We start from the raw sequence: 288,358 nt of genomic DNA on the forward strand, positions 1-288,358 counted from the left end.
CATCACTACTACTAGAAATTATATGACTAAACACATCCAACAGAAAACAATGGACTAGGCATAAATAACAGGCATAAGAAAAAGCAGCAAGAGTCAGCTATTTAATAAAACCTCTACCAGAGTTGTAAATGCTCAGTTGGAATGTATTCATGTCAAGAAGCAGTACACTTTCCCACACATTGTTGATCTGACTTGAATGCTCAACTGAGGAGCCACAGCTCTCTCCAGTAGAGAATTCCATCAGTCCTACCTAAATGGTTGACTCCTTATTCTAAGACACCCTGTCAAATCCCTGAAGAATTTTGTATGTTTCAGTGAGATCACCTCATTCATCTAGTCTACTGAATCTCTGCTGCTTTATCAAGGTACTAGATTCTTAAAGCTTGAAAGTGAGAGTGCCCAGTCTGCTGGCAAAAGTGTAGGAGCTGAAACTCGCCCATCCAAGTACAAGCCTGTAGCCCTCATCTCAAAGGGAGGGAGGTTCTCATGCCAGTACCTCCAAAAGCCACTCTCTCTCTGAAGACAGCCATTCTGCCTCCAGCTAAAGATCTTCTCTGGTACTACTTTCTTCAGTCTAGGTAAAGTTTGCAGCCTTTCAAAAGGCTCAGGTTCATGCCAGTTCTCAGCTGATGAGAGTTTCATTGAGGCCTTAAGGACAGAATTCTCATAGTAGCCTGGGAACTCCCCCCAGATATGTACCCTTGCTGGAGGAGGAAATGACAACAGCAATCACACTTCTCCCTACCACCATCAAAAAATGGTAATCACAGAATCCCAACCACCATCTCCCCCAATTCTAGCTAGAAGCAGAAATTTTACTCTATCCATCCTTCAATCAGAATTAACACAAAACTATTTGTAAAAAAAAAGCTTCGAGTCAAAAGCAAAAGACCAGAGTAGAGAATTGAAATCAGGCTCTCGTTAAATACAACTGAGAAAACGAATAGATTTAATTATATGGATTAAAAATCATTGATCTGGTATTCTAAAAGCAGATTGAATTAGCTGACTACAAAAGAGAATCTGGCATAAGCCAAACAATTTTTGATGCTGTGAAATAGACATTGTCAAGGAATCCTCTTCCCAATATCACTGCAGTGTGTCTGCTTCTTTAAAATGAACAGATCCATTGGAAGAACAAAGCTATACATTTTTTTTCTTTGTCCCAAATTAAATGCTCCTTTAGGAATACAATGCAACAAAATTTACTTCAATTGTCATGAAGCTATGAACTAAAATCTACAACAGTGAACAAACTGTCACCTGCAGTAGATTATTTGCAGAATTATGTTCCATACTCCACTTATTTAAATTATTCTAATAAATTACACCATGTACAGATACCAAAGCAGCTGCTCAACAGCACTGCAGTAGCAATAACCATTTATTCTGAGATGTCTTACAAGTTACTTCTAAGCAAACCTGTTTCTCCCATTTTCCACCAGTACCCAATGCTCTCAATTTTATTTCCAAATTTCTCGCCTTTACTCATTTCCTTTCTTAACTATGTGGACTCTGATATAGTTACATGTGCGTCAGTAGCCCACTGGTAGCAAAACCAAGCTGCCATTCTTTACATGTCAGCCATCATAGAAAATGTCAGGGTATTCAGCTGTGGAATACAACCAAACCAGATACCTAACAAACTACAGTGTTTACATGTTACATTGTGTAAACAGAAATTATCCATGTGTATATACTTAATAGTTTGGTTTGCAGACAGTTATGGATTTCCCTGCATGTCAAATATCCAGCTAACCAAAAAAATACTGTAGTCAGCAGACAATGGATGCAAAAAATAAAGCCAGTTCCCCCTTCAATTTCTTTGACACAAAAGCAGGGATTTCTACTGGCAGGCAACTAGAAATTCAACACAAGGAATTATAGGCACAAACATTTGTGACAGAAGGCAGCCATTTGGTTCATGCCTCCTGAAAAAATTATCCCATCTTCAAGCTCTTGGTCTGTAGGCCTAGAAATTAATGTATTTTTAAACGCAATAAGGGTTTTTGCCACTACCATTCTTTCAGGTAGTTGGTTCCAGACATCCACTAGCCTCTGGGTGAAAAAGTTACTCCTCAACTCCCCTCTAATCTTTCCATCAGTTACTGCAAGTCTATGCCCCCTAATTATTCACCTCCCTCCTATCCACTCAGCCCCTCAATTAAATCTCCTCAGCTTCCTCTGTCCCTAAGCCAGTAAACCCAGCCTATCTAATCTTTCCTCATAGCTAAAATTCTCCATTCCTGGCAACATTCTCAAATCTTCTCGGTACCCTCTCTGGTGTGACCACATCCTTTTTGTAATATAGTGACCAGAACTGTACACAGTATGCTAACTGCAGTCTAACTGGTTCTTTATACAGTACTAGCACAACCTCCCTGTACTTATACTCTATGCCTCGGCTAATAAAGGAAAGTATCCCGTATGCCTTCCTTATCTACCTGTCCCTACCACCTTCAGGGATCTGTGGTTATGCACTCCCAAGGCCCCACTGTTCAGTATCCTACCATTGATAGTGTATCCTCTTGCCTTGTTTGTCCTCCCCAAATGCATTACCTCTCTTTTCCAGATTGAATTCCATTTGCCACTTTTCTGCTCACTCAAAGTCCATTGATACCTTCCTGCAGTCTACATACATCTTTCTTCCTCACTATTAGCTACGCCGCCAATTTTCATATCAGCAAACTTCTTAAGCATACAACCATCAAGGAACCAAGTACTAAGCCCTGCAGATCCCCACAGGAAACAGCCTTCCAATCATCAAAAAAAGTTGACCATAACCCTCCTTTCTGTCACTGGGCCAATTTTGGATCCAAATTGCCATTTTCCCTTGGACCCTTTTTATTCACTGATCAGTGTACCATGTGGGACCTTGTCAAAAGTCTTGCTAAAACTCAAATGTAGACTTCAACAAACATGCAATCCTCCTTGTTACTTCCTCAATCAAGTTAGTCAGACACAACCTTCCCTTAACAAATCCATGTTGACTGTCCTTGATTCATTTGTGCATCTCTAAATTACTATTTATACTGTTTCACAACTTTTTCCAATAATTTGCCCACCACCGAGGTTAGGCCGACTGGCCTGTAATTACTTTCCTCCCTTTTTAAACAACGCTGCTCTGTTAGCAGTCCACCAGTACCACACCTGTAGTAAAACAGAATTGGAAAATGGTCAGAGCCTGGTTTCCCTCAGCAGTCTGGGATATATTCATCTGGAGATTTATCCACTTTCAAGGATGCTAAACACCTTAATATTCCCCCCCTCACTACTTCACACTCAACTATAATGTCTGCTATTTCCCTCTCTTTTGTGAAAACAGATGCAAAGTATTCATTAAGAACCATGATATCTTGATACACCTTACCTTTTTGTTCTCTAATGGCCCTACTCTATGTATTTATAAAACACTTTGGAGTTTTCCTTGATTTTACTTGCCAATATCTTTTCATGCCCTCTCTCTGCTTTCCTAATTTTAGTCCCCCACTTTCTCTACTCCTCTAAATCCTAAAATGGTTGATGGTCGGCACAGACTCGGTAGGCCGAAGGGCCTGTTTCAGTGCTGTCTGACTCCCCGAACATTGGCAACAAAAGCAGCAGGAGGATTCAGCTCCTGGATCTTGCTTCCTCCCCTAATCAGGGATGAGGGGAGGGAGCAGGAGCAACCTGGTGCCCCTGAAACAAGAATTTAAGTTATTGCCTCCAAACCTACAGTTGCAAGAACATATGAATTCTGTCACTAATTTTTCCCAAAATGGCACCAATTCTACTTAAATCACTCCAAGTCTGATTCAAATCAGGCTTTCAAACGATATTACTCACATAAAACCATTTAATTATATAAATATATGCTGCATTCTTGCATTTTCTGAGAATTACATACTTCCAAATTAAACATTAATTCAAATGTAGATTTTCCTGCAACGACGCACGTGAAACAAGTTCAGATGCCTATTCATTATTAACTATTCCATTTAAGCAGTGACTTTACATTACACAGAACAAATGAAGAGAGGATAATTCATAGGATTTGTACACTGGTCCTTCAGGCCTCCAAGCCATTTACTAATCCAAAACTAGCCTCATACATCCTCCTGATTTATGCTCTGAAGGCAATATCCGAATCAATCGCAAGTTAAAGTAATCTGGCACATTAAAAATTGGTGCATAAAGTTAAGAATAAAAATCATTTTCACCATTATTTGAAAGACATTATAAATTGGTTCTACATAAATATATCAATGTTGCAGTGAAGGATTGGTATACATAGCTCTCCAAGTCTGGTAACCTTTTCAACCTGCCATCAAACTGTTAAGTATTAAATCAAGTCACACTATTTACAGAAATCATTAAATTTTATTTATCACACATTAAAAAATGAACCACACTATACAAATGGTTTTTCTTGTAGCAGATAATGCAGATTACACATTTTCTAAAGGGCTCGTTCAAATTCACTAGTATGCTTTTGGAAAGTGCTGCCAACATTGCATTCATAAATTAGTTTTTTCCTGCTGCCCCTTACTTTCAGAGCAGTGGTGGCCATGTATAGCTGAAGTAAGATTTTTAAATGCAGATAGGCAGTAGCATGCAACCCCTACGTGGAAGGTTCAAATCCTTTTTTTTTAAATCATTTTACTGAATTAAGGTTAGGGGTTTCTTTCGATATTTACATACTGAAATGTAGCAATCCTGAGAACAGTTCTGTAAAGTAAATGTGACTGGCTGGTGGTTTCCGCTCTCACAGTTAAAGGGAGGTCCAGCGGGCAGCAGACTGGCTGCGATCGAGTTCAAGAATGCGATCTTTTACATTCCCATCTTTATCACAAAACTAATAGCATTCTCTGTATTCAAAGCCAGTATGTCTTAGGAATGAAGTTTTATTCGGACACTTGTATAATATTTAAGCCAAATAACTGTAAGTGTCCTTTTCCCCATCCACACGCTCCAAATACTCCTTTTCTATCAGTATGTCGATACATTTCTGCAAAGAAAAAATTAAGATAATTCAGTACGGTTGAAATACAATTCTTAGTTAATATACAGATTTCAACTCATTTAGAACCTTTATACATTAAACAAGTATCTGACAATAAGAACATGTGCAGAGATCCCAACTCAACATTTTAAACAAAACCCTCTAATTGGAAGGAAAGTGATTTATAGTTACAACTCTTAGCTAGCACTAAATTATTTCACTTTAGTAGATATAACTCATGCAAATATTGGAATTCCATTGGTTCAAGTGCCAATCATGATTTACTAAACACCGAACATATGGGTACATCAATGCAAATAGATTTGACGTAATACTTTGCTGTTGCCATATAATTGCAGGGAGCACAACAGCTGAGTTTTAGATTTCATCTTGTGCAAGTAAGCCAGTTATTTTGAAGTATTATTTTTGGTGAACACAGATAAATGTTTTATAAACTTTTTACATTTACTGCATAAAGTGCATATTTCACTTGTCACATATGTTCCAATGTGGTTAATTGCAAAGTTAATGCATTGATGCAAATGTATTTTACTGCATTCTGTAGCACAATTTAGTTATTAGTCTCCTTGAATGACTGATTTACTCTAGGTGTTAAAAGATTTGAGGACCAAAAACAAAACCTCAGCTAATCAACCAAAGAGTTTGCCAAAATTACTTATCAATTGATTGCAAATCTTAAACACAAAGACAAAATCTTGTGTGCTGCCACACAGAAGACATTTTTTAAAAAACCTTACCAGCAACATTACAATTGAGACCAACTTTGTCAGTAAATATGGTCTCAGCAGTCCTGAAGGGCCAGATCTACTGTATTGTGAATTACAGTTAAGCACTTCAAAATTGTATTAATTCTGGGTTCTAACTGGACAGAATGAAAAAATACTATATTGTTCATATGTCTCCAATTGCACTGTTTTTTTTTAATACTGCACTGATATAATTGGAGATAACATTGCAATCTGTTGTAAAAGTTACTTCATGAGCATACAGGGATAGAAATTCATCTTGGGTAATGCAGTAAAATGGGCAATATAGCAAATCGTAATCCTTTTTAGATTCCATATTAGATTTACTCTCCAAGTAAAATGCAAGCAATGCAACTATTTTGTTTTGTTTATTTGTTTAGAGATACAGCACTGAAACAGGCCCTTCGGCCCACTGAGTCTGTGCCGACCATCAACCACCCATTTATACTAATCCTACATTAATCCCATATTCAAAGAACTATTAATGAGATTCTTTTCTATATAATGTATTTTGGCATTCAAGGGATCAATTCTACTCGTTTTTATTTTCTCTTCAACTTTCACTGGGATGCACTTTTACAGGCCTTAATGGCTAGTCTTCATGGAGTCTAGACAATTAGAATAAAGGACACTGCAGCCAAACTGAATTCTGAATCTCACCAGATATTCATACAATCTCAACCTGCAACACAGGTCACTGAGTAGCAACCAGAAGTCAGAACCACGCCTGATTATTTCCACTCCTTAAGTCGATTCACATTAATTTCAGCACCTTTATGCTACTCAAGATGAAAATAGGACTCAGTATTCAGGCAGTGGCTTTAGCCACTAGGCAATCCAAAGTATGCTGGATAGCGATAAGTATGATAATCCACATAGTTGAAATATAAATAATAAACTAGCAGGGAAAGATATAGCTCATAGAATAGATGACAACTTGTCTAAATGTCAAGAGCGGGTTCACAGAAGATGGTGATAAATGGAAAATGCTTTGCTGGGAGAAAGTAACCTTAATTCTGCATTCTTATTGGGATTTGCCATCACAAATAGTGTGACTGGCACAAGGAGCTAGGCACCTGTCATATTAACTCTGCCTGCCTATTGAGCTTTTTGTCATTGGTAAGCAATAGAAATAAGAGTTATCTTGAGACCTGGACCAGCTTATAAATAAGCTGAGATACAGTAGGTGAGATATGGCTAATGGGGATTCTAATTTGAATAAGTGTAGGGTAATGCATAATTGGAACAAATGAGTGTAACATAAATGGCAGAGATGAAAAAGTTTTATGATTCATCTGATCTGGAAAGCTTCTGGTCAATGTAAAGCAATTATCAATAATATAAATCAGGTACTGAGATGCATCGGATGAACAATGGACTATCAAATCAAAATTTTAATGTACAGAGCTACAGAAGTTCAATGCTGGAGTATGACCTGCAGTTTTGGTCACCCTCAAAAAAAAAAAGAGTTTGATACAAAGTAGGAAATCATTGCTGGAGGGGGTCATTCATATTCCTGATCAATCATGTACAGACCCTCAATGCAGCAGGCTTGATGGGCCAAATGGCCTTTTTGTACTCCCAGCTTTATGTTCCTATGTAAATATTTATTAAATAACCAGCAGTCAAGGAATAAAAATTGCCTGAGAGTTTGTTTTTCAGGTTTGCTGAACCCAATAGCTTTCCAAACTAAACATTAGTTGCTATTTCTCAGCACCAAGCTGTCTTTTTACAAGAGACATCAAAAAGAATTACATACCACTGATTACAGAATTATTTATAAAAGAGAATTAAAAAAATTTGAAAGATAAAAATGACCAATAAAGTAAAACACTCAGTTATAGGCAGCATCTTCAGAAGTGGCAAAAGCTATTAAGAGCTGTTGATAACAGTCAATAAGCAGTTGTTACAATCAGCAGTAAAAGACTGTAAATGAAGAGAAACCTTAAGCCATTGCTTACGTCACCCCCCAATTACAGGCAGCCCCTAATTGTACGTCCATCTTTGCAATAAAAAAACATCTCTAGACTGTATTTCCAGTTTTCTGTTGCAAATTCACATCAATTTGGCAGCATTTAAGTTTGGTTTACAACTTACAACAACTACTAGCGTTGACCAGATGATGCCCTTATGTTGCTAATGACTTCAATGCTCTGCAAGCCAAATCTGTAGCGGACAGTCAATTTTACCAATGTAGAATTTGCAACACTTGCAAGGAACAGAAAAGATTCTAGGCTTAATATTCAAGGAGTGAGATCTTTTAGTCAGCTTAGGATGCTCTGAATCTCATGTGGTGGAATTTACCCTTGTTTACTAGCCCTTTGATCATCTGACCTAATATCTTGGTGTCATAGTTTGTTTTATAATCCTCTGAAGTGCCTTGGGACGTTTTCTTACGTTAAAGGCGCTATATAAATAGAAGTGGTTGTTGTTGTATCTCGCTGTCTATAACGTAGCCAACAGCTTAAGAATTCTGTTAACTTGCAGTTGTTTTTGCAAATTAGCAACTCATAACCATAGTTTTTGTCACTTCAGAAGACACCAACTTGTGCAAAAAATAATTTGATTTTTAAATAGTTTTGTATCTAACTATGCATAACCCATTTTTGGAGTCTCTAAAATAATCCCATCCAAGTCTATTACAAGAGTTTACAAAACTTACTTGGAACAATAAAAATGTAGAGAGTTTAAATTTTGTTCTCCATAAAAGTCATCAAACAACTATATTTTTCTCTCAAATAAGAGGACTGAAAGACTGTAGTAAAAGCGGAAGGATTGAGCAGAGCAGAAGAGAAATCAGTTGTAACTTTCTACCTCCACTGCCCCTTAAATGTACTTAATACTAGTTTTTGATTAAGGAATGGTTAGTGTGCATGAAAATACAAATATTCGATGAACCTACCTTAATGACTGGGACCCTGGGTTTGAACCTGGAGGAGAGTTGGTTCAGCACCTCTGCCAGTAATTGCTGATGTTTCAGCACTTTTCTCATCTTCATTATTCGCACAATTGCAGCCTTGAAGATAGAAAGAATATCAGGGAATGGGGATTACACCACTTGTTCCAAGATTTAACTGTGCAGATTAGAACCATAAAATGATGCGACACTTATGAGACTACTTGGCCCAATGTACCTGTGCCAGAACAGGAGCTATCCAATTAATCCCAGTGCATTGTCCTTTCTGCTAACTCTTTCCCTTTGAGTATTAATCCAACTTCCTTTTGATAGTTATTACTGAATCTGCATCAATCACCCTTTCAGGAAGCACAAGTATTCTGACAATAGTACTGAAGACTTGTGCTCCAGAGCTAGCCGTGCCCCTAGCCAAGCTGTTCGAGTACAGCCACAACACTGGCATCTACCCAGCAATGTGGAAAATTGCCCAAGTATGTCTTGTACACAAAAAGCAGGGCAAATCCAACCCAGCCAATTACTGCCCTATCAGTCTACTCTCATCATCAGCAAGGTGATGGAAGGAGTTGTCGATAGTGCTATCAAGCAGCACTTGCTCAGCAATAACCTGCTCACCGATGCTCAGTTTGGTTTCCGCCAGGGAGCACTCATCTCCTAACCTCATTACAGGTTTGGACCAAACATCGACAAAAGAGCTGGACTCCAAAGATGAGGTGAGAGTGACTGCTCTCGACATCAAGGCAGCATTTGACCGAGTATGGAATCAAGGAGCCCGAGCTGGAGTCAATGGGAATCGGAGTCATACCTAGCACAAAGGAAGATGTTTTTTTTTATTCATTCATGGGATGTGGGTGTCGCTGGCCAGACCAGCATTTATTGCCCATCCCTAATTGCCCTTGAGAAGGTGGTGGTGAGCTGCCTTCTTGAACCGCTGCAGTCCATTTGGGGTAGGTACACCCACAGTGCTGTTAGGAAGGGAGTTCCAGGATTTTGACCCAGCGACACTGAAGGAACAGCGATATAGTTCCAAGTCAGGATGGTGTGTGACTTGGAGGGGAACTTGCAGATGGTGGTGTTCCCATGTATTTGCTGCCCTTGTCCTTCTAGTTGGTAGAGGTCGTGGGTTTGGAAGGTGCTGTCTAAGGAGTCTTGGTGCATTGCTGCAGTGCATCTTGTAGATGGTACACACTACTGCCACTGTGCGTCGGTGGTGGAGAGAATGAATGTTTGTAGATGGGGTGTCAATCAAGCGGGCTGCTTTGTCCTGGATGGTGTCGAGCTTCGCGTGTTATTGGAGCTGCACCCATCCAGGCAAGTGGAGAGTATTCCATCACACTCCTGACTTGTGCCTTGTAGATGGTGGTCATGCTTTGGGGAGTCAGGTGGTGAGTTACTCGCCTCAGGATTCCTAGCCTCTGATCTGCTCTTGTAGCCACGGTATTTATATGGCTACTCCAGTTCAGTTTATGCTCAATGGTAGCCCCTAGGATGCTGATAGTGGGGGATTCAGCGATGGTAATGCCGTTGAATGTCAAGGGGAGATGGTTAGATTCTCTCTTGTTGGAGATGGTCATTGCCTGGCACTTGTGTGGCGCGAATGTTACTTGCCACTTATCAGCCCAAGCCTGGATATTGTCCAGGTCTTGCTGCATTTCTACACGGACTGCTTCAGTATCTGAGGAGTCACGAATGGAGCTGAACATTGTGCAGTCATCAGCGAACATCCCCGCTTCTGACCTTATGATTGAAGGAAGGTCATTGATGAAGCAGCTGAAGATGGATGGGCCTAGGACACTACCCTGAGGAACTCCTGCAGTGATGTCCTGGAGCTCAGATGATTGACCTCCAACAACCACAACCATCTTCCTTTGTGCTAGGTAGGACTCCAGCCGGCGGAGGGTGTTCCCCCTGATTCCCATTGACTTCAGTTTTGCTAGGGCTTCTTGATGCCATACTCGGTCAAATGCTGCCTTGATGTCAAGGGCAGTCACTCTCACCTCACCTCTTGAGTTCAGCTCTTTCGTCCATGTTTGAACCAAGGCTGTAATGAGGTCATAAGCTGAGTGGCCCTGGCGGAACCCAAACTGAGCGTCAGTGAGCAGGTTATTGCTAAGCAAGTGCCGCATGATGGCACTGTTGATGACACCTTCCATCACTTTACTGATGATTGAGTAGGCTGATGGGGCGGTAATTGGCCGGGTTGGACTTGTCCTGCTTTTTGTGTACAGGACATACCTGGGCAATTTTTCACATTGCAGGGTAGATGCCAGCGTTGTAGCTGTACTGGAACAGCTTGGCTAGGGGCGCGGCAAGTTCTGGAGCACAGGTCTTCAGTACTATTGCCGGAATATTGTCAGGGCCCATAGCTTTTGCAGTATCCAGTGCCTTCAGTCGTTTCTTGATGTCACACGGAGTGAAACGAATTGGCTGAAGTCTGGCATCTGTGATGCTGGGGACTTCAGGAGGAGGCAGAGATGGATCATCAACTCGGCACTTCTGGCTGAAGATGGTTGCAAATATTTCAGCCTCATCTTTCGCACTGATGTGCTGGGCTCCCCCATCATGGAGGATGGGGATATTTGTGGAACCACCTCCTCCAGTTAGTTGTTTAATTGTCCACCACCATTCACGGCTGGATGTGGCAGGACTGCAGAGCTTAGATCTGATCCGTTGGTTATGGGATCGCTTAGCTCTGTCTATCGCATGCTGCTTACGCAGTTTGGCATGCAAGTAGTCCTGGGTTGTAGCTTCACCAGGTTGACACCTCATTTTGAGGTATGCCTGGTGCTGCTCCTGGCATGCCCTCCTGCACTGTTCATTGAACCAGAGTTGGTCTCCTGGCTTGATGGTAATGGTAGAGTGGGGGATATGCCGGGCCATGAGGTTACAGATTGTGGTTGAGTACAATTCTGCTGCTGCTGATGGCCCACAGCGCCTCATGGATGCCCAGTTTTGCATTGCTAGATCTGTTCGAAATCTATCCCATTTAGCACGGTGATAGTGCCACACAACACGATGGACGGTATCTTCAATGTGAATGTGGGACTTTGTCTCCACAAGGACTGTGCAGTGGTCACTCCTACCAATACTGTCATGGACAGAAGCATCTGCGGCAGGCAGATTGGCAAGGACGAGGTCAAGTGTGTTTTTCCCTCGTGTTGATTCCCCCACCACCTGCCGCAGACCCAGTCTCGCAGATATGTTCTTTAGGACTCGGCCAGCTCGGTCAGTAGTGGTGCTACCGAGCCACTCTTGGTGATGGACGTTGAAGTCCCCCACCCAGAGTACATTTTGTGCCCTTGCCACCCTCAGTGCTTCCTCCAAGTGGTGTTCAACATGGAGGAGTACTGACTCATCAGCTGAGGGAGGTCGGTAGGTGGTAATCAGTAGGAGGTTACCTTGTCCATGTTTGACCTGATGCCATGAGACTTCATGGGGTCCAGAGTCGATGTTGAGGACTCCCAGGGCAACTCCCTCCCTACTGTATACCACTGTGCCACCACCTCTGGTGGGTCTGTCCTGCCGGTGGGACAGGACATACCCGGGGATGGTGATGGCAGTGTCTGGGACATTGTCTGCAAGGTATGATTCCGTGAGTATGACTATGTCAGGCTGTTGCTTGACTAATCTGTGGGACAGCTCTCCCAACTTTGGCACAAGCCCCCAGATGTTAGTAAGGAGGACTTTGCAGGGTCGACAGGGCTGGGTTTGCCGTTGTCGTTTCCGGTGCCTAGGTCGATGCCTGGTGGTCCATCTGGTTTCATTCCTTTTTACTGACTTTCTAGCAGTTAGGTACAACTGAGTGGTTTGCTTGGCTATTTCAGAGGGCATGTAAGAGTTAACCACATTGCTGTGGGTCTGGAGTCACATGTAGGCCAGACCAGGTAAGGACAGCAGTTTTCCTTCCCTAAACGACATTAGTGAACCAGATGGGTTTTTACAACAATCGACAATGGTTTCATGGCCATCATTAGACTAGCTTTTAATTCCAGATTTATTAATTCAATTCAAATTCCACCTTCTGCTGTGGTGGTTGAACCCATGTCCCCAGAGAAAAACCCTGGGTCTCTGGGTTACTAGTACAGTGATAATACCACTACGCCACCGCCGTTGGAGGTTAATCATCTTAGTCCCAGGACATCACTGCAGGAGTTCCTCAGGGTAGTGTCCTAGGCCCAACCATCTTCAGCTGCTTCATTAATGACCTTCCCTCCAGCATCAGCAGAGAAGTGGGGATGTTTGCTGATGATTGCACAACGTTTTTAGTTTAGACAGGCATCAAGATCAGCGCAGGCTTGGAGGGCCGAATGGCCTATTCCTGTGCTGTGCTGTTCTTTGTTCAGCACCATTTGTGGGTCCTCAGAAACTGAAGCCGTCCGTATCCAGATGCCGCAAGATCCGAACAACATCTAGGCTCGGGCTGATAAGTGGCAAGTAACATTCGCACCACACAAGTGCCAGGCAATGACCATCTCAAATAAGAGAGAATCTAACCATCAACCCTTGACATTCAATGGCACTACCATTGCTGAATCCCCCACTATCAACATCCTGGGGGTTACCATTGACCAGAAACTGAAATGAACCAGCCACAAGCTACAAGAGCAGGTCAGAGGCTGGGAATCCGGCTGCGAGTAACTCACCTCCTGAATCCCCAATGCCTGTCCACCATCTACAAGGCACAAGTCAGGAGTGTGATGGAATACTCTCCACTTGCCTGGATGGGTGCAGCTCCAATGACACTCAAGAGGCTTGACATCATCCAGGACAAAGGAGCCCGCTTGATTGGCACCCCAATCACCACCTTCAACATTCACTTCCTTCACCACCAATGCACAGTGGCAGCAGCGTGCACCATCCACAAGATGCACTGCAGCAACTCACCAAGGCTCCTTCGACAGCACCTTCCAAACCCGCAACCTCTACCACATAAAAGGATAAGGGCAGCAGATACATGGGACCACCATCACCTGCAAGTTCCCCTCCAAGCCACACGCCATCCTGACTTGCCTGGAACTCCCTTACAGCACTGTGGGTGTACCTACACCCCAAGGACTGCAGTGGTTCAAGAAGGTAGCTCACCACCACCTTATCAAGGGCAATTAGGGATGGGCCATAAATGTTGGCCTAGCCAGCGACGCCCAGATCCCATAAACGAAAAAAAAATTCCTGACCATAACTCGCTGTGTAAAAGTATTTCCTGAACTCACCTTTACTTCTTTTGCCAATTACCATAAATAATGTGTCCTTTGGTTACTGACCCTTCTCTCAATGAAACAGTTTCTCCTCATTTTCTCTGTCAAAGTCCTTCATAATTTTACATAAGGAATAGGGAGCAACAGTAGGCAACATTTCCTCTGATTTTTTTGTGGAATGCACAACGACTTATTTAAGAGCGTGGCCACTTTAAATTCTTTTTCGTGGTAATTTATAAGGGCTGACTTGTGCACAGCCTGCAGTGCAAGGGGAACACTGGCAACAGACCATATGCCTCAGTGAGCCTGCTCCAAGATTAAGGTCAAGGATAATCTTCTACATCAACTCCTCCTTTCCTGCCCTATCCCCATATTCAAAAATCTATCAATCTGTCTTGAATATATTTAATGACTGAGCATCCACAGCCTTCCAAGTGAAGAAATTTCTCATCTAAATGGCCGATCCCTTATCCTGAGACTATGACTCCTCGTTCTCGGCTCTCCAGCCAAGGGAAACAGCCTCTCACCTACCCTGTCAAACCCTCTAAGAATTTTATACATTTCAACAAGATCACCTCTCATTTTCCTAAGCTCCAGAGAATATAGGCTCATTCCACTCAATCGCTCCTCATAGGACAACACTTTCATTCAAGGAATTAACTAGTAAATCTTTGTTGCATTCCCACAAAGACAAGTATATCCTTCTTTGGGTAGGAGGCCAAAACTCTACACAGTGCTCCTAGTGGTCTAATTAAAACTCAATATAATTGCAGTAAGAATTCTCTCTTCTATTCCACCCCGCTTGCTTGCTATAGCTACATGTTAACTTCCATGTACAAGGACCCCTAAATCCCTCAGAATACCAACATTTACCAGTCTCTCTCAATTTAAAAAAATTCTGCTTTTCTATTCTTCCACATCCCTGTGCATCCTCCTCACAGCTTACTTTCCCACAGTGCTTTGTATTGTCAGCAACTTGGATACATTACACTTGGCCCCCTCAACTAAGTCATTGATATAGACTGTAAATAGCTGAATTCCTCTATTAAACATCCCCTTAGCCTTCACTGCTCTGAGAAGCCCAGCTTCTCTAATCTCTACATGTCACTGAAGTCTCGCATCCCTGGTACCATTCTAGTAAATCTCCTCTGCATTCTAAGACTTTGACATCCTTCCTAAAGTATGATACCCAAAAATGTGCACGACACTCCAGCTGATGCCTAACCAGTGCTTTTATAATGATTTGGCAAAACTTTCTAGCTTTTGTACTCTAGGCCTCTGTTTATAAAATGAAGGACCTAAATACTTTAACAGCTTTCTCAACTTGTCCTGCCACCTTCCAATATTTTTGTACATACAATCCCATGTCTCTCTGTTCCAGCACCCCCTTTAAAATTGCACCATTAGTAGGGAAATAAAATCCTCATGCTACAAGATCCACTAAAGTTGCAATATTTAATATATGGGCGGCGCAGTGGTTAGCAGGGCGGCGCAGTGGTTAGCACCGCAGCCTCCCAGCTCCAGCGACCCGGGTTCAATTCTGGGGACTGCCTGTGTGGAGTTTGCAAGTTCTCCCTGTGTCTGCGTGGGTTTCCTCAGGGTGCTCCAGTTTCCTCCCACATGCCAAAGACTTGCTGGTTGATAGGTTAATTGGCCTTTATAAATTGCCCCTAGTATAGATAGGTGGTAGGGAAATATAGGGACAGGTGGGGATGTGGTAGTAATGTGGAATTAGTGTAGGATTGGTATAAAATGGGTGGTTGATGATCGGCACAGACTCGGTGGGCCGAAGGGCCTGTTTCAGTGCTGTATCTCTAAACTAAACTAAAAATAACCTCAAAATCTAGCCTTTCTGGCTGGAACTTTTCCTGAGTTCCTCGGCTAGGAGAATAACAGGGCAAGCCTTCACAGAAAATCAATTCTCATTACAGTATTTAAGGTCTGACTTAGAAAGTTTATAGCAATAATCAATTATACAGCACAGAAACACATGCGGTCCATCAAACCTGTCTGGATATTTTTCACAAGTCTCTTTATCTAGGCTTACTCTTTCCACCAAAATTAGTAGGGAGGCAGCAAGTCCCCTTTAAGAAGAAAACTGGTATAGTTTTACATAGCTGGTCAGGTTTCAACAAAAACAACCTGCATTTATATAGCATCTTTAATGCAAGGTACTTTACATGACTGTTATCAAACAATATCTAGTACTGAGCCACAGGAGGAGATATTAGGACAGATGCCCAAAAGCTTGGTCAAAGAGGTAAATTTTAAGGAGTGTCTTAAAGAAGGGGTGGGAGAGAAAACAGGGCAAAGAGGTTTAGGGAAGGAGATCAAGAGCTTAGGGCCTAGGCAACTGAAGGCACGAGAGCCAATGGTGGAGCAAGAGGCCAGAATTGGAGGAGCGCAGAGATGTTGGAGGAGGCCAGAGAGATAGGCATAGAGGGATTTGGAAACAAGAATGAGGATTTAAAATTGAGGCATTGTTAATGTAGGTCACGGAGCATACAGTTGATTTGAAAATGGGATTTGGTGCAAGTTAGTATACAAGCAGCAGAAATTTGGATGAGCTCAAATTTATGGAGGGTGGATGATGGCAGCCAGACATATAGACACAGCTTAACAAATAGTGTCTGGTGTTGTTTCACTACATGGTTGATCAGTCTGCTGTTCAAAAGATTCAAGGCCTCATGCAAGGGTCACTATATCCAGTTCATAATCCCCCCAGGGTTATGCCATCATACCCTATGTCTATAGTAGAGAAAGGAAACTCCCAATTGTGATGGATGCAACTCCACCTACAGAAAAGATCGAGAGCACAACCTCAGGATAATACTTAAAGGAGACATGAAATTTGTAACATTCATTAATCTTAGCTTTACATTGGCTAAAGATCAAGCTTCAAAAACTTTCATCTAGCAAAAACCTACTTTAAAAAAAATTGCTCTACATTTAAAGTCATGAGAGCCAGGAAAAAGAAGAAAAGGTAAGTAAAAGCATTCAGGTTGTTGCATGAAAATGTTAGGAAAAGCACAAAAAGTATGCAGCAAAAAAAAAAGAGTAAAAGTTAAAGTAAAACATGGGACAGATAAAGATTTGGCGAGCATGGGAGCAGAAATAAGGGTAACAGGTTGAGAAAAAATTGAACTGTTGATGAGAGATCCTTTGGGGCGACACAAATCTTTACCCCATTTTTTTTTTAAAAAGCTGTTCATACACATTTTGGGAAATCATTGTACCATTGTTTATAACATTAATATACAAGTTTTGTATGGCATTTAACTGAAAGGTACAGAAGCAATCTTGGTTTCTGTTAGATACGCCACCCTAACCCAGCATGATCGCTAGCCAATATACCCACACCCCTATATCCTCCTGTCTAACAAAATCCCAAGGAACTCATTCAAAAAATCTTCACAAATTGAAATATTTCATCCTCCTCCACTGAGTGGTACCAATATCATTTTAGTATCTGCCAAAAATGGAAATATTCATAGGTTTCCATGTAATTGGCATTGTTAATGGAAAAGAGCTGTGAATCAGGACCAATTCCATTCAGAGACATAGGAATAATCCGCTCAGTACTTCCTAGACACAGTCTCTATATTAACTTGTGTCCAAGATGATGCTTTATATTGAAAAACCTTAACCTTGGCCATACAAGATAGGGCGATTTGTAAAATGTTTAAGCCTTTCTTGAACTTCCCATAAGATCACTGGTAGAATTACTAATAAGTAATTAACAGGCCACCTTACAACCGATGTCGAATTTAAAACTGGGATTTGTTTAAAAGCAAGAACTTGCAAAGAAAAAAAACTTGGACGGAAATCTAAAATGAATTCTTCAACCCATCTACTAATGCTAGTACTGCACAAGCGACAGCAGCAAGACAAAAGGGAAACATTGTTTATAAAAAGAGCAAGAAATGGAAGATTGAGGTTATGACCTGGGGTAAATGGTTGTTTCTGCACTGCAATGTTTTGTGACTGCAATGTTCTGTGATTGAAACTAACCATCAACGCAGCCCTGTAATTTGATGGAATTGTTCATCACTAATCTTTTGTAGAAATATACAACTACCATAGTTAAAAAAATAAATGGCTATGGTAATGTGGCTACAGGTGGTCAGGAGATGGGCAAGAAAGTAAATCAATATTTATCTCAAAAAGAGCCTACCTGAATCAACAACTTCCTATCTTCTTCTATGTTTTTGTGTGTGGTCTCCTGTTCTTGCTTCTGTTCAGTTTTCATTGGCACATTAATGTTCACCCTCAGCTTTTTACTGTAAGAAATAGTTCAGTTTAGGAAACATTATCCAAACATAAGCTTGATCTGGTTTTTATGACTTCAACATCACTTACTTTTTGTACCCCAAGTACAGTTTGATTAATGTGTCAGGCTTCATCTCTACATCATCCACATTTGCACTTTCATCTTCCAAAACCTAATTTAAAAAAAAACTGATCAAGACAAGTCATGTATTTGATTGTTCGATGACCATTGCCTTTGAATAACAAATTTGCACTTACCAGCAGTTTGGACTTCAACAATATCTGTAAAACCTGTACCAATATGTCCTGTAATTAATATTAAAAAAATTACTCTAGTTGCAAGTTTCAAGCTATATGCTTTTTCCTATACTCAACAAAATAATGCATATAAAAGCCAGCTATTGAGAGATCATGAAATTTGATCATTATGCCTCCTGCTGAATACCATCAAGAACCAATTTGCTTAACTTCAATTACATTATACAACTGCCAATTTTTTTCTGGCATTACCCCAAAAGTGTGGCCATTTTCTGTTCTTTGTCAATGGGCTACACAGTTAAAACTCCCCGTTTTTGTTGGACTAAACATCAAGATCATTAGGATAGTTATTTCAGTCATCTCACTGCTCCTACCATTTTGATTTGAGTGCTGTCCGTTAACTGCTGAACAGTGTAGGCATCCTCTGTGTTATACTGAAGTAGGATCGCCATCTGGAACGTGGATGCCTTTGAAAAGAAAAGGAGACTATTATATCCTGAATATTTATTTTGAGGCGGACCCTAACAAACAACTGTCATGCCTATTGCATGAGGAGGAGGAGGAAAACTCAACATAACTTGCATTATTTTCACTGCCTTCCCACCAACCCGAGATGGCTTAACATCAAACAGCAAGAAATTTTTAACAAAGCAAGAGTAGCTGCCAAAAAACTCAAAGGCATTCAATGGCTGTAAAACATCAATGTTCTGTTGACTGAATAAAACCAACAAACTTAACATGCATCAAACCAAATACTATTCAGTAAATTTGGCAGACATCTTTCTGGTTCACATATCTCTGGCAAAAATATGTGCTGAAAGTTGTGGTGGCAGCATTTGAGTGTTAACTCCAAAATGAAATTTCAGGATACACAACAGGCAGCAACAGGAACAAAGTGCAGAGCCGGGGTGTCAAACATACAGCCCATGGTGCAGCTCCAGCTGGCCTGCAGTGTGTTATTTTCGATGTGACAGCTCTGTCCTGTGTGTCATGAACACTCACATTACCACTATCCAGCCCTTGATCTACCACACTGTTCCTCAGGACCTTCAAGACAATACATATGAGCACCTGAGGTACAAGGTGCCTCATTTATTTCTATCCGCTGTTCGGTGTCAGAGATCCAGCACTGCACAGTTAAACATGTCTGCAACCAATACATTCATCACAGGACTAAAACTCCTTGTGACTAGTACAGTTCATTCAATTTCATTATTATTTTTAAACTCTTCCTCAGAATTCTGTGTGTCATGTGTCATTTCGAGGACTCTGACTCACCGCTTTGGTCAGTTTATCACACAATGGTACTTCGAATCACACCTGAAACATCTATTAACTGTTCCTTAGGCATTCCTGGGATTCATTTGCCCATTATTGCTGTTCCAATTTTGTCTCCTGCTACAAGAGCCGGATCTGCTTAAGCTGCTTTCACCTCATTCTGCCGGTCTTTAATCCTTCCATTGTACTGGCGCCTATGTCCAGTATCCGGACCATTCTGAAATGTGGCAATCATTGAGACCTCTATTCTTTGTATCACTGCGGAATGTCACATTGGTTCCACAAAGGCAGCAGATCAACGTGCTCTCTTTCTCCAAGAACCATACACCAGTTAGAACCAATAGCCAATATGAGATAACTTAGCACAGTCCAGCAATGTAAGTGCCAGAACTGAGCCAGGGATCCCCAGATTGACAAAATTCAATCTTTTATACAATCTGTTGAAGTCTATGATGTATTCTTCAATGGAATGCTTTTGTTTTCCGAAATCTATCAAAGTCTGACCATGCCTCATAGGCACTCAACAGATCATCTTTATCGTAAACTTCATCCAAAAACTCTAACAGATGGTCCAAACCTTCACTATCCAACTGACAGGCATCCAGCCTACAAAATACTTTACTGCTCACTAGAAGCAATAATACCAAAGGCCATGCTTTGTTTCCTCTTTAGTAGACATAACCTGTGTCCACATATCCACTTCATTTGGTTCCGACTCCAAGGATATAAGAGGGCAATTATAACCCAACAATTTACACTTGCTTTCTGACATTTTTCACAATAGCTACTAGGATTGTAGTTTTCTGCCTAGAATTTTTTCTTAGCTTCCAAACTTCACCTTTAGGTAGCCATCCTCATGTTATTTTCCAGAAATCCAGTTGGTGAAGCATAGAACTGGAGCCAATCTTTACACGCTTTTATATTTATTTACAGAGTTACACATTACAAGCATACACCTCTTAACCCAACAACTACAGTTTCAGTCTGTGTATATTATGGGGATTCAAATGAATCACCAGTAAATGCCTACCACCTATATACAACTAACACAGTGGGTGGTCCAGAATCTCCCAGATACTGCCCAGGGGAACTGTATTTTTTACATTTCAGCTGCAGCAACAAAATAGCTGGGGAGGGTGGGGGGAGACAAGGTGAGAAGAGTGAAACAGCGGAATGGGGGATAGAGATGAGAGCTCGGAGGAGGGAAGCAGACTAGAGAATGGGGGTCAGGAGATTGGTTATTAAGGGGGGGAAGGGGGGGTTGGAGGATAAACAGACATTGAATGTAGGCATAGGAGTTAGAGAATAAGGTGCGGTGGGGTGGACTTGGGGCCTCCCACTTCATGCATAACGAGGAGCAACCAGTAAAGGGGTGTGAAAGCTGGGTTCTTTGAGTAAAAAGTGAAACATCACTACCTGTGGGTGAATGGGAAACAAGGATAGAGAATGAGCATTCTCCCTACGCACAGGAAGCTGGATCCCTGATTTTGCATCACAAGCACCAATACATGGAAGATTGATATGTGGGAGGGCCAAGTATAGGCCAGTAGTGGCCCAGAGTAGTTCTATGAAGCTGCGAGGAACACTCCTGCTCCTCCACAGAAGTTAAAAAATCTTTGCCTACCATTTCTTCAGTGGCCTACAGCAGATTCTCAAATTAGTTGGAGTTTTTAAAATGGCATATGCTCCTAACTTTTCAAATATTTTACAGAAGGGTTTTGAAACAGGCACAGGATCCTTCTTTGCATATTTAAACTGATCCAACACTGATTTTAGTCAGTCAGCAGGCATGCCTAAAAACAACCAAGACCAATACGTTTTTGTACAAATTGGATTTAATGCAGCTGCATAGATTTGATGCAAGCACCTGTGCCCAGAAACTGGTGTGCATTGTGCTCATTTTACCTCAATACGTCCAAATACATTCTGCTGAATGGAACCTGCACCAAGTACCAGAATGCCGGATCGGGCCCATCAGTTAAATTGAGCTTGGCACTTCTGGTTTAGAGAACGACCATTCAAATGAGAACAAACCAGCATTAGTATTTCTGTAGATCCTGATTTACAATTCCCTCAACTCTGCAATAGTTCAAAGTTTCCATTTTCTATCCTTTGAAGGTAAAGATGACAGAGTTGATAGGGCATTTTCATACAGAACACCTACTACATATTAGAGAAGTGAACGGAGGGGGTTACAGGAAAAAAAAAGGATAACATTCATTTAAGTTGTTTTGACATCAGCAGCACTGTAATGTTAGGATGTTGCCCCCATAACTTACCAATGATGTATAAAAGCATCTTTAAGCCATTCGTTAATTTTCTTAATGAACACTCAGCCATAGTTCACACGCCAAACTTATTTCAGGTGCACCGAAGTATGTTCTACTTGTTTCATTTCATCTGTTTATCGTGATCTTTTTGGAATTGCTCCAACAATGACCTATCCTACCTCCTATACATTTTCATCCTGTTTGCATCTTTGCTGTCCTATTCAACACCTAGCTAAGCTTCCAACCACATATCCATCACAAAGACCCCTACTTTCATCTCTAACACTGCCAAACTCTAACCCTACCTCAGCCATCTGCCATTGAAACACTCATTTGTGCTGTCACATCTAAACTCCATTACTCCCAACATAGTCTTAACTAGCTTCTCTTCCTCCCATATCCATTAACTTCAGCTCATCCAAAACACTGCTGTCTATATCATATTCCACACCAAATCATGCTCGTTCATTACACCCTTCCACCCTGATCTTTATTATATCCTGGTCCTACATCTCAAATTGATAATCTTCAGTCTTGTGTTTAAATCTTTCCCTGGCCTCATCCATGGACAGTCTCTCACCAACCTTGCTGCTAGTGCAGATTCATTTTTGAAATCCTACAGCCTTGCAAAAAAATTAAAATGAGTTTGGAAGTTTTACAAGAGTTGAAGATATCTGCATAACTGAACAAAATCTATGAAAAAGTACAGAATTAGAAAACGATGACATCTATCCAACCATGCTCTTTAATCAACTAGCTACTATTGCTTGAATACACAATTTAGCTCTGTTACCACCATCCGTAACCCATCTAGATGGATCCTTGAGGATCATGAGTTAGAAACAGATGATAAAATTATAGTTAATTATCAAACTACACCTGCTACACTAGCCTGGCATGGCTGCTATGCAGATGTTTGTAAAATGCTATGATATTTTACAATACCACAGTTATATTAAGTAGCCATACATGGAAGTAATGATAACAAGCAAAAACACTGGAAATACTCAGCAGGTTGAGCAGCATCTATGGAGAAGAAAAAGGAACTGGTATTTCAGGTGGGAACTCTTTGTCAAATCAAGCATGTTATATCAATGGACAGAATTGTTAAATCTGTACACTCACTAGGTCAACTCCTCTACTCAGATTCTGCTTGATCAACTAAAGAAAGATGCTGGTTTAGGGTTGGTGTGGGTTGTTGGGTGGATGGGGGAGGGGAAACAGGTGAGGGAGCAGCAGCAGAGGCAGCTGAATGGATGGTCTCAATCTTAGTGATAAAGAAATTCATGAGCTCCTCACATTTGTTACATAGATACATAGAAGTTACAATAAAGCAACAAGACATTTGGCCCAACCAGCCCATTTTAGCAGTTATGGTTTTGCTGGGGACAAAGGCAAAAGTGAAGGTTAGGGAGGGTTTGAGCAAACCGATTGTTTCAGAAATATTGTGATGCATAGGAAATCGACTCTCTACATAGTGCTCTTTTTCACAGTTAGTTGCTCTCAAATTAGGACTCAGGATTGTTGAGAATAAAGCAGTCCAGTGACCATATCTGTTAATCTTGGTTATCGGACAGGTGATACCAAGGATTCTGCACAGAAAATGCTGTAACATGATATCTATGACTGCTTAAATACAGGTTATAAAAATTTGTGCCAGGTGGTTAAATGTGATTGTATGTTCTCACAAATTTAAAAGTTGTGCTCCAAATGCTATATCCTGCACCCAATGTATACTTTCACAGTGCAGGTTTCATAAAAGAGTACACCAGTTCTACATAGTGCAGGTTCTTTGATCCACATTGGAAAGAAAGGCTGAAAATAGTTACAAAAGATAAAAATTATTTACTGTGTTGCTTTTGTTAACAGCAAAGGCCAGAGCAAGTCACCAACAGGCAACTGGGGCCAAAAAAAAAACTAGGCTTTAGCTGCCTTTTTCTACAACGCCTCACCAAAGAACAAGATCATCTATATAAATTAATTCAAGAATCTCAGACTCCTTCCCTCCACTTCAAATGCCACAGATTCCAGCAGAGAAAGAGCAAGTTGCTAAAGGTTTTTGTGGAAGATGGCAGATGAAGTCCTTGCCAACAGATCTCCAGCTAGACTAAGACAAAGCTGCCTCCTTCTTATGAGGAAGATTCCTGCTCTCAGTCATTGTAACAACTTGTTACTTGCAGGAATTTAATTTGAAACTATAACTTCACAGCTGCATGGCCCAAGGAGTAATGACATTCAATTATATATTGTTGGATATTTCTGGGGAAGAACTCTTGTCAGAATCCATTCAAGAGCTCCTGTCAGTTAATTCTGATGATGCTAACGGATATCAAGAGAAATTTAGGAAGTTTATAAATGGATAATAAGTAATAAATCACATTTTCTGTAATGCAAATAGTTTGCTTTTTATGCGTATGCATGCTTATTTAAGGAAAAGGTAAAACCAGGGGCATAGATTTAAGATAAGGTAAGGGGCAGCAGGTTTAGAGATTTGAGGAAAATTTTCTTCACCCAGAGGGTGGTTGGAATCTGGAACACACTGCCTGAAGAGATGGTAGAGGCAGGAACCCTCACAACATTTAAGTATTTAGATGAGCACCTGAAACACCATAGCATACAAGGCTACGGGCCAAGTGCTGGAAAATGGGATGAGAATAGATAGGTGCTTGATGGCCAGCATTGACATGAAGAGCAGAAGGGCCTGTTTCTATGCTGTATAACGCTATGACTCGATGACAATTTACCATTTTCAGTTCAATTATCCACTTTAATCTTACCATTCCTCTGATGCCGATAAAGCAGGTAGGCCAATGTTTATATGGCACACAGCATGCTTGCCTCAGGAAGTCCACATATGAGCAAATTAAGTTTAATAAGCAATAGTACAACATTCATACAAAGGAACGCAATTACTGAAACGCTTCTAACTGTAAAACTGTGCATTTCTCATAAAAACCCCCAGTATGTTATATTCATGTGCAACACATGTATATTTGCATATTATTTGTATTGCACATAAATAACAAACAAAAGTTTTCATGAGAAAATATATGTAGGCATATAGTATCCTGAATGTCTTTTGTTCATGCGTACAAATAATTTTATAGTCAATTTTTTTTTATAGGATATCAGAATTAAGATTCATTACACTGACATCAGGTTATCAAGGTTAGCTTAATGATACAAAAAGGACATTGCTGTTTTAAATTTTGTGTTGAGACAAATGGCTAAGAACTGGTAATCAATGATAATGTGCTTTCTGCACCTTATTTGAATATATAAATTTTTCTTCTACCATCCTTAAACTAAAATATAGCAAGAAAGATTTTATTCCACTTTAAAACTTGAAATTAATTCATCTGACAATTTTTCAAGTGTGTGTATGTAAATATAAAATATATATAAAAAAAATTGTTATTGACACCAAACCCATTTGTTATAGCTTTTGAAGACAGATTCTTCATTTATTTATCATTACACATCTCACCTGTAAAGTATATCTGTTCTTGAAGCAGTTTGTGACTAGCTCTCCTTTAGACAACTGATAGAGCCAGGTCAATTTCCGACCACTGTGCCGACTGGCATAGAATGCCGTGAATCTCTGGTAACTGCGTTCCAACTGCAGTAACACAAAGCTGATGTTTATTCAATGAATTTTATTAACTATTATTACTCATGAACCGTTCGTAACAGCATATAAGATAAACTGCAAACACATAGCAAATTTACCTCAGATGGAAGTGCAAATGTGCAGGACTGCTGAAAAGGCCAGGAACCAGAGCTCAAAACCTGAATACTGAAATCCACTGAGGGGGAAGGGAAAAAAAAGCCCTTTTTTAAAATGTAACCATATTTTTATGATACATTTGTTGAATTAAAACATCAAACTACATCAAGGTTGCAAAGAACAGGCAAAATTAAAGAAAAAAAACACAAGTATATAGGCCCTGAAACTATGCCAGTGGGAGGTTAATGTACAAATGAACAAAGAACAAAGAACATTACAGCACAGGAACAGGCCCTTCGGCCCTCCAAGCCTACGCTGATCCAAATCCTCTATCTAAACCTGTCGCCTATTTTCTAAGGGTCTGTATCTCTTTACTTCCTGCCCATTCATGTATCTGTCTAGATACATCTTAAAAGACGCTATCGTGCCTGCGTCTACCACCTCCACTGGCAACGTGTTCCAGGCACCCACCACCCTCTGCGTAAAGAACTTTCCACGCATCTCCCCCCTAAACTTTTCCCCTTTCACTTTGAACTCGTGACCCCTTGTAATTGAATCCCCCACTCTGGGAAAAAGCTTCTTGCTATCCACCCTGTCTATACCTCTCATGATTTTGTACACCTCAATCAGGTCCCCCCTCAACCTCCGTCTTTCTAATGAAAATAATCCTAATCTACTCAACCTCTCTTCATGGCTAGCGCCCTCCATACCAGGCAACATCCTGGTAAACCTCCTCTGCTCCCTCTCCAAAGCATCCACATCCTTTTGGTAATGTGGCGACCGGAACTGCACGCAGTATTCCAAATGTGGCCGAACCAAAGTCCTATACAACTGTAACATGACCTGCCAACACTTGTACTCAATACCCCGTCCGATGAAAGAAAGCATGCCGTATGCCTTCTTGACCACTCTATTGACCTGCGTTGCCACCTTCAGGGAACAATGGACCTGAACACCCAAATCTCTCTGTACATCAATTTTCCCCAGGACTTTTCCATTTATTGTATAGTTCACTCTTGAATTGGATCTTCCAAAATGCATCACCTCGCATTTGCCCTGATTGAACTCCATCTGCCATTTCTCTGCCCAACTCTCCAGTCTATCTATATTCTGCTGTATTCTCTGACAGTCCCCTTCAGTATCTGCTACTCCACCAATCTTAGTGTCGTCTGCAAACTTGCTAATCAGACCACCTATACTTTCCTCCAAATCATTTATGTACATCACAAATAACAGTGGTCCCAGCACGGATCCCTGTGGAACACCACTGGTTACACGTCTCCATTTTGAGAAACTCCCTTCCACTGCTACTCTCTGTCTCCTGTTGCCCAGCCAGTTCTTTATCCATCTAGCTAGTACAGCTTGGACCCCATGCGCCTTCACTTTCTCCATCAGCCTACCATGGGGAACCTTATCAAACGCCTTACTGAAGTCCATGTATATGACATCTACAGCCCTTCCCTCATCAATCAACTTTGTCACTTTCTCAAAGAATTCTATTAAGTTGGTAAGACATGACCTTCCCTGCACAAAACCATGTTACCTATCACTGATAAGCCCATTTTCTTCCAGATGGGAATAGATCCTGTCCCTCAGTATCTTCTCCAGCAGCTTCCCTACCACTGACGTCAGGCTCACCGGTCTATAATTATCTGGATTTTCCCTGCTACCCTTCTTAAACAAGGGGACAACATTAGCAATTCTCCAATCCTCCGGGACCTCACCCGTGTTTAAGGATGTTGCAAAGATATCTGTTAAGGCCCCAACCATTTCCTCTCTCGCTTCCCACAGTAACCTGGGATAGATCCCATCCGGACCTGGGGACTTGTCCACCTTCATGCCTTTTAGAATACCCAACACTTCCTCCCTCCTTATGCCGACTTGACCTAGAATAATCAAACATCTGTCCCTAACCTCAACATCCGTCATGTCCCTCTCCTCGGTGAATACCGATGCAAAGTACTCGTTTAGAATCTCACCCATTTTCTCTGACTCCACGCATAACTTTCCTCCTTTGTCCTTGAGTGGGCCAATCCTTTCTCTAGTTACCCTCTTGCTCCTTATATATGAATAAAAGGCTTTGGGATTTTCCTTAACCCTGTTTGCTAAAGATATTTCATGACCCCTTTTAGCCCTCTTAATTCCTCGTTTCAGATTGCGCCTACAATCCCGATATTCTTTCAAAGCTTCATCTTTCTTCAGCCGCCTAGACCTTATGTGTCCTTCCTTTTTCCTCTTAGCTAGTCTCACAATTTCACCTGTCATCCATGGTTCCCTAATCTTGCCATTTCTACCCCTCATTTTCACAGGAACATGTCTCTCCTGCACGCTAATCAACCTCTCTTTAAAAGCCTCCCACATATCAAAAGTGGATTTACCTTCAAACAGCTGCTCCCAATCGGTATAGTTGGCCTTCCCCCAATTTAGCACTCTTCCTTTAGGACCACTCTCGTCTTTGTCCATGAGTATTCTAAAACTTACGGAATTGTGATCACTATTCCCAAAGTAGTCCCCTACTGAAACGTCAACCACCTGGCCCGGCTCATTTCCCAACACCAGGTCCAGTATGGCCCCTTCCCGAGTTGGACTATTTACATACTGCTCTAGAAAACCCTCCTGGATGCTCCTTACAAATTCTGCTCCATCTAGACCTCTAACACTAAGTGAATCCCAGTCAATGTTGGGAAAATTAAAATCTCCTATCACCACCACCCTGTTGCTCCTACAGCTTTCCATAATCTGTTTACATATTTGTACCTCTATCTCACGCTCGCTGTTGGGAGGCCTGTAGTACAGCCCCAACATTGTTACCGCACCCTTCCTATTTCTGAGTTCTGCCCAATGCTTAAATTTCTCTCTCCATTATTTTAACAGAGGCAGTAATCCACTTTAAACAAATGCGTTAACACTTCAACTAAAGCAGCAGGTGTGGGGATTTCAGACATATAACATTAAATATCCACACACTGATATCCACAGGCCACATTGTTCTTTTTTTTAAAATCCCACAGTGAAACAGGCAGGGTCAGTGAAACAGGTAAGGTTTATAGGTCGCCTATAATACATATCTGATGCAGTGATTCGACATAAAGAAACTGTCATGCCCAGTAAAGACATATCATATTCCTACCTTTAAGATACAAGCATTACTTGAGGTGGACTCTTTAAAATTGACTTTATCTTTTTTTAAAAAGTGGGGAGTGCTGCAAAAGATGGCTGCCAAAGGTCAGATGACCTGGCCTGTGTATTTGAACAATGCCTCACTGTCTGTTAAGTACAAACGGATACATTTCAGGCAAAGAGGTGTCAATTACACCCCATCCTGAAACCATCAAAAGGCGTTCCTGAATTGAATGAGATCTTCTGACCCAAAGAAGGTGTGAAGTAGCCACATCACAACAGGATTACACTCATCCAAACATTAACGGATGGCCATGGATTCCACATCCTGGTCCATTGTGTTGTCACACCAGGGTAGAAAAACCTTGTGTCAGTTATCAAAAATGCTAATGATAATTATGACCTTAAAAGGTAACCCTCTGGAGCGAGAGAGGGAGATATAACAGCAACATCACAGAAAAGCAGTCCAGCGAGAGGCTGTAGTAAGAGATCCAACCAAAACAAGGAAGGAGCCCTGCTGCTATTCTTACACTTTAACTTGGTGCAGCAGAAAACTGAAAGTGTTTGCCACCTCCAGTTTGAAATCATAACCACCTGAAATCTACAACACCTCAAAAAGTCAAGACTACAAACAACCCAGGCCTGCATCTTTAAAAGAGCCTGTTCTACTTAGAGGATTCAACAGGATTACTGTAAACCACGAACAGCTACCACACCTTGAACCCTTACCATTTGCCTTCTACCTGTCTTCTCTTGAGAATGCATGAGAGAGTGAATGCACGCATGAGTGGTAGTGCGAACATTTTGGGGAATGAATATTGTTCGATAAATAGCTAATCTTCTGTATTAAACCTACAAGAAAACCTGTCACTGTCTGTTTATTTGCCAAAGACTCAGGGCTAACTCATCATCTTAAATAAAACACAACTTTGGTCAGTTGCGAGGTGAACAATGGGAACCATCCACACCCCTTACCACCTGGCCGTAACAAACCTTTCAGCACTAGTAAAACTCTACATACACTCCTTCAACTCGATAGATCATCACCCACAATTTATACTTACAATCAAGCGGCTCAGAGTTAGACAAATGCTTTTTGAATTGTTCATTCAAGTCTTTGCTCACACCAATATCTTGAAACATTCGTTGTAGTTTAGAGGTATACTCAAAGCCACAGGCTTGCTGAGAAAAAAACAAACCAGGTAATTGTAATTCAGCCTAGTGTTTTGAGCAGCTGTTGAATAAAAATGTATTCTGGGCAATTCTACTTATTCTGTAGAAATTCTTTTAACACTGAAGCTCAATTGAATTCTAATCTATCGCAATTAAGTATGCAACAGTCTGGAGAATAAGGGAATAAAAAGAGGGGAAATGTGCTGGACATCGACAAATTTCTTAGCCAAGCTTGTGCAGCAGAAAGGGTTAAGCCATCACATGTGTATAAAAAAATTACCAAGTTTGCCTTAACAGTCACAACATGTCAAAGCAATTCCCAGTCTGCGAAGTGTTTTGGGTGTTCACAAAACAATTTGCTATTTAAATGCAAGCCTTTATTTTACTTCATTGTCACTTTCATACAGCACTAAAACTGGAGTATTAATTCTATCTTCAGAATATTGCAAAAAATGATTCACAGACATAATCTACTTGCATCGCCATGAAGTTGGAAAGGGCAGAGCTCAATGCCTCTATACTGAAACATTTGCACGCAGCTCAGCATGTCCCGACTTTTAAAAAGAGCTGATGAAGTGTAAACTTTCGCAATGGCTAAATTAGTAAATTAAGTGCAGATTGGGAATGTCAGCCAAACAAATCAATAACATCCAGATCATCCTTTGATCTCTGCTGAGTTGGCCAATCATAGCCATAGTGACAGGAACCATTAATAGAAAACAAAACTACTAACCAAGTTGAAAGAAAGTTCCACTGACCTTTAGTTTGGATATCATACTCGCTTCTGCATCATCGCTCGCACTGTTCTGATGAACCAGTCTCTTTGCTAACATCTTGGCATAGAACTTTTGGAATACATCCTTGTCTTCAATATACTTAAACACCACCATCTGAAAATTAACCAATCCAATCAATACACGTAAAATAAATAGAAACTTGTTTAGAACCAAAGGATGTAAATATCAAAATTGCACATCTGGAGAGGCAGTATAACTGTTCAACGTTGTCCAATGATGTTGTAAAATGGTCATTTGGGGCTAAAACACCACACCATTGTATATTTTTTAGAACCATATAAAACACAACCATGGCAGTGCTTGTTTGAACTAGGCTTGACTCCCTTTTAGATAAGCCTATGGCTTCCGTGTGCCTTTCTTGGCATCTTCCGAAGGCCTATCAAGGCAATCAGCGCTGCTGGCTCATTATAAGCAGCAACCGCAAGGCTCACCCTATTTTCTTGCCAAGCTTCCCGCCCAGCGAGCATACTGGGGGCTAACCTTGCCAATTTCCTTCCCAACCAACTTATCCTTTCCACTGCTGACCCTGTGGACTCTTGCCAGCAAATAAGCTCTCCCCGCCCCTCTCCGCATCTCCCTCCAGAATATCTGTTCACTTGTGAACAAGGCCCTTTCCATCCATGAACTTACTGTGGACGACTGCATCGACATCATGTCCTTGATGGAAACTTGGCTGAACATCAATGGTACCTTCTCTCTAAATGGTACCTCCCCACCTCGCTATATCTTCTATCACTTGGCCCACCAAGACCATCTTAGTGGCCCTTCACACCTTGGCCTGTCTCCCTATTCCTCTGGCACTTTATCCACCTTTGAGCATTTCATCTTGTTCTACCTCTCATTTAAAATCCTTGCCCTCTAGCATCCACCCAAGTACCATAAAAATTTTCTCACCAAGATATCATGACTGTTTTTCTTCACTCCTTTCCCTCAGAACTGAGCGACTTCTCATCCTTGATGACTTTATCCTCCATCTGAACTCATCATGTTCTCTCTTCTGAGTTCACTGCTTTCCAACGCTCCTTTAATCTCACCCTTCATGTAAACTCCTCAATCCATAATCACGGCCACCCCCTTGACCCTGCCATCTTATGTGGCCTCACTACTCCCATATCAAATACAGATAAGGCCATCTCTGATCACTTCCTTGTATCATTGGCCACCCACATCCCTTCCCCGCCCCAACTCTACTTTACACTGTCAGCAATGGAAAAAAAATTCTAAACCTCACCTACAATTGCACTTTCAAAATCCGAACTGTTGAGTCTTTGACCCTTCATTTAACACATTTCTGCAACTACTAATTTACTCAAGTGCACCCCCACCTTTAATGCCATAGCACCCACTAAATCCATTACTCTTTTCATCATGGCCATCCCCCCCAGTACAGTTCTCATCTCTGCTCCCTTAAGTCCAAGGGACTTAGACTTGAACAGATACAGCAGACAACTGGTTTAGCCATTGAACTGCTTGTACCACATAATACACCATCAGATCCTGCTCTCGTCTGCTAAAACTGCTCACTTTTCCAGGATCATCCCAGAATGCAAAGATAATCCCCGGCTTCTTTTCTCCACTGCAATCTGACTTCTAAAATCCCTCTCCCTTAACTCTCCACCCTCACCTCCAACAATAAGTATGAGGTATTATAGATAACTTTGGCACTGAGATTGAGGCCATCTGATCTTTCCCTCATTTTGATGAAAGGTCACAAACCTGACGTTAACTCTGTTTCTCTCTCCACAGAGGCTGCCAGACCTGCAGAGTATTTCCAACATCGTCTGTTTTTATTTCCTGGAAATCCATGTCTGAATCCCTCCAACCAGATTTCCGCCACTGCCACAGTATTGAAATGGCTATCAAAGTCACAAATGACATCCTAAGTGGCTGTGATGAAGGGCAACGATTCCTCCGCATCCTTCTTGACCTGTCTGACAAGGCTGACCAAACCACCTCCGCCAACGCCCATCCACCATCGTTCACCTAGATGGGACTACACTTAGCATTTAATCATAGCCAGAGTACCACCAGCAATGTCCTGGAACTCCCTCCCTAACAGCACTTTAGGTGTACCTACAACACAGGGACTGCAGCAGTTCAAGAAGGGGGCTCACAACTACCTTCCCATGGGAAACTAGGGAGGGGCAATAAATGTGACCTTGCCAGTGATGCTCACATCCCATGAACGAATAAAAATAAAAGGCTTCTCCTTCTGCTCCTGAACCATTACCTCTGATGTCCATCCTTGGCCATCTCCCATTTCTCATCTAGGCTGCCACCCTCCCCGCCACCCACCCCCCCCCCCCCACCCCACCTCACCCGATGACATCATCCAAAAACAGCAAAGGTTTTCATATGTACGCTGACTCCATCCAGTCCTACCTTACCACAACCACCACCGATATCAAATCCTCCACTGTCGCTAAGTTATCAGACTGCTTATCCGACATTCAGTACTAGATGAGAAGGAATTTACTCCAATTAAATATTGGGAAGACCGAAGCCACTGTTTTCAGTCCCCACCAGCAACTCCATTCACTAGCTACCATCCTTCTCCCTGGCAACTGTCTGAGGCTGAACCAGACTGTGTTTTATTTTAAAGAACATCACATAAGAAATAGCAGCAGGAGTAGACCATACAGCCTCTTGAGCCTGCGCCACCATTCAATATGATCATGGCTGATCTTCTACCTCAACTCCACTTTCCTGCCCCCTCCCCATATTCCTCGATTCCCTCAGATCAAAAATTTATCAATCTCAGTATTGAATATACTCAACGATGTAGCATCCACAACCCTCTGGGGTAGACAATTCCAAAGATTCACAACACTCCACTCCTCGAATAAAAAAGTTTCTCATCTCTGTCCTAAATGATCGAGCTCTTATCCTGAGGCTGTGCCCCCGTGTTCTAGATTCCCCAACCAGAGGAAACAACCTCTCAATGTCTATTCTGTCAAACCTCTTCAGAATTCAATGAGATCATCTCTTATTCTTCTAAACTCTAGAGAGTATAGGCCCAATTTACTCAGCCTCTGATCATAGGACAACCACCTCATCCCAGGAACTAATCTAGCGAAACTTTGTTTTACCACCTCCAAGGCAAGTATATCCTTCCTTAGATATGGAGATCAAAACTGCTCACAGTTCTCTAGCTGTGGTCTCACCAAAGTCTTATATAATTGTAGCAAGACATACTTATTCTTGCACTCCAAACCTCTTGCAATAAAGGCCAACATGCCATTTGCCTTTCGAATTGCTTGCTATACCTGTACGCTAACTTCCTATGTTCCTTGTGTTATGTTTTCTTCCTCAACAAAAACACACCAATTACACAGACAAGACTGGTGGCTCTAAAAGGTGAGTTATTTTATTGAAGATGCTAACTTATATACAACAACACTAGGGTAACACGTTTTCTCACTGGAGCTACTTCCAAAAACTGCCGAGGAATCTCATGGGTCTGTACACCACATCCTGTCTAGCGATGGACAGCCATTTTAGATATGCCCTTTAAAATAATACATCTCGTACGAGTACACCCAAATACCTCCAAACATCAACATTTAATATTTTCACGCCTTTTAAAAAAATAATGCGCTTTCCTATTCTTGTTACCAAAGTGAACAACCTCACACTTCTCCACAAGGGCCTGTTTCAGTGCTGTATCTCTAAATAAAAATAAAATAAAAATAATACTCCATCTGTCACTGTCAGGCAAACATGCTATGTCAAATGATGATTTTTTAATCCACCAGCTGGAACCTGAATAAATTTAAAAGGAAAAGAAACAGATAAAAGGTGACTCTGCGAGCAGCTAAGATGGCCACCCCAATTTGCATGAATATACACCACATTCCAATGCATTAAGGTGGAGAGGAATTGTTTGCACAGTCTCAAGAACAATGTCCTGGCGAATCTGAGTGAACTACCTATCTTGGTCCCATTAGCAAGACATTAAGGCCATCACCGGGACATTAAACTGATGGAATGAACCATCTAATCACACCTAATCACTTAAACAATGGAACCCTGGTTGAGCAAAGGGAATTCCTGGACATGGACTGATTCAAGTTGCAAAAGGGAATACACACTGGTAACCATGTTGAATCCTTGGGTGACAGTCACGTGACAGGTCCACCATCTGTGTGCTTAAGCTGGTGTTTTCTCAGCAACCAAGCAGCTACACACTGACAAGAGAAGATCCACTCCTTCCACTCTCTCTCCAATCCACTTTGCAAGCTTCAGATCCTGCCTGCTGGCCGTAATCACCTCGGCTTAACACTGCTGTAGACAGAGACCCCTTAAAGGACATCATCCGCATCACTGTCTCCAGGAGAACCACCGATTCAGCCGTCCACATGTTCAAACCGGAAGCCTCAGGACCACCAAATTCAGCTGAAAGCCAGCCGAGTCATCAACCTCCACAGACTGTATACCTCTTTGTATTTCTCTAGACTAATTCAACCAATCTATCCTTCTCCACTCTAACCTATTTTTGTTTGTGTGTGTGTGTGTGTGTGTGTGTGTGTGTGTGTGTGTGTGTGTGTGTGGAGGGTGGGTGGGTGGGTGGGTGAGGGAGTAAGAGAGAGAAAAAGTTGGAGCGCAGTTTATTATTTTACTTAAATCGGCTCAAGTACAATAAAGCTAACATCTTTCTTTGTTAAACTCAAGAAAACCTATCCAATTGGTTTTTTTTATGATCATAGCACATAAATAGTTAAACACTCACTGAATTGACAAGTATATCCACTTTAAAAAAAAAATAAACCTGTTGTGCTCAAACAAGGAGGGACAACAGGGGAGCCCTTCGACTCCTCCTCACCTGATCGTAACAGCCACCTTGTTGCCCACTCGCTTAACCTGTCCATATCACTTTGCAGCCTCTGTGTCCTCACAGCTTACATTTCCACCTAACTTTTTACCATCAGCAAATTTAGATACATCACCCTCAGTCTCTTTGTCCAAGTCTTTAAATAGATTGTAAACAGCACTGAACCTTGCAGCTAATTACAGCCAGCCAACTTGAAAATGCCTCGTTTATCCCTACTTTCAGCTTCCTATCAGGGAACCAATCCTCTATCCCCGCTAATATATTTAACCCCAACTCCATGAGCTCTTATCACTTATGTGGCACCTTATCGAATGCCTTTTGAAAATCCAAGTATACAACATCTGCTGGTTCCCCTTTATCTATTCTACTAGTCACATCCTCAAAAAAACTAATAAATTTGAAAAAACATGCTCTCCCATTCGTAAAACCACGTTGACTTTGCCTCATCATACTATAATTTTCTAAGTGCATTGTTAAGACTTCCATAAGAGTACATTCCAGCATTTTTCCCGACGACTAACTAGCTTGCAGTTCCACACTTTCTCTCTTACATTTGCTAACTTCCAATCTTTTTTTTTTAATTTATTTTATTTATTTAGAGATACAGCACTGAAACAGGCCCTTTGGCCCACCGAGTCTGTGCCGACCATCAACCACCCATTTATACTAATCCTACACCAATACCATACTCCTACCACATCCCCACCTGTCCCTATATTTCCCTACCACCTACCTATACTAGGGGCAATTTATAATGGCAAATTTACCTATCAACCTGCAAGTCTTTGGCATGTGGGAGGAAACCCACACAGACACAGGGAGAACTTGCAAACTCCACACAGACAGTACCCAGAATTGAACCCGGGTCGCTGGAGCTGTGAGGCTGCGGTGCTAAACACTGCGCCACTGTGCCGCCCCAAATCTGCTGGGACCATTCTAGAATCTAGGGAATCTTGGAAAATCCTAACCAGTGCATCCACTATCTCTGCAGCTACCTCTTTTCGAACCCTTCGATTTAAGCCATCACGTCCTGGGGATTTGTCAGATTTTTTCCCCATTCGTTTCATGGGATATGGGCGTCACTGGCAAAGCCAGCATTTGTTGCCCATCCCTAATTGCCCTAGAGAAGGTGGTGCTGAATTGCCTTCTTGAACCATTGAAGTCCATCTGGTGTAGGTACACCCACAGTGCTGTTAGGGAGGGAGTTCCAGGATTTTAATCCAGCGACAGTGAAGGGACGACGATATCGTTCAAGTCAGGATGGGGTGTGGTGCTTAAGTTTCCCCAATATTTTTTCTCTGCTGTTATAAATTACATTAAATTCCTCACTCTACTTATCCCCTTGGTTACCCTCTATTTCTAGTATGTAATTTGTGTCTTCTACTGTTAAGACAGACGCAAAATATTTGTTCAATGTCTCTGCCATTTCCTCATTCCCCATGGTAATTTCTCCTGTCTTTGCCTGTAAGGAGCCAACATTTACTTTAGCTACACTCCTTTTTATAAATTTGTAAAAGCTCTTCCCATCTGTTTTTATATTCCTGGCAAGTGCACTCTCATTCTATTTTTTTCCCATTTTTATCCATTTTTGGGTCACCTTTTGCTGGTTTCTAAAACACTCGCAATCCTCAGGCTTACTACTATTTTTTGCAACATTATAAGCCTCTTCTTTTAAGCTAACACTATTCTTAACTTTCCTATTAAGCCACGGATGGAACTTTCTTGCTGAGTTTTTGTTTTTTCATGGAATGTACGTCTGTTGATCATTTTTAATTGTTTCTTTAAATGTTTCCCACTGTTTATTTACCATTATACCTTGAAGTCTATTTACCCAATCAACCTTAGACAGTGCTCATAGCTATGTAATTGACTTCATTTAAGTTTAAAGATTTTTGTTTGGGATTGGAGTATTTCGCTTTCAAATTTCATATGACATTCAACTGTATTATCAGTAAACGATCCTCTGGATCATAGTGATTTGAGGTTTCTAATTAAACCTGCCTCACTGCACAATACTAGATCTAAATAGCTTTATCCCTAGTTGTCCCATCACATATTGTTCCAGGAAACTGTCACAAAAGCATTCTACAAACTTATCTTCCAGGAACACTTTTGCCAATTTGATTTGTCCATTCTATATGAAGATTAAAGTCCCCCACAATTATTACATTGGAGCTTGTAACAAAGGCTGGCTTAATACTGTGTCAAACTGTATAACCGCTGTTATTGGGCCTATATACTACGCCCACCAACGTTTTCTGACAGTATTCCTAATCTCCACCCATACTGATTCTACTTTCTGATCTTCTGAGCCAAGATCCTTTCTCACGAATGTCATTATGTCACCCTTTACTATCAGGGTTACTCCTCCTCCTTTTCCATTCTGCCTGCCTTTTCAAAATGTTGCATACACTGGAATATTTATTTTCCAAATTTGTTCACCTTGTAACCATGTCTCTGTAATGGCGATTAGATCTAAACCATTTATTTCATTGTGCCACAAGTTTGTCTATCTTATTATGAATGCTTTGTACATTCAGATAAAGAGCCTTTAATTTTATTTACTACTATTCTTTATATGCTTATTTGCTGATGCACTATTACTGTTAAACACTCTAACCCTTCCCATTAAAGGATTGCTAAGGTCGGAAAAAAGAACCCGACTGATTCACAGCGGACCCGAGCCCGACCCGACCCAACCATCCCTTTATTTACCTACCGACTGGGAAACTCCACGAAGTTGCAGCGCATGCGTGATGACATCATAGTGACGTTACTCGCTCACTGCTCAGATTCAGTTTCGTCCCAGACACCCAGATCAGTTAAGTTTTTTTTACTATTAATACTTACCGGCAGGGCACTTACAGCATGTGTCCGGCCCAACCCAACCTGAGCACCACCCAGGACACGGCCCGACCAGACCAGAGCCCAAAAGCCAGACCCGGAAGAGGGGTCCGACCCGACCCATGTCGTCGGGTCCCATCAGGTTCAGGTCGGGTAGCAGGCCTTTACTTTCCATCCCATTCTGCTGTGTTTACCCAAATCGCTAAACTGCTCTGTTGGCTCAACATTTCTCTTTAGATTTATAAATCTTCCTTCACCTGACCTCTTTCCCCACCCCCAACTTTTTTTTATTTAGGTAAAACCCTATCCACATCCCTAGTTATGCGATTCGTCAGGATACTGATCCCCGTCTGGTTTAAATGGAGCCCATCCCAATGGAACAGCTCCCTCTTTCCTCAGTACTGGTGCCAGTGCCCCAAGAATCGAAAAACCCCTGCTCTCACCATTCTTTGAGCCACGTGTTTAATTCTCTAATCTGCTTGACTCTATGCCAACTAGTACATGGCTCAGGTAACAGTCTAGAGATTCTGCGTTTTAATTTGGACCCTAAATCCCAAACTCTTCTCAGCATAAAACCATTCCTAGTTATACTTTTGTCACGGATACCTACGTGAATCACAACAACTGGATCTTGCCCCTCCCACACCAAGTTCATATCCAACTGCGTGATGATGTCTCTAACCCTGGCACCAGATAGGAAATACAACTTTCGGAACTCCCAGTCATGGCTGCAGAGAACAGTATCTATCCCCCCGACTATAATGTCCCCTATTACTGCCACATTCCCTTTCACTCCCCAATTTGAATGGCTTCCTGCACTACAGTGTTATGGTCAGTTTGCACATCCATTGTACCTGTTGGACAAAGTTAGGAGCTGAGGTTCCTCCAGCATTACATGCTGAATTCCCCATACCAGCATGACTTACAGTCACACCCTCCTGTCCTGACCATTCACCAACTCTGAAGTTCTACTTAACTAAGGGCTGTGACCACCTCCTGGAACAAAGTGCCATGTAACTCTCCACCTCCCTGATGCCCTGCACGGCCTGTAGCTCGGACTCTAGCTCCACATCCGAGCCGAAGTTGCACAAGCCACTTATTTGTTTCATTATTTAGTTACTAATTTAGTAAAGTTACAGTCTGCTTGCTTGGAGACAAAAGAACACTCACCAATTACTGGAGGTAAAACAAGATGAGACTGATATATATTAATGACCTAGACCTTGGTGCACAGGGCACAATTAAAGTTTGCAGATGATACAAAACTTGGAAGCATTGTGAACTGTGAAGAGGATAGTGTAGAACTGCAAAAGGACATAGACAAGTTGGTGGAATGAACATACAGGTGGCAGATGAAGTTCAATGCAGAGAAAGGCAAAGTGATTCATTTTGGTAGGAAGAACATGGAGACACAATATAAAATAAAGGGTACAATTCTAAAGGAGGTGTAGGAGCAGACGGACCTAGGTGTATATGTGCACAAGTCATTGAAGGTGGAAGGACAGGTTAAGAGCACGGTTAATAAAGCATACAGTATTCTGGGCTTTATTAATAGGGGCATAGAGTACAAGGGCAAGGAAGTTATGTTGAACTTGTAGAAGACACTAGTTCAGCATCGGCTGGAGTGTTATGTTGAGTTCTGGAGCCGCACTTTCGGAAAGACATGAGGGCACTAGAGAGAGTACAGAAAAGATTCACAAGAATGGTTCCAGGGATGAAGAGCTTCAGTTATGAAGACAGGCTGGAGAAGTTAGGACTGTTTTCCTTGGAGAAGAGAAGGCCGAGAGGTGATTTGATAGAGGTGTTCAAAATCATGAATGGTCTGGACAGAGTAGAAAGAGAGACACTGTCCCCATTCGTGAAAGGATCGAGAACAAGAGGGAACAGAGTTAATGTATTTGGTAAGAGAAGTAAAAGTGGCATAAGGAAAAACTTTTTCACGCAGCAAGTGATTAAGGTCTGGAATGCGCTGCCTGAGAACATGGTGGAGGCAGGTTCAACTGAAGCATTCAAAGTGTGCCACCAGGCTACTCTTGGTGATGGACATTGAAGTCCCTGCCCAGAATACATTCTGTGCCGTTGCTACTCTTCCAAGTGATACTCAACATGGAGGAGCACCGATTCATCAGGGTTCACAATCATGGTGTCATATTTGACCCGGAGGTGAGCTTCCGACCACTGGCACTATTAACATTCATCTTATTATCTAATTTCAAGATTATCTAACACTCATTTAAGGCCCAACACTTACCAAAGTTTAGCTTTACTTAAGCAACCCTGTACACAGCTGTCCTTATTCTGTTTTATCTCTGTCACTTGGGTTCAGCTAATTATTTATGCTGCACATACAAATTTTGTTTGTTTATGTTATATGCTAACTATCCCATCATTCTTTATACCTATTCCAACCCATGGTATTCTGTCCGATGGTGACTTTGCAGGGGTGACTCCATTATACTCCCAGGACCCTGTGTCAACTATCTTCACTCTCCAGGTTCAGCCTGCTGGTTTGTGGTTCCTGGCTCAACCGTACACAGTTCCCAGACATGGCCACCAGTGGTTCAGCAATTAAAATCGGGGATACTCAAGAGGCCAGAATTAAAGGAGCGCAGATATCTTGCAGTGTTGTGTGCTAGAGATTTGAGATGTTTAGAAAACAGGATGGGAATTTTAAAATTGGAGCATTGCTGAATCAAGCTCCAAGTGCTCGCTGAGACCGCATATTTCCACCTCCATAACTTTGCCCATCTCAGCTCATCTGCTATTGAAACCCTCATTTATGCCTTCATTACCTCTAGACTTGACTATTCCAATGCACTCCTGACCAGCGTCTCACATTCTACACTCAAAAAATCCGAGATAATCCAAAACTTTGCTGGCCATGTCCTATTCGTACCAAGTTCCATGCACCCATTTCCAGTGTGCTTGCTGACCTACATTGGCTCCTGGGTAAGCAATGCTCCAATTTTAAAATTCCCATTTGGTTTTCAAATCCCTCCATGGCCTCGATCCTCACCATCTCAAATCTCCAGCACACAACCCTCCGAGATATTTGAGCTCCTTTAATTCTAGCCTCTTGAGCATCCCTGATTTTAATTACTCCACCACTGGTGGCCATACCTTTTAGCTTATGAGGCCCCAAGCTCTGCAATTCTTTTCCTAAACCTCCCAACCTCCCTGTCTTTCTTTAAGACACTGCTTAAAAGCACTCCCTTTGACCATGTTTTTTGTCATTTGCCTTAATATTGCCTTATGTGGCCGAGTATCAAATTTTGCTTTATAAAGCTCCTGTGAAGCACTTTGGGATGTTTAATTACTTTAAAGGTTCTATCTAAATACTCATTCTTGTTGTTGAAATATGGCCAAGTTAAAGGAAGTGAGCCAAGCTGGGAACTGTGTGCAGTTAAACCAGGAACTACAAACAAGTAGGCTGAACCTGGAGAGTCAAGATAGTTGACAGAGGTTCCTAGGAGTATAGTGGAGTCACCCCTGCAAAATCACGATCGTACAGAATACCATGGGTTTGAATAGGCATAAAGAATGATGGGATAGTTAACATGTAATATGAACAAACAAAATTTCTACGTGCAGCATGAATAATTAGCTGAACCCAGGCGACAGAGATAAAACAGGACAAGGACAGTTGTATACAGGCTAATTGATTGTTAAGTGTTCGGCCTTAAATGAGTGTTAGATAATTTTCGAATCAGTTAATAATTTGAATGTTAATAGCGACAGTGCTAGTCAAGTAAATACAACATACAGAAAAATACTAAGATGATTTACATATGACAAGGTAAGGAATGCAGGATTTAGCAGATTTGAAAACTGGGATAGAGAAGAATTATGGTACCTAGACTACAGTTTCACATTGAAACCAGTCATGCAACATCTGTTGAGTCAGTCTGAGTGAACAGTTGCACGCAAAGAAACAAAGTATATGTAGGCATTTTGTAAGAAAGATATAAATGTGGAATGAAACCCTGTTGGAACATCCTTGATTGGTAATGCTCCAAGCGCTGATGGGTCTCCTGCAGGTGAATGTATAGAGGCTTAGTTTGTTTGTATTACTCATGTGTTGTCAGGAACAATACATATGGAGCCTTAAAATCTTGAAAAAAAAATTAATTATTTCCAAAGTAAAACAAATACACAACTTGAAACCTGCCTACAATATGGGATGGAGCCCTCCCAGTGTCTGGCAATTGAATCTCCCACAAAAAGGCAGAAAATAGGAGAAGTAGGCCATTCAGCCCCTCGAGCCTGCTCCGCCATTCGATAAGATCATGGCTGATCTGTTAGCGTCTCGAATTCCACACTCCCATCTACCCCTGATAACCTTTGATTCCCTTGCCTAACAAGAATCTATCTACCTCCTCTTCAAAAATATTCAACGACCCCGACTCCACCACCTTCTGAGGCAGAGAGTTCCAAAGTCGCACAACCCTCAGAGAGAAAAAATATCTAATCTCTGTCCTAAAAGGTCAACCTTTAATTTTAAAACAGTGCCCCCTAGTTCTGGACTCACCTTCAAAAGGAAACATCCTCTCCAAACCCACCTTATCGAGACCGTTCATGATCTTATAAACTTCAATCAAGTCTCCCCTCACTCTTCTAAACTTCAGTGAAAATAAGCCCAGTCTGTCCAACCTTTCCTTTTAAGACAACCCATTCATTCCAGATATCAATCTAGTAAACCTCCTCTGAACCGCCTCAAATGCATTTACATCCTTCTTTAAATAAGACGACCAAAACTGCACACATTATTCAAGAAAGAAAGAATGCAAGAGAGCAAGGAGCAAGACAGAGTGAGAGTGCAAAGTTAAATAAACAGCAAAATAAAGAATGAGACAAAAAGAGAAAAAAGGGGGATAAACACAAGAGAAATGAGAAACAAAGACAAAGCAAGAGTGGATAAACCAGCAACGCAATAAAGAACCTAGATAGAGTGCATATGCAGTACCAATAATCGATTATAGTCATATAGATTAGTCATCCTACCTCACCCCAGCTCAAATCATTTCCTTTCCTGCCAAAGCCTCAAATTCTGTCCTGACCAACCTATCCACAACTGTCCCTCACACTCTGTCTGGATTCGAGTTCACCATCAAAAATGGAATCGCTGATATACTTACAGGACTTCCAATTGACATGAATGGCTCATAACTTTATACCTTCAATTCAGTGGCAACCAATGGGCCACAATCATTAAGGCTTATGCTCCCACTCTCAAAATTCTACTGAAAAGAGCTCTTTTATGCAGATCTGGATCCTATATTGGCAGCTGGCCCAAAATAAGAAACTGATTCTACTAGGAGATTTTAATGCCAGAGTTGGGCACAACTACACCATCTGGAAGGGCCAATCAGGAAAGGAGTGGGGAAATCAAATGCAAACTGTCTTCTCCTTCTCACCAAGTGCACTGAACATGGGCTCACCATCACAAACACACACTTTCGACAGAAAGATAAATATAAGACAACATGCAAGCATCCCCAATTCAAGCATTGGCAGCTCCTGGACTACATCATTGTCTGAGCCCGGGATACGAAAGATGTGCACTGTATCCCGCATGGCTCTGGTGATAACGAGTGTTGGACAGAACACAGACTTGTATGCTCTACCATGAGCATATCCCTGGCACCCAAACATTAAGATCCTCAAAGAAATCCAGGACAAGATTTAACATCCACATTTTCCAGGATATAAAAACAAGAAAACAGGTGCAACTTTTTTCCCGCCTTGCTCTCACAGGTTCCAATGACGCCAGTGTGGAACAGCTTTGGGACAAAATCAAATCTGCGATCCAAGAGACATGCACCCAGATCATCGGGTTTGAATCTCACAGGCACCAAGACTGGCTCGATGAGAGTGAAAAATATGCAAAGCGCCAAGCCTTCATTGTGTGTCGAAATCACTCTACATCACAGCAGAAAGAAGAACATTTACTACTCGAATCTGAAGCTCAGAGAATGATATGCATCATCGAGAATAAGTGGTGGGTAAAGATGGCCAATGAAATCCAACATTAAGCAGACCTACACGACATTTGCAGCTTCTTCCAGGCCACCAAGACCATCTATGGTCTAAAAAACAAATGGTCCCTTCCCCACTCCAAGCTGAAAATTGTATTACTCTTCTCAAAGATGATGCAGCTATCTGAGAACTTTGAAAAGAGCACTATCAGAACCTTCTCAATCAGGAGTCAACAGTATCAGACAAAACCATCAAAACAATCCCTCAACAGCCTGAGCGATCATATTTGGGTACGCTGCCAACACTTGCTGAGAAACAAAAGGCTATCCAACAGATAAACATCAAGGCACTTGGTCCAGGCAACATTCCTGCAGAGATCTATCAAGCTGGTGGTCATGAACTCTTGCTCAAATTTTCAGACCATTTTACACAAATCTGGGAAAAGGAGGTACTACCTCCCGACTTCCACAATGCCACCATTGTCTCACTTTTTAAAGAGAGGTGATAAATCTATTTGTGGGAACTATAGAGGCATATCCCTTCTATCCACAGTGGGGATGATTCTCACACGAATCCTCCTGAACCACCTCCTACCAGCCAGCGAAGACATACTTCCGGAGACCCAATGCGGTTTCCAGCCTTCCAGGGGAGCCACAGATATGATCTTTTGTCGCTCAACAAATCCAAGAGGAGTGCCTGGAACAACACAAAGACCTCTTCATGGCCTTTATTAATCTGTCAGAGACCTCTGATTCCATAAACTGCAAAGCTCTTGGAAAGTTCACCAGAGACTTGGATGTTCAGAAAAATATGTTCCAATCCTGCGACTCCTGCATGACGGTATGACAGCAACCATCCTTTGCAATGGATTGGAAACCGAGCCCTTTCGTATCCGAACAGACGTCAAGCAAGGCTGTGTGACTGTGCCAAATCTCTTCACCATTTACCTCAGTCTGCTCATGGAATTCATTCGTGCCTAACTTCCACAAGGGATCATGATTGAGTTTCGACTCAACAGGCAGTTTTTCAACCTCAACAGGCCGAGAGCCAAGACTAAAGTGGCTCTCCAACACATTCATGACTTACAATATGCCGACGACTGTGTAATCATGGCCCACAATGCAAGTGACATTCAGACCATTCTCAACCTCTTCAACTCTGCATATAAAAAGGTTGGTCTGTCACTCAACATTAGCAAGACCAAAACCTTCCACCAGCCCTCCACCAGACAATCACCTACATCTCCAGCTATTGGCATTGATGGGGAGTCTTTAGAAGTTGTTGAACACTTTCCATATCTCAGCTGCTATCTTTCTCAAAAGGTCACCATCGAAGTGGCGATCCAGCACAGCATCAGCTGTGCCAACGCAGCCTTTCAAAAATTGCATAACTTCGACTACAGAGATCTCCATCAGAGGACAAAGACTTTAGTCTACAACACTGTTGTTGTCACCACTTCTATATGGCAGAGAGACTTGGGTCACCTACCAAAGGGACTTCCGGTCGCAGGAGAATTTCCACCAGCAGTGACTCCACAGGATACTCCAAAATCAAGTGGGAAAACAGGCGAACAAACTCCAGCATTCTCATGAACACCAATTTCTCCAGCATCGCAACTACGATTATGCGAAATCAGCTCTGCTGATCTGGACATTGTATCACATGTCAAATAATTGGCTTCTGAAGCAGATCATCTTTTCGTAACTTACGAATAGCATCCAATCTCAAGGAGGACAGAGAAAACATTTTAAGGACACTCTGAAGGCCTCATTGAAAAGGGGGCAAATTGACATCAGTGCGTGGAAGGAACTTGCTGTTAACCATACCACATGTGGTAACGCCACATTCAACAAGCCACAACACAGTCGGAAACGGACCGCATAAACACTGCTGCAGAGAAGTGTCGAAAGCGGAAGGAAAGTAGAACCCTGGCTTGAGGACCCCTCCCTCAGGGTAACCCTTGTCCTCTTCGTGCAGGGACCTGTGGTTCCAGGATTGGCCCGCTGAGTCACCCGAGGACACATAAATCACGAACCCTAGCAGATGTCATCCTCATTTCGAGGGACTGACAACAACGACGATAACAAAGCCCTACTGACCATCACCCTATGCTTTTAAAATGTGATTTTCTGGATGCCAAGATAGTGTCCACCAATAAAGGTTAAAGAGCTTCATTGAAGTTCTTTAGGACACTGCATCTCAGCATAAATGCTGACAAGCATGCCTTAACTTCGTTCAAAGCATGCAGGAGGCCCTACAGTTTAAGTAACTTTGAAGGGCTATGGGTGCATCTGGGACTGAAGGTGCCAGAAATTTGGTGAAGCATTTAGGCCCATAAGCAGAGGGAGAAGAATGTATCAGCCCCTTGAAAAATTTAAGTGTGTTCTGCTCACCTCCATCCTTAAAAAGGGCAACCACTTTGGGCCCAAACACCAAACTATGTAAGGTATCCCAGGGGTAACTAGGTCCTGATCTCGTTTTTGGCTGTCCTGGAAAACTCCCAAGTTACGGATGAAGTCCAACAGAAATCTGCTTGCTTTCAGAAACAGATCTTTTTCATGGAAGGTAGCAAGAAGAAGTGAACCAGATTTAACTATCTTTTGGAAACTGATGTCATTCAGCCATGATCTTGCTAAATGTCGATGGATCTTATTCAAAGCACTCACTGCAGCCACAATTTGCCCATGATGGGGAAAGTGGATGTTTAAGATGATAAAATAAACGCAAAATACTGCAGATGCTGGAAATCTGAAATAAAAACAAGAATGCCTTCTTCGGAAGAAGGGTCACTGACCCGAAACGTTAACTCTGCTTCTCTTTTCACAGATGCTGCCAGACCTGCCGAGTGGTTCCAGCCTTTCTTGTTTAAGATGATCGATGAGGTGTGAATCAAGCAGACTGTTTTGTCCTGGATGGTGCCGAGTTTCTTGAGTGCTGTTGCAGCTGGACCTATCCAGGTAATTATCGCATTCCTGACATGAGCTTTTTAAGATGGTGGAGAGGCTTGAGAGTCAGGACGTGAGCCACCTGCCGCAGAATACTCAGCCTCTGACTTCTAGTAGCTATGGCATTTATGGGCCTGGTTCAGTTGAGCTTCTGGTCAAAGGTGACACCCAGAATGTTTATGGTGGGGGATTCGGTGATAGTATGCCACTGAAGACAAAAGGAAGGAGGTTAGGGCACTCCTTGGTTGGAGATGGTCATTGCCTAGCACTTCTGTGGCATACACATTATTTGCGACTTTTCAGTCCAAGCAGGATGTTGTCCAGATCTTGCTGCATGCAGGTTAGGTATTGAAATCAATGAACAAGCCAATTGATAGTAATTGCATAAGAGAGGACAATGAGGATTTTTTTTAATACTGATTTTCCTTACAAGTTGTATGAATAGTTTCAAACAGCCGCATCTCTTCTGCAAGTAACGAAAACAAACCTTGAAGTCAAACCAATAGTAAAATTAACCAAACCTATCCTGGACACCAGTGTCTTTATAAAGTAGCAACTCACCACTTGATTGAGCGTATCCTCAAGCTCAGCTTCTTCAGGATTCTTGGAGCTGTACAGCACAAATTCAAATGTCCATATTATATTTAAACTGTACACATACCCAGAAGTTAACTACAGTTTTTCAGTATTACTTATCCATTTTATCTAACATTAGGGCAACATTAAAGTATGCTTAAATAAACAAAAGTGAGCACCCTAGAAATACAGTAATGCATGAATCAAGATTGCATTGCATTCTTAAAGTAACAATAACTAAGTTCCCACACTATAATATTAGAATTGGACCCAGAACAAGTTATTTAATATATCAGAATTTTATGAATAATCATTAAAGAAAAGTAATTAGTGCTAATTCTTCATTTTGCTATCCAGCTACTCACAGGCTGATATAACCTTGCTTATGCTATTGTTCACAACTAAAGTAATGACTCCTCCTGCATTCTCAACCCAGTGGCTGGAATCTAGATCTATTGAACTCAACACGTTTTAGTGGTAGCACTTTTGCCTTTGAGTCACAAGGTTGTGGATTCAAATCCCACTCCAGGACTAAATCCAGGCTGACACGTTAAACTCAGGTGGATATTAAAGGCCCCATGGCACTATTCAAAGAAGCAACATAAGGGATCATTGGCTTTATAAATAAAAGTAGAGAGAAGTATAGCAAGTTACGCTAAAGCTTTATAAATCACTGGATGGTTATACTGTTGTGTCCAATTCTGGGTACCACACTTTAGGAAGGATGAGACGGTGTAGAATGGTTCTAAGGATTAAAAAAAGTAAGCTACAAGGTTAGGTTGGAGAAGTTGGGGTTGCTCTCCTTAGAGCAAAGGAGTCTGAGCAGAAATCTGATAGAGATGCACGAGATTATGACAGTTTAAAATAAGGTAGACAAAGAAAAGCTGTTTCCATTAGATGATACAAGAACTAGAGGACACAGACTGAATGTGTTGGGCAAGAGATAAAGAGGGGAATGTGAGGAAGACGTTTTTTTTTAAAGCAGCAACTGGTAACGACCTAAAACATTCTGCCTGCGAGGGTGTTAGAAGCAGAGACGATCACTCATTTCAAAAAGAAATTGGACAGACACTTGAGGGAAATAAAGATGCAGGGCCAACGAGATAAAACCAGGGAATGGGACTGACTGGATTGTTGTACAGAGAGCTGGCTTTGAGCCGAAAGCAGATTCACTAGTAAGTTTCAAAAAGGGAACTGGTTATACACTTAAAAAGGAAAAGTCTGCAGAGCAGTGGGGAAAAAGCAGAGTGGGACTAATTGGATAGATGGCTCTTTCAAAGAGGCAATACAGGCATGATGGGCCTTCTTCTGTGCTGCATGATTTGAAGAGTTGGGGAGTTCTTCCAGTGCTCTTACTAAGATTTATTCCCTCAACCAACATCACTAAAACCGATTAGCTGCATATTTATCTTATTGCTGTTTGCGGGACCTTGTTTTGTACAAACTAGCTGCCACTTTACCCTACATTACAATAATAAATACACTACAAATATATTTCTTTGGCTGTGCAGCACTTTGGGATGTCCTGAGGTTGTTAAAGCTGCTGCATAAATACTTTTACTAATACAAAAGAAAAAATACTGCAGATGCTAGAAATCTGAATTAAAAACAAAAAATGCTGGAAATACTCAGAAGGTCAGTAGCATCTGTGGAGAGAGAAAAACAGAGATAATATTTCAAATCAATGACCTTTCATCAGATGTTCGGATGAAAGGTCATCAACCTGAAACGTTAACTGTTTCTCTCATTCCACAGATGCTGCCTGACCTGCTGAGTACTTTTAACATTCTGTTTTTGCTACTGTTTCTTACTGCTCAACTTGTGGGCAATCATAAATTCCAATTTCTGGCGAGGAAGGGATGTTACACTTAAACATAATTTTCCCAAGATCCTACCTTTTCTTTAGTAGCGAGTCACAGTATCGTGCCAATAGTTCTGGAGATTTACTGGACGACTGAGCCATTTTTGTCACTGCATTATTATTTATGAAACGGCCACATGCCTGCATAAAAGCAAGCAACATTATTCAGCATGGTACTATAAAAAGAACTATTAGGTTGTCACACTTTTAACTAGGCACTACCAAGTAACAAACAACAATTTTAAATCTTGACATTTATCATTTTTGTCTGAATTCCAAAGTAATGTTGGTACAATCCTTCCACAAATTTAACAATTCTTCTGAAAACAGTTAACTATTTCCCCATTTCCCTTGTGTACTAAAATCATAATTTTAGAATTTCCCATCTTAGCACCATGATTTTGATGTTCTTTCCATTCTAGTTTGTTAATGAGAAAACTCAATTACCTAGTAACAGAATGTTTTAAACAGCCTTTCATGCTACCTAACAGACTTTGCTGGTATTCAGTTGCAAGGAACAGGAGTAAGGCTTTCAGCCTCTTCAGCCTATTCCACCATTCAATGTCATGGCTGAATCTGCACCTCAACTCCATTTATCCACTTTGGTTTCATATCCCTCAATAACCATGCCTAACAAAATTCTATCGATTTTATTCTTGAAAATTTCAATTGTCCCAGCATCCGCAGCTTTTTGAGGCAATGAGCTCCAGACTTCCACTACCCTTTATATGAAAAAGTGCTTTGTCATGGGGGACCGACAAATACAAGTACAACGACATCTGTCGCACTTGGTCGACTCATCCTACACTAGGACCTTGCTTACAGACCCCACCAAACCTACCTGGACATGTCACTAGAGACCTGTCTTGGCTGCCACCATTGCACAAGGAAGGCTATCGAAGTTTTCATGATCTGCTACAGCATAATCTGCAGACAATATCTGGAGAGGAATGGTTCTTGCCACAGAAGTGAAGGCTACAAAGGCATGAAGCTTTCATGCCACTGCGTCCTTCCAATCCAGCATATAGGACGCTTTCACAACAGGCAGATTGCAGTGTACACCTGCTTCAAACAAGTGACAAATGCCATGTTTGCAAGGGGCAACGCCTTCATAACTTTTGTCTGTGAAAATATGAGATTAGTTGGGCAAAACACACAGCTTTCACCAGTGATCAAACTGTCTCAAATGCAGGGCATTGTAGATTGCATATCATCAGGTCTCTTCCCATCAACCCTATGGTATTGATGTTTTTGTACACCCATACCCAAATTAAAACTGGTATATAGATTATTATCCAAGTGGAGTCGCACCAGAAGCTTTTGAGGAGTTTGGTCCTTGCTACTGATAGGCTTTGACAGGATAGCACTGCAAATTTGTTCCCCACTACAATTGATCATAGGTTGCAGCAGACGTTTCGCCCAATTTATAAAGATAAGGGCATGAAAAAAAAAGTCTAGTGGAACTATTAGGTTAAAAACAAAAATCAATTGTTACATCAGTTGTAACCCAATCATCATCATGGCTCTCCAACTTATGAATCAAGAGGACCAGGAGCTGGGACAAAGAAAACACACCATCTAGCAACTTACTTTCCACCCCCCGCCGCACCCACCAACTTAATTTTTTTTGTGTGTTTATCCTCCCTGCTTGTAATTGGAAACTATTAAGAGTTGTTGTTAGATCTACAAAATGGCACCTTACCTTATCCAAAGCAGCCACAAAACCAGCATCATTGTTGAATGCTGACATCACCAATGCATTATACTTCTTATGAACATCCAGAATTGTCTGTACATACATTTTGGGATCCTGGATCCAAAAAAAAAAGAAAAAAATGTATGAATACGCTGAATATAGTCACATTATAAATGTGCAGCCTGAAACATACTTATTGTGAAGAACAGCTTTAAAAACAAATCTAACAATTGGAACAAAATTTAGGTGGACTCAGACATACTCGTGTACAGGTCTAGGAGCCTAGATCACTGCTTGGAGATTGAATGTGGAGGAAGGGGATGGGAAGTTGGCAGCGCATCGTCCTACACAGAAGTCATTTCAGCGAGTGGTATTGTAGCTCACTCTGGGGGAGCACACTCACCTGCTCCTGGCCCAGTCCCACTTTCCAGTCGCCCCAAAGAATGGGAAATTTGATTTTAACATACGCTGATAGTTCCATGCGCTGCCGTCACTGCGCACAAACACAATTAACACGTATGAGCAAATTAATGCAAATGTGTGCAAAAACTTTACCACTTGGAATACACATTTTCCACCATCCAATCAGCACTTTTCTAAAACTGGCCGCTAAAGCAGTTTGGCATGCATCAGCATAGTGATACATGCTGACTTGGCTTGCAGCTTATTGTTTAGACTGTTTAATTAAGATTCCCAGCATTTTGTGACTCATACTGAAACATAACCTGGACTAAAAATGTTTATTTTAAAAATAAAATTTCTATAGGACAATAAGCATGGATTTAAACTGTTCACTTTGCTTCACTGAAGAAGAAACTTGCAAACACAAGCCTTGTAAAGTTTAATCCTTGCTTTTCGAGATCAAGTGTTAATATTGCAATGACTGCCTTAAAGTCAATCTGGAAGTATGAACATGCTGTGACGAGCATGTTGACAAACTGTGATGACAAGACCCAGGCTCTATATTTAACCAGCAAAATTCTTCAGCATTCAACTTTCATAATTTATGCCCAGCAAACAGATTTGGTTAAGTTACAAGTGGACTTTCTTCCGCAATTCAAAATGAAATTACCAAACTTTAGCAGCTTGTTTTGTTATAATTCACTTTTTTAAAAATTTGTTCATGGGATGTGAGTGTCACTGGCAAGGCCAGCATTTGTTGCCCATCCCTATTTGGCCTGAAGAAGGTGGCGGTGAGTCACCTTCTTGAACCGCTGCAGTCCATGTGAAGGTACATCCACAGCGCTGTCAGGAGGGAGATCCAGGTTTTTGATCCAGTGGCAGTGAAGGAAGGGCGATATAGCGCCAAGTCAGGATGATGTGCGACTTGGAGGGGAACTTGTAAGTGGCAGTGCTCCACTGCTTCTGCTGCCCTTAGTCATAGACTTACACAGCACAGAAAGTGACCCTTCGGCCCACCGTGTCTGCGCCAGCCATCAAGCCAATCTATTCTAAACCCATTTTCCAGCACTTGGCTTGTAGCCTTGTATGCTATGGTGTTTCAAGTGCTCATCTAAATACTTCTTAAATGTTGTGAGGGTTCCTGCCTCTACCCCCCTTTCAGACAGTGTGTTCCAGATTCCATGAAAACATGTTTCCTCAAATCCCCTCTAAACCTCCTGCCCCTTACCTTAAATTTATGCCCCCTGGTTATTGACACCTCTGCCAAGGGAAAAAGTTTCTTCCTATCTATGCCCCTCATAATTTTGTATACCTCTATGAGGTCCCCCTCTCAGCCTTCTCTGCTCTCAGGAAAACAACCCTAGCCTATTCAGTCTCTCTTCATAGCTGAAATGGTCCAGCCTAGGCAATATCCTGGTGAATCTCCTCTGCACCCTCTCCAGTGCAATCACATCCTTCCTATAGTGTGGTGACCAAAGCTGTACACAGTACTGCAGCTGTGGCCTAACTAGCTTTTTATACAGCTCCATCATAACTTCCCTGCTCTTATATTCTTTGCCTCAGCTAATAAAGGCTAATAATAATCCCATATGCCTTCCTAACCACTTTATCTACCTGTGCTGCTGCCTTCAATGATCTATGGACAAGTACACCAAGGTCCCTCTGACCCTCTCTATTTCCTAGGGTCCTACCACCCATTGTATATTCCCTTGCCTTGTTAGTCCTCCCAAAATGCATCACCTCACACTTCTCAGGATTAAATTCCATTTGCCACTGCTCTGCCCATCTTACCAGCCCATCTACATCATCCTGTAATCTAAGGCTTTCCTCATCACTATTTGTGACACCACAAATTTTCGTGTCATCTGCAAACTTACTGATCATACCTCCTGCATTCACGTCTAAATCATTAATGTACACTACAAACAGCAAGGGTCCCAGCACCGATCCCTGCGGTACACCACTGGTCACAGGCTTCCAATCGCAAAAACAACCTTCAAATAACCCTCTGCCTCCTGCCACTAAGCCAACTTTGGATCCAATTTGCCAAATTGCCGTGGATCCCATGGGCTCTTACCTTCTTAACCAATCTCCCATGCAGGACCTTATCAAAAGCGTTACTGAAGTCCATGTAGACTATATCAACTGCTTTACCCTCATCTATGCATCTAGTGACCTCCTCGAAAAATTCAATCATGTTTGTTAGACATGATCTCCCCGACAAAGCCATGCTGACTATCCTTGATTAATCCCTGCCTCTCCAAGTGGAGATTAATCTTGTCCCTCAGAATTTTTTCCCAATAGTTTCCCTACCACTGATGTTAGACTCACCAGCCTGTAATTACCTGGTTTATCCCTGCTACCCTTCTTGAACAATGGTACCACATTCGCTGTCGTCCAGACCACTGGCACCTCTCCTGTGGCCAGAGAGGATTTGAAAATTTGTGTCAGAGCCCCTGCTATCTCCTCCCTTGCCTCACATAACAGCCTGGGATACATCTCATCTGGGCTTGGGGATCTATCCATTTTCAAGCCCGCTAAAACCTCCTCCCTTTCAATACTACTTTGTTCAAATATATCATAATCCCCTTCCCTGATCTCTACACCTACATCGTCCTACTCCATAGTGAACACAGATGAAAAGTAATCATTTAAAACCTCACCTACGTTCTCCATCTCCACACACAGATTGCCACTTTTGTCCCTAATGGGCCCTACTCTTTCCCTGGTTATCCTCTTGCCCTTAATATACTTATAAAATGCCTTGGGATTTCCCTTTATCTTGCCCGCCAGTGTTTTTTCATGCCCCTTCTTCGCTCTCCTAATTACTTTAAGTACCCCCCCACACTTTCTTTATTCCTCTAGGGCCTCCGCTATTTTCAGCCCCCTGAATCTGCCATAAGCCTCCTTTTTTTTCTCTTATCCAATCCTCTATATCCCTTGACATCCAGGGTTCCCTGGACTTGTTGGTCCTACCCTTTACCTTTACGGGAACATGTCGGAACTGAACTCTCACTATTTCCTTTTTGAATGTCTCCCACTGGTCTGATGCAGACTTTCCTACAAGTAGCTGTTCCAAGTCCCCTTTGGCCAGATCCTGTTTTATCATATTGAAATTGGCCTTCTCCCAATTCGGTACTTTTATTTCTGGTCTATCTTTGTCCTTTTCCGTAACTACCTTAAATCTTAGAGTTATGGTCACTATCCCCAAAATGCTACCCCCACTGACACTTCTACCACTTGTTCAGCTTCATTCCCTAGAATTAGGTACAGTACCATCCCTTCTCTTGTAGGACTTTCTACGTGCTGGCTCAAAAAGCTCTCCTGTATGCACTTTAAGAATTCTGCCCCCTTTAATCCTTTTGCGCTAAGACTATCCCAGTTAATATTGGGGAAGTTGAAATCCCCTATTATTACCCTATTATTTTTACACCTCTCTCAGATTTGCCTACATATCTGCTCCTCTATCTCTCCCTAACTATTTGGAAGTCTGTAGTACACTCCCAGCCAAGTGATTGCCTCCTTTTCATTTTTAACTTCTACCCATATGGCCTCATTTGAGGAACCTTCTAAGATATCATCCCTCCTTACTGCAGTAATTGACTCCTTGACCAATAGTGCAATGCCACCTCCTCTTTTACAACCCCCCCCCCCACCCCCACCCTCACCCCCGTCACACCTGAAGATTCTAGATCCTGGAATATTGAGCTGCCAGTCCTGCCCCTCCTCAACCAAGTCTCTGTGATAGCAATATCATATTTCCATATGTTAATCAATGCTCTCAATTCATCTGCCTTACTTGCAAGACTCCTTGCGTTAAAATAGATGCAATCCAGCCTTACATTATTCGCTTCTACCTTAACAGTTCTACATTTGCTCTGCTTTCCAGACTGACTTAATTTCTCTTCTATTTTTGGCTGTGCATCATCCCCTACTGTTCCTCCATTCTGTATCCCATCTCCCTGCTAAATTAGTTTAAACCCCCACCCCAACAGCACTAGCAAACCTCCCAGCAAGAATGTTGGTCCTGTTCCAGTTCAGGTGCAACCCGTCCAACTTGTACAGGTCCCACCTTCGCCAGAAACAGACTCAGTGATCCAGGAAACTAAAACCCTCCCTGCTGCACCATGTCTTCAGCCACGTATTCATCTGCTCTATCTTCCTATTCCTATACTCACTAGCACGTGGAGTAATCCAGAGATACAAACTTTGAGGCCCTGCTTTTTAATCTGCTACCTAGCTCCCTAAATTCTTGTTGCAGGACCTCATCCCTCTTTCTACCTATGTCACTGGTCCTTCTAGGTGGCAGAGGTCATGGGCTTGGAAGGCGCTGCCAAAGGATGCTTGGCGATTTGCTGCTGTGGCATCTTGCTGCCTCTATGTGCCAGTGATGGAGGAAGTAAATGCTTAAGGTGGTGGATGGAGTGCCGATCAAGTGAGCTGTTTTGTCCAGGATGGTGTTACCCAATGAAAGACATACTTGCCATAGAGGGAGTGCAACTAAGGTTCACCAGGCAGGATTGTCCTATGAGGAGAGTTTGAGGAGACTGGACTGTATTCTCTAGAGTTTAGAAGAATGAGAAGTGATCTCATTGAAGCATACAAAATTCTTCCAGGGCTCAACAGGGTTGATGCAGGAAGGACGATTTCCCTGGCCGGGGTTTGGTAGTTGGCGGGGTGGTGGGGGGGGCAGGGTGGGGTTGGGGGTGTGGGGTGCATCTAGAACCAGAGGACACAGTCTCAGAATAAGAGATAGACCATTTAGAACTGAGATGAGGAGGAATTTCTTCACTCAAAGGATGGTGAATCTTTGGAATTCTCTACCCCAGAGGGTTGTGGAGGCTCAGTCATTGAGTATATTCAAGACAAAGATCAATGGATTTCTATATATTAAAAATATCAAGGGATATGAGGATAGTGCAGGAAAATGGCATTGAGGTATATCAGCCATGATCTGGCTGAACGGCAGAGCAAGCTTGAGGGGCCGAATGGCCGACTCCTGCCCCTATTTCCTATGTTGCTGGAGCTGCATTCATCTAGACAACTGTATTCCATCACACTCCTAACTTGTGTCTTGTAGATGGTGGACAGGCTTTAGGGAGTCAGAAGGTGAATTACTCGCTGCAGAACGCCCAGACTTTGACCTATTCTTGTAGTCACAGTATTTACATTGCTGGTCCAGTTAAGTTTCGGGTGAATGTTGATGGTCAGCAATGCAGTGATGGCAATGCCGTTGAATGTCAAGGGGAGATGGTTAGATTCTCTCTTGTTGGAGATGGTCATTGCATGGCACTTTTGTAGTGTGAATGTTACTTGCCACTTATCAGCCCAAATCTGAATCTTGTCTAGGTCTTGCTCTATGCCGGCACAGACTGCTTCACTATCTGAGGAGTTGTGAATGGTACTGAACACTGCAATCATCAGTGAACATCCCCACTTCTGATCTTATGATGGAGGGAAGGTCATTGATGAAGCAGTTGAAGATGGTTGGCCCTAGGACACTACCCTCAGGACCTCCTGTTGTGATGCCCTGGGGCTGAGATGATTGACCTCCAATAACCAGCACCAACTTCCTTTCTGCTAGAAATGACTCTGACCAGTGGACAGTTTTCCCCCTGGTGCCCATTGACTTCAATTTTGCTAGGGCTCCTTGATGCCACACTTGGTCAAATGCTGCCTCGATGGCAGTCACTCTCACCTAATCTCTTGAATTCAGCTCTTTTGTCCAGGGTTGGACCAAGGCTGTAATGAGGTCAGGAGCTGAGTGGCCCTGGCAGAAACCAAACTGAACACTGGTGAATAGATTATTGCTGAGTAAGTGCTGTTGGATAGCACTGACACCGCCACCTTCCATCACTTTGCTGATGACTGAGATTAGACTGATGGGGCAATAATTGGCCTGATTAGATTTGTCCTGCTTTCTGTCGACAGGACATAGATGGGCAATTTTCCACATTGTCCTGTAGATGCCAGTGTTGCAGCTGTACTGGAACAGCTTGAGTGAGGGTCATGGCTAGTTCTGGGGCACAAGCCTTCAGTAGTACAGCCAGAATGTTGTCAGGGCTCATAGCCTTTGCAGTAGAAGAGTCCTGATGGGAAACTGTGTAGGATTCAATACGAAAGTTATTTAATTTAGTTGCTCCTCAAAAAAATGGATAACACAAGAAAAACACAATTTTAAACTCTATGACATGCCTTAGCACTGTAATCTGAATAAACTTTCTTTGAAGTTTTAAAACTCACAGCAGATAAACCAGACTCAACCAAAATAATGTCACAGACCTCAAACTTAACTGTTTCTCTCTCCACAGATACTGCCAGACCTGCTGAGTATTTCCAGCACTTGGTTTTTATTTCAGATTTCCAGCATCTGCAATATTTTACTTTTATCAAAATAATTTTAGGCATTGCCACCATTTTAGAATGTTCAGTGTTCTTTTCCCAAACACATTGTTCAAGATTGGCAAAGAAACCAAAATCCTCTCAGTCTCTAGAGAGGATGATAATGGGGCTAGGACCAGGGCGGCAGTGTGAGCGGGTGGAGCGCCAAGGGTGGTGAGGAGAAAGAGAGAGAAGCGTAGAACATAATCCAAGTTATCAAAATACTGAAAGGAATGGGTAATCATAGATGTCAGGAAAACTTGTAAAAGTAAGATGGTGGGTCAGAGGGCAATATAACCAGGGAATTGCAGTTTAACTTTCTACAGATCAACATTCAAACTCACATTTAAAGCAGCTTCGCCACACTTCTCAATGGCAGCCAAACCCTGGTTATGAATGTGTGTTTCTAGAAGCTTCTTCAGCTCCCCAAGGCCATCTTGGATTCGAGAAACTAGGTTATACATCCTACCCAAATCTGCCAAACCAAAACAAAAAAAATCTGATCAATGTTTTTTTAAAAAAAGTTGAATATTCTGCTTATTTTGTTGTTACTTTGCTGTTCAGAATAATAAATAAAATGAATCTAAATGTCTTAAAAGACAACTGCAAAATGCACACCAGAATCTGTAATCAAGGTTCACCATTGGCCATCAGCTGTCATTAAAACATTTATACATCAGGTAAGTTGTAATTAATAGAAAACAAATACTATGTATAGAAAGATACATTCAAATATTTTTAAAATTGTAAGTAGCCCTTATGCTCAATTTAAGCCTATAACTATGCTTCACAGTATTTAGTTATGTATAAACTTCACATTTCTACAATGCACGTTGTCCAATACTGGAGTATTTCAGCTTTAATTCATTATCTGTTAAATGATTTAAACACCAAGCCTCCAATGGAAGTATATGAATACTGCACTTGAAAGCAAGTAAACAAGCAAGACTTGCATTTATATAACACCTTTCATGACCACAGGACATCGCAAAGTGCTTTACATTCAATGATGTACTTTGTAATGTAGGAAATGCAGCAATCAATTTGCACACAGCAAACTTCCACAAATAGTAATGCGATAGTAACCAGATAATGTATCTTGGTGATGTTGATTGACATATAAATATTGGCCGGGACACTGGGGATAACTACCCTGCTATTCGTCAAAATAGTGCCATGGGATCTTCTATGTCCACCTAAGGGGGCAGACAGGGCTTCAGTTTAACATCTCATTCAAAAAGATGGCACCTCAAACAGTGCAGCATTCCCTCAGTACCACACTGGAGTGGCAGATTGATTTTTGCATTCAAGCCCTGGAGTGGAACTTCAACCCACAACCTTCTGACTCAGAGGAAAGAGTGCTACCAACTGAACCAAATGGACACAGGTCTAATTCATCATTCTTAATTTCTTCCTTTTGCTCTTCATAGAAAAATGTTCCAGAGTACACACAAGAATTAGAAACTAGCCCATTCTCTCGGCGGGGTAATCAGATACAGTAGTCATTCGTTGAAAAAAAAAAGATAAACACAAAGCACATGCTGTGTATGCAATTGAGTCGTCACAGCAATGCCTTTGGAAGAGATTCAGATAATTCCATGATAATCCCTTCTCTGCATGGTGAAAGACCACCTCCTCCTCCACAACCACCACTACAAGTGGTCATCTTGAATCTTCTTCAACTGTTAAAAGCCACATCCTATTACTAAGAATTCCAGCTCTGCAACATTGCTCACCTCCCACTCTAACCCAGGCGTTTGCTGCATAAGCCCTCATCAACTTGTCTTTGTCAACTTCCAGACTCGCCTAACATTCTCCCGACTGGTCTCATAACACTCACTCTTCATAAATTTTCTACTTATCCAAAATTCTGTTGCATACATCTTGTTCCACAGCAAGATCCACTCATCCATCACTACTCTCTTTGGTAACCTACCTTGACTCACAGTTCCCGGATTATTACATTTACAAACCTCATCTAAGGATCCCTTCATTACTTTGCCCCACACTTTCACGCCAATCTACTCCAACCCTTTATACTCTCCCAAAATGGCTTCTCTGGCTTTAACAGTTGGCAAACATCTATTTTTCTGCCTATTTTTCCATTTCCACTGAAGAAGCTTGTGCAGTAATGGCATAACAGTTGTCACACAAGAAAGTCATTAGTAATGAGAGTTCAACTACAATCTACATATCAGAAATTAGGGCGGCACAGTGGCGCAGTGGTTAGCACCGCAGCCTCACAGCTCCAGCGACCCGGGTTCGATTCTGGGTACTGCCTGTGCGGAGTTTGCAAGTTCTCCCTGTGTCTGCGTGGGTTTCCTCCGGGTGCTCCGGTTTCCTCCCACATGCCAAAGACTTGCAGGTTGATAGGTAAATTGGCCATTATAAATTGCCCCGAGTATAGGGAGGTGGTAGGGAAATATATAGGGACAGGTGGGGATGTGGTAGGAATATGGGATTAGTGTAGGATTAGTATAAATGGGTGGTTGATGGTCGGCACAGACTCGGTGGGCCGAAGGGCCTGTTTCAGTGCTGTATCTCTAAACTAAACTAAACAAAACAAATCCTCAAAGCTGTCAGTCATAGAGTCATTATGGCACAGAAGGTGGCCATTCGGCCCAGCAAATCCAAGCCAGCTCTCTGTAAAGCAATCCAGTCAGTCCCATTCCCCTGCTCTTTCTCAGTAGCCGTGCAACTTTATTTCCCTCAAGTGCCCATGCATTTTTTTGAAATTTTTAATCACCTCTGCTTCCACCACCCTTGTTGGCAGCGAGTTCCAGGTCATTACCACTCGCTCCATAAAAAAGTTCTTCCTCACATACCCCCTGTATCTCTTACCCAAAACATTCAGTGTGTCCCCTAGTCCTTGTACCATTCGCTAATGGGAACAGCTTTTTTTTTTGTCCACCTTATCTAAACCAGACATAATCTTGTACACCTCTATCAAATCTCCCCTGAATCTCTCTTGCTCCAAGGAGAACCACCCCAGTTTCTCCAACCTAACCTTGTACCTAAATTCCTTCATACCTGGAACCATTCTGGTAAATCTCCTCTGCACCCTCTCAAGAACCTTCAGATCCTTCCTAAAGTGTGATGGCCAGAATTGAGGGCAATACTCTAGATGTAGCCGAACTAGAGCTTTATAAAGGTTCAACATAACTTTCTTGCTTTTGTACTTAACACTTCTATTTATGAAGCCCAAGATCCCTTATGCTTTGCTAACCACTTTCCCAATATGTCCTGCCAGCTTCAAAGATCTATGCACATGAACCTCCAGGTCCCTCTGTCCCTGCACAATCTTTAGATCTGTGCCATTCAGTCTGTTTTGTCTCTCCTTATCCCTTCTGCCAAAATGCATCACTTCTCTATTAAGTTCCATTTGCCACTTGTCTACCCATTCTGCTATTTCTAGTTGCAGTCAGTTGGCATCATCCTCAGTGTTTGCCACTCTCCAAGTTTGGTATGATTGGTAAATTTTGAAATTTTACTCTGTATTCCAATATCCAAGTCATTTAAAGCAGTGACCCTAGCACTGAACCTTGAGGAACATCACCACCATTTACCACAGCTCTCTGTTTTCTGTCCTTAAGCCAATTTTTTACCCAATTGGACAATGACCCTTCCATTCCATGAGCCTCAATTTTGTTAACCAGTCTTTTATGTGGCACTTTGTCAAATGCTTTCTTAAAATCCATATAGACAATATCCACTGCATTCCCTTCATCAACCTTCTGTTACTTCATCAAAAAATTCAATTAGATTAGTCAAACACCATCTGCCTTTTACAAATCCACGATTAACTCCTTAATTAACTCAAACCGCTCCAACTGCCTATCAATTTTTTTCCCCAGATTATTATTTCTGGAACCTTACCCATCACTAAAGTTAAATTGACAGGCCTGCGTCCTTGCACCCTTTCCTGAACAAGGGCGTCACGTTTGCTACCCTTCAATCTCCAGCAACTCCCCCGTATCTATGGAAGATTGGAAGAAACTGGCAAGCCCTTCTGCTACTTCCACCCCAACCTGGGATGCAAGCCATCCAGACCAGGCAACTTATCCACTCTAAGCATATCCAGCCTTTCCAGTACATCCTTGCCCATCGATTTTCACCCCATTCATTACCTCTCCAATCTCCACTTCTAGCAATATTTTATCTTTAGTAAATACTGATACAAGGTACTCAAGAATGCCAGCCTTGTCCTGCGCCTCTAGGTGTAACACCCTCTTTTACCCCCACCACCCCCCCAAGAGGCCCCGCCCTACCTCTTACTACCCACTTAGTATTTACATGCCAGTAGAAGATTACTGCGTTACCTTTTATGTTAACTTCAATTCTATTCTCATTATCTGTTTGCCAATCTTATTTTCTTCTCTTCACAACTTCTTGCATTTGACCTGCTTCTCGCTTAAGAAATCATCGGACATGCATCATACACCCTCTTTTTTTTTGTTTCATCATATTCTCTATCTCCCTCAGCATCTAAGCAGTCCCGGCTTTGGTTCCCCTGCCTTTCCCGCTTGTTGGAGTGCACCTAGCTTGTACCTGAAATATCTTTTCCTTAAAAATCACACACTGTTTTGTTTTTAAACAGATTGTCCTGTCAAACTTTGGTTCCATTTTACCTTGGCTAGATCCCCTCTCATCCCATTTAAGATAGCCCTCTTCCAGTTTAGAAGTTCTACTTTAGATTGTTCCCTGCTCTTCTCCATTACTAATATAAACCTAATGATACAATGATTACTGTTACCCAAATGTTCTCCCACAGACACTTGGTCCACCTCATTCCCCAGCACCAGATCCAGTAATATCTCCTTCCTAGCTGGACCTAGAGCATACTGGCCAAGGAAGTTTGCAACACATTTCAGGAATTCCTCCCCTTTCCCCCCCCACCTTTCCCTTTACTCTAGTTATCCAAATATCGATAGGGATAACATTAAAGTTCCTCACTATCACCACTCTACAGTTCTTGGACATGTCTTTGATTTCCCTGCAGATCTGCTTCTCTCTCTCTCTCTGACTATTTGGAGACTTACAGAATACCCCCAGTAGCTTGATCATACCCCTTTTACTTCTCATTTCTGACCAAATGGATTCTGTCTTTGCCCCCTCAAGGACATCCCTCTTTTTACAAAACTACAATGTCTTCCCTAATCAGTACTGCCACCCTACCTCCCTTTATTCCTTCCCTATCTTTTCTGAACTCTTTGCATCCTTGAATATTAAGTGCCCAGTCCTCCATTTTTAAACCACATTTCTGTTAGTCACATCATTTTCCCACAGCTATTTGCGCATGTAGTTCACCAACCTTATTCACATTTTGTGTGCTCATATACATGTATTATAATCCGAAGAAGGGTCACTGACCCGAAACGTTAACTCTGCTTCTCTTTCCACAGATGCTGCCAGACCTGCTGAGTGATTCCAGCATTTCTTGTTTTTGTTTCAGATTTCCAGCATCTGCAGTATTTTGCTTTTATTACATGTATTATAATGTTCTGATGAAAGGTCACAGACCTGCAATGTTAACTCTGCTTCTCTCTCCACAGATGCTGCCTGACCTGCTGAGTATTTCCAGCACTTTGTTATTATTTCAGATTTCCAGCATCTGCAGTATTTTGCTTTTATTATATACATGTATTATAAACCTGTCTTTGTATTGTTCGCAGTCCTTCTTAGTCTGTTCCAATCTCATGGTACTTCTCTCATCCTTTCCAACACTCTCACTCTATGCACCTTATTCCAACTTCCTACTTCCCTTATTCCTCTTTTCTACTTCTATCTGCTGGTGCTGACCCCACTGCCAATTTAGTTTATTCCTTTCCCAACGACACGAGTAAACCTCCCCGCAAGGCCACTGGTCCCAGTCCTGTTGAAGTGCAACCCATCCCTTTTGAATACATGCCTCCTGCCCTAAAAGAGTCCAAAGGCATTGCATCTCAATGCGCGGAGTATTCGCAATAAGGTAGGCGAATTAACTGCACAAATACATGTAAATGGATACGATATAGTTGCGATTACTGAGACATGGCAACAGGGTGACCAAGGATGGGAACTGAACATCCAGAGGTATTCAATATTCAGGAAGGACAGGCAAAAAGGGAAAGGAGGTGGAGTAGCGTTGTTAGTAAAAGAGGAAATCAATACAATTGTGAGGAAGGATATTAGCTCAGAGAATCCTGGTGTGGAATCTGTATGGATGGAGCTAAGAAACACAGAAAATGTTGGTGGGGGTTGTATATAGACCCCCCAAACAGCAGTGGGGATGTAGAGGATGGCATTAAACAGGAAATTAGAGACACATAAGGGTGCAACTGTAATTATGGGTAACCTTAATCTACATATAAATTGGGCAAACCAAATTAGCAGTAATACAGTAGAGGAGGAATTCCTGGAGTGCGTACATGATGGTTGTTTGGACCAATACGTTGAGGAACCAACTAGAGAACAGGCCATCCTAGAGGGGGCAATGTGTGAGAAAGGATTAGTTAACAATCTTGTTGTGCGGGGTCCCTTGGGGAAGAGCAACCATAACATGATAGAATTCTTAATTAAGATGGCAAGTGAGAGATTTGACTCCGAGACTAGGGTCCTGAATCTAAATAAAGGAAACTATGAAGGTATGAGGTGCAAGTTGGCTATGATAGATTGGGGAATGTTACTTAAAGGGTTGACAGTGGATAGGCAGTGGCTAGAATTTAAAGAGCGCATGGTTGAATTACAACAATTACTCATTCCTGTCTGGCGCAAAAATAAAACAGGAAGGGCGGCTCAACCATGGCTTACAAAAGAAATTAGGGATAGTATTAGATCCAAGGAGAAGAAATATAAAATGGCCAGAACAAGCGGCAAACCTGAGGATTGGGAGCAGTTTAGAATTCAGCAAAGGAGGACAAAGTGATTGTTTAAGAAGGGGAAAACAGAGTATGAGAGTAAGCATGCAGAGAACATAAAAACTAACTGTAAAAGCTTCTATAGATATGTGAAGATAAAAAGATTAGTAAAGACAAATGTAGGTCTCTTACAGTCAGAAACAGGGGAATTTATAATGGGGAACAAAAAAATAGCAGACCAATTAAATACATACTTTGGCTCCATCTTCACAAAGGAGGACACAAATTACCTCCCAGAAATGTTGGGGAACATAGGGTCGAGTGAGAAGGAGGAACTGTATGAAATCAGTATTAGTAGGGAAATTGACGGGATTGAAGGCTGATAAATCCCCAGGGCCTGATAATCTACATCCCGGAGCACTTAAGGAAGTAGCCCTAGAAATAGTAGATGCATTGCTAGTCATTTTTCAAAATTCTATAGACTCTGGAACAGTTCCAACGGATTGGAGAGTAGCTAATGTAACCCCGCTATTTAAAAAAGGTAGAGAGAAAATAGGGCATTATAGACCGGTTAGCCTAGCATTAGTAGTGAGGAAAATGCTAGAGTCCATTATAAAAGATGTAATAGCACAGCACTTGGAAAACAGTGAGAGGATCGGACAAAGTCAACATGGATTTACGAAAGGTAAATCATGCTGGACAAATCTACTGGAATTTTTTGAGGATGCAACTAGTAGAATAGATAAGGGAGAATCAGTATATGTGGTGTATTTGGACTTTCAGAAGGCTTTCGATAAGGTCCCACATAAGAGATTAGCGTGTAAAATTAAAACACATGGGATTGGGGGGTAAGGTACTGAAATGGTTAGAAAACTGGTAGGCATTCAGCAAACAAAGAGTCGGAATAAATGGGTCTTTTCCCGAGTGGCAGGCAGTGACTAGTGGGGTAACGCAGGGATCAGTGCAAGGACCCCAGCTATTCACAATATATATTAATGATATAGATGAGGGAATTAAATGTAATATATCCAACTTTGCAGACGACACAAAGCTGGGGGGAGTGAGAGCTGTGAGGAGGATGCAGAGAAACTCCAGTGTGATTTGGACAGGTTGAGTGAGTGGGCAAATACATGGCAGATGCAGTGTAATGTGAATAAATGTGAGGGTATCCACTTTGGTGACAAAAACAGAAAGGCAGATAATTATCTGAACGGTGATAGATTAGGAAAGAGGGAGGTGCAGCGAGACCTGGGTGTCCTTGTGCACCAGTCGCTGAAAGTAAGCATGCAGGTACAGCAGGCAGTTAAGAACGCAATTGGTATGTTGGCCTTCATAGCGAGGGGATTCAGGTACAGGAGCAAGGATGTCTTGCTGCAAATATACAAGGCCTTGGTGAGACCACATCTGGAGTATTGTGTGCAGTTTTGGTCTCCTTATCTGAGGAAGGATGTTCTTGCTATGGAGGGAGTGCAGCGAAGGTTCACCGGACTGATTCCTGGGATGGCAGGACTGATGTATGGAAAGAGATTGGGTCAATTAGGCTTGTATCACTAGAGTTTAGAAGAGTGAGAGGGGATCTCACAGAAACCTACAAACTTCTAACAGGACTGGACAGACTAGATGCAGGAAGGATGTTTCCAATGGCGGGGAGTCCAGGACCAGGGTTCACAGTCTAAGGACTAAGCCATTTAGGACTGAGATGAGGAAGGATTTCTTCACCCAGAGAGTAGTGAACATTTCTGTGGAATTCTCTACCACGGAAAGCAGTTGAGGCCAAATCATTAAATATTCAAGAAAGAGTTAGATATAGTTTTTAGGGCTAAAGGGATCAAGGGATACGGGGAGAAAGCAGGAACAGGGTACTGAGTTTGGATAATCAGCCATGATCATATTGAATGGCGGTGCAGGCTCAAAGGGCCGAATGGTCTACTCCTGCTCCTATGTTTCTATGTTTCTATGCCACAGAACTGGTCCCTATGTCCCAAAAATCGGAAGCCCTCTCACCTGCACCATGCCTCAAGCCATGCATTGATCCTCCCTAACTTCCTATTTCTACTGTCGCTGGCATATGACACTGCCATTAATTCAGAGATAACTACCTTCGAGGTTCTACTTTTTAAACTTCCTTCCTAGCTCCTGAAAATCTGCCTGCAGGGCCTCAATACCTGCCCTCTTTATGTCATTGGCACCGAAATATACCACAACATCTGGCTTACTCCGCTCCCCCTACAGAAAATTCTGCACCCTCTCCATTATATCCTTTACCCTGGTATCAGGTAGGCCATGCAGGACTCTGGATGACAGTTACAGAAATGCCTGTCAGTCGCCCTAACTATGGAATCTCCCATAATAACATTTCTATGCTTTACTGTTCCTTCCTGTGCAATCCCTTGTTCATTGGTGCCATGGTCTGGACTGTACTCCTTCAAGGTGTCATCACTCCCAGCAGTCTCCAATGCTGAGTACCAGTTTGAGAGTGGCACACACCCCGAAGACTCCTGCACTTCCTCACTCTTCCAGATATCTTCCCATCTATTATCCCGAACTCTCAGCCTATGGAGTAGCCACCTCCTAAAACAGAAAATTCCAGCCTCCATTATATTCTGCAGTGACTCCAGCTGCCCCTCAAGCTCGGAAATGGAGTTTGAGCTCAAACAGCTGGAGACACTTGCTGCACAAGTGGTCCAAGTCCCCAGGACCTGATGGCCTGCATCCTACGGTCTTAAAAGAAGTAGCTGCTGAGATAGTAGATGCGTTGGTTGTAATTTTCCAAAAGCCCCATGATTCTGGAAAGGTGCCATCAGATTAGAAAATAGCGAATGTAACTCCTCTATTCAAGAAGAGGGAGACAGAAAGCAGGAAACTACAGGTCAGTTAGCCTAACATGTGCCAAAGAGAAAATGCTAGGATCTATTATTAACGAGGTTATAACAGGGCACTTAGAAACAATGCAATCAGGCGGTCAGCATGGTTTGGTGAAAGGGAAATCGTGTTTGACTAATTTATTATTCTTGGAGGAAGTAACAAGCAACATGGATAAAGGAGAACCTGTAGATGTGGTGTACTTGGACTTCCAAAACAAAGTAATTCATGACAACGCTACTTCATCGGACACGTCATCAGGATGCGCCGCGGTGCGCACATGCGCAGACGGTCTCATGCCCCCTGCGCATGCACTGCGGTCCGGCTTACCAGGACCGCTGTGCGCATGCGCAGACGACACAGTACGCGCATGCGCACACATTCTCCTAATCTCTGCGCATGCGCCGCGGTCCGACCTGCCAGGACCGTTGTGCGCATGCGCAGATGACGTCATCGCGTTACGTCGTCTTCCTCGCCGACGCGCCAGTTTGGCCTCTGCGCATGCGTTAAAGCTTCGGCGAGACTTTTTGAAAGTGGAAGGAGGGGAGGTTTCGTCGGGCATTTTCTCGCATTTTATCTCAATTATTTATTCGTTTTGGAGACTTGCTTCATTTTTATTTGACACAGGAGATTGTTCCAAGGTAAGCTGCTCTGCCTTTGTAAGTTGCTCTGAAAACATTTCCATTGTCTGGGCCACCGCATGTTCTCCAGTCCCTGTTGTGAGTTGCTCTGAAAACATTTCCATTGTCTGGGCCACCGCATGTAGCAGGATGAAGGCACAGTGACTGTGATTTCTGGCGCCAAACAGTACACACTGCAGATACATGATTGCCAGGCTACCTGCAGCTGCATCTTCTCCATTCAGACTTTGTTGCCCTGCAAATATGCTGTTGTTGTGCAGAGGCATCTGGGTCTGCCTTTGGACAGGCTCGCCCCCAATTGTCGCTGGCATGCATCTCAGACACCAACGACAACAGGCATGGCTGCTGCCATTGTGACTACAGAGGAACAGCCAAAGCCCCTCAGCCACAATGAAAAATACCGCTTGTTTTCAGATCAATTGTACCAGCTACAGCAGGCCGTTCTGCAGAGTGGAACGGCAGCATTCACGAGGAGACTGGACTGGTTGCGGCAACAGACTCTCCGCTGGCAGCAAGGACTGGCTGATGAGATGGAGCCATTTACTATGCCCAACAATTGCCCGGAAGCACCTTCGGATGGAGGTGGCCGCGCGCTGGACATCAGTCAAGTGTCACAAACCCTGGATCCTGAGCGTCTCACCCCCTGGCCTAATGATCTGATGGACCATACATATGCCTGTCTGTTCAAATCTCCACTTCCCCTACCTGCGGTACCCTCTCCTTGCTGCTCAGTTACAGTCACCTGCTCCTACACTCATCAGGGCAGTGCTCATGGGCACACAGTTACCTGCTCCTACACCCATCAGGGCAGTGCTCATGGGCACACAGCCACCTGTTTCCCCATCCGACGTTGAAACAACCATGCAGAGCCTTGTGAGACTCCGCAATTGCCAGTTGCTGCCTGTCAAGCAGAGAGGGCGTCCAAAGGGGTCAAGCACTTGGGGAACATTCAGCAAGAAGAGACTGAGCACTAAAAGAAACAAGCATGCCGTGTCCAGTGGTAGCAGAAATGTGAATGCTCTTGCTGTGAACACAACTGGTGATAGTAGTAGGCAGGATTAAATGGGAATGGATGGAAAGACGCACGAGTAACATAACCACTGGCAGGGAACTGCTGGGCTAAATGGCCAGCTTTATGTTCATAGCCCAAAAGAAATGTGCTTCTTTTCCAGCACCCTCACATCATTCATGTTTTCCGAGAGCAGCATTGAACCATCACGAGATAGGGGCAGTTACATCATCCTGACCCCGACAGCTGAGGTGGGTACTAAGTGATTCATTGGCGGTGTTATCAGTACATGCCTTTACCGCAGAACACAAAGCATGCTCAACAGTAATTTCATTGGAGGGAGGGAAGCTCTGACACTGATGTTCTTTCCTTATTTTCTTTCATGTAAAACGTGCCCTTGAGAAAACAATCCTTGACACTTAAGGACGGCATTCAAGCAAAGGAGGCAGTGCAGGAGATGACGCAAGGATGTGCTGATTCCTGCATCTGAGGTGGGTAATAAGTGCTTCATTGGCGACGTTATCAATTGGTGCCTTCACTGCAGAACTTAAAAAGGTGTGCACAACAGTAATTTCAGTGGATGGAGGGAGGCAAGGTCTGACTCTGATTTGCTTTATTTCTTTTCATGTAAAACATGCCGTCGAGAAAACAATCCTTGAGATTTGCTTTATTTCTTTCATGTAAACATGCCGGTCGAGAAAACAATCCTTGAGACTTAAGGTCAGCATTCAAGCAACGAAGGCAACTGGATCATGCTGCGGAGCTCATCACGATGTGGAAAGGAACATTGCATTTATGGATGAATTGGGAATGCACATTGGGATGCGCTTGGGGAACATTCACCAAGAATAGACTGAGCTCAGACTCTTGTGACTTTGCCTTCTTCACATGGACAATACAGTAGTGGAATAGAGAGCCAAGCGTTTATTCACCACAAGGCTCTCCAGGAACAATCTCTTTAGCTGTGCATAGCAGAGACTCGCCTGTCTGTCTAACTGGAATGCTGGACACAACACTCATGTATCCATGCACAGCAGTTCCTCGGATACTTAATGAACTTAATAAAACTTTTCAATAATTAAAACCAGAATTGTTGAGGTTTTGTTTTGCATGCTATTTCCCCGACTTTGCAACTGCACTTCAGATATTCAACTATGGTGGGGGTGAAGAGGGGGGAGGGGTGGGTGAAGAGGGGGGAGGGGTGGGTGAAGAGGGGGGAGGGGTGGGTGAAGAGGGGGGAGGGGTGGGTGAAGAGGGGGGAGGGGTGGGTGAAGAGGGGGGAGGGGTGGGTGAAGAGGGGGGAGGGGTGGGTTGAAGAGGGGGGAGGGGTGGGTGAAGAGGGGGGAGGGGTGGGTGAAGAGGGGGGAGGGGTGGGTGAAGAGGGGGGAGGGGTGGGTGAAGAGGGGGGAGGGGTGGGTGAAGAGGGGGGAGGGGGTGGGTGAAGAGGGGGGAGGGGTGGGTGAAGAGGGGGAGGGGTGGGTGAAGAGGGGGGAGGGGTGGGTGAAGAGGGGGGAGGGGTGGGTGAAGAGGGGGGAGGGGTGGGTGAAGAGGGGGGAGGGGTGGGTGAAGAGGGGGGGGAGGGGGGGTGAAGAGGGGGAGGGGGGGTGAAGAGGGGGAGGGGGGGGTGAAGAGGGGGGAGGGGGGGTGAAGAGGGGGGAGGGGGGGGTGAAGAGGGGGGGAGGGGGGGGTGAAGAGGGGGGAGGGGGGGGTGAAGAGGGGGGAGGGGGGGGTGAAGAGGGGGGAGGGGGGTGAAGAGGGGGGAGGGGGGGTGAAGAGGGGGGAGGGGGGGGTGAAGAGGGGGGAGGGGGGGGTGAAGAGGGGGGAGGGGGGGGTGAAGAGGGGGGAGGGGGGGTGAAGAGGGGGAGGGGGGGTGAAGAGGGGGGAGGGGGGGTGAAGAGGGGGGGAGGGGGGGTGAAGAGGGGGGGAGGGGGGGTGAAGAGGGGGAGGGGGGGGTGAAGAGGGGGGAGGGGGGGTGAAGAGGGGGGAGGGGGGGGTGAAGAGGGGGGAGGGGGGGGTGAAGAGGGGGAGGGGGGGGGGAAGAGGGGGGAGGGGGGGGTGAGAGGGGGAGGGGGGGGGTGAAGAGGGGGGAGGGGGGGGGGAAGAGGGGGGGAGGGGGAGGGGGGAAGAGGGGGGAGGGGGGGTGAAGAGGGGGGAGGGGGGGGTGAATGAGGGGGGAGGGGGGGTGAAGAGGGGGGAGGGGGGGTGATGAGGGGGGAGGGGGGGTGAAGTGGGGGGAGGGGGGGGTGAAGAGGGGGGAGGGGGGGGGTGAAGAGGGGGGAGGGGGGGGTGATGAGGGGGTGGGGGGGTAGTGAGGGGGGGGTGAGAGGGGGGAGGGGGGGTGGAGGGGGGAGTGGTGGGTGATGAGGGGGGAGGGGGGGTGAAGAGGGGGAGGGGGGGTGAAGAGGGGGGAGGGGGGGGGTGAAGAGGGGGAGGGGGGGGTGAAGAGGGGGGTGAAGAGGGGGGTGAGGGGGGGGGGTGAAGAGGGGGGAGGGGGGGGTGAAGAGGGGGGTGGGGGGGTGAGAGGGGGTGGGGGGGGGTGAGAGGGGGTGGGGGGGGTTGAGGGGGGAGTGAGGGGAGGGGGGTGGGGGGTGAGGGGGGGAGGGGGGGTGAGGGGGGGAGGGGGTGGGTGAGAGGGGGGAGGGGTGGGGTGATGAGGGGGGGAGGGGTGGGTGTGAAGTGGGGGGAGGGGGTGGTGAGGGGTGGGGGGGTGGGTGAGAGGGGGGGGGGGTGGGTGAAGAGGGGGGAGGGGTGGGGTAGAGGGGGGAGGGGTGGGTGTAGAGGGGGGTGGGGTGGGTGAAGAGGGGGGTGGGGGTGGGTGAAGGGGGGAGGGGTGGTTGTAGAGGGGGGGGGGGTGGGTGAAGAGGGGGGAGGGGTGGGTGAGTGGGGGGGAGGGGGTGGGTGAGTGGTGGGGGGGGTGGGTGAAGAGGGGGGAGGGGTGGGTGAAGAGGGGGGAGGGGTGGGTGAAGAGGGGGGAGGGGTGGGTGAAGGGGGGGAGGGGTGGGTGAAGAGGGGGGAGGGGTGGGTGAAGAGGGGGGAGGGGTGGGTGGGTGAAGAGGGGGGAGGGGTGGGGAGAGGGAGCATGCAAAATGCAGGGACCAAACAGTTGCAATGCCTGAAGTACTGTGGAGAAGTAGAGAAAGCAACTGGGTAGGGGAGAAAGCAACTGGATTGGGCATCCGCAGCTGGAGGGAACGGCTGAATGGAGAGGGCCGGAAGCGAGAGGCTGTAGAGTGCCGCGGGGAGCGAGCGTGCGAAGACCTTGGTGTCACCGGGTCCAGGGACTGGCCAGTAAGTCTTGCTGTTGTGTTTATGTCGCATGCACAGAAAAAGGAACGCTCTTCCGTTCCGCTGCTCCCCCCCCCACCCCCACTCTCTCCCCTTTCTCTCCCTCCCCCTTCCTTACCCCTCCCTCTTTCTCCCCCTTCTTTACCCCTCCCTCTTTCTCCTCCCTCTCCCTTCCCCCCCCCCCTCGCCCCCCGGCACCGCTGCCGCTGGTCTCCCCGCGCTGCTCTCCCCGGCCCCCGCGCTGCTCTCCCCGGCCCCCGCGCTGCTCTCCCCGGCCCCCGCGCTGCTCCACTCTCTCACTCCGGCCATTGTATTCTGCCACGTGTTTGTCAGGTTTCATCTCTGTGATTTTTTGAGCAGCGCCATCTTTAGTCCTGGCAGCTGCTCCAGTCGCAAGCTGTGACGTTTTCGTGGCACATGCCGTATTTGCGCATGTGCCACAACAGCGCCACCTACCGATCGCGTTGTCAACAATTGCGGTCTTTCCAAAAGGCATTTGATAAGGTGCCACATAAAAGGTTACTACACAAAATAAGAGCTCGCGGTGTAGGAGGTAACATATTAGCATGGATAGAGGATTGGTTACCTAACAGGAAGCAGACAGTAGGGATAAATGGGGCATCTTCGGGTTGGCAAGCTATTAATTAGTGGAGTGCCACAGGGATCAGTGCTGGGGCCTCAACTATTTTCAATCTATATCAATGACTTGGATGAAGGGACAATGTATGGCTGCTAAATTTGCTGATGACACAAAGTTGGGAAGAGGCCAGAGTCTATAAAGGGATAGAGATAGGCTGAGTGAGTGGGCAAAAATTTGGCAGATGGAGTATAATGCGGGAAAATGTGGACTTGTCCACTTTGGCAGGAAGAATAGAAAAGCAGCATATTATGTAAATGGAGAGAGATCGCAGAACTCTGTGGTACAGAGGGATCTGGGTGTTCTAGTACATGATTCACAAAAAGTTACTATGCAGGTACAGCAAATGACTAGGAAGGCAAATGGAATGTTGTCATTTATTGCAAGGATAATGGAATATTAAAGTAGGGAAGTTTTGCGAGCGTTGTAGAGCACTGGTGAGACCACATCTGGAGAACTGTGTACAGTTTTGTCTCTTTACTTAAGAAAGGATATAATTGCATTATAAGCAGTTCTGAGAAGGTTTTTTTTTATTTATTTTTTATTTAGAGATACAGCACTGAAACAGGCCCTTCGGCCCACCGAGTCTGTGCCGACCATCAACCACCCATTTATACTAATCCTACACTAATTCCATATTCCTACCACATCCCCACCTGTCCCTATATTTCCCTACCACCTACCTATACTAGGGACAATTTATAATGGCCAATTTACCTAACAACCTGCAAGTCTTTGGCATGTGGGAGGAAACCGGAGCACCCGGAGGAAACCCACGCAGACACAGGGAGAACTTGCAAACTCCACACAGGCAGTACCCAGAATTGAACCCGGGTCGCTGGAGCTGTGAGGCTGCGGTACTAACCACTGCGCCACTATGCTGATTTCTGGGATGAAGGAGTCATCTTATGGAGGAAGGATTGGACCTATATTCATTGGAAGTTAGAAGAACGAAAGGTGATCTTATTGAAAATTCTAAGATCCTGAGGGGACCTGACAGGGTGGATGCTGAAAGCATGTTTCCCCTTATGGGAGAGACTAGACCTAGGGGACAGAGTTTAAAAATTAGGGGTCTCCAATTTAAGACGGAGATGAGGAGAATCTTTTTCTGTGGGTTGTTAGTCTGTGGAACTCTCTGCCCCAGAGAGCAGTGGAGGTAGGGTTATTGAATATTTTTTAGGCTGAGTTTGACTCATCAATCAGGAATCTATGATCATAGCTGGTAGACAGGAAAGTAGAGTTGAGGCAACAATCAGATCAGCCATAATAAAAACAAGAAATGCTGGAAATACTCAGCAGGTCCGGCAGCACCTGTGGAGAGAGAAGCAGAGCTAACGTTTCAGGTCAGTGACCCTTCATCAGAATTGGCATAAGCTAGAAATGTAATAGTTTTTAAGTAAGTAAAGTGGGGGCGGGGCAAGAGACAACAAAAGAGGTGTTGACAGGACAAGGTCACAGAGAATAGCTGACCAAAAGGTCATGGAGCAAAGGCAAACAGTATGTTAATGGTGTGGTGAAAGACAAAGTTTTAGTACAGAGAGGGTGTTAACTGACAGAAAACTGAACATCCTGACCCTAAGCACAAACATGAAAAAACTGGGGAGGCACAGTAGAAACAAATTAAACAAACTAAAATAAAATAAACACACAAAAAAGAAAAAATAACTAAAAATAAAAAGGGGGGCCCCGTTATGCTCTGATTTTACTTTTATCAGATCAACCGTGATCTTCTCAAATTACGGAGCAGGCTCAAAGGGCCAAATGGTCTACTCCTGCGCCTAATTCATATGTTTGTATGTATATGCAACAGGTCTCAGCTGCCCTCCATGATCTAAAATAAAAACTCTATTCCTATTTTAGGATCAAGTTAGCACTTTGATTAAACTATTAATCTTAATTATTGCTTCCAGAGCTCAACTCTTAGGCTTCGCTGTCTCCCACTCCCTCTCCTGGATTGCTCCTGTTTTTTTAAAATACCAGAACAGCACCTCATCCCTCACTCACCAAATTCCCCAAATGAAGTACTCTGTGCAAACAGTACTCTGTAGAACTGGATTAGCAAAAGCCTTGTGTATTTATACTAGCAAAAATTCCAAAAACCTGAGTCAGCCCCAGCTGTCAATAATTGCGTTCTAACTAAGTTACCTAGTTAACTAACTGTGCAACTGCCATGAGCAGGCAACTTGTGTACCACTGACTAACTGTGCAAGAAACTACAAGTTAAGGTTAAAGTTAAGTTAAATGCTAATTGCAAAACTTAACTAAATTTTAGAAATCGATCAACCCTTACAATTCCCTCAATCACCAAATTCCCCGAGTTTCGTACTCTGTAGAAGCAGTGCTCTGTCGAACTGCACTCCATGCTACTGTGCCACAAGGGTAGAAACTGGCCACTAAAGAAGAAATGTATTCCATTCAGTAGCAAATATGCCCTCGTTTTACAAATAAGAGACTTACCTTCATTTTTATCAGCATCTAATAAGTTCTGAAACTCTGTATGAAATATCTCTAGATGTTTTTCAATAAGTACTTGTTCACATTTACGAGCCAGCTCATCTTGTGTACTTTCATGAAGATAAACTTGTACACGGCGTTGCTCCTCCAGCAGCCGAGCCTCTGCCTGCAAAATAAAGCTTAGTCATTCTGCATAGTCGTAACTACTTTAAACGTTTAAAGGGCACTGTCAGCTGACAAAATATACACCTTGTGTCATACATCTAGCAAAGCGATATGGGTGGGGGTGGGGCTGGCAAAAGAGAAGTGATATAAGGAAGGGGAAGAGCAATATGGAGGATCAGGGGTGGTCACGCAGAAAAAGGAGAGCATGGAGCATGCGAGAGAGGGGGAAGAGAGATATGCAATGTAACACACGCTCCCAACATCCCCACCACCACCACCGCCCCCAAACACACACATTTCCCCAACATCCCCACACACTCAAATCTATGCAAATGTAAAATGTAAGGCTGGGAAACTAATTTACAGCAGAAGGGCTTTCAAAACAACTTTCCAGACATCTAAATTTGCACAGGCTCATAAATGTCCAAGTCAGTAACTGTTTGAAAACTCCACACACAAAGTACTTAACTAATCTGCAGTTACTTGCCTTTTTCATGTATTCTGTTACAGGGTTTTGCTGTAGAAACTCGGTGCTTTCCCTCGTGTAAAACCTCTCTGTGTCAGCCAAAAATTGTGACTCAAATGATTCTTTATACACTGTTAATGTGGGTCCCTTTGCAAAAGCATCATCTTCATTCAGCCCAAGTTCCACTGTAAATAAAATAAATGCAATTACCAAAAATATCCAGCTTATTAAATTTTCATATAGAAGATTCTGCTGACACATCTTACTACAAATATCAGAGTATTACATTTAAGAAAGCACAAGAAATTCACAATTACCATATGACTGAACCACACCACTGATCAATCTGGTGTTGATGGTTTCGCCATTTCTTTCCTTCTCAATCAGCTTCAAAACTGCATTTGTAACCTGACAGGAAAAATAATAGTATCTTGGTTAACCACCTATACCAATAATTCATAAGTTAAATATTTGCTGTTCTTTTCTCGGCTCTAGTTGCAGTGCAGAGGTCACTTCACCTATATACAGTTATCAACACAGCAGGCATAGATCAGTAGTTTAGCAGGCCACTTGATCATGGTGGGCAGAGATGCTGAAGTCAGCAAACAGCAATTAGAAACATAAAATTAAAGCTGACTTTCTTTACACATCCTTAAGCAAACCAATTGCCCCAGCTGAGATCCAGAATCTTGACAGCAACTAGAGAGTATGAGTTCTCTGATCCATAAGGCTATTCCATTTACAGTACATTTAGCCGCTGACGTACATTACTGAAGAAACATTAAATCATTAACTCAAAACAGATGCAAGCACGTAAGCTGTAACCATGTGCATGTTCTTGCACCTGCTGCATAAAACAACTCAGTGAATTGGACAAATGGGTAAAAGATGTAAAAAAAAAGTAATGTGATACAAAACCAGTTTATACCAGAGGAACAAGAGCTCTACCTACCAAAGACGACTGCATGGACAACTAAGGAGGGAAGAGATAACAAAAAACTAAAGAAAAAAAACATACAAAAATGGGGAGAGAGCAGAGACTCTGGCAACTGGAAAAGATAGAGAACAGCAAAGGGTGGCAAAACCAACAATACGAATTACAAAATGGGACTATGAAAAGAAACTGCCAAGGGATATCAAAATAAACACGAATAGGTTTGTATTAGGAAAAAAAACGAGGGCAGTCAGGAGCAATGTGGGCCCCTTGAAAACTGGTAACTGTTAATGGAAATTAGTAATGGCAGACATGTGGAATAATTACATTGCATCACTATTTACAGTCGAGGAAGAAATCAGCATGCCAGACATCAACAGGAAACTAATACTGAATCAGGGACAAAGTCTCACCAAAATTAACATAACAGTAATGTAGAAAATAATGGCACTGAACTGTGAAAAATCTCCAAGACCAGATGGTTTCCATTCTAGGATTTTAAAGGAAGTAGATGAATACATTGCAAATGTCCTATTATCTTCCAAAGTTCTTTAGATTCAGGATTCGCTCCTTTAGATTGAAAAACCGCACGTCACCCTACCATTTAGGAAAAATGAGGGGAAAACCAGGGAATTATGGACCAGTTACCCTAACATCTGTTGTCAGAAAATTATTCAAGTCTGTAAGATCATAAGAAATAGGAGCAGGAGCAGGCCATTCGGCCCATCAAGCCTGCTCCGCCATTCAATAAGATTACGGCTAATCTAATTGTGGCCTTAACTTTCCTGCCTGCCCCCCATAACCCTAGACTCCCTTGTAGATCAAAAAAATCTGTCTAGCTCAACCTTGCATATATGCAATGATCCAGCCTCCACTACTCTCTGGGGAAGAGAATTCCAAAGATTAACGACTCAGAAGAATTCCACTTCATTTCCGTCTTAAATTGGAGACCTCACATTTTGAAACTGTGCCTCCTAGTTCTAGATTTCCCTACGAGGGGAAACATCCTCTCAGCATCTAGTCTGTCAAGCCCCCTCAAAATTTTCGATGTTGCAATAAGATCATCTCTCATTCATTTGAACTCCAGTGAGTTTAGACCCAACATCCTCAACATTTCCTCATACGAAAACCCCTTCATCCCAGGAATAAGACTAGTGAACCTTCTCTGAACTGCTTCCAATGCAAGTATATCCCTCTTTAAGTAAGGAGACTAAAACTGTACACAGTACTCTAGGTGTGGTCTCACCAATGCCCTTTACAGACACAGCAAGACTTCTCTACTTGCATATTCCATCCCCCCTTACAACATTCCATTTGTCTTCCTAATTACTTGCTGTACCTGCATGCGAACTTTGTGATTTGGAAGCCTGGGTTTCGGAGCTGGAGCGGCAGCTGGGGACACTGTGGAGCATCCACGAGGCAGAGAGTGTCGTGGATAGCCCATATAGAGAGGTGGTCACACCGCAGGCTCAGACCCCACAGGTAAGAGGGGAATGGGTGACCACCAAGCAGAACAAGACGACTAGGCAGGCAGTTCAGGAATCTCCTGAGGTATCCCCCTGCAAAAAAAGGAATACCGCTTTGGATACTGTTGGGGGGGGGGGGGGGGTGGGGGGGAATGGCCTCTCAGGGGAAAGCAGCAACAACCCAATTCGTTGCACCACGGTTGGCTCTGCTGCACAGGGGAGGAGTAAAACGTGTGGGAATGTAATAGTTATAGGGGATTCAATTGTAAGGGGAATAGATAGGTGTTTCTGTGGCCGCAAGAGAGACTCCAGGATGGTATGTTGCCTCCCTGGTGCTAGGGTCAAGGATGTCTCAGAGCAGTTAGAGGACATTCTGAAGGGGGAGGGTGGTGAACAGCCAGTGGTCGTGGTACACATTGGTACAAACGACAGACTAAAAAAAAAGGATGAGGTCCTAAGGGCAGAATATAAGGAGCTAGGAAGTAAGTTGAAAAGTAGGACCTCAAAGATAGTGATCTCAGGATTACTACCAGTGCCACGTGCTAGTCAGAGTAGAAATAGCAGGATATATTGGTTGAATACGTGGCTGAAGAGATGGTGTGAGGGGGAGGGTTTTAGATTCCTGGGGCATTGGGACTGGTTCTGGGGGAGGTGGGACCAGTACAAACTGGACAGGTTACACCTGGGCAGGACCGGGATTGACATCCGAGGGGGAGTATTTGCTAGAGTGGTTGGGGAGGGTTTAAACTAAAATGGTAGGGGGATGGGAACCTTTGCAAAGAGTCAGAGGAGGGGGGAAATCAAAGACAAGAACAAAAGACAGTAAGGGGAATAAGAAAAGTGATAGGCAGAGAAATCAAGGGCCAGAATCAATCAGGGCCATGGTGAAAAATAGTGGGAAGAGAACAAATTATGTTAAAAAGACAAGCGTTAAGGCTTTGTGCCTTAACGCGCGGAGCATTCGCAATAAAGTGGATGAATTAACCGCGCAAATAGATGTAAATGGGTATGATATAGTCGGGATTGTGGAGACATGGCTGCAAGGTGACCAGTGATGGGAAATGAACATCCAGGGATATTTACTATTTGGGAAGGACAGACAAAAAGCAAAAGGCGGTGGAGTTGCATTGCTGGTTAAAGAGGAAATTAACGCAATAGTGGGGAAAGATATTCGCTCTGACGATGTAGAATCTGTATGGGTAGAGCTGAGAAACACTAAGGTGCAAAAAACATTAGTGGAGGCTGTATACAGACCCCCAAACTGTAGTGGTGATGTTGGGAATGGCACTGAACAGGAAATTAGAGATGCATGCGAAAAAGGAACATCTGTAATTATGGGTGAATTTAATCTGCATATAGATTGGTCAAATCAAATTAGTCACAATAGCATAGAGGAAGACTTCTTGGAGTGTACAAGGGATGGTTTCATAGAGTCATACAGCATAGAAACAGGCCCTTCGGCCCACCGCGTCCATGCCGACCATAATACCTACCTATACTAATCCCACCTGCCTGCATTAATTCCATATCCCTCTCTACCTTGCTCATTCAAGTACCTGTCCAAATGTCTCTTAAATGTTGCTACTGTTCCTGCCTCCACCACCTCCTCAGGCAGCTCATTCCAGATACCCACTATTCTTTGTGTGAAAAATTTACCCCTTTGATCCCCTTTAAACCTCCTCCCTCTCACCTTAAATCTATGCCCTCTAGTTTTAGTCACCCCTACCATGGGAAACAGACTCTGGCTATCTACCCTATCTATGCCTCTCATAATTTTATATACCTCTATCATGTCCACTCTCAGCCTCCTTCACTCCAGGGAAAACAGACCCAACCTATCCAATCCCTCTTTATAACTCAAGCCCTCCAAACCAGGCAACATCCTTGTGAATCTTTTCTGCACCCTCTCTAGCTTAATCACATCTTTCCTGTAGTGTGGCGACCAGAACTGCACACAGTACTCCAATTGCGGCCTAACCAACGTCATGCACAACTGTAACATGACGTCCCAACTCTTTTACTCAATGCCTCGGCCGATGAAGGCAAGCATGCCATACGCCTTCTTCACCGCCCTGTCTACCTGCGTTGCCACTTTCAGGGAACTATGTACTTGCACCCCAAGGTGTCTCTGCTCAAGAACACTCCCCAGGGCCCTGCCGTTCACTGTATATGTCCTGCCCTGGTTTAACTTCCCAAAATGCATCACTTCACACTTGTCTGCGTTAAATTCCATTTGCCACTCCCTTGCCCACTTTCCCAGTTGATCGATATAGTGTTGTAACTTTAGACAACCTTCTTCACTGTCCACGATACCACCAATTTTCTGGACCAATACGTTGAGGAACCAACTAGAGAACAGGCCATCCTAGACTGGGTATTGTGTAAGGAGAGGGGAATAATTGACAATCTAGTGGTGCGAGACCCCTTGGGGACGAGCGACCATAATAGGATAGAGTTCTTCATCAAGATGGAAAGTGACGTAGTTGATTCTGAGACAAGGGTCCTGAATCTTGTAAAGGAAACTACGAAGGTATGAGGCACGAGTTGGCCATGACAGATTGGGAAACGTTACTTAAAGGGATGACGGTGGATAGGCAATGGCAAACATTTAAAGAGCGCATGGATGAACTGCAACAATTGTTTATCCCTGTCTGGCGCAAAAGTAAAACGGGAAAGGTAGCCAAACCATGGCTTACAAGGGAAATTAGAGACAGCATTAGATCCAAGGAAGAGGCATATAAATTTGTCAGGAAAAACAACAGACCTGAGGATTGGGAGCAGTTTAGAATTCAGCAAAGGAGGACCAAGGGACTGATTAAGAAGGGGAAAATAGAGTACGAGAGCAAGCTTGCGAGGAACATAAAAACAGACTGTAAAAGTTTCTATATGAATGTGAAGAGAAAAAGATTGGTGAAGACAAATGTAGGTCCCTTACAGTCAGAAACAGGGGAATTTATTATGGGGAATAAAGCAATGGCTGACCAACTAAATGCATACTTTGGTTCTGTCTTCACAAAGGATATCATATCAGAAATGTTGGGGAACACAGGGCTTAGTGAGAGAGAGGAACTGAAAAAAATCAGTATTAGTAGAGAAATGGTGTTGGGGTAATTGATGGGAGTGAAGGCCGATAAATTCCCAGGGCCTGATGGTATGCATCCCAGAGTACATAAGGAAGTGGCCCTAGAAATAGTGGATGCATTGGTGGTCATCTTCCAAGATTCTATAGACTCTGGAACAGTTCTTACAGATTGGAGGGTAGCTAATGAAACCCCACTATTTAAAAGGGGAGGTAGAGAGAAAGCAGGTAATTATAAACCAGTCAGCCTGACGTAGGTAGTGGGGAAAATTCCAGAGTCCATTATCAAAGATTTTAAGCAGAGCACTTGGAGAACAGTGGCAGAATCGGGCAGAGTCAGCATGGATTTCCGAAAGAGAAATTATGCTAGACAAATTTACTAGAATTCTTCGAGGATGTAACTAGTAGAGTTGATGAGGGGGAGCCAGTGGATGTGGTTTATTTGGCCTTTCAGAAGGCTTTCAACAAAGTCCCACATAAGAGATTAGCATGTAAAATTAAAGCGCATGGGATTGGGGGTAGTGTGTGGCTATTGATAGAAAACTGGTTGGCAGACAGGAAACAAAGAGTAGGGATAAATGGGTCTTTTTCTGAATGGCAGGCAGTGACTAGTGGGGTACAGTGGGGATCTGTGCTAGGACCCCAGCTAGTCACAATATACATTCATGATTTAGATGAGGGAACTAAATGTAATATCTTATCTCCAAATTTGCAGATAACACAAAACTTGGTGGGAGGGTGAGTTGTGAGGAGGATGCAGAGAGGCTTCAGGGTGATTTGGACAAGTTGAGTGAGTGGGCTGTTGCATGGCAGATGCAGTATAATGTGGATAAATGTGAGGTTATCCACTTTGGTAGCAAAACAGGAAGGCAGATTATCTGAACGGCTACAAACCAAGAGAGGGGAATATGAAGCGAGACCTGAGTGTTCTCATACAACAGTCGCTGAAGGTAAGCATGCAGGTGCAAAGGCGGTAAAAAAGGCAAATGGTATGTTGGCTTTCATAGCAAGAGGATTCGAGTACAGAAGCAGGGATGTCTTGCTGCAATTATACAGGGCCTTGGTGAGGCCACACCTGGAATATTGTGTGCAGTTTTGGTCTCCTTATCTGAGGAAGGATGTTCTTGCTATAGAGGGAATGCAGCGAAGGTTTACCAGACTGATTCCTGGAACGGCGGGACTGACATATGAGGAGAGATTGAGTGGGTTAGGATTACATTCGCTGAAATTCAAAAGAGTGAGGGGGATCTCATAGAAACCTATAAAATTCTAACAGGACTTGACAGGGTAGATGCAGGAAGGATGTTCCCGATGGTGGGGGAGTCCAGAACCAGGGGTCATAGTCTAAGGATACGGGGTAAACCTTTCAGGACTGAGATGAGGAGAAATTTCTTCAACCAGAGAGTGGTGAACCTGTGGAATGGCCTACTCCTGCTCCTATTTTCTATGTTTATAGGATTCATGTACCAGGACATCCAGATCCCTCTGTACCACAGCATTCTGCAGTGTCTCTCCATTTAAATAATATTCCACTATTCTTCCCACCAAAGTGGGCAACCACATATCCTCCCACATTATACTTTGTGTCCTCCTCACAACTTGGTTTCCTAGGTATCTTTTCGTCATCAACAAATTTGGCAACAATACACTCGATCCCTTCATCCAAGTCATTAATATAGATCGTAAATTGTTCAGGCCCCAGCAGTGACCCTGTGGCACTCCACTAGTTACAGTTTTCCAACCTGGAAATGCCCCATTTATCTCAACTCTCTGCTTCCTATTAATTAGACAATCCTCTAGCCATGCTAATATATTACCCCCCAACACCACAAGCTCTTACCTTGTGTAGTAACCTTTTATGTGGCACCTTATCGATTGCCTTTTAGAAATCTAAATACACTAGATCTGCTAGTTCCCCTTTACCCATCCACAAAGAAGTCTAATAAATTTGTCAAACAAGATTTCCCTTTCATAAAACCATGTTGACTGCCTGAATGCATTAAGAGTTTCTAAGTGCCCTGCTATCACCTCCTTAATAATAGATTCTAGCATTTTCCCTATGACAGATGTGAGGCTAACTGGCCTATAGTTTCCTGCTTTCGGTCTCCCTCCTTTGCTGAATAGAGTTGTTACATTTGCCGTTTTCCGATCCTTTCCAGAATCTAGTGAATTTTGGAAGATGCATCCACTATCTCTGCAGCCACTTCTTTCCAGACTCCAGGATACTGGCCATCAGGTCCAGGAAACTTAGTCTTTGGTCCCATTAGTTTTCCTAGTACTTTTTCTCCAGTGATAGTGATTGTTTTAAGTTCCTCCTTCCCAGGTTAGTTCCAGAATGCATTGTTCAAAGAACCTGTCCTGAATACATGCTATGAATTCATTCTCCAGGCTACCTTTTCCAGTCTGATTTGTCCAATCTGTATGAAGATTAAAATAGTCCACAATTTTGCCATACCTTTCTTGCAAGCCCCCATTATTTCTTGATTTTTTACTCTGTCCCACAGTGCAGCTACTATTAGGTGGCCTATAATCTACCCCCACCAGCGACTTCTTTCCTTTGCTATTTCTTATCTCCACCTAAACTAATTCTACATCTTGATCTTCTGAGCCAAGATAATTTCTCACTACCGTACTGATCTCATCCTTTATTAACAGAGCTACCCAACCTCCTTTTCCTTTCTTCCTATCTTTCCGAAATGTCAAATACTCTTGAATATGCACTTCCCACCCTTGGTCACCTTGCAACATGTCTTCGTAATGGTCATCATACTCATTTATTTCTACTTGTGCTATCAATTCATCCATCTTGTTACAAATGCTGAATTCAGATAACGAGCCTTAATTTTGCCTTTACCATTTTTCGCTACTCTGACCTTATTTGCTGGTGTATTATGTTTGTACACTCTGTCCCTTCTTGTCACACTCTGGTTATCATTAGCCATATTGCTACCCTGCACTACTGCCTTGTCCTTTCTTGTTAACTTTCTAAATTTCCCCCCGCCTGAACCCTCCACCGCCCCCCCCCCCCCCCCAAACTATTTAGTTTAAAGTCCTTTCTACCGCCCTAGTTATATGATTCACCAGGACACCAAACCCTGTACAGTTCAGGTGAAGTCCGTCCCAACAGTACAGCTCCCTCTTTCCCTAGTACTGGTACCAGTGACTCATAAATCGAAACCCATTTCTCCCACACCAATTTTTAAGCAACATTTTCAACTCTCTGATCTTATTTACCTTATGCTAATTTGCTCGTGGCTCAAGTAGTAATCCAAAGATCACCACCTTTGGAGTTCTGTTTTTCAAATTTAGCCCTTAGCTGCGCATACTCCCTCAACAGAACCTCTCCAGCCCCAAGAAGACATACTTAACCCTGGCATCGGGCAGGCAACACAGCCTTCAGGATTCATGCTCTCAGCTGCATACAACAGTATTTATCCCCCTATAATTAAGGATAGGGTGTCTGAACAGCCCGAATATTTTCAGCTGATCAGAGAGAGGCAGAATGGATTTGTAAATGCATGGCGAACCTAAGTAAATTTTTTTTGGAGAGGTGATTAAACTAGTGGACAGGGGAATATCTATATACATTATTTGTATGGACATCAAGAAAACATTTGATAAAGTCCCTCATAAGAGACTGTTAATCATTCATGTTAATGAAGACAAATAGGTTGAGCAGCAGGAGAGAGAGTAGGGATAATGGGCAGGTATTCTAATTGTCAGGATGTGACACATGGTGTTCTGCAAGGATCTGTTTTTTTTCTTTTTTTTATTCATTCATGGGAAGTGGGCGTCACTGGCTAGGCCAGCATTTATTGCCCATCCCTAATTGCCCTTGAGAAGGTGGTGGTGAGCTGCCTTCTTGAACCGCTGCAGTCCACGTGAGTTAGGTACATCCACAGTGCTGTTAGGAAGGGAGTTCCAGGATTTTGACCCAGCGACACTGAAGGAACGGCGGTATAGTTCCAAGTCAGGATGGTCTGTGACTTGGACGGGAACTTGCAGGTGGTGATGTTCCCATGTATCTGCTGCTCTTGTCCTTCGAAGTGGTAGAAGTCGCAGGTTTGGAAGGTGCTGTCTAAGGAGCCTTGGTGCGTTGCTGCTGTGCATCTTGTAGATGGTACACACTGCTGCCACTGTGCGTCAGTGGTGGAGGGAGTGAATGTTTGTGGTGGTGTGCAAATCAAGCAGGCTGCTTTGTCCTGGATGGTGTCAAGCTTCTTGAGTGTTGTTGGAGCTGCACCCATCCAGGCAAGTGAAGAGTATTCCATCACACTCCTGCCTTGTGCCTTGTAGATGGTGGACAGGCTTTGGGGAGTCAGGAAGTGAATTACTCGTCGCAGGATTCCTAGCCTCTGACCTGCTCTTGTAGCCACGGTATTTATATGGCCACTCCAGTTCAGTTTCTGGTCAATGGTAGCCCCTAGGATGTTGATAGTGGGGGTTCCAGTGATGGCAATGCCATTGAATGTCATGGGGAGATGGTTAGATTCTCTCTTGTTGGAGATGGTCATTGCCTGGCACTTGTGTGGCACGAATGTTACTTGCCACTTATCAGCCAAGCCTGGATATTGTCCAGATCTTGCTGCATTTCTACACTGACTGTTTCAGTATTTGAGGAGTCGCGAATGGTGAACATTGTGCAATCATCAGCGAACATCCCCACTTCTGACCTTATGATTGAAGGAAGGTCATTGATGAAGCAGCTGAAGATGGTTGGGCCTAGGACACTACCCTGAGTAACTCCTGCAGTGATGTCCTGGAGCTCAGATGATCAACCTCCAACAACCACAGCCATCTTCCTTTGCGCTAGGTATGATTCTAACCAGCAGAGAGTTTTCCCCCTGATTCCCATTGACTCCAGTTTTGTTAAGGCTCCTTGATGCCATGCACGGTCAAATGCTGCCTTGAAGTCAAGGGCAGTCACTCTCACCTCACCTCTTGAGTTCAGCTCTTTTGTCCGTGTTTGAACCAAGGCTGTAATGAGGTCAGGTGCTGAGTGGCCCGGTCAGAACCCAAACTGGGTATCACTGAACAGGTTATTGCTAAGCAAGTGCTGCTTGATGGCACTGTTGATGACACCTTCCATCACTTTGCTGATGATTGAGAGTAGACAGATGGGGCGGTAATTGGCCGGGTTGGACTTGTCCTGCTTTTTGTGTACAGGACATACCTGGGCAATGTTCCACATTGCCTGGTAGATGCCAGTGTTGTAGCTATATTGGAACAGTTTTGGGGCCTCAACTATTCACCATATTTGTTAACAACTTAAATGATGGGATACAAAGCCACATGCCCAACTTTGCCAATAACACAGATAGGCAGCACTGTAAGCAGTGTACATGAAAGCAAAAAATTGATTAGTGATATTGGGATGAATTTTCCTGACCCCATGGAGACAGATTTGAAGGGTGGGGTGGGAGGTGCTGCTCCCTGATCCTGTCCTGCCTCTGTGTGACCTTTCCGGGGCGGGGCTGCCAGAGGCAAAATCGGTAGCCCACTCCATAGAGATGCTCAGGCAATGAAGCCAATTAAGGCCCCAATCAAGGTCCATTTTCCTCCAGTGCTGCAACTTTTCTGGCGTTGCATGGGACCCCTGCTGTTGTGGGAGATTGACAAGGTTGCAGAGGCAGCGGCTCCGCTGGGAAGTTGGCAGGCCACGGGAATTAATCGGCAGCATCTCACAAGGGTCCAGGTGTGGCTGCAGGCACTCTTCTGGAGAGTCAACACTCCATCCTGAGGTCTCTTACAGTACTTTGTCATCTTCCTCACCACTGAAGAGAGAGGCCTTCGTGAGCACCTCGAAACTGGGGCACACCCCAGGTCTTCCTCTTCTCCAGCAGTACTCACCTTCTCCCAAACGGTCTATCGCCTGGACACTGCTTCAAGTCCTCCCCGCTTTCCTGGTCAGCCCGCCATCCTTAAAAGGATGGCGAACACGGAGGCAGCCAATTAGGAGGCCAGCTCGTGCAAAGTTGCTCCAGCGGGCGCAGTGAGGCCATGCACAGTGGTCCCAACATTGGGGCCGCAAAATCCACAGGAAAGTTCAGCCTTCTGATTCAGTAATTGGACAAAACTGTGGCAAATGGATTCAAGGTGGACAAATGTGAGCTTATCCACTTTGGACCTAAAAGGATAGAACAGGATACTTTCTGAATGGTAAAAAGCCAGAAATAATGGAGGTTCAAAGAGACTTGGAGGTTCAGGTGCATAATTCATTAAAACATTGTGAACCGATGCAGAAAATAATCAAAAGGGCTAATGGAATGCTGGCCTTTATATCTGGAGGACGAGAATACAAATGGGTGGAAGCCATGCTTCAGCTATACAAAGCTCTGGTTAAACCACACCTGAAGTACTGGGAGCAGTCCTGGGCACCATAGCTGGATATATTGGCCTTGGAGGGATTGCAACGCAGATTTACCAGAATACCTGCATTCCAAGGGTTAAATTACAAGGAGCGAATACACAAACTAGGGTGTATTTCCAGTAATTTAGAAGGTTAAAGGGCAATATAATTGGAGTTTTCCAGCTATTAAAGGGAACAGATAGGTGTAGATAGGGAGAACCATTTCCACAAGATGGGAAGCCAAGGACGAGGGAGTATAGCCTAAAAATTAGAGCCAGACCTCTCAGGAGTGAAATTAAGAAACATTTCTATGCACGAAGGCTGGCAGAAGTTTGAAACTCTTCCACAAATGGCAAATGGTGGTAGATCAATTGTTACTTTTAAATCTGAAATTGATGGGATTTTTGTTACTCTTGAGTATGGAGGGATTTGAGGCAAAGATGGGTGTATGGAGTTAGGTTCCCAGATCAGCCATGATCGCGTTGAATGGTGGAACAGGCTCGAGGGGCTAAATGGCATACTCCTGTTCCTGCGTTCAAAGAATGCTCATCGTGTAAGTGAAGGTTCAGTAGCTTTGCAGCAGAAACAGTGTTACAATGCAGGCTTTTTACAGCTGTAAAAGTGCTGAGAAATTACTGTTAAACAAAAACAATTGCATCAGTCTTTGACAAAATAGTAAACTTCAAATCATTGCACAATTTTTTTTAAAAAATAGCTATGGTAAAATACTTGCCTGCTTATTTAATGGTCGAAATAAGCAATCCCTCCACGTCACCAAAGCAAGCTGTAAGGATTAAAAAAAGTTTGAAGTAATTGCTGCTGATAAATAAACAGTTTTCAATCAATCGTTGTCACCAAATGGTACAAAGTCTAACCTGAAAATGTCCAAAAGTGAAGAAACAATGATCTAGTTAATAGGAATATGGGATTAGTGTAGGATTAGTATAAATGGGTGGTTGATGGTCGGCACAGACTCGGTGGGCCGAAGGGCCTGTTTCAGTGCTGTATCTCTAAACTAAACTAAACTAAACAAGAGTTTTCCTGGACAATGTAAAATAAAAAATTTGTTTTTTAAAAAAAGTTTCCATACCCAGTTGCAGTCTTGAGATAGTGAAACTTGAGACTAGACTTCAGAAACAATTCACTATATCAGGAATGAGACTTCAGTTATGAGGAGAGATTTTTTTCCCCATTAGATCAAAGAAGGTTTGTTATATCTGATAGAAGTGTTCAAAATTTTTGTTAAAGAAAGAAATTCTATTTCGATTGCTTGTGAATCAGTAACTAGAGAACATGAATTCAAAAATTAGCACCAGAACAACGGTAAGGGCAGAAGGTTTTTTTTTAAAAAAGACAGTACCGTTAGCACATTGTGACGGAAATCCCACATGCCAAATGGAAATTAATTTTGTCATATGGCACACTGACTGAGACTTTTTTAACTTGACGTTATTGCAAATAATGTTTTGAAAAAAGTACAGAACAGTTAAAGATGGCCACGTGCAGTTTACACATGAGAAGCCAAAGGCCAGCTGGGAAACAGAGGTGATTACCCAGTCTAGCCAGGACAATAGAGGTGTGCTCTAATTCAATTACCTAGAATGGTTTTTGTCAATATTGGTCATCAAAAGCAATCAACACCCATTGACTTTGAAAGAGTCAACCATCCCCCCAACCAAGTATGTCTGAAGAACTTTGAATTTCAAAAAACCTTCCAGAAACTTCTGTTTCAAACAATGGGACTGCCTGTGTAACTCCGAGTTTGTGAATTGTGCCTTTGAAGGCAGACAGTAACTGAACCCCAAGGAAAAAAGCACCTCTCTCTCTCCAGCAAAGTCCCAGGGAAGCCTCGGTGGCAGCTACTAAGCCTCACCACGACAGATCCTCAGAGGCAACAACCAGGTGACATGGATAAAGACCCTCTCCTGCCTTCCAGAACCAGAGAAACAAGTGCAAATTGTGCACGTGGCCCAGCGAGAACTTCAAGATTTTAACTTCAACTGAGGAGACGAACTCAGTTTTTGAATTCCATTTATGACACTTTACTTCAACCTCCCAACTCTATTTTTTCTCCTCTGTATCTATTTGTGTGTGTGCGCCTCTCATATAAATGTGAGCTTGGATGTGTCGTGTGTTTTAGTAATTTTAACCAGTTTAGAGTTATAAGGTTAATAAACTGACATCTTTTGTGTTTAAACTCAAGAAAACCTGTCTGATTAGTTCATTTACAATTATAATTAGAAGAGCAGGAGCAAGCGCTCACTGAGGTGGTAAGTTAAATCACTGTTTAAAGGATAAACCCTGCTGCGGTCAAACCAGAGAAGGGGCTAAAGGGGAGCCCGAGACCCCTTCCTCACCTGGTCGTAACAACATGGAACGCCCTAACCAGAAAGAGTAGTGGAAGCATAATAGTTTCTAAAAGGGGTGTGGGTAAATATTCGAAAAATGAAATTTTTAAAGGTTTATGGAGAAAGCCCTGGGGAATGGGAGTAAGTACCTCTTTCAGAGAGCCATGCAGGTACGTTAAGCCAATTGGCCCCGTTCTGTGATGTAAAATTCTATGACAAATTAATATATAAGTCTCCCCTTTGTTACTTAAAAGTTCTGTAGGCATATATTGCATGTAGGTTGAGTCTAAATTGGTTAGTGGCATTAGGACAATCTCATCCATATTATGTTCAAAAGGGTCATCAGTTGACATAACATGCTTTCACTGGCAGAAAATGTACAAGCACATCAGGAACATTCACTGCAATGACACAGGCCGATAGCACAAATGAAGAATGTACTTCAGATACAGATTAAAAGATTGTTAGGACCGAGGCAGAAGCAATGCACTGTCAATTCAGTCCCATCACTCCAGTTTGCAGCATATTATTAATGTCTTCCCACCCAACCGGAAAATAGCCAAATTAAATACTCTAGTAACCCCCAGAATAAAACAGACCAAACCAGATATCTTTAGACGACAACAAATTAACTATTTATTTAAAAACTAAATCTTAAACACCAATAAGGTAAACCTATGTCTAAAGACCTCATAACTTCTTATTTTAACCTAACTCCCCCATTCTCTCACACACGCACAAAAATCAACAATTAACCGTTTTTAAAAAAAGAATGAAGTTTTAAAAATCAGCTGTTTAAGAGTAAATAAATAACTGGGTTGTTAGTTTTTGTGGGTTACGTTCCTGATGGGTGAGGTATCCTAGTGAAAAATAATGAGATCCCACTTGATGTCTCCACGTGGATTTGATTAGTCCTTCAATAGACAGGCATTCAAAACACTTCAGCTGCAACAGGCGTCAAACAGTTCTTTAAACAAGGTGTGCAGCAATGGGTCTTGGATTTTAAAGCCAACAGTTTCTCAGTCGAAACTTTACTGCGATTTCCAGAAAACAGAGTCAGTCAAGAGAGATGCAATCTTGAAGCAGACTCTTAGATTGGAAGCAAAGAAAAGGAATTTTGCTACCTCCAGCAGTACAAATGGCATCTTCAAAGGGTTTTTTCCTCCTTAGGCAATTAACACAGCCTGTAGCTCATTGTAGAATTTCTGCCGAGAGAAATAGAGAGCTCTCTCCTTCAGTAAGTACACTTCGCTGGTGTCTCAAAATTGGTTTTAGCTGGGTTTTTTACCCAAACAGAAACATTATACCATGTGACCTCCTCACTCTCCTTCTGTTGCCTAGGTAGCAAATGCAGCTGTGGCACACTGTTCTCAAAAATCTAACTTCTCTCGCTGTCTTAAAGGTATACTGTATTTAAACAGGAGAAAATAAGTACAGTGCCATGACAAGGGAGGAAGGGAGGGAAGGAAGGAAGGAAAGGAAGGAATAAAACTACAATTTGTGGATTGATCATTACTACAGGGCTGAAGCAGCTCGTGGGTTTACCCAATGACTATGCATTCAAGTTCCATGCTATATTTCACTTGTACTTGCCACCCTTAAGTGCACTTCATCAATTCGAGAACTCTATGGTAAGGATACTGCTCAATACTCTCAGAATGAGCATCGGCATGGAAAATTAAAACCACTGCATTGTGCAATGATGAAAGGGAGAATATTTGCAATCCAATGCTGTCTCATCTGCATGAATTTTCTTCCATGTGCTTTTCACAAGGTACCTTTGACTTGTGCATATAATGTTGTACCTTATATATGTCCCCATTTTGTTTTCATTATTCTGATTGTCATATTCTATGCCAATTTAGCTTTAAATGGATGCAACACAAGCAGCCATTGACGTAAAACTAATCATAAAAGGTAAATAAACATTAAAAAGATGTACATCTATGCCTTGCACAGGGCAGATATTACCATCATCAAACCATACACCCCACCTCGCTTTACAACAGCTCAAGTCAAGTGATTCACTGGCAGATGGCACCTGGCTCAGCTCATTTTTATGCCTTGGCCTTCACCTAGCCACGAAAACCCCATTATAAATGACATGCCCCCAGAGAGGGGAGGGAATTGTCCACTATGGAGGTCTTCTAATTCTCGTTCGACAACACCTTCCAAACCCAAGACCTCTACCACCTAGAAGGACAAGGGCAGCAGATGCATGGGAACACCACCACCTGCAGGTTCCTCTCCAAGCCACAACATCCTGACTTGGAACTATATCGCCGTTCCTTCACTGTCACTGGGTCAAAATCCTGGAACTCCCTTCTTAACAGCATCGTTGGTGTACCTACACCCCAAGGACTGCAACAGTTCAAAGAGGCAGATCGCCACCAACAATGACATGATCGGACAAAGTCAACATGTATTTATGAAAGGGAAATCATGCTTGACAAATCTACTGGAATTTTTTGAGGATGTAACTAGTAGAATAGATAAGGGAAAACCAGTGGATGTGGTGTATTTGGACTTCAGAAGGCTTTTGATAAGGTCCCACATAAGAGATTAGCGTGTAAAATTAAAGTACATGGGATTGGGGGTAAGGTACTGAAATGGATAGAGAACTGGTTGGCAGACAGCGAACAAAGAATAGGAATAAACGGATATTTTTCCGAGTGGCAAGCAGTGACTAGTGGGGTAGCGCATGGATTGGTGCGAGGACTCCAGCTCGTCACAATATATATTAATGATATAGATGAGAGAATTAAACGTAATATATCCAAGTTTCCAGATGACACAAAGCTTTGTGGGAGTGTGAGCTGAGAGTAGGATGCAGAGAAGCTCCAGTGTGATTTGGACAGGTTGAGTGAGTGGGCAAAGACATGGCAGTTTAAGGTGGATAAATGTGAGGTTATCCACTTTGGCGGCGAAAACAGAAAGGCAGATTATCTGAACAGCGATAGATTGGAAAAGGGGGAGGTGCAGCAAGACCTGGGTGTCCTTGTGCACCAGTCGCTGAAAGTAAGCATGCAGGTGCAGCAGGCAGATAAGAAGGCAAATGGTCTGTTGGCCTTCATAGTGAGAGGATTCGAGTACAGGAGCAAGGATGTCTTGCTGCAATTATACAAGGCCTTGGTGAGACATCATCTGGAGTATTGTGTGCAGTTTTGGTCTCCTTATCTGAGGAAGGATGTTCTTGCTATAGAGGGAGTGCAGCCAAGGTTCACCAGACTGATTCCTGGGATGGCAGGACTGACGTATGAAGAGAGATTGTGTCGATTAGGCTTGTATCACTAGAGTTTAGAAGAGTGAGAGGGGATCTCATAGGAACCTACAAAATTCTAACAGGATTGGACAGACTAGATGCAGGAAGGATGTTTCCAATGGCGGGGGAGTCCAGGACCAGGGGTCACAATCTAAGGATAAGGAGTAAGCCATTTAGGAGTGAGATGAGGAGGGATTTCTTCACCCAGAGAGCGGTGAACCTGTGGAATTCTCTACCACAGAAAGCCGTTGAGGCCAAATCATTAAATATATTCAAGAAAAAAAGTTAGACATAGTTCTTCGGACTAAAGGAATCAAGGGATACCGGGGAGAAAGCGGGAACAGGGAACAGCGTTTGGACGATCAGCCATGATTGTATTGAATGGTGGCACTGGCTTGAAGGGCTGAATGGCCTACTCCTGCTCCTATTTTCTATGTTTCTACCGTCTCAAGGGCAATTATGGATGGGCAATAATTGCTGGCTTAGCCAGCGACGCCCACATCCCCCCGAACGAATAGAAAAAGTTCCCACAAGCGTCAGTGCTTTCTGGATGTTATGAACAATAGCTAGACAGGCTCCAATCCAACTGCTAGTCTTTGCTAACCCATTACAATTTAAAAGTTACCTATCTGAAGATGCTGACAGCCCCTTTCACAAATCTTGCAATCTGTCAGGGATGACCACAATCTCTTAAGTCCCACTTTTACAGCATCCAACATGAGGAAATTCAGGGAAATGACACAGAAGGCATTATGACAACTCATGTGTAATGACATACTATTTAAATTGTCCCACCCATTTCAGGTGGGAAATTCTTGTTTATGCCAGGGGAGTCTTGAGAAACCGCAAGTCGATGGGTGGGGGGGAAAAGGGCAATACATTTCATGATATGCCATTATATTTGAAGAATTACTTTTAATAGGCTAACCTGTTCTATATAATTACTTTAAAATGTACAACTGGTTTATACTTAGCACTTCTAAAATGTATGTGGAAACAATCTTCATGCAGAAAAGCAAATGCATTTTCATATCCATAATCTTTTCAAATTCTTCTGATATTGCTAGTTTAATAAAGCCCACTTGGAGAGTGCATTTTTACTCTATTATTGGCGGCATTGCTTGTGTGGACTCGGTACCAAGTACAGTACTTGGATCAAGCAGGTGGAGAAGGAAATAGCGGCAAAATGAAACACCACCCAAAAAAGTGCTCAGTGGCTGGGGGAGGGGCAGGGATGTGGACGTGGGGAAGAGATAGGCGAGTATTCACCAGAGGTTCAGACACCTAGATTTCGAGAGACAAACTACATTATCCTATTTAGCATGGGGTGGGGTAAAACGGTAGTGTGTATAAGCTGGGGATGTTGGACGCCTCAAGGACTTCTGTGTTGGAGATGCGGTCCTGCCACCTGATGCCAAGGATTCTCCGGAGGCAGCGAAGATGGAATGAATTAAGACGTCGCTCTTGGCTGACATACGTTGTCCAGGCCTCGCTGCCGTAGAGCAAGATACTGAGGACACAGGCTTGATACACGCGGACTTTTATGTTCCGTGTCAGTGCGCCATTTTCCCACACTCTCTTGGCCAGTCTGGACATAGCAGTGGAAGCCTTTCCCATGCGCTTGTTGATTTCTGCATCGAGAGAAAGGTTACTGGTGATGGTTGAGCCTAGGTAGGTGAACTCCTGAACCACTTCCAGAGCGTGGTCGCCGATATTGATGGATGGAGCATTTCTGTAGTTCTGTCCCATGATATTCATTTTCTTGAGGCTGATGGTTAGGCCAAATTCGTTGCAGGCAGCCGCAAACCTGTCGATGAAACTCTGCAGACACTCTTCAGTGTGAGATGTTAATGCAGCATCATCAGCAAAGAGGAGTTCCCTGATGAGGACTTTCCGTACTTTGGTCTTCGGAGAATCCTTGCCATCAGGTAGCAGGACTGCATCTCCAACACAGAAGTCCTCGAGGCGGCCAACATCCCCAGCTTATACACACTACTGAGTCAGCGGCACTTGAGATGGCTTGGCCATGTGAGCCGCATGGAAGATGGCAGGATCCCCAAGGACACATTGTACAGCGAGCTCGCCACTGGTATCAGACCCACCGGCCGTCCATGTCTCCGCTTTAAAGACGTCTGCAAACGCGACATGACGTCCTGTGACACTGATCACAAGTCGTGGGAGTCAGTTGCCAGCAATCGCCAGAGCTGGTGGGCAGCCATAAAGGCGGGGCTAAAGTGTGGCGAGTCGAAGAGACTTAGCAGTTGGCAGAAAAAAATACAGAAGCGCAAGGAGAGAGCCAACTGTGTAACAGCCCCGACAACCAATTTATTCTGCAGCACCTGTGGAAGAGTCTGTCACTCTAGTATTGGCCTTTATAGCCACTCCAGGCGCTGCTCCACAAACCACTGACCACCTCCAGGCGCTTACCCATTGTCTCCCGAGACAAGGAGGCCAAAGAAGGGGTAAAGCAATAGCACTATCATGACAAATGGTTCCAATGCACCATGTTCCTAAGCTGGGAGGGGATTTCAATGCACCATGCTCTATTTTATTTGGTTTGTGAACATACTACTCTGTGGGGAGGAGTTTGGTTGGGAGCAGGGCACTGCTGTGAAAAACTGGAAATTCCCACATATGCATTCAGTGACTCCTTTTTAAAACTGGCTGGGGTTTGTTCCTGCCGGTTCTGGTGCCCTTACCACTGGCTGGTGGCACTACTTCATCCACTACTTCACTACTTTGTTTATTGGTGGGGCATGCATTTGATAAGACTAAGTTTCAATTGCTACAGAGGCTGGCTTGTTTATTCTAATTCAAGTATCTTTGTTCAGCTAAAAGCCACACACATACTGTTTGTTTTGCTAAGAGGCATTTTAAAACTGATGATTTACGATCTCAATGCTTCCATTATCATCGCAGAATGCCTATTTAAACCTGCGCACATTGCTACAGGCTCTTCACACTAGCCCTTTCCAGTTTGCAACAGAAAACTGACTTCAGGGACATCAATATTTTTGTTTCCTGGTGTAATGGAGTTTAAGCTCATTGGAGAGCTTCCAAGATAATCTGGAAAAGGTTTAACATGCCAGGCTGTGGGGAAGCCTCAACCTGCAATAAAACCTGCATCCCTTGTCATGCAGACCACCACCTGTCAAGAATGAGGCAGATTTTATCATATGAACATTGATTTTAAACTGCTGCTGGAGTGAAGAAATGACTGTTTGAAGAGGACCAGACATTTGGGCTGGAAGGAAATTTGTATACTAAGAGATGCTACTTGTGGAGACAAAGGAATATTCTCTGATCCAATTAACCCAAATGGATTTTTGATCACCAAACACTGAAGGTGTAAGGAAGCACAATTGAGAGATTGCTAAAGTAATACAATCCACAAACCTCGCAGGAGACTGTTCCAAATAAGGACTAACCTGCTGGGCAACACAGGGTTTTCTGAAATAAAAACAAGAAATGCTGGAAATACTCAGCAGGTCTGGCAGCATCTGTGGAGAGAGAAGCAGAGTTAACGTTTCAGGTCAGTGACCCTTCATCAGAACTGGCAAATATTAGAAATGTAATAGGTTTTAAGCAAATAAAGCAGGGTGGGGCAAGAGATAACCAAAGAGAAGGTGTTGATACGACAAGGTCACAGAGAATAACTGACCAGAAGTGCCAGTTCTGGTGAAGGGTCACTGACCTGAAATGTTAGCTCTGCTTCTCTCTCCACAAATGCTGCCAGAACTGCTGAGTATTTCCAGCATTTCTTGTTTTTATTTCAGATTTCCAGCATCTGCAGTATTTTGCTTTTATATGACAGGGTTTTCTGAATTGTGCCACACAGAAAGGAACAGAAGGCAGTTTGCAACTGAAGCTGGAACAAGGAAGCTGCTCTCTCTCTCTTCTGCCTTCTCCCAAGCCACCGGACCGACGGAAGACACGTACACCTCAAGAGAGGAAAGACTCCGACATCGAAACGAGTTGAAGCGTGAACTGGGCCCCAACGAATAGCAGGACTTACCAGCAACCAAAGACTCCACATTGAACTCAAAGGACAGCAACTAACTAACAGATATTGGCTCAAACGTTTCCCCTTCATTCTTTCTACTTTTTCTGTCTCTATCTGCGTGTGTGTTTATCACGTACGCATGCTAGCGTGGTCGCGTCACATATTCGTAGTCATTGACTGGATTCGAGTTTAAGATTAATAAACTTCTACCTTTCTTGTTTAAATCTAAGGAAACCTGTCTAATTTCTTTGCCTTACATTTGGAGCAGTGAACAAGGATTCACTGTAGGGGGAGCTAAAACACAGTGTTTCTAAAATTAAACCCTCTTACGGTTAAACCAGGCAAAGGCTGAGAGGGAACCCCTAGATTCCTTCTCACCTGATCGTAATATGCTAATTCCAATAGCGGCTTTTGGGGAGCCGTTCAGCAGAGTGCCTGCAGATTGTGTGGGGCCCCTGCTGAAGACAAAAGGGGGCTACCATTATCTTCTCACCATTATGGATGCGGTTACTCGATTTTAAGAACTATCTCTGCCAAGGTAGTGGTGGAGGTGCTGACCCAACTCTTCACCCGATATGGGCTGCCTGCTGAGATCCAGACAGACCAGGGCACAAATTTTATGTCCAGTATTTTTCAAAAGGTCATGGATAATCTGGACATAACCCATTTAAAGTCCTCAGCCTACCACCACAGTCACAAGGGGCTTTGGAGTGGTATCATCAGACCCTAAAGATAATGATCAGGGCATACTGACTGCTATGAGTATCCCCATGACTGAGATAAAGGGCTGGTATTTCTTCCGTTTGCTACCAAGGACTTACCCAATGAGTCCACTGGCTTTAGTCCCTTTGAATTAGTTTATGGACACGAGGTGAGAGGTCCTCTAAAACTAATCAAGGAGAGGTTTTTGGGACACAAGGATGAACCTTCCGTTAGACTACATCTCCATGTTTCAAGAACGGCTCACAAGAGCCTATGCAGTGGCTCAGGAACACCTAAAAACCTCCCAGACAACTATGAAAAAGCAGGCAGTTAAACATGCCAAGACCAGAACATTTCAGCCCAGAGACCATGTGTTAGGGATATTACCAATGCAGCAAGAACCATTGAATGCCTGGTTCAGTGGCCCGTACTGAGTAATAAAAAGAATTAGCCAGGTGAATTATATAATTGACACCCCAAATCATAGGAAATAGCAAAGGCTGTGCCACATCAACATATTAAAACTGTATCATAGCCGGGAAGGGGACAAACAAGCACAGGTCTGTCAGGCAGTCAGGAAAGAGGAGGGTGAAAGGGACAGTGAGGACGAGTTAGATAAAGGCCTGGAGGATTTCCAAATCGAGCCTCCTACTGTCCAGTTAGCAAACACTGAAATGTTAGGGAAATTAGACACTGTACCTCCTTATTTAAATGCAGAACAGAGTGGGGACCTAACAAGGCTGCTCATGGAGTTTAAATGGATCTGCAGGGACAAACCAGGGTGCACAATCCTAAGCCTGCACAATGTGGATGTAGGAGAGACTCCTCCCATAAATCAAAATCCCAATCGCCTTGGTCCCGGAAACTGACCCAGGTTTGGGAGGAAATTCAGAATGAAGACCTAGAAATTAAAGATTTAAATTCTGAAGGGAGACAGGGAAAAGCTCATTAGCCAAAGGAAAACCCCACGCACAAAAAGGTTTTTGTGATAGATTTGGAGGGTGGTGGTGGTGGTGACTGTAAATCAAGTATTCTATCTGAGGAGGAATTGTGGTCCAGGCTGGATGAGTTGGAACAGCAAGGAAAAAAATCCAGCACTTGGTTAAAGGGCAAAATGACTATGAAGTACTTCAAGGCAGGCTTAAAACATTGCCTGACAAAGTGGCTTATGATGTTATGGTGCCATTTGGCACATTTGCATTTATGCCAGGACAGCTAATCCACACAAATGAAGTCACCATTTTACTAGATGACAATTGCTCTGCAAAGCAAGTTGTTGGCCTGATGCAGCACAGGAAAAAACATGTACAAAAAGCACTGGATGATCTTCACAAAGTTATGAGCAACTATGAATCCAGGTTTGAGTTGACAGATATAGAGAAACTGGAAAAGGAAGGCATTGTAGAAATACATGAGGAAATTTAGTGCATGCTGCAGTACAAGCTGATTGAGCCCAGTCAATGCAGTTAGAGTTCCCCAGTTGTGCTTGTGCCCAATCCCAGATGAAAAAAAGAACTAGAGTATGGCTATGACAGTGAGACTGATGAGTTTGTGTATATACAGTTTCTTTTTAATTTGTGACCTCATAATGAAATGTTCCTGCTGTCCCATTTCATTTTACTCGGTGGGAAGTTGTTACGCCAATGTGCTTTGGTGAATGATAATTTTCTTCAATCCACTGACTGGGGATCTGAATTTATTATTTTTTTTTTAAAAAGACATTTAAAAAAGAAAAGCAACAAGGATGACTTTGCTGGCAGCTCAGGATGGTCGCCTAATTTGCAACACTGTATCCTACATTGCAAAAGGTTGTGAGGAGGCAAAATGTCTGCTCATACCCCAGCAAGAACCAAGACCCAGGAAGTTTAAAGGAACTATCTGTTCTTTTGAGCAAGAGAGAAATATTGCTGACTGCCATGTTTGAATGACTGAGTGACTGTGTGACAAACCCCTCCCCATCTGTGGTTTTAAGCTTGTGTCTTTCTACAGCAGAGAGAGAAGCAACTGGACTCTGACATGTACAGACCCTGACATGTGCAGACCCAAGTGGGGGTCCCTCTCTCTCCATTCCAGCTTGAAAGCTGTCAAATCCTGCCTGTTGACTGACCACCTTCGCATACTCCAGCTACAATCAGAAACCCTGCTGGAGGAAATCATCCGCATCGCTGTCTCCTAGAGACCCACCAAATTAGTCACATACCTCTTTAAACTAAAAGCCTCAGGATCACTGAATTCAGCCAGAAGCCAGCCAAATCACCAAATGCCAGAGACTGCATTACCCTTTTTTTTTCTATGGACTCTAACTCAACCAATCTAACTTCCCCCACTCTAACCTATTTGCGTGTGTGTGCAAACCTCTAGTGCATGTGTGAGTGAAAGTTGCCGCAGTGTTTATTATTATTAGTTCGGTTTAGGTACAATAAAAAGTTAACCTCTTTCTTTGTTAAACTCACAAAAACCTGTCTGATTAGATCCTGTTATGATCTTAGCAACTAAGTAATCAAACACCTACTGAATTGGTCACTACATCCTTACATTCTTTAAGAAAGAATTAAACCCGTTGTGGTCAAACAAGGAGAGGGAAAAGAGGGAAGCCCTCCAACTCCTCCTCACTTGACTCTAAGATTAGGCTCAGTGCTATCTATAGGTGCAACACCATTAAAATGTTGCAGGCACTTGGCATTTTAAAATTATTATGGATACTTTTAACGGTTCCAACAAAGCCTACAACATAAGCTAAAACACAACCTGTTCAGCTAAAACAAATACTCAAAAATGAAGCAAGAATGGTTTCTTACTGAATATATTTCGTAAATTCCTTTACGTCCTTCATCACATTCACGACGGACCCAGTGTCGATTGAGGTAGGCGCAGATTCCGTTTAATACCTTACTAGAAAACCTGTAATCTTCCCACTGCTGTGTATAAAACTTCAATACGCTCTCATCCATCAAATCTTCACCATCCTACAGGAGAAAGATTCTTTTTTGTAAAGATGTGACATGAATCAGAGTGCAGGGAACCTTTATTAAATTAACCCGAGAATGGTTTTATTTTAAACTACAAATTAAACTAGTTACACCACGTTGCTACCTCCCACAGAAAACGTCTATCACCTTACTGATAAGATAATTAAAAAGTTTCTGCATCCAATAAACTGAACATTACAGTGGAAAAAAACACATTCTATATGAAATACCCACAGCATTTTCTATCACTTAGAACACAAAATTATCTATAACTACTTAATTTTAGCAAGTACTGACAAAATTTTAGGTTTTTCATTACCTATGCAATTAGACAGTTATAAAGAATAATCACTTACATAATGACTGCAGGTACAGTGACCAGATAGAGGTAATGTTAACAAAGAGAGCAGTTTTAGTCATAGATATAAAGGATCAGGGCTGAGGCTAAGAACATTTTTCTGAGCCCCCCCCCCCCTCAGACTTTGCAATACGAGGCAAATCCATCTAATGGTGAGGCCATATACCCTATTTAATAATACATTACAAGCTGTCAATCTTGCAATAAAGATAGGATATCATGCCTTTGGAAATCCTCCAGAAATATTGAATACTATTGCATGACCTTTATGCCATGCAGTGAGCGTCACTATTCTTGTCCAGAAAACTAAAAGCATTGCATGTTGACAGTTACTCCAACATCAAGGTGGTGACCAAACAGAAGGTCACTGTGGGTGAGAGTGTACCGCAGCTTCTCATTCCTTTCACAACAAAGTTTGTGGAAACCAAATCAAGACAAATTTACTTTTATTTTTTGAAATTGAGTAAATGTGGCTTTGTACATTTTCAAAATTGGCAGCTATTTAAGATTTGTCAAAGTTACTGCAGTTCAAAACCCGTCCTTTGCATTTATTATTTACATTTTTATAGCCCCATGAACATCACAATATCTTGAACAATTTCACGCAAATAATTACTTTTTGAAATATATAATCCATTATATTGGTAAGTGTTGCAGGCATCATCTGCCAGTAGTAACACTGACCAGGGCACCAGAACTCCCTGCTTTTCTTTGAATGTAATCTTCATCATCCATCAAAAAGAGCCAACTGGACGCATGCCTCATCTCATCAAAGAATGAATTGCAAGATTGGGATACTTTTGATTTCTAGCCCTCTTGGTTGTTTGATCTTTGCTATGCATCACAACATTCTTCAGCACACCTTTCATTAAACGAAATGCAAAATGCAGTTGGGTCCAATTTTGCTCTTGGTAGATATAGATCATGCGGACCTGGGTACGATATTTGACAGTGAAGTGGAAATAGATACATTGGTGTATGTGCCGGCAGGTTGGCAGACACAACTTAATATGGATTAAGAGTGAGTCATATCATGAGAGGAAAGGCAAGGAATGGAACATACACTTAATGGAAAGACACTTAAGTGTATGATGAACAGTGAGACCTGGAGGTTCAAATACATAATTACCTGAGAGTACAAATGCAGGTAAATAAACATATGAAATGTCCAATAACAATTTGGAGTTTATAAATTAGGACGTACAATGCAGGATAAAAACATTAATGAGAAATTTGTACAAAATGTCAGTTAGGCCAGTTAAGCTATTGTGTACCATTTTGGATGTTTCATAATAAAACAGATATCAAAGGCTTAGAGCAAGTAAAGAGTAGATTCATCAGGATAATGCCCAGGATGAGAAAGCTTTGAGATACTGGTACTATTTCAATTGAAGCAGAGAAGGCCAAGATGTTTATTAGAGGGAAACGGTTTTGATAAGATGAATAGACTCTTTCCTCAGGGAGTCAGTGAAAAGGAGGTCATCAAATTTAAACTTGTCATGAAAGGAGAGAAAAGGCATATCTAATGGCCAACATTTACCATAGCTTTTGGGAGATGGATATTCTTGGCTTGTCTGCTGCTGCCCCTCCCAAGTGGATTGATGGATTTTTTTGGTATTCAGAATGACTTTATGCAATCTGCTCAAGATAACATTGCTGATCTAGCCATGATTTCAATGCACGGCAATGCACTAAATTTCAGCTTGGTTGAAAGAGAGCACTAGCACCTCATTCAGACAGTTGTGGGTCAAAATAAAACTCGACATCATCTAGGCTGATGCTTGAAGCAGTTTTTTCAGTTAAGATGTTAATTGGAGGGTGCCAATGCCTGTTCCAGTGGTTGCAAAGATCTCACTGCACTATTCAAAGGACAAAGGATTTTCCTGGCATTATAGCCAAGATTTATCCCTCAACGAATACCACTAAAACAGATTAATTGGTCACTTTATCTCATTTATTTGTAGGTTCTTGCTGTGTGCAAATTCCTACCATGTTTGCTTTAATAACAGCACTGACTACATTTTAAAATTCATGGGCTGTGAATTGATTTGGAAAAGCATAATGGATTTTGAAAAGTACTATATAAATGAAATTTCTTTCTTCAAGTCCTGGATGAGTACACATGGAACAGATTACTTTAAATCAGAGTAGCCTAATTATATCTTACCAAAAACTAGAGGATATTATTCATTAACCTTGCAGATAAAGAAGGGGTGTATTTAAGGTTTTTTTTTCTTTTTAAATAGCCTCTTCTAATAATCAGACTGTAAAAACATTAAAGGAGTGTTCCTCCATTGCTAGAAACAGGTTAGTTTATCCAGATCAGATCTGGCAAGTGGAAAGCTTTAAATAAAAGTGGTAGATGCTAGTTATCAAAATCTGAAAAAGAGAATATGGTTAAGATTTTTGAGTTTACCCTTAATCACGAATAGCACAGTTAGGATGGAGAAGTCTTAGGTGATAGAATTGAATAAGAGCAAGCTGGACATGCCCAAGAAAAAGAGAACAGGTAGCAGTGAAAAAATTTAACCACTGGGTAGCCCGGTTATTTAATTGCCAAGGGAGTGATTGTGCAGTAAACTCCTTCAAGAAAAATCTAGCTCGTTATCCTGCATTAACATGCTGCAAATTTAAAGTATGGATATGGTTGCATAGTGGTTATGGCACTTGAACTCATGACATCTCATCATGGCAAGTTGTGAAATTGCTTTCAATAACTAGTAATTTGTGACTTGACACCAGATATAAATGACATGAAAGCTTTTGGACTGTCATAATAACCATGCCAGTTCATCATTTAGTGAAAAGACCTGCCACTCCTACCTGGTCAGGTTGCATGCAAACTTGAATGGGCAATAAGTACTGCTTCACAGTGTTGCCCACATCCCAAAGAATTACATAGAATATGCAGCACAGAAACAGACTATCCAGCCCAATTAGACTGTGCTGTGTTTATACACCATACAGGTCTCCTCAATTCCATCTACCTCATCTCAGCTTTCAGCATACCTTTCTATTCCCTTTTCTTTCGTGTGCACATCTAGTTTCCTTCTGAAACCTTCTAAGCTATTTGCCTCAACCACTTCTTATGGTCACAGGTTCCACATTCTAATCATTCTCTGGGTAAAGAAATGTCTCCTTATTTCCCTACTGGATTTGTAAGTAACTATTTTGTATTGATGGCCTCAAGTTTTTGATTTTCCTGCAAGTGGAAACCTTCTCTCCAGATCTGCCTTTCCACCCCATTCATAATTTTAAAGACCTCTGTCTGGTCACCTCTGAGTCTTCACTTTTCTAAAGAAAAAAAGCCCTAAATCTGTTCAATCTTTCCTAATAGCTGTAATCTCTCAGTTCTGGAACCATCCTTGTAAATCCTTTAATCCAATGTAAAAAAATTTAAAAATTAAGATCTTTTATCTCATGTTAGCTGGAGAGTTACACCAGAATAAACTCTCACCCAGATTTCCATCATCTGTTACAATGCTTCCTATGGGCCTATAAGGATAGGGAATGAGAATACAAAAACCTTTCTTTGAATTGCTCCTGTAAATTAAAAGATAAACTGGATTTGGTGGGCCAGCAACTTATGCGGAGTTTCATGCATCACTATTTTGCACCGTGACACAAGTGCACTAATGTGCCTCAGTATATGTTACAGGCCACAGGAGAAGTCAGTGTTCCAATGGCAGAATGCAAGACTCTCAAAAATCATGACTTTACACTACCATTGAGTCAACATGTCTTCGGTAGGAGAAATTAGATTAGATTAGATTAGAGATACAGCACTGAAACAGGCCCTTCGGCCCACCGAGTCGGTGCCGAACTTCCTGGTGATTTTTGTTTATATTTCAGTAACAAGTTCCATAAGAGGCAACATTTTTCTTTAGCCTGGGCAGCAGGTACTTTTGCTGCTTCCAACATACCTTCACTTCACATTCATGTACACCTGGGATGGTAAAAGAAGTTTCAGTGAAAAAGGAACAAATACTTATCACCATAATGTGTTCGAGGAGGATCTTCAGCATACTGACATAAAATAGCTTCCCAACGGAAGCTCAAGGAACAGCACCTCATCCTTCAACAGGAATTTTACAGTCTTCCTGATTCACTGAGTTCAACAACCACTGCTTCTATTTTCTTCCCCAGACAGCAGTTGTTGATAATGATAATTCTTTGAGGGAGTTACAAGTTCTTTGAGGAAGTTACAAGAGCTGTGGATAAAGGGGAACCAGTGGATGTACTGTACTTAGATTTCCAGAAGGTCTTTGATAAGGTGCCACATCAAAGGTTATTGCATAAAATAAAAGCTCATGGTGTAGGGGGCAACATATTGGCAAGGACAGAAGATTGGCTAGCTAACAGGAAACAAAGAGTAGGCATAAATGGGTCATTTTCTGGTTGGCAAGATGTAACAAGTGGTGTGCCACAGGGACCTGTCCTGAGGCCTCAACTTTTTACAATTTATATAAATGACTTAGATGAAGGGACCAAAGGTATGGTTGCTAAATTTGCTGATGACACAAAGATAGTAGGAAAGTAACTTGTGAAAAGGACATAATTGAGCTTCAAAAGGGACATAGATAGGTTAAATGAGTGGACAAAGATCTGGCAAATGGAGTATAATGTGGGAAAGTGTGAAATTGTCCACTTTGGCAGGAAGAATAAAAAATCATATCATCTAAATGGTGAGAGATTGCAGAGCTCTGAGATGCAGAGGGATCTGGGTGTCCTAGTGCATGAATCACAAAAGGTTAGTATGCAGGTACAGCATGTAACTAGTAAAGCTAATAGAATGTTATGGTTTACCACGAGGAAAATTGAATACAAAAGTAGGGAGGTTATGCTTCAGCTATACAGGGCATTGGTGAGACCACAGCTGGAGTACTGTGTACAGTACTGGTCTCCTTATTTAAGGAAGGATGTAAATGCATTGGAGGCAGTACAGAGAAGGTTTACTAGACTAATACCTGGAATGGGCGGGCTGTCTTATGAGGAAAGGTTGGACAGGCTAGGCTTGTATCTGCTGGAATTTAGAAGAGTAAGAGGCGACTTGGTTGAAACATATGAGATCCTGAGGGGTCTTGGCAGGGTGGATGTGGAAAGGATGTTTCCCCTTGTGGGAGAATCTAGAACTAGGGTCACTGTTTAAAAATAAGGGTCGCCCATTTAAGACAGAGTTGAGGAGAAATTTTTTGTCTCAGAGGGTCATGAGTCTTTGGAATTCTCTTCCTCAAAAGGCAGTGGAAGCAGAGTCTTTGACTATCTTTAAGGCAGACGTAGATAGGTTCTTGATAAGCAACAGGATGGAAGGTTATCAGGGGTAGGTGGAAATGTGGAGTAATCAGTTCAGCCATGAACTTACTCAATGGCTGGAGCAGGCTTGAAGGGCCGAGTAGCCTACTCCTGCTCCTAATTCGTATGTTCATATGATTCTGTTACCATTTCCACCTCTTCTAGATTCAAGTTTGTTTCTTCACTTGTCCCATTACCATTTCCTTTTGCCATTTAATTACTCCGGCCGTCCATCTTATAATAGGCCTTCGCTTTTGTTGTTTTCTCCACCGCCCCCTGCCCCCCTTTCATGCCTCTGTACTTTAAGTCATCGAGCTGAAACATCAACTTTATTTCTCTCTCCTATACTTTCTTCTATTGCTGCCTCCATCTGAACACCTGGATAGGGATGGGCAATAACAGGCAAGCCAAGAGTATCCAACTCCCAAAAATAACGTGAAATACTAGCCCTTTGATTAAACTTAACAGGCTTCATTCAGAGCACCTGCAGCACTGCAAACTTGTGATTTTTCTTCCTCTATGTTTTCTTCAACTAGTTATGTTCCCTTTTGCACTATTTTCTCCTCTCTCCTTCAAACCTGGCATCATTCCCCACTCCCGCCCCCCACCCCCGCCACCTCAAAAAAATAAAACTGAATCTCACCATCCTTGCAAACTACCAGCTCATCTCCAACTTCCTTTTATCTCCAAAGTAATTGAATGTGTTGTCTCCCAAATCTGTGCCCCGTGTTTGAATCCCTCCAATCAAGTCTCTGTCTCGCCACAGTACCAAAACAGCTCTCATCAAGGTCACAAATGGCATCTTATATGACTGTGACAAATTATCCCTCCTTGTTCTATCTGCAGACTTTAACAGGATTGATCACACCATCCTCCTCCAATGCCTCTCCATCTTCATCCAGCTGCATGGGATTGTACTGGTTCCATTCTTTTTTTTTAATTCATTCATGGGGTGGGCATCGCTGGCCAGGCCAGCATTTATTGCCCATCCCTATTTGCCCTTAAGAAGGTGGTGGTCAGCTACCTTCTTGAACCGCTGCAGTCCATGTGGGGTAGGTACACCCATAGTTCTGTTAGGAATGGAGTTCCAGGATTTTGACCCAGCAACATTGAAGGAACGGCAACATAGTTCCAAGTCAGGATAGTGTGTGACTTGGAGGGGAAATTGCAGGTGGTGGTGTTCCCACGTATTTGTTGCCCTTGTCCTTCTAGTTGGTAGAGGTCATGGGTTTGGAAGGTGCTGTCTAAGGAGCATTTATCTAAATGTACCTAGAGAATCACTTGCAATGGCTTCTCTTCCCACTCCTGCACCATTACTCTGGTGTCCCCCAAAGATCTATCCTTGGCCCCCCTCCTATTTCTCATCTACATGCCGCCCCTTGGCGGCATTATCTGAAAACAGTAGTTTTCACATGTACCCTGACGACTCCCAGCTTTACCTCACCATTTCCTTTTTCAACTTCTCCACTGTTGCTAAATTATCAGAATGCTTGTCCGACATCCAGTACTGGTTGAGCTGAAATTTCCTCCAATTAAGTGATGGGAAGACCAAAGCCATCGCCTTCAGTCCCCGGTACAAACTCCATCTCTCTCCCTGGCAACAGTATGATGTTGAATCAGGCTGGCCGCAACCTTGGTGTCATATTTGACCTCAATGAGCTTCCGACCACGTATCCACGCCACCACTAAGACTGCTTCTTTCCTCGTCTGTAACATTGCCTGACTCTGCCTCACCTCAGCTAGTGTGCTGCTGAAACCCTCATCCATGCCACTGTTGCTTCAAGACTTGACTATTCAAGTGCACTTCTGACCAGCCTCCCACATTCACCCCTCCATAAACCTGACAACAAAATTTCTGCTGCCATGCACCCATCACCCTGTAGTCGCTGACCTACATTCACTAATGGTTAAGCAATGCCCCAATTCTAAAATCTTTGTTTTTAAATCCCTCCATAGCCTCTCACTCCCCCCACAATTCTCTGTAATGTCCTCCAGCCTCACAACCCGAGATATTTGCACTCCTCCAATTCTGGCCCGAGGAGCATCCCCAGTTTTAATCATTCCACCATTGGGGCAACACCTTCAGCTGCCCGGGTTCCAAGCTCTGGAATTTTCTCCCTAAATCTCTCATTCCTCCTCAAAATCTACCTCTTTAACCAAGCTTTTGGCCATCTGCCCCTATATCACCTTAGGTGGGTCAATGTAAAGTTTTGCTTTTTACTCGTTTCTGTGAAGAGCCTTGGGACGTTTTATTGCATTAAACACACTATATAAATACAAGTTGTTGCTATTGTTCATTTCAATTACTGTACTATTACAAAAGAACCTACCTGCAACTCAAGGCTTCATTAGTCATTAAGTGCTTCCGAAATGCTGGAGCACCCTCCCAAATTTACCACAAATTTTAAACAGATCATGAAGCCTTGGAGGAAATTTGGGTTTTCAGTTTAAATAATATGGTTTTGAATACTATTAAATATTTTCTGGGTCAAGTAAAAAGGATCATTATAGTTAAAAATTATCTGTAGAAACTTTTTCCTTAAAAAAGGTTTTGCAAAGAAAATAGTCTTCTTACCTTAAGAAGATTTGTCAAATAATTTTTCAGAAACTCTTTCAGACGTTTGTAGAGTTCCAGCCCTACAAACTGGGCTCCACCTGGGGTTTGGCCCTTCTGTTTTTTGGCAGCAGCTGTTCCTCCTCCTCGCGCTTGATTTGACTGGTGGACACTGGTACAATAGTTATAAACATGACTGCAGTAGAGGTTAAGGGCAGTAGAACAAGAGAATGGCGTCATCTTAATAAAATATACATGTTAACCAGCCAAGATTGATTCAAACAGCTTTATTTGTATGTATAGCTGCTTTACCTCAAGTTTATTGTTTTATGCACCAGCAATCTTATACTAAAATTATACTCATAGGTGGCTTACAAAGCTAATATTTAAATGTTAGCATATCAGATGTAAGTGCAAAAAATATCTATGATTAGGGCAACTACATTTGAAATTAAGATCAAATGACTGCATTTTTACATCACCAAACAAATGCTAGAAACAGGCCAAAATCAATTTCAAAGTTCTTAAACCAGTAAACCAAAATTTAATACAGTAAATTCAGCAAACTACGAAAACCTTCCTCAAGATTGCACAGTATTACCAGATCATCATTAATAACTCAAATTCATTCAATAGTAAACTTGCATGGTGCATTTCCATAATAGTCCACCAGGGTAGGTCAGAAGAGATGCATTCAAAGCCCATTTCATTATATATATCGTGAACAAAATGGCAAGCAAACAAATAGATAGTATAGTTGGCTAATAAGAATACCAACATAATCTATTATTCTATCCAAAAAGAGTTGTGAACTATTGTGCTGGTTAACAAAAATGGCAACACAAAAAGATGCTATCCTTACACCTCCGCAACCAAACTGTTCTTTACCAAATGTAAAGATGTCATTAAATGATCCAACAAGTCTGAAGAAATATAATCGGAAAAGACTATAGCTGGCTGCACAAGATCATTTCGAAAGACACTAGCACAAAGTACAGAGGAAGAGGCGATCTGATAAAATTCTAAGCGTATAACGAATTCCTCATGTTTCAATCCTCAATACTGTAAATTTTTCAAATGCAAATTTAATATAAAAATGGATTCTATGTAATTAACCAATTAGCTTATGATAGTTAAATATTTTATAAGGGTGTAAAGATAAGCCCAGCAACTACAAGCCAGTCAGTTTAACCTCAGTGGTGGGAAAGCTTTTACAAACGATAATTCGGGATAAAAGTAACAGTCACTTGGACAAATTTGGATTAATAAAAGCCAACATGGACATGTTAAGGGCAAATCGAGATTAACTAACTTGCTTGAGTTTTTGGTGAAGTAACAGAGAAGGGTTGATGAAGGTAATGTGGTTAATGTGGTATACACGGGCTTCCAGAAGGTGTTCGATAAAGTACAACATAACAGCTACAGCCCATGAAATAAAAAGTGACAGTGGCAGCATGGATACAAAATTGGCTGAGTGACAGGAAACAGAATAGTGGCGGGCGGTTGTTTGTCAGGCTGGAGGAAGGTATATAGTGGGGTTCCCCTGGGTTCAGTTTTGGGATCCCTGCTTTTCTTGATCTATATTTATGACCCAGACTTGGGTATACAGGGTACAAATTCAAAATGCGCAGATGACACAAGACTTGGAAATATTGCTAACTGTGAGAGGATAGCGATAAACTTCAAGAGGACATAGAAAGGCTGGTGGAATGGGTGAACAAGTGGCAGATCAAATTTAATGCAAAGACGTGTGAGGTGATTCATTTTGGTAGGAATAACGAGGAGAGGCAATATAAAATAAAAGGGTACAACTTTAAAGGGAGTTCAGGAGCAGAGGGACCTGGTGTTATATATTTGCACAAATCATTGAAGGTGGCAGGGCAGGTTGAGAAAGCAGTTAATAAAGTGTACGGGATCCTGGGCTTTATAAATAGGGGCGTAGAGTACAAAAGAAAGGAACGTATGATGAACATGTATAGAACACTGGTTCGGCCTCCAGTTAACAATTCTGGGCAGTACACTTCAAGAAGGATGTGAAGGCATTAGAAAGAGTACAGAAACTAACAAAGAAGAGTACAGCACAGGAACAGGCCATTCGGCCCTCCAAGCCTGCGCCGATCTTGATGCCTGTCTAAACTTCCGGGGTCCGTATCCCTCTATTCCCATCCTATTCATATATTTGTCAAGATGTCTCTTAAACGTCGCTATCGTACCTGCTTCCACCACCTCCCCCGGCAGCAAGTTCCAGGCACTCACCACCCTCTAAAAAAAAAACTTGCCTCGCACATCCCCTCTAAACTTTGCCCCTCGCACCTTAAACCTATGTCCCCTAGTAACTGACTCTTCCACCCTGGGAAAAAGCTTCTGACTATCCACTCTATCCATGCCACTCATAACTTTGTAAACCTCCATCATGTCGCCCCTCCACCTCCATCGTTCCAGTGAAAACAATCCGACTTTATCCAACCTCTCCTCATAGCTAATACCCTCCAGACCAGGCAACATCCTGGTAAACCTCTTCTGCGCCCCCCACAAGAATGGTTCCAGGAATGAGGAACTCCAGTCACGTGGATAGGTTGAAGAATCTGGGACTGTTCTCTTTGAAAAAAAAAATTAAACAGAGATCTGATAGAGAGGTTCAAAATTATGAGTGGTTCAAAATTATGAGTGGTCTCGACAGAGTAGATAGGGCAAAACTGTTCCCGTTGACAGAAGGTTCGAAAACAGAGACCGATTTAAGGCGATTAGATAAAAAAAAAGCAACGGCAACATAAGGAAAAACGTTTTTTTTAAATGCAAGTGGTTAGGATCTGGAATAGGAACAGAAGTACGCCATTCAGCCCCTTGAGCCTGTCCCGCCATCTCAGATTTAAAATTAACAACTGTTCTAGCTTCAACTGCTGTTTCTGGAAGAAAGTTCCAAACCTCTACCACCCTTTGTGAGAAGTGGTGCTTCCTAACATCTCTCCTGAACGGTTTGCTCCTAATTTTTAGACTATGCCCCCTAGTTTTAGAATTTCCAACCAGTGGAAATAGTTTATCTTTGTCGAGCATGTCTTTTGTTGTTAATATCTTGAAGACTCCGATCCGATTACCCCTTAACTTTCTAAAGTCTAGCGAAAACAGGCCTAATTTGTGTAATCTCTCCTTGTAACTTAACCCCTGTAGTCCAGGTATCATTCTTGTAAACCTATGCTGCACTCCCTCCAAGGCCAATATATCCTTCCTAAGGAATGGTGCCCAGAACTGCTCACAGTACTCCAAGTGGGTTATAACAAGGGTTTTGTACAGCTGCAGCATAACCTCGGTGTCTTTATACTCCAATCCTCTAGATATAAAGGCTAGCATTCCATTAGCCTTTTTGATTATTTTCTGCACTTGCTCATGGCATTTTAAAGATCTATGCACCTGAACCCCCAAGTCTCTTTGGACATCCTCTTCCCATTTAGAAAGTACCCTGCTCTATCATTTTTTGGTCCAAAATGGATAACCTTACACTTGCCCGTATTGAAATCCATCTGCCACAGTTTTGCCCATTCACCTAGTCTGTCAACATCTCCTTGCAATTTTATGCCATCATCTAGACTGTCTACAATGCTGCCTAACTTTGTATCATCAGCAAATCTGGATATATGACTTACTATGCCATCATTCAAGTCATTAATAAATAATGTGAATAATTGAGGCCCCAACACAGATCCCTGCAGGACACCACTATTCACATCCTGCCAATCAGAGTACTTACCCATTTATCCCCACTCTCCGTCGCCTACCACTCAACCAACTTCTTAACCGTGTCAATAATTTGCCCTCAACTCCATGGGCTTCTACCTTAGTCAACAGTCACTTATGTGGGACTTTATCAAATGCCTTCTGGAAGTCCATATAAATAACATGCATAGACATTCCCCTGTCCACTACCTTAGTCACCTCTTCAAAAAATTCAATGAAATTTGTCAGGCATGACCTTCCCGTCATGAATCCATGCTGGTGGTCCCTGATTAACTGAAATTTTTCTAGGTGTTCAGTCACCCTATCCTTGATTATAGACTTCAGCAAGTTGCCCACCACAGATGTCAATCTAACTGGTCTGTAATTTCCTTGGTTCCCCCGTTCACCCTTCTTAAAAAGTGAAGTGACATGTGCAACTTTCCAATCCAGAGGGACCACTCCTGAATCTAGGGAACTCTGAAAGACTGTCGTTAGGGCATCTACAATGTGCTCCCCTACTTCCTTTAACATCCTCGGATGGAAACCGTCAGGTCCTGGGGATTTCTCACTCTTTAGTTCCATTAATTTCCTTGTTACTGATGATTTACTTACGTTAACTGTATTACGTCCCTGTCCTCTATTGGCTATTAATTTTTTCGGGACTTCCGGCAAGTTATCCTCCTTTTCAACTGTAAATACTGAGGCAAAGTAATTGTTCAACATGTCTGCCATTTCCCCATTATCAATGACAATATCTCCAGTTTCAGCTTTTAGTGGGCCTACATTGCTCTTGACCACCCGCTTTCCCTTTATGTAACTAGAAAATTTCTTCTTATCGATTTTGATCTCCCTTGCAAGTTTCCTTTCATAATCCCTTTTAATAGCTCTTATAAGCTGCTTTGTGACCCTTTGCTGATCTTTGTATCGATCCCATTCGGCAGGATCTGTGCTGCGTTTTGCATTTTTGTAAGCCCTTTCTTTTTGTTTTATGCTATCCCTAATCTCTTTAGTTGTCCATGGCTGTTTTTTCTGCGAAGTGGAGCTTTTTCCTCTCAGGGGTATATACTCGCTCTGTATTTCGTTAAATGTTTCTTTAAATATTCTCCACCGTTCTGCAGTCGTTTGACCCATTAACAGATCTTCCCAGTTAACTGTGGACAGTCTCTGTCTCATCCCGTTAAAGTCAGCCTCACCCAAGTCTAAAATTCTAGTAGCTGATTCATGCTTTTCACTTTCAAACGCTACCTTGAATTTGATCATGTTGTGATCACTATTTGATAAATGTTCACATACAGTTAGGCTACTAATTAAATTTGGCTCATTACTCATAACGAAATCTGATATTGCCTGTCCCCTTGTTACATCTAGGACATATTGCTGTAGGAAACCATCCTGGACACATTCCAGAAATTCACTACCTTTCTGACAGGTGCTAGTCTGCCTCTTCCAATCCATGTGCAAGTTAAAATCCCCCATTAATACTACTCTGCTTTTGTTACACACTTGCCTAATTTGTGCATTTATACAATCAAACACCTCAGAACTGCTACCAGGGGGTCGATACACAACACCTATTACAGTTTTAGATCCTTTTCTGTTCCTCAGTTCCACCCATAAGGTCTCCACTGGATGCTTTCCCTTCATTATATCCTCCCTCACCAATGAGGTGAAATTATTTCTAATCAGTGAGGCTACTCCACCCTCTCTGCCATTTTCCCTGTCCCTCCTTTAAACTTTATAACCAGGTATATTTAGTTCCCAGTCCCGACCATCCTGCAGCCACGTCTCCGCAAAGGCCACCACATCATAAACTTCCATTTGAATTTGTGCCTGCAGCTCATCTAATTTATTCCTTACACTCCGTGCATTTGTATATAGAACTCTTATTTGGGCGATACCCCCTAACCTGTCCCTCAACACTGATGCTTTATTCGCCTGTTTATTATTTCTCGCTTCTGGTTTAACCAGTATACTTCTTGCAGTTTTGCCATTATCTGCAGTTCCTGAATTAGGGTTCCTGACTGTTTCTTTACTCTCTGCCCTGTTACTTGTTTTTGAAACTGTACTGACTTCCCGAGGCCATCCCCTCCCCCCATTTATTAGTTTAAAGTCCTTGTACTGCCGAAGGCACATTCAATCGACGCCTTCAAAACAAAACTGGATAATTATCTCAACAGAAAACATTTGCAGGGCCACGGTGAAAAGTGGGACTCGGTGAGTTGCTCTTGCAGAGAGCTGGCACGGACATGACAGGCCGAATGGCCTTCTTCAATGCTGTAACTATTCTATGATTCTGTATACAATACATTGTCCACTACTTTAATGGATGCATTAACCATCTTATATTAAACAGCTAAGCTTCTCCACTAAAATAAATTATTGGTCCACTTTTTTTTTTACACTGAGCACAGAGTAATTTCTAAACTATTGTTCTGGACTTAAAAGTTCAAGTTATTGTAAAGAGCAAAGAAAACAAAAAGTTGTTCAGCAACACGTTCAGAAAGCAAACCGATCTCAAACTTTTTTCACACAACAGCAATATTTAGTCTTTGACAGATAAATCACAACATGTCAAATTGTAACAAGTTTGATATGTGAACCAAAGTACAGAGGAAGATACGATCTGTAAAATTCTCGATGTATAACGAATTCCTCATGTTTCAATCCTCAATACTGTAATTTTTCAAACTCATTTAATATAAAAAGGCATTCTATGTAATTAACCAACTTCATGAAAGAGTTAATAAAAATAAAAAATGCTGGAAACAACACAGATCAAATCAGATTTTGTAGACCACACAGTTCAACGTTTCAGGTTGAGCCCTTCTTCATAGTAGAAAATGAGATTAAATGAACAAGCAGTTTCATAGAATTAGCAACAAAAAAAGGGTTGGATGAAAAAAAACAAAGGAAATATCAATAAAATGACCATGCCAGGCAATGGCGAGCAGCAAAGAAATTCAAAATTATAAAGACTTTAGAAAAATAGTGCTACAGCAGCAACAAAGGAACTGTCAAAAGAGAAAATGTCAACACAGAAAGTCTGCAACAGAAAAAAAAAAGTTTCCAAAACAGAGTTATTGGACTTCCGTACCCCAACTGCTCCAGCGTACACCAGGATGACCAGTAACTCCAACTCATGACACTTGTTGACCATCAGTTTTATAGGTCAGAAATAAAAGACCAAGGGCATGAAACACATCACACTCCCCAGGGCACAGAAGTGGAAAAACTCAGGCAGGATGTTTGGCTATTCAGGTAACAGAAAAAAAGAAAGGTCAACAGAAGGGCACCGAATCACAGCATTGGTTTTGCTAGTATTTTGTGTTTAATTTCAGACATTAAATACGACTTACCAGGGGTAGGCAATGGGATACAGGTCTCTGGCGCAGAGTCTGTCCCTGTTGCTCAGAAGGGAAGGGGTAAGAGGAGCAGAGCATTAGTCATTGGGGACTCCATAGTTAGGGGAACAGATAGGAGGTTTTGTGGGAACGAGAGAGACTCACGGTTGGTGTGTTGCCTCCCAGGTGCCAGGGTACGTGATGTCTCGGATCATGTTTTTGGGATCCTCAAGGGGGAGGGGGAGCAGCCCCAAGTCGTGGTACACATAGGCACCAACGACATAGGTAGGAAGACAGATGGGGATTTAAGGCAGAAATTCAGGGAGCTAGGGTGGAAGCTTAGAGCGAGAACAGAGTTGTTATCTCTGGGTTGTTGCCCGTGCCACGTGCTAGCGAAGTGAGGAATAGGGAGAGAGAGGAGTTGAACACGTGGCTGCAGGGATGGTGTAGGAGGGAGGGTTTTGGTTTCCTGGATAATTGGGGCTCTTTCTGGGGTAGGTGGGACCTCCACAAACAGGATGGTCTTCGCCTGAACCAGAGGGGTACCAATATCCTGGGGGGGGAGATTTGCTAGTGCTCTTCGGGGGGGTTTAAACTAATTCAGCAGGGGGATGGGAACCTAAATTGTAGTTCCAGTGTGCAGTATGTTGAGAGTAGTGAGGTCAGGGATAAGGTTATAAGGACACAAGAGGGCACTGGCAAGCAAGAGCTTGGTTTAAAGTGTGTCTACTTCAACGTCAGGAGCATCCGGAATAAGGTGGGTGAGCTTGCAGCATGGGTTGGTACCTGGGATCTCGATGTTGTGGCCATTTCAGAGACATGGGTAGAGCAGGGACAGGAATGGATGTTGTGGGTTCCGGGATTTAGATGTTTCACTAAGAACAGAGAAGATGGTAAAAGGGGGGGGGGGTGTGGCATTGTTAATCAAGGAAAGTATTACAGCGACAGAAAGGACGTTTGAGGACTCGTCTACTGAGGTAGTCTGGGCCGAGGTTAGAAACAGGAGAGGAGAGGTCACCCTGTTGGGAGTCTTCTATAGACCTCCAAATAGTTTCAGAGATGTAGAGGAAAGGATAGCAAAGATGATTCTTGACAGGAGCGAGAGTAACAGGGTAGTGGTTATGGGGGACTTTAACTTTCCAAATATTGACTGGAAATACTATAGTTCGAGTACTTTAGATGGGTCAGTTTTTGTCCAGTGTGTGCAGGAGGGTTTTCTGATACAGTATGTAGACAGGCCAACCAGGGGCGATGCCACATTGGATTTGGTACTGGGTAATGAACCCGGCCAGGTGTTAGATTTAGAAGTTGGTGAGCACTTTGGTGATAGTGATCACAATTCGGTTAGGTTTACCTTAGCGATGGGCAGGGACAGGTATATACCGCAGGGCAAGAATTATAGCTGGGGGAAAGGAAATTATGATGCGATTAGGCAAGATTTAGGATGCGTAGGATGGGGAAGGAAACTGCAGGGGATGGGCACAATCGAAATGTGGAGCTTATTCAAGGAGCAGCTACTGCGTGTCCTTGATAAATATGTACCTGTCAGGCAGGGAGGAAGTTGTCGAGCGAGGGAGCCGTGGTTTACTAAAGAAGTTGAAGAGCTTGTCAAGAGGAAGAAGAAGGCTTATGTTAGGATGAGACGTGAAGGCTCAGTTAGGGCGCTTGAGAGTTACAAGCTAGCCAGGAAGGATCTAAAGGGAGAGATAAGAAGAGCAAGGAGAGGACACGAGAAGTCATTGGCGGATAGGATCAGGGAAAACCCTAAGGCTTTCTATAGGTATATCAGGAATAAAAGAATGACTAGAGATAGGTTAGGGCCAATCAAGGATAGTAGTGGGAAGTTGTGTGTGGAATCGGAGGAGATAGGGGAAGTGTTAAATGAATATTTTTTGTCAGTATTTACAGTGGAGAAAGAAAATGTTGTCGAGGAGAATACTGAGATACAGACTACTAGGCTAGATGGGATTGAGGTTCACAAGGAGGAGGTGTTAGCAATTTTGGAAAGTGTGAAAATAGATAAGTCCCCTGGGCCAGATGGGATTTATCCTAGGATTCTCTGGGAAGCCAGGGAGGAGATTGCAGAGCCTTTGTCCTTGATTTTTATGTCGTCATTGTCGACAGGAATAGTGCCGGAAGACTGGAGGATAGCAAATGTTGTCCCCTTGTTCAAGAAGGGGAGTAGAGACAGCCCTGGTAATTATAGACCTGTGAGCCTTACTTCGGTTGTGGGTAAAATGTTGGAAAAGGTTATAAGAGATAGGATTTATAATCATCTTGAAAAGAATAAGTTCATTAGAGATAGTCAGCACGGTTTTGTGAAGGGTAGGTCGTGCCTCACAAACCTTATTGAGTTTTTTGACAAGGTGACCAAACAGGTGGATGAGGGTAAAGCAGTGGATGTGGTCTATATGGATTTCAGTAAGGCGTTTGATAAAGTTCCCCACGGTAGGCTATTGCAGAAAATACAGAAGTATGGGATTGAAGGTGAATTAGTGCTTTGGATCAGAAATTGGCTAGCTGAAAGAAGACAGAGGGTGGTGGTTGATGGTAAATGTTCATCCTGGAGTATAGTTTCTAGTGGTGTACCACAAGGATCTGTTTTGGGGCCACTGCTGTTTGTCATTTTTAGAAATGACCTGGATGAGGGTGTAGAAGGGTGGGTTAGTAAATTTGCGGATGACACGAAGGTCGGTGGAGTTGTGGATAGTGCCGAAGGATGTTGTAGGTTACAGAGGGACATAGATAGGCTGCAGAGCTGGGCTGAGAGATGGCAAATGGAGTTTAATGCGGAAAAGTGTGAGGTGATTCACTTCGGAAGGAGTAACAGGATTGCAGAATACTGGGCTAATGGGAAGATTCTTGGTAGTGTAGATGAGCAGAGAGAACTTGGTGTCCAGGTACATAAATCCCTGAAAGTTGCTACCCAGGTTAATAGAGCTGTTAAGAAGGCATATGGTGTGTTAGCTTTTATTAGTAGGGGGATCGAGTTTCGGAGCCACGAGGTCATGCTGCAGCTGTACAGAACTCTGGTGCGGCCGCACCTGGAGTATTGCGTGCAGTTCTGGTCACCGCATTATAGGAAGGATGTGGAAGCTTTGGAAAAGGTGCAGAGGAGATTTACTAGGATGTTGCCCGGTATGGAGGGAAGGTCTTACGAGGAAAGGCTGAGGGACTTCAGGTTGTTTTCGTTAGAGAGAAGGAGGAGAAGAGGTGACTTAATAGAGACATATAAGATAATCAGAGGGTTGGACAGGGTGGATAGTGAGAGCCTTTTTCCTCGGATGGTGATGGCAAACACGAGGGGACATAGCTTTCAGTTGAGGGGTGATAGATATAGGACAGATGTCAGAGGTAGTTTCTTTACACAGAGAGTAGTAGGGGCATGGAACGCCCTGCCTGCAACAGTAGTAGACTCGCCAACTTTAAGGGCATTTAAGTGGTCATTGGATAGACATATGGATGAAAATGGAATAGTGTAGGTCAGATGGTTTCACAGGTCGGCGCAACATCGAGGGCTGAAGGGCCTGTACTGCGCTGTAATGTTCTATGTTCTATTACCTGCGGGTTTCTGAATTTTGGATTTCTCCCATTTTCTTCAGTGTGTGACTGAGACAATGTTCCTCTAATGTCTTTAATGCTTCTTTCCCTTGGCTGACTGATGATCTTTTAAATCATCAAAACCAATTTACCAATATTTCCTTCATGCTTTTTTCCCCTCACATTTTTTCTGATTCAATTAAAATACTTGTTCATCTTTCATTCTTCAATTCTGAAGAGGGACATAAACCAAATGTTCAATTGTTTGTTTTCTCCACAGAGACTAATTTGCTGAGAGTTTCCAGCATTGCAGCTTTTTGGAATTTTCTCTGTACAGTTAAGTACTAGCTTCGTATACTGCCACGGGAAATGCAGATGCGCCACGGATAAATAACATGGAAATCCAAACTGATATTCACTTAATATATTAACTACAGAAATAGACACAGAACTGGATAACTAAACTCTTCAAAATCCTTGAACGTGTTGTCACCTCCCAAATTCATTCTCATCTTTCCTGGAACTCCACATTTGAATCCCTTCAATCAGGTTTCTGCTCCTGCCACAGTACCAAAACAGCTTTCAAAGTCAAAAGTTACATCCTGTGTGACTGTGGCAAAAGTAAACTTTCCCTCCTCATCTTTCTCGAACTGCCTGCGACCTTTAGCTAACCACACCACTCTCCAATGATTCGCCACAGTCGTCCAGCTGGGCGGGACTGCTCTTACCTGCTTCCATTCTTACTTATCTAATCGTAGCCAAAGAATCACTTGCAATGGCTTCTCTTCCTGCTCCAGCACCATTACCTCTGGTGTTCCCCAAAGACTGATCTATCCTTGGCCCCCTCCTTTTTTTCGATCTACATGCTGCCCCTCGGCCACATCTGAAAGCACAGTGTTGCAAACGTACTACCTCACCAACATCAACTTGTCCACTGTTCCTAAATTATTAGACTGCTTATCCAACATCCAGTACTGGATGAGCAGAAATTTCCTCCAATAAAATATTGGAAAGACTAAAGCCATTGGTGTTAGTCCCCGCTCCAAACTCTATCCCCCAGCTACCGACTCCATTCCTTCTCTGCCAACAGTCTGAGATTAAGCCAGTCTGCTCGCAAGCTTGGCATCACATTTTGGACGTGAGCTTTCGACCTCATATTTATGCCACCACGAAGAATGCCTATTTCCACTGCCATAATATTGCCCGACTTCGCCTGTCTCGGCTCATCTGCAGCTGAAACCCTCATTTGTGTCATTACCTCTAGACTTGACTATCCTAATGCACTCCTGGCTGGTCTCCCGTATTCTACCCTTCATAAACTTGTCATCCAAAACTCTGCTGCCCATGTCCTTACTCGCACCAAGTCCCCTTCACCTATCACCCTGATCAAGCAATGTCTCGTTTCCAAATCCTTCCACTGCCTCGCCCTTCCCTATCTCTTATCTCGTCTCATCTTCTTCAACTCCACAACTCTCAAATATCTGCACTCCTCTAACCTGGCTTTTTGAGCATCCCCAATTTTAATCGCTCCACTGATGGCCGTGTCTTCAGTTGTCTAGAACCGAAGCTCTGGAATACCTTCCCTACACCTCTCTGCCTTGTTTTCCTCCTTTAAGACACTCCTTAAAAGCTACCTCTTTGACCATCCCTAAATTCCTGTCAAAGTAATGGCCTGAAATTTGCAGTCAGTTGCAAAGCACAGGTGCTCACTGTTGACCGAGAAAAGCTGCCCACAAAAATCTAGTGATCTATGTGGCATGGATTTGCCTTTCCTAAGGCAGTTTAAATCTGGCAGCAAATCAAGGAAATATCTTGGCGTGCAGCAGCAGTGAACTCAGCAAGCAGGTAGGCAATTAATAAAATGTAGGTATTCACACACAACAATACAGTGAGGTTCCACAGGGGTCAATACTAGGACCACTGCTTTTTTTGATCTATATCAATGTCTTAGACTTGGGCACAATTTCCAAATCCGTAGATCACACAAAACTAAGAAGTATAGCGAACAATGAGGAGAATAGTGATAGACAAACAGGTGGAATGAGCAGACAGGTGACAGATGAAATATATTGCAAAGAAGTGCAAAGTGACACATTTTGGTAGGAAGAACAAGGAGAGGCAATATAAACTAAAGGGGACAATTTTAAAAGTGGGTGCAGGAACAAAGAGACCTGTGGGTATATATGCACAAATCATTGAAGGTGGCAGGGGAGGTTGAGAAAGTGGTTAAAAAGGCATATGGGATCCTGAGCTTTTTAGATAGAGGTACAGAGTACAAAAGCAAGGAAGCTATGAACCACCTCTATAAAACACTGGTTTGGTCTCAACTGGAGTACTGTGTCCAATTCTGGGCAATGCACTTTAGGAATGACGTGAAGGCTTTAGAGAGATTGCAGAGAATAGTCCCAGGATTAATGGAGAGGGATGACCGAGTTTAGGAGACCAGGATGTAGAAGCAGTTTGGGTTGGGGTGAGAAATCATAAAGGCAAGAAGTCACTTGTGGGAGTGGTGTACAGACCACCTAAGAATAACCACACTGTAGGATGGAGTATAAAGGAAGAAATAATGGCAGCTTGTCAGAAAGGTACAGCGATAATTATGGGCGATTTTAACCTACATATAGACTGGAAAAATCAGATGGGTAGAGGTAGCTTAGATGAGGAGTACACAGAATGTTTTCAGAATAATTTCTTAGAACAATACCTTTTGGAGTCAACCAGAGAACAGGCAATACCAGACCTGGTATAGTGCAACGAGATAGGATTAATTAATGACCTCTGTTAAGGCACCCCGAGATAGCAGCGATCATAATATGAATGAATTTTACATTCAGTTTGAGGGAGAGAAAAGTGGGTCCAAGACTAGTATTTTAAACTTAAATAAGGGCAATTATGAGGGCATGAAAGCAGAACTAGCTAAAATGAACAAGCAAATCAGGTTAAGGGATGGGTCAAGAGATGCAGTGGCAGACATTTAAGGGAATATTTCAGAATACACAGAATAGATACATTTCAACGAGGAAGCAAAATTCCAAGGGTAGGACCACCCCCACCACCCCCCAACTATGGTTAACTAAAACAGTTAAAGATAGTATGAAACTTAAAGAAAAAGCCTATAATTGCACAAATATGAGAGGCAGGTTAGAAGATTGCACAGAATATAAAAAACAGCAAAGAATGACTAAAAGATTGATAAGGAAGGTAAAGTACAAAAGAAAGCTAGCTAGAAATATAAAGACAGATAGTAAGGGTTTCTATAGATATTTTAAAAAGTTGTTAACAAAGTGAGCACTGGTGCGATAGAAAGTGAGTCTGGGGAATTAGTAATGGATAATAAGGAGACGGCAGATGAATTGAACAGATATTTTGCATCGGTCTTCACCATTGAGTATATAATTAACATCCCTGTAATAGCTGTAAGTCAGGAAATGGAAGGGAGGGAGGAACTCAAGAAGATTACAATCACCAGAGAAGTGGTATTGAACAAACTGTTGGAGCTGCAGGCTGACAAGTCCCCAGGTCCATGGACTCCATCCTAGGCTGTTAAAAGAAGTGGCTAATAAGATAGTTGATGCATTAGTTTTAATATTCCAAAATTCCCTAGATTCAGGGAAGGTTCCGTTAGATTGGAAAATAGCGAATATAACTCCTTTATTCAAAAAGGGAGGGAGACAGAAAGCAGGAAATTACAGGCCAGTTCGCTTAACATCTGTATTAGGGAAAATGTTAGAAGCTATTATTAAAGACGTTATAGCAGGGTATTTAGAAAAATTCAAGGTAATCAGGCAGAGTCAACATGGTTTTGTGAAAGGGAAATCATGTTTAACCAATTTATTGGAGTTCTTTGAGGAAGGGGGAACCGGTGGATGTATTGTACTTCAATTTCCAGAAGGTCTTTGATAAGATGCCACATCAAAAGTTACTGCAGAAAATAAAAGCTTATGGTGTAGGGGGTAACATATTGGCATGGATAGAAGATTGGCTAGCTAACAGAAAAAAAGAGAGTAGGCATAAATGGGTCATTTTCTGGTTGGCAAGATGTAACAAGTGGTGTGCCACAGGGATCTAGGGAGGAAAGTAACTTGTGAAGAGGACATAAGGGGGCTACAAAGTGATATAGATAGGTTAATTGAGTGGGAAAAGATCTGGCAAATGGAGTATAATGTGGGAAAGTGGGAAATCGTCCACTTTGGCAGGAAGAATATTATCTAAATGGTGAGAGATTGCAGAGCTCTGAGATGCAGAGGGATCTGGGTGTCCTAGTGCACAAATCACAAAAGGTTAGTATACAGGTACAGCACGTAATTAGGAAAGCTAATAGAATGTTACTGTTTACTTCGTGAGGAACTGAATACAAAAGTAGGGAGGTTATGCTTCAGCTATACAGGGCATTGGTGAGACCACAGCTGGAGTACTGTGTACTGTACTGGTCTCCTTATTTAAGGAAGGATGTAAATGCGTTGGAGGCTGTACAGAGAAGGTTTACTAGAGTAATACCTGGAATGGGCGTGCTACCTTACGAGGAAAGAGTGGACAAGCTAGGCTTGTATCCATTGGAATTTAGAAGTGTAAGAGGCAACTTGATCTTGACAGGGTGGATGTGGAAAGGATGTTTTCCCCTTGTGGGAGAACCTAGAACTCGGGGGTCACTGTTTAAAAATAAGGGGTCACCCATTTAAGGTAGAGATGAGGAGAAATTTTTTCTCAGAGGGTTGCGCGTCTTTGGAATTCTCTTCCTCAAAAGAGGGTGGAAACAGAATCGTTGAATATTTTTAAGGCAGCGGTAGATAAGATTCTTGATAAGCAAGGGGGTGGAAAGTTATTGGGTGTAGGTGGAAATGTGGAGTAATCAGTTCAGCCGTAAACCTATGGAATGGCGAAGCAGGTTCAAAGGGCCGAGTGGCCTACTCCTGCTCCTAATTCGTATGTACTTACTTACCTGACACATTCAAGGGGGTTTCCCCACTCTCCTTCAATCCCACCCTGCGGAAAGCCGGCAGAGGATGGGATCCCAAACCAGACATCAATTTCTGGGACTTTCCCACCCCACTCGCCTCCAAAACAGTCTTCAATGAGGTGGGAAAATTCAACCCCAGAAGTCAGAAACACAAAGGCTACGAAAACAGGCAAAGCTGAAGAAAGGCTGCAAAAAACTAACAACCTCCACAATGTCAAGAGGGTAAATAGCAGTGAATCTATATTTCTACATCAAACAAGAATCCCCCCTCAAGCGGGCTGGAGTACACATGGATTTATTTTGTAACAATACAGAGACAGAAGTTGAACTAATTGTCCCAATTGGTTATCATACTCAATGTTCTGTTTGTTTTGTCTAATGCAGAATTAAACAGTTTACAATTGTAGGGTTAATTTGGCCCGCAATCATAGACGTGCAATATACATAAAAATATATGAAAGTCACATCACGGAAGCAGGCCATCTGGCTTAACCAATCCATGTCAGCAAGCAAATAGTTCTAATCACATCCCTGAAATCCTTCTGCTCTCCAAAAGCAGAGAGTGTATTATTGCTTCTTTTAAAACCAAAATGCATCACCTCAGACTTACTGCCATTAAATTTATCTGCTGCTTTTTACTTCATTGCCCCATTTTATCAATATCTATTTACATTTTCCTTTGGTTTTCTAAAGAATTAACTACACCTCTTATTTTTGGATCATGTGCAAACAGGAGACCATTCCTTCTCAGTCTATACCCAAATTAACGATATAGAGTGAACAGAACTGGTGGCAGAACTAAACCCTGTGTGATATCATTACTCACTTCCAACAATTCTAGAAAAACTGCCCTTCACTCCTTACCAATAAAACAAAATAAAATACTGCAGTTGCTGGAAACCTTAAAGAACAAAAAAAAACTTTAGAAGCATTCAGCAGGTCAGGCAACATCAGTTTAATGCTTCAGGTCATATGTTTCTGATGAAACGTCATAAGACCTGACAAAGGTTCACAAGACCTTAAACGTTGATCCTACCTTCCTCTCGCCACAGATGCTGCCTGGTCTGCTGAATGCTTCCAGCATTTCTCTTTTTTTATCATCATAACTTCTATTCTCCATTTTCTCCCTTTTAACTTTAAGAAAACCAAATTTTAACCTTTGTTATCCTCGTTCCTAATTCTCACCCCTTAAGCTTCTCTAATAACTTACAACCTGCCACTTTGTCATGGGTTTTTCTAAAATTCATGTACACTACAGCCACTATTTCCTCCATCTATCATGTCTCACCACCTCAAAAGAATTCTATGGTTGGTCAAACATGATCATCCCTTTTGAAATCTATGCTCACTACTTTAACTATTTTGGCTTTGTCCAGACATGTGCAGTAATTTTGTCCTTTAATTAAAGACTCACCATGGATATTTAGCTAACTGGTCCGTAATTACCCAGATTAACACAACCTCCTTTTTTAAAAGTGAGTATTACAATGGCCAATCTCCAGTCCTCTGCCACAAACATATTTTTTCTATGCTTTTACAATTCCTTTTGAAAAAAAGATCCCCCTGTTTCCCTTTAGTACCATGTGCCAATTTCTCCTTTCACTTTACTTCAGCTAGCTCACTTCTCAGCTTTCCAGAATCCACCCTTAAATCTAATCTGGTTTTCTAGTTTTTGTACTTTTATCCATTTCTACCTGGATATAAAACCTAATTATATTGTGGTCACTACTCTCAAGGTGCTCGCCTCCATTTAGCTCATTTACCTGATCTATTTCATTTCTCACAACAAGATCCAGCACTGGCTCCATCCTTCTAAGTCTTACATATGGCTCAAGGGAGAAGACCTGTTCGTATTTTAGGAATTTAATTCCCTTTTCTCCATTTATTCCCTCTATATATTCCTGGCTCCTGCTACTGTTCTAGCAGATACAGGACAGTGTGTGTCAAATTCTGCAAAAAAGCAGGATACCAGGTTATTTTGGGGAGAAACTAATTACCAATTAAATCAGTCAATACCTATGGCAGACCAAGTTTGTGACAAATTCACAAATAAAGTCGAGTTTAATATACTGTAGATATTTACACATTTATAGTCCCTAAATTTTAGACTTTGTTCATGCTTCTCATCAGCAACCACGCAAACTTTTAAGGCACAGTTGGCATGACGTAGGGATAGATGGTCTGCCAAATCTCTCAAAAATAAAAAGAGAGAAATGACAAAACTTTTTCTGAACACCACATGCAAACTGGATGACCAATCAACTGCTGGTTGCGCTCTGTATGTCATACCCTGAACTCCAACTTTAAAGTGCCACTAATATGAACAGTGTCGTATCATCTGCCCTCAACTGCACCATTCCACAAGCAGACTATTAAAAGCACCCAAAAATAGTGGTTGAAATATTCTCGTATTAACCCAGTGCCACTTGTACTGTACAAATAAATAACTTATCAGGAAACATGGATTAAGAAATACCATTTGGCACAAATAAAAACAAAATAATTCTGAAAATATAAGCAAGCCCATCAGCATCTGAAAAGAGAAAATGTTAGTTTTGGATGAATGGCATTTACAGTAGCTACAGTTAAAGAACAATGCTGACCTTGCTCATTATGACACTAATTTTTCAAGTTTGTTTCCTTGAATTTAACAATGTACCCCGGAAACTCTTGATATGGGCAGTCTTAACCCTAACTCAACATGCCAACTATGCAAAAACTGAACATAGCTATCCAAAATTTGCAAGCTGGAAATAAATAAATTGTACTAGAATTAAGACATCAACATATGCACAGTTAATAATTGCCAGGTGAAATAGTACCAACTAGGAGTGCAACAACAAAGCCTGCTTTTCAACACCTGATTAAGTTCCTGAAGTGATAACTTAGCTTTAAAATACAGGTTTACAGAACCCCAATCCAAACCACCTTTCACCAAAGAAACAAGTAAGACTGCTCTAACTTGCTCATGTTCTTCCAAAAATAAATCACAAGTTGTATTTGGACAGTAGTGGTTCAGACTATATGAGCTATCACTGTATAATGATCCCTGCTGAAATACTTATGAAAGGACTGATGGGGCTCAACTGTGATGCAGTCTGCACTCAAATAGCTTGCTGGCATAGTCAGGGATCATACTTGAATTGGATTTACTTATGCAAGATACCAGAGATATGATTAGAACTAACTGGTTTTACTGCAGTGAAGGATCCATCATATCATGAAACATTTTGGGTCATAATAGAAAAACAAAATAAAGTAATTGAGGGATGGTCTTTATCAGCAATATTGAAATTAGAGTTGGTGGAAAAAAAAGTAAAGAAAACACGTCAATCAGTGCCTTTAGGAGAACTAGCAACTTCACAATCAAGATGGAACTGGGATTGAAAACAACATTCACAGAAGTTGCAAGAGAAACAACATTAACTAAGGACCAGGGCAGCAGCAGGGGAACAGGAAGACAACACTAAATCATGTCTACAGTTCTTGCAGAAATTAGGAGAAATACATTTAACTCCAGTTGCTTCAGACTGATTAAGATATTAAATTAGATGGGCATAAATTTTACAAGAGACTGAATAGCGGGCAGAACAATTAAGATGCAGTATTAGATTTGGCAGGAGGAGAATGATGTATAAAATCTTCTATGCCAGGTAGAATATCCATTCACAAAGTGAATGATCAGGATTCAGACAGCAACAGCTGGACCAGGGAAAAGCAGCAAAAGAGTTCTGAAAGATTAGTTTTTTTTTGGCCTCTCCCATATGATTGGGTGATTTTAATGGTGCTTAGTAGCAGCTAGCTTTATGACCAGAGGAAGATTACCAAATTCTAACAAACTGATGCTATGGTTAGTTTAGTGCTGTGAGTCCATGCCCAAAAGAAACTCAGTTGAGGCTACATCTGCATTAAAGCCTGACTCGGGTATAAAATTAAAACCCGACCGGGGCCCTACCAGACAACAGCCAACCCAAACCTGACCCGGGCCAGAGTCCTTTAATTTTTTAAATGCCCAGCCCGACAAAAAGATAATACTGAAACAAAAAAGATCATAGATTAAAACAAAAATACAGTCCAACCCAACCCCGAATGCTGGATGCAGAATACAGACCTGACCCGAACCCGATACGTAGTTGGGTTTGGTCGGGCTCGGGTCGGGTAGACAGGCTTTAATCTGCATTACTGTTTGCAAGAACTTTATGTGATGCAACTTTGAACATTCTCATCCCAGTTTAAAGTGGATATGGATACACAGTTCAAATCTGGTCCCACTTTGAACTGGCAATTTCAATCAGAAAACCACAAGGACAGCCAATATCAAAAATTGAAATGCCATGTTTAGGCAGCAAGGTCTTCTGAGGTTAGGATTAAAGTATATGCAAGCGCAATTCCCTTAATTCTCCTCTGTTGTCTGCTATTCTATCATGATGATGAATACTAAAGTGCTGATTTCCCAGCAGCAACAGTAATTCAATTTTTTAAAAGAATCAGAAGCATATACCTTTACCACAAATGCATATTTAAAAAAAAACAACCTGGAACAGATTGTCTTAAACAAGAATGACACCAGAGAATTTAAAACTGTATTTAAAAGGGAGCAAGTCATACTAAGGTGACTTTCATTCAAAATACTCTACAACTTAAGAGGAAATTTTTAGCCTCGAGAATTTTGACAAGACTTTTTGTAAAATTACAAATTTTCTTACTGGCATGTAAACTAAAGTCAGTAATTTCTAGCCACTTCACTGATATCACCGACAGGGAAGAGTTCTACGCAATTCCAAGTAAATATCGAGAGCCATGACTGTAGACTTTTCCGAGCACTCATTTAAAGCTGTGGGACCAGAGGAAACCCCAATCCAAGCCAGCAGTATAAATTTCCCAGCCTGCAATAAGTCCCCTCCTCCTCTCTGCCACCACCCCCCCACCAACCACTTAATTCAAGAAAGCTAATGTTTTCACCTTTCTCCTGAAGCCATAAAAAGCCACTTTCGTCCTTAAAATATAATGGGGGTGAGTGATGGAAAACTGCCCCTAGAGTTTTCTCGTTTTAAACAATCTACATATTGTTTATTTGTAAAGACTATGAAATGTAATCTGAACTTGAAAACAATTCTTACTTTACTAGGTTTTCTATTATGCAAATGAACTCTTGAACCCTACAAATCATGATATTTTCAGTACTCTACCTCAAGGCATTCGGGTGCCTACACTTGATCTGTTGAACGATAAGCAAGCAGTAGGTTACAAACTGATGCCTGCGTCAAAAATGCTGAACATTTAACAGGATACGTGTATAGTTCCATGTATCTTGATTTTGCCATACTCTGTCTGGTGTAAACCTGTTGAATGCCAGCTCGAAGGTCATCCCATATTTGATCCAGGCCTATCTGTTTAAGTCCATGGGGGTTTTGGCTCTTGTTTGATGACATTTTCTGTTTCCTTATAGTTTTCGACAGCAAAGTTCACATCCAATCAAGCTATGCCTCCATGAGATGTAGCAGTATGGACTCCTTTTAACTTTCCGCTGTTAACTACCAATGAGTTGTACCTCCTCCAAAAGTGATCAGACAGACGCTACCTCATCAAACCTGTAACAAAATGAACAGTTTCAAATAAGGAAATTATCCGGTTTTTTTTGTTTTTAGCATTTCACTTTTTTGGAAGACAACATTTTTATACCAGCTAAAAATTGTAATATTCTGCATTCAACTTCTGAAACTCATAATATTTTGTGACCCGAATTGATGCCAGCTAGCAACTATTAAGGCAGATGTTTTAAAACATGAGCACCATAACAAACAAGTTAATCTCAGTTTATAGCAAAACCTTTAAGGCTTGCTAAGTCCATGCTGTCATATCAATCACTGATGCTATTCGATGACATCATATTAGGACCCTGTGGTGCTAACAAAATACACTAATGCCACATTTTAAATATTTAAGATACAATTTTGGGCAAAGTTATGGCCTCAATACAATTGGGAGGATACTTCAAAAAGAACTTCGCATAACCCATAAACTGCAGCAGACTGAATTTTGCCTGTGTTCATAATGGGGATTTGAAGTGGTGATTTGTTGTTCAAAAGGAGGATTATTAAACATAGGCAAATAGATTGCTAGGAAAATAACAGAGTAAAATGTTAAATGTTAAATGAGAAAGACATGCACCACGAGTTGCGAATCGCCACGAATTGCTGGATGATTTGGGCAGCACTGCCGTCAGTCTCCACACGTGCGTCCAGAAATTGCTGCAATTACACTGTTAAAATTATTCCAACTTGTTGCATCTTTAAAGAGAAACCCTAAATTTCTGCAAGGACGAGATTTAGGTTCCTGCAATGCCAATCAACCTCGAAGGCCCAGAAAAGGAACATGCCACAAGATTCTCCACTCCATCAAATTCTGGCCCATATAATCGCAAACATTTCACATTATTCAGAAACAAGCATGCCTTGCAGGATCCATGGGTTGTTCCATTCCAGTCACACAGCAGTGGGTATAGATAATCAGATGTTAGGACAGGCCTTCTAGCTAGATGTTAAATGCTGGCTTTCACCTCAGGGGAGTAACTGTGATCAACAGCTCTGTGGGAAATGCCCCATCTCATCAATTTAAGGGAATGAAGCCTCTCTCCGATGTAGCGTGGTGGGTGCTCTTGCATCAGCCAAAGAGTTCTTCTTTTTAAAAAAAGACATCCAAACCAGTTTCACATCAGTACTTAGACAGACATGGTGAGCGCCCTTTTAAAGAGCCAGTAATTAGAACATAGAACATAGAACATACAGCACAGAACAGGCCCTTCGGCCCACAATGTTGTGCCGATCCTTTGTCCTCTGTCAAGGACAATTTAATCTATACCCCATCATTCTCCTTTATCCATATACCTATCCAAAAGCCTTTTGAAAGTCCCTAAAGTTTCTGACTCAACAACTTCCCCGGGCAAGGCATTCCATGCCTCGACCACTCTCTGGGTAAAGAACCTTCCCCTGACATCCCCCTTATATCTCCCACCCTTCACCTTAAATTTATGACCCCTTGTAACGCTTTGCTCCACCCGGGGAAAAAGTTTCTGACTGTCTACCCTATCTATTCCCCTGATCATCTTATAAACCTCTATCATGTCACCCCTCATCCTTCTCCTTTCTAATGAGAAGAGGCCTAGAATGTTCAGCCTTTCCTCGTAAGACTTATTCTCCATTCCAGGCAACATCCTGGTAAATCTCCTCTGCACCCTCTCCAAGGCTTCCACATCCTTCCTAAAATGAGGCGACCAGAACTGCACACAGTACTCCAAATGAGGCCTTACCAAGGTCCTGTACAGCTGCATCATCACCTCACGGCTCTTAAATTCAATCCCTCTGCTAATGAACGCTAACACCCCATATGCCTTCTTCACAGCCCTATCCACTTGAGTTGCAACTTTCAATGATCTATGCACATAGACCCCAAGGTCTCTCTGCTCCTCCACATGCCCAAGAATCCTACCGTTAACCCAGTATTTTGCATTCATGTTTGTCCTTCCAAAATGGACGACCTCACACTTTTCAGGGTTAAACTCCATCTGCCACTTTTCAGCCCAGCACTGCAACCTATCCAAGTCCCTTTGCAGACGACAATAGCCCTCCTCGGTATCCACAACTCCACCAACCTTTGTATCATCTGCAAATTTACTGACCCACCCTTCGACTTCCTCATCCAAGTCGTTAATAAAAATCACAAACAGGAGAGGACCCAGAACTGATCCCTGCGGCACGCCACTGGTAACTGGGCTCCAGGCTGAGTATTTACCATCTAAGACCACTCTCTGCCTTCTATCAGTTAGCCAATTCTTAATCCAACTGGCCACATTCCCCACTATCCCATGCCTCCTGACTTTCTCCATAAGTCTACCATGGGGGACCTTATCAAATGCCTTACTAAAATCCATGTACACCACATCCACTGGTTTACCCTCATCCACTTGCTTGGTCACCTGCTCAAAGAATTCAATCAGGCTTGTGAGGCAAGACCTACCCCTCACAAAACCGTGCTGACTGTCCCGAATCAAGCAGTGTCTTTCCAGATGCTCAGAAATCCTATCCCTCAGCACCTTTTCCATCAACTTGCCTACCACCGAAGTAAGACTAACTGGCCTGTAATTCCCAGGGTTGTTCCTATTCCCTTTCTTGAACAGGGGCACAACATTTGCCACCCTCCAATCACCTGGTACCACCCCCGTCAGCAGAGAAGATGAAAAGATCATTGCCAGCGGCTCTGCAATTTCATCCCTTGCTTCCCATAACATCCTTGGATATACCCCGTCAGGCCCGGGAGACTTGTCTATCTTCAAGTTATTCAAAAACCCCAACACATCTTCCCTCCTAACGAGCACTTCCTCGAGCTTACCAGTCTGTTTCACACCGTCCTCTTCAGTAATACACCCCTTCTCATTCGTAAATACCGAAGAGAAGTACTCATTCAAAACCTCACTTATCTCTTCCGGCTCAACACACAGTCTCCCGCTATTGTCCTTGACCGGACCTATGGTCCCCCTAGTCATCCTCATATTTCTGACATACGCGTAAAAGGCCTTGGGGTTTTCTTTTATCCTACCCGCCAAGCATTTTTCATGCCCTCTCTTAGCTCTCCTAATCCCTTTCTTCAGATCCTTCCTGGCCATCTTGTATCCCTCCAGAGCTATGCCTGTGCCCTTTTTCCTCAACTTTATATACGCATCCTTCTTCTTCCTAACAAGACTCTCAACCTCTCTTGTCAACCACGGTTCCCTCACATGACCATCCCTTCCCTGTCTGACAGGGACATGCTTATCAATGGCCCCTACTATCTGCTCCTTGAAAAAGTTCCACATTTCGACCGTGCCCTTCCCTGCCAGCATATGCTCCCAACTTATGCTCCTCAGTTCCTGCCTGACAGCATCATATCTACCCTTCCCCCAATTGTAAACCTTGCCCTGTTGCACATACCTATCCCTCTCCATTACCACAGTGAATGCTACAGAATTGTGATCACTATCTCCAAAGTGCTCGCCCACCAACAGCTCTATCACTTGCCCTGGTTCATTACCTAGTACCAAATCCAATATTGCCTCCCCTCTGGTCGGGCAGTCTACATACTGAGTCAGAAAAGCTTCCTGGACATACTGCACAAACACTACCCCATCCAAACTATTCGATCTAAAGAGTTGCCAATCAATATTTGGGAAGTTGAAATCCCCCATAATTACTACCCTGTGACTTCTGCTCCTTTCCAAAATCTGTTTCCCAATCTGCTCTTCCACCTCCCTGCTGCTATTGGGGGGCCTATAGAAAACTCCCATCAAGGTGACTGCTCCTTTCCTGTTCCTGACCTCAACCCACAGTGCCTCATTATTAGCATTATTATTTTCCATATCCAAGAACAAGAGAGACACTGATTGTTCTGAAGATCAAAAACTTAGACTATTCTTTCATTTCTGTACGATAAATAAACCAGTTGATAGTTTTGAAGCAGTGACTCATCTCTGTAAAATGCTATTTCAGTCTGCCTTCTATAAACACAGGAGCATTTACATGGCAGAATGCATATTTCAGTAGCTAATATATAGAGTAAGGGTGCTTTGTTACAATTCCCAGACATGCTATCATTTCAATAGAAAATAGATAGACAAATCACAGGGAATGCAAGGTCTGCTTCCAGATTGACAATGAACTTTTTTTTATTCATTTCATGGGATGTAGGCGTCGCTGGCAAGGCCAGCATTTATTACCCATCCCTAATTGCCCTTGAGAAGATGGTGGTGAGCTCTCTTCTTGAGCTGCTGCAGTCCTTGGTGTATAGGTACACCAACAGTGCTATTATGGAGGAAGTTCCAGGATTTTGACCCAGTGAGAGTGAAGGAACGGCAATATAGTTCGAAGGCAGGATGGTGTGTGGCTTGGAGGGGAATGTGCAGGTGATCCCATACATCTGCTGCCCTTGACCTTCTAGGTGGTAGAGGTCGCGGGTTTGGAAGGGGCTGTCGAAGAAACCTTGGTGAGTTGCTACAGTGCATCTTGTAGATGGTACACACTGCTTCCAAGGTGCGTCAATGGTGAAGGGAGTGAATGCTTAAGGTTGATAGCTCCTTCTGTGGGTCAGTGTCAAAAATATTTTTAATAGCAACACTCTTGCTAAGTACCATGAGAGGTTTTGTAACATTAGTGGCACTAAATGAATGCAAATTGCAATTGACAGGCTGAAAAGCCTATTTTTATGCTGTAAATACTATGTAATATTTCTGTTCCCCATAAAGAAACAAAATCAAGACATGACCAAAAGCTTGGTCAGAGGTACATTTTGAGCAGCATCTTAAAGGACGAAAGAGAGCGAAAGAGGCAGAGGTTTGGGGAGCGAGTTTCAGGGAGGGAATTTCAGAGGTTCAGGCCAAGGCAGCTGAAAGCAGGCCATCAATGGGTGCAGTGATTAAAATTAGGGATGCGCAAGAGGCTAGAAATGTAAGAGCACAGTAAGTTTGAGGAAGTTACAGAGATGGGGAGGAACAAGTTCCCCAAGAAAGCAAGGATGAAGATTTTAAAATTGAGGTGTTGTCGGATAAAGAGCCAGTGCATGTCAGCAAGCACACATGGATGAACGAGACTTGGTGCAAGTTAAGATAAGAGCAGCAGAGCTTTGGATGAGCACAAGTTTATGCAAGGTGAAAGATGGCAGGCAAGCCAGGAGAGCAGTGGAATAATTACTTTTAGAGGTGGATGAGGGTTTCAGCAGATGAGCTAAGGCAGGGTCAGAGTGGAGCGATGGACCAAGTCACACGGGATCAGAGGTGAGATGGCAAGATGGATACAGAACTAGCTCAGTCATAGAAGACAGAGGGCAGCAGTGGATGGGTGCTTTTCTGAATGGAGGGATGTGACTAGTGGTGTTCCGCAGGGATCAGTGCTGGGACCTTTGCTCTTTGTAGCATATATAAATGATTTGGAGGAAAATGTAGCTGGTCTGATTAGTAAGTTTGCGGACGACACAAAGGTTGGTGGAGTTGCGGATAGTGATGAGGATTGTCAGAGGATACAGCAGGATATAGATCAGTTGGAGACTTGGGCGGAGAAATGGCAGATGGAGTTTAATCCGGACAAATGTGAGGTAATGCATTTTGGAAGGTCTAATGCAGGTGGGAAGTATACTGTAAATGGCAGAACCCTTAGGAGTTTTGACAGGCAGAGAGATCTGGGCGTACAGGTCCACAGGTCACTGAAAGTGGCAACGCAGGTGGATAAGGTAGTCAAGAAGGCATACGGCATGCTTGCCTTCATCGGTCGGGGCATAGAGTATAAAAATTGCCAAGTCATGCTGCAGCTGTACAGAACTTTAGTTAGGCCACACTTAGAATATTGCATGCAATTCTGGTCACCACACTACCAGAAGGACGTGGAGGCTTTGGAGAGGGTACAGAAGAGGTTTATCAGGATGTTGCCTGGTCTGGAGGGCATTAGCTATGAGAAGAGGTTGGATAAACTCAGATTGTTTGCACTGGAATGACAGAGGTGGAGGGGTGACATGATAGAGGTTTACAAAGTTATAAGCAGCATGGACAGAGTGGATAGTCAGAAGCTTTTTCCCAGGGTGCAAGAGTCAGTTACTAGGGGACATAGGTTTAAGGTGAGAGGGGCAAAGTTTAGAGGGGATGTGCGAGGCAAGTTCTTTACACAGAGGGTGGTGAGTGCCTGGAACGTGCTGCCGGGGGAGGTGGTGGAAGCAGTACGATAGCGACGTTTAAGAGGCATCTTGACAAATACATGAATAGGATGGGAATAGAGGGATACGGACCCCGGAGGTGCAGAAGGTTTTAGTTTAGGCAGGCATCAAGATCGGCGCAGGCTTGAAGGGCCGAATGGCCTGTTCCTGTGCTGTACTGTTCTTTGTAGGTGGAAGTAGGCAGTCTTGATGATGGTGTGGCTATGTGGTCAGGAGGGCTTAAACAGAACACCAAGTTTGCGAACAATCTGGCTCAGCTTCCGACAGTTGCGGGAAATGGAGACAATGGTCAGAGAATGGAATTTGTGACAGGGTCCAAACACAATGGTTTCAGTCTTCCCAATACTCAGTTGCAGGAAATTTCTGCTCATCCACTCTATGTTAGTGTTCATCCTTCACACAAGCCTCCTCCCACTTTACTTCATCTCACTACATCAATATATCCTTCTATTCCTTACTCCCGCATGCACTCTAGCTTTCCCTTAAATGCCGAAAAGTAGAACATAAGTCTCCATAAATTCTAAAGGAACTTCACAGTTCTTCATTCTCCTGGGAGTAACTGGTTTCTTCAACGAGTAGTCATAGGTGCTTTTTTTTAAATCCTGTGTGCCCTGCAATCAATATATTCATATGGAGAATTTCTCATCCCAGTTAAACACAATTTCTTTCCTCCATATAAATGTCACAATTGCATCCACTTTCATTGTGTCCTTTCAGAATGCACTATAATGCAGTGCACAGGGAGCCCACTGCACATTTAACACATACCAATGTAAGTGAACAACAGCTAGATTTCCTAATTTTCTACCCTTTAACAGCATTCTCTGATCTTTATCATTTTATTACTTACACATTTCTTAAATGTGGGTCTTTACTAACATCCCCACCAATGCTCCTGAATCACAGTGCCCAACTCCTAAGGACTTCCCTCTCTCTAGCACAGAATTTATCTTGTAGTGCATGCAAACCCCCAGCTCCTGAGATCTAAATGCTCTCAGATCAGACAACCAGCCCTACTGCTCTCAGAACCCCTCTCCATAGTTCCCCTAATTCACCCCTCTCCCGTGCTCAAACCCTAGGACTCCTCAAAGTACTCATCCCAATGGTCCCTAAACTGCCCTAAAGCTGATATATCCCTAATTATTCCAACTGTCATATCACATTTGTATTTGCCTTAATAGGACATGCAGGGGAAACGATTACAACACTAGCCACTCACTTTTTGTTGTCAGAGACCACATTGTTCTAAGATCCTGGGAAAGATATGAAGAGAAACACATCATCTGTTCATCTTGCTTGGTGACCCCAGCTCCACCAACAGTCCCTAATGCAAGGTAATGCTGGTTGGAAAGCTTTTTAGAGCATGGTTAAGCATTTTCTGCTACCTCACTGAGGTTGGTGATATCCTCTTTGGAGTTGTGTTGTATATTCTTCCTTTTCAAATACTTATTCAATTATCTTTTAAACAATGCTATTGTCTCTACCTACGTAGCCACTTGTGGTTAAAGCATACCACGTTTCACTAACAGTTAGTTAAAAAAGATGCCTTTCCTCAGTAATCCTCACTGTCTGCCTGTTACCACCAATACACCAAGCAACTGAAACTTCAGCTATCCTCTGAGTTTTCCATAAACGTTCATTAGTTCTCCTCCAAACCTGCTCTGTTCCACTAAAAATCCCCCTATTTTTCCAGTCTCTCTTCATAATTATAGTATCTCATTTCAGCACATCTTCACTGTACCTTTCCATAGTTCAAATATCTCCTATGAAGTAGTGTCCAAAACTGCAAACACTAATCCCACTATTACCAACCAGTATCTTGTACAAATTATTTATCACTTCCTAGTCAATGTTCGTACTAGAAAACTCAAATTCATGTTTTCTATTTATAAAAATATTAACAACCAAAAGTCAGATATTAAAAGAGCTGTGCAAGTGTGCTCCAGGCTGTAAAGTAATCTCAGCTAGGGAATCTTAGAAATAATTTTGGTGTGCATTACATTAGATTGGGACAATTTTATGAATATATGCTCCGAACATGGAGCCTCACCCATCAGGAGTACATATTAGGAAATCACAGATGAATTCCCAAAATGGCACAAACATCATGGGCAACATGCCTGCAATATTGTAATACAAACTCCAGATGGGTGAGGCTCATTGGGAATGAACACTCATGAAGTAGGGACACAAAACATGGGATTTTTTCCTCTGGTCCTCCCTGGCAATTCTACACTGTTACAACCTTGGTCACAATCACAATGTGACGTATAGTACATGCATCACAAAGGCATAGTTATTTTTGTCACATTAATATAATGGTCACTCATCATAAAGACCGAATTAAGGAATTCAAACTGGACATATAAATAGCAGTGTTACAGCTCAATCAGATGAACTTCATTTTTGGTGTTAAAATGCCCAAATTATTGACTGTGTCTAAGCCTTTTATAGCATCGCAACACGTCCGGTAACTTTTCACATTTCATAATGATGTCACAATTAGACTGAAAAGGTTCCGTGATTTCATGAGAACCAATCCGCACATAACATAGTTTCCATTTATGATTTATTTTAAAATTACTTACCCAAGACATGGGGCAACGATGAAATATTATCAATCCACTCAGTTCATTGTTGGTCATTTACCAGGTCACGTGTATCACATGGCTCATTGTACATATCCTCTGTTACACAGATAATAATTGGAATGAGGCATGTTACCAATCTGAGTTAGGATTTATGAACTATGATTGCCAAAACTTACCAAGACTATTATCTGGGGTCGTTGAGCATGTAACATGGTGTGACAAGAATGACAGTGGGAGAGCCTTTATGATGCAAGTGACCATGTGAAAGAAATATTCTGTAAAATACTCAATCTTGTGACACAGAGCCAATGGGCCACAAGAGTCATAGAAAATATAAACCCAGACAATGAAGTTCCAAAGAAACTATGGTACACGTTAGGAAAATACAGGAAGGAGTTGATGTCATCAATGTAGGGACTAACTCAGAACAGTTGTTAAGTTCAACAGTGTAGAAGACGTAAACATCAGCAGGAGATAGAGGCACCACTGAACTAGCTTCAGAATATAATTATACTCCATTTATACTAACAAATGAGAACAGAATTAATGGATCTGATTTTGTAGTAAGTAGCACAGCAACAGTGCTCATCGCTGACCTTGAAGAAAGCTGCCCACAAAGATCTAGCGATTTCTGTGGTGCAGTTTTCTCCATTCCAAACAAGAGTTTTAATCTCGTAACCCAGTTACACCTCTTTCAACAGGGGCTAACTTTTTACAGGGTGTTTTCTTTTTACAAAGTGACTCCTGACAATGCAGCCCATCGCTGACATCATCAGAGCATTCCCAGCTAAAGCCTGGTTACCCAACCCGAACCCGAGCAAACCCGACTACGGGATCGGGTCTGTATTCTGCGTCGAGCATTCGGGCTCGGGTTGGGTCAGGCTGGACTGTACTGCTCTATTTCGTATTGTTTTCGCTTTAATCTACAATTTTTTTGTGTTTCATTAATATGTTTGTTATTTTCCTGTCGGGTCGGGCATTTAAACAAAATAAAGGACTCGGGCCTGGGTCAAGTTCAGGTGGCTGTTGTCGGGTCGGGCCCGGGTCAGGCTTTAATTTTATACCCGAGTCAGGCTTTACTCCCAGCTTCAGACATGCTCAGAACTGAATCTTGCTGTCAGTATGGAGCTGCGCATGCGCAGCCTACGTCAGCACCCGGCGTGACAGGACTAATTCGCACATGCGCACGAAAATGTCATTCACATACTGCAATGTCTGCTCGCTCCCCACCTTACCACTTCACCCTGCTCTGCCTCTGCTCCCTGGGATCACCATCTCTCTTCCCCGCACGGAGGAAGCAGTGGAGAGAGAGAGAGAGAGTGACAAAATGGGCAGGGGATGGAGACTGCGAGCGGGAGGGAGGGGGGAGAAGTGAGAGGGAGGAAGCGGAGGAGCGAGTGGGGGAGCAGCAGCGAGTGGCGGGGAAGGAGGAGGAGGAGAAGTGGCAAAGGGGGAGCAAGTGGTGAGCAGACGAGTGCGGGAGGCAGCAGCGGCGAAGCGCGGGAGCGGGGTACTGTTGGGGGTAAGATGGAGGCAGCCTTTGCAGACACTGGGGACTGGAGTTTAATTTGTTGTGATCAATTGAGCAGCGCCATCTTTACTACTGGCAGCTGCCAAAAATGTCACAGACAGTGACATTTCAGTGCATGAGGCTGCATTTGCGCATGTGCAAGTACTGCGCCACCTAGTGATTGCATTGTCAGCAAACGCAGCCCTTTTTTTGAACAGCAAGTCTAACTAAATACTGGAATTTCTTAATTCATAGATTTCCCATTGATACAGGCTGGTGATACCTCAACTGTGCATCTTCTAGAGAAGCACAGAATCACTGACAACAAATGCTGGATTTCCACAATATTCTGCACAGTGCAACTCCAGAAGTTGCTGCAAGTTTCAGTGGAGTAATGGCGCTGAACACTGACAGTTTGTCTTCATTAACAATGTGAAATATGGGTCAATGAATCATTCATTCAATTCCCATTTGTCATCATAAAAGTTACAATTATCTATGATTAGACCTTTTGGAAACCCAACCACAATCTCCAAGCATGAACTTGACTTCCAGGTTAAACTTTCCCACCCACTAACAGTGGTAGCATCAACAAAGAACTGACTAAAAAATGGGGTTGTCTAGAGTCTGCTACCCGACCCGAACCCGACGGGACTCAACGGCATGCGTCTGGTTCGGGTCGGGTCGGCCCCCATCTTCAGGGTACGGCTTTTGAGCTCGGGTCGGGTGGGGCCAGACACACACGGCAAATGCTGTGCTGGTAAAAAAAAAAAAAAAAAAAAAAAAAAACTTACCTGAGCTGGGCGTCCGGGACGAAATGGAGTCTGCGCAGTGAGCGAGTGACATCACTATGACGTCATCGCGCATGCACTGCAGCTTCCTGCAGGTTCCGAATTGGAAGGAAGGTCGGGTCGGGCTCGGGGCAAAATCAGGCTGGGTCGGGCTCGGGTCTAGATCGGGTTCCATTTTCCCGGACGGAGCAGGCCTCTAGTCTGCCCAACACACAAGTATCCCAATATCCTCTGTCTACCCATAACTGTACTGCAGCAGTTAATAAGTTACCAACAACTTGCATTTTATATGGTGTTTTTAATGGAGGAAAATGCTCCATGGCATTTCAAAATTGTTTTGTCACTCTACTCCTTAGGTTAGGTCAGGCGACTAAAATCTTGGTCAAAGAGGCAAGTTTTAAAGAAGGGTTTAAGAGGAGGAGAGGGGGAGAGGCTTAGGGAAGGAATTCCAGAACTTAAGAATTAAGACAGCTGAAGCGACAGCTGCCAATGGTGTAGCTGATGCAAAAAAAAAGTCTAGGGTTGGAAGATGGCAGTGCCCTTGAAGGATTGTTAGGCTGGGCAAGGTTACAGAGATAGGGGGGCAGTGCCACAGAGGGATTTGATGAAGACTATTTCAGTGCTGTGGCAGACGCATAATGATAATGTTACTGAACTAGTCATCAAAAAGTTCAAATTCCATCATGGCAGCTGGGGGAATTTGAATTCAATTAACAAACTGCAATTAAAAAAATCTTGTATTATTAACAATCGTGAATCAACTAAACTGTCATCAAAACCCATCTGGTTCACAAATATCCTTACTGAAAGAAATCTGCCATCCTTACCCAGTCCGGCCTCCATGGAACTTCAGGCCCACAATGTGGCTGACACTGAAGTATCCTCTGAAATCACCTAGCAAGCCACTCAGTTGCATCAAACCACAACAGAAAAGTTGAATAATAAAACCAGATGGACTACCCGGCATCACCCGAAGCATCAGAAATAACAGTGGCTCATCCTTCCCAGTCGACCCAGCAAAGTCCCCCTTACGAACATCTGGCGACTTGTGCTAAAATTGGGACAGCTGTCCCACAGACTAGTCAAGCAGCAGCCTGATACAGACGTACTCACCAAATCATACATTACAGACAATGTCCCAAACTCCTCCATCATCCCTGGGTATGCCCTGTCCCACCAGCAGGACAGACCCACCAAAAGTGGTGGCACAGTGGTATACAGTCAGGAGGGAGTGGGAGTGGCCCTGGGAGTCCTCAACATTGAATATGTACCCCACGAAGTCTCGTGACATCAGGTCAAACACGGGCAAAGAAAATGTCTGCTGATTACAACCTACCACCCTCCCTCTGCCGACGAATGAGTGTTCCTCCATGTTGCAGACAACGTGGAAGAAGCACTGAGGCTAGCAAGGGCACAGAATGTACTCTGGGTGGGGGACTTCAATGTCCATCACCAACAGCAGCTCAGTGGTACCATTATTAACTGAGCTGGCTGACACCTGAAAGACATATCTGCCAAACTGGGCCTGCAGCAGGTAGTGAGAGGACCAACAAGAGGGAAAAACTTACTTGACCTCATCCTCACCAATCGGCCTGTCACAGATGCATCTGTCCATGACAGTATGGGTACAAGCAACAGCCGCACAGTCCGTCTTCACACAGAGGACACTCCCTATTTCGTCGTGTGCCACTATCATGTTAAATAGGGCGGACTCAGAACAGATCTAGCTCAAAACTGGGCATCCATGAGGAACTGTGAGCCATCAGCAGCTTCAGAATTGTATTCAAACATAATCTTAACCTCATGGCCCAGCAAACCCCTCACCCTGCCATTACCAACAAGCAGAGGGACAAACCCTGGTTCAATGAGGACTGCAGGAGAGCATGCCAGATGCAGCACCAGGCAAATCTACAAATGAGATGCCAACCTGGTAAATCTACAACACAGGACTACATGCATGCTAAAAAGCAGAAGCAGCATTCTATCAACAGATCTAAGCAATCCCACAATCAACAGATCAGATCAAAGCTCTGCAGTCCTGCCACATCCAGTCGTGAATGGTGGTGGACAATTTAAAAGAGGAGGCGGCTCCTAAAACAAACCCATCCTCAATGATGGGGGAGCCCAGCATATCAGTGAAAAAAACAAGGCTGAAGCATCTGCAATCATCTTCAGCCAGCAGTGTCAAGTGGATGATCCATCTCAGCCTCCTCTTGAAGATCCCAGCATCATAGGTGCCAGTCCTCGACAGATCAATTCACTCCACATATCAAGAAACAACTGATGGCAATGGCTACAGCAAAGGCTCTGGGCCCTGATAACATCCCAGCTGTAGTATGGGAGACTTGTGCTCCAGAACTAGCCACGCCCCTAGCTAAGCTGTTCCAGTACAGTTACAATACTGGCATCTACCCAGCAATGTGAAAAATTGCCCAGATATGTTCTGTCCACTGACTGCAGGAAAAAGTCTGATCCAGCCAATTACTGCTCCATCAGTCTACTCTCAATAATCAACAAAGTGATGAAAAGTGACATCAACAGTGCTATCAAGTTGCACTTACTCAACAATAATCTGCTTACCAATGCTCAGTTTGGGTTCCGCTAGGGTCACTCAACTCCAGACCTCATTACAGCCTTGGTCCAAACATGGACAAAAGTGCTGAACTCCAGAGATGAGCTGAGAGTGGCTGCCCTTGACCAAGTGTGGCATCAAAGAGCCCTAGCAAAATTGAAATCAATGGGAATCAAGGGAAAACTCTTTACTGGTTATAATCATACCTTAACACAAAGGAAAATGGCTGCGGTTGTTGAAAGGCCAACCACCTCAGCCCCAGGACATAACTGCAAGAGTTCCTCAGGGTTATGTCCCAGACCCAACCATCTTCAGGTGCTTCATCAATGACCTTTCCTCCATCATGTTAGAAGTGAGGATGTTCGCTGATGATTGCAGTGTTCAGCATCATTCGCAACTCCTGAGATATTGACTGGGGGGCATAGCTTTAAAGTGATTGGTAGAAAGAGTAAAGGGGAGATGACGAAAAGCTTTTTCACCCAGATGGTGCTGGGGGTCTGGAACTCACTACCTGAAAGTGTAGTTGAAGCAGAAACCCTCAACTCATTGAAAAGAAGTCTGGATATGCATAAGTGCCATAACCTGCAGGGCTACAGACCAAATGCTGGAAGGTGGGATTAGAATGGATGGAACATTTTTCAGCTGGCACAGACACAATGGGCTGTGGCCTCTTTCTATGCTGTAAACTTTCTATGATTCTATGAAGCAGTCCAAGCCAACATACAGCAAGACCTGGACAACATTCAGGCTTGGACTGATAAGTGGCAAGTAACATTCGCGCCTCACAAGTGCTGGGCAATGACCATCACCAAGATAATCTAACCATCTCCCCTTGACGTTCAACAGAATTATCACTGAATCCCCCATCAACAACATCCTGGGAGCTACCATTGACCAGAAACTGAACTGAACCAGCCATATAAATACTGTGGCCACAAGAAAAGGTCACAGGCTGGGAATTCTGTGGCAAGTAACGCACCTCCTGACTCCTCAAAGTCTGTCTACCATCTGAAAAACAGGTCAGGAACGATGGAATACTCTCCACTTGCCTGGATGGGTTCAGCGCCAACACTCAAGAAGCTCGACACCATCCAGGACAAAGCAGCCCGCTTGACTGGCACCCCATCCATCACTGGCGCTCGCTGGCAGCAGTGTGCATCATCTAGAAGATACGCTGCAGCAACTCGGCAAAGCTCCCTCAAACAGCACCTTCCAAACCTACAACCTCTACCACCTAGACCCAGGCAGCAGACCCATTGGAACACCTCCACCTGCAAGTTCCCCTCCAACTACAGTACCATTCCTGCCTGAAAGTCCCGGAACCGCCTCCCTAACAGCACTGTAGGTGTACCTACAGCACATGGACTGCAGCGGTTCAAGCTAAAGTCTGGCTCGGGTATGAAATTAAAACCTGACCCGGGCCCAACCTGACCACAGCCAACCCAAACCCGACCCGAGCCCAAGTCCTTCAATTTTTTCCGCGCCCAACCAGACACAAATATTCTTCATCCATTCCGGCAGCAGGCTATTCCCGCAGATGGAATTGTGGGGAATCATGGGTAAGCCTGCTCCTGTGACTTCCCGCAAGCAGCACTGTCCAGCCCGACCCAACCCAAGCCCAAATGCTGGACTCGGAATATAGACCCGACCCGAACTTGACACATGTAGTCAGGTCTAGTCGGGTTCGGGTCAGGTAGCCAGTCTTTAGTTCAAGCTGGCTCACCAACAGCTTCTCAAGGGTAATTAAGGATGGGCAATAAATGCTGACCTTGCCAGCAACGTTCACATAGCAAGAACAAATAAAAAAATGTCACACGCATATATATAGGTCATCTGTTCTTTTTTAAAAAAAAAGAATTCAACTTCTTACCATTTCAGAGAAGCACTATACTCAAATGCAAACTAAAATACACCATTAACATGGGAAGGAGGAGGAGGTAACTAACCAGTGAGCTAACAATCTACATGTTTTCCAGCCAGTGGCTTCAGTTTTGAATCTGCAAACCTGCTTTATACGATACAACCAAATCGTGGGATGGAGATAGAGGAGCAAATCTGCAGGCAAACTGCAGAAAGATACAAGAACTTTAAGTGATAATGAGGGACTTCAATTATTCTAAGACCAACTGGTAAAGGGCAAAGAGGAGAAGGAATCCCTGAAATGTGTACGAGAAAACTCTGTATTTCAGTTTCCATCCCCGGGGGGGAAAAAAGCAGTGCTGCATTTGGTTCTGGGAATGAAGTGGGGCAACTGGAGCAAGTTTCAGCAGAGCAGCATTTGAGAAACAGTGATCACAATTTCATTAGGTTTAGAGTAGTTATGGAAAAGGACAAGGAAAGGAACCAAGTGTGAAAATACTCAAATGGCAGAGAGCTAATTTCAGTGATTTGAAAAGCAATCTGGCTAGATGGATTGGAATCAAAGATTTGTAGATAAAATAGTAAATGAGCAATTAGAGGCCTTCAAGGAGATAGTCTGGGTACAAACTGGACACATTCCCACAAGGGGAAAGGAAGATATGCATAGCTAGAGGTTCATCGATGACTAAAGATATAGAAAATACAATGACAAAGAAAAAGGAGACTTGATAAAGATTAGGTTCCTAATTTAGCAGAGAATCAAGCTAAGTGCAGAAAGTCAGGACTATATGTTACAAAGATAACAAAGACAAAACTAAAAGCTCTTCATCTGAATGCATGTAGCATTCATAACAAAGTAGACAAACTGATAGTGCAAACTGAAATAAATAAATATGATCTGATAGCCATTACGGAGATGTGGCTGCAGGATGACAAGAATTGGATCCTGAATATTGAGGGGTATATGACATTCAAGAATAGGAAGCTAGGTAAAAGGTGGAGGAGTAGCACTGTTAAATCAAGGATGGCATTGGTGCAATAGTTAGAGATGACCTTGGTTCAGGAGATCAGGATGTAGAATCGATTTGGGTGGAGATGAGGAATAGTAGGGGACAGAAGTCATTAGTGGGAGTGGTCTACAGGCCGCCCAACAGTAACCACAATATAGGACAAAGTATACAAGAAGAAATACTGGGTGCTTGTGATAAAGGGACCGCAATAATCATGGGTGATTTTAATCTACATATAAACTGGAAAAAGAGATTGGCAATGGTAGCCTGGATGAGGAGTTCATAGAATGCTTTCGAGATAGTATCTTAGAGCAGCACATTCTGTAACCAGAAAGCAAGTTATATTAGACTTGGTCTTGAGTAATGTGGCAGGATTAATTAACGACCTTAGAGTAAAGGCACCTCTAGGTAGCAGCGAACACAATATGATTGAATTTTACATCCAGCTTGAAAGAGAGCAGGGTGGGTCAAAGATTAGTATTTTAAACTTTAAAAAGGGCAACAATGCTGGCATGAAAGCCAAGCTAGCTGAAGAGAACTGGGTTACTAGGCTAGGAGACAGACCAATAGAGAAGCAGTGGCAGACATTTGAGGGGATATTTCAGAATACTCCTAAGTATATTCCTACTAGAAAGAAAAATTGTAATGGGAGGACCCGCCATCCGTGGTTAACTACAGAAGTTATGGAAAGCATCAAACTTAAGGAAAAAGCATATAATTGTGCAAAGATGAGTGACAGGTCAGATGAGTGACAGGTCAGAATATAAAGAACGGCAGAGAATGGCTAAAAGGTTAATCAGGAGAAAGAAATTAGAGTATGAGAGGAAGCTAGGATTAGTATAAATGGGTGGTTGATGGTCGGCACAGACTCGGTGGGCCGAAGGGCCTGTTTCAGTGCTGTATCTCTAAATAAATAGATAAATAAATGTAAAAATGGATAGCAAGAATTTCTACGGGTATTTAAAAAGGAAAAGCGTAAGTAAAGTGAGTGATGGTCCTCTAGAGAGTGAGAATGGGGAGCCAATATTAGATAATAAGGAAATGGCGGATGAAATAAACAAATATTTCGCTTCTGTCTTCACTATAGAGGATACAAAAACATTCCAGTAATAGCTGTAAATCAGGAGGTGGAAGGAAGAGAGGAACTTGGTGAAATTACAAATCACCAGGGAAGCGATACTGAGCAAACTGATGGAGCTGCGGGCTTACAATTCCCCAGGTCTTGATGGGCTTCATCCTAGGGTCCAAAAAGAGGTGGCTAATGGAGGTAGTAGATGCGTTGGTGTTCAATACGATCATGGCTGATCTTGCTTCAATTCCACTTTCCTGCACACTCCCCATATCCCTCGATTCCCTGCGAGACCAAAAAGCTGTCTATCACAGCCTTAAATATATTCAATAACGGAGCATCCACAACTTTCTGGGGTAGAGAATTCCAAAGATTCACAACCCTTTGAGTGCAGTAATTTCTCCTCATCTCTGTCCTGAACGATCAGCCCCTTATCCGGAGACTGTGCCCCCACCTTCTGGATGAGACGTCAAACCGAAAGCCCCTCTGGTCTCTCAGGTGGCTTAAAAGATCCCACGGTGTTAATTTGAAGAAAAGCAGAAGAGTTATCCCCAGTATCCTGGCCAATATTTATCAAGATCATTAAACAACTGATTATATTCTCATTATCACATTGCTGTTTGTGGGAGCTTGCTATGTGCAAATTGGGGCTGCCGTGTTTCCTACGATAGTGACAATTCAAAAGTACTTATTGGCTGTAAAGCACTGCGAGATGTCCCAAGGTCTTTCTTCTTATAGGGTGAAATCCCCAGATAGTACAGAATATACATTATGAATCAACTACATCTACTTCAACTGTGTCCATTAAATCACTTTCCTCAGGCTAGGCAGTTCAACAATGTCTTCAATTACTACAATGACATTCTTTGACACTCAAATCTACAAAACAACCATCATGAATGATATAGTTAGCCATAATTCTCTGCCATGGTGCAATTTTAAAAAAACAATCCAGTACTGCAAACGTCTTTTAAGGCTGCTTGTGGGAAAGGGAAATGGGAGAGAGGGGGAATTCATATGATCTGAAATGGGTCAGGGCATCATCTAAATACCATTGCATTACTACCTTTCTCAAAGCATAACAAGAAACAGACATCATTTCTGTTTCATTTAATATTCCGTGGAGTGTTTATTTTACTTGTTTCCTCTACCACATGCTGTTATTATGGAAGATCACAATGTTTTCACGAGAGGTCATGATGTTATGGTACATTTCATCATGTATTAGTAACTGCTGACCTGCTCAATTCTTCAACTGTGAGGCTACTCAGCTTTTATATATAAACTTTTGAAGTAACCAGACACTGAAGAATGACCCATCATTACACCACAGTCAGCACAAACAAATTCTGCAAACTTTCGGATGTTTACTAATCAAACCTATAGGTAGAAGGACGTTAAGTACAGTACTATAAAAGCAAGAATTTCCTCAAACACTGATTTGTAATTGTCAGTATTTCAATGTTGCATTTAAGTGTTATTATAGCATTTTTTTGTTTGATACAAGCCCACGATTTCGGTCACTTGAAATTGACTGTGGAGCTAACTGGTGCCCATGAAGGATTTCTTTTTAAATTTATTTTGTTAATTAAAGTAGTCATTTGCACCCTGTATCATATACAAGTTGCAATTAAAAAGACCAACAAACTAATAGGTTTCATAGATACCTGAATGGATTTCTGAATGAGATGAGTTTAAGAACAAAAACATTCCTAGAAGTGGTAGAAATCCTTATAATCTCATGCTTCAATAAACACTTCACCAGAATCTCTCAGCAAATATGATTGGAGATCTCAGTGGACAGGTTTTTTTCATTTGAGGAACAAAAGATATCAAGAGACAGCAATCAAAATTGCTCAAGTCCAAAGACAATGACGCCGCAAAGCTTCGCCATTTACTTCTAACACAAAGGTGAAGCTGAAATGCAAAATTGATTTCTTTGGCACTTATGAAATCAGTCATCAAGCAACATTCAGACACCCAACTGCAAGAGATGGTCTGTCATTGAATCACACACATTGCAAGCAAAAGGATTCATTTGGTCAAAGTGCGTAAATGGTATGAAGAAAATAGCGATAGCAGATCGTCAAACAGCAAAATATTTTGTAGACTGAATACGCTGACGCAAGGCGAATAAAAAGTTGGAAGTTCAGCTTCACTTCTGACAAATGGGTTTCATGTGAAATAGAAGGTATGTGAATATGAACATCCTAGGAATAGATACAAAGTTTTGAAGTCTTCAATTGATCAGAGTTCTTTGACTTTATACCAGACAGAAAAAAAAACATGGTATTAGAAGTATACCTCAAATCACTTGGTCTCACACTCTGTCTGCACCACCACTTATGGTCTCAGTATGATGGTAAAAATTGGGAGACATAAAAACTAAAAAGCAACCTCTACCAACATGCAACCAATCTTAGAGCACTGGAAGTATTGAGCAGCAGCAACAGCAACGCTACCATGTTCACCATCCTATTCCCTTGCATGCTTAAACATCCCCGTGTTATATGGTGTACCCTCCAACTCGCAGTAAGCAAAGCCATGGCAAATCTGTTAGTACGAAAAATTATATACTTACAGAGCTAAAGACTTCATGCAACAGTTAACTATTATAATCAACAGAGAACACTGAGCCAGTTTTCAATGTTAATGTACAGAAATATGCATTCTTCCCAAACAACTGAAATGTTACTATGTAAAAAGGTTTAAAAGGTGGCAAGGAAGAGAAATGGGAACCCACTTCAAATTAGGGTGCGAACAAATGAATGACAACAACAACAACTTATATTTATATAATGCCTTTTATGTAGTAAAACATCACAAGACCTTTCACAGGAGTCTTATCAAATAAAACTCGACACCAAGCCACAAAGGTAGATATAGGGCAGCATACCAGAAGCTTGGTCAAAGAGGTAGGTTTTAAGAAGCATTTTAAAGGAGAGAGTGTTAGAAGTGCAAACAAATTTGACACAAATTTTCAAATCCTCTCTGGCCACAGGAGAGGTACCAGAGGACTGGAGGACAGCAAATGTGGTACCAATGTTCAAGAAGGGTAGCAGGGACAAATCAGGTAATTTCAGGCCGGTGAGTCTAACATCAGTGGTAGGGAAACTATTGGGAAAAAATTCCGAGCGACAGGATTAATCTCCACTTGGAGAGGCAGGGATTAATCAGGATAGTCAGCATGGCTTTGTCAGAGGAGATTGTGTCTAACCAACTTGATTGAATTTTTCCAAAGGAGGTGACTAGATGTGTAGAGGAGGGTAAAGCAGTTGATGTAGTCTACATGGACCTCAGTAAGACTTTTGATAAGGTGCCACATGGGAGATTGGTTAAGAAGGCAAGACCTATGGGATCCAGGGCAATTTGACAAACTGGATCCAAAGTTGGCTTAGTGGCAGGAGGCAGAGGGTGATGTCGAGGGTTCTTTTTGCGAGTGGAAGCCTGTGACCAGTGGAGTACCGCAGGGATCGGTGCTGGGACCCTTCCTGTTTGGAGAGTAGATTAATGATTTAGACGTGAATGTAGGAGGTATGATCAGTATGTTTGCAGATGACATAAAAATTGGTGGTGTCAGAAATAGTGAGGAGGAAAGCCTTAGATTACAGGACGATATAGATGGGCTAGTAAGATGGGTGGAGCAGTGACAAATGGAATTTAATCCTGAGAAGTGTGAGGTGATGTATTTTGGGAGATGTTGGGTATTCTTCCTATCTATCCTATTAATGTCCCTCATAATTTTGTATACTTCAATCAGGTCCCACCTCAGCCTTCTCTGCTCTAAGGAAAGCAACCCTAGCCTATCCAGTCTCTCTTCCTAGCTGAAATGCTCCAGCCCAGGCAACATCCTGGTGAATCTCCTCAGCACCCACTCCAGTGCAATCGCTTCCTTCCTATAGTGTGCCTAACAAGGCAAGGGAATATACAATGGATGGGAAGACCCTAGGAAGTACAGAGGGTCACAGGGACCTTGGTGTACTTGTCCATAGATCACTAAAGGCAGCAGCATAGGTAGATTAAGTGGTTAGGAAGGCATATGGGATATTTGCCTTTATTAGCCGAGGCATAGAATATGACAGCAGGGAGGCTATGACGGAGCTGTATAAAATGCTAGTTAGCCACAGCTGGAGTGCTGTGTACTGTTCTGGGTACCACACTCTAGGAAGGATGTGACTGCACTGGAGAGGGTGCTGAGGAGATTCACCAGGATGTTGCCTGGGCTGGGGCATTTCAGCTATGAAGAGAGACTGAAAAGGCTAGGGTTGTTTTCCTTAGATCAGAGAAGGCTGAGGGGGGACCTGTATGAAGTATACAAAATTATGAGGGGCATTGATAGGATAGATAGGAAGAGACATTTTCCCTTAGCGGAGGGGTCAATAACCAGGGGGCATAGATTTAAGGTAAGGAGCAGGAGGTTTAGAGGGGATTTGAGGAAACAAATTTTCATTCAGAGGGTGGTTGGAATCTGGAACACACTGTCTGAAAGGGTGGTAGAGGCAGGAACCCTCACAACATTTAAGTAGTATTTAGATGATCACAACCAAATACTTGTCTACCACACTGACAAGAAATATCAGGTTTCATTGAGGGAACACAATCATGTCCAAAAATAATTGCCATATCATGTTCCATGTCAAGTTTTATTTGTGCCTTTTTCAAAAGTATCTCGCTAGAGTCTATACCAATACTTATAAAATGGCTTACTCTGGCTGTTTTACATGGAATGACAACTCCCTTTAGCAACCTCAACATGTTATCACCAATACTAAAGCAAGTAGCACTTTATACTCCTTAACCTTGCATCCATTAGTGAATCAAGGTAACATTTTAACCAATCTGTTTCACATGCTGTCAAAGTGAAAGCACAATCTAGCACAGCACAGTTAAACTAGTCCACAACTAACACATTCATCACAGAACGAAAACTCCTTTTGACCAGAATCCAAATGAATTATACATCATTTTCATCATCCTCTTCCTCAGAATTCTCTGTCATTTGTCATTTCGAGGACCCTGCCTCTCTCCTTTGGGCAGCTCATCACATAATGATACTCTGAGTCACACCTAAAGAACCTATTAACTGTTCTTCGGAAATTCCTGGGATTCATTCACCCATTATTTCTGTTCCAATTCTGTCTTCTGCTGCAATAGCCAGATTTGCTAAAGGTGCTTTCATCCTCATTCCCTTTGCTTGTAACCCTATGATACGATGACCATATCCAGTATCTGGAACATTTCGAAATCTGGTAATCATTGAGTCCTCTACTCTTTGTGTCAATGTGGAATGCCCCAATTGTTCCACCAAGCCTGCAGGGAAGACTGTTTCCCAGCATTTTTTTCAAGGCAGCAGACACCTCATCCAACAGAAGGTCCCAATCTGAGAGTCGAACTCCAGTTAGAACCCAGAGCCTGTCTATACGCCACACCTTAGTACAATACAGCAATTTAAATGCGAGCACTGAACCTAGGATCTCTAGATTGAATTTCCTTAATCTTTTATACAATCTGTTAAAGTCCATGATTTATTCCTCCATTCAATAACCATCTGTTAGATCAGCTTTCTTGTAAGTTTCTTCCAAGAATTCTAAAAAATGATCCAAACCTCCATCAGTATCAAACTGAAGGGCATCCAGCTCACAAAGTACTTTACCTCTGATATTACCCCTGGTAGGAAACGACAAAGCCAAGGCCATACCTCGTTTCCACTTTGGTAGGTATGTAGTCCATATCTACATCATTCTTTCACTGGTCATATGGTTCAGACTCCGAAAACAGAGGGTAATCGTACCCCAACAATTTACACTTGCTTTTTGCCATTTTTCACAATGGCTACTAGGATTGTAGTTTTCTGACTTTTACTAACTTCCAAACTTTACCTTTAAGTAACCATCCTGTCCTACCATATTTAATTTCCAAACAGCCAGTTTGTGAAGAATAGTACTGGAGCCAATCTTTACTCAGTCATATTAATTTACAGTTAAACATTACAACCATATACCTCCTAAAGTGTCTCTTTATGCAAGTGAACCCCCAGTTAATGCCCACCACCTGCATACAATTGAACAATTCATCTTATATAATAGTTCCTGTCTGTCCATACTTTTCTGATTGGTCGATGGGTTGAATTGGTGGGTACAGCCAGCACTCAGCAGAAACTATCAGTCCCATCTTACACTGCGAGGGAAGCGAGTTGTGCAAATGAAAACAGATCAGGTAAACAGTGGATATGTTCCAAGGTTTTCACATGTACAGTGAGAAGTGAGTTTAGCACTCACTAGACTATAACATTGAGGAAGACAGAGGTAAAATTTAATCAATGTAATATCAAATAAAGAGACACTGAGGTTAAATATAGCCAAAATAATCCAAAAGGAGAGATTGAGATAAAGTATAACCAATGTAATACAGGGATTGCAGAGTGAGACCCAATTTAAAACTAGGACAACTTCTGCTTGGTTTGTAGATCTTGGTTTGTGGAGTGTTTTGTAAGGGCCAGTGAAGTTTTGCACCTGTAGGTTGAGACTGTAGTATAAAATTGAGAGAGACTGAGGTAAAATTTAAATCAATGTAATATTGAACAGAGAGAGACTTGGGTAAAATATCAATCTTATATAATAGTTCCTGTCTGGTCAATGGGTTGATCTGGTGGGTGGAGACTGCTGCACACAGCCTGCTTATTGGCCCCCGCCACTCCTCAGCCTCCAGCCCCTGGCTCTTGCTGCTCCACAACCTGGGTTACTGGGCTCTTGACAACGATGGCGAATGGGAAGTGGCATTGAGGGACAGCACAGAAACAAAGGTGGAATGGGGAATAGCATGAGGATATGACAGGGATGAAAGGAATGGCATGGGTATGGCATGAGAGGGATGGAATAGCATGAGATGGGGTTAAGGAAGTAATATTGCAATAAAGACACTAATTTCACCAAAAATGTTTTGTGGGTCTCTAGTAGTATACAATTAACACTGGATACCCAAACTGACAAAGTATTCCATGCAGTGCAGACATCCCTTACTTAAAACACAGAAATGCACAAACACATTGCAGTATAACATCTGACTAGGCTTTCATCACAAACACTACTGCTGTCAGGCATCTCGACTTTGGGTTTTGCTCTCATCTTCAGTTGTAATACACATTACAACCCCAAAGTGAATCTTAATGTCACATCAGAAGTAGGATGAAGACAGCAAAATGTTCCAGGTAACAAGTATACAAATATTATTGTCTTTTGTGTCAGAATTTGTCAATATTTTCCCAATAGTACTTCATGGCAAATATCATAATAAAGCACTATAGGATGGGAATAAAATTGCACTTTTTCAGGGAAGTTGATAATTTTATGTGCAATCAGGGCACATAATGGCTAAATTGAAAGAGAATGACCAACCTCTCAGACAAAGAAATATCCCAATTTCCAGCTTCTATGATAACACCAAATGTCCTCCAGTAGCTTAGGCATCTCAAATTACAAGTCCAGTATCTCACCTTATTCTACCAAGTTTTCAGAGATCTTACAGCCACTCTACTAGTCACTGCAACATTCAACAGAAAAGAACCACCACAACTTGCATCAGACTTTTTTCTTCTGCTTCCAAGGAAAAATCTAAATCAGTTAAAAGGCACAGTTAAAGAATTGGCTTTTTCACCCAGAAAGCTATTTAACAAGTATAAATAAAATGATAACTTTCTTTCCCCACTACCATCCACATCTATACTTGGACTGTCAAATATCATTTCATGGTGAATTTATACTCAAGAGATGAATCAGCTCTAATTTGTAGTTGGGTATTACACTTGCTCCTTAAGCCAAAAAAGGCAATTCATCCTGGAAACCCTGTCAGGAACATTCAAGCACTTCCAAACTAAAATGGGAAGGTTTCAGCATAGTGGAAGCTAAATGTACAACTCTACCACGATGACAATGCATATGTCAATTATTCAAAGATTACACATATGAACTAGGAGCAGGAGTAGGCTATTCAGCCCCTCGGGCCTGCTCTCCATTCTATAAGATCATGACTGATCTGTTTGTGGACTCAACTTCACATTCCTGCCGCCCTCAATACCCTTTGACTCCCTCATTTGTCAGGAATCTGTCTACCTCTGCCTTAAAAACATTTAATGACACTGCCTCCACTGCACTCCAGGAAAGAGAGTTCCACAGACTCACAAAAAATTTCTAATCTCCGTCTTAAATGGGAGATCCCATATTTTTAAACTGTGCCCCCATGTTTTAGTCTTTCCCGCAAAGGGAAACGTCCTTTCAACGTCCACCCTGTCAAGTCACCTCTCATCCTTCTGAACTCCAATGGATAGACCCAACCTGTCCAACCTTTCCTCATAAGATAACCCTCTCATCCCAGGAATCAGTCGTGTGAACCTTCTCCGAATTGCTTCCAATGCAATTATACCCTTTCTTAAGTAAGGAGTCAAAACTGTACACAATACTCTAGATGTGGTCCCAGCAATGCCCTGTACAACTGTAGCTAAACATCTCCTCATTTTTTTGCCAACAAATGACAACACTGCATTTGCCTTCTTAATCACTTGCTGTACCTGCATACTAACTTTGTGTTTCATGTACAAGAACACCCAGATCCCTCTGCATCTCAGTTCTGCAATCTCTCTCCATTTAAATATGTTGCTTTTCTATTTTTCAGGCCAAAGTTGACAAGTTCCCACTACCCACATTATATTCCATAGCCAAATCTTTGCCCGCTCACTTAACCTATCTATATCCCTTTGCAGACTCCTTATGTCCTCTTCACAACTTATTTTCCTGCCTATCTTTGTGTCATCAGCAAAATTAGCAACCATACGTTCTGTCCCTTCATCCAAGTCATTGATATAGACTGTAAATAGTTGAGGCCCCAACACTGATCCTTGTGGCACTCCACTAGAGTCATAGTTTTATACAGCACAGAAAAAGACCCTTCGACCCATCGTGTCTGTGCTGGCTATCAAGCGCCTAACTATTCTAATCCCATTTTCCAGCACTTGGCCTGTAGCCTTGTATGCTATGGCATTGCAAGTGCTCATCTAAACACTTCTTAAACGTTGTAAGTGTTCCTGCCTCTACAACCTCTTCAGGCAGTGCATTCCAGATTCCAACCACCCTCAAAGAAAAATTTTTTCCTCAACTCCCCTCTAAACCTCCTGCCCCTTAGCTTAAATCTATGCCCCCTGGTTACTGAGCCCTCCACTAAGGGAAAAAGTTTCTTCCTATCTAATCTCTCAATGCCCCTCATAATTTTGTATACCTCAATCATGTCCCCCCTCAGCCTTCTCTGCTCTAAGGGAAACAACCCTAGCCTTTTCAGTCTCTCTTCATAGCTGAAATGCTCCAGCCCAGGCAACATCCTGGTGAATCTCCTCAGAACCCTCTCCAATGCAATCACATCCTTCCTATAGTGTGGTGCCCAAAACAGTACACAGTACTCCAGCTGTGGCTAACTAGTGTTTTATACAGCTCCATCATAACCTCCCTGCTCTTATATTCTATGCCTCGCCTAATAAAGGCAAGTATCCCATATGCCTTCCTAGCCACCTTATCTACCTGTGCTGCTGCCTTCAGTGACGTATGCACAAGTACACCTAGGTCCCTCTGTACTTCCTAGGGTCCGACCATCCATTGTATATTCCCTTGCTTGTTAGTCCTCCCAAAATGCATCACCTCACACTTCTCAGGATTACATTCCATTTGCCATTGCTCCACCCATCTTACCAGCCTAACTATATCGTCCTGTAATCGAGCCCCTCCTCTGGCTGCTCTCATCTCCTTCTCAGGGAACTCCAAAAACCCACTGAAGACACATGAAGCCCAAAAGAGAAAAGTCTCCCACAGCAAACAAGGTTTAAGAACAACACTGGACCCCAATAGATCTACCTACAAGCAAGGACTCTACAGTGAGCTCAAAGACCCGTAACAAAAACTCTCCACATATTGCCTCAACCTTTTCCACTTTATTTCTTCTGCTCTTTTCTGTCCCTATCCGCATTCGTGTATCGCATATGCATGCTAGCCTGGGCGCGTTGTGTATCCGGTGGCATTAACCGAATTAGAGTTTAAGTTTAATAAATTTCAATCTTTCTTCTTTAAACTCAAGAAAACCTATGTTTGTACTGGCTTTTTTGCCTTATAATTGGAAAGCTGTGAACAAGGATGCACTAAAGGGGGAGCTAAAAAACACGGTGTGTTTAAAATTAAACCCTGTTACAATAAGACCAGGTGAAGGCTGAAAGGGAACCCAAGACTCCTTTCTCACCTGGTCATAACATTATGTTTAAAATAAAATTACAGCATCTACAAGTCTCATACTGTCCATTAAGCATTAATTCTGCTGCTACAGTTTATTTACTAAAATTAACTTGGGTCAAAAGAACATAAGAAACCTTGACCACCCCACCCCACTGCGGCCATTGAACCAGGAAATCAAATGGGGAACTTCTTAAGCCTTACACAGAAATCTGAATCAATTCATTTTTTTTTTAAAACAGTTCTGCACAACTTTTGATTCAGAAAAATAAGTAACTTTTGAACTGATTTGAATACTATAGTCTATAGATGTGAAAGAGTACACAGATAATTTTGTAGCTACAATTATTTTGCAGTGAGCAGTAGCAACTCTGAAGGGAGTCGCATTATTCATGAATTCTGAGCTAGCAATAACTGTATTTACAAGATCTGCATTTCTGACAAAGAACACGTGGAGGGGTACAGTAACATTGTTGTTGTTACTGGACTAATAATCCAGAGGCCTAACTCTGAAGACAAGTTCAAGTCCCACATTGGCAGCTGGGGAATCTGAATTCAATTAAATCGATTAACTAACTCTGAAACAAAAGGTGAGTATCAATATTAGGGACTATGAAACGGGTAATTTGTCTTAAAACCCTTATGTTCGTGCAGTTTTGGTCTCCTTATCTGAGGAAGGATGTTCTTGCTATAGAGGGAGTGTCGCGAAGGTTTACCAGACTGATTCCTGGGATGGTGGGACTGACATATGAGGAGAGATTGAGTCAGTTAGGATTATATTTGCTGGAGTTCAGAAGAGTGAGGGGGGATCTCATAGAAACCTATAAAATTCTAACAGGACTTGTCAGGGTAGATGCAGGAAGGATGTTCCCGATGGTGGGGGAGTCCAGAGCCAGGGGTCATAGTCAGGACTGAGGTGAGAAGAAATTTCTTCACCCAGAGAGTGGTGAGCCTGTGGAATTCGCTACCACAGAAAGCAGTTGAGGCCAAAACATTGTATGTTTTCAAGAAGGAGTTAGATATAGCTCTTGGGTCTAAAGGGACCAAAGGGTATGGGGTGAAAGCGGGAACAGGCTACTGAGCTGGATGATCATAATGAATGGCGGAGCAGGCTCGAAAGGCCTAATGGCCTACTCCTGCTCCTATTTTCTATGATGTTACTATGTTTTAATGTAATTTAGGGAAGGAGATCCGGCCCATATAACACCAGACCCATAGCCATGCGGTTCACTCTTAACTACCCTCTGAAACGGTATAGCAAGCCACTCAATGTATCAAAACCACTACAAAAACTACAAAAAGCAGGGTAAATCCAATTCAGCAATTACTGTCCCATCAGCCCACCAGAATGCTGGCTGTCAGCTGTGCTATCAACTTACTCACCAATAACCTGCTCACTGATGCTTATTTTGGGTTCCGCCAGGACCACTCGGCTCCAGATCTCATTTCAGCCCCGGTCCAAACATGAATAAAAATGCTGAATTCTGAAGGCGAGGTGAGTGACTGCCCTTGACATCAAGGAGCAGTAAAATTGAAGTCAATGGCAATGGGCAAAATTCTCAACTGGCTGCACTCATACGTAGGACAAAGGAAGAGGAGTGTGATTGTTGGAGACCAATCATTGCAGCCCCTGGATATTACTGCTGGAGTTCTTCAAGGTAGTGTCCTAGGCCCAACGATCTACAGCCACTTCTTCAATGACTTTCTATCCATCATAAGGCCAGAAGTGGGATGTTCGCTGATGATTGCAGTGTACAGTTCCATCCACAACCACTCAAATAATTAAACAGTCTGTGTCCACATGCAGCAAGACCTGGACAACATTCAGGCTTAGATTGTGAAAGTGGCAAGTGGCACCAGTACCACACCAATGCCAAACAGCCTTCTCCAACAAGAGAAAGTGTACCACCTTCCTTCAACAGCATTACCATTGTCAAATCCCCCACCATCAACATGCCGTGGGATCATGACTGACCAGAAATATAATTGGATCAACTACAAAAATATAGTGGCTACAACAGCACGTCAGAGGCCGAGAATTCTGCGGCAAGTGACTAACCATCTAACTTCCCAAAGCCTTTCCATCACATGCAAGGCACAAGTCAGGAATGTGATGGAATATTATCCAATTGCCTGGATGAGTGCAACTCCAAAACCACTCAAGAAGCCTGACACCATCCAGGATAAAGCAGCCCACTTGACTCGCACCCCCATCCACCATCTTAAACATTCACTCGCTCCACCACCAGCGCCTCATGGCTGCAGCGTGTACCACCTACAAGATGCACTGCAGCAACTTGTTAAGGCTTCTTCAGAGCAGCTCCCAAACCTGCAACCAGTACCATTTAGAAGGACAAGGACAACAGATGCATGTTCCTCTCCAAGTCACACACCATCCTAACTTGGAACTGCATTGCTGTTCATCATCAATAGGTCAAAATCAATGAGCTCATTACCCAAAATTACTGTGGGAGTACCTTCACCACACGTACTGCAGTGGTTCAAGAAGCCGGATCACCACCACCAAAGACAACTAGGAATGGGCAATAAATGCTGACCTTGCCAGCGACATCAACATGCCATGAGTGAATAAACAAAAGTTGTATTGTTTACTTGCAACTCATGTAATTGCAATTCATGCTTTAAACATTTCTGAAGTCTCATATACTGTATTTACCTTAAGATGCCACAATTCAAGATATTATACTGTATTCACCCTTGTTGCAAGATGTTCTATGACATTTAGGAAATAAACATTACGCACTGGACCAGCCTCGTTTTGTTGCTCCCCACTTTACAGAAATTCCCATTTTATCACAATTCACAAGGTTGCCAAGTAGTTGCAATTAAGCAGGTTTCACTATAATTTTAAGAGATTTAAATGTAAACAGATATAGTGTTTGCTTCATTGGTCTCCCTTATTATGTGAATTGAGGTAAATGATTCCATTTTGAAAGAACATTATAATGGAAGTACTGATACTGTTCCTGCCTTTTTTCCATTTTCTCCATTGGTTTTCCTTTTTCAAACAGTTAATCACTTCCTTCTTAAAATCCATTAAGGATCCCCCTTCCACCATGTTTTCTAAGGGAGCATTCCACATCCTACCAATCATCTGCAGATAAAAATTCTCTCAACCTCTGTCTTCATTCATTTGGTAATCATCGAACAACATATGTAACATAGTAATACAGGCATTTAAACCATACTTATTACTGTCTGAGCTACAGATTAGAATCATAGATACCCAAAGAAACCCATTAACATGCTTAAATGTCTTCAAACTGAAATACTCAGAAATTGACTCACGGTGAGATTTCACATCCTGATACAGGCAGCACACCCACTTATTTGTGCTCAAAGAGCTTAAGTATAGGTTTGTATGAGCCCATGGCACCCAAAGTGTGTGCAGGTTTCATCAAATAAGGCTTTCTGATGCTTGCTCAGAGGGGCCATTCTATCTATCACAGCACAAGTTAGGGTTTTCTTGAATTCCAGCTTCCATTGTGGTCTACACCTCTGGATCTTATAAATTTGCGAGGAAAGTTTACAACACAGAGAAACTACTTGGCCTATCGTGTCTGCGCCAGCCAAAGAACAAGCCACCGAGTCTAACCCCACCTTCCAGCATTTGGCCCATAGCCCTGCAGGATACGGCACTTGAGATGCATATCCAGAAACCTTTTAATTGAGTTGAGATTTTCTGCCTATACCAGTGAGTACCAGACCACCACCACCCTCTGGGTGAAATTTTTTTCCCTCAACTTCCCTCTAATCTTTCTACCAATTACTTTAAATCTATGCTCCCTGACCTCTCTGCCAAGGTAAATAGGCCCTTCACATCCATTCTATCCTGGCCCCTCACAATTTCGTACATTTCAATCAGATCTCCCCTCAGCCTTCTATGTTCCAAGGAGAACCACCCCAGACTATCCAATCTTTCCTCATAGCTGCATTTTCCAGTCCCAGCAACATCCTCGTAAATCTCCTCTATACCTTCTCTAGTGCATACATCCTTTCTGTAATGAAGTGACCAGAACTCCACACAGTACTCAAGTTGTGGCCTAACCAAGTCTAGCTGGTCAATGATCCAACAGTGCCCTTGAGTACTGCAGTTCTCCCTGGCTCAGATATCAGATTACTGAATCTGTCACGACAGAACAACTTGGCTCCAGCTCGACCTTAGAGGCCTCTCTTCTCTTTCCTCAGGGAGGACAGAGACTGACTTTGCTCAAGTACTATTGACAAAATACCAGCTCTTGGTTAAGTCAGATAACCTAGTAAACATAAAATTTATACTGTTGCTTTGATTTTTTTTATTTACAAACTTCATAGCTCTGTTACAATACCCGAAAAACAAATTACCCCAAAATTATGAAACAGTAACACTGCACACATCAGACCTACTAAAACTATTTTCACAACACACTGGAAAGATCAAGGAACAATCGCTGTTTCATATCCATTCACTGAAGAATTTCAGTTAAAGAGCAGAAGCAAATATTCCAGTGTGTCATTGTACAGAACAAACAAGCAGAACTGCTGGGTTGAATTACGGATAGTGATTTTTCGATGCAACAGAATCCTAAAATCTGAAAGTATTTGCGAACTATTTTATCTGCAAAGACAACAAAGTGCTCAAGTCTTAGAACCGCAACATGACGATTTAAGCCGGTGACTGTGCAAGGTTTCATGACCATCTATTAATTCGCTTTTTTTTTAAAAAAAGTACCAGAATGACGGTTACATTTGGAAACCTCAATCCATTTTATTTAAAAGCGCACCAGGCAACATTCCACCGGGTTAGTTGCGGCTGAGGCCCAGGATCCGGTCGGATCCCGAACCCGCGCACAAAGCGCCGAGTCAAATCGGATCGCAGGCCGAGGCCCCAATCTCGGAAACCCTGAGGGGATCTCGGCTTATTTCTGGAAAGAGACCGCGGGCGGGGGGGGGGAGGCAAGGGCCTGTCTCCGGCTGCGGGGCGGACGCCGATCGACTCCTAGTTAATGCGCCACAAACACGAGGAATCCGTGGGCCTGACCCCGCTCTCCTCCCCAAGGCAGGGCAGGCCCAGCACGGCTCCGCTCTCCTCTCCCCGAGACGGGGCCTAAAGTTACAGCCCAGATTCCCCCTTCACTATCGTGAGCCCCGAGTTCCCGCTTCACAATATCGATCCTCCCCGGCCCACCCCAATATCTCCGACAGCTTCAGTTCAGGCCCGGGCAGAAGCGGGGGGCCTCGGGCTCTGCCGACAACAACATGGCGGTGGCTCCGGCCTCCCGCAAAGGGCCCGAGTCACCGTGAGTCAGGAGGAATCGGCCTCTCCTCCCGCCGCCGCTTCACTCACCATCGCCGCCGCTTCGCCTCTTTTCTTCCGATTTAATTTTCCAACAGACCCCAGCGCCTCCGCTCCGCAGGTTCCGCCCCGCCGCCTGCAACAAACTCCTTACACAACAGTTCCGCTCGTCGCCCGCAATCCAGCCTCACTGCAGGTTAAAGCTGTACCGCCACTTGCTTATTTCCCCCTTCAGTTTGTTTTAATAAAATGATTATGAACCAAACACGTGTCGTTATTCCCGACAAAAAGAAATTTCAGAAGAGATTGTTATGGAAGAGAATCGGCCTGCAGCAGCTGCGCTCCCCGGAAATCTTGGTTGCGACTGTTTTTTTTTACAGAAACGCAAATCGTTTGCTGTCAATAAATCCAACAACGTTAGTCTTGACAACTATTGTATTCAGATGGTTAAATTTTAAAATCAAATTTCCAACATTATATTTGACTTTAATACAAAAATAAACAGATATTTTCAAAGTTTGCGTTGATTCCGCAAGGTGCCATTTGCTGATTTTAGACTGTTTTGATCCACTCGATCTTATCTGTGTCATTGTAGACTTGATACCAACTCAAAGGATTCAAGCAATCAAGTTGTGAATGTTTAATGAATATGGGCCTCCGGGACGACTACCATATTCTCCAAGCATTTATTGTGTTCTCTGTTTGCAACAAGCATAAACAGAAATTCCGAATTCATATTTTGTGACTGTCAATGAAATCTGAAGGCAGTGTTAACACAGGGTCAACTTTCAGATGAGGTATAGGCCATTCAACCCCTCAAACCTATTCCAACATTATTAGATCACAGCTGATCTATACCCCAACTCTATTTACTCGTATATAATAAAAGCAAAATACTGCGGATGCTGGAAATCTGAAATAAAAACAAGAAATGCTGGAACCACTCAGCAGGTCTGGCAGCATCTGTGAAAAGAGAAGCAGAGTTAACGTTTCGGGTCAGTGACCCTTCTTCGGAACTGACTTTTCTAATATTTGTCAGTTCCGAAGAAGGGTCACTGACCCGAAACGTTAACTCTGCTTCTCTTTTCACAGATGCTGCCAGACCTGCTGAGTGGTTCCAGCATTTCTTCTATTTACTCGTATTTCGCCTATGTCTCTTGATACCCTTATCGAACAAAAATCTATCCATATCAGTATTGATTATTTCAATTGACCCAGCATTCACAGCCTTTTGGGGAACAGAGTTCCAGATTTTCACTACCACTTTGTATTTCCCGAATTCACTCCTAACTGCCCTAGCTCTAATTTTAAGATTTTATGCTCCTGGTTTCTGGATTCCCACCGGAAGAAATAGTGTCTCTCTATGTGTGCTTTTGAAACTAGCTTTAGGTGATTTGTGTACTTGGACACCTAAATCCCTTTGCACTTCCACAGCTTCAAGTTTCTCCCTACCACGATAATATTCTGATATTTGTTTGTTGGATTCAACATGGATGATCTCACATCCTGACATTGAATGCCATCTGTAATATTTGGCCCACTCACTTATACTATCTAGATCCCTTTGTAACTTTCTGCTCCCATCTACTCAACATACTGTGCATACCCAACTTAGGGCTGGATTTTATGCACCTGCCGCCAGGAGCGGTAGCGGGCGAAAAGAATGGCTGCCTGCATGTGCAGCACATTAGCGCAGTGGTTAGCACCGCAGCCTCACAGCTCCAGCGACCTGGGTTCAATTCTGTGTACTGCCTGTGCGGAGTTTGCAAGTTCTCCCTGTGTCTGTGTGGGTTTTCGCCAGGTGCTCTGGTTTCCTCCCACAGCCAAAGACTTGCAGGTTGATAGGTAAATTGGCCATTATAAATTGCCCCTAGTATAGGTAGGTGGTAGGGGAATTGAGGGAAGGTGGGGATGTGGTAGGAATATGGGATTAATGTAGGATTCGTATAAATGGGTAGTTGATGGTTGGCACAGACTCGGTGGGCCGAAGGGCCTGTTTCAGTGCTGTATCTCTCTAAAAATGTGTGGGCCGCATGCTGCCGCGATCTACCTTGCAGCAGCCCGCAATAAGATGCCAGTTGGCCACACCCCGCCCCCCTGCAATCACATGGAGGAGGCAGGCTCTCTGACACTGGCAATGGCGTCAGCTGCCTGTGCACAGGCACGGGCACCATTTTTAAAGCCCTGCTGCCTAATTTAAATTTTTAAAGTTATGCCCCCCCCCCACTGTACTGATTAAAGATCTGCCGCCCCTTTCCCACCCCCTAATAACAATAGAATTCATTATTTGCCCTCTCCCCCACAAAACACTTACCTTCCACACTTGACCTTCACCCCCGCCCCCCCCCCCCCCACAAACTGAACAAAGTGCACAGGTCACCCCTTCCCACCATCCTCTACACTAATGATGTAAATTTGACCCGTTTCCGCACCCTACCCCTGCCCCACCCCGCACTAAAAATCTTAAATTCTCACGTTCTCCACCACTGCGGCGCCTACTTTTCCCAGACAGGAAAGTGAAGGCGCATGAGTTCCAGCCACTGCTCAGAAGATCACGGCCTGATGGTAAGACTGGAGTCAATTTTATTTAAATGTATGCATTCTGCTAACTTGAATATTTTAATCCGGGCCCCGTCGCCCAGCAGTGGGGGTGGGGGGCAGGGGGGAACCGTCACGGAACCTCGCTGCCACCAAGAAGATCGGGCCCAGCCCTCCCAGTGTCGGGCTCCGCGGTGGGCCACTGCCAGAACGATCTTCAAGCCATCCCCACCACGAAGCCAGACGTTGGGAGCTTTGTAAAATCCCAGCCTTATTGTCATCTGAAAACTTGGTTTTACAACTCGCTATTCCTTCGTCTAAGTCATTTATACTTAGTGAAAAATTGAGCTCCCAGGATAGATCCTTGGAGAAAACCATTTGTCACATCCTGCTGTCTGTCTCCAATTAAACCCATGTTGCAAGGTCACCTCCAATTCCGTGCACTTTCATCTTTAATAATAAGTCAAGACCCTGTCTTGAGAGCTTTTGGGCCAACGCCAAGAAGATTGCCCCTCAAATCTAAATCAGGGGACGCAATCACTGACCAACGCAAGCAAACGGACCGCTAGGTGGAGCACTACCTAGAACTGTACTCCAGGGAAAATGTTGTCACTGAGGCCGCCCTCAATGCAGCCCAGTCTCCGCCAGTCATGGATGAGCTGGATGAACAGCCAACAAAATCGGAACTCAGTGATGCCATTGATTCTTTAGCCAGCGGAAAAGCCCCTGGGAAGGGCGGCATTACCCCTGAAATAATCAAGAGTGCCAAGCCTGCTACACTTTCAGCACTCTACGAACTGCTTTGCCTGTGCTGGGACGAGGGAGCAGTACCTCAGGACATGCGTGATGCCAGTATCATCACCCTCTATAAGAACAAGGGTGACCGCGGTGACTGCAACAACTCCCATGGAATCTCCCTGCTCAGCATAGCGGGGAAAGTCTTCGCTCGAGTCGCTTTAAACAGGTTCCAGAAGCTGGCCGAGCGTGTCTACCCTGAGGCACAGTGTGGCTTTCAAGCAGAGAGATCCACCATTGACATGCTGTTCTCCCTTCGTCAGCTACAGGAGAAATGCCGAGAACAACAGATGCCCCTCTACGTTGCTTTCATTGATCCCACCAAAGCCTTTGACCTCGTCAGCAGACGTGGTCTCTTCAGACGACTAGAAAAGATCAGAAGTCCACCAAAGCTACTAAGTATCATCACCTCATTCCATGACAATATGAAGAAAGGCACAATTCAGCATAGCGGCGCCTCATCAGACCCCTTTCCTATCCTGAGTGGCGTGAAACAGGGCTGTGTTCTCACACCGACACTGTTTGGGATCTTCTTCTCCCTGCTGCTCTCACATGCGTTCAAGTCTTCAGAAGAAGGAATTTTCCTCCACATAAGATCAGGTGGCAGGTTGTTCAACCTTGCCCATCTAAGAGCAAAGACCAAAGTACGGAAAGTCCTCATCAGGGAACTCTTCTTTGCTGAGAATGCTACATTAACATCTCACACTGAAGAGTGTCTGCAGAGACTCATCGACAGGATTGCGGCTGCTTGCAACGAATTTGGCCTAACCATCAGCCTCAAGAAAATGAACAGCATGGGACAGGACGTCAGAAATGCTCCATCCATCAATATTGGTGACTACGCTCTAGAAGTGGTTCAAGAGTTCACCTACCAAGGCTCAACTATCACCTGTCTCTTGATGCAGAAATCAACAAGCGCATGGGAAAGGCTTCCACTGCTATGTCCAGACTGACCAAGAGCATGTGGGAAAATGGCGCACTGACACGGAACACAAAAGTCCGACTGTATCAAGCCTGTGTCCTCAGTACCTTGCTCTACGGCAGCGAGGCCTGGACAACGTATGTCAGCCAAGAGCCACGTCTCAATTCATTCCATCTTTGCTGCCTCCGGAGAATCCTTGTCATCGGGTGGCAGGAACGTATCTCCAACACAGATGTCCTCGAGGCGGCCAATATCCCCAGCATATACACCCTACTGAGCCAGCGGCGCTTGAGATGGCTTGGCAATATGAGCCGCATGGAATATGGCAAGATCCCCAAGGACACATTGTACAGCGAGCTCGTCACTGGTATCAGACCCACCGGTCATCCATGTCTCCTCTTTAAAGATGTCTGCAAACGCGACATGAAGTCCTTTGACATTGAACACAAGTCGTGAGAGTCAGTTGCCAGTGATCGCCAGAGCTGGCAGGCAGCCACAAAGGCGGGGCTAAAGTGTGGCGAGTCGAAGAGACTTAGCAGTTGGCAGGAAAAAAGACAGAAGCGCAAGGGGAGAGCCAACTGTGTAACAGCCCCGACAACCAACTTTATCTGCAGTACCTGTGGAAGAGTCTGTCACTCTAAAATTGGCCTTAAAAGCCACTCCAGGCACTGCTTCACAAACCACTGACCACCTCCAGGCGCTTACCCATTACTCGGAGGGTGATGGGTTGGAGGGGATTACAGACATAGGGAGGGGCGAGGCTATGGTGGATTTGAAAACAAGGATGAGAATTTTAAAATCAAGCTGTTGCTTGACCGGGAGCCAATGAGCACGGGGTGGGGGCGGCGGGGGGGCGGTGGTGGAGGTGCTGGGTGAACATGATTTGGTGTGAGTTAAGGCATGGGCAGCAGAGTTTTGGATGATCTCAAGTTTATGGAAGGTTGAATGTGGGAGGCATGCACAGCAATAGTTAAGTCTAGAGGTAACAGAGGCATGAATAAGGGTTTCAGCAGCAAATGAGCTGAGACGGACTGAAGTTAGCCCATGTTATGGGGTTGGAAATAGGCGGTCTTAGTGATGGCATGAATATGAGGTTAGATGTGACACCAAAATTGCAAACAGACTGGTTTAATCTCAGATTGTTGCCAGGGAGAGGGATGGAATCAGTAGCTGAGAAACGAAGTTTGGAGTTCAGCTCCATTAACCTCCCTGACACCAGCTTGGGATCACAAGACTGATTATAGATGAGGAAGGCTATTAAAATCATCCTTAACTCATCCATTTAGAAGATAAGATTTACATTCCCCTCATCACGTCATCTATTGGCTCTTGAATAAGTCTGATGTGTTTATCTCTAATAAGATGCCTGAAAGACCATTTCAAATATTGGTCATTCTTGGTATGAATAAGTCCTTCCCTGACATCTGTTCTAAAGTTTATTTGCACTAATTTTAATATAAATAATCTTCTAATATTCTGACTTACCTTGGAATAGTGCTCTGGATTAGCCTGATCTATGTCATAAAACCATCTTTTTGGGACTGCTCTTGCATAGTTTCATTCCGACCTATCAAGACATTGCTAGGTCATCTCCAACCATGGCTTCTCTTTCCTCTTCTGCATATCTCACATTTTATTGCAAATTTTAAACCAGATTGATCTATCCCTGATGCACTGCTCTCGCTCATCTGCATTCTCACTTTTGCACCATCAACCATAGACATGGGGTCAGCCTCCACATGATGACGACACCCAACTGCACCTCTGCACCACTTCATTGGACTCGGACCAACTCTATGCTATCAGACCATCTGTGTGACATCCAATTCTGGAGGACTCATAACTTTCTGCAGCTCAACATTGGGAGCCATCATCTTTGGCTTTCCTCATGAACTGCACTAAAAAAAAGATCCTTGAGGGATACTGGAGATGATAATGCAGAGGAGGAAAGAGAAGCCAGTGTTGGAGATGACCCTGCCACCTCCCCAAATAATGTGCCAGGCTGAACTAGACTTTTTGAAATCTTGGTGTACTGTTCGGCCCTGAACAGAGTTTAAGACCCCATAGCCTTTCATTTAGAAAGTCTATTTACTTATGCCTCCATAACAATGCCTGCCTCTATCCCAGCCCCTCTGCCATTGAAACCCTTTTACATGCTTTAGTCACTTCCAGGCATGACTGTTCAGCCACAGCATTGTTTACACTTTTCTTCTTCTTCATGGACTTCTTAGTTGCATACTATGGTGCCTTGTGGACGATATATAAAGTTTCAATGAACATTCTTGTTAATTTGCATATATCTCCAAGTGTTGATGTTTGAGATGTTTGAATTTAGTATTTATTCACTAATGAGGCAATACTGCTAAGAATAGCCTTTTGAAAGCCTTCAAAGGCATAAAATACAAACAGGACGAACCAGCAAATAAAAAACATAAGCTCAAATATAACAAAATTGTTTGGGCTTCATAGGCCAAATCACCAGGCTCGTGGTCCTCCAACTGTAGATTGAATACCTCTAACCTAAAGCTGTCATGTCAAGCATGTTTGAGGTCATCTCCAGTGTACAAGGACAAATTATACTGTTATTTATCTGCCTCTCTTAATCTATGCAGTTCAGCGTATGTACCTTTGGGATTGCTTTCATGGGTGAATCTTGGCTCCTTAACATCTCAAGAGCATCTTTACTGACTCTTAAGTCTAGGTAAGTTTTTGAAAATATACCAGTACAGCAAACAGAAAAAAATCTTATATTAATTAGTTGAGCTACTGGAGTTATCCAGTAACTCCACAGTATCTTCCACCATGGTATCACCCCCACCTCTGAGTCAGAAGGTTGTGGGTTCAAGTCCCACTCCAAAAACTTGAGCGCAAAAATCTAGGCAAATACTCCATTGCAGTACTGAGAGAGTGCTGCACTATCAGAGGTCCTATCTTTCAGATTAAATATTAAACCAAGGCCTGGTCTGCCCTCTCAGGGGGACATAAGTGATCCCATGGCATGATTTCAAAGAAAAGTAGGGGCGTTATCCCTGGTGTCCTGCCCAATATTTATCCCCGGTGTCCTGCCCAATATTTATCCCTCAATCAACCTCACTAAAACAGATTTACCTGGTCATTATCACATTACTGTTTGAGGGAACTTTCTGTGTGCAAATTGGTTTCCTACATTACAACAGTGACCGCATGTCAAAGGTACTTAATCTGTTGTAAAGTGCTTTGGTGTGTTCTGAGGTCTTGAAAGGTACTTTTTCTTCCTATCTACAACAAGCAACAAAGCATTGCAATAACTTTCTTTTTTCTTTTTCTTTTGGGCCTCCTTATCTCGAGAGACAATGGATACGCGCCTGGAGGTGGTCAGTGGTTTGTGAAGCAGCGCCTGGAGTGGCTATAAAGGCCAATTCTGGAGTGACAGGCTCTTCCACAGGTGCTGCAGAGAAATTTGTTTGTTGGGGCTGTTGCACAGTTGGCTCTCCCCTTGCGCCTCTGTCTTTTTTCCTGCCAACTACTAAGTCTCTTCGACTCGCCACAATTTAGCCCTGTCTTTATGGCTGCCCGCCAGCTCTGGCGAATGCTGGCAACTGACTCCCACGACTTGTGATCAATGTCACACGATTTCATGTCGCGTTTGCAGACGTCTTTATAACGGAGACATGGACGGCCGGTGGGTCTGATACCAGTGGCGAGCTCGCTGTACAATGTGTCTTTGGGGATCCTGCCATCTTCCATGCGGCTCACATGGCCAAGCCATCTCAAGCGCCGTTGACTCAGTAGTGTGTATAAGCTGGGGATGTTGGCCGCTTCAAGGACTTCTGTGTTGGAGATATAGTCCTGCCACCTGATGCCAAGTATTCTCCGAAGGCAGCGAAGATGGAATGAATTGAGACGTCGCTCTTGGCTGGCATACGTTGTCCAGGCCTCGCTGCCGTAGAGCAAGGTACTGAGGACACAGGCCTGATACACTCGTACTTTTGTGTTCCGTGTCAGTGCGCCATTTTCCCACACTCTCTTGGCCAGTCTGAACATAGCAGTGGAAGCCTTACCCATGCGCTTGTTGATTTCTGCATCTAGAGACAGGTTACTGGTGATAGTTGAGCCTAGGTAGGTGAACTCTTGAACCACTTCCAGAGCGTGGTCGCCAATATTGATGGATGGAGCATTTCTGACATCCTGCCCCATGATGTTCGTTTTCTTGAGGCTGATGGTTAGGCCAAATTCATTGCAGGCAGACGCAAACCTGTCGATGAGACTCTGCAGGCATTCTTCAGTGTGAGATGTTAAAGCAGCATCGTCAGCAAAGAGGAGTTCTCTGATGAGGACTTTCCGTACTTTGGACTTCGCTCTTAGACGGGCAAGGTTGAACAACCTGCCCCCTGATCTTGTGTGGAGGAAAATTCCTTCTTCAGAGGATTTGAACGCATGTGAAAGCAGCAGGGAGAAGAAAATCCCAAAAAGTGTGGGTGCGAGAACACAGCCCTGTTTCACACCACTCAGGATAGGAAAGGGCTCTGATGAGGAGCCACCATGTTGAATTGTGCCTTTCATATTGTCATGGAATGAGGTGATGATACTTAGTAGCTTTGGTGGACATCCGATCTTTTCTAGTAGTCTGAAGAGACCACGTCTGCTGACGAGGTCAAAGGCTTTGGTGAGATCAATGAAAGCAATGTAGAGGGGCATCTGTTGTTCACGGCATTTCTCCTGTATCTGACGAAGGGAGAACAGCATGTCAATAGTCGATCTCTCTGCACGAAAGCCACACTGTGCCTCAGGGTAGACGCGCTCGGCCAGCTTCTGGAGCCTGTTCAGAGCGACTCGAGCAAAGACTTTCCCCACTATGCTGAGCAGGGAGATTCCACGGTAGTTGTTGCAGTCACCGCGGTCACCTTTGTTTTTATAGAGGGTGATGATGTTGGCATCGCGCATGTCCTGGGGTACTGCTCCCTCGTCCCAGCACAGGCATAGCAGTTCATGTAGTGCTGAGAGTATAGCAGGCTTGGCACTCTTGATTATTTCAGGGGTAATGCTGTCCTTCCCAGGGGCTTTTCCGCTGGCTAGGGAATCAATGGCATCACTGAGTTCCGATTTGGTTGGCTGTATGTCCAGCTCATCCATGACTGGTAGAGGCTGGGCTGCATTGAGGGCAGTCTCAGTGACAGCATTCTCCCTGGAGTACAGTTCTAGGTAGTGCTCAACCCATCGGTCCATCTGTTTGCGTTGGTCAGTGATTATGTCCCCCGATTTAGATTTGAGGGGGGTGATCTTCTTGATGGTTGGCCCAAGAGCTCTCTTCATGCCATCATACATTCCTCTGATGTTTCCGGTGTCTGAGGCCAGCTGAATATGGCTGCATAGGTGTTGCCAGTAGTCGTTTGCGCAACGCCTAGCTGTTCTTTGTGCAGTACTTCTGGCTGCTTTAAGTGCTGCGGATGTTAAATCGCTGGGGGCTTTCTTGTAGTTCAAAAGTGCAATGCGCTTAGCGGCTATGACAGGTTCCAGCTCTTCATTATGAGATTGAAACCAGTCTGCATTTCTCTTCGCACTTTTGCCGTAGGTGGTCAAAGCTGACTCATAGATGGCGTCTCTGATGTGGGCCCACTTGGTCTCAGCATCCCCTGTGGGAGTGTTTTGAAGGGCTGTTACAAGTGAATTTAGAAATTTTTGTAACAGCTGTGGGTGAGAAATTCTGCTCGTGTTGATGCGCGGGTGGCCCTTCTGCTTGGAATGATGCAACTTCTTTGGTCTGAGTCTAACCTTGCTGCACACCAGGGAGTGGTCGGTGTCGCAGTCCGCACTGTGGAAGCTGCGTGTGATTTGAACACTGTTTAAGGCGGCTCGCCTTGTGACAATGAGGTCTAGCTGGTGCCAACGACCTAATCTTGGGTGCCTCCATGAAACCTGGTGACAGGGTTTAGTGTGAAAGAACGAGTTGGTGATGCAGAGGTTATGATAGGTACACAACTCAAGCAGTCTCTGCCCGTTCTCATTCATCCTTCCAACGCCATAGCGCCCAAGGCAGGAGGGCCATGAGTCATGGTCGGCCCCAACCCTGGCATTAAAGTCCCCCAGCAGGAATAGGTGTTCGGTGTTGGGGATGCTGCTAATGATGTTATGGAGTTGTTCATAGAACTGGTCTTTAGCTTCAGGTGCGGAACAGAGTGTTGGAGCATAGATGCTGAGTAGGTGTACTGGACCAGAGGTGGTGAGCAGTCGGATGGACAGTATGCGTTCCGAGCCATTTGAGGGAGGCTCTATCATGCTGAGCAAGGAGTTTCTGATGGCGAAGCCCACTCCATGCTGTCTTGGTTCTTCAGGATCCCTGCCCTGCCAGAAGAAGGTGTAGTCTTGCTCTGCTAGAGAGCCACTCGCGGGGAGGCGAGTCTCCTGAAGTGCTGCAATGTCCACATTGAGTCTACTGAGCTCGTTGTTAATGATGGCGGTCTTCCGAGAATCGTTGATTTGTGTAAGGTCTTCCGACAGGCCAGGACACATAGTTCTGACGTTCCAGCTTGCAGACTTTAACTAACAAGCAAATTAATGCATCAATACACAAATGAGTGAATAAATAATTTCCTCCCAAAAGTTGAGAACAAAATTGATATAACCTACTCTTCTCTTAACACAAATTAGGTACAGAAATGTGCACACATTACACCAATGATGTCAGCATGCACATGGCATTTTGAACATGCCATGCTGATCCCATGGATGTTTCGTGTGTGCATTTCATGATCTAATTTTCACTAAGAACGTGGAATGTGCAATGTGGAAAATTGACCAGGTATGTCCTGTACACAAAAAGCAGGAGAAGTCCAACCCAGCTAATCACCGCCCCATCAGTCTACTCTCAATCATCAGTAAAGTGATGGAAGGTGTCATCAACAGTGCCATCAAGCAGCACTTGTTGAGCAATAACCTGCTCAGTGACGCTCAGTTTGTGTTGCGCCAGGGCCACTCAGCCCCTGACCTCATTACAGCCTTGGTTCAAACATGGACAAAAGAGCTGAACTCAAGAGGTGAGGTGATAGTGACTGCCCTTGACATCAAGGCAGCATTTGACCGAGTATGGCATCAAGGAGCCCTAACAAAACTGAGGTCAATGGGAATCAGGGGGAAAACCCTCCGCTGGCTGGAGTCATACCTAACGCAAAGGAAGATGGTTGAGGTTATTGGAGGTCAATCATCTGAGCTCCAGGCCATCACTGCAGGAGTTCCTCAGGGTAGTGTCCTAGCCCCAACCATCTTCAGCTGCTTCATCAATGACCTTCCTTCAATCATAAGGTCAGAAGTGGGGATGTTCGCTGATGATTGCACAATGTTCAGCACCATTCGCGACTCCTCAGATACTGAAGCAGTCCGTGTAGAAATACAGCAAGACCTGGACAATATCCAGGCTTGGGCTGATGAGTGGCAAGTAACATTCGTGCCACACAAGTGCCAGGCAATGACCATCTCCAACAAGAGAGAATCTAACCATCTCTCCTTGACATTCAATGGCATTACCATCACTGAATCCCCCACTACCAACATCCTAGGGGCTACCATTGACCAGAAACTGAACTGGAGTAGCCATATAAATACCATGGCTACAAGAGCAGGTCAGAGGCTAGGAATCCTGCAGCAAATAACTCATCTCCTGACTCTCCAAAGCCTGTCCACCATCTACAAGGCACAAGTCAGGAGTGCGATGGAATACTGTTCACTTGCCTGGATGGGTGCAACTCCAATAACACTCAAGAAGCTTGACACCATCCAGGACAAAGCAGCCTGCTTGATTGGCACCCCATCCACAAACATTCACTCCCTCTACCACTGATGCACAGTGGCAGCAGTGTGTACCTTCTACAAGATGCACTGCAGCAACGCACCAAGGCTCTTTAGATAGCACCTTCCAAAACCGCGACCTCTACCAACTAGAAGGACAAGGGCAGCAAATGCATGGGAACACCACCACCTGCAAGTTCCCCTCCAGGTCACACACCATCCTGACTTGGAACTATATTGCCGTTCCTTCACTGTCGCTGGGTCAAAATCCTGGAACTCCCTTCCTAACAGCACTGTGGGTGTACCTACCTCACATGGATTGCAGCGGTTCAAGAAGGCAGCTCACCACCACCTTCTCAAGGGCAATTAGGGATGGGTAATAAATGTTAGCCTAGCCAGCGACGCCCACATCCCATGAAAGAATAAAAAAAGAAAAAAAGGCACTGCAATTTGCATTTTTTAAGAGATTTGGATTATTTTTAAGTACTGCTATGAAGGCTATATTCTTTACAGTACAGAAAATAATAGTCTTTCATTCCTAGTTGGCAATGAAGCACCAACAGCAGTGTACTGATACAATTGCCACATTAATAGTCCCTGAACACTGAGGTTGTCAATCAAAATGCTAATTCAGGCCACACCCCAAAGTATTATTTACTAAAAGCAAGATTGCAGCTGTTCTCCTGCACATAATATTCAACAGTTTTATTATCACACCATCATAATAGTAAGTGATTGGAGCCATAACAACAAACAGTTTATTCAATTTTACTTTTAATTTAACAAAAGCTGTCTGGGCTTCAGAGAGAGTCTAACAGTTAGCTGAAGTGGTATCTGTGAACTGAATAAATAATTGTTGGCTCCCATTTAGTTTTACTACACCTTATTTTAATCCTTTGCTTGTACTTGGGAGTAATAGCAATATTTAAAATAGCAACTTTTCTACAGATATTCCCCAAATTTACTCAAGATTTGGGATCCTGTTTAGTTCTACTGATTTTCTCCCATTTTCTGCATGAAAAGAAACCTTAAAAAAGGGTTATTAAATTTGTAGTTAAACCTAGCTTTAATGATGACTTGAAGCTGCATGTTGATCTTCAGGTAGTGTGGACTGGACGGACGGGTGGTTGGCGGGGCGTCCATTCTGCCACCTGATGTCATTAATGGGAGGCTCCAGCCAATTTTATGGTCAGACCTCATTTAAATGTAATTGCACTCTCTATAGGTAGCTCATCGATTGGAGGGATGGGAAATTCAACAGAATGGCTGCTACTTAAAGAGGAAGTGCACGTTTCAAAGATGTTTTGAGGAAAGCAATTTTCTCGAGTAGCAGGCAGCATGACTTAATAAGACCCTTAGATTCTCTGATGCAGCCATGGAGGTGTTTATCGAACAAATGATCATCAGGAAGGAGATTCTCCTCCTTCTCTTCCTCCATTAACAAAAAAGTGTATTGCCAGAAGCTCTTTGAATATTACAAACATTCTACAGTCACTATAAGTACTTTGAAATGGTCTAAGTAGCCAACAACCACACCATAATATTTTCCAAAACTTCCCAGAGTTCTACCTATCACTGAGGACCCCTTTAAATGTTGCTAGAAATGACCATTGTTTGTGGACAGTTTGAGGAATTGGTGGTAACAACATATGCAGAAATGAAAATGGCATTGGACTCTTAGTAATGTCATTGACATATGCATAAATGGATTAGGCCTGTTTTTGGCAGGAACTCTGACAGCCTAAATTGATGTCCACCTGAAAAGAACAAATGGACAGCCAGTGATAGTGAGACAAAATTGCTTCATCTCATCTTGATAAAGTGCTATTTCAGTTGACTTTCTACAAAGAGAAAAAAATCACATGGTGGTAGTATCATTTCAGTATCTATCTACATCCACTGACCTGAGTTTCATGCTATAATTATCGAGATATTGGGTAGAAAAAGGTGCACTCTTGATTGTAGGGGATACAAGGTGCACTTACAGGAATGGCCAATGATGCTGATCCTAAATATTCTGACAGTTCTTATTAAATCTTCAAAATTGCAAGAAAGGAGAGAGAAAAGGATTCTTCCCAGCATGCCTTGGATAAATCTAATTTGTTTCCCAAGTAACATCTGGTTTGGATATACTTATCTCCACAAATCCTTTTAAATGTAAGCGACTTAGCTCTGGAGCTACTGGAATCCAGTTTATAACTTCATTTATAGATTGCCACAAAAATGTTCTGTGAGGGTCAGATTAGTTTTTCTCAACATTGGCAATAATGGAAAATCTCTGGTGTTTTCTCAAGGAACCATTTTTATTTTATATTTCTGTTTGAGACACAGTTCAAGACTGATATTGGCATAATTGAAACCAAGTCATGTTCTCTCTTGGCCAAAGTGTTTTTCCTTGAAGGAACATGGTCCTGTGATTTCCCTCTTCTCTCTCCCATGCTCTCCCTCTTCCAATGGATGAGAGTCCTCAATTCTGATGTTTTAGGGCATTAGAATTATGGAAGAGGTTGTAAGACCCTCTCTCTGGTTTAAATGTTCTAGCACACAACAACGTGGATACTGTCCACTAGATGTGGTACACCTTTATTACACCACTATGCAATAGTACATGGGACTGGGGATAATATAGTGGTATGGATAGAGAATACAGAAAACAAAGAGTAGGAATAAACAGGTCATTCTCAGGATGGCAGGTTGTTACTAGTGGGGTACCACAAGGATCAGTGCTTGGGCCACAGGTGTTCACAATCTACATAAATGATTTGGATGTGGGGACCGAATGTAATATTTCCAAATATGCTGATGACACAAATCTAGGCGGGTATGTAAGTTGTGAGGAAGATACAAAGAGGCTTCAAGGGGACTTGGACAGGCTAAGTGAATGGGCAAGAACATGGCAGATATAATGTGAATAAATGTGAAGTTATTCACTTCGGTAGAAAAAAACAGAAAGAGTATTTCTTAAATGGTGAGAGGTTTAGAGATACAGCACTGAAAGAGGCCCTTCGGCCCACCGAGTCTGTGCCGACCATCAACCACCCATTTATACCAATCCTACACCAATCCCATGTTCCCTACCACATCCCCACCTGTCCCTATATTTCCCTACCACCTACCTATACTAGGGGCAATTTATAATGGCCAATTCACCTACCAACCTGCAAGTCTTTTGGCTTGTGGGAGGAAACCGGAGCACCCGGAGAAAACCCACGCAGACACAGGGAGAACTTGCAAACTCCACACAGGCAGTACCCAGAATTGAACCCGGGTCCCTGGAGCTGTGAGGCTGCGATGCTAACCACTGCGCCACTGTGCCGCCCGGTTAGGAAGTGTTGATGTCCAAAGGGACCTGGGTGTCCTTGTTCATGAGTCCCTAAAAGCTAGTATGCAGATGCAGCAAGCAATTAAGAAGGCAAATGGTATGTTGGCTTTCATTGCAAGGGGTTTTGAGTACAGGAGTAAAGTAGTCTTGCTGCAACTGTATAGAGGCTTGGTGAGACCACACCTGGAGTACGGTTTTGGTCTCCCCATTTAAGGAAGGATACACTTGCCATACAGGGAGTGCAACGGAGGTTCACCAGACTAATCCCTGGAATGACGGCATTGTCTTTTGCGGAGAGATTGATGAAACTGGGCCTGTATTCTCTAGAGTTTCAAAGAAGGAGAGGTGATCTCATTGAAACTTCTTACAGGGCATGACAGGTTGGATGTAAATAGGATGTTTCCCCTGGCTGGTGAGTCTAGAACCAAGGGACATAATCTCAGAATAAGGGGTAAATCATTTAAGACTGAGATGAAGAGGAATTTCTTCACTCAGAGGGTGCTGAATCTTTGGAATTCTCTATCCCAGAGGGCTGTGGAAGCTCAATCATTGAGCATGTTCCATACAGAAATCGATAGATATCTGGATACTAATGACATCAAGGGATATGGGAAAGTGGCATTGAGTCAGATGATCAGCCATGATCTAATTGAATGGCAGAGCAGGCTCGATGGCTGAATGGCCTATTCCTGCTCCTATGTTCCTACTTAGGATAATGTAAGTTGCTTAGCAGCCCTGCGAGCCGGAGTCCGTCTCAGTGAATCTTCCATGCGTGATTTTCTGATGGCCAATCATGCAACCCTAACCACTGCAGCAAAGATGTTCCTGTCGGCTCTTTCTTTTTACCTTTTTTGCTATGGCCCTATTCTACATAACATAAAACCTGTCCTTAACTCCTTCAATTGGTCTGCAATTACCTCACTGTTCTCTGGAAAAACAAGGCAGTTGCTTCTCCAGATAGTCACTAACTTGGGTCTCATGCAGGAATTGCAAGGCCCACTGCTTCGGGTAACAAAATCAGTTTCTCTGCTTTGTTATCACAGTTATCAATCTTCAGGCTGGTACAGACAGACATGGTTTTTTTTAAGCTCTTAATGTGCAAGGCCTGGATCTCTTCCCGGATGCTCGCACTTTTGCAGTTTAATTGGTTTTGCTGACCTTGTTAATTCTAGCAAGGCTCTGTCATGCCCAAAATTGACCATCCTGCCTTGTGCCTACAAGCCCATAATACAGTTCATTTGATGTCTTCGGTCTGGGTACTTAGATGCTCCATGTTGCCACCATGAGACAGATTCCACACACATAGGACTCCACCACAACCAGTCTACATTCATTAATACAAAAGAAAATAAAGAAACAGTCACATGGTTAAAAAGTGATTGTACATTAAAAGGTAAAAACACATTGACTTACAAGGGTGCAAAAGTTAGGTAATCTAACTTTTCCCTTTCCTTGCCAAATGTCAGTCTGCCAGCTTCCTCACTTGTCTGAAGATCATTTTGTACAATTAATCATTTTGTTACTGCATAATACTCCTCAGAACAAGACTGTTGATTGATGATTTTATTCCTTCTCACTCCAGCAATGGATGCAAAGCAGGGAACCTCCCAAGCATAGCCTGAGTTGGTTGGTGTAGGGTGCAGGTTGATGATGTTATTGTTGTCAACAACAGCATCATGAATTTGTATAGCACCCTTAACATGGAAAAAACATCCCAAAGTATTTTACAGCAGTGCAATCACAAAAACATAATTGTGCTTTCAAAGTATACACATAAATCATGTGCAGCTATTAACAATTTAAGGAGATTTCTCAATAATACTACAGTTTTGTGGCTCATAAAGTGGGGCATGATGTTTACCAGTCTGCAGCTATTTTTGGAGACTTGGTGACTATGTAAGATTCTGTTTTCAAATGGCAGGGAACAGTGTCAGAATCAGCATTCTCTACATAAGAAACACACAGACACCATGGCAGTACTTGCACAATGTTGCTTAGCAACACAACATCTAACAGTATAAGCAATGATAAAATTAAGGGTTTTTTCAAACCACGGTAGGTGAGAAAAACAGGATGGTGAGGAATCAAAGTTGTATGTTGTGCTGTAATTATATCTGTCTTGATAAAAAGTTGTTTAATTAATTTCAGTTATATAATACTGAGAAAGATTTAAATGATTCTCATAGGAATTAAAGATGTTATGGAAATTGCTGTGTACAATTAAGAAAATTCCATACACCTGGAGATATTTTTCATGCAACAGCATTATTTTTCCACATGAAATGAAAAAAACTCCATGATGCACAAATCACTGATTTCATATTGGAAAATTCCATCCTTTTACTACATAAGACTATTCTTCTGACTCAACATTTATGCTACAGGCTCATTTCAGGGAGTCACAGGGACTTTTGTCAGAATTGCCAATTTGCAGTGCTCTCATTTATAAAGCAATGTCCTGTAACACCAGGGCAGCTCAAATATACAATTCAATTGTGCTACCACACAGATGGTCCATCAAATTTTTCACAATTGCTGGATTTCCAGCATTACCGGCATTATTCATTGCATAAATGTGGCATTGTATGCCTCAAATATGACCCCCTTTATATTTATATGAATGGCATAGGCTTTCATTCCCTATATCTGCAGCTAATTTCTGTTCACCTGTACAACTACTTGCATGCCATTGCCTAATATGCTGAGAGATGTGGTGATGCTTTTCTATGTTGTCAGTTGAGTGTCTCAGCTTACATTGAACAGCAGAGACAAGGGGCAGGTTGGCTAGGTGTGAAGAAATCCATGCTACTCCCGTGATTCATGCTTCTGTAGAACCACCAATGATGCACACACAGGCAGGAATTAGACCAGACTAGAGCAGCCCATTGGGATCTGGTGTTTGGATAGGTCCTGGGGATACCTTGCAGAACGCGTGCAGGATCATCTCATCAATTGTAGTAGTACTTTGTGTGCATTACATCTTTGTAGTCAGGAATGGGCCACTGATCTCAGAGAATGCCAGAAAGCCTAGTAATGATACTTCTGATGCTGTAAACCAACACATGTAGAACAAGAAGCAAGTGCAGTGGCAATGAATGATTGACACCTAGAAAGGCTCATTCAACACACTTTCACATATGATTAGACAAAATAATTTGGAAGTCTTAGTCCATCAAAGATCTGCCTCTTCTCACTGAACTCTCAATTGTCTATGTAGCTCTGCTGCTCCTCACTGCTAGCCATCACATCCAAATCCTGAACCATAATATCAGCACATTATCCCTTCCCCATTGTCATTAAAAAGAACCAAATACCAAGTAGCTTTAAAGATCTTAGTCAATAACATACACTGAAATGAAAACAGAAAATGCTGGGAAAACTCAGCAGGTCTGGCAGCATCTGTGGAGAAAGAAACAGAGATAATGTTTCAGATCTGTGACCTTACATCAGAACTCCAGTTCTGTCCACCATGTACAAGGTACAAGTCAGGAGTGTGATGGAATACTCTCCACTTGCCTGGATGAGTGCAGCTCCAACAACACTCAAGAAGCTTGACACCATCCAGGACAAAGCAGCCCACTTGATCGGCACCCCACTCATTACCTTAAACATTCACTCCCTCCACCATCAGCGCACAGTGGCAGCAGTGTGTACCATCTACATGATGCACGGCAGCAACTCGCCAAGCCTCCTTCAACAGCACCTTCCAAGCCCACGACCTCTACCACCTAGAAGGACAAGGGCTACAGATGCAGGGGAACACCACCTCCTGCAAGTTCCTCTCCAAGCCACACACCATCTTGACTTGGAACTATATTGCCGTTCCTTCACTGTTGCTGAGAAAAAAACCTGGAACTCCCTTCCTAACAGCACTGTTGGTGTACCTACACCACATGGATTGCAGCAGTTCAAGAAAGCAGCTCACCACCACCTTCTCAAGGGCAATTAGGGATGGGTAATAAATGCTGGCCTAGCCAGCAATGCCCACATCTCATGACAGAATTTTTAAAAATTGCTGGGGCCCTCAGGAGGTGGCTGAGATGGATCATTCAGTTGGCACTTCTGGCTGAGGATGGTTGAAAATGCTTCAGCCTTGTCTTTTGCATTGATGTGCTGGACTCCCCCATCATTGAGGATGGGGATATTTGTGGAGTCTCCTCCTCCAGTTAGTTGTTTAATTTTCCACCACCATTCGTGACTGGATGTGGCAGAACTGCGGAGCTTTGATCTGATCTGTTGGTTGCTGGGATTGCTTAGTTCTATCTATTACATGCTGCTTTCATTGTTTCCCTGTGTTGTAGCTCCACCAGGTTGGCACTTCACTGTTTTCCAAGGAACAGAGAGTATTAAATTAGGAATGAAGAATCAGGGCCAATTTTACCTTGGCCCACAGGGCAGGTGGTGACAGGTCTAAAATTGCATTAAGTGCCTTGTTCCTGCTCCAATTCTGCTGCCGTCATTTTTTTTCCAAAGCCTTTGTAAGAGCAGCCTAGGTATCTGCCTGAATTAGGTAGAAGACTCACGGTTGCAGGCAAATTGGGGTCCTATGAAATGCAGAGGACCCTGATGCACTGACGAGGGATAATTGAGCATCATTTATAGCACGTGGTGAAGCAAAAAAGTAATCACAGAATTATGTTTGAGGGCTAGGAGGAACAGGAGTGCTACTTTGGGCTCCAGAAGAACATGCAGCCTGGATTTGCCCTCCCTCCACACAACTCCACCCCTCCCACACTACCATCTCTGCTATTGGTTCCCCCTGCCCTCCTTATCTGTCTGCTGAGCAGCCTGGTCTTCGGATTGCCCAATAGTATACTGTTCTGGAGCCAGTGAGCTGCAGCAAGACAGTCAGGTAATTAGATCTGGCCCTCAACATGGCTCAAGCACCCAGTCGAGGCCTGGAGCTAGTCATCAATTTCAATTGGCTTGCAGGCAGCAAAAGTATAACTCAGAAAATTAATTATTTCATATTCCAGAGCCAAAGAACATTTGAATACAGTATCGTGGAACCACAATTGTTTGTGCTCAATTATCTGCAAAAGTTTTCACAGGTAATGGGGGATCAGACAGAGTTGGCTGCTGATTCAGAGCTTTCAAATGTACTTGCCTGTGACTTCAGCCCCCAGACCTTTCACAGAGCCAACTGAGCTGGTCAAAATCTTGTTAGGGATGCCAACTAGCTGCCCAATCACTTCTAGTATTCCCATCATCAATATCAAAAGTACTGATCTTACATTTAACACGTTTAACAGAACCTATCTGTTTTAACACACTCTTCACTGATAAAAGAGGATTTTTAAATAGGCAAGCTATGTATTGGCATGGAAATCAGTGCAACCAAGGTTGCCAATGAGATCAATGGAGAACATTGCATACCAGCTCACTTCTGTAGCTGGGAGCCATGGAGGAACATTTTTGGCGGGCTGACCATAGTGGTCCTGGCCGCTGAAGAAATGCACAAGTGCATGAGCGAGTCTTGTGCTGCAGATCAGCTGATTGATCAGCCTGTTATAGCACCAGCTGTTCGGCCAACTGAAAGCTCTCTTACACATCTGACTGCTACTCTAGGAGTGAGGGAAGTGAATATTGCTGATGTACATTAAACACTGCAACGACTGGAACATTAAACTCAACATAAACACACAGTCGCAGTGTCTCTAAGTATATGAGAATAGCCAAATTTTTTATATGGGGCTTGAAAGTGCCTTTGGGCCACAACACTTAAATTTTGTAGACAATGTTTCACCTTGATTGATTTTGTTTTTAGAGACTTTTTTTTCTCCTGATAAAATGTTAGGAAAATATGTTGTACATGGCAGTGAGTTCCCTGTAAAGGTTTTCTCTTATAAGCAATTTACTTTTACAATTTCTTCTGTATATTTTGTGGGGAACTACTGTCAATATCAAGTCAGAAAATATGGAGAAATATAGTCATATGATAAGCTTATGGAGACCATGAGATTCCTAAGTGAACCCCTACTATCCAGCCTCCCCAATTTAAAAAAAAGGCTAAGACAAAACCCTCGTAAATGTAATTCTAATTTTATTATGATCCAAGTATGTTTAAAATGAAATTATACATTCATTCTGGCCCTTACCTTTATCACTGTTTATGTTACCTTCTGTTAAGATTCCTCTCATGATTACATTGGTCAATGCACCATCTAGTGTGGAACTCAGCTATTAGGACTAACTTGTTCCTGGACTGTCATTGATCAGTAGTTGTAAAGATTAGAGGAATAGGAACGCATAACATCACTTTTATTTATTCATTCACAGGATGTGGGTGTTGCTGGCAAGGCCAGCATTTATTACCCATCCTTAGTTGCCCCTGAGAAGTTGGTGATGAGACACTGTCTTGAACCGTGTGGTGAAGGTACTCCCAAAGTATTTTTAGGTTGGGGGTTCCAGAATTTTGACCCAGTGGCAATGAAGGAACAGTGATACATGTGCAAGTCAGGATGGTGTGTGGCTTGGAGGGAAATTTGGAGATGGTGGTATTCCCATGCATCATCCAAGTGGTAGAGATTGCAGGTTTGGGAGGTGCTCTTGAAGAAGCAGTGTAGAAAATCCTTCAGCAAGTACACATTCAACTTTAAGGAAGTCAAACATTTAAAAAGCCCAAAAGAAGATACTGCGGACACAAACTTTGCCTCCCAGCATTCCATGGAACTGTGAAAACCATACAATAGACACAATGAGTAACCTTTTCAATATACTAGTCAATATACAAAGCCATCAGACCACACAATAGGTATATATCTGTCCAGTTAAAGGATTTGTCTCAACCCCTGTGGCCAAACTATAGAACTGTAGATGATATCTGTAAGCTACCGAACCTTATCGAGCCACTGCATCTGGATATGCCCCACATTCCTTGGAAATGCTAATACCAGAGAACCTTCTGATTAAAGCGAAACCTACCTGATATGATAACCAGGATATTCCCCATTGAAACCACCTTAATATGTTAATGGACTATTTATGAATCAGAATATGAGATTATTACATTATGTAAAAAGGCACAGATTTGGGGAGGGGTTTGCGGCAATCATTGTCACGGGTGTGATTTTCTTCCTTTTTGGTAGTTTGAAAAAATAGCCGTGTGTTTCAGTAGTAGTATTTGCAGCAAACAGCAGTACAGAAGCAGCAGTTTTTCAGAAGTAGCACTTTGACTCTGGATCCGAGTCACATGACTGTATCCTGCCACTTAACTCATTAGCATACTAAGATCTTAAAGGGACATCACTCTAAAAGGCAATCATACAACAACACCCTTCTTTCCAAAAATAAGTCTCATATGCTAAAAGTAAGAACGCATAACGTTAGATAACATCAAAATTATTTACACATGGATAGAAATTATGAACTTTACAAATATAGAGCCTCAGAAGTCATTATATCGTCTCGGTGGTTTGACAACTCTTGCTCGGGGAATTTGTGTCTCATCTGTTGCTGATGTTTCTCTCTCTCTGCATTCAGTTTCTGTTGCTCTTCCTTCAGCCTGCTAACATACTCTGTTGCTTTTCTCAAGATGACCACCTTTGAGGCCTTGTCATTCTTGGACAGCTCCAGCACCGCATCTTGAAGAACCAACAAACAATGCTTCAACTCATTCCTCTTCTGCTTCTTCAGGACATTGCGTGTCCTTCGCCTCTCCTGATCCTCCATGTCTGAAGGCTTGGTGCTTAAGGTCGAGGACTTGTTGGGGGAGGAGTACTTGGTCTCACCTGTCCATTGTGACTCTTTGTGGAGCAGGCGGTTCTCTAGAGAACAGAAGTGAAGGCATGGCATTATTGTGCTGTTACTGGGTTTCCAGACTGCACTGTTTGATGCTGGCCAGAGTCTGCAAGTGGGTTCCGGTCCTTGGAGATGTCCCCTTAGTCTCTTCTGCTGTAATGGGTACCTTGGTGACCTCGTGGATGGTCACAATATTGAGGTCCTTACACACTGGTAGCCCTGCCACTGCTGGTCTGCTCGTGTCTACCAAGTATAATGTTTGTGGTTTCCATGCCAACTTGCCATGGCTGCATTGCATTGTCAGTGTTCCATTGCAAGGGCTGGGTGACCTGTTGTGTGCAGATAACTTGGCAGTTGTCAGGTGTATCATCGATTTCCAATGATGCCGGTACATATCTTTTAGGATTCAGACTGGTAGGATATTTGCACTAGCGCCAGTGTCAATCTTGACCCTGAATGCATGTTTACCAGCTTTCTTTGGGCACGTGATGTTAATAGTGGCAAAAGCTTCCAGTTGTTTGATTTCATTGACATGGTGTGTCAGGTTCACAATGTGAAACACCTGGTGGTCTTTTGGCTGAAAATTGCTTCTCTCTGAGCCTTGTCTCAGGTCTCTTTCGCTGTGGACCTCGTGTATCACCTTGCATTTAAGCAGGTCTCTGGTGCTTTCCTTGCTGCTGTTGCCCTGTTTTCTGTTTGTTTGGTCTGACCGTGACTTCTGGCTGTGTCTTTGGAGCCAGAATTCCTGCATAGGCGGGCCCAGTGTCCATTTACACCGCAAGCCTTGCACAGGTCTCAAAATGCAGAATAACTTCGCCATGAGTGGGACCAACCACACTTACCACCCGATTTACTTGCAGCCTGTCATTCTGTGCTCTGTCTTCTACAACTTGAGGTAAGTTCTTTTTGTTCTATTGTTTGAGCTAGTATTTTTTGAACTTTCTCTCCAGTGGCTGTAGGAAGGTCATTTTCAGGGCTGTTTTCCCCGTGGTATTCAAACCTAGTCTTTTGTTTATCACCACAGCTGCCACCATGTAATAAGAAGCTGCAACCATGTAATGAGTTCTTTTCTGTTGTCTGATGCAACATAAATGAGATGCGTGGAATCCAATTGGTTGAAGATCTCAAAATAGGTTTATTTACAACCAAACTATCATACACAGTACAGAGCTAACTATTTACAGGAACTGCCTCTAGGTGTTACAGTTACAGAGTGACTCTGTAAGTCATATGACTGTGTCCTGGCACTTAGAGCTCATTAACATACTAAGATCTTAAAGGGACATCACTGTGCTGCAAGATTCTATGATTAAATAATGAAAGATTATTTATGCAGATGGGTGAATCCATAACAAAGGGGCATGGACTAAAAAGTGAAGAAATTAAAAGAATTTGTTTCATAAAGATTAGGGCATGGAATGTGTTACCATAAGTGACAAATAAAACAGAGACCACAGCATAACTTTAAAAGGAATTAGATAAGTACTTGAAAAGGATGGATGCAGGAAAAAGGCAGGGAAATTGGAGCAGTTAGAAAAGATAGCTTCAGTTAAGAATTGGAGTGATGGGCCAAATGACCTCTTTTTGTGCTGTAATTTCTATGATTCTCTGATCTTTTTTCACATATTTAGAAGTATAAGTCAATTTAGTTGAATCACTTGCCCTTTAATTAAGGACCCAACCATTTAATTTGTGTGAGCAAAGATTGTACACAAGTGAAACTATTTGGAGCTTTTTTGTGTGTTGCTGTAACACTGAACTACAAAGAAAATGGCACTGTTTAAGGGGTAATTTTGCAAAATTGTACTAACATTATAGGGCCTAGCCTACTGAGAATACACATTGGGAATTCAGGCACACTCTGGGAATTCAGGTGAACACTGGAAATTCAGACGCACACGATTTTCAATTCTTGACTCTCTGCCGAGGTGATTTCATGAAGTTACTCTCTTTCGAAAGGCTAAAAAGAATGTGGAGGAAGAAACATGATCCAAAATACATACTGATTATGTGCACTCTTTTTTGTAAAATTATTTAATACTATTTTGTTTCTGTCTATTAAAACTATATTGTGAATTTGAGGCCCCATTAACAGCTTATGGAGTTTAGTGAGTAGCTAATCCTAGTGGTTGGCTCTAAACTGCCCTCTGAATTGACCTAGCAAGTTACTTAATTGTCGCAACTAAAGATGGGCAATAAATGCCAGACTTGCCAGTGAGGCCACATCCTGAGAATGAATTCAAAAGTAATCCATACAGACCAGGTCAGTCCCAGGTTTGATCTGTGGTATGGTCTGAATTGGCTGATTAATGATGTTAAAAGAAGCACAGACACATAAATGTATATTGCTAAAATTCAGTCAGAATATTAACATTTAACTCTTCAACTAAGTTAATCTACTGAAACACAAACAAGAAATGCTCGAAATACTCAGCAGGTCTGGCAGCATCTGTGTAGAGAGAAGCAGAGTTAACGTTTCAGGTCAGTGACCCTTCTTCAGAACTGGCAGATATTAGAAATGTAAAAGGTTTTAAGCAAGTAAAGCAGGGGTGGGGCAAGAGATAACAAAAGAGAAGGTGTTGATAGGACTAGATCACAGCGAATAACTGACCAGAAGGTCATGGAGCACAGGCAAATGGTATGTTAATGGTGTGGTGAAAAACAAAGTGTTAGTACAGAGAGGGTGTTAATGGATAGAAAACTGAGCAACCTGGCCCCAAGCACAAACATGAAAAAAAACAGTGGGTTAGGCACAGTAGAAACAAACTAAACAAACTAAAATAAAATAAAGACATAAAAAATAAACAATAATTAAAAATAAAAATAAAAAGGGGGAGCCTGTCATGCTCTGAAATTATTGAACTCAATGTTAGTCCGGCAGGCTGTAGCGAGCCTAATTGGTAAATGAGGTGCTGCTTCTCAAGCTTGCGTTGATGTTAACTGGAACACCCTCTCTGTACTAATGCTTTGTCTTTCACCACACCATTAACATACCATTTGCCTTTGCTCCATGACTTTCTGGTCAGTTATTCTCTGTGACCTTGTCCTATCAACACCTCTTTTGTTATCTCTTGCCCCACCCCTACTTTACTTGCTTAAAACCTTTTACATTTTTGATATCTGCCTGTTCTGATGAAGGGTTACTGACCTGAAACATTAACTCTGCTTCTCTCTCCACAGATACTGCCAGACCTACTGAGTATTTCCAACATTTCTTGTTTGTGTTTCTGATTTCCAGCATTTGCAGTATTTTGCTTTAATCTACTGAAAGCCTGGTCACCTGTCGCTGGCAGCAGTGACATCACACATGGTATATTCCTCAGGCATACTCTGGTTTCATGCTTCTAGGCAGCATGGCTGGATTGGGGATAAGTGAAACAGAAAACCTGTGGAATTTCACATGCTAAGTCAAAATGTACAAGGGTAGAAATTCTGGCAGGGTCATACTGGTGGAATTTCTGTGTATCATAACCCTATGCCAAATCCTGGGGATAGGGTAATTACTAAATTAGAGATTGGGCATCTGCACCAGAAGTAGTGCTATCAGACACCCAGCCATCTGAAATATTGGATTGTCAGAGCACACCTTCAGAGGTGCGGGATAGTGGGAGGAGGGGGGCACAGGCTAATCTTACTGCAGGCATGATGATCGCCTCCATTTCCTTCTTTTGGTGGCCAAAAAAGAACAGGTTGGATGGGGGAGTGGTGGGGGTGTTGGGAATCAGTTATGGTTCAAAATTTTGCTGAGTGACAAGATGAGACCTAAATCTTGTTCAGCTGTGGTGGGGGAGAGGAATGAGTGTAAATCTTACTGGGTGCGTGAAGGAGGGCAACACATCTGTGCATTGGCTTCATGAATTTGCTGCTCCATGATTTTTACCTGGCTGTTTTGGATTCCTGTGTGTTCAGTGAGGTGCAATCACATTATCTTAGGTTTGGCCCCATTGTAATCAATTGGTCACATAATGCTGCAGTTACGGTGCCACCTACAGGTGCAATACTTTTAGACCATGCACTGGCATTGATTTTGATTTTTGGGTGACTGACAACCAGAGAGCTCTGGCCAGCTGCCCGTTCAGGAGGTGTAAGGTCCCAGCTTCATTTAAATTTGGCAGGTGAACTGGCGGGTGCCAAACAGGGACCCTGATGCAGCTTGCTGCATTGAGGCCTCAAAATTGGCCCAGAGCAGCTGTCAGCAATGCAATTTGTGGGGATGGGGGCGTGCTATCACGGGGGATCCCAGGGCAACAACAGTCCAGATTATTTTTGTGGGTCCCTGAGGAACACTGCTGTTTGTATGCAGCCCATAAAAATAATGCAACACGTACGTTTGACAGACTTCTTCGGTTCCATATTCTGTGGAACTGGATCGGAAATGGCAAACATTCATAGGTTCCCAATTTCCAAAAAGGCTCTACACCCGAAGCAGTTGGCCACATCCAAAATGGAACCAGCCACATTGCAGGTTTTATCAGGGTGGTAAGGCGACTGACCCCATTTTGAGGCTATTTCCGTCCCGTTAATGCAATGCCATGGCAATGAAAATTGACCCCACCATCTTTAATATAGAATAGATATATTAGGGATAAAAATAAAAAATGCTGGAAATACTCAGCAGGCCTGGCAGCTGTGGAAAGAGAGGCAGAGTTAACATTTCAGGTCAGTGACTTTTCATCAGAACTGGCAAAGGTTAGAAATGTAATCCCCTCCAAGTCACACACCATCCTGACTTGGAACTGTCGCTGGGTCAAAATCCTGGAACTCCCTTCCTAACAGCACTGTGGGTATACCTACCCCAAATGGACTGCAGCAGTTCAAGAAGGCAGCTCACCACCACCTTCTCAAGGGCAATTAGGGATGGGCAATAAATGCTGGCCTGGCCAGTGACGCCCACATCACATGAATGAACTTTAAAAAAATGTAATAGTTTTTAAGCAAATAAAACGGGGGTGGGGGAAAAGAGAATAGCAGGAGAGGTGTTGATAGGACAGAGGGCCGGAGAGATTGACTGACAAGGAGGTCATGGGGCAAAGGCAAAGGCAAAGAATGTGCTAATGGTGTGATGAAAGACAAAGCATTAGTGCAGAGGGTGTTAAATGACAGAATAATGAACAGCTCTAGCCAAAAATACATGCAAAAAAACAGTGGTCAGGCATATGGTAAAAAAATTAATGATGAAACAAACTAAAATAAAAATAAAAATAAAAATAATAAAAGGGCCGGTCATCCTCTGAAATTATTGAACTCAATGTTCAGTCCGGTAGGCTTTACCATGCCTAATCGGTAGATGAGGTGTTTTATTTGCTTAAAACCTATTACATTTCTGACCTTTGCCAGTTCTGATGAAAGGTCACTGACCTGAAATGCTAACTTTGCTTCTCTCTCCACAGTTGCTGCCAGACCTGCTGAGTATTTCCAGAACTTTTTGTTTTTATTTCAGATTTCCAGCATCTGCAGTATTTTGCTTTTATTTTAGTGTTTAATTCACTGTCACTTCTCTTCCAGGAATGCCCTTTCTGACGGGATTTTCGTTTGTCTCTTTTACCTTGTTCACCTTCATTGCTTTCTACTTTCCTCCTTGTGTTTGATAAAGTGTCTACTAAAACTCGTTTTCACAGCCACATCTCCTTCCTTGGTGACTGTCTCTGGCTCTGACTTATTCCGCATGGATTCCAACTGAAGTTTCATCCTTCATATTTTGAATCCACCCAGGATTACAGGTATCTCCGAGAAATACAACGTTCCTTGGACTGCTGGTCTCTCCGCATCCTGAGATCCACACCCAGTGCCATGCACCACCACACGTACACACTGGACCTCTCTCTCCAGAAGCACCGCCTCACCTTATCTCAAAGCTGTTCTACTCCGCAGTTTCATTTCATCCGTCGTCTTTTCCGATGCATTAACAAAAAACTTTTTTCCTTCCTTTCAGGTGTTAAGGAACGCAAACTCCAGCAGCTAATGGGGACTAATGCCCCTCTAGATCCTTCCTCCCCTTCACTTCCCTCTGACCCTATCCCTTCTGATCTGACCCCTTGCCGTGTATTCACTATACCCTCCGACCTTCCCCTCTCTGACGCTGAACATTCTGTACTCAGCAAAGGACTCAGTTTTAACCCCTTATGCCCCCACCTCAATGAATTTCGCGCTCGGCATGATGTTGAGCTTTTCTTCCATTGCCTCCGCCTCTGTGCTCACTTCTTTGACCAGGAGTCCTCCCCCGACCAGCAGACCCATTCACCCGCCTCCAGCATTCTCCCTCCAACTGGACCCTTCCCTCTGGCCTTTTACATGCTCTTGATCTTTTCATTGAGAACTGTCAGCGAGACTGTGGCTGTCTCAATTTCTCTGCTCCCCTCACTCACTCTAACCTGTCTCCCTCCGAACTTGCCGCACTCCGTTCTCTCAGGTCTAACCCCGACATAGTCATCAAACCTGCTGACAAGGGTGTTGCTGTTATTGTCTTGCGTACCGACATCTACCTTGCAGAGGCTGAGCGCCAACTCTCAGACACTTCGTCCTACCTCCCCCTGGATCATGACCCCACCACCAAACAATAAGCTACTGTCTACAGGACTGTCACTGACCGCAACTCCTCCGGAGGTCTTCCCTCTACAGCTTCCAACCTCATAGTCCCGCAACCCCGGACAGCCCACCTCTACCTCCTTCCTAAAATCCACAAACACGACTGTCCTGGCAGACCCATTGTTTCAGCCTGTTCCTGCCCCGCTGAACTTACTTCTTCCTATCTTGACTCTATCTTTTCTCCCCTGGTCCAGTCTCTTCCCACCTACATCCGTGACTCTTCTGATGCCCTACGTCATTTTGACAATTTCTAGTTTCCTGGCCCTAACTGCCTCCTCTTCACTATAGACATCCAATCTCTCTACACCTCAATCCCCCAACAGGACAGTTTGAGGGCTCTCCGCTTCTTCCTTGAACCAAGGCCCAAGCAGTCCCCATCCACCACCACCCTCCTCTGCCTGGCTGAACTTGTTCTCACACTGAACAGCTTCTCCTTCAACTCCACTCACTTTCTTCAAATAAAAGGTGTTGCCATGGGTACCCGCATGGGTCCTAGTTATGCCTGTCTTTTTGTGGGATATGCCGAACATTCCTTGTTCCAGTCCTACTCAGGCCCCTCCCCAACTCTTTTTTCGGTACATTGATGACTGTATCGGTGCCGTTTCCTGCTTCCGCGCCGAACTGGAAAACTTTATCAACTTTGCTTCCAATTTCCACCCTTCTCTCAACTTTACATGGTCCATCTCTGACGCTTCCCTTCCCTTCCTCGACTTCTCTGTCTCCATCTCTGGGGATATGCTGTCCACTGATACTCATTATAAGCCCACCGACTCCCACAGCTACCTCGACTACACTTGTTCACACCCTGCCTCCTGTAAGGATTCCATTCCATTCTTCCAGTTTCTCTGTCTCCGACACATCGGCTCTCATGATGATACCTTCCACAACAGTGCTTCTGATATGTCTTTCTTTTTCCTCTACCAAGAGATTCCCCCCCATTGTGGTTGACAGAGCCCTCAACCGTGTCTGGCCCGTTTCCCGCACTTCTGCACTCACCCCCTTCCCCTCCCTCCCAGAACCGCGACAGGGTTCCCTTTGTCCTCACTTTCCCCGCCATCAGCTTCCACATCCAAAGGATCACCCTCCGCCATTTCTGCCATCTCCAGCGGATGCCACCACCAAATGCCCTCCCCTCCCCGTCAGCATTCTGAAGGGATCAATCCCTCTGCGACACCCTGATCCCCTCTTCCATTACTCCCGACACCTCGTCCCCTTCCCATGACACCTTCCCATGCAATTGCAGGAGGTGTAATACTTGCCCAAATACTCCTTTCAGGTGAAGCAGCGATTTACTTGTACTTCTTTCAATGTAGTATACTGTATTCGCTGCTCACAATGCGGTATGCTCTACACTGGGGAGATCAAATGCAGATCGGGTGCCCGCTTTGCAGAACACCTCCGCTCCGTCCGAAAACATGACACCGAGCTTCATGTCATTTGCCATTTCAACACCTCCCCTCCACCTTGCTCTCATGCCCACATCTCTGTACTGGGCTAGTTGCAGTGTTCCAGTGAACATCAACGCAAGCTCGAGGAACAGCACTTCATTTACTGATTAGGCACACTACAGCCTGCCGGACTGAACATTGAGTTCAATAATTTCAGAGCATGACTGGCCCTTTTTTATTTTTAATTTTAATTTTATTTTAGTTTGTTTCATCATTCATTTTTATTAACCACATGCCTGCCCACTTTTTTTTCATGTTTGTGCTTTTGGCCAAGGCTGTTCATTATTCTGTCATTTAACACCCTCTTGGCACGAATGCTTTGTCTTTCACCACACCATTAGCACACCCTTTGCCTTTGCCCCATGACCTCCTTGTCAGTTAATCTCTCCGCCCTTTGTCCTATCAACACCTCTCCTTTTGTTCTCTTTTCCCTCACCCCCGCTTTATTTGCTTAAATCCTATTACATTTCTAATCGCCAGTTCTGATGAAAGGTCACTGACCTGAAACGTTAACTCTGCTTCTCTATCCACAGATGCTGCCAGACCTGTTGAGTATTTTCAGCACTTTTTGTTTTTATTTCAGATTTCCAGCATCTGCAGTATTTTGCTTTTATTTTAGATATATTCGGGACTTCCTTTGCTTTTGCTCATCATGGTTAAAGGACACATTATGCTTTATTATGATTAAAATGTCATAACACACAGTATTGTAATATAGTTGATTTCCCATGTTAGTCCACATAAATTAAAAATAAGGAGTGCCAACTTTCATGGGGTATAGCACCTCTTGAGTGCTTGAATGAAAGGCACAACCAATGGGAAATACCATTGGAGACCTGTAATGCCAGGTCTTTGTTCCAGTAGATAGACCACAAACTCCCTGCACTCATTTGAGAAGGTCCTTGCAGTGTTGCACCTGAAGGACACGTTAATGACATCAGAATGTGCTGACACCCAGTTGTACCAGTGTTGGTTGTAGGTCATGTGTCAGTTGCCCATGTGAAAGGAAGCTGTTAGCAAAAAACAAAGAGCTTTTTTTGAGTGCTGTGAAGTGTGAACCAGCAAGAATTCTGAGGCACAAGAACTTGTTGCTATTGTAGAACCTTTAAAGGGCTAGTGTTTCCCAAAGCTGTGGCTGTAGTGTGGGTAATTATCAAACCTGCACGATGGAGGTCCCCTTTTGAATTCCTCTGTACTTGCGCTATCTGGAGAAGGAGGAGAATGAGCTGGAAGCTCTTTTGGATGCAAGAGCAGTAAGGCGATGCCAGAGGAGAGCACCAACTCAGACGTACCCTGATGAATGGGTTCATAAACTCCAAACCCCATTCCTGGACCTTAGTAAGCAGCAATGTCCCCTGACACTCTGGTTTAGTAGGAGTTCTGCCACCTGGTGGGAGAGCAGTTGGATCTTTAACTACTCATCTACTAGGATGTGAGGCCTTGGGAAACTGGCTGGTGATAGGAATACTTGAGGGAGAGGGGATAGAGAATTTGATGACTTAAGGAGAAAGTCTCGAGACCCAAAAGACTCAGGAGCCTGGGGGCGGTCAAGAATGGGGGTTGCACACTGCGGGTGCAGAATACTGGATCCTGTGCTGTGGAATCAGTAAGATTGGTTTTGGAATGGGAAGCTTGGGGAGAATTAAGACATGGAAGTAGTAGGGAGAGATGCATTGGAGGGTGGATTGGATTGTGGGTGCACTAAGCAGGTGAGAAAGCATTCAGGAAGTTGAAAGAGTGTTGGGAGGTACTGGGATATGGGGCTGGAAACTATTCAGGACACAGTCCTGGAGCCCTGATATCCTGGGTCCTGATCTGAAGCAGAAGTCCAGGAGTGGACAAAGCCAGGAATGAAGCACAGGTAAGTGAGTGGGCAACAGAAGTATCAGACAACAGACAAGAGGCAACACAGAATGGTCACACAGAAGAGGCTATTCAGGTGGGGAGCAAAGCAGTACTCTGGTGGGTTGGAACATCTGCCCAGAGGTGTGGCTGTGCTGTTACCATCCCAAACATGCAAGGCAAGCTTCTGGCAGGTTCGTCATTATCAAGAAGGGGCTCCACAGCCCCCCTGCAGTACCAGAAGTAGCATTAAAGGGGAAGAGACAGCCCAAAGATTGGAATAAATATCCCACTGAAAGCCTTGGATGAGACTTGAACTTTCAGTAGGTGCTGCAGGTGGAATGGAGGGAGAGAGAAACGCAACAAAGCCCTCTCCCTCCATTAGGGTGTGTCAGAGCTATTGTCTCTGCTTCCCATAGCCTACCTTGATCTTCCACATGATGGTCCACGGAAGCAGTGGTAACTGATGTGGGATCCAAGCCCAGCTTCCATGCCACCATTTGCAAGTGACGAGCAATGGAAGAAATCCACAGGAAAGTATAACCCAGGTTGGATGGTGAGACCCCCCCCACCACCACCCCCACCGAATTTTCCAACATTGTCCGCTGTGGTAGCACCTGATTTACAATGGTACCATGGAGCAGTATCGGATCCATTGGGCTGAATTTTGAGGCTAGGCTGCAGGTCCTGGTATCGGGACTGAAAGCGCGTGTCGCTACCATTTGGGCAGAGATCGGGCGGCCACACGCGATCTTCCAGTGGCCAGCCAATAAACAGTGGGGAGGCATGGGGACTGACCACTGAAAGTGCCGAGGTGGGATGGAAGGTGGAGGAGACAGTGTCAGGTGAAGCCACAGCAGTTGCTGGTGCCATCTTTAAATGGTTGTCAGCACTGCATGTAATGTGGACTGCCAGGAAAACTGAGAAGTTTAAGGAAACCTGCAGCCAGAATGGCAGAAGGAAGACTCAGGGTGGCCCCATGGTTCAGCGATGCCTCCCTGCAGGCTCTCCTCCAGGCAGCAAAAGCAAGGCAGTGGGTCCACTTCCCAAGGGACAGAAGGAAGAGACCAGCCCAATTGACCAAGCAAGCCTGGATGGAGATTGCAGAGGTCAGCAGCTTTGGGGTTACCTCCAGAAGCTGAATCCAGTGCTGCAAGCATGTCAATGGCCTTACTCAGTCTGCCAAGGTGAGTACTCCATACATCTTTTCCCTTTAGAGCTTGCATGTGGCAACGTGAGAGGGTGCACCTGGTGAAGAGGGAGTGACCACCCAGTTGGTGGCAAGGGGATTAGGCAGCAACATATCCTGTTAGTCTATGATTGCTGACCCCCACAAGGTCCCTTGAGAGTGGCCACATGAAGGACGCATTCATGTGCCCCCATCATGAACTGCTGGGCAGCCACCAGTATAAACGTTGTGCTTGCTTCCGTGGGAAGACTATCAGTGTTCATCTTTCTGCTTACAGAAGAAGACAGCCCATAAGCTCAAGGAATGGGTGAAGAGCAGCGGAGGCGTCCATCCTGGCCCCCATGGAGGAGGAGGCCTTAGAACTGGTAGGGCAGCACAGTGGTCGCTCTATTGCTGATAGAGTCATAGAGAGATACAGCACTGAAATTGGCCCTTCGGCCCACCAAGTCTGTGCCAACCAACAACCACCCATTTATACTAATCGTACATTAATCCCATATTCCCTACCACATCCCCACCATTCCCCTACCATCTACCTACACTAGGGGAAATTTACAATGGCCAATTTACCTATTAACCTGCAAATCTTTGGCTGAGAGAGGAAACCGGAGCACCCGGCGGAAACCCATGCGGTCACAGGGAGAACTTGCAAACTCTGCATAGGCAGTACCCAGAACTGAACCTGGGTTACTGGAGCTGTGAGGCTGTGGTGCTAACCACTGATTGTGAGATGGGAGTGCCAACCCAAGACAGTGAGTGGCCAAGTGTAGGGGCACAAGGGTGCATCTGACAAACACAAGGCATAGTGCTCATGTGTCCACCACTGGACATATGGAGATACACAGTAGGGCTAGTTGGAACGCGACAATGGGAAGCCCATGACCTTCAATCTATCATTCCTCTCATGCAGGTCAGGCTGAACAGCAGAGAGCTGGAGAGACTGGGGAACAGCCAGCTGCCTCTGAGGATGAGGAGGGAGCCTCAGCGGATGCACTGTCACATCCTTCCCCCACACCCTCCACCAGCGCAGATACTCTCACACTGGTGTGTATCCATTCACCTTTCAATTCAGGCACACAATCTCGTAAGCACAGCACAAATGTGCCTGAACAGCTGACGGAGGCTGTGAGCAGCCACCGACAGTCAGAGGGCTGCTGGAGGCCAGGGTGATGCTGAGTCCCTCGATGATGGCATGCCTCTGGATTTGTTGGCAGCATGGCAACTGTTGGAGCTGCAGCATGAGGTAAGAGAACATCTGGCGGAGCTGCCAGAGTCTATGTGCACCCAAGTGCGGACAATGGAGGAGTTCAGCCAGGCCTTGAGAACTGCGATATCTCTGACGGGTATGCACATGGCTTCCTGCATCGAGCAATTGGCAACCTTCATGAAAGCCAGAGCAATCAATGGATGCTGGAGATGTGCATAGTCCTGCATGTCATCACCTCGTCCATGAGCTCTATGTAGCAGTGGCGATGCAAGAGGGGGAACCTAGCCACACTTGGGGTACATGGATAAATAGAGTACCAAAATGTTAAGCTTCATGTTTGTTGTGCAGCTTAATGAATGATTAATGTCTGTTGCCCGACATCTCCATCCAATTCTTGCTGACGTTTGGGACTTCAGTTAACCCTGTCTCCCTCAAGGGGCTGGTTGAAAGGGACCATGCCACGTGCAGTCAATGCTTCACCCTTGCTGCGGTGTGATATGCACCCGAGTGCTAGGCCATGGGGTGCTGAATGGAGGAGGTGGCGGCAGGGATGAAGAAAGGTCACATTTTGTTGGTATGGCTCCAATAGGTCGTAAGGGTCATATGAAACATCTGTGTATTAGCACATCCCAAGCCTGCCTTGCACCTATCTCATTGCACCTTCCCTGTGGTCCCCAGGGAATTGCCTGGTCAGGAACCTCCTCCACATCCTCATCGTTGGAGGAAGCATCACGATCCAAAGATTTTCATTGTTCAACACCTCCCCTCTTTGCAGCATCAGGTTGTGTAGAACATAGCAGACCATCACGATATGCAAGGCCCTCGCTGGGGCATACCGAAGGACTCCGCCGGATTAATCAAGGCACCTGAATCACATCTTAAGAAGGCCTATGGCCTGCTCGATGGTCGCTCGTGGCAGGCATTGTACCTCTCCTCTGCATCCATGTGTGGGTTCCTCACAGGCATTAACAGACATGTCTTCAGTGGGTACCACTTGCATCCTAGTATCCATCCCTGAAGGTGCACGGGGTGGCCAGAAAAGTTGTGGCACCTGGGACTGCCGAAGTATGCAAGTGTCGTGGCTGTTTCCCGGGAACTGGACACACACCTGAAGGATTCCTCTCTGGTGGTCGCAGACCAATTGTATGTTGAGTGAGTGGAAGCCCTTCCTGTTGATGAAGGCCGCTAGTTGGTCTGTGGGTGCCTTGATGGCCACATGCATGCAGTCAATCACACCCTGCACCTGGCGGAATCCAGCGATGGCCCTGAACCCAATGGTTCTCTCAGCTTGACTGTCTGGATCAGTGTGGAAATGCACATACATGCCAACCCTCTTGAATAAGGCATAGGTTGATGCATCAATGCGCCACAGAATGTGAGATCCCAGATTTATCTCCAGTGGATCCCTGGAAAAATCCAGAGGTGTAAATGTTCGGCACCATGATGTCATTCAGTGCCACCGTCGTCAGGTGGCCACCACCTCCTATTGGACTCAGCTCATCCTCCAGCATGGCACACAGTTCACCCATGAGGAGAGGCACACTCTTCAGAGGTGCTACTGCTCAGACATTTGTAGTTAAGGTAGTTGAGCCTTGGATGGTAGACCCTCTCTGGAGGGTACCCTCTTCTGCATTTGGGAGACTGGTCGCATGTCCCTCTGCCCCCTTTCCCATACCAAGGCAGACCCTCTTGTTGGCCCTGAGGTTGCTAATCTCCCACAGCCTGTGGCTGGACCCTCTCGCTTCTCTGCTGCTCCTCCTCATGGGTGAATCAGGCCCATGGCAGGTGGCCTCTCTCAGTGAGCAAGGCTTTTTATGCAAATGACACCCCCTTTTCCCACACCCGTTTCTTCTGCTCTAGTGCCATTGCCCTGATGGCACAGTGGCAGCACGCCTCCACAGTGCTGGCACCTTGTTCCGCCTCTTGGCTTCATTTGCTGCTGCCCTGGCACACCATGTTGGCTCTCTCGATGACTGCTGCTTGCTTGCCGCCTCCTTTTACCAGGACGAGACTCTAAAGACCCATAGTTCCTGTGTACCATTTGCAAAATTCAAAACCCCTGTCAAGTTGCTCTCAGTTGGCTAATTAATTACCTTAATTTCCTTCTTGCCACGTTCATGCGCGATGTTCTCCCGCCATGTCGGCCACTTTTGGGAAGATGCGCAAACGACGTGAAGACGTTGGGCTTCAATTCTGACATCTTCTGTTCCGATTTTCCACCCCGCCTCCAAGCCAGTTCCCAAACGATCTGGAAAACTCCGGCCATTGTGTAATTTGAGGGAGTGTATATTCTACCCTTTACTGCAAAGCATATTAGTTAATAGGCAACCCTCTGAGTTCAAACTTCGCTATAATTGAAAGAAAAATAAAGAATGGTGTGCAATTTTTATCATTGTGGTGGATGTTTTCAATCTTACCATTGTTATCTGAGGTACATTATTGGACATCCTTCCCAATTATAGTGCATTGTACTTGCAGTAAGGGAAGGGGATGAAGTTACTATTTGGCAATAGCACAAAATGGGTCATAGCACAGCAGCTGCTCATTTTGTAACTTGCTCAATTTTCTTTTTTTATTAATTCATGGGATGTGGGCTTTGCCGGCAAGGCTGGCATTTATTGCCTATTCCTAATTGTCCTTGAGCAGGTGGTGGTGAGCTGCTGTCTTGAATCACTTACCTGCCGGCCTGAGCCTTTATAAGACTTCATGGGGTCCGCAGGCACTGTTGAGGACACCCTTCTTCCAGACTAGAACACTGTGCCGCCACCTCCAGTGGGCCAAAGATGTACCCAGGGATGGTGTTGGAGAAATTTGGGACATTGGCTGAAAAGTATGATTCTGTGTGTATGACCTGGTCAGGCTTTTGCTTGATTAGTCTGTGGGACAAGCTACCCTAATTTTGGCCCAAGTCCCCAGATGTTAGCGAGGAAGACTTTGCTGGTGTGCCTTTGTTGTATCCAGTGACTAAGTCGATGCCGTGTGCTCTGTCTGGTTTTATTCTTATTCAACTTTTTTTTTGTAGGGGATACAAATTGAGTAGCTTGTTAGGCCATTTCCGAGGGGAGTCAAGAATCAATCAAAATACTGTTGGGCTAGAGTCACATACAAGCCAGACCGGGTAAAAACGACAGATTTCCTTGCCTTAAAAGGACATTAGTGAACCAGATGGGTTTTTACGACAATGCGATAGTTTCACAGTCACCATTACTGAGTCTAGATTTTTATTCCATTTATTTTTCTGTTGATTTGACCGATGTAACCTCCAAAATGTTTTAACAGCATCAACCACTTATAAAATTGAAACTAAATCATTACCTATTTATATGTAAATTCACAAAATATAATTTAACACATTTATTACCATGTTAAAAGGGCTCAGATTAATTGTTGCAAACATATTGCAGTAATAGTACACTTACCCCAAATCTCAATACTATTGCACTGTCAAATGTTAATGAATGGGCACATGAGAAGCAGAGAGCTTAGTGCACTTCTCGCAATTATAAAGCAAAATTAGACTATGTATTGGCCACACTAATACATGAACTTTGACCTTTCACCTTTCAATTTATTCTCCCAACCTGTCTGTACCTACTATATGAATTAGTGGTTCTATCTTTCCTGATATAACAAATATGATCAAATTAGTCAATAGTCAATTACAATGTTCATTATTGCACTAAAACTTTGTAATTGCTCTGTTGAGTACCTATTGTTGCAATTCTTCTCTTGAACCCCAGTTTATGATCAAAGCTACCTAAATATCCTAACTAGTTGGAAAGAGAGCAATGTCCTAATACTATGTTAATAGATCACGCTATTTACAAATTTCTGTGACAACTACTTCCTCGAGCTCTGCTTGATGTTCACTGGAACGCTGCAGCAGACCAAGGACAGAAATGTAGGCATTAGAGCAGGGTGGTGAGTTGAAATGGCAAGCAACAGGAAGCTTGGGGTCATGCTTGCGGACTGAGTGGAGGTGTTCAGCAAAGCGGTCACCCAATCTGCCTTTGGTCTCCCCAAAGTAGAGAAGACCACATTATGATCAGCAAATACAGTATACTAAATTGAAAGAAATACAACTAAATCGCTGCTTCACCTGAAAGGAGTGTTTGGAGCCTTGGATGGAGAGAGAGGGGGTAAATAGGTAAAAGTACTAGGAAGATACAGGATACTTACAGCATTTACATATCATGTAATTTGCAATAATTTCTATTTTAACTGCCCTTGTCAAACAGTTTACTGAGTTATATTCTAAGTTATCTTTAGCTACTATGAATAGTTAAAGTTAAATAATTTTTTGATTTCTTCTCAATAAAAGCAAGTCAGTATTTTTCTTGAAGATTCTGAATTTCAACCTGCTTCGTGATATTGATGTACATGTCATATTCTTTAAAAACTGGGAACAGTCATTACAATATTTCAGATTATTGTAGGTACACAGTAATTCCTCAGATGAAGCTATAACAATGAAAAATATTCTGATACTTTTCATGTATTATTAGAAGTCACAATAATACAAAAATATTCTCACAATAATCTTGTAGGTTTAAGTTCTAATAAGAATCTTTTCTTTTATATATACACTTTAGAAAAATATCAAGAAAGCCTTGCATTTAAAACTATGAATTCATTGGCTATATAAGTACAGGAGTTTACAATGAAGGCTGTGGTATATATTATAGAAACATGCAACATTCTTTGTAGAGCTGTATGCACATTCTGCGGTGAATTCCAGTTTCATCTACTTGTGTATGATCATATTATTTCCTCCAGTTATAATTGTTACTTGCTTGCCCTGAAATATGACAGATACATATTAATATCATGCATCTTGGTAAAGTTACCCATATCGGAAATCACAAGACAATATTCAACTATTTCCCATCTCCTGGGTATTTAACTTTTCCCAGCCAACTTTGCTCTCAACTAGCCATTAACTGGTAAATGTGAGCAGCCCAAAGTGACCTTGCTATAGGAGAGTGCTTGGTTTTGAGTCAGCTCCACACCACCCAACACACCACCACATCCTCCCAAACCAAGCCACCTATGAGATTAGGATTTCAATTAGTGAGAAACCACAGGCACAAATTCACATCCTACCAGTGTGTGGTACAAAATATTGGTGCTTTTAACACAAGAGTCAAAATTCAGTCTCAGGCAGAAATGCAGCCTATTGAGCGTCCAGCCTGTGAAATGTAGAATGGATGCCCAGCCAGTTTTAGCAGCCAGGTCCCATTCAAAACAGGTAGTTAGTCTGCAGGAAATGGCTGCTTATCCATTAAAATAGAGTGACATGGCCCACTACACTAAGCCTTCAGATGGAGTTTGGGGGGGGGGGGGGGGGGGGGGTGGGCGGGGGGGGTTGGTGGTTGTCTGATAGGGATTCCAATCGGGAGAGGGGGATAAGAGCACAGGACAAGGTTTTCTGCTGATCTTGGAGGAGCACTCCTGCTCTGAAGTGCAGCCGGAAGCCAGAGTCTTTTGACTCAGACATGAGGGTGCTATTACCAGGCCAACCCAGACACCTTATGCCTGGTTTCACTCTTACCCATTCAAATCATAGCCAGAGCATTACTAGCAATGGTTTCTTTTCCTGCCCCTTCAGTGATATCTCTCAAGTCCTCCAAGGACTTTTTCTTTGGCCCCATCTCTCCACCAGCAACATCCTACTCCTTGGCAACTTCACCTGCAGACGTGGGGTCAGCTTCCACATGTATACTTATGAACTCTGAATCCACTCTTGATTGCATTCCCCTCTCCAGCCATTGACTCGAGCTCAATCAGACTGTTCACAACCTTGGTGTCTTATTCGACTCCAAGCTGTGCAGCTAATTCCATTTTCTCTTCACCACAAATGCTGCCTAATTCCAACTCCATAACATTACCCATCACTGTCCCTACTTCAGCCCATTTGCTGCTGAAACCTTCATTCATGCATTTGTCACATTCAGACTTGCCTATCCCATTGCATGTGCTGGTCATCCTCTCATTCCGTATGCTCAGTGAACCTCAGATCATCCAAAAATCTGGTGTTCAAATTCTACCCCGCACCAAGCATCGATCATTGACCTACATTGGCTTCTGGTCCAGAAATGCCCTCAATTTAAAATTCCCATCATATTTAAATCCCTTCATGGCCTCTATCCTCCCCATCTCTAACCTTCTCCAGTCTGACAACCAGAATCACAGCCTCCCCAAACTTTCCATCCTCCTCTGACTCTGGCCTCTTCTACATACTTCCTCTGTTCTCCCAACCATTGCTGACTGTGCCTTCAGATAGTTGGGCCCCGTGTACTAGAATTCCCTCCTTAAACCCTCTGCCTCATCATCTCCCTCTCCTCCATTAAGACCCTCCTTAAAAATCCACCTCTTCGATCAAGCATTTGGATACCCGTTAATATCTGCTTCCATTTCTGACTCTGTAAAGCACCTTGTAACATTTTTCTATGTTGAGGCACTATATAAATGTCGTTGAAGCTCCAGTCACAAGGCAGTAACCAAAGAGATAGCAGACATGGCATCTTTTAGTCTGAAGGAAAAGGACAGTTTAGAAGGCTAGGAAGGGAAAAACAGATTTGTTTTTCAGGGCAGCACAGTGGTTAGCACCGCAGCCTCACAGCTCCAGGGACCCGGGTTCAATTCTGGGTACTGCCTGTGCGGAGTTTGCAAGTTCTCCGTGACAGTGTGGGTTTCCGCCGGGTGCTCCAGTTTCCTCCCATAGCCAAAGACTGGTAGGTAAATTGGCCATTGTAAATTGCCCCTAGTGTAGGTAGGTGGTAGGGAATATGGGATTACTGTAGGGTTAGTATAAATGGGTGGTTCTTGGTCAGCACAGACTCGGTGGGCCGAAGGGCCTGTTTCAGTGCTGTATCGCTAAATCAATAAATCAAATCAACAGCTTTCAACTTAAATTACATTTTTGAAACATAGGACTGAAATCAGGAAGTGTTTGACAAGTAAATATGGAAATGAAATGCAACCTTTTATACCTTATTTCTTGGGTTTGAGCTAATTTGAGACAAGACAGAAGTTGCTAATCCTTTGGCGAGGCTTTTTGAAGATTGTTGGATGAACTTTGCTGTTGGATAACCCCTGGTTATAGGATTTCCTTTTGCAGTATTAACAGACTGCATCACAACCACTGATGCTCCAGGATGTTGCTGGTTGACAACATAGGTTGATGCACAATGTTGCTGGTTGACAACATAGGTTGATGCACAATGCTGCTGGTTGATAACATAGGTTGGTGCACAATGCTGCTGGTTGACAACATAGGTTGGTGCACAATGCTGCTGGTTGACAAAGTAAGGCAAAATTGGAGGAGGAGCTGCAGCACCAGTACTTTGGGGGGCAAAAACCGTTGATGAAGCAGTAAATGACTTCTGGTAATCAGCATATTGTGGAGGAGCATATGACAGTTGTGGTGCTGTTGGGTTTATTGGATATTGTGGATATGGGGCGCATGATGGGTAGTTGGAGTGATAGCCAGTAGAAGTGCTTGTTCCATCTCTCTGGAGTACAGAGGCGTAAGGGGGGGAAATCTGCAAATTAAATCACAAAGATAAACAATCTTCTGTTGTTGAAAACTATTTGTTGTATCATATTAAATTAATTTGGTGTTTGCCATGCATGGAAATAACTAAAATAAAAGCAAAATACTGCGAATGCTGCCAATCTGAAATAAAAACAAAAAATGCTGGAAATACTCAGCAGGTCTGGCAGCATCTGTGGAGAGAGAAGCAGAGTTAACATTTCGGGTCAGTGACCCTTCTTCGGAAATAACTAATATTGTTAGCTTTAGTATCAAGACAAAGTGAATGGTACACTAGCTTAATTAATATTTCTGGGACATTGGGACCAGTTCTGCGGAAGGTAGGACCTGTACAAGTAAGACAGTCTGCACTTGAACAGGACTGGGACAAATATCCTTGCAGGAAGGTTTGCGAGTGCTGTTGGGGATAGTTTAAACTAGCTTGGCAGGGGGATGGGAACATATCTTAGGACAATTTCGGGGCAGGGAACAGGAGGCAGAAAATTAGTGAGTGACTCTGAAAGACACAGAGAAGCAAAGGTTAAAAAAAGTGTGCAGCACAGGAATTTGGCAGTGTTAAAGGGTATTTATTTAGATGCAAAGAGTATGGTAAATAAAGCTGATGAGCTGAGGGCACAGATAGATACATGTCAACATGATATCATTGCTATAATGGAAACTTGGCTTAAAGAAGGGCAAGAATGGCAACTCAACATCCCTGAATATAGAGTTTTCAGGCAGGATAGAGAGGGAGATAAAAAAGGAGGGGGTGTAGCATTATTAGTTAAGGAATCAATAACACGTTTGAGGGATGATATGCTAAATGAATCATCAAACGAGGCCACATGGGTGGAGCTCAGAAATAAAATAGGGACAGCCACACTACTAGGAGTGTACTATAGACCCCCAAATAGTGAGAGGGAGGTAGAAGAACAAATATGTCGGCAAATTTCTGTGTAAAAGCTATAGGGCAATAATAGTCGAGGATTCAACTACCCCAATATCAACTGGGACACAAAGAGTGTGAAAGGCACAGAGGGGACAAAATTCTTGAACTGCATTCATGAAAACTTTTTTAGCCAGCACATAAGTTCAACGAGAGGGGGGCGCAATTCTAGATTTAGTCTTCAGTAATGAAGCTGGGCAAGTGGATGAAGTAACAATGGGTGACCATTTTGGAGATGGTGACCATAAAACAGTTTTAGCATAATCATGGAAAAGGGCAAAGATAAAACAGGAGTAAAAGTTCTAAATTGGGGTAAGGCAAATTTTAAGAAACTGAGAGGTGACCTGGTGAAAGTGGACGGAATACAGCTACTTGAAGGAAAATCAGTGCAAACCAGTGGGAGGCATTCAAAAGCGTGATACTAAAGGCATAGTGTAGGTGTGTCCCCACAATACATGGGAGTGTATTGAGAGGGGCAGAAGTAGTGAGAGACCTTGGCGTGCATGTCCACAGGTCCCTGAAGGTGGCAGGACAAGTAGATAGAGTGGTGAAGAAGGCATATGGAATGCTTTCCTTTATTGGACGAGGTATAGAATACAAAAGCAGGGATGTAATGCTGGAACAGTATAAAATGCTGATTAGGCCACAGTTGGAGTATTACATACAGTTCTGGTCACCACATTACAGAAAAGGACATAATTGCTCTGGAGAGAATACAGAGGAGATTTACAAGAATGTTGCCAGGGCTCGAAAGTTAGAGCAATGAGGAAAGATTAGATAGGCAAGGGTTGTTTTCCTTAGAACAGAGGAGGCTGAGGGGTGACTTAATTGAAGTGTACAAAATTATGAGGAGCCTAGATAGAGTAGACAGGAAGGACCAGTTTTCTCTAGCGGAGAGGTCAATTACCAGGGGGCACAGAGCTAAGGTGATTGGTAGAAGGATTAGAGGGGACAGGAGGAAAAACATTTCCATCCAGAGGCTGGTCGGTGTCTGAAATTCACGGTCAAGAATGGTGGTGGAGGCAAAAATCCTCAATTCTTTTGAAAAGGTACTTGAAATTGCACCTGAAATGCTGACAACCGGCAAGGCTATGGAAGGTGGGTTTAGATTGGGCAGCTAGTTTTTTTTCCGACCAGCACGGACAAGACGGGCTGAATGGCTCCTTCTGTGCTATAATTTTTCTATGGTTCTAATATATCTCAACTGATGTTGAACAGAGTTAAAAGAATCAATTGCTGAAGCAAAGCCAAACAAATCCAACATTGTTACCAAACTCATAAATTAAGGCACTGCGATAACTTGGTTTGGCAAACATTGCACCTGGAACTCCTGAATTTACATTTCCAGCTTTGGCTGACATTCACAACAAGGCTACCTGAGATTGCAAGATGAATATAAATGAAGCATCATCAGCCTGCAGCTAATGCAGGCGTTGGCCCAGATCTGTCTCTTGGGAAGCCCAAAATTCTGGGGCAAGGTAAAGGGTGCCATTTGATATAGCTTGGACTTGCATCCATATAAAACTACTGTCTCTCCATCACAGGATCTAATTGCCTCTTCATTGATTAATGGGTTTTTGCTTCCACAATCCCACTGAATGAGTTGGAGTGGACTGGGCTGTAGGAAAGCAGAGTTGTGCTTCTTGCTACCCTAGGGAAGGGAAGGGGAAAACAGGCATTTAAGAAGGTTTCATGGAGATAAAGAGATAGAAGGTAAAGCTCTGTCGCTGCTGCTGACGGAGATCATTGTTATCAGTTATTATTGGAAACACTCTAGGACCTAAATTTCTTAGCACCCCAAACCAGGCGTGATTCCAGTGCTACACAGGAACAGAGAGGTCCAAGGACTGAAGTAAATTCATCCTCAAGTTTCATCAGAATAAAAGAAACTGCATGGACGACTTACTAATTTTACCCGTGCCAAGGCCCAGAGGTAAACTTGGTGGTGATGGTGGGGGAAGCAATCGGAAGGGGAGAAGTGGTCAGGTCAGTAGTGGCTTGTAGTGCTGCTTCTTCCAACTCTACAAAATACAAACAAAAAGTTCAACATTTTTTGGCTTCTTTGAGTGGCCTCCAGTGGTCCTTTACGGACAACTAGTTAGGCTCCTAAAGAGCTAGAAATGCCTTTCGGAGCTTCCGCATTACAAAACCAATTCACCAATCAGGGTCGGAAATGTTGAAATGAAGTTCATGCTCATATCACAGCTGCCTAAAAAAAGGACCTGACCTATTTATCAGTGACTTGAATGTCCACATGGTCAGGCGGGTTCTCTACTTTGCTAAATTGGTTATCAATATGCCTAGAACAGGCACGGTTATGTTACATTTAGCTACCTCTTTGCTCGACATACCTAACTATCATTTAGAAGAATGTCTGGGGGAAGTTGGAGATCTCATTCTACTGTCCTTATATGACTTAACCTCACCTAAAAAAACCCAATTCTAGATACTCATACTTAAAAGTCAGAGAATACAAAGAATTATATATTTTAAATATTAGGTGAAGTTCAGTGGGCAACCCTGAGATAATTGCTTCCCGAATTAGTTAATGGGATTAGGTTCTGTAAATGTACATCTTTTTGTTTTTATGACGTTATCTAGGGCTGGATTTTACCAGCCCACTGATGTTGGGGGATGTGGTTGGGGACCCGGAAAATGCCTCCGGAGAGGCCTTCCACGGGCCTCGAAGCCAGGAAGGCCCCACCCCAAATTACTGGCAGTGGCGAGGCCTCATGGCAGCCCCCCGCCACTCAGCGCAGAAAACTTAATTTAAATATTTAAGTAAATGTTAACTATTGCATAATTACTTACCTCATCACGACGGCCGTCCCAGGACAATATTCCAGCTGGTTGCCGGAAGCCCTGCGCTTTTGGATCTCCATTCGGAGATCTGAGGTGGCATGCTGGTGGGGAGGAGGAAGGAGTGAAGTTATCAGGGTGGTGGGGCGGGGGAGAAAGAGGGGAGAGCAGGGAAAACTCTTGCTATTGCTTGAGGGGATGGTGGGAAAAATGAAGTAAGTTCGGCGGGGGTGGTGGGGGGGAGCGGGTGTTCTGCCCCCTCCATTTAAATGAGCCTCCACGCTAAATATCACGGTGGGTCAGCAGCGCATATCTCGCGAGTGCATGTGTGGTGAACTGTAAAAATTCAGCCCCCGAAACTTTTCATATATTTTAGTTGCTATCTGGCATTGTCTTGGCAAATGAAATGCTCAGGAGATTGAGTACAATGTTTTTGCAAGAATCCATAAACTAGTTTTTCTTTCTATCTGCTTTAACATATAATAATAAAACTCAAATAGCAGAAATAGGTTTTTGATGCAGTACCTCAGAGTAAGGTGGTGGGCTCAAACCATATGGGGGTGGTTGAGGAAAGTTTCCATAAAGTCCAGCATCTGCTGCAGTGTAACCACCTAGGTAATAGATCCAAAACATTAAGATAACTGTAAATGCACAACATTCCATTTATAAAAATAAATGAGTTGTTGCTCTTAATAATACATTCTTTCTTTTGGGCCTCCTTATCTCGATAGACAATGGATACGCGCCTGGAGGTGGTCAGTGGTTTGTGTAGCAGCGCCTGGAGTGGCTATAAAGGCCAATTCTGGAGTGACAGGCTCTTCCACAGGTGCTGCAGAGAAATTTGTTTGTCGGGGCTGTTGCACAGTTGGCTCTCCCCTTGCGCCTCTGTCTTTTTTCCTGCCAACTACCAAGTCTCTTCGACTCGCCACAATTTAGCCCTGTCTTTACATAATACATAATTATTTTATATGACTGTATTCATAGTGTATAAAGTGTTCCACAGGATCAAAAAAAGGGAGGATAACGCAACGCAACAAATTTTATACCATGGAGTGATAGGTTGAGGATTCACCCCACAATTCCAGTAAAGGGAATTGCCAGGCTCATTGACAGTATCTGAAAGGAATGGCAACTCGAGGCAAATCACCGATACAGGGAGGGAAAGGCTGAGGTGAAAATAATCAGAGCTCAAGTTTGTCAGTGAAATTTTTGTATATCTAAAGTTGACTAATTACAGAGCAGAACTAGGGGAGCCTTAGGAGCAGGCCATATGCCTTGCTCGAGATTAATAGCTGACCTCCCTTGGCACCGCACACGAAAGTCAAGATCAAATCCAGTATTCAAGTCAAGTAAGGGTAGAGGGTGGGAAATAGTGTGTCACATTGTTTTATGGAGAATATTCCTTACAAATAGTCAATTGACTTTGAATATTGCCTCATTAGGTTCTGGACAAATACACAGAAAAGATAATCCTTCAAAAATGATATGCAATGGGCAATATCTGAAAGGATATACAGAGTAATACATTATTCGCTCATGTTTTTTAAAATTCAAATGACAGAGATGCTACAATCACTCTCAGGAACATCTGTTGTGATCGCATTAACCAAAGAAACCTTGTAACTCATAGCATTTTGTAATGTACTATAATCTGTGTTCAGTTCTGGTCGCCTCATTATAGGAAGGATGTGGAAGCTTTAGAGAGGGTGCAGAGGAGATTTACCAGAATGCTGCCTGGACTGGAGGGCATGTCTTACGAAGAAAGATTGAGGGAGCTCGGGCTTTTCTCATTGGAGCGAAGAAGGATGAGAGGTGACTTGATAGAGGGGTACAAGATGATGAGAGGCATAGATAGAGTGGATAGCCAGAGACTTTTTCCCAGCGTGGAAAGGGCTATCACCAGGGGGCATAATTTTAAAGGTGATTGGAGGAAGGTTTTGGGGAGATGTCAGAGGTAGGTTCTTTACACAGAGTGGTGGGTGTGTGGAATGAGCTGCCAGCGGTGGTGGTAGAAGCAGATACATTAGGGACATTTAAGCGACTCTTGGATAGGTACATGGATGATAGTAGAATGAAGGGTAGGTAGTTAGTTTGATCTTAGAGTAGGTTAAAGGTTCGGCACAATATCGTGGGCCGAAGGGCCTGTACTGTTCTATGTTCTTAATCTTGTGCATTTCAAATGCACAACTATTTTAACACTTTTTTAAAATATGTATTTTGTGCTTTGTTAGTGCCAGAAAGAGCATTCCCAAATCAGACAGAATGGTTAAATGCAAGATACTGCTCTTCAGCAACAAGCAATCCATCCTACACCATCATAACATTTTACACAAACAGAAAATGCTGGAAATACTCAGCAGGTCTGACAGCATCTGTGGACAGAAAAGCAGAGTTAATGTTTTAGATCCGTGATCTTTCATCAGAACATTTCATACTTCTTGTACTGGGCATCTTATTGCATGGAGTGAGATTCCTAATTTAGTGTCAATCAGAAGTAAATGGGGGAGTTTTGTATCACTAATTATGACTCAAAAACTCATTTCCATGTAGGATGCTTAAAACCATCAGACAAAGCAAACTTTGATGTAGGCTCAATTTTTACTCAGACCACAGTGCCTATTTGCGCTGGTACTACAATGCTCGCCACATAAAACATTCACATTTAAAACAGGCTGTCACATAAGTGATAACGAATCAACTTCAAAGTTGTTGGTTATAACATCTTAAGTGCTCAGTTTAGTGCAGATGGAAACAGCTGTGATTACCTCCTTTTGATGCATTGAATGCAAGAACAAACATGTAAATAAATAACACCTCGTTATTGTTCAATTACCTTTTATGCATTTGAGACCTTCCAACCAACCTTAAGTGGTGTGGGGTTACAGTTTGTAAATTGCAGTTTAAATAGAGCTGCAGGTCAGGGTGATAGTTACCTTCAGGTGTAAACCTTGCTCAGGTGTAATTAGATCCGGGCAGAAAACCATGCTAATGGGACAAGGTCTGCCCCAATCACACTAAATAACACCTCACTGGAAGTGGTTAGCAAATTCTACTACCTTGGGTCCATGGTGATAGACAATCTGTCCCTTGATGCAGAGCTCGAAATACCCATAGGGAAAGAAGTTACCAGCTTTGGCTGACTCATGAAATGCACATGGGATAACATCAAGCTGACCCTTAGGACCAAGCTAATGGTTTATAAAGCCTGTGTTCTCAGCATCTCGCTGTACGGCTGTGAAACATTGGGCGACTTACAGCTACCAGGAAAAGAAGCTCAATAATTTCCATCTTCGCTGTCTTCTATAGGTATATCCTGGTAGGACAAAAATCACAAATGTGGCAGAGCTCTCAAGTGTGTTGGCACTAATCAAACAGAGGCAGCTTCGGTGAATCAGACGCCTTTGCAGAATGGAAGACGGTCACATACCCAAGGACCTTCACCATGGTGAAGTAGCCACAGCCAGATGACCAGTGGGGCACCCAAAGCTCCACTTCAAGGTGCTTGCAAGCATGACATGAAGGTCCTAAATGTTGACTATCGCACCTGGGAGTCACGAGCTGGTGAAAGAGGGAAATTGCAACACATCCTGTAGACTGGTGTGCATTACCACGATGACCAGTTGCTACAGCAGCTTGGTAACAGGTGCCAACGTCAACAACAACTCAGTGTCACTGAGTAGCTTCACGTGCAGCCTGTTTTGTCATTCAATGAGCTCATAGCTGATCTGTGTCCTAACTCCATATATCTGCTTTTGTCCCATATCCTTAATACATTTAGCGAACAAAAATCTATCAACATCAGATTTAAAATTAACAATTCATCTAATATTAACTGCCATTTGCAGAAGAGAGTTCCAAACTTCTACCACTGTGTAGGTATTTCCTAATTTCAATCCTGAATGGTCTGGCTCTAATTTTTGGCTATGTCCCCTAGTAGTAGACTCCCCAATCAGTAGAAATAGTTTCTATCCACCCTATCTGTTCCCCTTAATATCTTGAAAACTTTTATCAAATTACCCCTTAACCTAGCTTTTCTTCATGTAGAAAGTGCTCAGTTCTACTCTTTTGAGGCTCAATGTGGATGACCATGCATTTTCAAACAATGAAATCCATTTACCACAGTTTTGCCTGTTCATTTAATCGAACATCTCTTTGTAATTTTATGCTTTCATCTGCTCTGTTTACAATGCTGTCTATCTTTGCATCATCAACACAAATGTGGATATGTGGTTTTCTATCCCATCATCCAATTTACTAATAAATAGGGTGAATAGTTGAGGCAGGACACCCTGCCAATAAGAGTACCTGTCCACTCTCTATCTCAGCCAATTTCCGAATCAGGCCAATAATTTGTCTTCAATTCCACAACACATACTTCAGCCAACAATCACTTATGAGGGACTTTATCAAACGTCTTCTGGAAGTCCATATAAATATCATCCATAGACATTACTTCAGTCACCTCTTCAAAAAAATTAATTCAATCAGGTTTGTCAGCGTGACCCAGCCTTTACAAATCCATGCTGACTCCCATCATTTTCAAGGTGTTCTGTTGCTCTATCCTTAATGATGGGAAATTACTGGAGTCTGACAACAGATGTTAGGCTAACTGGTCTATAATTCTCTTGTTTTCTTCTCTCACCCTTTTTAAATAGCAGCGTGACACGCACAATTTTCCAACCTAAAAGAACAGTTCCTGAATCGAGAGAACTTTGGAATATTGTAGTTAGAGCATCTGCAATGTTCTCATCTACTTCCATTAAAATCCTGGGATGGAAAATATCTGGTCCTGGGGATTTGTAACTCTTTAGTGCCATTATTTTCTTCTTCAGTTACTCTGCTTATGTTAATTTTGGTGAGTCCCTGCCCCGATTCAGTTTTGGTTGCCTTGGAATGTCCAGCATGCTGACCTCTTTCTCTACTGTAAATACTGATCCAAAATAATTAAACATATCTGCCATTTCCTTATCATTAACAATATTACCATGACCAGTTTTCAAGGGGCCTAAATTGTTCCTGACCACCCTGTTTTCATTATAATTGTAAAAAAATGTGTTGATTTTGATGTACCTTGCAAGTTTCTTGCCATATTCCTATTTGTAGGTCTTACTATCTGTTTTATCACCCCTTGCTGTTCTTTATACCTCTTCTACTTGCCAGGATCTGTGCTATTTTTTGCATTTCTGTATGTTTTTTTCTTTTAGTTTTATGTTGTTTCTTACCCTTTTAGTTGTCCATTGCTGTTCTTTTTGGCAAGTAGAGCTCTTGCCCCTTAAAAGGTATAAACTGGTTCAGCATCACATCAAATTCTTTTTTGAACACCTTCTACTGATCTTCTGTCGTTTTACCCATTAACAGATTTGCCTAACTTACTGTGGACAGTTTCTGTCTCATTGCGTTTAAGTCAGCCTTACTGAAATCTAAAATATTAGTAGGTGTTTCGCATTTATCCCTTTCAAACAGTATGTTGAACTTGATCATATTAATGATAGTTATTAGATAAATATTCATCACCATAAGGGTGTTGACGAAATCTGGTTCATTGCTAAATCTAATATTGCATGCCCCCTTCTTGCTTGAGGGCATATTGTTGCAAAAAAACAAGAATGGACACACTCAAGGAATTCTCTACTTTTCTGATATGTTAATCTGCTTATCCTACATCAATATGAAAGTTAAAATCCCCTATTAAAACCACTCTGCCTTTGCTACATGCTTGTCTAATCTTTGGACTTATACAATCTACTACTTCACAATTGCTACCCGGGGCCTACACATAACTTCCATTACTGTCTTAAATCTTTTTCCATGTCTTAATCCTACCCAGAGAGTCTCCACTGCCTGCTTACCTCCCAGTATATCCTTTCTTATCAATGAAGTGATTTCATCCTTAATCACTAAGACTACTCCTCCCCTCTACTGTTTTCTCTGCCTTTCCTGTAGATTTTATAACCTGGCATATTTATTTCTCAGTTCCTACTGTCTTGGAGCCAAGTCTTTGTAATAGCTACCATGTCATACCCTCTAAGTTGAATTTGCACCTATAATTCATTCAATTTGTTCCTATACTCCATGTGTTTGTAGGAGAATACCTACTTGGGCCATATATCCTAACATGTCCTTCTACTCTCATGCTTTACAAGGAGTTATGATTGTGGCATGGTTTGATTTGTCCTTCAAATTTTCATAACCTACGTATCTGGATTCATTTCTATTCTGCTTTTCTTCTGTTAGCCAAATTGAAATTAAGAACCCATCACACTGCTGCTATTGGACCATTTTAAGCAAGTTTTGAGATATTTTGGAGCTGAAAATACCAGCACCGTTCTACTCAGAAAATTAATTTTGTCATATGAACATTGATTTTAAACTGTTGCTGGAGTGAAAAAAGGACTTGATTAAAAAAAAAAAATCACCAGATACTTGGCTGGAAAAACATTTGCATACTAACAGACAGTGCTTGTGGAGACAAAGAACTATTCCCTGCTCCAATTAACCCAAATGAACTTCGATCACCAGACATAGAAGGCAAGGAAGCACATTCCAGGCCCTGCCAAGATGATACAATGCACAGAGCCAGGTCTGGTTAAACCATCTGGTCACATGACTAACTGGCTGGCTCAGGTTTTTTTGAACTAGCCATAGGACTGTTTGAATTGAGAAGGCAGTTTTGAAACTGAAGCTGAAACAAGCCTGGCTGTCTCTCTCTCTCTCTCCCCAAACCACCTGACCCATGGAAGACATGGTAAACCTCAAGAGAGAAAAGACTCCGACCTCAAAACAAGTTGAAGCGTGCACTGGGGCCCAAGAATTGCAAGTCTGATCGGGAACCAAAGACTTCACAGCAAACTCAAATGACAGTGAAATAGAAACTCATCCTCAAACTTTTCCCCTTTATTCTTTTCTACTTTTCTATCTCTATCTGCGTGAGTGTTTATCACATATGCATGCTAGCGTGATCGCCTCGCATATTCGTAATTGGATTAGAGGAAGATTAATAAACTTCTACTTTTCTTGTTTAAAATCTAAGTAAACCTGTCTGAATTTATTTCTTTGCCTTACAATTGGAAAAAGTGGTGAACAAGGATTCAACTACAGCGGAGTTAACACACGGTGTTTTACAAAAGATTAAACCCTGTTAGTTACACCAGGCAACGGCTGAAAAGGAGCCCCCAGACCCCTCGCACCTGGCCATAACTACACACACGCACCAAGTGACTCCCCAGTTAATGCCCACCACCTGAACACAATCAAACGTTCAATTACTATATAATTAACAGTTCTGCTCCTGACCTTAGAGTATCCAGGGTTAAGGAGGTCACTCCATTTAACTATGTGGCAAGTGCCTGTACCAACAGAGGCACTCACAAAAAGGATGGGTAAAGCAGTGCAGACAAGTCGATCCCCACCAGTAAGGGGACTTTTTTTTGGTTGGTGTGCCGATAAGGGGGTCAATTTTTAAAATGGATCCAATTTTGGTGGTGGGAGAGAGAGGAACGGGATGTGCCCAGACCTGAATCAGGTGGGCTCCACATCCCAACTGAGAAGTACTATTGCTCAGTGTTACCCAAGCTGCTGCCCCAGATAGATATCTGACCCAAACTGACCCTGATGAAACTCACGCCTGGGCATATCAGAAGTTTGGCTGATTTACTGCCCCTCCACTGCACTCCTGGCCAACTTACTTTCCTATAGAAATTCAGGAGCAAATTAATTATTCACTATTATGGTTTCACCTATATTAAAGTGTATTTTTTTTAAAAAAAACATCAGAAATGCAGGAATCAGACAACTGTGCTAACAATTATCCCAGGAAGTCTTAAAGGGGTTTTGAAACTAGTTTATTAACGTGCAAGAAAATGGCAGCTCCTTGCCACACAATTGATTAATCTCCATCAGTCCAACCAAAGCTGCAAAAGGGCGATATCGTGCCATTATTCAAGATAGCCTTAGTCCCAGTATTTTGTTTTAAAGTTTTCAATGATCAATGAAGTAGAAATATCTGGAATATATTTCACTGACTATTGTTAAGACCCAGTGAGAAAGGTATCCAAGACTCCCTCTCAGCCTTAACCTGGTCTTACTGTTTAATTTTAAACAGTGTTTTGAGCTCCCCTTTGGTGAATCCTTGTTCACCGCTTTCCAATTATAAGGCAAAGAAATGAGCACAAACAGGCTTTCTTAGGTTTAAAAGAAGAAAGGTGAAATATTAAACTTAACTGTAATTTGGTTAATGCCTACGGATATACGCTGTGCCCCATGCTAGCATGCATACGCGATACGCACATGCAAATAGAGGCAGGAAAGAGCAGAAGAAAAACAAAGTGGAAAGGTTTGAGGCAATATTTGAAGAGTTTGTTACAGTTCTTCGAGCTCACTGTGGAGTCGTTTTGTAGGTTGATCTTGCTTTTCGTTGGGGCCCAGTATTCATCTTAAACCTTGTTCATTGTAGAAGACATTTCTCTCTTGGGGTTCATGTGTCTTCAATGGATTCCAAAGCTGGTGAGAAAGAGATGGGAGCAGACAGGAGAGAGTTCTTGCTGCTGTTCAATATTCAGTCCGTTAACACCTATTCTGTACTAATGTTTGTCTTTCAACACACCATTAACATATTGTTTGCCTTTGTTCCATGACCTTTTAGTCAGCTATGTGGCCTTGTCCAATCTACACCTTCTCCTTTGTTATCTCTTGCCCCACCCCTGCCTCACTTGCTTATAACCTGTGACATTTTTAATATTTGTCAGTTCTGAAGAAGGGTCACTGACCCGAAACATTAACACTGCTTCTCTTTCCACAGATGCTGCCAGACCTGCTGAGTGGTTCCAGCATTTATTGTTTTTGTAGGAGAGGTCTTCTCAACCCAGGAGCAAACAGCTTTCTGTCTTCAAACACTTTCTCCAATTTAAAACCCTCAGTTCAAAACTCTGCAACAGCCAGTTAGTCATGTGACTAAACTGGTCTGTCCAGGTCAGTTCTGTGTATTGGGTGCTAGTACTATGCAAAAATGTCTTTCCAGCAGGGGGCTTGGCAACCTCTTGTATCAGGCCTGGTTTTCTTCCCAGCAACAATTTGAAATTTAATGTCCATGTGGCAAAATTAATATGACTCATTCTTGGCAGGTGGGGGCCTGCATGACACTATATATTATACTGAATGGAAAAGAATGCCCTTAAACAGTAGGCTGGGACAAAAGAGGTTTTTATCAGTAATTGGTTCAACAATTTGCACAGATAACTCCTGCATCGCAACATTTACTGGAACTTTACTAACAATTTAGCAGTAGGACAGCCTGTGCCCAATCTGCACAGGCGTTGGTTCCATTGAGAAATTAGTCGGCAATGGGTGGAACAAACATTGAGCCTTACCTGCTCAGGATATTTTGGAGGTTCCTGCGACAGGTAAGTTTACAAACTTTTAAGTAACCCATCCTGTGAAGCCAGAGCAGCAGTAGTGCTCAGTCAACTGCAGAAAAGGTCAAAATCCCCCACAGCCCCTGCTCCAAGCTCCCCTCCTGGGTCTTATCCGAGGTCCACTTCCAAAAGAGGAAAATGGCCAGAAATTGATGTGTTTATTTGGGAGAGCTGCCTCTGGAGACACAACCAGTGTTGACAGCTCATACTGAATGTGTTGATGAGGCTTGAGGACCAACTTCCACTGAACTTCTTGATTCAGGAGACTGCTAGTCGTATCCAGATCCCAAGGGTCAATGGAAACACCAAAAAGGGGCCAGACTAAAATCTACTCCTGTAACTTTGAAGCTGTCAGTTGACACTTCAGTGTGATCATCGACCTGAAGCATTATCTCGGTTTCTCTTTCCAGAGATGCTGCCAGACTTGCTGAGGATTTCCAGCATCTGCAATATTTTGTTTTTGAATTGAAACTTCAATTTTAATTCACATCACATTTCTCAACAGAGCACCAGTCTCTTAAAAATTACCACGGATTCTGCAACAAGAATTTCACATTCCATGATTAGCAAAGCCTCAGATTCCATATCAGGACAACTTGAACCCTGTACACAAATTGAATCCTTGACTTTCCCCCTTATGAACTTTTTAACACCTGAAATGAATCACTTCACAAAAAGGTGATCTTTATTATTCTAAATATTAAAACCATAACACTGCAGCTTAAAAGTTTCCCATGGCAGAATTTGCAGAAATTCAATCCTGATGATTTATGCAATACTGATTCAGTGACATTTCTTTTTTGGATGCTGATCGACTTGGTGTGCATCTTTCGTGCTTTTCGGTTTAATTCACGATTTCCACAATTTATGCTTTTTTGTACCTTGCCCTTTATTTCTGCCCCCACCCCCAAACATTCAAGGAATGTCTCATATTGTATATCATATTCATTGGTGGAATGTGGTATATGCTAGAACCGTTTCTGCAATTTATGCTTATGGACCTGCTAATCACAAATCTTAATAGCGAAATACCGGGCTGAATTTTACCAGCCCCTCAATGCCTTGGGTTGCAGCTTGGGGGAGGGGGGGGGGCGTTAAAATTCTGCAGGTAGAGGCCCGCCTCGATCCCCGATGTCGAGAAGGTCCCGCCACATACTACTGGTGGCGGTGGGGGGGGGGGAAGACCTTGGTGCACCCCCCACCACCCCCCCCCAACCCAACTTGCCACTTGGCAGCGGGGCCTTCATCTAAATATTTAGATTAACAAAAATTAGATGCAAATGAACTTACCTGCTGGCGGTGGCCATCCCAAGCTGATTTTACGGTCGCCTGGCCGACAAGAAACTGGTGGGGTGGGGTGGGAGGAGGAGGCAGAGGAGTAACATTTTCAGGGCTGGGGCGGGGGGTGAGCGGGGAAAACTATTTTTATTGGCTGTGGGGATGATGGGAAGGGGTTGAAGAGCAAATGTGAGGAGGTTGGGGTGGAGGAGGGGGGAGAGGGGGATGTTCAGGTTGGAAATAAAATAAGATTGTTAATATAGGGCAATGCAAAGACTATTGGGGGGGAAAGCGGGTTGGGAAAGGGCCTACATCTCCTAAGTATTTATTTAATAAAAATTATTCCTAATACACCTTTAAAAATTTAATTCTTTACTAAGGGCTTGAAGCCGATAAAAAATGGCACTGGCCGTTGCCAGGGATGAGACTGCTCCATCTCCTCTATTTAAATGAGCCTCACGCGTAATATCGCAAGGGGGGGGGGGGGGGGGGGAGGGGGAGGGGTCAGTGGCGGCACTTCCCTGTTGGAAGGCTGCCACTTTCACGGAGTGCGGCATGCTGATAAAATTCAGCCCATTGTGTCGCTGCTTCCTATTTATCTTTTGAGAGTAAATTCCTTTGTGGAACATGCATTGTGTTTGTTACTTAACACTAGTTTAGAACATTAGCATTAAAGAAGCCTTAGCGCAAGTTTGCAAAAGCTCCAAAAGAATTCTTCTCAGGACAGAATTGGCTTAACAGATATGGCACTAGCAGCATCAATTAAACATTAATATGTAAAATTACTCCTGCTGGCTTTACAGACCACAATGTGTTAATAATGTTTAGCATTAGCATGGTGTTACAACAGTAGAGAGAGGGAGACAGTAAAGGACAGTCCCACAGCAATGGAAAAAACATTGTAGAGAGCAAAAATAATTGTTTAATTTCACATAGCAGCATTTTTACATCAGTGAGTCTTATTTTTGTGCCTGTTATGAGGAAGAGGACCAGTCAGAAGCTGCTAGAGCAAGAAAACTACAAATGAATTCTCGTTATGAATGTGATTTTGTTTTTGTTAAAATATTTGAGGAATTCATAGTCAAACTGAAGAAATGTTGGACCAGTTTTTTTTCCAAGGTCATTAAGAGGACACTGAAAGAACTGGTTTGGCGACAATGTTTACTGGCTGTCACATGACTCAAGTTAAAAACAGAACAGAAACCCTAGTAACTGGGGAAGATGTGTGCAGAGAAGGGACAGTTGCATGCCCTGTGATAGGTGCACACTGCTGCTCTCTGGCTTGTCCTAAGAGCAGCAAACTCGCAAGCTTTTGGTTGTAGTGTCAGTATTTACCTTCTGGAATGAGATAAAGTTATCTTCTACTGCTGAAGAAGTGTCACGGAGGAAGAGACCAGATTCTTGCTGAATGTTTTTTTTTTTTTAAAAAGCCTACTAAATTAACTCTCAACGCACCTGAAAAGAACCATTCTAAAAGATCCCAGTGACCCTACGTGCACTCAGAAGCCAGACTATATGCCAGTTTTGGAACACAACATATCTCATTTATTGTTCTGTTCAAAAAAATGAGCAACTATTCACCCCAAATGTTTTTTTTGGTCTGGAACAGAGCTCTAAACAAAAATCCCTTTTATTTTTCCAGTTAACTGATATACGTGAGTGTGAGAGAGTGTGTGAGAGAGTGTGTGAGAGAGTGTGTGAGAGAGTGTGTGAGAGAGAGTGTGAGAGAGAGTGTGAGAGAGAGTGTGAGAGAGAGTGTGAGAGAGAGTGTGAGAGAGAGTGTGAGAGAGAGTGTGAGAGAGAGTGTGAGAGAGAGTGTGAGAGAGTGTGTGAGAGAGTGTGTGAGAGAGTGTGTGAGAGAGTGTGTGAGAGAGTGTGTGAGAGAGTGTGTGAGAGAGAGTGTGAGAGAGAGTGTGAGAGAGAGTGTGAGAGAGAGTGTGAGAGAGAGTGTGAGAGAGAGTGTGAGAGAGAGTGTGAGAGAGAGTGTGAGAGAGAGTGTGAGAGAGAGTGTGAGAGAGAGTGTGAGAGAGTGTGTGTGTGAGAGAGTGTGAGAGAGAGTGTGAGAGAGTGTGTGTGAGAGAGAGTGTGAGAGAGAGTGTGAGAGAGAGTGTGAGAGAGTGTGTGAGAGAGTGTGTGAGAGAGTGTGTGAGAGAGTGTGTGAGAGAGTGTGTGAGAGAGTGTGTGAGAGAGAGTGTGAGAGAGAGTGTGAGAGAGTGTGTGAGAGAGAGAGTGAGAGAGAGTGTGAGAGAGAGTGTGAGAGAGAGTGTGAGAGAGAGTGTGAGAGAGTGTGTGAGAGAGTGTGTGAGAGAGTGTGTGAGAGAGTGTGTGAGAGAGTGTGTGAGAGAGTGTGTGAGAGAGTGTGTGAGAGAGTGTGTGAGAGAGTGTGTGAGAGAGTGTGTGAGAGAGTGTGTGAGAGAGTGTGTGAGAGAGTGTGTGAGAGAGTGTGTGAGAGAGTGTGTGAGAGAGTGTGTGAGAGAGTGTGTGAGAGAGTGTGTGAGAGAGTGTGTGAGAGAGTGTGTGAGAGAGTGTGTGAGAGAGTGTGTGAGAGAGAGAGTGAGAGAGAGAGTGAGAGAGAGAGTGAGAGAGAGAGTGAGAGAGAGAGTGTGAGAGAGAGTGTGAGAGAGAGTGTGAGAGAGAGTGTGAGAGAGAGTGTGAGAGAGAGTGTGAGAGAGAGGTTAAAGTAAAAAGGGAACTTTTAAAATTTCAATCATGTGTTTATGATTTACTTCATTATTGGTTAAGACTTGTTTAATAATAAACTGATAATTTTGTTGTTCATTAAAGAAACCTGGTTAGTGTGTTTCATTCTGGGAAAAATACAGTATATGATTGACCATATCGGTAAGTGGGAAGATTTAGATATATGTTGTGACGCTAGAAGTGGGACTAGAATAAACTCTGCACTCCTCCCGACTCGGTCATAACAATCTACAACCAAGGAATTTTATCAGGTCTACACTGACAGCAATGGTAAAAGTGACTGTCACTGGCTTTTTTTCTTGGCACTGATAGACAACTGGCAAGGCTAAGTCAGTTTGTATTTAACCAGTGTTTTACCCACAGATGTTGTTGCATCATGCTGGTGAATAAATCAGAAACAGCTTGCAGTAGCAAGAGGGGATGACCAGCATTTTCAAGACACATGGGGCTGGAAATTATAACACCTCCACCGTCGGGAATGGTGATGGTGGGAGGGTGGGCAATGACGTTCGGTGCAGCAGAGGCCTGTCAGCGACCCCAATGGTGGCAGGCCCCGTGCCGATCTCAGCGCGGCAGCGAGGCTTCATGGCAGTGGCTGCCACCCTCCCGCTCAATGACGGGACCCCTATTTCAGTATGTAAACTAATTTACATACCTGATTTAATGAGGGTCCCATCGCCTTGTGTAAACATAGCGCGACACCAGTGGGTGGGGGGGGAGGCAGCGGAGTATTTTTTCTCTGTGCAGGGGGGGGAGGAAGCGGGGTAACAATGATGCACATTGGTCGGGGGGGCTTATGGGAAGGGGTAAAGGGCAAATTCTCGATATTCGAATTCTGGGTGGTGGGGGGGGGGGGGGGTGGAGGGTGGAAAATGCATTTAAAAAGGTCATTGAAATCTGTTTTGTGGAAATTCTATTTACCTGTCCCTTTAAATTTTTTAAATGTTCATTGAGGGCTGTAAGCCCTTTAAACATGGTGCCGGATGCCACTGCCTGTGGCAGCTCCGCTGTCCCCACCACGTCATCGCAGGGGAGGTGGGCGCTGCAGCTATGCAAATAAGCTGCTGCGTTATGCAGTGCTCGTGTGGGCAGGCCACCTTTTTTTTTAAAAAAACATCTGCTGCCTACTTCAGCAACGGACTCTTAAAATTCAGCCCATGGTATGCTCAGGTTATGGGATTACCACGTGCGGCCACTTAAGCACCTGTGCAACAGAAAAGGGAACCCATCTAAGAACATTTATCTAAATTATCTGTGACCACTGCTAATTCATTATGTAAGTGAATGCACGGTTTCCAGAGAGTATTCACAATGCCATATTTGAAGCTACCTATTTGCAAGTCTGACACTTTTTTCCAGGTATCCCTTCCAACATTTTATGTCAACCTAGATTGGCCTTCTATTTGAAAGAATATGGGTAATGGTTGCTTACCCTTACATTCCATGCAATGGTCTCATGCTGTCTACTATGATCTGGAGATTTTGGTGGATAAAACTTGCTTCACACCTTCAGCGCTTTCCCTCCATTTCATAGAAATAGTGCACCTTGCCCTAGAGTCCACTACTTTCATACTGTAGATCTATGAAACCCTACTGCACACAAGATGACCATTCAGCCTGTTGCATGTGCTGACTCTTTGTTAATGCAATCCATAATTAATCTCATTCCCCTGCTCTCTCTCTCTCTCCATAGCCCTGTATCTTCCTCAATCAATACCCACTGAAATTAGGTTGGTATTGTGCAACGTATGAGCTACCAACCTTATAACTGATGGTAATTGTATGATTTTTTTTCCAATCCCAAGTTAAATTTGACTCCAGTAATTTTTAAAGTGTGTAAATGACACATATACGTTTGATGAATTTCAGTGATTCTTAGTCAAGTCACTAAGGAGAAATCCTTGACAAAAGGTGAATTGTTTTGCCTGGGAGATCAAGTGGACTTGGCTCTCTCTTCCCACAGCAAGTATGATATTGTCATGGACAGAAGTGGCAGAGTCAGAATAGGAGGAAATGTCATCGCACCAAAGTGAAATCAAACACCACCAACTTGCAGTTATATAGCACATAGTAGAATGTCTCAAGACACTTCACAGGAGCGTAATCAAACAAAATTTGACACCTGGCCACATGAGATATCAAGGTAGAAATGAAGTAGGTTTTAAAGAAAGAGAGTCATAAAGGAAGAAAGAGGTCGAAAGGCAGAGAGGTTTAGGGAGGCAATTCCAGAGGTTAGGACCTCAGCGGCTGAAGGAAAGGCAACCAATGACAGAGTAATTAAAATTGGGATGCACAAGAGGCCATAATTTGAGGTGCGCAGTTATCTGAGAGTTGGAGGGCTGGAGGAGGTTAGAGATAGGAAGGGGTGAGGCCATGGAGGGATTTGAAACCAAGTATGAGGACTGGGCAGCACAGTGGTTAGCAACGCAGCCTCACAGCTCCAGCGACGCAGGTTCGATTCTGGGTACTGCCTGTGTGGAATTTGCAAGTTCTCCCTGTGACCGCGTGGGTTTCCGCTGGGTGCTCTGGTTTCCTCCCACAGCCAAAGACTTGCAGGTTTATAGGTAAATTGGCCGTTGTAAATTGCTCATCGTGTAGGTAGGTGGTAGGAGAATGGTGGGGACATGGTAGGGAATATGGGATTATTGTAGGATTAGTATAAATGGGTGGTTGTTGGTCAGCACAGACTCAGTGGGCCGAAGGGCCTGTTTCAGTGCTGTATCTCTATGACTATGACTAAAATTGAAGCATTGATTAATGGGGAGCCAATGTAAGTCATGAGCACAGGCTGATGGGTGAATGGGACTTGATATGAATTAGGAAACAGGCAGAGTTTTGAATGAGCTTAAGTTTATGGAGGGTGGAAGATGAGATCAGCCAGGAGAGCATTGGAATAGTCAAATCCCAAGGCATGGATGAGGGTTTCAGCAGCAAATGAGCTGAGGCAGGGGCAGAATGAGGCAATGTTAGAGGTGGAAGTCTTTGAGGTGGCACAGATATGTTGTTGGAAGCTTATCTCGGCATCAAATACAACAAAAGTTGCAAACAGTCTGGTTTAGCCTCAGACAGTTGCTTGTGGTGAGGACCAAAGAGAATGGCTTCAACAGAAAGTAATAGGAACTAGAGTCAGGCCAGTGAGGAATGCAATGGGTGCATGGCCAAAAAGCAAGGAATGGGCTGGAATCAGTGTCAAACCAGCAAGGAACAAAGATTGGTGAGGAGATGTCAGAAGGCCCCAAGAACTGTTTGCTACAAGTAGTTGAAGAAAATGAAACAAGCAACAGTGATGGGTGGGAATAAAAGGAGGAAGATGCTACATTGCAGATATCACACTTGGTTACAGATGGAAAACGTTCTTGAAATTATGTGCGCTCTTCAGCTGACACTTGAAACTGACAACGATTAAACTCTGAACCACCTGAAGCTCTATCTAAAATTCGACTGTGGTTTTAAAGAGATACTAATTTTCCTTAGCAACTAAATATATTCTTCCTTAAATCATTTTATACCTCTGACCTTATAACTCAGATCATGTGACTTACCAGAAGCAATAGGTGTATATTAAGAATCTTGTTCATGCACACATGGGCTAAAAATAAAACAGGAAATCATAACTGAAATAGGGAACATGAATCAAAGGTAAACAGGAAATTGAATTCCCTCAGGGGTTCTCGCATGTGTTCATGCAAATTTGTCTGAAGAGCTGCAGAATCTCTGGGAAAATTGCATAAATGGTGCGAAAACTGTTTTTTAACCGAGGGTTTCTGCTGTTTTTCCATTGAAGTTACAGTGAGCTAGTGGGAGAAATCCTGCAGCAAGTCATCCGCTAAGTATTTAATGTAAACAACCAATCCTGAATGACCAGAAGGAGAATGCACCTGTGAAAGTACTACGGAGAACTGAATCATGGAAATAATTGTGAAAAAATTTCACCCATTTTTTTCCCCCCACATTTCCCAGCTCACGCCTAGATTAGAGAGAGATGTCTGTTTGTGCTCCAAGGCCTGACCTGGAAAATTAGTTGATCCTCTCACCAGTGATATTGGATGAGTGGCAGGCGAGCTCTGCCCATTGCCTGCCTGATGTTTGTTGAAAATTTCCCCCAAACTCAATTATTGCCTCCTAAGCCAGAGAACCGATCCAGCTTTTCTGATGGCCAGCACTAAGCATAAACACAGAACCCTCTGGCTGCAAAAGTAAACCTGACTGCCTCTCAAACATCTGAAGCCCATTATAATCCTGTAATTGCAGACCCTTGTGATTAAACACTAACTGCGGCAAAATCAATAACATCCCTTTTGCAAAGGTCTTAGACATAGCTGTCAATTGAACCCCTCTAGCCAGAGGCTGGGTCAGATTCTTTGATCTGTTACAAGGTGGCTTGAATTCATCTCTGTAAACATGAATAATTCCCAACATCAATGGCCCCTTCAAATTACTCCCATGTTTATTCACAACCCTATGAAGTTATTTTGCAAGAGAAGATTACATTTCTCTTATTATCTGTGTTATACAGACCATCAACCTTTGACAATGCTAGACTCCCACCTGCTATGAATGAAGCACATTAATTTTGTCATATGAATATTGATTTGAAAACTGTTGAAGAAAGGACTTGTTCAAAAAAAATCAACAGGCCTGTGACTGAAAATACATTTGCATATTAACAGACAGTGCTTGTGGAGACAAAGGGGTTACTTCCCTTATCCAATTTAACCCACCATGGACTTTGTGCACCAGGTATAGTGTGTAATAAGAGACATTCCAGGGTCTGCTAAGACCACAGAATCCACAAACACACATGTTCAGATCAGCTGGTCAGGTGACTAGCCTGCTTGGCAACCTGTTTTATTCTGAATTGTACAGACTGTTTGAACTCAGAGGGCTGAATTTTACACCGCCCCCTAGCGGGTCAGTTGGTGGCGTGGGGGCATATGGGGGCAGTGTTAAATTGAGCGGGTGGCTCTAGGAGGCCTTCCCGCCTAACGCCAACAATGCAGCGTTCGGCGAGGGAGGTGGGGGGAAGCTACCCGCCCGCCTCAGGCCAATCCAGGCCCTTAAGTGGCCACTTAAAATGGCCACTGAAGAGCATTTGCTTGCCTCCAGGGGTATTTTACCAGTGGCAAGCAGGCGTGCTGGGGATGTGAAAGGCTGCCCAGCGATAGCTACTGGCCCTTCTGCACGCTGCGGGAGGGGGTTGGGGGGGGGGGGGGGGGGGGGGGGATGCCATGGCAGTTGGGAACTGGGTGACCGATTGAGGGCTGCCCCTGCCTCCCAACCCACCCCAGGACCCAAGATGTCCCCCCCCTCCCCCCAAACGACTACCCTTGCCGCCATAAAACGACCACCCCCCCCAGTGAGACAAGCCCAATTTACCAGAGGTCTTGGCTCTATGGCGTCGGCTGGGCTGCAGTACAAGCAGTGGCCACTGGGACTAAGAGCTGCCGGTCTGCTGAAAGGCTGACAGCTCACTGAGATGGGACCTCCTCCCTCAAGCGGGTGGAAGTCCCGCCTAAGGACGATAAAAGCCCGGGAACCCGTAAAATGCGGGTCAGATCCCAGGCTGGGCGGAAGCGGGTTCACCACTGACTTAGGTCGATGGCGCTGTCCCGTCCGCCTATGGTAAAATCCAGCCCAAAGTATCTGTTTGCTTCTGGAGTGAAAAGACCTCTCCTGGCTGGCTCGCCACAGCCTCCTGTCTGTCTGCTCCCATCTTTTTCTCATGGAACTCCAAATCCACTGAAGACACATGAACCCCAAGAGAGAAAAGTCTCCTACAGCGAACAAGGTTTAATAAAAGTATTGGGCCCCAACAAAAAGCAAAATCAAGGACTCCGTGAGCTCGAAGATCTGTAATAAAAACCTTTTTCCATTTTATTTCCTCTGCTCTGTTCCGTCTCTCTCTGCATGTGTGTATCGCGTATGCATGCTAGCGTGGGCGCATCGTGTATCCGTAGGCATTAACTGAATTAGAGTTTAAGTTTAATAAATTTCAACCTTTCTTCTTTAAACCTAAGAAAACCTGTTTGTGCTGGTTTCTTTGCCTTATAATTGGAAAGCGGTGCACAAGGATTCACCAAGAGGGAGCTAAAAACACAGTATGTTTAAAATTAAATCCTGTTACGGTAAGACCAGGTGAGGGCTGAGGGGGAACCCTAGACCCCTTTCTCACCTGGTCGTAACAATGACAAGTGTTACGCTCGCCACACTGATAATTTTACTCCTCCTCCCTCCCCACCAGTGTCACGTATTGGAACTCCAAACGGAGTTCTGAAGATGTGCCTGTGAAAATTGGTGTGGGATGGCCTCTGGGACCAGGTAAGTTAATTTGCATTTTGCTTATTCTATTTAAATATGTAACTGAAGGCCTTGCTGCCAAGTAGTAGGGAGGCCTCATTGAGGCCTCGCCACCGCCGGTAAAATGCGGTGGCGTCTTCTCGGCGTCGGGGGGTCGTGGTGGGCTGCTTCCGCAAGTATTTTACGTGCCCCACCCGCCACAACCCCTGATGTCGAGGGGCTGGTAAAATTCAGCCAAGACAAAGTATTTAAATTCCATTTATTATGGACTTTACTTCAAACTCCCAACTCTGGTTTTTCCTTGGCAATCAATTTGTGCGTGTGTGTGTGCACCTCTCGTGTGAATGTGAGCATGGATGCGTCGCATATTTTAGTAATTTTAACCAGTTTAGAGTGTTAAGGTTAATAAACTTACATCTTTGTTTCAAGTCAAGAAAACCTGTGATTGCAAATGAACCAAGGACGAGAGCAAGTGCTCATTGAGGTGGTAAGCTAAATCAGTGTTCAAAAGATAAACCCTGTTGTGGTCAAACCAGAGAAGGGCTGAAAGGGGAGCCCGAGACCCCTTCTCACCTGGTCATAACACTGGGATCTTTCTGGAGCAGTTCTGTTCAGGACATTGGAGGAGTAGTCTTGCAGGCTTTTTGGGAGAATTACTGCATCAGTGGTTTTAGCTATCACACTGGATTCTCAGAAGATTTTTCAAAACAGGTGGAAAAGGAGGAGTTGGATGGCTTCTCTCTTAGCAGGATACACACTAACTGAATATTCAAACAGTCCGAGCCTCCAAGTCAGAAAGCCAAAAATTCCTGACAACGATAAAACTAGACATGTGACTTTTGTAAACAACTCTAATAGCCAGCAAGGCTCCTTATGTTTATTTTTCTTCATTGTCTCTTCCAGTAAGTGTGTTCTTCAAAAAAACCCAAGGTATCCTTCCAGTAACTTTTAAAAAAAAAACCAAATCCAGCATCTCCTCAGTCTTTCAAAAATGAACCAATTCTCACAATCTTTTAAACAGGAGTCATCAAAAAATATTAATAATGGAAGCACCTTCGTGACACAAGGCTGTGTAATCTTTGCCACAAAAAGGAAATGGTCAATTGCATGGGATGGAAAAAGTTAGGTTACCCACTGTAGCAGCAAAATGAGGAGGAAAGAAATTTTAAAAATGTTGACATGAGCTGCTAGATTTATAAATAGTAGTAAGAGGGGCCTAAAGAGAGGCTGAGAAGCCCCAGAACAGAAGTGATCATTTTCTGATCCAAGTGTATATTTTAATTTGTCACTGGTTCAATTCAGGCATTTTTACGGTTGAAATAACAGACATTGCCGATGTGCAAGGGAAAAAGCAGCATCATGCCCTGCTGGTAGCTGCAGGCCAAATGCAATCTTAAGAGGAAAAAAATACTGAAATCATTCCCTGACTGCTACTTTTAAGCTCCACAACAGCACTAATTTATTAAGGCAAAACATCCACAAGTCACAATCAATTGCTACTTATATATTTTTTTAAAAAATTCATTCATGGGATGTGGGCATCGCTGGCCAAGCCAGCATTTATTGCTCATCCCTAACTGCCCTTGAGAAGGTGGTGGTGAACTGCCTTCTTGAACCGCTGCATTCCATGTGAGGTAGGTACACCCAAAGTGCTGTTAGGAAGGGAATTCCAGGATTTTGACCCAGTGACAGTGAAGGAATGGCGATATAGTTCCAAGTCAGGATGGTGTGTGACTTGGAGGGGAACTTGCAGGTGGTGGTGTTCCTGTGCATTTGCTGCCCTTGTCCTTCTAGTTGGTAGAGGTCGCGGGTTTGGAAGGTGCTGTCTAAGGAGCCTTGGTGCGTTGCTGCAGCGCATCTTGTAGATGGTACACACAGCTGCCACTGTGCGTCAGTGGTGGAAGGACTGAATGTTTGTGGATGGGGTGCCAATCAAGTGGGCTGCTTGGTCCTGGATGGTGTCGAGCTTCTTGCGTTATTGGAGCTGCACCCATCCAGGCAAGTGGAGAGTATTCCATCACACTCCTGACTTGTGCCTTGTCGATGGTGGACAGGCTTTGGGGAGTCAGGAGGTGAGTTACTCGCCACAGGATTCCTATCCTCTGACCTGCTCTTGTAGCCACAGTATTTATATGGCTACTCCAGTTAAGTTTCTGGTCAATGGTAGCCCCTAGGATGTTAATAGTGGGGGATTCAGCGATGGTAATGCCATTGAATGTCAAGGGGAGATGGCTAGATTCTCTCTTGTTGGAGATGGTCGTTGCCTGGCACTTGTGTGGCGCGAATGTTACTTGCCACTCATCAGCCCAAGCCTGGATCTTGTCCAGGTCTTGCTGTATTTCTACACGGACTGCTTCAATATCTGAGGAGTCACGAATGGTGCTGAACATTATGCAATCATCAGCAAACATCCCCACTTCTAACCTTTTGATTGAAGGAAAGTCATTGATGAAGCAGCTGAAGATGGTTGGGCCTAGGACACTATCCTGAGGAATTCCTGCAGCGCAGATGATTGATCTCCAACAACCACAACCATCTTCCTTTGTGCTAGGTATGACTCCAACCAGTGGAGAGTTTCCCCCCCGATTCCCATTGACCTCAGTTTTGCTAGGCTCCTTGATGCCATACTTGGTCAAATGCTGCAATGATATCAAGGGCAGTCTCTCTCACCTCACGTTCAGCTCTTTTGTCCATGTTTGAAGCAAGGCTGTAATGAGGTCAGGAGCTGAGTGGCCCTGGCGGAACCCAAACTGAGCATCACTGAGCAGGTTATTGCTAAGCAAGTGCTGCTTGATGGCACTGTTGATGACACCTTCCATCACTTTACTGATGATTGAGAGTAGGCTGCTGGGGCGGTAATTGGCCGGGTTGGACTCGTCCTGCTTTTTGTGTACAGGACAGACCTGGGCAATTTTTCACATTGCAGGGTAGATGCCAGTGATGTAGCTGTACGGCAACAGCTTGGCTAGGGGCACGGCAAGTTCTGGAGCACAGGTCTTCAGTACTATTGCCGGAATATTGTCAGGGCCCATAGCCTTTGCAATATCCAGTGCCTTCAGTAATTTGTTGACATCACGTGGAGTGAATCGAATTGGCTGAAGTCTGGCATCCGTGATGCTGGGGACTTCAGGAGGAGGCCGAGCTGGATCATCAACTCAGCACTTATGGCTGAAGATTGTTGCAAATGCTTCAGCCTTGTCTTTTGCACTAATGTGCTGGGCTCCCTCATCATTGAGGATGGGGATATTAGTGGAGCCACCTCCTCCAGTTAGTGGTTTTATTGTACACCACCATTCACGGCTGGATGTGGCAGGACTGCAGAGCTTCGATCTGATCCGTTGGTTATGGTATCACTTAGCTCTATCGCATGCTGCTTGCGCAGTTTGGCACGCAGAGTGTCCTGTGTTGTAGCTTCACCAGGTTGACATCTGATTTTGAGGTATGCCTGGTGCTGCTCCTGGCATGCCCTCCTGCACTCTTCATTGAACCAGAGTTGGTCTCCTGGCTTGATGGTAATGGTAGAGTGGGGGATATGTTGGGCCATGAGGTTACAGATTGTGGTTGAGTACAATTCTACTGCTGCTGATGGCCCCCAGCGCCTCATGGAGGCCTAGTTTTGCATTGCTAGATCTGTTCGAAATCTATCCCATTTATCACGGTGGTACCACACAACACGAAGGAGGGTATCCTCAGTGTGAAGGTGGGACTTTGTCTCCACAACGACTGTGCGGTGGTCACTCCTACCAATACTGTCATGGACATATGCATCAGCGGTAGGCAGATTGGTGAGGACGAGGTCAAGTAGGTTTTCCCCTCGTTGGTTCCCTCAGCACCTGCCGCATACCCAGTCTAGCAGATATGTCCTTTAGGACTCGGCCAGCTCGGTCAGTCGTGGTGCTACCGAGGCACTCTTGGTGATGGACATTGAAGTCTCCGACCCAGAGTACATTTTGTGCCCTTGCCACCCTCAGTGCTTCCTCCAAGTGCTGTTCAACATGGAGGAGTACTGACTCATTAGCTGAGGGAGGGCGTTAGGTGGTAATCAGCAGGAGGTTTCCTTGCCCATGTTTGACCTGATGCCATGAGACTTCATGGGGTCCAGAATCGATGTTGAGGACTCCCAGGGCAACTGCCTCCCTACTGTATACCACTGTACCGCCACCTCTGCTGGGTCTGTCCTGCTGGTGGGACAGGACATATCCAGGGATGGTGATCGCAGTGTCAGGGTCATTGTCTGTCAGGTATATTCGGATGTGCTACCTGATGTGCTGAATATTTCCAGCATTTTCTGGTTTTATTTTGTATGTAGACAGTCAGATTGTTGTTGGTTAGTTAAACTGGTGTATTTTGAATGTTGAGAAGTGCATCATTAGACCACCCTTGCCCACCACCAACCATCCCCCCTCGCCCCCCCACCCCCTGCAACCCTTCACTGGAGATTCAAATGGAGCAGACCTGGGTTGTCCAACCGACGGCCCATGGGCGAGGATCCAGCCCACCAAAAGTTTCCATCCGGCCCGTGAATGTAAACTGTACCCGGGGCCGTTCCTCATCCTCACCAGGAGTCTGTGACTGGAGCTGGGAAATTTCACATTGTCTTCTGCCTTTTTAAAAATATCGCGCTGTCAGCTTCACAACTGGCAGCTGCTGAAGCAAGAACATGCGTCCCAACGTCAGACAGATTTGGGCTTTGAAAAAAAAAAGTTGGAAAACCCCGAATCTGTCCGAAGTTGGGAAGTGCGCTCCTGCTTCAGCAGCTGTCAGCTGTGAAACCTGACAGTGCGATGCTTTTAAAAAACTGATCAACCATGAAGCCACTATGCTGAGTGCTCCAACTCCCTGCAACTGTGAGAGAGAGAGGAAACAAAGAGTGAGAGCCACAGAGCTACAGAGAAAGAAAGGGAGTACGGGGGTGGGGGCAAGCCACAGACAGCGAGGGTGACAGAGACTGGGCGGGGGGACAACAGAGAAGGGGGAACACAGCGATCGAGAGAGAGCGAGCGAGAGAGCGAGTCACTTGCGGCGATGCAGACATTGACTACTTGTGCAAGCATAAAAATGCCAGGTATCACATTAAATCAGTGTCCAACATAGTGATGAGAAAGTAAGTCAATAAATTAATCTTCTCATTTAAAGCTTTTTCACAAAAATGCACATTAACAGTAGATAACTTTTTAATGCCTTTATCTTTCCAAAATTGTCTCACTGGCCCCCTATGTGAGACAAAAATTGTAATGTGGCACCCCTTGCAAAAAGGTTGGCCAACCCTCGGGCACAGTGTCCTCAGGCCTGCAATCTTTGCAATGTTGAGAAATGTGGCAACCAATTTGTACATTGCAATGTTCCACAAACAGCAATGTGCTAAGTGACCAGCTAATTTTTGTAATATAAAAAAGGTACTCATTGAGGGATAAATATTGGGCACGACACCGGGGGGAACTCATTTGCTCTTCTTTGAATAACACTGTGGGATCTTTTACATCCACCTGAGAGCGCAGACAGGACTTTGGTTTCAATGTCACATCCATAAGATGGCATCTCCAATAATACAGCACTCCTTCAGTACTGTATTGCAAGCGGACCCAATGTCTGTGGCCAGCCTGAAGGGAGCTGGGAGTCTGTGCACAAGGCTTTTTAGACTCCTGCAAATATTTGCAACAGACAGTGAAATCGAAACATGCACTAGAATAAAGTCTTGGCCCCCTGCCCTGACCAGTTTCCTCTTGCTCATGTGCAACCTTTGCCCCACCCGCCAGAAATTCCAGGCCTGGTGCTCGTGGTGCGTCATGATCAACATGCTCGTGTGCAGGAAATCATTCAAATAAGCTAACTTTGTGTTATCAGGCCTGTTCAGTTCCTTCCTGCACAGGCACATGTAGTACCTGAACCGTGTCAGTGCAGCTATTGCTGCAAAGGTGCTGTATTATTGACTAGTGTCCAATTTTCACAACATACTACTTATGTCTCTCTCCCTTTGGTGATATCTGTTCATAAAATGGTAGCTGACATTACATATCAAACCCAGGAAAATTGCAAGACTGGCTCAAGACATCTGCTGATCCACTGTAGAGCGATTTGTGCCCAAGGGCGGGGCATCGGGGTAGGGGATTCATTTTTCCCGCAGAAGACTTTCAGGCTGGGCACTGAATGGATGCAACTTTGCGGATTTCCTTGTGGTGCCTGAAAAGCCTGAGCCACTTTCAGTTCGGGCCTCTAACATTTGTTTCCCCAAAGAGTTGCAGATGTCAAACAGGGGCTGTACTGCAGTTCACAGTTTAGGAGCTACTGCACACAGCCGCCAATCAGGTAAGGCCTGTTAGGATGGGTGGGGGAGAAGTTAACTCCAGTGGGCCTAAAGCCCTTACTTAAAGTTTTGCCTCTTGGGGCCAAGTCGACCGAATCTGGATGTTGACCGCAACCCCTCTCAATAATCGTTTTACCTTAGCGCCATTGCTTGTGGTGGGGGGCGCACAAAGACTGCCAAACACTGAAGATATGGACTGTCATTCAATTGATGGGAGGTGGACTGAAGCATTTATTTTCTGGAAATTTTGCATATCTTATAAAATATGGTTACACATAAAAATGGTGTGATCTATTAATACTTTAGAAAATGAATGCCTGAAAATGTATGTCTACTATCATTTAACTACAATTAGCATTACAAAATGCTGCAATACTTTTATGCAATCAGACTCAGAAAAATCAACAGATCCATTTCGTGATTGTGATTTTTTGTAAAATCAAGATGTTTCTGAACAGGATTAAGCAACTACTTTGATAAAACCAGTGATGAAGATGCCAACAATTCAATTTTTCAGTACAAATTAACATTTTGCTGAAAAGTTCAACACCCACATATCAAGCATTTCTGCCAATATTTTCTTCTGAGTGAATTTTAGTTCGTTCATACAGGTTTACAAATAACACATTCATAAATTAATTAAAACTAGTGCATGGAGGAAAATAATGGTTATTGTTATAAACGAACATGTTTGTCTATATGGTTTAAAGTTCTTTTATTTCAGGCACATATTTCACAGTATCTGTCTCATCCTAAAAGACAAAGTTCTTTCATTCAAAAAGCAATGAGCAGAGCAGGTATTCATCTACTTATTCATGTTTTATTTCTTGAAGCTAAAATTTAACGTACAAGGCAGGGGTTACCCAATCCTAACTTTTTCTGAGGCCAATGAAAGCTACCTTACATCTGTTACTCTCACCCCTGGTGCTGAAGTTCCGATTTCCATTAATTTCAGGAGAAAAAAATTACACTTCCCCTATGAACATAGAAAATTTCAGACCCCTTTGTGTCTCTCTCCCTTTCTGCTACTCTCTTCCCAACAGTTACTTTCCCTATTACTCTTTCCAGATGTCTCTACGACTTTCCTCCTTTGAGTTTTTCTGTTCCTGTATTTATGTTACTCTATACTTGCTCGGTTTTGATCTGACTGCATTTGGTGCTTGCTCCATTACTTCGAGGATCTCTCCCAACTGCATTGTTTTCTCCAGTGATCTCCAACTGCTGCTGTTTTGGCCATTGATCTCTCCCAAATGATTGATAAGGACATAATTGGGGTAAATGTTCCAAGTTCATACAAGCAGCAAGAAAAGCTTATGCTAAATTTAGAAAAATATTGGTCCAAGCCAGCATGACATTTGGGTCTGCGTGTAGGGGTACAAGTGCTCAAGTGAGGGTGTGAGAGCCCAAATAGCAGCAAACCAAATTAAATAGCTGCTTGGATCATTAATACAATAAATTAAAGGTGCAGAAGACTTATGAATCTCAGTATCAAGGAGTTATCTCAATTCAATCTGTGGCCACAAAATTCACAGGTTTTTTTTAAAAAGCTAGCCCAGAGAAGCTTCGCCTCAGATCCTGTTACTCAGTCTAAAGGTTTGAAGAGATTGGACAATTGAACATCTGAAAAAGGGTGAGAAATAACATTTAGACCAAACAAGCTAATCCCACCAGTGCTGATGAAAGGCCACAGACATGAAACGTTAGTGCTGGAAATATTCAGCAGAGTTTTCTGTTTTTATTTAAACTAATCCCACCAACTGATGATGCAACCACACACACCATTCACCCACTCCCCAGAATGTGCCAAAGTGGTTAGATTTTTAAATGCACTTTGGAAGTGTATTTCATTTACTCTTCCACAATACACATTTCTGTTAAACTGCTTCATATGAAGGAATCTGAACAACCCAAATTCCCCCCCCCCCCCCCACCATCAACCACACTATGAACATTTTCTCCTCTTGGGGGCTGTAACAGATGACAGCAGCCCTTCTGTACCTCAATCAAGTCGGCATCTTCCAGAATCCACACTCCAGTAGGGCTCACTGGAGCAGATTTGGGATTGCTTATGATTCTCTCCTCTGTACTTAGGAGCACTAAAGTTTACTGTAGTATCCACACAGACAACAAAAACATGTATTTATATAGCACCTTTAACATAATAAAATGACCAAAGGTGCTTCACAGAGGCATTATAGAACAAAATAGGACACAGCCACAAAAGGAGATATTGGGACAGATGACCAAAATCTTGGTCAGAGGTAAGTTTTAAGAAGGGTCTTAGAAGAGGAAAGCAAGACAGAGAGGCAGAAAGGTGTAGGGAGGGAATTCCAGAGCTTTTTGTGTGGATGATGTTTTGTGTTTTTCTAGCTTCAGTGTTTTTTCTTCCTGAAATAGTGGTTTTGTGATAGTAGTTTCAGCACTTTAGGTTTGAGAACTCACAGTAAAATTGCGAAATGGATTGGAAGGGAAGTTTAAATTAACTGAAGTAGATATTTTAAGTTATAAGATTCAAGGTGGATTTGCTGGCCAGGATCCCAACTCTAATGGGGTTTATTAAACATGTGGGAATTCTAATCTGGATACGAATTCACACGTTAGTATGGGGTGGTTTTAATATTAAACAACATAAATTGCAATTTGGGTTGCAGACTTTTAAACAAAAGTTAAAAGTTTCTCTTTGGGAACCATTGAAGTTCTTGCCCTGAAATAGTTGGGAAAAGGAACTGGTAAAAGTTTAAAAAAGCCTTTCTTTGTTCAGAAGAAAATAGACTGAACTGGTTTGTCTAAGCATGGAATGCATTTGTTGCTGGATTTTAAAAATAGGCAAGATTCAAGTATTTTCTTTGTTTAGAAAAAGACACAGTTTAAACTAGCCAGAGCACATGGAAACGCTTTGTTCTGTTAACGTGTCAATTGGAGGGCTTTTGTCCCACCGTCTTTCAAAGCAGCAGAGAGTTAACCCTTTGTTAGCAGCTTAAGCTAACCACACATCTTTATAGACATTGGGCATGATAAAAATTTTAAAGTTTTGAGTTAGTTGGATATTAACCCATTCGACCATGAGCAGAATGGATCCCTTGTTGTTTTCAGGTTACAGGCAGCTGCAAGTGCAACTGGATTTCCAACAGCTTCAAGAATATAAAAGGTCATTTGTCACAGCATTGTGGCAATTGGGAGTCTGGGAACAAGAAATTAGAATTTAAAATTACATTCATATGAGTTGGTATTTTATACATTTAAAGGAAACAAAGGATGTACTCGCATTATTTTGGTGGTTTTTATGTTTAAATAAAAATGTTAAAAAGTTTTATTTGAAAATAATTAAATAAATTGATCTTAACATTAAGTGATCTGCAGGTGGAGGAACTAGTGTTGAACTGAGAGGTGTCAATCTAAGTAAAGCAAATTACAGAGGAAAAGAAAGAGGAAAAATGTTCCCAAAGCTTTGAGTAACAGAATCAAGGATATAGAGACCGCTAGACTATGAAAGGGTGAGTATGGTTGGCGACAACAAGGCATTTTATTGGAAGTGATTTCCAGCTCAAAGTGTAGGCACCCATATGTCCAAGAATAAAGATCAGGAACTACGCTACTCAAGTAGCAAGATGAACAGAGTGCAGGGCATCCGGGTGACACTGCCGAGGAAGCCCTAGCCTTTAATCGCACAAATAGTACTGTGAGGTGTCTCCAACAGATCCCAGGCCCAAAGAAGGGTTTAGTTTGGATACCTATTGGGAAAATGTTATGTCATGAAGTGGCACCAGTGATGTTGAATTTGACAGAGATAGGGTTTCCCAGGTGATGGGGAGAAAGAAGCAGAGCCTGTATGCAAAGTTATTGGACAATGTGTTGGTACACTGAGTAAGCATCAGCAGTGATGGATCTGGTCTCTGGAGACAGGTATATCTCCCATTCGTAACAAAGGGGGGGGGGCAAGCCAATGGAGGAGGCAAGGGGTGATCAATGACACAGCTACCGTCTTTAATACTGGGACCTCGCTGGTGTACAGTTTGCACCTGGCATCTCTGGAAGCACAGATGAGGAATTTCAAGGGAAGGTTAAAGGATGTTCTTGCGTATGAGAATACCAACCAGGATTCACAGCTGAGGATAGATCAAATTATGACAGTTGTTACGACCAGGAGAGAAAGGGGTCCAGGGGTTCCCTTTCAGCCTTTGCCTGGTTTGACTGTAACAGGGTTTAATTTTTAAAACACCGTGTTATTAGCTCTCCCTCAGTGAATCCATAATCACTGCTCTCCAATTGTAAGGCAAAGAAATCAACCAGACAGGGTGTCTTAGATTTAAACAAGAAAGCTGAAAGTTTATTAACCTTAAAACTCTAATTTGGTTAAAACTATGAATATGCGACATGACCACGCTAGCATGCATACGCGATAAACACACATGCAGATAGAGACAGAAAAGGAGAAAGAATAAAGGGGATAAGTTTGAAGCAATAGCTGGAGTTCATTTACTGTCTTTTGAGTTCGATGTAGAGTCTTTGATTGCAGTCAAATCTTGCCGTTTCGTTGGGGCCCAGTGCACGCTTTCAAACTTGTTTCAAATGTAGAACTCTTCTCTCTTGAGGTTTACCTGGCTTCAGTGGATCTGGAAATTCGGAGAGATCTAGGGAGACCTTCCTTCTCATTTGCCTTCAAAGCAGTCTCTGTCTTCAAACTGTCCTGTGAGTACAATTCAAGCCTCTAGGTTGGCCAGCAGGTTAGTCATGTTACTAAGTTTTTTTCAAACAAACTCTCCTGTGTTTTTTTTGTGGATTCTGCATCTTAGAGACCCTCAGTGGGGGGGGTGGGGGTGGATGGAATGCTGGCTTGTTACACATTCAAGGTCTGGTGATCAAAATCCATGTGTTAATTGGATCAGGGAGCAGTTCCATTGTCACTCCAGGCAACTGGCGCTTAGAATGCAAATGTTCCCAGCCACTGCTGTTATCTCTTTAAACAAGCCATCTGGTCAGTCCAGCAACAGTTTAAAATTAGTAATCACATGACAAAATTATGCCTCATTCTTGGCAGGTGGGGTCTTCATGACACTTCCACACCCGGTGGAATGAAATGCGATTTTTACAAGAGCATATCATTAAAAAAGACGAGAGAAGAGTAAGTACAGGAAAACACATATGCATCTCTCTCATTCATTCAGAAATCCTGAAAATTGTTACCACCTGTCTTTTCTTGGTAGCAGTGTAGGTTTAAACTGCTCTTTTTGGCATCCCAATAAACATGTGATCTTTGGGGAAGTTTTTTCAGTTTGTACATTTCCACTACTGCCTAGGGGGTCGGTCTTCCTGTTGAGGTCTGACAGGGGGGGGGGGGGGTGGTGGAAAAAGGTTAGATTTAATTAGCCCTAAGTTGGAATTCTGCTGACGAGTCAGTAGTGGGTGGATCCATTCTGAACTCTCTTTCAGTGCTTTGATGAGTCATGCAAGGGTTTTTCACCTAAAGGGATGGTTGGTTCCCTTTTCTCCTGACTGTGGGGGCAGGTTCCTTGCTAATCTTCCCTTTGTCCTCTGGGACACTCCTGCTGCAGGTATATGCCCAGATTCTACTGCACTCCCCTGCAGCACTTCGACTAAGTGAGATATCACCCTCACGGTTTCTCTGCCCTCTTTAGGACTTTCTTTGTCTCTGCAGGTTCCTGTAAATGCTGAGAGAAATTCTGGTGGGGTATTTCTAGTGTCTGCATTTACATAGTAGGATGTGGGGTCTAATTTTCCAAACATTTCAGGGTTGGCTAACTGGACAGTAGGGGTTTCCATTTGGGAATCCTCCAGGAATTCTGCTGTCTTATGCAGGCCTTGGTTTTTCATATACAGAAATGTACAGCCACTGTAATCTCATGGGCCATTCTTAATATTTCTCTCCGGTACCTCTGTGACACCACTAACTAATGAACCACTGTCCACTCCTCACTCAGGTGTGTGAGGAGAACTCCACTTCCTCATCAGTACCTCATTCTTTAAATAGTAGCAATCAGGGACTCCCTCTGCTTCAATTTCAGACTGGGCACCCTGTGCTAACTCTCTCAGTACTGCGTCAGCTCACTGAGCCTTGGCTAGGAAAGATTTATTTAACTCATTCCCTGGGTCTTCCAACTTTCAAAAGAAAGTCTCAGATAGACAGACCTCATATCATCTGCCTGCAGTGCCAATGCAGTCTCCTCTGGGGGAACTGGTTTGATTATGGCCTGATTCACTATGTATGCAGGTAAACTGCAGGGGACCATCTCCTGCCACTGTGCTGTCTCTGACCTCCTGCGGTCTCTCTTTCACTACTGGGGAAGCTACCACCTTCACCCCTGCCAGATCATTACTTAGGAGCAGGTCAATCCCGTCCACAGGAAAACTAGGGACAATCCCTACGGTCACTGGTCCCGAAACTAGGTCGCACTCCAGCTGCACCCGGTGTACAGATACAGGCATACACAGCCCTCCAGTACAATTCACCACCATTCTAGTGTTTACTGCACTCTCTGGGGGAAAGATCAGGCCTTTTCCCAGTAAAAAAGATCTAGTGGCCCCGTGTCCCAGAGGATTACTATGGGCTTGCTTGCCCCACTCGAGGGGTATGGGGTTAGTCTCCCTTCAGACACAAATCCTGATAACCTTCAGGAATCCTATCCTATTAAATTTTCCTGCACCTACAGCAGCATGCTTTCTAGGCCTTACTTCTTTTGGGCCTCCTTATCTCGAGAGACAATGGATACGCGCCTGGAGGTGGTCAGTGGTTTGTGAAGCAGCGCCTGGAGTGGCTATAAAGGCCAATTCTGGAGTGACAGGCTCTTCCACAGGTGCTGCAGAGAAATTTGTTTGTTGGGGCTGTTGCACAGTTGGCTCTCCCCTTGCGCCTCTGTCTTTTTTCCTGCCTTACTACTGCTGCAGTTAAAGCCACAGCTTGTTCAGCTGTGCTTTCCAACAGGGTCGCTTCTCCTTCACCGAGCGGGTGTGCCCTGATTAATCCTACAGACTTCCTCTGTAGTTTCCAGCAGTCAGCTCTTCGATATTACAATGGAAGCGCACAGGTCTCCAGGTCTCACTCCTACTTACAACACTATCCTTTTTGGCTGGAGGAGGGCTTTCCTTTCTCTCCCAGGACTGCTTGGGCTCCTATCACCTTCCCACCCTTTGTCCTTTTTGGATTTGTGCGGGTGACTAGGAAAGGTTTTCTCCTGGGAAACTGACATAATTTAAAGCAACTCATCAGCCAGAATGGCTGCTTGCCGGGCTCTCTGAACCCGCTGCTCCTCTACATGGGTCTTTATGGAGAGTGGGAGAGAGAGAGTGTTTAAATTCCTCTAACAGAATTACTTCTGAGATTCTCATAGCTGAGCTGTACTTTAAGAGCCCTCAGCCATGGATCAAAGGCCAGCTGCTTACTTTTCTCAAACTCCAGGTAAGCTTGATCAGCTTGCTTCTTGAGGGTTCAAATCTTTTAGTGATAGGCTTCTGGTACTAACTCATATGCCCCGACATGACCACGCTAGCATGCATACGTGATAAGCACACAGGCAGATAGAGAAAGGAGGAAGAATAAAGGGGGAAAGTTTGAAGCAATAGCTGGAGTTCATTTACTGTCTTTTGAGTTCAATGTAGAGTCTTTGACTGCAGTTATATCTTGCCATTTCGTTGGGGCCCAGTGCATGCTCTCAAACTTGTTTCGATGTAGGAGTCTTCTTTCAAGGTTTAAGTGGCTTCAGTGGATCTGGAAATGCGAGAGTGAGAGAGAGCCAGGTAGAGAGACCGTCCTTCTCTTTTGTCTTCAAAGCAGCCTGTCTTCAAACTGTCCTGTGAGCACAATTCAAACCTCCAAGTTGGCCAGCAGGTTAGTCATGTGACCAAGTGTTTTCATCAAACTCTCCTGTGCCTTTTGTGGATTCTCCATCTTAGCAGACACCCGCAGTGGGGGGTGGATGGAATGCTAGCTTGTTACACATTCAATGTCTGGTGATCAAAATCCATTTGGGTTCATTGGATCAGGGAGCAGTTCCATTGTCTCTCCAGGTAATTGGCTCTTAAAATGCAAAGGTTCCTAGCTACTGCTGTTATCTCTTTTTAAAAGTCATCTGGTCAGTCCAGCAACAGTTTAAAATTAATGTTCATATGACAAAATTAATATGCCTCATTCTTGGTAGGTGGGATCTTCATAACAGTCTATTTAAAGGATGTAAGAGCTATTGAAAGACCATGCTAAAGCTATAGATAAACTCATCCAGGAGAATGATGTGTGTATTATGTATGGCTCCTGGTTGGTAGAGCAGGCTGGGGAAAATCTGAGGCAAATTCACAGGTGAAATGCCCTCTTGGGTCACTAATAATCATGACACGTTAATGAGGGACAGGCCAACTCAAAAGTTTGGTGCAGGCATACCCTGTATAAACATATTGTAAAAGGGAAGATCTCAAAATAATGGGTTTGGTGATGTAACTTCCTGTAATGCCACATGGGGAAGCACTGCTCTCAGTCTATTTAATAGCGAGAATAGGAGTCCTCAAGGGGGATAGTTGTTTTGACAGAAACTATGTTAGAAGGGTGCACTGACAGAGAAGACAAGGTGGTATGCCCCTATCGGTTGGAAAAACATCCCAGTCAACATGTGGATTCAACCTTACTGAGGTAAATTGTACCATGGAGGCTGCAAAGGTGGGTCTAAAGCCTACGCAGGCAGCCTATGTGAGGGAAGGGACTACTGTGTAACCACTAAGGGAAAGGGATACAAGCACGGAAGGAATTTATGGAGCCAGATATCCCAACCTACTTTGTTTTACCCCTGAAGTTTAGGTACAACATACCCCCAGTGCCTGAGGATTTGACTGAGTTGCAGGAGGAGATTGACAAGTTGTGAAAAGCTTACTGTCAAATCCAACAAATGAACCACCAGATTTTGCAAGAGATTAATGACATCCCAGACATCCTGGTGGGATGGGATATGGAATTAGAGAGGTAATATTGAGATACACCCCTGGATAAGAATTATCTCCCACACACTTGTCGTTGTGCAATTGCTTATTGTTGTGTATCTGTTGTATGAACGATGTCATTGGCACAAATGTAGGAGAGCGGTGAAAATGTTCCTGGAGGGACGGAATATGGTGAATGGATTAGATTCGGAAGTGTAGTAATATTCGCAGGTGAAATTATATACTTAAGGGTGGATGCTGTAAGGCATTTGGATATCTCTTGTATTATTGTTATGCTGTGAGGCATTTGCTAATATCTCCTGCATTTCTGTTCATAAGTAAAATGTAACCAATTGTGGTGTGGACCAGCACGTGGAGCTCACTGGGTGGTAAAAACGTGGAGGCAAAGGACATCGGGATGAAGGGAGAAGAATTCTGACCGAAGACATCATCGCTGGGGTTCATATTGGACTTTTAAAAAATAAAAGACAATGTAACTAAACAAGGAGCCCACATATACACAGACAGGCAAGTCAGGACATGCCACTGATGTGGTAGCCTGGGCTGTTAAAACATCAAACAGCCGGTCTACAACCACTCTCATGGACAATGGCCTTTTGAAATGTGTGAATGGTTTCCTTCTTGCCTTATAAAGATGCAGAGATCACATCCATGGGTGGTATGCACCTAAGAACTCCCCTTGCTGAGAGCAGGATGTGGCCACATGCAGGTGGTCTTGCATAGCCAGGGTGGGATTGATAAGGCACTGAAACCCAATCAGAAGACCCAATTCAAAACATTACCTCATATGTCGAGGAACCAGAGTCAGAAAGGGGCATGAAGTCACAGCCCACGAGGACAGGGAAGTGTGACTTGGTCAGTCAGAGGAAGTCACGCGGGAGAAGTCATTTTGTGGACCTGACCACCGGGAATGAGCTCCTATACGTGGGTCTACTAAGCAACTGGTGTTGTAAGTATATACTGTTGCTTGGTGAGTTAATAAAGATGTACCACATAAAGTGAAAATTGTATCCAAAGTCTGTTTCATGTGATTGATACTCAGTACGAGGTCAGGACCTTAGAGGGAAGTGAGACTCCCTTTTTAAAGAGTCTTACAACAGTTAGGAATGGTGGAGTGATTAAAGTCAGGGAAGCTCAATTACAGCAGCACAGAGATCTCAGCGGGTGGTAGGTCTGGAGGAGATTACAGAGTTATGGAGGGACAAGGCCATGGAGGGATTTGAAAACAAGTAGAATTTTAAAATCGAGGTGTTGTTTACCTGGGAACCAGTGTAGGTCAATAAACACAGGAGTGACAGATGAATAGAATTTAGTGTGAGTTAAGACATGGGCACAAGAGTTTTGGATGACCTCAAGTTTACAGAAGGTATAAGAACAGCTCTCAGAGAAGTAATAATAAAACGTACAGATTTTCTACACAATCTAAATTAATAAAATTATTCCTTAAAAATCATAATTTTGTTTTAAACACCGAATAGCAACATTGAGGTTTCAGAACTCATGCGCCATTAAACAAATTTAAGAAGCATTTCACAGTATACACTTCGTTCGAAAACTGTGACTTAAGGAAGTTCAAATTTATTTTGTTCCAAACAAATTCACAGAAAATGGTCACAAACAGCTTACAGGCTCCCTCTCGCTTGCACACATACCTGTAGGCTTCTCAAACGCTGCCATTGTGGGTGGACTGAGCGAAATCTACAAGCTGCAGCCAAACTGGAACACCGTACACTGGCCTGCTTCCAAACTTATAATGGTTCAAAACAGGTGATCAACATATCGTCATGTGAAAGTGGGAGGGCGAGAGGATCGTCCGAAAAAACCCAGATTTAAAAGTACCCAATTAAAAATCACTGCATCACTATTTATGTTTATAACGTATCATAACTTAGAAAATTTATTAGACCAGAACTGTTTCACGTTGTTATGGCAAGGTTGAGAAACCTTGGACTTATTCCACTACCGGTAAACAAGTTCCATTCCTTTATGTTTTGAAACCATAGAGTCAGAGGTTATACATTTTTGGGCTGCAAAAAATTGCAACGAGCTTTGGGACTGAAAACAAACCTATTTCTAAAATACTAACCCCATCATACATAAATGTGTAAAAAACATCCACTATTCTAATTCTTAGCAGCACTTGTTTTCCCCGAAGGGGTTCCCTCTGTTCACCTTCTTCATAGAAGTAGTAGCTGCTTGTAGGGAGCAATGGTTCAGTATCGCAGCTTCATGTCATTACCCTGCCATATGAGTGTACAGACCCGAGAGTTCAAATGGAGGCATGAGTGAGGGATTGTGCCTCAGGAATCTGCGTTTCAGCAATGAAACCTCCCTGTACTACCTTCTGGATCGATGCCTGCAATCCGAATCCGATGCACGCATAGCTCTGCCAGTGGCAGTCAAAATTACCACATTAATTTTAATTATTTTTGCCACTGGCTTCTTGCCAACTGCAAAAGGAAACCTACGCAATATTATTCAGGGTGTCTGTTCCTGCTTCGCAAAACCAGGAACTCCATCACCTTTTTGCACGTCAGCAGCATGAAGGGGTGATAGGTCACGCAAGCAAATGGACCGCTGGGTGGAGCACTACCTAGAACTGTACTCCAGGCAAAATGTTGTCACTGAGACCGCCCTCACTGTAGCCCAGTCTCTGCCTGTCATGGATGAGCTGGACGTACAGCCAACAAAATCGGAACTCAGTGATGCCATTGATTCTCTAGCCAGTGGAAAATCCCCTGGGAAGGATGGCATTACCCCTGAAATAATCAAGAATGCCAAGCCTGCTATACTCTCAGCACTCCATGAACTGCTTTGCCTGTGCTGGGACGAGGTAGCAGTACCACAGGACATGCGCGATGCCAATATCATCACCATCTATAAGAACAAGGGTGACCGCGGTGACTGCAACAACTACCGTGGAATCTCCCTGCTCAGCATAGTGGGGAACGTCTTGGCTCGAGTCGCTTTAAACAGGCTCCAGAAGCTGGCTGAGAGTGTCTACCCTGAGGCGCAGTGTGGCTTTTGAGCAGAGAGATCCACCATTGACATGCTGTTCTCCCTTCGCCAGCTACAGGAGAAATGCCGCAAACAACAGTTGCCCCTCTACGTTGCTTTCATAGATCTCACCAAAGTCTTCAGACTACTAGCAAAGATCGGATGCCCATTAAAGCTACTAAGTATCATCACCTCATTCCATGACAATATGAAAGGCACAATTCAGCATCACGGTGCCTCATCAGACCCCTTTCCTATCCTGATGGCGTGAAACAGGGCTGTATTCTCGCACCTACACTGTTTGGGATCTTCTTCTCACTGCTGCTCTCTCATGCGTTCAAGTCTTCAGAAGAAGGAATTTCCTCCACACAAAATCAGATGGCAGGTTGTTCAACCTTGCCCGTCTTAGAGTGAAGACCAAAGTACGGAAAGTCCTCATCAGGGAACTCCTCTTTGCTGACGATGCTGCATTAACATCTCACACAGAAGAGTGTCTGCAGAGACTCATCGACAGGATTGCGGCTGCCTGCAACAAATTTGGCCTAACCATCAGTCTCAGGAAAACGGACGTCAGAAATGCTCCATCCATCAATATCGGTGACCATGCTCTGGAATTGGTCCAAGAGTTCACCTACCTAGGCTCAACCTTTACCAGTAACCTGTCTCTCGATGCAGAAATCAACAAGCACATGGGAAAGTTGTCCACTGCTATGTCCAGACTGGCCAAGAGAGTGTGGGAAAATGGCGCACTGACACGGAACACAAAAGTCCGAGTGTATCAAGCCTGTGTCCTCAGTACCTTGCTCTATGGCAGCGAGGCCTGGACAACGTATGTCAGCCAAGAGCGGTCTCAATTCATTCCATCTTCGCTACCTCCGGAGAATCCTTGGCATCAGGTGGCAGGACCGTATCTCCAACACAGAAGTGCTCAAGGCGGCCAACATCCCCAGCATATACATCCTACTGAGCCAGCGGCACTTGAGATGGCTTGGCCATGTGAGCCACATGGAAGATGGCAGGATCCCCAAGGACACATTGTACAGTGAGCTCGTCACTGGTATCAGACCCACCGGCCGTCCATGTCTCCACTTTAAAGACGTCTGCAAACGTGACATGAAGTCCTGTGACATTGATCACAAGTCGTGGGAGTCAGTTGCCAGTGATCGCCTGAGCTGGCGGGCAACCATAAAGGCGGGTCTAAAGAGAGGCGAGTCGAAGAGACTTAGCTGTTGGCAGGAAAAAAGACAGAAGCGCAAGGAAAGAGCCAACTGTGTAAAAGCCCCAACAACCAATTTTATCTGCAGCGCCTGTGGAAGAGTGTCACTCTAGTATTGGACTTTATAGCCACTCCAGGCACTGCTTCACAAACCACAGACCACCTCCAGGCACATACCCAGTGTCTCTCGAGACAAGGAGGCCAAAGAAGAAGAAGGATGAGATCAGGGAGCTAAAGATGAGACCAACATTGCCTCATGAGCACTTTTTTGAGGAAGCAATTCCAGTCCATCAGTATCCAGCTGGTATGTGACCAGGAACAATAAATCCTGCGTGCCAATTCCCACTTTGCTGCTGGTTGTTATTAATGCCTTTGCCTTGCAGCAGCCCAACCTGCCGGCTATTTTGGGTGAAGACATGCAGCTATCCAGATGACTCCTCGGCCTGACTCAGTTTAGGATCACAAGAGACATAAGGGTATAACTTCACGTTGGGTGGTAAAGCAAAACAGAAAATAGCAAATCAACAACCTGATTTTGTTTTCACGTTGAGCTTGGAGCGGAAAACAAACTTCCATTCTGGCATGGATTTTGTGCGGATGGGTGAGGTTAAGACTGGCAAAAACCAGGAAGCTGGCTTCAACCTGTCCACTTCCGCATTTTACACCAGCACGTTGGGCTGTTTACGCACAACCCTCTGGGGAGAGAGACGGGCTGTCTGTCTGTCCTGGTGCGATCTTCGTGCCGGTAGCCGGCACTTCCGCACCTTCGGATCCCCGTCCGGGCAACCGAGGCGGAACACAGTGGCGCAGTGGTTAGCACTGCAGCCTCACAGCTCCAGTGACCCAGGTTCAGTTCTGGGTACTGCCTATGCGGCGTTTGCAAGTTCTCCCTGTGACCGTGTGGGTTTCCGCTGGGTGCTCCGGTTTCTTCCCACAGCCAAAGACTTGCAGGTTGCTAGGTAAATTGGCCATTGTAAATTGCCCCTAGTGTAGGTAGGTGGTAGGAGAATTGAGGGAAGGTGGGGATATGGTAGGGAATATGGGATTAATGTAGGATTAGTATAAATGGGTGGTTGATGGTCGGCACTGACACGGTGGGCCGAAGGGCCTGTTTCAATGCTGTATCTCTCTATGACTCTATGACTGGTGGGGAGGGGGGAGCAGTTAAGTTTCTCAGACCTGGGGTGGGGGCGGTGGGGGTGGAAGTGGGGTCAAACTCATATCATTGGTGTAGGAGATGGTGGGAAGGGTTATAGTTTTAAATTTATGTCCTCTGGGGGAGGGGGGGAGGAAGGTCAGGTGGACAAGGTATGTGCTTTGGTGCGGAGAGGACAAGTAATTAATTTTATGGTTATTGTGGGGGCGGGGGGGGGGGGGGGGGGGGAGGTGGTGGGAGAGGGGCAAGATAAATTTATTTCCTTTTTTTACAATCAATGTTTCTTTCAATATTTAAATGTAATGGTAGGGCTCAAAGCCCTTTAAAATGGCAGTAGCGCCTGCACACAGGCAGCTGACGCCATTGCCAGGGACGGACTGCCTGCCCCCTCTACGTCATCATGGGGGGGCGGGGGGAGGCGGTCCGCCCCGGCTATTTAAATAAGCCGCTGCACTTAATATCGCGGTGTCTCCGCAAAGTGCGGCCCACACAAGCAGGTTGCCATTGTTTATTTCAGCCCATTTAATAGGTAATTTTACAATATTGTGCTCCCACTGGAATAGATTACATCACTGGGAACTTGAAGTCAGAAAACAGCCAGAACTTCCATACCCTTTTCTCATAACTTTTATTCCTGGAATCACTGCCTGCCTTTCAGACATAATATTTGTTGACGATTAAATGACCAGAATATAACATGCAAACTTAAGAAGATAAGAAATAGGAGCAGCAGGAGTAGGCCACTTGGCCCTTCAAACCTGCTCTGCCATTCAGTAAGATCATGGCTGATCTTCTTTACCTTCCCTCACTATTCCCTTATCTCTTGATTCCCTTAGTAACCAAAGATCTATCTATTTCTGACTTGAATATACTCAACAATTAAACATCTACAGTACCTTGGGTTAGAGAATTCCAAAGGTTCACAATGCTTTGAGTGAGGAAATTTCTCCTCATCTCAGTCCTAAATGGCTGATCCCTCATTCTGAAAATGTGATTTCTAGTTCTTGCCTTCCCAGCCAGGAAACATCCTCACAGCACCTCTTCCCATTTGTAGTGGTTCAAGAAGAAAGCCTATCACTACTTTTTCAGGGCAGCTAGGATTGTGCAATAAATGCAACCTTGCCTCCAACACCGCAACCCGTGTTGTATCCCGTCTCCAACTGGTGCTCTCTTTGAGTGCAGTTCTCCACTGGGAACATGGGATCAGTGAATTTATCCAGGCACTGGGCTAATGTTTTCATAGATTTATAAGGTTGTATACAATTGTTGGGGAGTGGACAAGAAAGTTCGTGAAATGTTGCCATACTGGTATATCAGGCTTAGCAGTGGAACAATAGTTCGAGGCATTCAGTGCTATTCAACTGATAATATTGGAGTTTGGCAGTATCAGTTGTCATGTGGCTGGAAGCCAAGCTGGCAAGAGACCTTGACTGAAAATGTGTCAGTAAAAAAGAAAAAACCTGAGGAAAAGATTGCCCACTGAATGAAAATAAAACCCTGTGTTCTTAACAGAAGAAACCAATGAACATAAGTCATACATCAACCAGATTTTCAGAACAACAATAGATCTGCATGGGGGCATGGATATGTGAAACAGAATTAGATTTGCAACAGAAGTAAGATCTGAAAAGTAAATGTTGTGTAAGAATATATAAGACTTCAACAAAATCAAAATTACTTGACTCAAAGAAAAAAATTAGCAGAAAAATACAAGGATGTGCACACTGTAATATTCTGATAACTATTAAGGCTTAGTACAGAATATCTATGTCTGATGGTGACAGGAACAATAGTTTATTTACACACGTCTTGCATCTATGGCTTCCACTTACATTTTACAAGAGGTTCTGTATAAGTTCTATTACATCACTTCCTGTGATGATGCTCACAGACGATATACATATTCTGCCCAGTAATAACCCTATCTTACATTATACTACCATCTCCCCCCCAGTTTTTGACTTCTGTTTTCAGACTGTTAACCGCTGTGGCGTTTTTACATGTCTGCCATAACACAAAGAACAAAGAACAGTACAGCACAGGAACAGGCCATTCGGCCCTCCAAGCCTGCGCCGATCTTGATGCCTGCCTAAACTAAAACCTTCTGCACTTCCGGGGACCGTATCCCTCTATTCCCATCCTATTCATGTATTTGTCAAGATGCCTCTTAAACGTCATTATTGTACCTGCTTCCACCATCTCCCCCGGCAGCAAGTTCCAGGCACTCACCACCCTCTGTGTAAAGAACTTGCCTCGCACATCCCCTCTAAACTTTGCCCCTCTCACCTTAAACCTATGTCCCCTAGTAACTGACTCTTCCACCCTGGGAAAAAGCTTCTGACTATCCACTCTGTCCACGCCGCTCATAACTTTGTAAACCTCTATCATGTCACCCCTCCACCTCCGTCGTTCCAGTGAAAACAATCCGAGTTTATCCAACCTCTCCTCATAGCTAATGCCCTCCAGACCAGGCAACATCCTGGTAAACCTCTTCTGTACCCTCTCCTCTCCTTCTGGTAGTGTGGCGACCAGAATTGCACGCAATATTCTAAGTGTGGCCTAACTATGCCCCGACCGATGAAGGCAAGCATGCCGTATGCCTTCTTGACTACCTTATCCACCTGCGTTGCCACTTTCAGTGACCTATGGACCTGTACGCCCAGATCTCTCTGCCTGTCAATACTCCTAAGGGTTCTGCCATTTACTGTATACTTCCCACCTGCATTAGATCTTCCAAATGCATTACCTCACATTTGTCCGGATTAAACTCCATCTGCCATTTCTCCGCCCAAGTCTCCAACTGATCTATATCCTGCTGTATCCTCTGACAATCCTCATCACTATCCGCAACTCCACCAACCTTTGTGTCGTCCGCAAACTTATTAATCAGACCAGCTACATTTTCCTCCAAATCATTTATATATACTACAAAGAGCAAAGGTCCCAGCACTGATCCCTGCGGAACACCACTAGTCACATCCCTCCATTCAGAAAAGCACCCTTCCACTGCTACCCTCTGTCTTCTATGACCGAGCCAGTTCTGTATCCATCTTGCCAGCTCACCTCTGATCCCGTGTGACTTCCCCTTTTGTACCAGTCTGCCATGAGGGACCTTGTCAAAGGCTTTACTGAAGTCCATATAGATAACATCCACTGCCCTTCCTTCATGAATCATCTTTGTCACTTCCTCAAAAAACTCTATCAAATTAGTGAGACACGACCTCCCCTTCACAAAACCATGCTGCCTCTCGCTAATAAGTTCGTTTGTTTCCAAATGGGAGTAAATCCTGTCCCGAAGAATCCTCTCTAATAATTTCCCTACCACTGACGTAAGGCTCACCGGCCTGTAATTTCCTGGATTATCCTTGCTACCCTTTTTAAACAAAGGAACAACATTGGCTATTCTCCAGTCCTCTGGGACCTCACCTGTAGCCAATGAGGATGCAAAGATTTCTGTCAAGGCCCCAGCAATTTCTTCCCTTGCCTCCCTCAGTATTCTGGGGTAGATCCCATCAGGCCCCGGGAACTTATCTACCTTAATGCTTTGCAAGAGACCCAACACCTCCTCCTTTTTGATAATGAGATGACTGAGACTATCTACACTCCCTTCCCTAGGCTCATCATCCACCAAGTCCTTCTCTTTGGTGAATACTGATGCAAAGTACACGTTCTTCTTTCTTTCGAAGGGGTTTGAGGTTTTGAGTCTTCTAGTTTCTCCTTATTCTTTTGTATTTCAATCGGTCTATTTGATGACTCAAGTTTTTCATTCATTTTGTCCTCTGGGTTGATGGCTGATTGCAGCATCATTGTTCATCAACTTCTTGAGATGGTTTGTCCTCTTGTGTTTGCTGCTTCTTTGGTATCACCACTAATTATCTTCTTTGGTATCACCACCTTCTATTTCTTCTTATCATCCCTCGGTCAGTTTGGACAATGTATGATGGTGGTTATGGTGATTGTTCTATCACTTCTCCATACCGATTTTGGTCTCTAACCCAAACTGATTCACAGGTTGGATGTCTGACAAATTTCTGGTTCTGTGACGTCTGTCATAATCTCTGATTGATTAGACTGCTCTCTATCCTCTCTCTCCCTCACTTTTGCCAAGTCTTCTGCACTCACTTGTGGATTGAGTGTTCTTGGGAGTACAGAAAGTTGTGTCTTCAACCTGCTTCCCATTAACAATTCGCCTGGGGCTAAACTGTTCTGAAGTGATGTCGATCGATAACTTAGAAGAGCTAATTGAACATCTTCATTCTTTTTTAATAATGCCTTCACGGTCCTTACACCTCTCTCTGCTTCACCACTAGCCTGAGTGTACCTCAGAGAACTAATGATATGGATAAAACCATATGCTTCTGTAAACTCTCTGAAACATTCGCAAATTGTGGCCCATTGTCAGATATTACAATATCTGGAATTCCATGCCTAGCAAAGATTTCTCTCAAGGATGTGATTACAGCTTCTGAACTTTGACTTTGTAGTTGTTTAACTTCAATCCACCTCGAATAATAATCGACTACTTTTAAGAACATTTTATTTTTATGCTCGAAAAGATCCATACCTAGACTCCCACGGTCTAGACTGAAAAGATGATGACTTGAGTGGTTCCTTTGCCACATGATGATTGATAGCACATGTGATACACCTCTTCAATTTCTTTTGATATACCAGGCCACTATACTGACTGTCTTGCCCTGGCTCTACATTCCCAAATGTCCTTGGTGTAACCTCTCCAAGATTTCTAATCTTAGTATCCTAGGGATATCTAATCTCTTATTGTAGATCAATAAATTATCAAGAATGCTAAGATGACCCTTCTGTTCATAATACTGCCTGAACACTGGGTTATATGACAGGTACGCTGGCCATCCATGCAAACAATATTCTCTGATTGCTGCACATACTTCATCTGCTTTTTGGGTATTCATGATTTCTGAGCTGTAGCAGGTAAAGTTCTTGTTGTCAAAGCAAAAACTTCTACTGCATCAAGAAATAAAATATCGCCTTCTTCAGGTCCTGCTGCTGATATACTTGATAAAGCATCTGCTGTGATATGCTATTTCCCCCAAACGTAATCAGTTTTTTCTGTCAAATCTCATCAATCTTAATCTAAACCTCTACCGTTGGAGGTAACTGCGCTAGATCCTTTGTGTTTAGAGTAACTAACGGTTTATGATCTGTTTCAATGCTATATTGAAGATCTAAAACACAGTCAGAAAATTTCTCACATGCCCAAGTTGCTGCCAATGCTTCCTTTTCTATGACTGCATATCTTTGCTCTGTTTCTGTTAATGAACGAGATGCAAAATATACAGGTCTGCGTCTCTCAACTCTCTGCACCTGAAATAAGACTGCATCCGCTGCTGTGATAGTTGATAACTTTGGGTCATAATGTGTTAACACTTCTGAAGATACTAACATGTTCTTCATTTTCTCAAAGGATTCTTGTTGGGCTTCTCTCCAACACCAAACATTGTGTTACGACTGAGGTGGGAGGAGTGCACTGTTTATTTTAGTTCCACTTCTCCACAGGTCACAACATATATTCACATTTTTTCCCACTTACCGATACAGTCAATCGTAGTCTCTATTTTTATCCCAGAATAAAACACACCAACCAGGTTTGTTTAATAAACAACAAAATTATCAGTTTATTATAAAACAAGTCTTCACCAGTAATGAAGTAATGCATAAACACACAGATTGAAATATTAAAAGATCCCTTTTTACCTTAGCCCCTCACACTCACACACATGCACACACACTCACACACACAAACCTATACCCTTAACTGGAAAAATAAAGGGATTTTTGCTTTTAAAGCTCTATTATAGACAAAAACACTTGGGCTGTGTTCTTGCTCATTCTTGAAGCAATAGCAGCTGAGATATGCTGTGTTCCAAAACTGGCATACAGTATGGTCTCTGAGTACATGCAGATGGGTCACTGGGATCTTTTAGAACAGTTCTTTTTAGGCAGTGTGGATAACTAATTTAGCAGACTTTTCTTCAAAGACAGGAGACAAGATAAGTTGACACAGTGAACTTCTCAGGGTCTTTTAGAGAGGTGCTAGAAAGCTGAGCTGGGTTGTGGTCTTCTCTCCTTCCTTGGGAATTCTCTTCTCTCCTTGGAAGTTCTCTATTGTTTATTGAACTGGGAGTCAGGTGGTTTCCTGGAAAGGCTTGATTTCCTCACAAGACCTCTCAGTGACCCATTTAAAAAACATTTCCAGGGACTGTTTTTCTCAAAGTCAAGTGGCCTTTACATGACCCCTATTGAAAACCCCAAAGTTTAATATATCTTCAACCTTTCAAAGATGAATCCTCAGAAAATATATTTAACAAAACACAGAGGCACTATAGCAACAATTATTTTTTGACAACTGTCATTTATCATGGCTAAATTGGGTAGAAATTTCCCTACTTGATTCACTATTCCCATGAACCTTTGCAACTCTAATTTTTTTAGGCTCTGGAAAGTCTTTTATCACTTTTGTCTTTTATGAATCTGGTCTGATGCCAGACCTATCAATAATATGTTCTAGAAATCTCACCATTTGCTGTGAGAAACACATATCTCATTCAATGTGAGACCTGCTTCCTCCAATCTCTGCAGTACTGCTCTCACCCTTGTATTGCGTTCCTGCTGATTGGCACCATGGATTAACACATTGTCCATGTGGCAAATGATCCCATCCAATCCTTCCAGGATTTCAGATTTTGTCCTTTGAAAGATTTTCAGTGCTGACATAATTCTGAATAGTAGTATGTTAAAACTGAATCCTCCAAATAGTAATATAAAAGTCTTTGAGTTTTGATTCTTCATCCAATGGTAATTGCCAAAATCTGCTGTTAGCGTCTAATTTGGTGAAAATTGTGCGTTTTCCTAGCTTTGCCAAGTTTGCATCTACTGATGACATTGGATGTATTTGTCTTTCCACTGCCTTATTCAGTTGTGTGAGGTCAACACAATATCGAATGGAGGTGTTTACAAACACACAAGCTCTGCATCCTTTCTCAAAGTGGTGTGGTATGCTGTTTCTAATGTTCCCAATCCTTTGAATAATTTAGTTTCTGTACCTTTAAGCTCTTTTACTGTACATATTAGCTATAGGTCTATGCAAGCCTTTCTGCTTAGGAGTGAATAACTCTGTTTCTTGATAATATATAAGGTCTCAGGAATTTCCTTTCCCCGGTAACTCAGAATTGTTTTCAACTCTTCTATTACTTTCAACTCGATGCGTCCAGGCCCGTACAATTTTTTTACCTGTAGGTTTAAAATTTTTCTTCTTCAGCCACGACTCTGTGTTGGACAGTACTAAAACTGCTGCTCCAGTGTCCTGTTTGAGTTTTGTCTTGTTCTGCCATCCACCAATTTTAACTTGCTCTGTGGATTTCCACAAGAAACTGTATTTCAACACACTGTACATCCTGTACTTTGTTAACTTTTTAAAATTTTCTTTGGATTTCCCCTTAATATTTTGCAGCACTGGTTTCTTACTGCGGCATACTAATTGAAAGTGTTCCCTCTTTTTACATAAGAAACACTCCGCTTCTCTGGCTGGGCAATTTGCCTGCTGGTGCCTCACTCAGCCACACCGACTGTAATGAGATGCTGCTGCCCCTAGATGCTCTCCCTGTCTTTAACTGCCATTTTTCACTTTTGCTTTCTTTACATATTCAATGGAGTCTGCTACTTTTGAGATCAGACTCTCCGTCTCCTCGAATAACAAATCGGTTAACTTTTCTACAACCTCTGCTTTGCTTGGCCTGTTCAATTGAATCGCTTTTGTTAACGTAAGATCATCCCTCGACTGTAGATGATCCGAGAGGGCGTTGTCTACTACTCCAACCACAATCCTGTCTTTAATCAGCTCTTCCTGTAAACTGCCATATTCGCAATCTTCAGCGAGTTTATATAAATCACTGATAAATGAATCAATGCTCTCCCCTTTCTGCTGAGTCTTCTTTGGCCTCCTTATCTCGAGAGACAATGGGTAAGCGCCTGGAGGTGGTCAGTGGTGTGGGGAGCAGCGCCTGGAGTGGCTATAAAGGCCAATTCTAGAGTGACAGGCTTTTCCACGGGTGCTGCAGAACAATTTGTTTGTCAGGGCTGTTACACAGTTGGCTCTCCCCTTGCGCTTCTGTCTTTTTTCCTGCCAACTGCTAAGTCTCTTCGACTCGCCACACTTTAGCCCCGTCTTTATGGCTGCCCGCCAGCTCTGGCGAACGCTGGCAACTGACTCCCACGACTTGTGATCAACGTCACAGGACTTCATGTCGCGTTTGCAGACGTCTTTGGCCGGTGGGTCTGATACCAGTGGCGAGCTTGCTGTACAATGTGTCCTTGGGGATCCTGCCATCTTCCATGCGGCTCACATAGCCAAGCCATCTCAAGCGCCGCTGACTCAGTAGTGTGTATAAGCTGGAGATGTTGGCCGCCTCGAGGACTTCTGTGTTGGAGATACGGTCCTGCCACCTGATGCCAAGTATTCTCCGGAGGCAGCGAAGATGGAATGAATTGCGACGTCGCTCTTGGCTGACATACGTTGTCCAGGCCTCGCTGCCATAGAGCAAGGTACTGAGGACACAGGCTTGATACACTCGGACTTTTGTGTTCCGTTTTCAGTGCGTCATTTTCCCACACTCTCTTGGCCAGTCTGGACATAGCAGTGGAAGCCTTTCCCATGCGCTTGTTGATTTCTGCATCTAGAGCCAGGTTACTGGTGATAGTTGAGCCTAGGTAGGTGAACTCTTGAACCACTTCCAGAGCGTGGTTGCCGATATTGATGGATGGAGCATTTCTGACGTCCTGTCCCATGATATTCATTTTCTTGAGGCTGATGGTTAGGCCAAATTCGTTGCAGGCAGCCGCAATCCTGTCGATGAGTCTCTGCAGACACTGTTCAGTGTGAGATGTTAATGCAGCATTCTCAGCAAAGAGGAGTTCCCTGATGAGGACTTTCCGTACTTTGGTCTTTGCTCTTAGACGGGCAAGGTTGAACAACCTGCCACCTGATCTTGTGTGGAGGAAAATTCCTTCTTCTGAAGACTTGAACGCATGTGAGAGCAGCAGGGAGAAAAAAATCCCAAAAAGTGCAGGTGCGAGAACACAGCCCTGTTTCACACCACTCAGGATAGGAAAGGGGTCTGATGAGGTGCTGCGATGTTGAATTGTGCCTTTCATATTGTCATGGAATGAGGTGATGATACTTCGTAGCTTTGGTGGACATCCAATCTTTTCTAGTAGTCTGAAGAGACCACATCTGCTGACGAGGTCAAAGGCTTTGGTGAGATCAATGAAAGCAATGTAGAGGGGCATCTGTTGTTCGCGGCATTTCTCCAGTATCTGACGAAGGGAGAACAGCATGTCAATGGTCGATCTCTCTGCACGAAAGCCACACTGTGCCTCAGGGTAGAAGCGCTCGGCCAGCTTCTGTAGCCTGTTTAAAGCGACTCGAGCAAAGACTTTCCCCACTATGCTGAGCGGGGAGATTCCACAGTAGTTGTTGCAGTCACCGCGGTCACCTTTGTTTTTATAGAGGGTGATGATATTGGCATCGCGCATGTCCTGAGGTACTGCTCCCTCGTCCCAGCACAGGCAAAGCAGTTCATGTAGTGCTGAGAGTGTAGCAGGCCTGGCACTCTTGATTATTTCAGGTGTAATGCTGTCCTTCCCAGGGGCTTTTCCGCTGGCTAAAGAATCAATGGCATCACTGAGTTCCAAAGAAAGAACAAAGAACAAAGAAAATTACAGCACAGGAACAGGCTCTTCGGCCCTCCAAGCCTGCGCCGATCCAGATCCTCTATCTAAACATGTCGCCTATTTTCTAAGGGTCTGTATCTCTTTGCTTCCTGCCCATTCATGTATCTGTCTAGATACATCTTAAAAGTCGCTATCGTGCCCGCGTCTACCACCTCCGCTGGCAACGCGTTCCAGGCACCCACCACCCTCTGCGTAAAGAACTTTCCACGCATATCCCCCCTAAACTTTTCCCCTCTCACTTTGAACTCGTGACCCCTAGTAATTGAATCCCCCACTCTGGGAAAAAGCTTCTTGCTATCCACCCTGTCTATACCTCTCATGACTTTGTACACCTCAATCAGGTCCCCCCTCAACCTCCGTCTTTCTAATGAAAATAATCCTAATCTACTCAACCTCTCTTCATAGCTAGCGCCCTCCATACCAGGCAACATCCTGGTGAACCTCCTCTGCACCCTCTCCAAAGCATCTACATCCTTTTGGTAATGTGGCGACCAGAACTGCACGCAGTATTCCAAATGTGGCAAAACCAAAGTCTTATACAACTGTAACATGACCTGCCAACCCTTGTACTCAATACCCCGTCCGAAAGCATGCCGTATGCCTTCTTGACTACTCTATTGACCTGCGTTGCCACCTTCAGGGAACAATGGACCTGAACACCCAAATCTCTCTGTACATCAATTTTCCCCAGGACTTTTCCATTTACTGTATAGTTCACTCTTGAATTGGATCTTCCAAAATGCATCACCTCGCATTTGCCCTGATTGAACTCCATCTGCCATTTCTCTGCCTAACACTCCAATCTATCCATATTCTGCTGTATTCTCTGACAGTCCCCTTCACTATCTGCTACTCCACCAATCTTAGTGTCGTCTGCAAACTTGCTAATCAGACCACCTATACTTTCCTCCAAATCATTTATGTATATCACAAACAACAGTGGTCCCAGCACGGATCCCTGTGGAACACCACTGGTCACACGTCTGCATTTTGAGAAAATTCCTTCCACTGCTACTCTCTGTCTCCTGTTGCCCAGCCAGTTCTTTATCCATCTAGCTAGTACACCCTGGACCCCATGCGACTTCACTTTCTCCATCAGCCTACCACGGGGAACCTTATCAAATGCCTTACTGAAGTCCATGTATATGACATCTACAGCCCTTCCCTCATCAATCAACTTTGTCACTTCCTCAAAGAATTCTATTAAGTTGGGAAGACATGACCTTCCCTGCACAAAACCATGTTGCCTATCACTGATAAGCCCATTTTCTTCCAAATGGGAATAGATCCTATCCCTCAGTATCTTCTCCAGCAGCTTCCCTACCACTGACGTCAGGCTCACCGGTCTATAATTACCTGGATTTTCCCTGCTACCCTTCTTAAACAAGGGGACAACATTAGCAATTCTCCAGTCCTCCGGGACCTCACCCTTGTTTAAGGATGCTGCAAAGATATCTGTTAAGGCCCCAGCTATTTCCTCTCTCGCTTCCCTCAGTAACCTGGGATAGATCCCATCCGGACCTCGGGACTTGTCCACCTTAATGCCTTTTAGAATACCCAACACTTCCTCCCTCCTTATGCCGACTTGACGTAGAGTAATCAAACATCTGTCCCTAACCTCAACATCCGTCATGTCCTTCTCCTCGGTGAATACCGATGCAAAGTACTCGTTTAGAATCTCACCCATTTTCTCTGACTCCACGCATAACTTTCCTCCTTTGTCCTTGAGTGGTCCAATCCTTTCTCTAGTTACCCTCTTGCTCCTTATATATGAATAAAAGGCTTTGGGATTTTCCTTAACCCTGTTTGCTAAAGATATTTCATGACCTCTTTTAGCCCTCTTCATTCCTCGTTTCAGATTGGTCCTACATTCCCGATATTCTTTCAAAGCTTCGTCTTTCTTCAGCCTCCTAGACCTTATGTATGCTTCCTTTTTCCTCTTAGCTAGTCTCACAATTTCACCTGTCATCCATGGTTCCCTAATCTTGCCATTTCTATCCCTCATTTTCACAGGAACATGTCTCTCCTGCACGCTAATCAACCGCTCTTTAAAAGCCTCCCACATATCAAATGTGGATTTACCTTCAAACGGCTGCTCCCAATCTACATTCCCCAGCTCCTGCTGAATTTTGGTATAGTTGGCCTTCCCCCAATTTAGCACTCTTCCTTTCGGACCAGTCTCGTCTTTGTCCATGAATATTCTAAAACTTACGGAATTGTGATCACTATTCCCAAAGTAGTCCCCTACTGAAACTTCAACCACCTAGCCATGCTCATTCCCCAACACCAGGTCCAGTATGGCCCCTTCCCGAGTTGGACTATTTACATACTGCTCTAGAAAACCCTCCTGGATGCTCCTTACAAATTCTGCTCCATCTAGACCTCTAACACTAAGTGAATCCCAGTCAATGTTGGGAAAATTAAAATCTCCTATCACCACCACCCTGTTGCTCCTACATCTTTCCATAATCTGTTTACATATTTGTACCTCTATCTCACGCTCGCTGTTGGGAGGCCAACATGGCGTCCAGCTCATCCATGACTGGTAAAGGCTGGGCTGCATTGAGGGCAGTCTCAGTGACAACATTCTCCCTGGAGTACAGTTCTAGGTAGTGCTCAACCCAGCGGTCCATTTGCTTGCATTGGTCAGTGATTATGTCCCCTGATTTAGATTTGAGGGGGGGCGATCTTCTTGATGGTTGGCCCAAAAGCTCTCTTAATGCCATCATACATTCCTCTGATGTTTCCGGTGTCTGAGGCCAGCTGAATATGACTGCATAGGTGTTGCCAGTAGTCATTTGCGCAGCGCCTGGCTGTTCTTTGTGCAGTGCTTCTGGCTGCTTTAAGTGCTGCGGATGTTAAATCGCTGGGGGCTTTCTTGTAGTTCAACAGTGCAATGCGCTTAGCGGCTATGACAGGTTCCAGCTCTTGATTATGAGATTGAAACCAGTCTGCATTCCTCTTTGCACGTTTGCCGTAGGTGGTCAAAGCTGACTCATAGATGGCGTCTCTGATGTGGGCCCACTTGGTCTCAGCATCCCCTGTGGGAGTGTTTTGAAGGGCTGGTACAAGTGAATTTAGAAATTTTTGTAACAGCTGTGGATGAGAAATTCTACTCGTCTTGATGCGCGGGTGGCCCTTCTGCTTGGAATGATGCAACTTCTTTGGTCTGAGTCTAACCTTGCTGCACACCAGGGAGTGGTCGGTGTCGCAGTCCGCACTGTGGAAGCTGCGTGTGATTTGAACACTGTTTCAGGAGGCTCGCCTTGTGACGATGAGGTCTAGCTGGTGCCAACGACGCGATCTTGGGTGCCTCCATGAAACCTGGTGACAGGGTTTAGTGTGAAAGAACGAGTTGGTGATGCAGAGGTTATGATCGGTACACAACCCAAGCAGTTTCTGCCCATTCCCATTCATCCTTCCAACGCCATAGCGCCCAAGGCAGGAGGGCCATGAGTCATGGTCGGCCCGAACCCTGGCATTAAAGTCCCCCAGCAGGAACAGGTGTTCGGTGTTGGGGATGCTACTAATGATATTATGGAGTTCCTCGTAGAACTGGTCTTTAGCTTCAGGTGGGGAGCAGAGTGTTGGAGCATAGATGCTGAGTAGGTGTACTGGACCAGAGGTGGTGAGCAGTTGGATGGACAGTATGCGTTCCGAGCCATTTGAGGGAGGCTCTATCATGCTGAGCAAGGAGTTTCTGATGGTGAAGCCCACTCCATGCTGTTTTGGTTCTTCAGGATCCCTGCCCTGCCAGAAGAAGGTGTAGTCTTGCTCTGTTAGAGATCCACTCGCAGGGAGGCGTGTCTCCTGAAGTGCTGCAATGTCTACATTGAGTCTACTGAGCTCGTTGTTAATGATGGCGGTCTTCTGAGAATCGTTGATTTGTGTAAGGTCTTCCGACAGGCCAGGACACATAGTTCTGACGTTCCAGCTTGCAAAGCGAAGGGCTGGTACCTTCTTTCCTTTTTTCGTGTTGTTTGGTGCGGTGTTGCAGTCCACTTTTCAGGTAATAACCCTGAGCTCCAAGCACCCATTGAAGCAGGTGGACTGTGGCGGGACAGAACCTTATTGACCGGGGGCTGCCCGGTTTGAGGCGGGCGGTAGCTGTCCAGTGAGGTGCGATGACCTCTCCCACCGACAAAGGCAACCCGTGGCGCCGAATCTCTACGCCATTTTAGCTGGACTTATAACCCATAACTGCTGCCTTCCGTGTTGTTTCAGTCGCTGTGAGGCAACTATGGAGTGACCTCTCCATGGCGCATGCCTGGGCAAATGTATGGAGGTTGAGAGTTGCCCAAGCGTCAAAACCCCCCTCTTGGCCTTTCTGGTGGGGTCCAAAGGAGTGCAGAGCACGACGTTTGGCACCGGTATGGCTGCAGGAACTGCCGGAAACATGCCAAAGGTGACACATGACCGCCTATGGGGTTCCACTCCGGATTTTCTGTTCAGGTTTACTCCCTTAGCCTTGGTCTCACCCGAGACGCCCACAAGGCAGTGGGGTTGTTAGGGCCCCTACATAGGTGTAGGAGGATGCCGGTGGGAGGAGGGGGTGCGAGGGGGAGAGGTGGAGGGAAGCGGGTGCGAGGGGGAGCTGGGGAGGGGGCTGTAAGGGGGTGGGGGGGTGCAGGGGGAAGATGGTGCGAGGTGGGGGCTGGGAAGGGGTTGTGAGGGGGCAGGGGGATGCGGGGGGGGTGAGCTGAGAGAGTGGAGCTGGGAAGGGGAAGGGGGGGTGGAAGGGGAAGGGGGGTTGGAAGGGGAAGTGGGGGGAAAGGGGATGCAGGTAATAAGCCATTTCCTCAGTTCCCACCATCGACGCCTGGAAAGCTCATCCGTGTCCTTCGGGAGGTGAGCGACATGCTCGGGCGCCGGTACCAGCATTGCCGACGATGCTCTCCGAGCCATCTCCCGAGGGCGCTTTGAAGTTGCGGCCGAGGAGCCGTTCGTGGCTTTTTGTGCGTTCGGGGCTTCCCCTCTGTGATAGACTTATTTCCCTGGAGTCCCGCTGCTCCTTCTTCTCTGCAATGGACTTACCGCACGCCATGGCCGCGGACACTCTGGACGGTGTAGACAGCAGGATCGGAGATCAAAGTATCACCAGCTGTACTTTGCAGTCTCGTCCAGATTACGTTCAATTTCATTGAGAAAACAAAGAGCAGGTATGGCTGGGGGAGGGCAGTGGGCCCAGGTAACATAAACTAGCTGTTAGCTTGTCGTTCGGGCTAAAATGAACTGATTAAAGAGCCAGGGGAGTTTAAACAGTTTAAGAGGGTAGATTGGGGGAGAAAACAATAAGAATGGGAGCAGATGGCCATGGATAGAGTTGAACAGCAAGGGAGCTTCCTAGGGAGCTTACAGCCCAGGAGCCATCTTGCCTATCTCTGCTGAGTACACTTATTAAATTTGGTGCGTTCGACGATTACGTTTTTCCTTACATTAAAGTAAGTCTCGAGTGCCTTAATGACTTCTTCATATGTAGTCTTCTCTTCGTCTATGCCTTGAGTAATGAGGATATTTTCTGCACTTTCCCTCATTGCATACAATAATGTACTGACCTGTTCCTTGTCTGGCTTCTGCATGAGTCCCGATGCAGTACAATACCTTGCAAACCTGCGGACTCATTTTGGCCACACCTCAGCTTGGTTCAATCCAGCTACTTTTTCGAAGTTCTCCAGTAAGGGCAATGATTTTTCCATCTTCAGTTTATCATTGCTGCCATGTAATATTCTGATAACTGTTAAGGCTTAGTATAGAATATCTAAGAGACTGACGGTGAGAGGAACAGGAGTTTATTTGCACACATCTTGCATCTATGGCTTCCACTTACATTCTACATGAGGTTCGGTACAAGTTCTGTTACATCACTTCCTGTGATGATGCTCATAGACTATTTACATATTCTGCCCAGTAACAACCCTATATTATGTGATGTTACACACGCCACAGCTAAATATTTGTTTCTAGGCTAAAAACTCCATTTACGTAAAGAAAACCTAATGTTGCATCCACAGTTTATATTGCACTGGGTACTTACCAAAGAGTAGACATAAAATCATAATAAAATAGTTCAATCATTAAAGTAATTGTTCTGATAATACACACCGAAAATGTCCTGATGTGGGTTTTCTTTTTAGAGAAGCTGTCTACCCTGCTGTGCATTTTACCTTTCATTATAAATTTACAGCATTCATTTTTTTTCCTTTTATTACCAGGAATCCAGTTTTATGATATTTGTTTCCTTTTCTAACTTTTGTTTATTCAGGAGTTCACTTGATATGGAGTAGCCTACAAGTTAGAAGGCCATAGGTTCAAGTCCCACTCCAGAGACGAGAGCACATAATCCAGGCTGACACTTCAGTGCAGTACAGAATGAGTTCTGCACTGTTGGATGTACTGTCTTTCAGATGAAGTGTTAAATTGAGGCCCTACCTGCACTTTCAGCTAGATGTAAAAGATCCCAGGCCATTATTCAAAGTAGAGCAGGGGAAATTCTTCTAATGTCTAAAGTGGCGCAGTGGTTAGCACCGCAGCCTCACAGCTCCAGCGACCTGGGTTCAATTCTGGGTACTGCCTGTGTGGAGTTTGCAAGTTCTCCCTGTGTCTGCGTGGGTTTCCTCCGGGTGCTCCGGTTTCCTCCCACATGCCAAAGACTTGCTGGTTGATAGGTTAATTGGCCATTATAAATTGCCCCTAGTATAGGTAGGTGGTAGGGAAATATAGGGACAGATGGGGATGTGGTAGGAATATGGAATTAGTGTAGGATTAGTATAAATGGGTGGTTGATGGTCGGCACAGACTTGGTGGGCCGAAGGGCCTGTTTCAGTGCTGTATATCTAAACTAAACTAATCTTGGCCAATATTTATCCCTCAACCAACGATACTAAAACAGATTATCTGATTATTTATCTCATTGCTGCCTGTGACACTTTGTTTTGCACATATTGGCCACATTCCTACATTACAATAGTGACTACACTTCATACTTGGTTGTAAAATGCTTTGGGATGGTCTCTGGTCGTGAAAGGCACCACATAAATGTAAGCCATTTCCTTTCCTTTAATTTACCATGCAAAACTTCAATCACGACATTGGCTGCAAAGCTATAAGGATAACAAAACATAAGCTTTATAATTAGATGTGGTGACTTAAGTCCTAATCTAAGGCAAAATGTTTCAGAGTCTGTGTCCTCAAAAAATCTGCAGAACACATCCCAGTGGTGCCCTGCAGTGCTGCCATATAGGAGTTTGCAGTGTCAGCGGGAAGGCACTGCACTTGCATGGGGCGAGTGGATGGATGTCTGTTACACTACAGGTGCATCTCTGGTTCCTGCCAGTCCCATATGGTCAGAAGATCCCTTGTCTGCCTGGCATTGTGGGGGTAGGGTGGAGGATGGTGGTTGTTTCCCAACTGCCTCAGCCATTTCTCTTCATCATCTCCCTGCGCCCAAGGGCGCTGACATAGGTTTTGAATAAATATTTCCCTTCTTCAGGGGCCCAGGCTATATCTTTCACCAGTGGATCCCCATAATTTACATGGTAAATTAAAGGAAAGGAAATGGCTTACATTTATGTGGTGCCCTTCACGACCACAGACCATCCCAAAGCATTTTACAACCAAGTATGAAGTGTAGTCACTATTGTAATTGCAGTTTTCCACATCTGGTGCCCAGTACACCTCATCTCTTTTGACGTGCAGGTCCCTTGTGAGCCGGGAAAGTGGGAACTGTCATTGATGGACATTCTGCCACACGCAAAGCTGACCTGGAATTTTGAGTTAACAGGGACCCTGCTCAGTTACTACAGAATCCAGTGGCACCCTTATCATTGATTCCCTCTTTCTGTCTGCATTAGGATTACCAATGCCCTCATCAGGACAGTCGATGCTTGCAGCGGGACCATCAATGCCTGATTCTTCTCTGCTTGCTGGTGCAAAAGGTGGTGGTGGTGACAGGGTCCAGGTCTTACAGGAATTTCTGTCTTGCCACCCATGGAACTGCCACTTCCTGGGGCTGTGAACAGGGAAGGTGGCAGTGGATCATGGGAGACAAAGTTACTGTTCTGCAGAAGGACAATGCCATAGGGAAAATGCTAGAATCCATTATTAAGGAGGTTATAGCAGGAAATTTAGAAAATCATAATGTGATCAGGCAGCGGCAACATGGTTTTGTGAAAGGGAAATTGTGTTTGACTAATTTATTAGTTCCTTGAGAAGTAACAAGCAATGTAGATAAAGGGGAACCTGTAGATGTGGTGTACTTGGATTTTCAAAAGGCATTCGATAAGGTGCCACATCAAAGGTTACTACACAAGATAAGAGTTCATGGTGCAGTGGGTAACATATGAACATGGATAGAGGATTGGTTAGCTAACAGGAAGCAGAAAGTAGGGATAAATGGGTCATTTTTGGATTGGCAGGATGTGGCAAGTGGAATTCCACAAGGATCAGTGCTGGGGCCTCAACTATTTACAATCTATATCAATGACTTGGATGAAGGGACCAAATGTATGGTTGCTAAATTTGCAGATGACACAAAGATAGGTAAGAAAGTAAGTTGTCAAGAGGAAATAAAGAATCTACAAAGGGATATAGATAGGTGAATTGAGTGGGCAAAAATTTGGCAGATGGAGCATAATGTGGGAAAATATGAACTTGTCCACTTTGGCAGGAAGAAAAGAGAAGTAAAATGTTACTTAAATGGAGAGAGATTGCAGAACTCTGATACAAAAGGATCTGGGTGTCCTGGTACATGAATCAAAAAAAAGTTAGAATGCAGGTACAGTAAGTGAATTAGGAAAGCAAATGGAATGTTGTTGTTTATTGCAAGGGGAACAGAATATAAAAGCAGGGAAGTTTTGCCACAGCTGTACAGAGCCTTAGTGAGACCACATCTGGAGTACTGTACTGTTTCGGTCCCCTTACTTAAGAAAGGATAAAATTGCATTAGAAGCAGTTCAGAGAAGGTTCACTCAACTGATTCCTGGGATGAAGGGATTATCTTATGAGGAAAGGTTGAACGGGTTGGGCCTATACCCAAGAACACAAGAAGTAGGAGCAGGACTAGACCATATGGCCCATCGAACCTGCTCCACCATTCAATACCATCATGGCTGATCTTAGGTTTCAACTCCACTTTCTCACCTGCTCGCCATGTCCCTTGATACCCCAAAAATCTATCTATCCCAGCCTTAAATGTATTCAATGATGGAGCATCCACAACCCTCTGGGGTAGAGAATTCCAAAGATTCACAACCCTCTGAGTGAAGTAATTTCTCCTCATGTCAGTCCTAAATGATTGGAGTTTAGAAGAATAAGAGGTTATCTTATTGAAACATATAAGATCCTGAAGTGACTTGACAGGGCGGATGCTGGAAGGATGTTTCCACTTATGGGCGAGACTAGAACAAGGGGACACAGTTTAAAAATAAGGTGTCTCTCATTTAACTGGGAGATGAGGAGAAATCTTTTCTCTCAGAGGGTCGTTAGTCTGTGGAAATTACTTCCTCAGAGATCAGTAGAGGCTGAGTCATTGAATATATTCAAGGCTGAGTTAGATTCTTGATTGACAAGGGAGTCAGGTATTATGGGGGACAGACAGGAAAGTGGAGTTGAAGCCACATTCAGATCAGCTATGATCTTATCAAATGGCGGAGCAGGCTCATGGGGCCGAATGGCCTACTCCTGCTCCTAATTCATATGTTCGTATGGTTTCCTCCTTTTCCTCCATTTTTGCCTCCAATAATTTAACTGCTGAAGGCCCTGGTTCTCCACTAATGTTTTAAGAGGGTCTTTGTTTCAAAGCTTCTACCTGGTGTTGTACCTGTGTTCCTACCACAGCATCACCATTGTCAGGCAAACTCCACCTGCCAAGACTGAGGCACACATTATTGCGCCACATGAAGATTAAAACTTTAAAAATTGCAATCTCTGACTGGAAGGGCATTTGCATAGCACCAGACAATGTGGAAACAAAAGGAGCCAATCCCTGTTCCTCCAATACACAGAAATGGTCGGACCAGTTTTGGTCACATGGCTGACTGGCTGTGACAGAGAAATTTGAACCTCCAACCAAGGATGTGAAGAGAATGTTCCATCTAAAGAACTACTCACATGACTAACCTGCGGGACAACCTGGGAGTTTTTTTGAATTTGAACTCCTATCAAAGGGATTTGAACTGAGACAAAGCCGTGTGCTCAAGGAGTAAAGACCTTCTCCTGGGACTGAGAACGTCTCCTCTCCTGCCTGACCTGTCTGCCTGCCTTCATCTCTTCCCACGGAACTGAATCTTGTGAGAACACATGAAACTCAAAGAGAGAAGGGTTTGCCACGTGAACAAAGTTTAAGAAGATTACTGGGCCCCAACAAATCGCAAGACCATATCTTCAATCAAGGACTACAGCGAGCTCGAGAAACAGTAACAAGATATTACCTCAAACTGTTCTACTTATCTTTTCTTCTGCTCTTCTCTATTCCTATCTGCATGTTTATATTGCGTGTGCATGCTAGCGTGAGCGTGTTGTATATCCATAGGTGTGAACCATATTAGAATTTAAGTTATAAGGTTTTAATAAATTTCCTCTTTCTGCTTTAAACCATAGAAAGCCTGGTTGTGCTGGTTTCTTTGCCTTATAATTGGAAAGCTGTGAACAAGGATTCACAAAGGGGGAGCTCAAAACACAGTGTGTTCAAAATTAAACCCTGTTACAATAAGACCAGGTGAAGACAGCAAGAGACCCCTAGACACATTGCTCACCTGGTCATAACACCATTGTTTCCTCTCTTGTGCTGCTGGGCTTCCTCTTAATTCAGTCTGGAATCCGCTGTGCATATGTAATGAGCCCCAACCTAGGACAATGAGTCACAGTTGGTTTGATTACAGAGAGCTGTAAGTCCTGACCTGCCCACTGGACCCTCACTGTTATGAGAGCGGCACAGTGGCGCAGTGGTTAGCACCGCAGCCTCACAGCTGCAGGGACCCGGGTCTCAGTCATACATACAAGGAGAATGGGAGTCCATTCACGCACAGGGTGTCATTTTCGCTATTCATTGAAAGTATTTATATGTTGTTGTTAGCAAGGCCCATCAAATACTGAGATGCACCTCAGGTGTTACTTTATCCCCACACACAGGTTGGGCATTATTACGGTGCAGTTTGTGTAAGTTTTGGAAACAAAGCTTTAAACTGCTTCAATTGGTTCTTCTTAAACTCCTCCAGTGCATAAACTGAAATAACAAACAGGGAAAGAGGTCATAGCAGTTAGATCATAGGCTGTGTCCACATTGACAATTTACATCAATATACAATATAACTGTATACCCTAACAGGAAGGGCTATTACTCTGTGATATGTAACCACTACCTGAAAAATATGCACATGAATGCACACTTCCCAGTTAGCATGCACATGTTTTCATTTTCATGACTATTATGAGTATCCCAATGGCACCTCTGTTCATCCTACATACACCACAGAACACAGCAGCAGCAAGAAGAGATATATATGAGCTGGAAACTCAAAATAAATAAGAACAGAAAATGTTGCAAACACTCAACATGTTAGGCATCATCTGTGGACAGAGAAACAGAATTAACAGTAAAATTAAAGCAAAATACTGCAGATGCTGGAAATCTGAAATAAAAACAGTAAGTGTTAAGCAGGTCTGGCAGGATCTGTGGAGAGAGAACAGAGTTAATGTTGGTACAACCAGGTGAGAAAGTTGTCTAGGGGTCTTTTGCTGTCTTTACCTGGTCTTAGTGTAACAGGGTTTAATTTTAAACACACTGTGTTTTGAGCTCCCCTTTTTGCGAATCCTTGTTCACAGTTTTCCAATTATAAGACAAAGAAACCAATTCACACAGGCTTTCTGAGGTTTAAAGAAGAAAGATGAAATTTATTAAACCTTAAATGTATGCTCTAATATGGTTCACGCCTACAGATATACAACATGCCCATGCTAGCATGCACATGCGATATACACATGCAAATAGGGACAGAAAAGAGGAGAGGAAAACATAGCAGAGAGGAATTTGAGGCAATTTTAGAAGAGTTTCTTGTTTATGATGCTTCGAGCTCACTTGCTTGTAGGTTCTCTTGTTTTACATCGGGACCCAGTGTTCCTTTTAAACCTTGTTCACGTAGAAGACTTTTCTCTCTTTGGTTCACATGTTTTCACACGATTCAGTTCCATGGGAAAGAGATGGAGCAGGCAGACAGGAGAGGCTGTAATTCTTGCTTCAGTTTCAGGAGCACATGCCGTTCTGAGCTCAAATCCTTTGTTGGGTGTTCAAATTCTAAAAAACTCCCAGGTTGCCCAGCAGTTTAGCCATGTGACTAGCTCGTTCTATGGAACAGTCTCTCTTGCGAGGTTTGTGGATTGTACCTTAGCAGTCTCTGGAATGCTAGCTCCCCCCAACTTCAACGTCTGGTAATCAAAAGTCCATTGTTGGTTGAATGAGTCAGGGCATGGCCCTTTTTCCCTTGTTCCAACACTGTCCTTACAAATGTCTTTCCAGTCGGGGACTTGCAGTTTTATATTTTAATGTTCATGTGGTGAATTCATATGTGCCTCAATCTTGGCAGGTGATAATATTTTAGCTCGATGACCTTTCATCAGATGTGACGGAGATGGAGAAACTGGGAGAATGGAATGGAGTCCTTACTGGAGGCAGGGTGTGAGGAAGTGCAGTTGAAGTAGATGTGGGAGTTGATGGGTTTATAATGAATATTAGTAGATAGCCTATCCCCAGAAATGGAGACAGACAAGTTGAGGAATGGGAGGGAAGTGTCGGAGATGGTCCATGTGAAGGTAAGAGAAGGGAGGAAATTGGAAGCAAAGTTGATGACGTTTTCCAAGACCAGGAAACGGCACTGATACAGTCATCAATGTACCAGAAAAAGAGTTCAGCGGGGGCCTGAGTAGGACTGGAACAAGAAATGTTTCACATATCCCACAAAAAGACAGGCATACCCATGGCAGCACCTTTTATTTGGAGGAAGTGTTTGGATTGAAGAAGTTGTTCAATGTGAGAACATGTTTAGCCAGGTGGAGGAGGGTTGTGGTTGATGGGGACTGGTTTGGCCTCCATTTAAGGAAGAAGTGGAGAACTCTCAGACCGTCCTGGTGGGTGATGGAGGTGATATAGTGAAGAGGTGGCGGTTAGGGCCAGGAAACTGGAAATTGTTGAAATGATGTAGGATGTCAGAGGAGTCACAGATGTAGGTAGGAAGAGATTGGACAACGGGAGAAAAAAATAGTCAAGATAGGAAGAAGTAAGTTCAATGGTGCAGCAACAGGCTGAAATGATGGGTCTACTGGGACAGTCCTGTTTGTGGATTTTGGGAAGAAGAGAGAAGTGGACTGTTCGGGGTCACAGGACTATGAGGTGGGAAGCTGTAGAGAGAAGATCTCCAGAGGAGATGAGGTCATAAGAACATAAGAAATAGGAGCAGGAATAGGCCATTCAGCCCCTCAAGCCTGCCCTGCCATTCAATAAGATCATGGCTGATATGTCCCAGGCCTCAACTCCTCTTTAGGGCCTGCTCCGCATACCCCTCGACTCCCCGAGATTTCAAAAATCTACTTACCTCCTCCTTAAATACATTTAGTGACCTAACTCCACAACTCTCTGAGGTAGAGAATTCAGAGATTCACCACCCTCTAAGACAAGAAATTTCTTCACATCTCAGTTTTAAATGTGTGCCCCCATATTCTGTAATTTTGTCCCGTAGTTTGAGATTCCCCCACCAGTGGAAACATCTTCTCAACATCTACCTTGTCAAGCCCCCTTAAAATCTTATATGTTTCAATAAGATCACCTCTCATTCTTCTCAACTCCAATGAATAAAGGCCTAACCTGTTTAGCTGTTCTTGATAAGACAACCCCTTCATCCCAGGAATAAGCCTAGTGAACCTTTTCTGAACTGCCTCCACTCCTAGTATATCCTTCCTTAAATACAGGGACCAAAACTGTACGCAGTACTCCAGGTGTGGCCTCACCAACACCTTGTATAGTTGTAACAACACTTCCCTATTTTTAAACTCTAACCCCCTAGCAATAAAGGCTAAAATTCCATTTGCCTTCCTAATTACTTGCTGCACCTGCATGCTAACTTTTTGTGTTTCATGTACAAGGGGCGGCACAGTGGCGCAGTGGTTAGCACCGCAGCCTCACAGCTCCAGCGACCCGGGTTCAATTCTGGGTACTGCCTGTGTGGAGTTTGCAAGTTCTCCCTGTGTCTGCGTGGGTTTCCTCCGGGTGCTCCGGTTTCCTCCCACAGCCAAAGACTTGCAGGTTGATAGGTAAATTGGCCATTATAAATTGCCCTTAGTATAGGTAGGTGGTAGGGGAATATAGGGAAGGTGGGGATGTGGTAGGAATATGGGATTAGTATAAATGGGTGGTTGATGGTCGGCACAGACTCGGTGGGCCGAAGGGCCTGTTTCAGTGCTGTATCTCTAAATAAAAAAATAAAATAAATAAGAACACCCAGATCCCTCTGTACTGCAGTATTTTGTAGTCTTTCTCCATCTAAATAATAATCTGCCTTTTTATTCTTCCGACCAAAGTGGATGACCTCACACTTTCTCAAATTGAACTCCATCTGCCAAGTTTTTGCCCACTCACTTAATTTATCAATATCCCTTTGCAGATTCTTTGTGTCCTCATCACAACATGCTTTCCCACCTATTTTTGTATCGTCAGCAAATTTGGATACACTATATTATGTGCCTTCCTCCAAGTCATTAATATAGATAGTAAATAGTTGAGGCCCTAGGACCGATCCTTGTGGCACCCCACTAGTTACGGCTTTCCAACCTGAAAAAGACTCATTAATCCTGATTCTCTGCCTTCTGTGTGTTAGCCAATCCTCAGTCCATTCCAACACATTACCCCCAATACCCTGAGCTCCTATTTTGTGCAATAACCTTTTATGTGGCACCTTATCGAACGCCTTCTGAAAATCCAAGTGCACTACATCTACCGGTTCCCCTTTATCCACTCTGCTTGTTATATCCTCAAAGAACTCCAACAAATTTGTCAAACATGATTTCCCTTTCATAAAACCATGTTGGCTCTGTTTGATTGCATTATGTTTTTCTAAATGTCCTGCTATTTCTTCCTTAATAATGGACTCTAGCATTTTCACAATGACAGATGTTAAGCTAACTGGTCTATAGTTTCCTGCTTTCTGTCTCCCTCCTTTCTTGAATAGGGGCGTCACATTAGTGATTTTCCAATCCACTGGTACCCTATGGGAATCCAGTGAGTTTTGGTATATTATGACCAATGCCTCCACTATCTCTGCAGCCACTTCTTTTAAAACCCTTAGATGCAGACCATCAGGTCCTGGCAACTTGTCTGCCTTTGGTCCCATCAGTTTGTCCAGCAACTTTTCCCTTGTGATAGAGATTGTTACAAGTTCCTCCCTCCCATTTACTCCTTGTTCATCTATTATTGTTGGGATGTTTATAGTGTCCTCCACCGTGGAGACCGATGCAAAATATTGGTTTAAATTATCTGCCATTTCCCTCTTCCTTGTTATTAATTCCTCAGTCTCATCCTCTAAGAGTCCCGCACTTACTTTAGCTACTCTCTTCCTTTTTATATACTCGTGGTAGCTCTTACAGTTTGTTTTTATATTTCTTGCCAATTTACTCTCATAATCAATTTTCTCCCTCTTTATTAGTTTTTTAGTCATCTGCTACTTGTTTCTAAAAAATTCCCAATCCTCTGGCCTACTACTAGCTTTTGCTGCTTTGTGTGTCTTTGTTTTTGATTTGATACTCTCCTTAACTTCCTTTGTTATCCACGGGTGATTCATCGTTCTCATCGAATCCTTCCTTCTGACCGGAATAAATGTTTGCTGAGGGTTATGAAATATCTGCTTAAAAGTCTGCCACTGCTTATCTACTGACTTTCCCTTTAGTCTATTTTCCCAGCCTGCTTTAGACAACTCTTTCTTCATACCTCTGTAATTGCCCTTGTTTAAGTTGAAGACACTGGTTTGAGACCAGTTGCTCACCCTCAAACTGAATTTGAAATTCTACCATATTATGATCGCTTCTCCTTAGAGGATCCTTAACTACGAGATCTCTTATTAATTCTACCTCATTACACATTATCAAATCTAAAATAGCCTGTTCCCGAGTAGGTTTTGCAACGTATTGTACTAAGAAACGATCCCTGATGTACTCTACAAATTCGTCTTCCATGCTACCCTTACCAATTTGATTTGTCCAGTCTATATGCAGATTAAAATCACCCATGATAATTGCTGTCCCTTCTTACACGCCTCCATTATTTCCTGATTAATATTTTGTCCTACAGAGAGGCAACTCCTTGGGGGGCCTATAGACCAGTCCCACCCGTGATTTCGTTCCCTTGCTATTCCTTATTTCCACCCACACTGATTCTACATCACGATCTATTACACCTATATCATTATTCACAACTGCACTGATCTCTTCCTTTAATAACAAAGCTTTCTGTCTATTCTTCCGGAACGTCGAATCTCCTTGAACATTGAGTTTCCAGTTCGAGTCATCCTGCAACCACATCTCTGTGATAGCTATCAAATCATATTCAGTGACAGCCCTGGAGACAGTTGCTTGATGTTTGGTGGTGGGGTCATGGTCTGAGGGAGGAGGAAGAAGTGTCTGACAGTTCGCTCAGTCCGCGATCATGGCCCTGAGCTTCTGGCTGCTTGCCATTTTAATTCACTACCCTGCTCTCACATCCAATTTCTGTCCTCAGTCCAGTGTTCCAGTGAAGCTCAACATAATCTCGAGGAACAGCACCTCGTCTTCTGATTAGGCACTTTACAGTCTTCTGGACTCAACATTGAATTCAATAATTTCAGACCATGACTCCCATTTTGATTGTTTTTTTTACTATTTGCCAGTCTTAAACTTGTTTTTCATGTTTTTGCTTTCGGACAGAGCTATTCATTATTCTGCCACTAACACTCTCGTTGGACAAATGCTTTGTCTTTTACTACAGCTATTACCGCTCTCTTTGCCGTTTATTCCATGACATTTTTGTCATTTAATTTCTCCTGTCCTCCATCCTCTTACAGACCTTCCTTTTGGCTGTTCTTCCCTCTCCTCCCCCCTTTCACTTACTCAAAACCTATTACGTTACTAACCAGTTCTGATGAAAGGTCATCAACCTGAAATGTTAACTCTACTCTGTCTCCACAGATGCTGCCAGACCTGCTGAATACTTCCAGTTAACAGGCCTGATATGAGTTCAGAGGCGGGAAAGGAGTTGGAGGAGGGGTGGCTGTTTTGAGATCGGGAAACATGGAAGAACAGGTTTTGCAATGTTTTTTGTCTCTGTTTCAAGGCTCGAATCAGCCAGGTTGAGAGGCAGGCTGTTGGGCGGGTAGACTTTCGACGTCAGGCTGCAACTGTGGAGCGGAGAGGAGGCAGGAAGGGGTCGGTGGCCAGGGTTGAGGGTTGGGGTGGGGGAAGAAGACTGGAAGCTGCGGTGGTGATTTGTCATCAGCCTGCTCCTTTAACAGCAGACCAAAAAATGGTTTCAGCATTCAGAAATGACGTGACTGACACTCCAATGAGCAGCCTAGATGCCACCTGTTGATAAAGGATGAGTATCAAGCACACAAGTTGTTTGTGGAGACATAGTGACTTAGCAACAAAATATGCACAGTTGTGAGGCACAGGAAGCTTTTCCTTTTGGCACCCAACAAATTGAAGCTGCAACTTTAAACACATGGTAGTTAGCTGGTAGTGTAAGAATAGGTAAACCTGTTGAATAGTTAGCATTATGTAGAGGTTAGGTCATAATAATAGTAAAGGTTAAATGACAGAGGCACAGAAAGATGCACACCAAAACAGTTAGATGTAGGATGCTGTGGGAATGAATGCTAATTGATAGACTGGTGCCAAGGTGTCTAGAAACAAGGAGGGGAGTATGAAAGAAGAATAAGACTCTCTGTAATAAATAACTGAGATAGTTTTTACTCCCTTATCTTTCAAAGATCGATGCAATCACTCATGCAGGGAAAATGACTACAGCAACAATTTATATTTAGATAGTGCCTTTCATGTTATAAAATGTCCCAAGGTGCTTCACAGGAGCATTTTAAAATGAAGTATGGCACCAAGCCACATAAGGAAATATTAGGTCAGATGATCAAAAGCTTGGTCAAAAAGGCAGGTTTATGGATTGCCTTAAAGGAGAAAAGTGAAGTAGAGAGGTGGAGAGGAGTAGCAAGGGAATTCCAAAGCTTAGGGTGCAGGCAACTGAACAAACGGCTACTAATAGTCGTGCGATTAAAATCGGGGATGCTCAAGAGGGCAGAATTAGATGAGCACAGATATCTCGGAGGGTTGTGGGGCTGGAGGAGGTTACAGAGATAGGGAGGGGCAAGGCCATGGAGGGACTTGAAAACGATAAGAATTTTGCAATCAAGGCATTGCTTTATCGGGAGCTGATGTAGGTCAGCGAGCACAGGGGTGATAGGTAAATGGGACTTGGTGCGAGTAAGGACATGGGCAGCAGAGTTTTAGATGACTTCACGTTTGTCGAGGTTAGAATGTGGAAGACCAGCCAGGAGTGTGTTGGAATAGTCAAGTCTAGAGGTAATGAAGGCATGAATGAAGGTATCAGCAACAGATGTGCTGAGGGAAATGCGAAGTCGGGTGATATTATGGAAGGAAAAGGCAGTCTTCGTGATGGTGCAATTATGTGGTTGGAAACTCATCTTGGGATCAAATATAACATCAAGGTTGTGAATGATCTGGTTCAGTCTCAGACGGCTTCCAGGGAGATGGATAGAGTTGGTAGCTAGGGAACGAAAACAATGGCTTCTGTCTTTCCAATATTTAATTGGAGGAAATTTCTGCTTATCCAGTACTGGATGTCAGATAAGCAGTCTGTTAGGTTAGCAACAGTGGAGGAGTCAAGAGAAGTGGTGGTGAGGAAGAGCTGGTTGTCATCAGCATATATATGAAAACAAACGTTGTGCTTTCGGATGATGCCGCCGAGGGGCAGCATGTAGGTAAGAAATAGGAGGGGGCCAAGGATAGATCCTTGGGGCACACTAAAGATAACGGTGCGGGTAATGGTCGAGAGAATAATAAACAGATAGTAACTCTGATGGGCATGTATATATTGGGGATGGGGTCCGTGCATCAACTGACACGATGACGTATTAGTTATGCACACTTATGCACCAGGCGCACTATTAAAAACATACTTACATATTAACCTCACACTTGTATTAGTTCATTAACCATGTAAAGGTACTGCACATCAACTGGCTTCCATTTCGGTAGGCCCTCTCTATTTAGCATAAATAAAAACAGAAAATGGTGGAAATGCTCAGCAGGTCTGGCAGCATCTGTGGAGAGAGAAACAGAGTTAATGTTTCAGGTCTGTGACCTTTCATCAGAACTGGGAAAAGTTAGAAATGTAATAGGTTTTGAGCAAGTGAAAGGGGGGGAGGGGGGAAGAAGAAAAAAAGAGAAGGTCTGATAGGGTGGAGGGCGTGAAAGAGTAAATGATAAAACATTGCATGGTGCAAGATCAAAAGGAGCGGTCATGGGACAAGTAAACAAACAAAAAATGTGTCTATAGGAGGTGTGACTGGCAGGATAGCTACCGTCTGAACACAAAGTAAAGGAAACAAGAGGGAAATGAGAGAACAAAAAACAAACCAGCAAAGAAACGTGTTTGGGAGCTTGAATGGTAAGAAGCGAGGAGGTAAAATGGCAGCTGTTGCATCTCCTGAACTTATACGGAAAGTACCCTAGGAAAGAGAAGGGGTGTTGGGGTTGTCTGAAGAGGGGTCAGGGTGTTGTGGAGGGGAACCTCCCTTCAGAATGTTGAAAGTGGAAGGGAGTGGAGGGAAAGATAAGTTTGCTGGTGGCATCATGGTGGAGCTCATGGGAATGGCGGAGGATTATCTGTTGAATATGGAGGCTGGTGGGGTGGAAGGTGTGGATAAGGGGGATCCCTATCGTGGTTCCAGGAGGGAGGAGAAGTGGTGAGGCCAGAAGTGCATGAAATAGAAAGGACACGGTGGTGGAAATCCTTAGTTGAGAAAAAGGAAAAGATATCGGAAGCGCTAGTATGGAGGGTTACATCATCAGAACAGATACGACAGAGACACAGAAACTGGGAGAATGGTAGAGAAAGTGTAGTCAAGGTAGCTGTGGGAGTCAGTGGGCTTATAGTGAATATTGGTTGAAAGCCTTTCCCCAGAAATTTAGACAGAGACTTCAAGGAAGGGAAGGAAAGAAACAGAAATGGATTGTGTGAAGGTGAGAGAAGGGTGGTAATTGGAAGCAAAGAGGATTACGTTTTTCAGTTTAAGGCGGGAGCAGGAAACAGCACCGGTACAGTCATTAATGTACTGGAAAAAGAGGTGAGGGAGGGCACTTGAGTAGGACTGGAACAAAGAATGTTCGTCATATCCCATAAAAAGGCAAGCATAGCTAGGAAGCATGTGTGTACCCATAGCAACACCTTTTATTTGGATGAAGTGAGTGGAGTTGAAGAAGTTGTTCAATGAGAGAACATGTTCAGCCAAACTCTCCCTGTGCATGTGGAGAAAACACAGGAGGCTTATTTAAATTATATTAATGAAGTGATCTTGCCAAATCTAGTGATAGCATTAGGCCATTTTCCTTAACTACAACAATTGTGACTGATTTTTGCCTGGAATTGGAGAATCAGTCCAGTAATCTTACTTTCTTCAGCAGTAATGAATTGACTGATGCTTCTTCCATTTTAGTTATAGTTAACGTGTAGGTTGTAAAATCACTAAAATACCAAGCAATACATAATAATAAGATAATTTATGAAATGGTGATTAAGAAATAAATGCCAATCAGATGGAATTATGATTATTATAGATTAATTGTAACCAGTTATGTAAATCACAAATGATATATGACACGCTAAAGGACAAGCCAGCCCTTAAATGTTTTTTTATTTGTTCATGGGATGTGGGCATCGCTGATTTATGCCAGCATTTATTGCCCATCCCTAATTGCCCTTGAACTGAATGGCTTGCTAGGCCAATTCAGAGGGCATTTAAGAGTCAACCACATTGCTGTGGGTCTGGAGTCACATGTAGGCGAGACCAGGTAAGGACAGCAGATTTCTTTCCCTAAAGGACATTAGTGAACAAGATGGGTTTTTACAACAATCAACAATGGTTTGGTGGTCACCACTAGACTTCCTTTTTAACTCCAGATTTATTAACTGAATTCAAATTCTATCATCTGCTGTGGTGGGATTCGAACCCATGACCCCAGAGCATAAGCCTGGGTCTCTGGTTAACTAGTCTAGTGACATTACCATTATGCCACCGCCTCCCCATAAATGAGGAGTTTTAAAAATTAAAACATTATTACCAATTGGTTACTCATTCAAGCAAGTGTTCAAGCACTGTTTTGAGGGAAAACCCATCTGCTTGTGTGTGAAGCTCTTCTCAGACATCAAGTTCTTTAGTTACATATAGCCATTTTTGATATTTATCCGTGGCTGTTTTCTGGTACATCATTTGTATTTTTCTTCACTCCAACTATTTAAAATATTTTACATTACTTTCCAAATGGTGACATCTGGAGCCAAGCAGAATTTAGCTTTTAATGATCCTGCAGCACCACCAAGTGTTTAGATTCATACTTGCCAACGTGAAACAAAAACTGAACAACAGCCCCAAGAAAACTCAAGAACAGCCCTTAGTCTAAGTCATGACATCTGAAAAGAGGTGGTTGCACAAGCTTTCTAACTTAATTTGTAGATACACACAAGTTTCCTTCACTTGCATTGGATGGGAGAGAAAGGCAGAACTACATTCTTAAATAATGGTTAAAAGAAGGGCACATGGTGAAACAAAACGATTGTGGTTGACAAGGAATATGCAGAGGCAAATTTGATTGAAGCAGAAGGCATTTTACACACATACGGCATCTCTCTTAGTTTTCCCTTAACTTCATGTCAGGCCAAACTGGTTTTCTACCCTCCCTTCAGTTAATGCCAGCACTCTCTTCCACTCTCCCTTGCCCTTAATGATGGCACTCTCATTCCACCTTCATCCCAAAATACCACATTCAGTTTATTCCCACTCCCCTACCTTGTCCTTTTGCTATTCTTTTTCATTGTCACCTAATCTTATCTCCTAATAGACCAAACTGGGTCCTTTCCCCTCAAGGCCAGTCTTGCTGCTAGGGCCGTGATTCTCTAATGACAATTTCTGCTTATAGTAAACAGAGACTGGAATCACTTACATTAACATTAGGAGTGATGCTGAAGGGACAGAGGGCAAATTCAATCTATTAGCAGCCAGACTTGAGTAGGACTGGGACTAATGTGAGAAGGCCTGATTCACACTGGCTATTGTTTTCTCCCTCATGCGTTTATCTAGCTTCCCCTTAAATGCATTTATGGCCGTCGTCTCAGCTACTCCTTGTGGTAATGAGTTCTACATTCTACAGTATTTGGTTAAATGAGTTCCTCCTGATCTCTATATGAGATTAATTAGTGACTGTTATGGACAGGTAGAAAGGGGTGTTGATGGTTCCCACTGTTCGCCTCCCAACTGACCGCAATCGTGTTCTGTTAAAAATGATGAGTTTGTCCCTGAGCGTTTTTTAGGGTCAAATAAACAGACAAATGTCAGGCTTTCTCATAGGTTTAAAAAAGCTATTTATTTTTACACAATTCCCAAAATGGTTGCAACCTCGCCCATGCACACATTAACTCACACATGCATTCATAAGAATAGATAGAGCGAAAAAGGGTAAGGGGTTTAAAGTTCAAAGTGAGGTAGGTGTGCGTGGTTTACGGTAAATCTGTTGAATTTTCTCAGGAGGACAGTCTCTCTTAAAGGTGCAGACCTGGGTGTTTATAAACTTGAACATATTGAGATGTTGTAGATTTTATGGTGGTTAAAACTTCAGACTGGAGGTAGTGGTCACTTTAAGTTCTCTGCTGCAACAAGTTGAAGTGTAGAATTAGCAGCAGGGCTTCTTCCTTGCTTGGCTGGTTCTCTTTCACAGCCATTGGCTGGGCTGCTTTCTGAAGGTGTTGTCTTGATCTCCCCTCTCTCTCCAGAGGGTTACCTTTTTAAGGTAAAAATTCATCACATTAGAGCTTCTGTTATGGAAACACATGGCTCGCTCCCCTGGTGTCACCACACAATAGACCAGGACATGGAGACCATGTCTGAATGGGAACCCTTCTGTTAACACGGTGATATGTCACACCTATTCAATTTTAGTTTGTGCTTTTAGTCTGTATGTCTCCAGAATTCTTTGTTAGTTCATTCATGTTGATAAGAGTCATTAATAGGCAATAGTGCTCCTTTCAGTTTCAAAGGGGTTCTCCCCAGAGCTATTTCAGATGAGGTTAATGAGTTCCATTCTTGTACACAGGTTTGTTGATTTACAGTAGAGGAAGGTTCACATGACCGCCACTCCATTTTGACTCTTTTCTATTCGTTCATGGAATGTGGGTGTCATTCGCTAAGCCAGCATTTATTGCCCATCCCTTATTGCCCTTGTGAAGCTGGTGTTGAGCTGCCTTCTTGAACAGCTGCAGTCCTTGGGGTGTAGGCACACCCACAGTGCTGTTAGGAAGGGAGCTCCAGGATTTTGACCCAGCGGCAGTGAAGGAACGGCGATATAGTTCCAAGTCAGGATGGCGTGTGGCTTGGAGGGGCACTTGCAGGTCGTGATGATCACATGCATCTGCTGCCCTTGTCCTTCCAGGTGGTAGAGGTCGCAGAATTGGAAGGTGCTGTAAAAGGAGTCTTGGTGAGTTGCTGCAGTGCATCTTGTAGATGGTTCACACTGCTGCCACTGTGCGTCAATGGTGAAGGGAGTGAATATTGAAGGTGCTGGATGAGGTGAAAATCAAGCAGGCTCCTTTGTCCTGGATGGTGTTGAGTTTCTTGAGTGTTGTTAGAGCTACACTCATCCAGGCAAGTTCCATCACACTCCTGACGTGCCTGGTAGATGGTGGACAAGCATTGGGGAGACAGGAGATGAGTTACTCACCACAGATTCCCAGCCTCTGACTTTCTCTTGTAACCACAGTATTTGTGTGGCTGGTCCAGTTCAGTTTCTGGTCAATGGTAACTCCCAGGATGTTGATAGTGGGGGATTCAGCGATGGAAATGCCATTGAATGTCATGGGGAGATGGTTAGATTCTCTTTTGTTTGAGATGGTTATTGCCTGCCACTTGTGTGGCACGAATGTTACTTGCCACTTATCAGCCCAAGCCTGGATGTCGTCCATGTCTTTCTGTATCTGGAAACGGACGCTTCAGTATCTGAGTAGCCATGAATGGTGCTGAACATTGTGCAATCATCAGCAAACATCCCCACTTCTGACCTTATGATAGAGGGAAGGTCATTGACTGCGGTACAAGTGGTCATGTTTATTTATTTATTTTTATTTAGAGATACAGCACTGAAACAGGCCCTTCGGCCCACCGAGTCTGTGCCGACCAAGAACCACCCATTTATATTAACCCTACAGTAATCCCATATTCCCATCCACCTATCTACACTAGGGGCAATTTACAATGGCCAATTTACCTATCACCTACAAGTCTTTGGCAGTGGGAGGAAACCAGAGCACCCGGCGAAAACCCACGCAGTCACTGGGAGAACTTGCAAACTCCGCACAGGCAGTACCCAGAATTGAACCCGGGTCCCTGGAGCTGTGAGGCTGCAGTGCTAACCACTGCGCCACCCTTTCTTGTGTTTTTTTTAACAGTTGATTGTTAAAAAAATTCATAATTCTTCCATTTCATTATTTCATCACGTCTCCTTCCGTGCACGACACCTCCCCACAAAAGAGAAAAAAAATTAATTTCCTTGCTATTTCATTTTTGTTGTTTTTTGTTTTCTCACAGAAAGAAGGAAAGCAAGATATAGGATAGCACACACATATTCATTGCATGCACTCCTCAGGCTTCCAGTCGTGACTTCTGTACAAGCTTTTTGGCTGTACATTGTTTTGCATTCTGGACAAGGCATCTGCTATAATGTGGTTCTTTCCAGCTATGTACACAGTTTTCAGGTTGAATGGCTGGAGTAGCAAGCTCCATTGGCACAGTCTGGAATTTTTAACTTTGAATTTTTCCGGGAATGCTAGGGGGTTGTGATTGATGTAAAGTTGAATTTCTTGATGTCCGTTATTGGCATAGACTTCAAAAGGTTGAAGGGTGAGTAGGAGCCCTCATGCCTCCTTTCTGTGGTGGAATTTGTTTTTGATGCTTGTTTAACTTATTGGAAAAATAGCCAATTGACCTTTCTAGGCCTGAATCATCATCTTGGAGTAAGACTGCTCCCACTCCAACATCACTAGCATCAATAGCCATTATAAAGGGTTTGTTGAAATTTGGGGCTGCCAATACTGGGCTATTTGCTAAGATTACCTTCATGTTTTCGAAAGCCAGCTGGCACTGCTCTGACCACAACACTTTTACACTTTTCTTCAACAAGTCAGTTAAAGGTGCAACTATGGTACTGAAATTTGGAACAAATTTTATGTAAAATCCACACTTCCCGGGAAATGTATTATTTCCCGCCTTGTTTTGGGAATGGGGAAATCTACCAGGACTTGCACTTTTGCTGCCCTTGGCAACATTCGACCTTGGCCGATGATGTGACCTAAATAGGTTACTTCAGCCTTAACGAACTTGCTCTTTGCTAGATTGTCCACTGTAAACCTTTAAAGAGTTCGTTTAGATGGTTCAGGTGGTCTTCCCGGTATCACTGTAAACCAACAGGTCATCCAGATAGACAACACAATTGTTTAAACCAGCTACTTCCTGGTTCACGAGTCTTTGGAAAGTTGCTGATGCGTTCTTTAAACTAAATGGCATTACTTTATATTGATTTGGCCATCGGGGTGACAAATGCAGAAATTTCTTTTACTTGGTTAGTCATGGAGACTTGCCAATATCCTTTCAGTGAGTCAATTTTACTAATGTAGTTGGAGCTTCCTACTCGATCAATACAGTCCACAATGCAGGGGATTGCATATGAGTCTGCTCGGGTTACTGTATTAATTTTGAGGTAATCAATGCAAAATCTGGTTGATCCATCAGGTTTGGGTACCAGTACAATAGGGAAGGTCCAGCTGCTTTGGCTGGTTTCAATTACCTCATTGTCCAGCATATATTTGATTTCTGTATGACCTGAGCCAATTTGTCGGGGGCAGTCTATATGGGTTTTGTTTTACAGGTGGTGTCTCTTCTACATCTACATCATGTATTGTTAGGGATGTGTGACCTGGTTTGTCCCTACAAACTTCCTCGAATTCCTTGAATAGTGTTGCTAGGCCTTGTCTGTACTGATAAGTGAGATAGTTGAATATGGTGTCTACTCTCCTTAATATTTCTGTGCTTTACAATTGTACGGTGGGGTGTTGAATTTGAGAGTTTTCCGGGTTCTCTTCCTCATTTAGTTTGTCTTCATTAGTGCGGTTTTCCTCTACTGCTGTTACTGGTTGACAGACACTTACTGGTCTATCTGGTTCTTGGCTGTGGTATTGTTTTAGCATATTGATGTGACACAGTCTTTGCTTTTTTCTCTTGGGGTATTAATCAAGTAATTCATATCATTCACCTTTTTCTATATACTGTATGGGTCACTTAATCTGGCTTTTAGAGGTTCGCCTTACAATGGTAACAGTACTAGAATCTGGTCCTCTGGCTTGAATTCTCGGTTGCAGCCTTTTGTCTACTTGCCTTTTTGTGTTTTGTTGAGCTGCTTTTAGTTGTTCTTTTGCTACAGCACAGGCTTTAAAAAGTCTCTCCCAAAAGGTGGACATGTAATTTAGTCGTGAGGTTTCCTCCCTTTGATCCGGGAATTGTTCTTTGATTGGTTTCATGTCCAAAAACTAATTTAAATGGACTGAAACCTGTGGATTCATTTGATGAATCTTCAGCAGCAAACAGCAAGAAAGCTATTCCTTTATCCCAGTCATGGGGGTAATCACAGCAATATACCCTGATCATGGTTTTCAGGGTTTGAAGGTATTGTTCCAGAGCCCCTTGAGACTGTAGGTGGTATGCTGAAGATTTCAGCTGGTCAATACCGAGGCTGTGTACTACATCTTCGAAAGTTTGGGACAGTAAATTAGTTCCTTGATTGGACTGAATTTCTTTGGGCAAGCCATATCATGTGCAAAATTGGGTCAGTCCCTTGACTGCGGCTTTTGCAGTAATTTTCCTTAAGGAGATGCCTTCTGGGAATCGGGTGTCTATTTCTAAGATGGTTAAAAGGTATTGACAACCTGTCCTGGTTTTGGGTAGGGGTCCCATGCAATCGATTAGAACTCTACTGAAAGGTTCCTCGAAAGCAGGAATGGGGATCAGTAGAGCAGGTTTGATTGTAGGTTGTGGTTTCCCACCAACCTGGCAGGTATGGCAGGTCTTGCAAAGGTTAACCACATCTTTGTGGACTTGTGAGCAGTAAATGTGTTGGCTTATCCGGGTCTGT

The 288,358-nt window shown here is 43.5% G+C and overlaps 2 protein-coding genes across 4 annotated transcripts; both read right to left on the reverse strand.

Moving 5' to 3' along the window:
• Positions 1-4,339: 4,339 nt before the first annotated feature.
• On the reverse strand, positions 4,340-164,528 carry LOC137347189 (cullin-1). Of its 3 annotated transcripts, none has more exons than XM_068011396.1 (22): positions 164,224-164,528; positions 130,774-131,072; positions 109,954-110,128; positions 101,558-101,725; positions 89,178-89,228; positions 76,934-77,024; positions 76,634-76,801; positions 75,989-76,147; positions 58,606-58,736; positions 51,485-51,592; positions 49,817-49,923; positions 47,907-47,955; positions 30,711-30,842; positions 29,844-29,961; positions 25,662-25,738; positions 25,420-25,551; positions 18,759-18,851; positions 18,385-18,432; positions 18,217-18,299; positions 18,032-18,137; positions 8,651-8,764; positions 4,340-4,987 (listed from the first exon to the last, which is right to left on the reverse strand). In XM_068011396.1, exons 2-22 carry the CDS (start codon positions 130,911-130,913, stop codon positions 4,907-4,909), a joined length of 2,331 nt encoding a protein of 776 aa, XP_067867497.1. In that variant the 5' UTR covers positions 130,914-131,072; positions 164,224-164,528; the 3' UTR covers positions 4,340-4,906. The 3 variants fall into 3 exon arrangements, with proteins under 3 accessions (XP_067867497.1, XP_067867505.1, XP_067867514.1); XM_068011404.1 differs by lacking the exon at positions 164,224-164,528 and adding an exon at positions 164,065-164,211; XM_068011413.1 differs by lacking the exon at positions 164,224-164,528 and adding an exon at positions 139,800-139,873.
• Positions 164,529-202,735: 38,207 nt separating this feature from the next.
• LOC137347204 (uncharacterized) lies at positions 202,736-247,476 on the reverse strand. Its single transcript, XM_068011425.1, has 4 exons — positions 247,382-247,476; positions 211,326-211,411; positions 206,514-207,065; positions 202,736-204,319 (listed from the first exon to the last, which is right to left on the reverse strand). The coding sequence occupies exons 1-4, from the start codon at positions 247,404-247,406 to the stop codon at positions 204,266-204,268; spliced, it is 717 nt and encodes a 238-aa protein (XP_067867526.1). The 5' UTR covers positions 247,407-247,476; the 3' UTR covers positions 202,736-204,265.
• Positions 247,477-288,358: the final 40,882 nt, after the last annotated feature.

This window comes from Heterodontus francisci, chromosome 2 (genome assembly GCF_036365525.1).
Source record: "Heterodontus francisci isolate sHetFra1 chromosome 2, sHetFra1.hap1, whole genome shotgun sequence".
Taxonomy (NCBI): domain Eukaryota; kingdom Metazoa; phylum Chordata; class Chondrichthyes; order Heterodontiformes; family Heterodontidae; genus Heterodontus; species Heterodontus francisci.

Excerpts from the sequence above, each read along its gene's own strand:
- LOC137347189 (XM_068011396.1), bottom strand. The coding sequence starts at position 130,913 with ATGTCATCAAACAAGAGCCAAAACCCCCATGGACTTAAACAGATAGGC. Across the intron at positions 30,843-47,906 it reads AGGATACGCTCAATCAAGTG|ATGGTGGTGTTTAAGTATAT; the intron begins GTGAGTTGCTAC and ends GTTAATTTTCAG. Across the intron at positions 4,988-8,650 it reads CCAGGGTCCCAGTCATTAAG|AAATGTATCGACATACTGAT; the intron begins GTAGGTTCATCG and ends TTTTCTTTGCAG.
- LOC137347204 (XM_068011425.1), bottom strand. The coding sequence starts at position 247,406 with ATGGCAGCGTTTGAGAAGCCTACAG. Across the intron at positions 207,066-211,325 it reads GCCCACCACCTTACTCTGAG|ATTTCCCCCCCTTACGCCTC; the intron begins GTACTGCATCAA and ends TTTAATTTGCAG. Across the intron at positions 204,320-206,513 it reads GCTCAAACCCAAGAAATAAG|GGCAAGCAAGTAACAATTAT; the intron begins GTATAAAAGGTT and ends GTCATATTTCAG.